This window comes from Maylandia zebra, linkage group LG6, assembly GCF_041146795.1.
Source record: "Maylandia zebra isolate NMK-2024a linkage group LG6, Mzebra_GT3a, whole genome shotgun sequence".
NCBI lineage: Eukaryota > Metazoa > Chordata > Actinopteri > Cichliformes > Cichlidae > Maylandia > Maylandia zebra.
In genome coordinates, this window is record NC_135172.1 from 14,532,247 (window position 1) to 14,775,090 (window position 242,844).

Consider the following 242,844-nt stretch of genomic DNA (forward strand, 5'->3'; position numbering starts at 1 on the left):
CAAAATGTACAATTACATTATATTTGCATTTCAAGTTATAAAAATTTACTCAACATGTCTGTTTTTTTTTTTACAGTAAAAAAAATACTACTAGGATTTTAAGTTCTTTGTGTGATTTCAGATCAGTAATAGTACTATTAATAGTAATAGTAGTACTAATGCAGTATGTCAGTGAAAAAAACAACTAAATTCAGTTGAGCTGAAAAGAATGATACCAAACAAGGCAAGGGGGGAAAATAAAATGAAACAATCTTTTTTTTTTTTTTTTTTTTTTTTTTTCTTCTAAATGACATCAGAAACAGCAGTATGCGACATTACGTGATGGCAGAGCTTCAGTTCATCCTTTGTCATTTTTTTTTTTTTTTTTTAATAAATAGGACAGGGGGAATGAATGAGAGAGAGAGGGGGAGAGAAAGAAAGAAAACCAAAGGGGAGAAGAGACGGTGAGAAGGGGGGGGAAGAGAGAGAAAAAAAAACAACTCCTGGGTCACCTGTATGGAGAAAAAAAAACAAACAAACAAACAAAAACAAACAGAGGAGACAGCAAACAACAAAGAGCAACATAATAATAGAGAAAACAAAGCACCATCACAATAAACTAGCTAGTCATAGATATCAGTATTTACTAAGTAATAAACGATATTGTGCAGCACGCAAGATAGACAGCGCACAGTGTGCTTTGAGGCAGCAGCCAAGAAAGCTTTAGTCCGCGTCTGTGAATACCCATGTGTGCATACCTGTGTGGATCAGCATGCTTGCATTCCAAAGGTTTCTCCATGTAATGATCTGCTAGGGAGTGTGGGGGGGCCACAGCCCCGTCCTCCAGGGTGTGAAGCGGGTATGGAGGAGATCAAAACTCCAGACATCCAGAGGCCCCCAGAACACAAGAGACCATGGAAGACCAACAGAGGGGCAGCCGCGCCACTGTTCCAGTAAGAGCTGAGGAGAGTCCCAGATGAGGGCTCGCCCAGCAGCCGCGGAGCAGAAGTCAGGGGGAGTTGCAGTGACGCGCCCGTGAGCTCCGCCGGCCCCCAGCTGCGCTTGAGTGACCGAGCCCTAGGCCGAGAGGCCGGGGGCACCCCACCTCCAAAGGGGCCCGAGCGAGCCCCAGGCCCCAGGCCCCGACAAGCGGCCGCCAAGGAGTGAGCCGGTGTGTACCCGGACGCCCACCCCCAGACACAAAGAACCACCAACACACCGACACCTGAGGGAGTCCGCCACCGGCAGGGGAAGTGGTGGTGGGTGGAGATAGGCCTCCAAACCTTGGAGGGCCTGAGGTGTCCCCAGAGAGGTGGCGCCTGACACCCAACCTGACATATAGACACAGACATACAGGCACACACAGACACAAACATCCATTCCCACCCTCATGCTCTCATATGCACTCACTCCACACTCAACCAACGTGGAGACAGACATAAAGAGACGCTGTACACACAATCACACTCCCCAAGCGTACTCTACAAACCGGGTCTAGGTACCCTTGCCCCTGGAGGGGGGAATTGCACCCAGACCCAGGTGGTGTTACCCTTTTCCCTGCGGTGGGGAGAGGCAGACCACCCCGACTCCGCAGCAGCAGGGAGGCCCCACACCCCAGACCGCAGTCGGACGGCCAACTCCTCCTACTAGCCCTCCCGCTCCAGCAGGCCGCAGAGAATGGGGGTGGGAGAAGACTCCAAACCTCCCTCCACCCGCTCATTGTAGTGTTGATGCATATGTGTTCTAAGGTGCAATTAAAACCCAGGAGGGCATGGAGCTACCTGCCAAGGAGCAGCAGGTAAGCGCATAGTCCCTCCTGCTAACCCTCAATGACTAAGTGTATTTAAAATTGAGAGGTGGGCAATGACGTCAGGGGTGAGGTATACACCCTGATGGTGATTTGGACTCCGTGATTGTGCCCACCCCCAAGATCCTATATGTATGTGTAATGAGAGTGTGAATAATGTGAATGTCTAAGTTGTGGGATAAAATTGAGGCAGAGGCAGCCAGAAGGGGACAGGGGGGGGGGGGGGGGGGGGTAGCCTCCTCTGCACCCTGGTGACATACCCCCACTCCAAGGACCTGCATGTGTGGGTGGTTGTGGAGGAGCGGGAAGAGGGAGGCAGCTGGAGATGGGGAGGGAAGGAAGGGAGGGGCAGGTAACCCCTCCCTGGGGCCAGCTCCCCCGCTGACCCCAGTAGGCACTCCCACCCTCCGCGACCCGCCAGGGAAGGGGGGCCCAGGCCCATCAGACCGGGGCCCAGTGCAGTAGCGCCCCCCGGCTCCACAGAGCCCTGGACAGTCCACCCAACCCCACCACAGAGAAAACTGCACCCACCCCACCAACCACACATCTTCCAGACTACATAAGACGGTAAAATGAAACAATCTGAGGGTGAAATCCAAACGTAAACTCAAAAGTCAAAAATGGCCGGTTGTATTTCAGACCTCAGTGGGTTAATCCAACAAATCATGAAAAATTAGGTTTAAATTTTTGTTCATGACAGATTTCTGACATTTTGTGTAATTTAAGCTGTAACAATGTGATTGTTTTCTAACAAAAAACAGTGTGAAACTTAATTTAGACTTGTGTTTGTAAATGAACCGCCCCATATTGTGTAGCTTTCTGGATTTTATACTTGTTGGGCTACATATTTATTTATTATACAGGCTATACAGTACATAGAGTCAAAACTCACATGTTTTATGTAACTAAAGTGTGTAGTTATGTGGGCTACAGACAATAATTAAGTTATAGACTATATTTATATGAAAAACGTGTATACTTACTGCATTTGAATCATTTTAACCATATGTAACCACCTGCATATGTGTTTGGAAAAAAAAAATGCTTTGATTTTGCCACCCCATTTGATTTCTTTGCCACCCTCATGCCACCCTAAGAAAATTTCTCTAGATCCGCCCCTGGATACAGGAGAGGTGGAGGAAGATCTCAGCCTGGAAGGTGAGTGGATGACGGGGTGGGTGCAGTTTTCTCTGAGGTGGGGTCGGGTGGGCTGTCCCGGGCTCTGTGGGGCCGGGCGGTGCTGCTGTACTGGGCCCCGGTCTGGATGGGCCTGGGCCCCCCTTCCCTGGCTGGTTGCAGAGTATGGGGGTGCCTACTGGGGTCAGCGGGGGAGCTGACCCAACTCGCTGACCCCTTCCTTCCCTCCCCATCTCCAGCTGCCTCCCTCTTCCCGCTCCACCACAACCACCCACACATGCAGGTCCTTGGGGTAAAGGTGTGTCACCAGGGTGCAGGGGAGGCATCCCCCCCTCTGTCCCCTTCTGGCTTCTTGTGCCTCAATTTTATCTCACAACTTAGACATTCACATTACTCACACTCTCAAAACACATACATATAGGATCTAGGGGGTGGGCACGCTACACGGAATCCAAAAGACCATCAGGGTGTACACCTCACCCCTGGCGTCGTTGCCCATCTCTCAATTTTAAATACACGTAGACATTGAGGGCTATCAGGAGGGGCTATGCGCTTACCTGCTGCTCTCTGGCAGGTAGCTCCATGCCCTCCTGGGTTTTAAATGCACCTTAGAACACACATGCATCAACACCACAAAGAGCGGGTGGAGGGAGGTTTGGAGTCTTCACACACCCCCGTTATCTGCGACCTGCTGGAGCGGGGGTGGCTAGGTGGAGGGTCTGGGGTCTGGAATGTGGGGGCCTTCCTGCTGCTGCGGAGTCGAGGCGATCTGCTTCTCCTCACCCCAGGGAAAAGGGTAACACCACCTGGGTCTGGGTGCAGTTCCCCCTCCAGGGGCAAGGGTACCTAGACCCGGTTTGTAGAGTACGCTTGGGGAGTGTGATCGTGTGTGTGTGCCTGTATGTCTGTGTCTATATGTCAGGTTGGGTATCAGACGCCACCTCTCTGGGGACATCTCAGGCCCTCCATGGTATGGAGGCCTATCTCCCCTTACCACCACTTCCCCTGCCAGTGGCGGACTCCCTCAGACATCAGTGCGTTGGTGGTTCTTTGTGTCCGGGGGTGGGCGTCCGGGTACACACCGGCTCACTCCTTGGTGGCTGCTTATCGGGGCCTGGAGCCTGGGGCTCGCTCGGGCCACTTCGGGGGTGGGGTGCCCTCGCCCTCTCGGCCTGGGGCTCGGTCACTCAGGCACAGCTGGCTGCCGGCGGAGCTCACGGGCACGTCACTGCAAACCCCCCCCCCCCCCGCCTTCTGCTCCGTGGCTGCTGAGTGAGCCCTCATCTGGGAATCTCGTCAGCTCTTTCTGGGACAGTGGCGCGGCTGCCCCTCTGTTGGTCTTCCGTGGTCTCTTGTGTTCTGGGGGCCTCTGGATGTGTGGAGTTTTGATCTCCTCCATACCTGCTTCATGCCCTGGAGGACGGGGCTGTGGCCCCCCCACACCCTCTAGCAGATCATTACGTGAAGGAACCTTTTAAAAACAAGCGCGTTCATGCTCACAGGTGTACACACGGGTGATCACACACCTTTTTGGCTCCTACCTAAAAGCTGTCGATCTTACGTGCTGCACAATAATGTTTAATATTGTATCCCCATGTAATGTTTGTGCTATATGTGTAAGGTCCCATTTCACTGCAGGGCAACCTGCATGTGACGAATAAAGCTTTGATTGATTGATTGATTGATTGATTGATAATATTTAGTATTTACTGTTATATTCCCATATATCATCGTGATGTTGTTTATTCTATTGGTCACACTTTCTTCTGCTTTTTCTTTTTTCATTCTCAACAGGTGAAATTAAAAAAGAAAAAAATCCAAAACTGAAAATAATGGCATGATTGCTCTAAGAGGGCAATTTAACTGTAAAGTGATATAGGCCCTCTGTCACCTTTTATTCATATTTATATATTTTTTTAAATATTTTTTAAGCTTTTGCACAGTTGTGTGGAGCACCCATAAATTCATTGTACATGTAAAATGAGAATAAAAAGCTATTGTATTCTAATCTATTCTAACCAGACTACAACCAATTGGCAACCAGTTGCCACAGCTTGTGCTCACTGGCATACACTGACTCAGACTGATTGCTGTCAGCATTTATAAATTAAAGAACAGTTATTTGTAAACCTTCGCTGATCTGTCCAAGAGTGCGTGCAGTCAGTGCGACCCTGACCTCGATTGCCTCCTGCCAGGCAATCTGTGCACTCATCTTCCAATTGAAAGCTGTCACCCAGGGGGTGAGCATGCAATACCCTCAACCTCTAGGTGACCAGTTAGTCAACGGTGTTGCGTTAGGCCAAAAAATAAATAATTCAGCACAGTGCAATGAGACAACCAGCAATTTGCCATCCTATTTTTACTCTAAGATGACTGAGCCATACAACACTCCATGTATGGAGTCAGTTGGGCTTCTTTCACTGGTGCATCCATGTTCCAGACACCGTCTGTAATGTCATAAACAACATTATTAGTCCTTCAAAGTTCTCACTCCAGAACAGCAGATTTCATTCATGCTGAGTACAGCGTGTGATGCAAAAACAGACTGCTTATTTTCAATTTTCAGGTCATAGCATGAGCTGTGACAGCAGCAGAGCATCTTGGGTAGCTCATGAAATCTACTCTTCTGTGATCCTAGAAATGGACTGAATGGCTTCTTTCAGGCTTTGTGTCCATGTTTTTCTTAGCTTAACATTGGTACATTACTCAGTTATGACAATAGTGGATACTTGCAGAGTGTTTCCTAACCATTATTGTTTTATTCACTGATGCATCTTGATACGTCTTTAATGGGGAGTAGCGGTTTAAAGGTTTCTTTCAGAGTCCTTGGGCTTTGTTGGAGTTTTTCCAAACACCAGGTGAGGATGAAAAATCCCCATTTCTTGCCACATTTTTGTTGAGTTACCACTGGGTCACTGTCTGGCACATACTGGAGTACTTTACCCTCCAAGCTTTCTGCCGGGCAGCTTGTCTGAGATGTGGTTAATGTTGTTCAAAAGCTCTATTTTGACCCAAACTGTGATCTTTCACAAACCTAGTCAGGTAGTTTATGCACACACCAAACCAAGCTGAAAGTAGTACCAAATGAAACAAAGCTTTTTAGAGAAAAAGCCCTGAAGGCAGCACTATCCTGCACAAAAAGAATGGAGGATGGTCAGGCTTTTTAACTACTATAACATTAGCCTAAGCTGCTTAGGAAAAGAAATACAATTTTTTAGAAGTGAACACAGTACAACACAGTTATACTAGTGAAATGACCAACTGAGGATTTTTTACATATTACTGTTTCAGTGTTTTTAAAGGTTTATTTCTTGCTTGCTTGCAGGAAGGTTGTATTTGCTTTTTTTCCCTCCTAACAAACAACATCAGCTAAATAATTAATCTTAATGTAACCTGTAAATGAACCTGCTAGGCAGTTTTTGATTGTACAGCAATTTCCTGCAGTTCATCATTTTATTTACAATCTAAGCAAAGTTTAAATCCTTAATAAAGGGTTAACCAGATCGACAGGAAGTTCCTTATGAAGAGGCCGGGCCACAGACATTGTTTGTGGACACACACACACACAGAGCTGGGGCAAGAAGCAAATGCAGTCCTGATGCAAGCATTAGTAAAATAACCCTTTAAAAACCCTGTGCTCATTCAGGAGCTGAACGTTTTTGTGAGTCTAATGTTTAGACATATTACTAAAGCCAGAATTGCAGAATCAAATCAAGCAGCTATTGAAAGCATGTGAGTTGCACTCAGTATTTTTACCAGTCTGATTGTTTACAGAAAGCTTCCAGTCAGATAGCATTTTGCCTCCAATGATGTTCACAAGCAAGCAGGTTAGCAAAGGTTCACCAGCTAGCTGTAACTTATCTACACTCCATGAATCCAGCCATGGTTTGTCTGATTTACAATCAGATCAGCTCCAGGGTTTGATGAACCGGTTAACCACGTCCATTAGATGGCTCAAAATAATATTAATAACAGTAATCAAGTTTGTTTTTTTAGCACTTACAAAGTGCAGTGTTACAGTGCTTTCCAAAGCCACACAATACACCAAATAAAATGCAACGAAAAAACAAAAACTAACTGAAAAACAAAACTGCAAATTGAATGTCCTGTCAGGTAAAACTGAAGGACTTCAAGAGTAAAATGCAGCGTGTCTCTGTTAGTTAAGAATAAATGTAATCGGCTGTGTGATGAGTCTCGTTCTCCTTTATGATTTCGACACTCGTGGCCAGTTCATTAGGTACACCTGTTCAAACGTTCATTAACACACATATCTTATCAACCAATCACATGGCAGCAAGTCAATGGATGTAGGGATGTAGACACGGTTGAAGTTAAAGCGAGCATCAGAATGAGAAAGAAAGATGATTTAAGTGCCTTTGAACTTGGCGTTGCTGTTGGTGCCAGACAGGCTGGTGTAAGTAAGAAACTGCTGATCTACTGGGATTTTATCACACGGACATCTCTGCAGCTTACAGAGAACAGTGTGAAAAAGATGAGTTTTTATTTCTGCTTCGACATTCAGATGGTAGGGTCAAAATCTGGTGTAAACAAAATGAAAGCATGGATCCATCCTGTGTCGTATCAGTGGTTCAGTCAGTGGTGAGCATTATTTAAGCCCCACACCCGACTCAGTGCCCCTCAGTTCGCTGCTCACACCTGAAATAAAAAACACAAAAAGTGCAGTTTTGTTTCAACATGTGAACGTAATGAAAATAATAATAATTGTATAAATTACTGCAAATCTTCTCTGTTTTCTTGTCTTTACGGTTTTAAAAGATGGTTGGCTTCTTCTTCATCATAGGATTTTATCTCAGCATCTCCACACAAACTCACTAGAAAGAGATTTGGTGTGAGGTGGCTCGTCTGTGTTTGTGTGTGTTATAGTAGCTCACTGCTTTGGCTCTCCTCCAGGAAAAGGTCAATCATATCTTCAGCACATATGTGAGATGGAATCTGATTTTCCTGCTGAAGTCTAAGGAACTCCATCATCATTGAAATCTAAAAATAACAGGATGCATTTCATTTACGGGATATTTTGTATCAGTTTTTGCTTGGACGGATAATGAGACTTGCAGCTGTGAAAATGCCAGTAGATCCACACAGTCTTATAAATAAGAAGTTCCTCGTTGTTAGTTAACCTGATTCTCACCTTGTCAGCTTTTAAAATATGTCAAATCGTTGAAACTGTTTAAATTCAGCAAAAACACTCACATAGCCCAATGGGTTTGTAGATTCCTCCACTTCCTCTGCTTCCTTCCATTGAAATGTTGTTGCTGCATATCACAACAGGGAACAAAAACTGTCAAATAGACTCCAAAAATTGCGTAATTTAAAATATAGACAGGAAAATACTCCAGACTCCATTGTTTCTCCTGCACAAATGAACTGTTTGTGATGTCTGAGGGAGAATTATAACTGCTGGGGTCAAAGAATTCAAAGCTCTACAATGAACTCTCTGTTTCAGCAGGTCACCATGCAAAAGCTTTATTTATTTTAGCATTTATTACACTATGCTTTCTTTATTTCATGAATAAATAAAGTGAAGACTGTATTTCCGTATTCTAATTGTAGGTGTAGTATAACAAGATTTTAATCTAAAACACTGGGCCATGGGCTGTGGGGGCAAATAAAAGCTAAAGCCGCCACAGCACATATGCATAATAACTATATCATAGATATATACAGCCAGTGTCTGCAGCTATATAACTTCAGGATAATAAATAACAATGTAAAATATTTCAAAACCAACAAAGTTAAAACAGAGAAATGGCAGAGTACAGTCGGTACTCGATTACATTAAAGTGGCTCAGTTTGACAGTGTCATGATCGGTGCTGCGTAATGAAGTAGCTTAGTGTGTGTCAATATCTGTGACATTTCATGGTGAAAGAAAATGAACATGAAAGAACAGATTCTCTGTGCAATGTAGAGAGTTACTGCACAAGTTATGAAGGATTTTCTCATCAGTCGTTTTGGCAGCAGAGCTCAATCGGTCTGTGTTGCACTGATGGTGCAACAAGCAGAGGTCAGGTTCATCCACAGTAGATAGCTGTGAGGGGTGGTGGAGACCTCGTGTCCCCCACAGCTTTAACTATGAACTGAAATACAACTGAAATTTTTTTTTTTACCGAACTCATATTTCAAGTTATTGCCAAATTATGAGAATTGTTTCCAAAGTTATTAGGATGGTTATTTAGGAAGCGTTTAGATTTATATTATATGGAGTCAGTTTACAACAATAGCTACCTCAAGGCAATAAAATAAAACTCTTTAATATTAGAGAGAAAACCCCAATAGTCTTTGAGCAAGCACTTGGCAACAGTGGGGAGGAAGAACCCCCTTTTAACAGGAAGTAACCTCCAGTGGAACCAGGCTCAGGGAAGGATTTTAAATCCTATAAGATGAGACGTTACCCAAAAGTTTAGAGTTTCATTAATGTTACTTTAACATTAAAGACTGTGCTGTCTTTATTTTGAATTGAATGTTTCTTTATCCTTGTTTTGAGAATAATTTAATTGATCTTTGTTTTTGTTCAAGACAATCAGTTTCGGAGTTTTTCAAAGAAACTTTTTACTTTCATCTTCTTTATCCTGGTCTTAAGGTCTTCAAAGTACTCTGTAATATTGATGAGTGGTTCAAGTGGGGGGTTAAGAGGAGCCGGTGAAGATAAATTCACAGCAGTGTCATGTACTGTGATGGCCTTGGGATCATTATAAAGGCGTTGCTTTTGATTTATAGCCACAGTGTTTTAATATCAATAAAGGAAGCACTTTGGGTACGAGCTTTCACATGATCTGATGAAAGTGAAATTATATCAGAGTGACCCTCTGGAGTGCTTGTTGGCTGCTCTGTGAGTGGCTCCCTGGTGGGTCACTCTTTCAGTAAGACATTATAGTTCAGTGGTCCGAACCTCTAATGCAGCAGGTGTGCGATACATGTGTATCTCACAACACACTGGGAATGGATGTGACTGTGCTGTGATTTATCCTTTGGTTCCAAGAAAACAACTTAATATCTCAAACATATTTTCTGCAACTATATGTGGAAAAATGGATGATTCAGAAGACGACCCTTGTGTGGACACACACACATACACTCATACACACATCCACTGTATCACACGCTGTGTCAGGATTGAGGTCTTATGGTAAAAATGGACAGAAATAACCACTTGGAGGGCCTGCTTTGAATTATGTGCATGTAACCAGCAACCTTTAAAAAAAAAAAAAAAAAAAAAAAAAGAATTAAAACACTTCATCATTTACTCTCAGAGGACACATAAGACCTGAGCAGTAATGGGTTGGACACTTTTTTGTCTTCAGAACTGCCTTAATTTCTTGAGGCAAAGATTTAATAAGGTGCTGGAAACATTAAACACATTATTCCTGCAGTGATGTTAAAAAGATTACATTTTGAAATCATGAAATGCCACAGATGTAGAAGGCACGATGGATCCATGCTTTCATGTTGTTCCTGCCAGATTCCCACCATGCAGTCCGAATGTTACAGTCATAATCATCTGTTGTGTAATTTCGCTGAGCAATTGTGAATTGTAGCCTCAGTTTCTTGTTCTTAGCTGCAGAAGTGCAATCATGATCCTCTGCTGCTGCAGCTCCCCTGCTTCATGGTTCGAAATGATGTTGTAACGTTTGATTATGTGAGTTACTGTTTCCTTTCTATCAGCCTGAAGCTTGAAGCGGTCTGTCCATTCTCCTAATACCGCTGACATCATCAAGGTACTTTCACCCAGAGAACTTCCACTCACTGGATATTTTCTCCTTTTTTGCACCTTTCTACAGATGCTTGTGTGAGTAAATCCCAGTAGTTCAGCAGTTTCTGAAATAGTCAGACCATCCCATCTAGCACCAACACCCATTCCATGTTCAAAGTCCCTTAAATCACCTTTGTTGCGCCTTTTTATGCTCAGTTTGAGCTTTATCACGATCATGTCTATATGCCTAAATGCAGTGAGTTGCTGCCGTCTGATTGGCTGATTAGATATTTGAATTAACAAACAGTTGAGCAGGCGCTGAGCGTAAATTTGCACAGTACCACTGAATCATAGCAAAACCTCTGGAGAGATAGCATGTAACATAATTGCTTACAGTAAATCAGCCCATTAAGTAAAGAGCATCATAGTGTCACGGGCGAGAATGCGGTGGACTCAAGAGCAGACTCAATTTGCTTCGAACTGTGTATAATTTATTGAAAAGAACAAAACGTGAACAGAACTGGGTTTAACAGAAACCATACGCAGAAACTAAGGGAAATCCGTGGGCGGAGAGACCGGCGTAGAGCACGGGGAGAACTCTAACGGGAACTTCTGTAAACACAGGAGAGAGATGTTACTGAATGGAAAAAAACGAGTAAGGGACAGAGGTACGGAGTGCCAGTGGATAGTCTTGGGCTTACTTGGAGACCCTAGTTATTAGGCGGGAAAAGGGCTGCCGTGGGAGTATTCCAGAGAGGGTCAAGAGTGTGGAGAGTCCGGTCCAGATTCCAAGGAGGTGGAGAATACGGACTGAAGGGCAGGCTGAGGAGAAGTGGAGTATATAATCCTCGGGTTCAGAGCAGACGGAAGAACAGAATGGAGACCAAACCAGCACTACTGATGAGTGCGACGGGTGGTGAATCTGAAGAATACAGGAAACAAAAACACATTAACCCATGGTCCAGATATACAGAGTCAGAGCTCAGAGGAGGGCGAGTTTACCACAGATGGTAGCAGGACGAACTGGCGAGGAGTGGCAGGCCGTGCCGGCTTAAAAACCCTCTAGGTGGAGCCCCGGAGATTGACAACAGGTGATGAGCTGGCCAACTCCACCCCCAGGGACGAATGAGAGGAACCTGGACCACGCCCGACCAGACACTCCCACAGCATATGGGAATGTCCTTAGCACAAAGCCACACCCGTTGTCCAGGCCGATACGCCGGAGCGACAGAGCGGCGACGATCCGCATAGTCCCGTTGCCGGTCGACAGTCGCAAGGAGAGCCCGTCGGACCCTCCGCCACACCCGCCGGCAGCGTCGAAGGTGATGCTGGACCGAAGGAACAGCCAAATCCGTCTCATCCTCCGGGAACAACGGTGGCTGATACCCCAGCGAGGCCGTCGCTGAAGACGTGAGAGAATTATGGGCGTACTCCACCCAAGGCAACTGAGACGACCAGGCAGCCGGGTTCAGCGACGAGACGCAGCGAAGAGCGGATTCCAACTCCTGGTTCAAACGCTCAATCTGGCCATTGGTCTGCGGATGGAAACCAGAACTCAAGTTGGCCTTGGCACCCAGGGCCCTCCATACTCGGGAGACAAACTGAGGCCCCCTGTCAGACACAATCTCCGAGGGTATGCCATGAAGACGGAACACATGGTCTGTAAGGATCTGGGTGGTCTCCGCAGCCGTCGGCAGCTTGTCCAGGGCCACGAAATGAGCCGCCTTGGAAAACCGATCAACTATGGACAGAACCACCGTCTTCCCCGAAGAGGCTGGGAGGCCGGTAACAAAATCCAAGGCGATATGAGACCAAGGCTTATGCGGGGTACTCAGCGGTCGGAGTAAGCCAGACGGGGGCCGATTAGAGGTCTTGTTACGGGCACAAACGGAACAGGCAGCCACATAAGCCTTCACATCCTTGTCCATAGAACGCCACCAGAAATACCTCTTCAACAGAGCCGTGGTCCTACTCACTCCCGGGTGGCAAGTAAACCGGGCTGTATGGATCCAATGGATAACAGCCGACCGGGCGGCAGAGGGTACAAAACGCCGACCGGGCGGGCCAGTTCCCGGATCAGCGTCGCCCCGCAGTCCTTGGCGTATAGCCTCCTCCACATCCCAGGTGAGGGAGCCAATCCTGCAGGTGGAAGGGAGAATGAGCTCCGGGTCCCGGGAGTCCGAGTCCGAGGAGTACTGGCGAGACAGAGCATCGGGTTTAAGATTCTTGGAACCCGGGCGATAGGAAATGTCAAAGTTAAATCGGGCGAAGAAAAGGGACCACCGAGCCTGGCGGGAGTTCAGTCTCTTAGCCGTTCTGAGATAAGTCAGATTCTTGTGATCTGTCCAGATGATAAATGGATGTTCCGTCCCCTCCAGCCAGTGGCGCCACTCCTCCAAAGCCAACTTAATGGCCAGGAGCTCCCTATCCCCAACGTCATAGTTCTGTTCGGCAGGAGATAGGCGTCGAGAAAAATAGGCGCAGGGCTGGAGCTTGCCACGAGGACCAGAACGCTGAGACAGCACAGCCCCCACCCCCACGCTTGAAGCATCAACCTCCACCACAAACTGCCTACTCGTGTCAGGATGGACTAAAACAGGAGCCGAAGTGAAAAGCCGTTTGAGCGTGGCGAAGGCCGAGTGAGCCTCGGGGGACCAAACGAAGGGGACCCGGGAGGAAGTAAGGCGAGTGAGAGGCGCAGCCACCCGACTGTAATCCCTGACAAAACGCCTATAGAAATTCGCGAAGCCAAGGAACTGCTGCAGCTGTCTACGCGAACCAGGAACGGGCCACTCCACTACTGCCTTAACCTTTACAGGGTCCGTCTTCACCTGCCCTTCCGCCAGTAGGTAGCCCAGAAACGAGATAGACGAGACATGAAAGTCACACTTCTCGGCATTCACATAAAGGCGGTTCTCCAACAGTCGCTGCAGCACACTCCGGACATGCACCCGATGCTCTTCAAGGGACCGAGAAAAAATCAAAATGTCGTCCAGATAAACAAACACAAAAACATTCAAAAAATCCCGGAGCATGTCATTCACCAGTGCCTGGAAGACTGCAGGGGCATTGGTGAGGCCAAACGGCATCACCAGGTATTCAAAATGCCCCAGAGGAGTGTTAAAAGCAGTCTTCCACTCGTCGCCCTCCCTTATGCGGACAAGGTGGTATGCATTCCTCAAGTCCAACTTAGAGAAGACAGTGGCCCCGTGGAGGGGTTCGAAAGCTGAACTGATCAAAGGCAGGGGATACCTGTTCCTAATCGTGATCGCATTAAGGCCCCTATAATCAATGCACGGCCGGAGCGACGCATCCTTTTTAGAAACAAAAAAGAAACCAGCGGCCACCGGTGAGGAAGAAGGACGAATGAGACCGGCCGCCAGCGAATCCCGGACGTACGTCTCCATAGTCCCCCTCTCCGAACGGGACAGATTATAGAGACGGCTGGAGGGCAGAGGGGCACCGGGGAGGAGATCAATAGCACAATCATAGGGCCGATGAGGAGGCAGCGACAGAGCCCTGTCCTTACTGAACACTTCTTGTAGATCATGATATTCAGGAGGGACAGAGGTAAGGTCAGGGGGGGAGACAACCACTGGAGGAGAAACAAAAGCCCCCGAGGCCAGTGCTGACTTTAAACAGTTGGCGAGACAAAACAAACTCCAACTCGCTACTCTCTTCCCTGCCCAGTCAGTGTGTGGATTGTGCTTCTGCAACCACGGAAAACCAAGGATCACTGGCACGTCAAGGGAAGAGGTGGTAAAGAGAGTTATGTCTTCCTGATGATTACCTGACGTGACTAACTTGACAGGCGCGGTCCGGTGAGTGATCATCGCGAACACCTCATTATTCAAAGCGGCGGCCGGGATCGGAAGCTCGAGCTGAATGAGGGGCAAATTCAACGATTTAGCCACCGCAGCATCTATCAAATTCTGCTCCGCCCCGGAGTCAACGAGAGCACGAAGAGAATGAGCCCTAGTACCGGACATCAACGAAACCGAAAGCAAAAAACGGGGTTTATCACTCTTAAAAACACTGCCCACCCGTAACCCCGGACTTACCGGCGGGCCATGCCTTTTGGCCGGACCGGGCAAACAGCGATGCGATGGCCGCTTCCTCCGCAGTAGAAGCACTCTCCGGCTCGGAAACGCCGCTCCCGCTCCTCAGGAGTGAGCCGAGCGCGGCCAATCTGCATAGGCTCAGGGGAAGGAGAGCGAGGACGGACGGATGATGTCACCGGAAGCGACGGGGGTAACGCCGAAACGGCCGCGGGTCGAAACAGAGACGGAGAGGGTCTGGACCGCCTCTCAGCGTCTCTCTCTCTCAGTCGACTATCGATCCTGAGAGCAAGAGAGACAAGCGCTTCAAACGTGGCCGGCTCGTCGTGCACAGCCAGCTGATCCTTCAGTTGTTCGGAAAGGGACGCTAGGAAAATACCCCGCAGCGCAGCGTCTGGCCAACCCGCTTCAACAGCAGCGGTGCGGAACTCGATCGCGTATTCCGCAACGCTGCATTTTCCCTGGCGGAGTCCCAACAGCCTCTTAGCTGCAGTACCCTCAGAGATCGGGTGAGCGAACGTAGCCTTGAATTCCTTGAGGAAGTCCTCATAGGAACACAAGGCAATCGGATGAGAAAACAAAAACGCCTCAGCCCACGCAAGCGCCTTACCCCTAAGCAACCCAACAAAATGGGAAATCTTGGCAGCATCATTAGGAAACGCATGCGGCGAGCGACTGACGAACAACGACCACTGAAACAGGAACCCCCCACACAGCCCCAGCTCTCCGTGAAAAGGCTCCGGTGGAGGGGAAGAGATGCCCCGATAAGCCGATTCAGGACGCGCAAAGGCGGGTACAGACAACGGTTCCGGCTGACTAGGGAAAACGGGTGGATTCGACTCCCTGATTTCTGAAAACCGGGTAAGTAACTCCTCCTGTTTTTCACTGATAGCATTACACTGGTCCATTAAGGACGTCAAGGTCTGTTCATGCCGTCCTAACACCGCGCCCTGTTTATTAATGGCGGCGCGAATTGGGTCCGCTGAGTCCATAAGTGGCCAGTTTGTTCTGTCACGGGCGAGAATGCGGTGGACTCAAGAGCAGACTCAATTTGCTTCGAACTGTGTATAATTTATTGAAAAGAACAAAACGTGAACAGAACTGGGTTTAACAGAAACCATACGCAGAAACTAAGGGAAATCCGTGGGCGGAGAGACCGGCGTAGAGCACGGGGAGAACTCTAACGGGAACTTCTGTAAACACAGGAGAGAGATGTTACTGAATGGAAAAAAACGAGTAAGGGACAGAGGTACGGAGTGCCAGTGGATAGTCTTGGGCTTACTTGGAGACCCTAGTTATTAGGCGGGGAAAGGGCTGCCGTGGGAGTATTCCAGAGAGGGTCAAGAGTGTGGAGAGTCCGGTCCAGATTCCAAGGAGGTGGAGAATACGGACTGAAGGGCAGGCTGAGGAGAAGTGGAGTATATAATCCTCGGGTTCAGAGCAGACGGAAGAACAGAATGGAGACCAAACCAGCACTACTGATGAGTGCGACGGGTGGTGAATCTGAAGAATACAGGAAACAAAAACACATTAACCCATGGTCCAGATATACAGAGTCAGAGCTCAGAGGAGGGCGAGTTTACCACAGATGGTAGCAGGACGAACTGGCGAGGAGTGGCAGGCCGTGCCGGCTTAAAAACCCTCTAGGTGGAGCCCCGGAGATTGACAACAGGTGATGAGCTGGCCAACTCCACCCCCAGGGACGAATGAGAGGAAACTGGACCACGCCCGACCAGACACTCCCACAGCATATGACACATAGGGGATCAGACTTCTATTATTTCCCCATTTTTTGTACCTTATTATCATTGAACAAACTGCAAAACAACACATATTCATAATTCCCCTTTCCACCTTGTGTTTTATAGCAGTAACTATGAATTAAATATATATTTGTAAGATTGCACACAACATGTATTATTTAACATAACATCATATTTTAGATGTGATTTCTACCTGCAGTTTCAGGTACATGTCATACAAGGATGTTTCTGGTTGTTTTTCTCACAGCAGTAACTATGAATTATATATTTGTAAGTTTGCACACAACATAATATATATGTTATATATAACATTAGACTATAATTTAGATGTGATTTCTAATACTGTTTTAGCCAATCTCAATATAACACAAAACCTTTTTCACAGAGTGGAAAGGTTGTCAATCACTTTAATGTGTAGAAACATGGTAACTAGAGATAATTCACATCACTTTAATATACTATAAAGTGGTTTAACTTCTCACTGAACTGAATATATGACTACAGCAACACAACAGACCGTGCACTGGTAAACGCAGCTTATACCATGTTCGACCTCATAGTACTTTCCCTGAATATAAACAATGTATGAGTCACACTTAGCACTAAAACCACCGCAGTGTTTGCATTTAACGTTTCATCTTCTCAGTTGAAAGGCAAACAAAAATTGCTTCGCAGAGCTCGTTTCTGGCCAATGAACATCAAAGGATATTTTCTTACAAGTAATGGGGAGCCTGCTTGAAATTTTCATGATCAGGCTGATCCCGTCGTGCATACCAGGAAAATGCATGCGTAAATTGCATAGTTGTGCCTTCCTTTGACATCCACCCTTCATTCATCAAACGTCTCTTCAAAACGTGGCCTTTGTTTCTTGTCGTAATGTGCAAGTGAGCTCCATTTACTGAACGAGACAGCACAAATGAAAACACCACCCTGCAGTATACCTCTTGGTAATATATGCTAATCTAAGGCACCATTTTCTTTCTTAAATCTGATTTCGAAGGATTTTTACAAGGAAAGCAAAGCCACCAAATTACCCCTGTGGGAAAATATTCATTGCTCACTTTGCAGTTGAAAAACAGGAAATAGCTATTTCTGGAGCTCATTACTCTCCATTAACTTATTATGGGAATTGACCATATCACCATTACAGAGCAGGCCTTACCAGGTTGTCTTCTTTATTTTGGTGCCAAGGCGCACAGTCTTGTGGTTCCTGCTTTACTTAACTTGGATACTGCGCAGTGGAAATCGATGATGAAGGCGACACACGCCAGTGTGCCGACAGAGCCTCATCTGGGGACGGCCTCTCTTCACTTCATGCAACAATAAGTCCAACAAGGAAACACTTTAAAAAGAGAGAAAATTAGAGCTTAGACCTTAATAGAAACAAGCATAAACATAACGTGCAGAGACATGCGAATGCACACTCGTAGCATTTGGGGAAGATGAGAAACAGCTTGAGAATAACAAGAAGTGAATTTTGAGCTTCATTTCTGACCGGGTGAATCTGTGCATGTATGTGTGCGTGACGGTCAGGTTTTCTTCGCTGACTACTCTTACTGACACACTCTTTACACAAGTTTGTTTAGTACACTGTCGGTAGTCATTTTACACTTGAAAAGCCCACTCGGGGCTCAGGTGTGCTCGTCCTGGCAATAAATAAGGGACAGCAAAAACAGTGTAAATGTTGACTGCGGCCTCTGTTACAGTGTGAAGCACATCTCAGCTTTGGATGAAGGGAATCAAAGTGAAAATGAAGTCATGAATATTTAGCCTCAGGTGCTATGTGTGCGTGTGTGTGTGTGTGTGCGTGTGTGTGTGTGCGTGTGTGTGCGTGTGTGCGTGTGTGTGTGTGTGTGTGTGTGTGTGCGTGTGTGCGTGTGTGGGTGTGCGTGTGTGTGCGCGTGTGTGCGTGTGTGTGCGTGTGTGTGCGTGCGTGTGCGTGTGCGCGCGCGTGTGTGTGTGTGTGTGTGTGTGTGTGTGTGTGTGTGTGTGTGTGTGGGTGTGCATTTCAGTGACAAAGCAGTTAGTATGTCAAAGCTTGCATGCGTGAAGCAGAGATGATAATTACAGTGCAGATTTACCTGTCACTACAGTTGTAAACATACTGTAGAGATGTCACAGTCAGGACGACTTATTTTTAGATTGCGGTGACTCCAATTTGTGAGGCTTCAAAGATCAAAGTAGCAGTTTACACTCACTGCAAAGGTCCTGTCTCCATTCATCAGCTGCACAAAAACAAAATACACCTTTCATTCAGAGTGCCATATTATGTAAGTAATAGCATTGTCAGTGAGTGTGGGAGTAGGTCAGCCTCCGGGGAAGCTGAAACAACCAAGGACTCGTTTGGTTTTAGAGGAAACACAAAAGGCTGAAATCCAATTCGAATGGTTGAAGAAATGTCCCTGCACTTCTGTCAATGACAGAATGTGATTACAGTGCTGCGATGTAGGTAGGCAGAAGGCAAGGGCAATTATTACAAATTATTGTGGTGTGTTACAAATTATTATTGCTGGGAGAGGGGAACGCTCCACCAGCCTCTGTTTGTTTTCTGTTCTTCTCTTGGTACAGTGGGGGAAATAATGATTTGATCTTTATCCTGTTGTGTGGTTTGCTCACTTAGAAAGAAATGAACTGTTATTTTTATGGTATCTTAATTTTAATGGAAAGGGACAGAATGTCCACCAGAAAAAAACACTTTACACAAAAGTTATAAACTGCTTCACATTTCAAGTATTTGATCCCAAGCAACCCGGCTAGAATTCTGCCTCCCACAGACTGACTGTGTGACCAACTCATTATATGTGTGAAGCACATGTATCCACAGAATCAGTTTCTTCAATTTCAGTGTCTCCTCCACTATGGGCAAAACCACAGAGCTGTCAAAGAACATCAGGGACAAGAATGTAAACCTGAACAAGGGGGAATGGGCTCCAGGTCACCAGCAGGAAGGTTAGTATTGGTGACGACTGCTGGTACGATAATTCTGAAATGGAAGAAATATAAAATGACCATCAATGGCCCTCGGCCATCAAAATGTTGTAAAAAAGCTGGTGGATCATGTTCATAGCTAGCTACTGTCCAGACCTCAAACGTTTGTGCAGTGAGCTGAATCTTCAAGAAACCTACAGGATTTAGAAAGTTTCCATAAAGAGGAGAAGGCTAGGATCCCTCCTGAGATGTGTGCAAACCCAACAAGGGTTTGGCTTGAACATCAAATACTTGTGTCAATCAATGACATGCAAATCAATCCAAACCAGAGCCTGAATGCCCACTAACAAAGATTCAAAATGCTGCTTAATGAGTGAATTACTTCCTGTGTGAATACAGATTTAATATTCCATTAAGTAACAAGGAATATACATTTTAAAGGGATTTGTTTGTTTGTGGTATGATATGAGCGTGTACTTGTGTTATTTTTGTGGTTAAGTGGAGCGATGTTGACAGGTTTCTTTGATTAACTTTAGTAGCATTTCACTAATCACAGCAGTCGACTGACTGAACGTGGACATGCTGATGTGTAACACTGAAATTGTTTTTGTTTCTCCTAAGGCATCTCAGGCTTTTAATCATGAGATTCATAAATGAATGGTTCAGTTCAGCAGCGTACTCAGACCCCAACACCTTAAGTGAGTCTGACACTACAATCCAATCTAATTTTAGAGTCTCTCTGCCAATCCAAAGCTGCAACAGATTCTCTCATTTTGTAAATGACAGGCCTGTCATTTACAAGAAAACCCCCCACACACACGCATAGACACACGCAAGGCTGTGCCAGACATACATTAGCATCCTACATTTAGCAGCCTAATCTGTCTGTTTGTTTGGCTGAATTACATTTGGCAGAACAATGACCACCTGCATGTCGATTTCTTGTCGTGCCTAATTAACACTGTTTTTTTTTGTTTGTTTGTTTTGCCAATAATTTGGATGATGGAAGCCAGAACTGGATTTTATGTGACTTTTTATATTTATTTGTTGACAAAGTATTAAGTTGTGTTTCCCAGTTTGTTCTTGCCTCCTGAGACCTCTGCACCATCCTGTCAGGATTATCGCCCAGCTGAGTCACTCGAGGTTTGATGAAGTTCCCTTTAAATCTGATGCCTCGTCTCTCTCTTGCTTCTTGCTTCTGTTTCAGAGTTGCTTTTTCCAGAGCAGCAAATCAATATCACAACAACATTTGCCCTTGTGTGAGAGTGAATGTGGAGATTTTTTGTTTTCTTAGCACACATAAACAACTTAAATAAAAGAAAGCAATACAGCCAATGTATGATTGACAGTAGTCCATATCTACTAACCCTGGGCAACTGAGTGTGCACTGCTGCTGAGCCTTGAATAACAAAGCCCAGCACTGAAATGTGTGTGTTTAGAATAGAAGAAGAGAATAAAAATGTCCTTTATTGGTCCTCATTGGGGAAGTTCAAGTGTTCCAGAAGCAAAGGGACAGGCAGACGGAGCATGCATATTCACAGAAAAGTAAAGAATACAAAATTAGAAAAATATATATTTTCAGGGTTATGAAAAAAAGAAGGTCGGAACTTCATGAGTGAACAGGAAGTGGTTTGGAGACATGGAAGTGAGAAAAGATGGCAGAGCTGAAGACGTTAAAGACTTAATAGGGAGTAGGGCTGCCACAAACGATTATTTCGATAGTCGACTAGTCACCGATTATTTTTGCGATTAGTCGACTAAACAGATCATGCATCCACTGGACGTAAAACGTACAGCCTATTCCACCAGCAGCAGTTAAAACTAACCAGCTGCCGCCATTGTTGACAACTGTTCTGGGCCGCGCTATGAATTATGGGACACAGCTTCTTCTTCGGGGTTTAACGGCAGCTGGCATCCTTGTACATGCAGTGCTGCCATCTTCTGTTTCAGTCCGTTATTACACTCTTAAATCCTACTACTTATTCCTGCGTCTTTTGTGATCTTACAAAGCTTCAAACGATGCGTCGACTATTAAATTAGTCGTCGACGATTTTGATAGTCGACGTAATCGTGACTGGTCGACTAATCGTGGCAGCCCTAATAGGGAGTGATGAAGATGGATAGGATTAGATATGATTACATCAGAGGGACAACTCAGGCTGAGAGGTTTGGAGACGAAGTCAGAGAGGCAAGGCTGAGATGGTTTGGACATATGCAGACGAAGGAGAGTGGATATGTTGGATAAAGGATGTTAAAGATGGAGCTGCCAGGCAGGAGGAGACAAGGAAGACCGCAGAGAAGGTTCATGGTGGATGTTTATAACAAAGGAGGTCATATGGCAGGTTGGTGTGACTGAGGACGAGTAGGTGACTAGGAAGAGGGTGAGATGGAGGCAGATGATCCACTGAGGTGCTCTAAAAAGATCAGCTGAAAGAAGAAGAAGAACCTGCTGCAGTTCTACAAAATGAAAAGGAGGTGAATTACCATGAAACTTCATAAAATGGTTTTTGTTTTTTTTGTTTTTTTATGCTATATTGCTGAAATCTTTCCTGTTTACTTCACTTGAGTGCACTGAAGAAAACTGGAGGGGTCTATTTTTCTCATACTTGGTTTGTTGGTCATGATTATTAAAGCTATTTAATGATGGCTCATTGAAATGTTGTGTCTTGCTACCTTTGTTTGAATTCTAACAAAAATGCAAGCTGTTGCCTTCTTCCTGCTCTGTGTTGTTGTCCTGTGATCACATGACACAGCTGTGCTGAGCAGACACATGTTGAGGTATTTTATGGTTATAAATGAAAATGATGCGTATAGGAATGGAATCCACCGTGGCAACACCACCAGTTTTTTTAAAAAAAGATGAAAAATAGGCCTTTTTTTCTCCTCAGTATGAGTAGCAAAAGAAACAAAGTGATGAGGGAAGGAAGTCCCTGAGAGACTCGGCTCCTCGGCACATAGACAGAGCAATGAATATGCAGGCAGCTCATGTAGTGGGGAAACCAATGTTTCAGTCATGACTCATGACAAATTGCAGCATTTCTTAATGTTAATTTCAAATTTTATTGGTCTTCATAGTTGTTACTGATTACCTATAGACTGTAGATACCCCAACAATGTTTTCAGTTATTGTATTGCACCTTAAATAAACATACCTCAAACATGAACTATGAAAGTGTCTGAATATGTCTTAAATTCCAGGTCCCAGATCCAGGTCCCAGAAGGGGGAAAAGACTGAGCCAACATCACTATCAAACTAGACCTTCACTCCACATTATACAACACATATGTATTTAATTTAACCCCGTAAGACCCAACCCATCAAAAAATAGCCAGAAAATTCAGATTTTTTGGTAATGAGATGTTTATTAACCCTAATAACAAAATCAAAAAAATATCATGTTGTGTTCGATATGTTTTTATTATATGTTTAATATATATATTTTTGTATCGCATTTGATACATTTGATACAACTTGTTGTTAACAACAATGTTATTTTTAGACAAAAAAAGAGTTCTGTCCATAACATTTTGAAATTATGGCAAGTATTGACCATGTTGATGAGATAGAGGTCTCAGAAACTCATGTATCAAATATGATAAAATGGCCATTATAGGGTTAAACTAAAGCTGGACACTTAATAAGTTTCATCATTTGTTAAAGTCATGGTTCTATCTTGCGAACCAAAGCCTTCTTTTTTTATGAAATCATTTTCCTTATGAATTTAATTTTTGGTGCAAACATTTATTCAGTCATTTTACACTCCACTGATTAAAACGGGCACCTTTTCTGAACAGTTTTTTGATAGCAGAGGGGCATGCTTCGAAATTTATTACTTATATTTCACGACCTTTCTCTCTCGCTGCTCTTATTTTTGCAGAATATCTGAAGATGTTGATGTCCACTAGGCACCTTTTTTTCTGGGAGTGTGTCTTAAAGGGCAGTTTGTTGTCTCAGTGGCATTTTAAATTATGTTCAGCAAACCAGAGCAAAAAAGTGGTGCTCAAAACAGGAAGGAGTGAAGAGCGCAGAGTAGCTATCCGGTCGTTAAGTGATGACGTGACGAATCCTACTTCCGCGCCTAAAGTAGTCTGCGTTTAATATGGCTTTTGTGTTGTTAACATGTTTAATGTTTTGTATTTTCTTCTATTTAAACAGTCTACTAAAACAGTCAGTGATCACTGTTGACCTCCCTCGGCTTTTATTACCACTAATCATTTATTTAAGCTCAGTTTTTAAAACCTTAGGATGTAACTACAGCCCAGCCCATGCAGCAGTATATGAATGACTAACCTCGTATTGTGGATGGATTATCTCAGTTGTTCTCCTGGCTGAAGTTTGGTCCTTTTACAGCATCCTGCCATGCGATTACATTTGTTCCTGACCACCGAGAACACTCACGTTAACTTTTATCGAGTGGAAAAAAAGTTAGCTTGTTTATATTATGTTAACATAGCTGTGTCGCTAGCGGTCACGTAGCACATCATTATATACCAGCTAGCCAAACTTCAGTAACCCTACAAACGTCACTGCTGTTTAGTTTTCTGTCTTCATTTATGTTGGAAGTGATAACAGAGCTGTACGTTTTAATTTGTTTCCAAAACCCCGCAGTCAGGACATGCTATATTGTATTTAGATAGAAGCTAGCGAGCTAACTTCCTGCTAACTTCTAACTCCGTTAATCAGAATCAGAAAGGGTTTTATTGCCAAATGTTGAGCGGGTTTACAACATTAGGAAATTGCTGCGGTGCTTCAGTGCAAACATACTGTTATAAATACTGTTATAAATTAAGCTTAAATGTCATAAATTCCGTTTTCATGGATGCCTGGATGTTAAACTCAATTGTTACACCTGGTAGAGCAGAACGCTGATCATTTTATTAAAGATGAAAGACTTTTCAACTCTCAGTAATGCCATAGTGATCGTTTGATATATAGACCTGCAGCGGAGTTTAGGCCCAGACACGGCTAGTGACGTCAGACTTAACGACCGGATAACACCTGGACTTAGGATTTGAGCAGTACTGTCAATAACTTTGCTTGCTGCAAGGGCTGAAAGATAGAGAGAGTAGTTTCTGGTTTTGTTAAGCACTGAAACATTGTCACTACTTATCTTCATGTTACTCTGGCAAGGCTAAATCTGTATCTGCCTCAGTGGAAGACGATGTGAGGTCATAAAATAAGTTTAAATAAATGTTTCTCAAAAGATCAAAAGATGTGAGAGAAAGAGAAAGCGAGGCCCTGTGTTTGTTGTGGTACAACATGGGGGTAGGGGTCCAAAAAAGTACCAGCCCCGGGGCCCATCACAGAGTTGTTACACCTGTGTTATTACGGCTGAACGTCTAGTAGCGTCCTTTGAGTCTTGCCAGAACATTCTGTTTATTTCTTGTGAGCTTAATGTGTCACAAGGAACAAACAGGTCAAGAGGACAGCTTAATCCATCCTTGACTTTGAACAGCTTGACTCATGCGTAGCTGTAACACTGAACTCTGCGTCAGCCATGTGATGCGGGCTGTTCTGGAGCCTTTCTGACCTAGTAGTCAACAAAATGAATTTCACTTTGATCTGGTGACAAATTAAAGCGACTTCTACACCTCCTTTATTAGGCTGAGTGTCACACAAGAACACACTGAGTAATCCTTAAAATTTAAGTGTATACAATTTAGAGTTTCAGAGCTCTAATGTGCAGCTGTAATGTTAGGAATACACATCAGCACCGCGAGTGCGCGAGTAATATTGTATTAACTTGAGTTATTATAGTTCTTGGCATGCTATGTGCACTTCTGATGAGGAAGTAATAATAGTTTTCTGGTTTTCTACAGCATTTTGCTGTTATATCTTTAAAGTTCTTTATGGTGATTTAATAGTCTAGTGGTTTACACATTTAACAAACGTGCAGTCCTGTTGTCAGATCTGCATTCTGTGTATATATAGTTCTTTGTTTCCTCCAATCTGCCTTATATTTATGCTTCATGTGTTGCCTTGTATTTCTTTTACTCCAGTTTCTGGATTTTTACTTTTATTTCTTACACGGTCCCAGCAGTATCCTTGCTCTCCCTCCTACTTTCTTGATGCTCCCGGGTGGGCGAGTCCATGTTTCCCTGAGTTTGCCCGAGGGCAGCTCTCTCAAAAAGCCCCTGGCTGAGTCTCCTGCCTTATATTTAAGAACCAGCTCATCCACTCTTTCTTTGACAGGCTGTAGAGATACTCAGTAGTGACGTGAAGCTTAAGTTAGGAAATATTGTTTTCTTCTGAATGTGCATTTACTCATCTTGTTGTGTCCTCTCCTTATTTTCCCTCTGTGTGCTCTTGAACTTCTTCGGCTTGTTTGGCTCGTTCACAGACTTTAGATTTTGAGTTTGTTTTTTGGGTGAAACCTGTGAATGATGACAATTTCACACTTGGACTTTGCAAAGCTTGCTTTTTATTAAAATAATTCAGTCTACTGTGTCCTGAATTGCTCTTTCATCACAGTCTTGAAACTGCATCTGTGCAAGCCAATTTGCAACCCATTCCCCACCCCTGTCTCTAACTCTAAGTCTGCTGCCACTGAGGCCTTCTCTGTTCTGTACAGGGGTCTTACTGCTGCCATTCCTGCTTTGTATATACCAGAACAGATGGAAACAATAATCTTCCTCCAAATAAAAAGGATTGCAGAGCACATCTGTGCAGGAAATTCTTCAGCCTGCAACCCTGTAGTCGGACAGATGGACAGATGCGTGCAACCTTATAAAATGTTTTTTTAAGAATTAACTGAAGCAACAGTTTTATTGCTCTAGCAAAGTTTAATTTTCCCCTAATGGCTGTAAAGGTTTATCGATAATTTAGCAGTTGGATGTAGTCTTTGTAAACAAGCTCATCAATGAAAAAAGAGGGAAATTTGGGGCTATGCAATTTGTAAGCTGTTTTTAACAAGAGCCTCGCCATTATGCTTATTATTTCACAGCAGTTGGAGTTTACTATTCCTGTGTCTTTCGTGTGCAGCACATCCCTCCGGCTATGTTGTGTTAAATGGCCCTTCTCTTACTGCCAAAAAAGGGAATATGAGGATGGTGATGAAGGAGGAAAAATAAAGAGAAGCGGGCTATTGTTAGCATGACTTCTAACACTGGTACAGCAATGACGCAAGCAGAAAGGAAGTAACAAGAACAGAAGGTGAGGAAGAGAGGTAGGAAGAGGCAGAAAAAAGTCAAAGAGAAAACATAAACAAGCGAGCGGAGATGGAGAAGAGATCTGAGAGGACCGAACAGGGCAGACAACTGAAAAAAAATAAAAATGAAGCAATGATGAGCTGAAGTGCCTGATTGTGAGTCCTCGGGATGTCTGAAAATGTCGATTCAAACTGAGTGCGTAAGTGCCCATCACATCCTCGTCAGCTTTAGGAATCAGATGACGATTCGCAAGGGAGAGACCTGCCATGAAACTGAGGACCCCGCAATTCTATCTGGGATTTTACATACAAGTATTTTGGCTGTTAAGTATGCGCCTATTTTACGGACACTATGAGAAATATAGCACCATAACAGTTTGGAGGGAAGTGCACAGCATGTTTACTGAAATTGTGTGATGGAGCAAATGGTTGAAAATTAGTGTGTAATTGGTATTTAAGAGAGTACTTTAGGACTGGTGATGGCAAAATATGTTTCCTGATTTATGGAAATCGCTCTCAAACTTTATAAACTTCTGGAGCAGCTTCAGGGCTCCTGGCCATGTATTTTTCACATGTTTCCGGTCTCTGAAAAGCTGTTTGAGGAAAAAAAGAGAATTAATCCAAAATAAATTCTTGTATTTGCTGTTTTGACGATAGACACACTATGCCCTTTCATGTCTACATAATTTCCTTAGGGATTAATAAAGTATTCTGATTCTGATTATTTGATGCCCGTAAAAGCCATGGCCTGTGACTTGCATCAGTTTGAATCCAAATGTATTTACATAGTACCATTTCACAACAGTTGTCTCAATGCATTTTATATTGTAAGGCTAAAGGCCCTAAATTATTAGAGTGAATGAGATGATCCCTTATGAACAATCACTTGGCAACAGTGGGAAGGACGAGCCCCCCCTTAAACACTTAAACAGGAAGAGACTTCCAATGGAGTCAGCTCAGGGAGGGATAGCCTTCTAATGTGACTGGATGAGCAGAGAGGAGGAGATAGAAGAGAAAAGAATTAGAGCACAGATGTAAATGGCATGAAATATCAGCCAGTAAATGTTTCAGGAGTGAAAACAGGAGAATAGAGAAGAACAGCCAGTGCATCGTGGGAAGTTCTCCCTCAGATCCAGGTCACTTGGTCCAGAAATAATTATAAACTTCAAGGAAAAGGAAAAGGAAAGTTTGAAGCCTGATCTTAAATATAGAGAGGATTTCTGTCTCCTGAACCCAAACTGGCAGCTGGTTTCACAGATGAGGGGCCTGATTAGATGTGCTGCTTGCCAACAGGCAAGACAGGAAACTGCTTGAGCCCCCAAAGGCTGACAAACTTTAAATTACAGTCGTGGCAATATCCAAAGTTTGCATTGGTTTTAGGGAGGGTCCTGAGCTTCCTATGATGGGCTCAGTCACTCATTTCTATTTCAAGTGGTGTGCAAAACTCTGTTTAAACCTACCTAACAACAACAGCGAGAGTCCTTCAGCGAAAATGAACGGGAGGTATTCGGTTTTTTGCACTACTTTTGGAAAAGGACCACAAGTAAACCTTCATGAAGCTCTATACTGGGATAACATGGTACTATAAGGAAATTGTTACATTAGATTTACATTACCGAGCAACATATCCTGAAATGCACTGTCACATAATTACAGGTTAAACACCTAAGGCTACAGTCTCACACATGACCACAAATCCCATGAGGACACAGAGAGTCTTTGTTCTAGTGTTTAAGAGACTTCAGAGTGATTCTACTGCAGAAACAGGTGCAGGTAATGACTGCTCCTCCTCAGTTAGCTGCTGAAGATCAGGCTCTGGCTCCTGGGTGGTGTTTAGAGTCAGTCTGGTCTTCCTGGTCCTGCATTTTACACTTTACTATCACGCTCTTGGTCCTTTTGTGCAACAGAAACCTCAGTTAATAACTCATGAGGTGTATAACTTGTTAAAGATGCACTGGAGTTTTTCACCACTCATAGTATTATGGAGCAATGTGGCTGAGTGTCACCGTACCTTGTTTGTGTTTCAGTTTATAGTTGCAGAAGTTAAAGTTGGAACTTAACAGATGGAGTTAGCAGACAGCAACAAAGCTACTTTAACATAAACATTCACCAAAGTGGTTTAAGGGTAAAAATAATTGTATAAAGAACTTTTTGGGTGCGATTGACAAGTAAAATTAGGGGTATTCATCTTGTTCTGCTATCAGTCATCAGTTGTGCAGCGGAGTGCATTTACATTTATGATGAGACTGTCCCTGAATGGCTCCTTCCATCAACATCTTTGTCATTCATTTGATAAAAGAACAAGTCCTTCTGATAGTTTGAAATGCATTAAGAATTAATCAAGCCTGAGGGGACGAGAGAACACTGAAGAGGGATCCTGGAACTTTTATCTGTGTATTTAACCCCCTCGCCCACCCACACACTTAACCACACACACACTTATCATGTCCCTGTTAGCTGAAGATAGTTTAAACAATCCTCAAACTAAAGTTGTTCTGAGAAGAAGTGCTGCAGTTCTGTGAAATATGTGCACCCATGTGTCTTACAGGTGACCATGCACAAACTCTTTCGCTTCCTTTTTTTCTTTTAAATGAAAGACTAAACGCACGTAGTTTACTATACATGCCCTCCATTAACAGAGAGAGAGAGTGAGAGAGGTAGATGAAAGCAAAGAGAGAGGGGGAGATGAAAGACGCTGTCACAGCATAATGGCATTAAGATTTTCTAAGGTACACGCAACCTAAGCCGAAGACATAAATAGGACGGTTTCAATGCAGTCTGATGCCTTGAGTGTTCTACCACTTCGCCTTCGCTGTGAGGACAAGAGTGTGATTAGCAGCTTGATGTCAAAGGAGTTCATGCTATTCACCACCTCTGTCTTACACACAACTGGAAGCAGCCTTGGGGTAGATTTGATTTTGCTGTGTGCTTCTGTGCGCATGTTTCTGTTTCATGAACTTTTAAAGCTTTTTTGGAGTTCGTTTCTTTATTCAACAAGGTACCCACTGCTTAAACACGAAGTTAGGGTATAAAACTAATGATTCGTGTTACAATAACAAGAATCATTTTCTCAAGTGACAGCTCTCCACAATTGCAAACACATTTTTTGGTCTGTTTTTAAGAGAGAAATAGAAGTGATCTGTAAATATGCAGTTAGTTTTGGTTTAATTAATCTACATTTTAAAATACCTGCCACGACTCAATTTTTTTAATTGAGTTTTTTTCCCACCTCGTTTAAAAAACTGTAAAAATGCTGACTGTAGGCCTGTTCGGTGCTAAAGCAAAACTGATCTACTCAGGGCTATCTGTGCAGACTTCCTGAATTAACCCACAATAATCCTCATGCTTAGAAAGAAAGTAAATTATTAGTTTTGTGAATCAGATGAACTTACCCTTTAACATTGTGGAATTTTGGAATATCAGATGAAGTCTAAGGAGCTTGAAAAGAAAAGCATCTGGACTTCTTTAAGTTTCCTTGAAGACGTTTCACCTCTCGTCTGAGAAGCTTCTTCAGTTCTAAGAGCAATTGGTGGAGACTCCGAGATTTTAAGCCCTGTGGGAGTGACCTCAAGAGGGTCATGGACCCTCTATTGATCCTCTACCTAATCACACAAGACAAAGTGTGAAAACACGTGCGGGTCACAATGAGCCAAGGTTTCGGGAAGAAGCTGAAGAATCTTCTCGGATGAGAGGTGAAACATCTTTAAAGAAACTTAAAGAAATCCAGACGCTTTTCTTTCCAAGCTCTTTAGACTACAATGACCTGGATGACTGAGAACCTTCACAGAAATATCAAATGAACCTGAAGAGTTACAAGAGGTTTAAATCTGTCACTCTGTTTTGAGGTTTTCATTTTCTGCTCTATGCACAGCGTATCTCATGTTCCCTGGAAATCTTCAGCGTAGCTTCATGCATGAAAAACTGCAGAAACCTGTGTCTCAGTTGCAGCAGGAGACTGGCTGCTTTTAACAAAATTACACAATCGATAAGAATGGAGCGATCCCAAAACTAGATGGTGGCATTTTAAATGTTGAATAATGCTAAACTCCAACTATTTCTTCTGATTCCCCTTTTAAAATTCAAACACCCGTTCTAATCTCAGTAGCCACTTCTGGCCGTAGGGTGGCATTTTTATTCTACCGTTTGAAATTCACTGAAAAATAAATACGCGGGGCCTGATGAACAACAAACTCCCACGTCTGAGCAATTAAAATGCTTTTTGCATACCCTTAATATTCTCAGCACCAATCCAATTTTACTTCAGCAGCACTAATACTTGTTAGTGATGTTCTGCTCCCCCTGGAAATATTTTTATTCATCGAACCTTTTTTTTACCCACAGAGGCTAAAAGTGAGAAGTGAGAGGGAAGCATGTGGGAGAAAGAATCACTTAAAAATAAATGATGTTAATAATGTGTGTTGTTAGCTCCAGTAGATGTGTTTTCTTTGTGTACAGGCTGTGCTGCTCTCAGCTTCACTGCTCTTTATGGATTCAGGAATTTAAAAAAGTAATAAGCAGATGAGGGATCACAGCTGATTTCCAACATAGACGGGATCAAGGCAGAATTTGGTGAATGAACCTAAACAGCGTCATCAGCTTAAATTTATGCCAACTTCCTCTATAGACATCAATTTTTCTTTTTTTTTTAAGTCATCAAAGGTGTATGCTGAACGAGTATTTCTCCTTGGAAAAAGAAAAATTCAAAGAAAGTATTAAAAGCTGAACATTATCATGACATTCATGTCTGTGATGAATGTGAATGACGACAACTGTATCAATGGTTCAGGCTGCTATTATTATAAGGCTTTAGGAGATTTTCGTGGCCCACGTTGGGCCCTTTAGTACCAACTGAGCCTGTTTAAACACCATAGCTTGTATTGTGTCACTACCATGTCCATCCCTTCACTTTAGGACCGCAGTGTACCCATCTTCCTGAACATGAGAGCAACCACACTGAACTCAAACAGCCTCCACAGTCACCAGATTTCAATCCGATAGAACCCCACTGGGATGTGATAGAATGGGAGGTTCTCATCATGGATGTGACAAATATGCAGCAACTGTGTGACGCTATCATGCCATCATGGACCAAAATCTCTGAGGAATGTTTTCCGGAGCTTATTGAATATGTGCCACAAAGAATTTAGGCAGCTCTGATAGTAAAAGTACCAACATGGTACCAGAGCAGTGTACCTAACAAAGTGGACGTCGAATGTAAACCCGGTCCTGGCAAATATTCACTTTTGTGCAAATGACATTAATCGTCCAATAGAGCACATAGCTTCATCTTGCTCAAAGCTTAAACGTATTTTTGACGCTACCTTTACACAACTGAAAAGCTTAACAAAGTTATTTATTTAAAAGCCGTGAATAATTTAGCTGTTGTTACAAATCTGGGCTACTGAGAATTCTTCCTTTTACACAACCTTAGTAATTCTCTACTTTTTTACTTCTTTATTGTTCAGCTCACAAGAAAATAAAATTAAGTAGTTTTTTTGTTTTGTTTTGTATTTTTACTAGGGACTGCCTCCTTACTTTCCTTAACGGTGGGAATTTACTGTATACAGATTCACCTTCTCAGTCTACATTCCTTAAAAACAGCTCTATTTTTCAGTACACATGGAGGTTCACGGGCATAATTTTTTTCTTGCACTTTCCGGTCAGTCCATCCTTTTAAGGCTCCAGAAAATGAAGAGCTGTTTTATTCAGTGTTATATTACATTTATATTATATTCACATAAAAGCCATTCTTTGGTTACAGCCAACTTAGTTATGTAAATGCATGAAGCAAAAACGTGTGCAGAGCAATGCCCTTTGCAAAAGTTCATGTTTAATAATACTTCCCAAGATTCACGCTGAATTAGATAAAAAGAGCTTTAATGTATGTGGCTCCTCCTTCCTGAAATCTTTCTCGACTTGATTTAACATTGCAAAACAGACATTAACGGCAACATTATTCAGTGAAGACCTGTCAGAAACTCTCGCAGACAGTCTGTGTATAATACAGTTTGTTCCCACATGACCCGTGAGCACAAAATACAATCAAAGCCATTAGCAAAAACAAAGAAAAGCAGAGACACATGACACTTTACCTCCTGCTGCGTTATTGTCTTATGCAAATGATAGAAGCTGTTGTAACTATGATATCACTTGCATGTAATGGCACGCTCCATAATTTATCCTTCTTAATGATAACCAGTTTTCTCACCCCGGGCTAAATAAATCTCTGGCTGTTGCCTTACGTTGATCAGTCCATTGCTCCTGCCTCCACATGCTTTAAAAAAATAAAAGAACTTATTGTTGCAAATTCAACTCAACACATGAAAAGAAGGAGAGAGTACAGAGCAGGTCACTTTATCCTAAAAGCAACGACTGACTCTTGCCATGGATTATTATACAATGTTAACTGCAAACTTTAACTTGGGAGCGGTGTGCGTGTTTATACTGCCTGCAGGAGAAAAGGAAGCAATTCCTCCCGGCTGATACATCAGATAAACTGCAGTTTTCATAGGCTGGTCATATCCGTTGTTTCATCCTCCGTGTCCCCAACCAGAGAGTAGGTTTGTGGTGTTTTGCTCCTGTGCTGCCCAGCATAACAGAAAGCAGCTTTGCCCAAAGTAATGATGTCTCTCTTATCAGCTGACATACTATACGCTCTATCCCCCGAATGCCTCCTCGGAGGTAGCACGTCTATTTCCACAGGACTGATTCCTAAAGGTAACGGTCCAGCTTTCTCATTTAGAGAGTGTCTCCGTGTTGGCAGGAAGTCTGCTTTTTGTATGGTGTGCTGAAGGCCGTGGAGCTGGCAGGGTAACAAGGAGCTGTCGCACACGCTGGGACTGGACCGACACCAGTCTGAGATGCTGTGGTCGGAGCCCGCTCGGCTGTCTGAACTGTCTCTGACCTTCTGCCCCAGGCCCTGGACTCTCGCCAAGTTCAAGAGCCTCGGTATTGTAACCATGGATGCGGACGCCGCCACTGCAGCAGCGATAGGGCGGCGCTCAGCAGACGACACTTTGCTGTCAGTTATCCCTGCTGCAGGAGGCACCACTGTAACTGAGCTGGAGAATGATGAGGAGTTGAAAAGAGCGGCAACCTTTTGGTAGTATCGTGTCCTTATGACCTTTGCTGAGCGGTACAGGTCTCCGATGAAACAGTAGCAGATCGGATTAAGGCTGGAGTTTGTCAGGCCTAGCCACTGGGCAAACGGTCTTGTCTGCAGGAGCCAAGACGATGGCCTTTGCTCGCAGTCAATCCAAAGGTCGGCCAAGTAGAGCGGCAGCCAGGACACTGCAAATAGAAGCACTAGACACACCACCATCTTGGCAATCTTCTGACGCATCTTAAGGCGTGAGGTGTGAAGAGCTTGGCTTCGGGGATCGAGATCAGCGAAAGTGGATTTCTTTCCTCCCCATAGCCGCCTGCCCGTGAGGAATCCTATGGTGAGGTTAAAGGTCACTGGCAAACAGTAGAGCATCACAAACAGCAGCACGTTGTATCTGCAGAGGAAGTGAAGTGAAGAAGTGAAAACATTAACAATGAGATGGTAATTTCAATCTTTTCTGAAACCCTAAAATACATAGCAGCAGTTTTATGTGCAGTTTATGTGGTGGAATTCTAACATTCACATTTTGTATCGCATTGGCACCCTCCAAATGGAGCTATTGAGAAAGATATATTTTTATTGCAGCAACATTTCAAAGTTATATCTATTGCAGTGCAAGTATAGATGGTAAATGGCCTGTATTTATATAGCGCTTTACTTGGTCCTAAGGACCCCAAAGCGCTTTACACTATACACAGTCATCCACCCATTCACACACTGGTGATGGCAAGCCACTGGTGTAGCCACAGCCACCCTGGGGCGCACTGACAGAGGCGAGGCTGCCGGACACTGGCGCCACCGGGCCCTCTGACCACCACCAGTAGGCAATGGGTGAAGTGTCTTGCCCAAGGACACAACGACCGAGACTGTCGGAGCCGGGGCTCGAACCGGCAACCTTCCGATTACAAGACAAACGCCCAACTCTTGAGCCACGATCACAATCCTCTGTCAGGAAAACAGAGGATTGTTCTCAAAACTGTTCAACTTATTCCTGTTTTCACAGACGTTGGACAAGGATAAATATTGCAGGATTAAAACCAGCATTATTGTCTTAGAACTGAAAAGTGTTAATGGTATTGTTAGATAATCATCACCTCTGCTAAATGGATTCACAGACAATGAATGTCGCCACAATGGCTACAAAGCTAAAATGAAAGTGGAGAGTAGGGCTGTGCGATATGACCAAAATCTCATATCCCGATATAAGAATTCTATCGTCCGATAACGATATAAATCACAAAAATGTAACATTTTCTGTAAATTCTGGCAGCTCGACTTGCGTGAAGTGTTTCCAGCTGCAGGTCATGTAGCTGGAGTCGAGTGTTTTAACCGATGCATGAAACGATACATTTTTAGACATAAGTTTTCTTTGTGAGTATTTATTACACGGCGTGCTGCGGGGAAAACCCTGTTCTAACATTTGAGTCTAAGGTTTATTTTTTAGCACCTGGCGGCTTTTTTTTTAACTTCTCATCCGTAAATACTCTGCATACTCTTTCACGTGATTCAGTTTATTTTGAAAAGTCTCAACAGGATCTTGAGCTTTATTGTGAAAGGTTTATGTGGAACATAAACAAGCGGACACGCAATGGTTTTACCGTCGTTGTTGCTAACCACAACGCATAAAAACAGGCGCTTGTCCGTCCGTAGTGTGGTTATATTAAGTATAAGAGAAAGAAAGAACTTTAAGAAATGAATATAGCCACTACAGTGACCATCAAAACGATGAAAAAATATTGCTGTAAACGGTTTATTTTGACACCACGAAACAAACAATAGCGTAAAATGAAACATTAGATGTTTTTATATCGTCATCCGATATATATCGTTATATCGAACAGCCCTAGTGGAGAGTGCACACAACAGAAGTCATTTTGAGCTACTCGGCAACCTATGATTAATGGAAACAAAACAAAGAAGAAGAAGAAAAGAAGTTGGACTCTTTCGAGCATGTTGAAATTGTCAATTTGACTCTTCAGACACCTCTGCATGATAAGTGGCTCCCTGCATATAAATATAGGACTCCTGGCAAGGGATAGCAACCTTTAACAACAAGCATGGGTGTAGAAACTGTTTTGCCTCAAATTACAAATTACTCACAAAGCTAGTCTGAACAGCCAATAGGAGCCATCTGTGATGCCTCCTCCAATCTGATGAGCTCAATTAAACATTCATTCCTGGCAGCAGAGCTGGAGGGTTAAAAAACCCCACAAGCGGTGGACATCCAACAAAAGCGTAGCCCAACAGCACTCAGGGCTGAGGGTTTGTGTCAGGAACCTCAGACTGCATTTCCATTTGTGTCGTTCACGGCTGAACTGAACTTAATCTTGTAATACAAACTAGGTCATTGGACTCTGCTACGATCTGCAGGCTGATTACTTACCCCTGTTTGAGACGATGCTGAGGCCACTCCTCCTGACAGACCAAGATGGTGAAAGTCTCAAAGCTGATCTCTCGACGCCGGTTCATCACTGCGATGGGAGCGCACATCATCGAGGACACCGTCCACACCACAGCAACAGTTGCCAAGATCCGGCGGCGGGTGAACATGGTACGAGCTCGGAGCGGCGATCGAACGCTGTAGTAACGGTTGACGCTGATCACCGTCAGCGTTAGCACGCTGGCCGAGACCGAGACAGCCTGCGTGAAGGGCACCGCTCGACACAAGAGGTCACCGTACACCCAGGCAGTGTAGATCTGGCTTCCCAAGGTGATGGGCATGCACACGCACACCACAGCCAGGTCGCACACCGCCAAGTTTACTAGGAGACTGCGTGTAGCACTCACGCCAGCTAGCTGCCGACTGCGCCGGCTGGTGAGGACTCGAAGGGACATCAAATTGCCAACGAATCCCAAAATGAATGACAGGCTGTACATTACAGTCAAAGCAATGGTGCTGGGCTCGTGGAGGGTCCAGAGCAGCATGCTCTCCAGGTCTGCCAAATCATTCGAGGAAAAGTTGGTGAAGGATAAATCGAAAGAGGAATATGATGTTTGCCTGATGGCTGAGGAGGAGGTGGTGGACAAGAAAGGGAAGGCGATGAGGGAGGAGTACGGAACAACAGCGGTGGGCAGCTTAGAGGGCAGAGGCTGATGAAGAGAGCCAGTCGGGGGGATGAAGGTGGCGGGCAGATTTAGAGCGCTGTGGAAGCTGTAGCTGTGGTTGAGTTTTTGCTGAGCGCTGTCGTGCTGCAACTGTGTGGTGAAGGTGGGCTCAACTGAGCTCCAGTCCGACAGCTGGTCACGGGAAGGATCCATGCTGTTTCCCAGTGGAAGCAGTAGAGAAATATGGAAATCTCTCAGCTGGATGGCTTACTGGGTGGGTTTACCTTGGTCCATGTTAAAATCCATTCTGACAGACGAAAAAGAACAAGCCAAAAACATACATTATTAAAATCCAAAAAGGAGAGAAATCCTCATCAAAAACGTCACATCAGGTTCCACAGTCTTGCCTTGAGTTCTGCAGGTCCTTCTGAAGCGCGTGGACAAAAATCTCTTTAGAGAGATGAAAACCTTGGTTTCCCATCTTATGCCACATCCTATGAGTCAGCTGGAGTCATGACGCTGTTCAACACTGGTCCCAGTGCAGTTCTTATGTAACGTGTGGTACATTCGTTCCTCGAGGGAGTGGCTGTCTGAACCTGATAATCCACCACCAGACATTAACAGTCTTTTTCACCTTCAAGGAAGGGAAAACTCATACAAACCACCCCCCGTCTGCCTCACGCTCTCGTCCTCCTCGCACCTGTAGTCCGTCATAGTGATGCAGTCCCATCTGTTTAGAGAAACCGGGCAGATATCAGAGGCTGTTTTCACCTGTAGCTGTATTAACAGCTACACAGAACTGGCAACAGCAAATCACACATTCCTGGACAGAAAACCACTGACACGCATTTAATGACCTAAGTAAGTATGTCAATATTTGCTGTCATTTGTTTTTAGTTACAACAACCTCATTAAGAATAAGAAAAAATAATAATGTTAGTTTTTTACTTTCCTAAAGTGCCCCTAGAAAAAAAAAAATCATCTAGGCTATGAACAAAGACAGAGTCCACATAACCACGTCACCTAGAAATCAAAGCAACCGCTTCTGTTACAAGACATACAAAAACCATAAATAGTTAAAAGGTGGAAAAATGAGATAGCAGTTTGTAAAATAATGACAATATAAATACAAAGAGCTGACCCAGAGAGTTTTACTGACTGTGCATATGCGGATCATCTTGATGCTGAAAGCCTGAGGATGTTAAAGAGGCAGCCAGATACTGAAGATCTGCAACACACACACGCGCACGCAAAAAAAAAAAAAAAGACAGTAGCAAAGTTGCTCCTGGATCGCTGACAACTGGTATGTGCGCTGTAAAATCCCTCTTTCAGTCCCAAAGCGACAGCGTGCTTTGTTGTTTGGAGAGCTCTTTGTGTTTCCGTCAGCTTTTCTTTAACACTAACGAGCTCAGATGTCTGCGCTCCTGCAGGCGGGAGCACCGAGCCCATCCGCCACTGCAGGACTGAATATGTGAGAGGAAGGGATAAAGAGTCAGGGAGCGAGCAGCTGCTGCCCGACACACACACACACACACACACACACATACACACGCATACACCGCCTCGTACTCAATCACACTGCACCTATGGCACTTATGAAACCCTATAATCAATCAAAAAGTGTCTCACTTCACTCCACAGGCTCCTGTGTGCTAAAGTGAGGGCACTCTGTGTTTCAGTTACAACCCATAAAATTGACATTTGCCTCTTCTCTTGACACACACAAACAGAGGTAAACTCAATTCTGTCTTCTGATTGATTACAGGAGCCAAATGGCTTAGTGACTTGTAGCTTACAGTTCTGCCATCGCTCTGGCAGCAGCTACGGATTTTGACTGAATGAGTGAAAAAGCTCAGTGTTTAGATCCTATATATATCCGTAATCTGCCCAGCTATAGTAACCACGTTCCCCTGGAAACAAACGGGTTAATGATAAATGGCAGGGTCAGATTTATTGCCTGCTACAGGGATAAAATCAAATACTGGCAAAGCAGATGTTAGCCCAGTTCCCCAGCACCCGTGTTTGAGAATATACATGCAGCAGGCAGAGCTTGTAGCTATATGGATACTGAAAATTATCCTGTGTGTTGGTCACTTCTGATTCAATTAGAAGCGTATTGTATGATCAAAGAAACATCACATGTTTTTGTTTAAGAACAGCGCCTGAAACTGAAGGAGTTCACGGTTATGTTCAATCAACATAAATGGAGTACTAACCAAAACACAGGATATAGCTACTTGTTTACGGTCTTTTCGTTATTATTCCCTTATTATTACCCAGCTACCTTTCAGAGCATCACTGAAGAAACCAAAACCAATAATTATTGTACATGGAATTCATAAAAAAGAGCAACTCAAAGACACCGCTAAAAGATTAAAGGAAGATGTTCAAAACACATCAGATCTCAGTAAGTCGCCACATCGTTTGATGGAAATGAAAATGATCACCCTACAGAGGGCTGAATTCAAACCACGCTGCTGACTAGTCTATTTAATCCAAATTTCATTGCAACAACTCAAAATAGTACTCAGTAGTTTGTATGGTCCCCGCGTGGTTTTATGCATGCTTGACAACATCGGGGCGTACTCCAAATGACAAGGTGCATGGTGTCCTGGGGGATCTCCTGCCAGATGTGGGCCAGGACATCACTCCCGGAGCTCCTGGATAGTCCAAGGTACAAACAGATTGCAACAGATAGACAAGAACATAATGTCCCAGAGGTGGATTTAGGTGAGGTGAGCATGGGGGCCAGTCAATGGTATCAATTCCTTCATCCTCCAGGAACTGCCTGATAGTTTCACCAAATGAGGCTGTTGCCTAGCCCAGGGGTGGGCAATCTCAGTCCACGAGGGCCGGTGTCCCTGCAGGTTTTAGATCTCACCTTGGGTCAACACACCTGAATCACATGATTAGTTCGTTACCAGGCCTCTGGAGAACTTCAGGACATGTTGAGGAGCTAATTTAGCCATTTAAATCAGCTGTGTTGGTTCGAGGACACATCTGAAACCTGCAGGGACACCGGCCCTCATGAACTGAGATTGCCCACCCCTGGCCTAGCCTGTAGAGGTCTGTGCGTCCTTCCATGGATATGCCTCCCCAGACCATCACTGACGTAGCGCTGGTCATGCTGAACTCATAAAGTCTGTTTCTTAATATTTGGTCAGAAACTGTTACACCTGCTAGAGGTCCTTTTGAAACTCTGGCTGTGCTCAAGCTGTTCCATGTGTCCAGCTGATGGGTTAAGGACCTTCTACAGCCTGTCCAGCTCTCCTAGAGTAACTGCCAACTTCCTGGAATCTCCTCCGTAAGACTGAGCTTGAGACACAACAAACCTTCTGGTAACAACATGTATTGATGTGCCATCCCAGAGGAGTTGGACTATCTGTGCAACCTCTGTAGGGCCCAGGTATCGCCTCATGGTACCAGTTGTGACACTGACACCAAAGCAGCTGAAACTGATTAAAACCCCTTCTGCTACTTAACTCAACACATCAACAACCCAGTGGTGGAATTGACTTGATGCAGTGCTCTGATTAAAATAGTGTTCCTTGAATTTTTTTGAGCAGTATATTTTAATGTCAAGTTTGTTCATAGCCTACTTTGGCTTTGGTGACAGCTTTCGAACTCCGTTCTCTCAACCAGCTTCACGAGCCCATCACCTGGAACCTTTCCAATAACTATGAAAGAAATTTTATAATATAAAAAATATGCTGAGATTTAATTATTAATAATGGATTGGATTTATATAGCGCTTTTCAAGGCGCCCAAAGCACTTTACAGTTCTACTATTCATTCACTCTCACATTCACACACTGGTGGAGGCAAGCTACAGTAGCCACAGCTGCCCTGGGGCAGACTGACAGAAGCAAGGCTGCCATATCGTGCCATCGGCCCCTCTGGCCAACACCAGTAGGCAGTAGGGTGAAGTGTCTTGCCCAAGGACACAATGACCAGGACAGAGAGCCCAGGGATCGAACCGGCGACCTTCCGGTTACAAATGCACTTCCCAACCCCCCTGAGCCACGGTCGCCCACAATTTCATGCTTTTTTCAAATATAGACAGCATAAAAAACATGCTGCTGTGCCATTGCATCACCCGTTGGCTTGCACAGCAGCGATTTGTCAGACATAAGGGAGCCAATCCCAAACATATAGTGTTTTTTATTGTTTGTTTCTCTCTGAGTGGGACAATAAATTATAAACTTAATGTTGTGCTGCATTAAATAAGACTTGAAAGATACCATAAAGTCATCAGAAGAGTGCTTACTGAGGTGATAAATCACGTCAGCAGCAGGGCAACTTTCTGACTTGTCTTACTTTTCTTTTGAAACCAGAGGTTTTGCCCTCTGTTGGCCACCAAGTGCGTCTGCATTTCAGGCCCTATACCAGGGGTCAGCAACCTTTAACACCCAAAGAGCCATTTGGACCCAGTTTCCACGAAAAAGAAAACACTGGGACATCTAAAATGAAGATAACACTGTATATATTGTTTTTTCTACCTTTATGCTTTGTGTGAACAACTAAAGTGTGTTGCTCATGAAATCCATGAAGTGCTACAGAGAAAGTTACATTTTATTTATGTAATGAACACATTTTGAACTCTTAAAGAAATATAATAAAAGGAAAGACACCCAGCTGAACTAAAATGATCCATGTAGCAAAGAAAAACCGTTGAGAGCCGCCAGCCTTATATCGCCTTTGGACTTTTGGAGCCTTGACCTGACTTTTAAAAAAATCAATTGGAAAAAAGCACTATGCTGCTAAAAAAATGAAAAATAAATATTCGCAAAATTCTGCATAAATATTTATTTATTTACTTATATTTATTTTACATGGTAAATGTGTGTGGCGGGGCTTGGTCTGCAGCGCCGCTGCAGGGGAGGCGTACGCACCTGAGCTGCACCCGCAATCACGCCTCGCCGCCTTAAAGTCTGTGCTCTCTTTGCTGTTGTGTTGTCGGGCTGTGAGCTGAAAAGCTACAGCCGGCTGTATGCGCACAGCAACCGTGTGTGAAAAGTGGTCAATAAAGAGATGCCGAAAAGCGTGTTCATGGAAACATCGTCAGGTCTGCCGTGATATGTTTACAATGGGACTTCTGCTCCTGAACCTCTGCGCACAGTGAAGTCACTTTCATCTTTACGCAGGACTGTAAGCTGTCATCTGTGACGCGGGAGCCGTGTTTGTTTTTAACATAGTTCGCGATGGAGCTGCTGACATAATGTGGATCCGAAGATCCATAATTGGCCTACCTGGGGTTGAAAGTCTCGATAAATGCTGGCATTTCGGCGGGTACACCGGCTTCTGCGAGTGTGACGCTTATTTTGAGCGACGAAAAATAATAAAATATAATTTTATTTTTATATTTCAATATCACAATAATGTTTCAATTTAGAACTACAAGTTTAAAAAGAACTAATACAAAAAAAATACACGTCAGCTAAATACTTGTAATTTATTTTCCCAAACCACATAGAGCCGCAGTATAAGGACTAAAGAGCCGCACGCGGCTCCGGAGCCGCAGGTTGCCGACTCCTGCTCTATACTGTTTGCTGTGCTTACTGTCTGCAAACAGGGCCATACAGTTGCTCATCATGCAGTCCCTTTGTATACTCAGAGCATTTTATAACATGCAGACCAGTTACATGCTGGTCACAACCGCTGAAGGAAAATTATGCAAATTAATCAAATAGGACAGAATAATTGGAGAGGCTAGTGTTACTGACCCTATCGCACCTTGTCTCCGTTAACACTGATAATCACTGAACTCAGAGATCTCTGAGGTGACTGCAGCAATGCACAAGACCTGGGAAGAATAGCCTGTCCTGCTAAATAGGAGCTCGCATGAGGAATAAATGTCCATTTTTCTATCTAATTAAATTGGAATGTTATGTTAAAATGCCATGGACCTTGAGCACTTGGCTTCTTCTATTCGGTGAATTAATAATTGCCTGTCACAAAACATTTTTATCAAAGGCTGAAATTCATGCACACACTGCTGTCAGTCTCTCCACAGTGGACTAATTTATTTGGTAACAGGTCGACAGGTTGCATCTCCCGTCCATTTTTAAACATGGAGTTCATGGCTGATGGCAAAATTGCCCCTTCTCACACTTTTAATGTGGGCCAAGCAACACATTTTCTTTGGCGTGTGCGAAGAACAAAGATGATAAATTTAACTTTAAATCCAGGATGATGGCTTTTGACCTCATCTGACGCATTTACCCAGTCCACTATGAAATATCTGATTAAAAGATGAATATTAAATAAAAAGAGTATAGTTTGCATTGAAGAGAAGTCTCGATCTGTGACATTAAAAGAATTTTTCATTCATTCCGTACAATAATGCAAAGAATCCTCCACATCAAACACAGATAAAGAAGAGAAAAGAAAATCTGACTCTGAGATATTGACTGCTGGCATGAAAAGTTGGTGATGAAGTAATGAGTCAGCTCCTGATATTTATTATTTAACTCCATTTTAAAGACTAAATCATTTATGTTCCCTGCAACTCCCACACTCGGTGAGTCTAAGCTTGCAGGTCTGTGACCAAACCAGAGATTTGCTCACAGAACTTGTAAGTAAACCTCCGAAAAAGTTTTCATACATGATTCAAAAAACAAAAAGACATCACATTTATCCATAAAATCTGAAAACTACCAATCAATTTGTTTTCTTTCCTCTCAAATTTGCCCTCTGGCTGATGATTATGCTGACATTAGTATTATTAAGACCAAAAAAAGTACTGCAGTAATACAGCTAATGATGTATAGCAGGGGTTGGCAACCCTAGGCACGCGTGCCACAGTTGACACGCGAAGGGTTAACTGATGGCAGGCCATAGCTGGACTGGCCATCGGGCATACCGGGCATTTGCTCGGTGGCCCGATGATTTTTTTTATTTTTTTTTGTAACGGTATAAACAATGAAAGGTGTTGGATTGGCAAGATGCTGGCCGGTGTGTAAAAATAACTCAGTTGTTTGGTGGTGGCATCGCGGAGCTTCCACAGATTCAGTAAAATTAACAAGTGGTGGAGGCCAGCACGTGGATGAGGGAGATCGGAGGCAGGCGGCCGCCGGTCCGAGTGTCAGGTGAACTGAACTTCAGGTAAGAAGTTATGAGCTGCAGTCTATCTGGGTCAGATATAAACCAAGTTTAGGTGGAATTTATTTTCGTTGTGCTGACTTTTTACAGTCAGTTACAATAACTCGTACTGCGTTCTAGCCAGCATGACAGAGTTTCTATACAGCTGGGTGGGTGCTCTGATGTTACTGATGTTGAACTTTATTTAATTCATAAGGTTAGTTAGTAGAGTTGCCAACCGTCCCGTAAAAAGACGGAATCCTCCCGCATTCAGAGGAATTTTAAATGGCACTCGCCATCAGAAAGGTTGCCTACCCCTGACGTATAGCATTAAAATGATGAATTTGATGGGCTTGACCTGCGTCCAGCATCTGTGAGCAGGTTTGGCAGGTATGTGATGTTTAAATGAGCTGCAGTCCTTTTATTAAATGTAGAAGCAGGAAATGAGAGTGTGCTTTTTGTTAAGATAAAAAAATTTCTGTGACCTTGAATGCTCATTGCTGACAAATAAAATCCATGGCGCAGAGTTTGCCAGGTGGGTAATGTGCACTGCACAGAGTGAATGCTGCAGAGGAAGTGCCCGTTTGTGGCTAATCTGAGAATGGGTGTTTGCAGCACCTTGTTTGGGGACTGTTTCTGTTTTTCAGCATGAAAAGGGCAGGGAAAACAAAAGGGCAGCAGTGGCCGCCCACTTCTTCCTGTACACCTATATACATCTGAATCAGTCTGAATCAAATCACAGCATGAGCTGTGCTCAAACGGAGGTGTTTAGTCAGTAATGTTAGATTTGAATGTTTTAGGAAGATTCACTGGCTTTTCTCGTCTTACCGACCGCTCAAAATGCTTCAGACTAGAAGTCACAATTTACCATGCATTCATACAGGTGTTGCACTTTAAGCTCTTCGTTTGCTTCTCATCCACAGCCAATTCAGTATCACTAAATAACCTAGCTTGCATGTTTTGTTTGGACTGTGGGAGAAACTGGAGTGCCCAGAGGAAACCCACGTAAGCACAGGGAGATCGTTCAAACTCTGCACCGAACCACTGAACAGCTGGACCGCCCTGTCATATAGAAAGTGTTTTTCCATTTACTATTTGAGGATTTTTAATATTATTTTCACTTTCTGGAAATGTTTTTGAAACTTCTTTTTCATAATCCAGGAACCACAGTGGGCCTATAAGCAGTACTCCGAAGCCTGTTAGCGAATCTGTTATTTATCACTGCTGACAAAGTCGTGTTTAAAGATAAAATAATAGGTACAATCACTGAATTCACCAGATTTTGTTGATTTTATTGAACATTAATGAATGAATTCGCAGAATATTCTCGATCCCGTTTTCTCCTATTTTGCACACCAGTAATGCAATTAAATGCAAAAACGAGTGAGTTACTTTCACCTGCTCCCTTATTCACAAGGGATCGCCACAGCAGGTAGCTCTGCATGTTTGATTTGGGAGAGTTTTATGCGATTTTTAAATGCCATTTTTGTTAAGGTCCTAACCCTGTTGCAGAGTGAAGGAGGACACACGGAAAGAGTTAACAGTCGTTATTTCAACAAGAATGTTTGAAACAGCCTCAAACTGCATCAAAAGTAGTGAAAGGATGAGCAGCCGTGCCGGCGAAGGAAGTGAGGGAATCCGCTGCATGGCACACCCCCTGCAAAAAAGCCCATGCAGACTCATAGATGCACGACATAGAGAGAAAGAAAGAAAGAAGGCAAGAGGATGAGAAGCCTGAAGCAGCAGTGGCAGGACGGGGGACCATAGCAATTTTGATTCGCCGCAACTAAATCCCCTTTCACACAGCGTCATTTGGTCAGCTGTGCCATTTAACTTAGCATAATGTGAAATCACCTCAAAATGCAAAAGCACAGCATGCTGTCAGTCAAATCTTCTTAGCGTTTGTCCCACGTAGTCATGGGGTCCACTGTGTTCCACATCTGTCTCCACCTGAAGCGATCAAAGGCGTCTTCTAGCGTGACATTCAAGCTGCGTGTCTTCCCTGAGGCAGCAAAGCCACCGGATTTTAAACATCCCTCTGGCAATGAGTTTTTTGACACAGAGTCCTCATCACTTCTGGCATCATGTGCATACCATTGAAGTTTCATCTTTTCTGTGATTAGTGCCATTTATTTTCATTTTCATTTTCATTTTCTGATATCTTCACTAGCGGCATCGTGCCAGGGTGAGGCCTAGAATCCACGTGTGTTGTTGTTGCTGACCAGCAATTAGGTACATAAAGAGCAGCTGGGAATTCAATGATCTTGTAAATCTTGGACTTTAGGCAAACAGGCATCTGCCCGGGACAGGGGGTCCTAGCGAGCTGATGACCCAAGCCTGTGTATCCAGGAGGGTATTACAGTCGGTGGTGATGATGTCACTGTCTTTAGGTTTAGTTTCTCTATAATCTACAATCCACAACAGGAGATTGACCATTGATTTGTCCATGCAGAGGATGAAAAACAATGGCAAAAGGGATGATCCTTGGTGGACCCAAACACTGATGATAAAAGGCAGCGAGGTCTCCCCTGGGTACTGTACTGATGGTGAGGTAAAGCAGTTGGACTGGACAAGGTCTTCTGGAACGTTGAGTGCCTGAAGAGCAAAGATTAGCTCTTTCAGGATCCAGTTGAAGGCTTTCTCCAAATCAGCTGATAACTTGTGCATTTCATGACATCACCTTTGCCCTTCTAAATGGGCACTGTAGTGCTGGTCATCCAAACCGAAGCACTTCGTCATGACTAATGATTCAGTTGAACTGGCTTGTGAGAATTAAGGCATTATGGCAGCCAGGGAGTTCTCACACCCCAGCTGGGATGCTGTCTGGCCCACATTTCATCTTCTTGACAGCTGGTTTGACTTCTGTTGCACTGATTGGCGGCATGACCCCAGAATAGGGTCAAAGCCATCAACTGGCAGATAAGGAACTCGCCATTGACGATTCTTGAGAAGCACTTACTCCAACGCTGAAAGATAGCAACCAGGTCTCACAGAACACAGTGACCATCGACCTTGATGTGTCTCAATCTGAGTGAATGGACAAAGCACACACACCATATAACTGGTTGCTGTCATCTAGATAAATGACTACAGAAACAGGCAGCTACAGTATATTCCTCCTTGTCAGACTCAGGAAAAAGTCTGCTTTGATGAAGGACTTCTGGCTTCTTTGTTGCTTTGGTGTGGAGGGATGCCCTGCAGCAGCCCTGCAACTCCTCACAGCACTGAAAATGTACAAACAGGAAAGCAGGCAAACACTGGTCCATCTACTGAGATAAACAGAAGGCCTTGGACTTTTAGGAAAAGCGAGTAGAGAGAGTGAATAAATATCTGAAAATGATTTCACTCGGTCGTATGTTTTACAGCAAATTCTAACTTGCGGGTCAAGCAGTGACTGACAGTCAGGTTAGGGTTGATCTTTTCACATCGGTGTGGGGCCGCACTGACCGGACATGTGATTGACTCTGAGTAACCTTTCTTGGGTGTTTTTGTGAGGATCTGCTGCTGTGAATCCTTTAATTTCTCTTTCATTGAGCTGGTGCTACTTTTCATGCTGGAATAGAGTGCTATGCTTGATGGACTATTGAAAAGCCATGCATGAATCAGCATAGATTTGGAACAGGATCATCCCCCTGCATAGTGTCATCTCTACTATCAGAGGAGAGCAAGTCTCAAAAGAAAAAGTCCATTTTGCAGAGGCAAGTACATGTCCACTACGGGGTGGGGCGGTGGGGGTCGCTCCACTCTTCTAACGCTGCATGTTACAGCTGCACACATTTAGAATGTGTTTGTACAGATATGACAGGAACAAATAAAATGAAATGGTTCGTGTCTGCCAATTTCTACATTGCAGGAATGTGCCAGGATGTACACCTTGTAGATTTTGTCAGCTACCACTGAAAGATAAATACACTCCAGCTTTGGCTGGTTTCTCTGCAATCTCAGTTACATCAACATGAACTGCCTTAAAGGCTCATGAATGTGCTTTCAGTAATTGCCCTGATATGCTGTTTTCTCCAATTCCTTATTCCCCAGAATCTCTACAGTACAGATGGAAAATCCAAAGTTATCATATACTCATAGCGCTCAGATAACCTCATTAATGGAAGATATGGCAGGGTGAAATAAACCCAGTGTTTTTTTTTTAGGAAGAAGAGCTATTACTGATCAGCGGTATTCCACTACAGCAAGTAAGTGAAATCTGTAAACAGACATCAGTTTAAACATACCCATGAAGTATGTGGGGTATAGTTGGATATAAAACAAATGACAGATCGCTCTTATCATAAACAGAGTTGTGACCGATAAAGATCAGTGTTTGCATACATCCTTTAAATCACTGACACTTTGTGCTATTGGAGAAGCTAGCTTGACAACAAAAGAGAGCAGCAGCATTTTTTTGTTGTTGTTGTTTGCACTTGTGCATTGTGGATAAATCTGTGGTGACCACTGAACTGTCGCAAGCTCTTCTTTTAATACTTTTAGATCAAGGTGACAACAGCAATTAGGTTCAGCGTTCATGGTTCATAAAGGTTTGGTAACAAAGGAAGAAAGATCGGAGGAAATCAAGGGAGGTCTCAGCAAGTGTGACTAGCCATCTGATTTGCAAGTCATGATATGTCTATATTTCTTCAGTGGTCCTGGTAAGTCTCCGAATTCTTTGTTTCTCAATAATTGCGAGCATCCCAAACCTGAAGAGAAAACCCCAAACTGCACATGGAACACTGCATAGTTCTTGCAGTCATCACACAATAGCTATAACTTATATCTTACTGTCAAATGAAAACTAGCATTAGTCCAGGCAGTGTACTCACATCCAAGCACTAACAAGGGTTTTGAATGGATGATCCAATCATATTGCATCTCTGATACGGACTTCATAACCGATGCACAGTTTAGGCCTGAACTTTTTCTAGGAATTAGCTTTATAGAGTAGCACATGAGAATATAAATGTCTGATATAATGTCCAATTAAGTGCAAAGTCCAGGTGATGTCCAGCTGTGTCTTTCCTCTTTTCTCCTTGTACGGCAACACCTTCGCCTAAACCAAACAGACCATTTCCAGTAGCTAAAACGGAGTGGGTGCTTCTTGCTGTGCACTACATGTGAGAAATTGCAAATGTGGACGATATTCCAACTTGATTTTTCCAACACAAGTTCAGAAAACAGCTTCTGACCATCACTCTCAGGCCAACAGCATCTGCTGGGATTCAGTGAGAGCTCTGATAATCAGGTGAGCCTACCCAAGACTAACTAAACGCATTTGGGTTTTTGGTTGGTTTTTGGTTGGTTTTTGTTTTTTAAAAAAGGTCACTTCATTGACATTTGTTTCAGTTGCTTAGCTATACATGAAACTCATTGTAAAAATTCACTGGAAAGGGCATTGGTCATTAAAGAGAGTGACAGACCTGAACCACCATGACAAAAGCACAGTCCTTCTAAAGAAAAAGCTCCATTTAATGGTAACTGATTGATCTGTGAGTAAAACAGATGAAACAGCTGCACCAAAAAATGAGATCCTTCAGGGAAAAGGTGAGTTCTGAACAGTAATAGTGACTCGGATTAATGTCCTCACCATGAAAGGGAAAAATCCTGCTGACAGAACTCATCAATCTGAAGGCATCATCCATCAGTGAGACTAAAGCAGTGCTCATTCTCTGCTCAGCTGAAACAAGCTGACTTGATTGCTTTAGTCAATAACAGAAATAGAGTCTCAAGAAAAAAACTGCTTCAGTGTGCAATTTACAGTAATGTGGGTTTCTGGTAGAGATAGATTTTTTTTCACATGCCCTGTGGGGTTACTGAAATAAATACATGATGAGTTGATGACTAAAATGCTGGTACTGTAATTTATTTGGCATATTTTTATTAATTCATATCACGCAGCAATCGCTGTCTGATGGCAAACACACGTTCAAACCCTCGACTGCTCTCCATTATTCACAGGCTTTCCGATCTTACTGTGCGACAAGCTGTCACTCACGGGTGGCTGCTGCTGTAAGCTGTTAAAACTCTTAAGATTAATTTTAGTGGAACAAAAGAAATCAGCCCTTGCTGTCATTTAGCCAGCTTGTTAGCTTGGATGACAACAGGATTAAAGGTTGGAACAGCTTAACAAAGAGAAATACTCGAACCACCTACCCCTGTCTCATAACTGTACAGCTGCTTTAGCGGTGTGTGTGGGCAAGAGTCCATTTTGAACACATTTTGGTCTTTGTGTCCCCAAAAAGGTCACGACTGTCAAAACAACTCTCTGTTGGTCAATTTCCTTAAGTAAAACACAAAAGACACAAAGGATTTGTGTGCATGTCTCACTGTGGCACTTCCACGTTTTTCTTCTTCTTCTTCCGCTTCTCTTCTGTTCTTGCTCTTTGAGACAAAGTCGTGAGAAAGAAAAGAGGGGATTGAATTTACAAGTGTTTGTTTTGTGTTTGTGATTTTTTTTTTTTTTTTTGATGATCACAAACACAAAACAAACATGATGGACCAGTAGGTCCAGTAGTGGTCCCGAACCTTTTTTGCACCGCGGACTGGTTTAATGTTGGACAATATTTTCACAGACCAGTCTTTAAGGTGTCGCGGACAAATACAACAAAAAAAAATGATGCAATTGTGTAACTTTATTAGCAGCGTCCTCCTGAAATGCGCCAACAACATTGAGAGTAACATCCACCTCTCTGCCCCTTAATGCTCTCTGGTCACTATGGTAACGCATAAATATTTCTTTCAAAATAAGACACACAACTACAACACGGGAAAAGACCCAGGGAGACAGAGTTAACGATAAAAACCCTGAAATTTCACACCCGAGCCTCAACTCTCGCGGCCGGTACCAAACGACTCACGGGCCGGTACCGGTCCGTGGCCCGGGGGTTGGGGACCACTACAGTAGGACATGCCCAAACACCTCGTCTCGTCCAGGTTGCATCCTAGGCAGAGACCTGAACCACCTCAGCTGGCTCCTTTCAATTTGTCACGGCAGCAACTCTGCTCTCCCTCTCCCCTCACTCATGAACAAGACACTGAGATACTTAAACTCATCCGTCCTTTTCCAGCTAGGAAACAATGTTTCAGTCTTGAGGGTGTTAATTTCTCAATCCATTTCACACTTGGCAGCAAACTGCACTGAGATCACCACCTTATGATGCTAACATAAGTGTATAATCTGCAAAAAGCAAAGATAAACTCCTGCTTCCAACAAATTGGAGACCCTCTACCTGGCTATGCCTAAATATTCTGTCCAGACTACAAACACGGTCAGTAACAAAGGACAGAGGTGATGAGTCCAACACCCACAGGGAACGAGAGGGGCAGGGGGCTGCCTTGAAGTGGACCCAGGATTCCCTGGAGAGATTATATCCCTTGGCTGCCTTGGAAACAACTTGATATCCCACAGATGAGCTGGAAGATGTGACTGGGATGAGGATAAGCAGACAAAAATGAATGGATGCATCCTGTAGTGATTGATGTCCAAAACTTGTAAAGCCTGTAATAAGTCTGTATATTTTTCAGTGAGCATCTCAAAAGATGAAGAAGAAGATGATGACATGAGTATCTAAATCTGTGGGAGTGAAAATAAATGTCAAATCAACATGTCATATCTCAGTTTGTGACATCTATCAGAGATTAAGAGTAAGTGTGCCATGATTATGATAACATCCTTCTTCCTGTTCTTTGCATCTGTGACAGGTCGGTATGTCCCAGCCTGAAGATTGGCCTCAAGCTGAGTATCTATGCATGTATCTACCTATTTATCTATGCTGTACTTTCTCTGGGGACAGGAAGAGATTGTCATTAATCACGAGGGCTTCTCTCTGCTGCAACAGTGGGATCCCAGCTGAAGGCACATGAATTATGTTCCACCTTCTCACATGCACTCACACACGCATTAATTGAATCTCTGAGTGTTTAACAAACCATCTCGGCTATCTATGTGAGCGCCTGAGGGCAATCAATCTCTTCAGGCACCGCTAACGATCCTCTGCACATAAAATTTGAAGCATATTCCCCAATAATGACTCCCCCGTAATGACATTTGCCTCTGCATCCTTCTCCTTTATCCATGACACGTATGCTTGTCCTGTACTAATGACTGCAAACATACAATTAGCTTAAAAGTGATTTCACGAAAAATTGACATCCACACAGCACCGTTTCTCGGATCTGTTTCCTTCCACCCCCCCGTCACTTCCTGAGTTTAATGGGAATAATTTAAGACCATGTTTTCACGACCTTTCTCATTGTTTGACGCCAATATCTGCCAAAGAAAATGGAAAAAGATGATAAACAGGACAGCGTCGCAGCATGTTTCAAACCTGTGTCATCACATTCTTTGCTTGGACACAAATAGCCCTGAACCTGGGCAGAAGAGAACAGATGGAGGGATTCGAGTTTGGAATAGCTTTGACTTTCACAAATAAATATGACAGAACTGCTGCCCGTCCTTTATTGGAAAACTTTTCACGGACAGGCCTGGAAAATCATGTTTTTATATGACACACCTAATTTACAATGAGCGCTGGCCTGTTGATGCTTGATAATAAAAAATCGATTATAAACACTTTCTCTGAAATACACAGTTACACTGTGGAGCATGAAGTGAATCAGAGCCAAAGTTATGATGAGGTTAGCAAAAGACACATTTAAAGATCTCAAACAACTTGAAGGCCACATTTCATCCTCAGCACGCATTACAGGGTGATTAAAATGTACATTTTTTAATAAAAAAATAGATTTCTTATTATTTTCTCTGTGTAAATACCTGAGCTTTTAGCTACACGACCTGGAATAAAAGATGCAGTTTTCTGCCATGTTAAAGATTAGGTTTATGTAGTTCACCACTTAAATAGTATTTACTGTTGTCATGACAGTACATTGTGGGCTGGATGCAGTACATAAATCATAAGTAATAATAATGGTTGTTCGGCTGGAGTCTCAGGGTCGATTGTTTAGTCATTATGCTGTCATCCCACCAGTGACAATGCCAGTAATTCTTTCGTAAGGAGAAAATGACTGGCCCATTTTTCTTTTTTCTTTTTTTTAGCAGAAGCAGCATCAATAGGAGAGACGGTTCAGGGATGTAGTGAAGGAGGGATGGTTTGACAGAGGAAAATTAGCGATAGGGAAACTAAAAGTGAAGAAAGAGAAGAAAAAGGAAGTAGACGACGGTTTAAAAAAGAAGACAAATAAAAAAAAACCTTGTAGCCCAAAGCTAATGGTGATTACTTGGCACAAAGATGGACCTAGGCTATGGTCCTGAAGACTGAATCCCAAAGTAAACGCCTGATGACTTTATGGGCTCGGTCACTGCATTCATGTCTTCTGTAAGAAACATGAAGGTTTTCTGTACACTTTGGTCCTCATTAGTGTCCAGGAGGATGATAAAGCAGAGTATGCTTAGGGCCAGGTCTGCCTTCTGAGTCATGTCTCTACAGTATTAGCATGCAGCATCCTTTTTTCCTCCTTTTTTTTTCTATAATGTTTGCTTTCAAAGAGCTGCGATGGAGAAATGCTCAGTTTGAAGCTTTGAAAACAGGACTTCACAAAACCAGTGGATGACATCATGATGCTCACATCTGTCTCTAACTGACGACTGATCTCGCACATCATCTGTAAACAAAAGCAGATTTTTTTTTTTTGTTATAAAACTTTTTGCCAAATTTCCTATTTAGTGCACTTTATTTTTATAATTGCACTCACATCTGGTGATCCGCCTCTTAAGTCTGACGTCATTCACCATTTCTGGGTCTGAACTCTTCTTCGGTTAAAAATTAAAAATTAAACAACAGCAGTGTTTCTAGGCTTCCTGGAGTTGGCCTAGCTTCCATATAATCGTGTGCTACCTACAGGGCTATGATTAGGATAATATGAGCACATTAGCAGAGCAAAGACACAGGATGAGCATTGCCTTGTTCCCCTCATTTAACGTTAATGTAAGAATTTTTACAATGAGCAGAGACAAAGTGTTACACAGCAATTTTCTACTGTAGCTAAGAGCTCAAACTACAAACACTCACGTCTAATGGACGCTGCGGGGTCAACTCAGGGTTCTGTATCATTCCCAACGATCCTTCAACATGCAGACCGGAGCAGCCTGGGAAATGATCCACCACCATTCTGATTGGTAGACACACTGAACTCCACAGACCTGTATTATCAGAATCATCAGAATCAGAAACTGTCATTGTCACAGGTACAACGAAATTAAGAATGGTCCCCGATCATTGCATCATCCCTAGCAATATCAAAATATAAATAAAACAATAAAATTCAATAAATAAAATAGATAGAATACTTAAAATACTAATAAGATGTAACAGTAAACATTCACATACATTCCCACATACATGCTTCAGACCGTGCATAGATTAACACAAGAGTGGCGTGATGGACATTTTTTTGTAGTATTCAGATGTGTTATTGCAATTGGATAACAGCTGTGTTTGAGTCTATTAATCCTTGCGCTGATTGCCCTGTACCGTCTGCCTGGGGGCAACAGTTCAAACAGGGAGTGGCCAGGATGTGAGGTGTCTTTTATGATGTTTTGGGCCTTTTTAAAACAGTGGATGTTGTGTAGAACTTCCAGTGTGGGGAGAGGGCAGCCAGTGATCTTTTGGGCGGTGTTAATGATCCCTTGGAGTGCTTTCCCCTGAGCCCCTGTGCAGCTAGTGTACCAAATGCATATGCAGTAGGTTAGAACACTCTCAATGGTGGCTCTGTAGAAGGACACCAGCAGTCTCTGTGTGATGTTATTCCTCCTGAGAATTCTCAGGAAGTACAGTCTCTGTTGGGCCTTTTTCAGCAGCTCGGAGGTGTTCACACTCCAGGAGTATTATATGTTTTATATGTATAAAGACACATAAGGGGAATCAGTTTACATCCTAAATGAATGGAATGTGGCACAAGAAGAAGAACTGTCTACACCACACACATTTACGAGCCGACAGGCTGGTTGTTCTGCCTTCTGGTGACAGTAAACAACCACAACGTGCAGACGATGCTCTGCAAAACTGTGCGCACAACTAGCGCACAACATTACCTTCAGACTGTGGTGCAAAAATAAAATCTTGATATGATCTGTCTAAGGTGGAACAAGAGATCTTGAGGTAGAAACAACAAATAACTTTTATTGGAATTGAGCAGAGAGCGGCAGGGCACCGTTCATGGAGTCTGTTTCTAATCTGAGCTTTTACATTCACATCAGCAAAAACTAACATATAGAAACACTGTACATTAGGTTAATATCTCAGACACCTGTTAATCACGACACCGTTATCATCTTTTCTGCCCTCTAATAGGATCTTACACAGACGCACCTCAGTCTGTGTTGCTGCTGGCACTCTGTGAGATTAAAATGCAAGCATTTATAGCAGGAACGCTGATAAAGGCCTTTTTTATTCGCATTTTATCTACTGACTTATTTTATTTTTAATGTTCCTTTTTGTTTTCCTTTCTGCAGAATAATGTTGGCAGTTAGGAGGAAGAATGGTGTCAGGGTGTCGTGGCAGTTATCATAAAGATGTTCCCCACAGTGCTATTTGTCCCTGTCACACGTGACGTGACATCCATTGTGTCTCGTTCTCTGCACGTAGGATAACCCCACCCCTCGGGGGGAAAACGATCAGGAACATTTTAGACATCTGAGAACATTTTTCTCAGTATGCTACAGATAGCTGTTACATTGCTGTCTGTGCACTGAGCGGTTACTGTTAAATGAGGTGAAACAAACTAATGTTTGGGCAGTCGTAAAGAGTATATCAATCCAACACTCGTTTGTTGCATAACGTCAGCGCCTCGATGTGCCAACATTTTATATTGTCACATTCTCACCACCCAGTATCAACGATCGTGCTATAATTTTACATTCATAGCCTCATTTTATGCCCCCGTCCTCCTCTTCATCATGAAGCCAATTTCCCGCGGAGACATCATGTAAATTGACGACATCGTATATCGGTAGATGTGTTAGTCCACCTGTGTGTGAGAGAGCGTGTGCCTTACACCCATGTGGGTTACAGAGGAAATGGATGCTTTTGAAATGAAGTGCAGCAAAGAGCCCGGGGCAGCTCCTCACTCCCAACCCTCTGCTTTTCATCATAAATCTTTCATTATTCTTAAGTCACCTTTGTTCTTGCCCCCTCTCCTCGTGTATGGGCTTCCTGAGAGAGAGCGGTACTCTCTGCCTACCTCTGGATTGTCCCAGTTGGATTCAATTTAAAAAAAACATTCACGTTCAAATCCTTTTTTTTTTCATTCAGAACTGATAAAAAAAAGAGCACTCAGCTGAAAGCATTTGCAAAAAATGAGATAGCATTCAAAAAGCACATAAAGTACTCTCAGGGTCCAGCTCTGTATGCTCACTGGGCATGCTCACTTTGCTCTGTTGGGCAACCAAGCCATCCCTCAATTTAGCGTTTTACCATTTTCCCTCCAGAATCACTCTAGATATATCTGCAGCTATACAACTCCTCTCCTCGAGAAAACTTCCACTCCCCGTGATTTATATTTCCCAATCTCCTTCCGCTAGCTTTCCCCTCTCCCCTAGCTCAAAACACAAACACGAGATAGGGTCTGAAGATTTTGACGCAGGTATTCAGGAAATATCGAGCGAAGCACAGCAAGGCAGCTTCAGACTCAGCAGAGCCCGGTGATGGTGTGATTGGGGATTTTTATTTTTATTTATCTGCCCTAACTGTGTGTGAGCAAAACCAGTAGTTTGCTCAAGCAAACTGCTGGAATCTATCAGCAAAATTTAACCAATGGAGCTGTTTTTCGAAGAGACCGTTACAGAGTTTGGAATACTTGAATTACCAGAAACGCTAAAAACTGTCAGAGAAAACAAAAGATCTCATTGGCTGCATAATTTTTAGACCTATAAACCGAGACTCTGCAGCCAATTAGACATGTCGACAGAGACAAAACAATGTGAGAATGGGGGTGAAATATGATCTAAATGACTTTGAATGTGGCATGGTTGAAAGGTAGTCTGAGAAACTGCTGACATTCTGGGATTTTCCAAGCTGCCATGGGTGAATGGCTGGGAACACTTCCGCAGCCTGTTGCGGGGCCATAACAACACAGCAGGTCAATGTTTTTGCTTGAATGTATTCACCCACCTTTAAATATGTTGCTATGTTTAATTTGTAATTTTTGAACTTTGTTATTTGGATTTATTTTGTAATTTAACATACCTTGCTCCATTAATTCATCCTGCTGTTGTGAATCTATCCAGCAGTGGTACAGTGTAGGTAGTTGTCAGAAACTGCTGCATGTAGTTGGGCTAGCAGGGTCAGATTAGAAGTTAATCATGTAAGCAGGGCATGGAGCAACAATTTAAAGATGTTTTTACATTATAACACTGACAGGAAGAGATAATTAGGACTGCAACCAGACAGTTTTTTAGTTTTTTTGTCAGTTTTGTGTGGAATAAATCAGTTTTTTTAATGTTCACCTCATTCTTTGGTACTGAGTGGCATGGAAGCTCCCTTCTACAAAGCATGAGTGTGAAACTTTACCTCCTGTATATTAGACGTGGTTGAAAAAATTGATTAAAATTGGCCACAGACTACAGATTTTTAAAAGCCTAACCCTCATGTTCATCTGATCAAGGATTACAGTACGGTCCCAATAAATTAAACCATATTCATTCAATGAATGGTTTCTGAATGTGTATGGAATTCATTCATTATGCTTCATTGTTCCCACTTATTTTGGTTCACAGAAAGAGAAAGCAAACACAATTCTGACCATGGCCACCACAGCCTCGGCCTTTCCTGCTGATCCTCCGGGGTCCTCCCACAGTTCAAAGACTGATTTCTGCAGATTCGTGTTAAATGAACTGGAAACCACTGTGGCTGTGAATGTGATTATCTACCAAGAGACATTTAATTTTAGGGCAAAATGACAAATTACAATCTTATCTCTGCGTGAAAAACCACTGTCTGTTCATTTACTTGAATGGGGCCAATCCAGTCAGCAAGACACAGCAGCAGCCAGTCAAATACATGCTTCCCTGCTCAATTATTTTGTAACATGAACATTGTGGAAGGCTACCTTGCAATTAGTGCAACAAAACAAAACAAAAAAAAATAACCGTCATTGAAAATACAATTGTGCTTGTCCGGGACTGTGTTTCATTTTCATTTCCAGCTGAAAAAAGGAAAAAAGACAGAAAGAAAGGACGTTAGCTGCTTTAAACCAGAGCTGTTTTCAATCTGAATGAAACAAACTTCAAAAACTTGATTACTGTAATATGAATCATAGTGTACGTGCTTTTATCCTTTTTTCCTCTCTTTCACCTTGCTTTTGAGTTAAGCTGACTTTAGCTTGTGTGTGGGATAGACTGGAATGAGTTTTGACCTTGAGAGCTGCATGAGTGTTAGCTCGTGTGCTACCATGTAAGATAAGAAGAACAGTCAGTGACCGTAGCTGCAGGACGGAGTCACAGCTTTCAGTGGATTTACTCTGTCATAAAAAGGCAAGAATCTACACCTTCTTTGTTCTATTCAGTGTTTATAAAGAAGTTAGATTTAAAGTGTGCTCAAACTTATAGTCAGCTTGTTTGAAGTTTTTGGTGATCAATCATCCTGTGAGTTTATAGATCTTGGCAGCATGGAGTGTGAAAACAAATCTGTTTCCAGATCTGAGATGTCAGGAAATCCCAGCGGACTTGACTGGCTGCCGTCTTTGTGTTTCTCAGCATTTTGTTATTACAAGCTTTCCAAATACTGTGAAACGTTTTGAGGTTAATGTTTCTTTACTTTTCTTTTTTTATACATTTGGTATGTATTTGGTATGTTAAATTCTACGCGCAATAACTCACAATTACAAAGTGAAAAAGGTTTGCTTGAGAAAATATTACAAATAAAAAAAAATACATAACATCTACATACTTACATGCATTCAAAGCCTTTACAATGACACCCAAAACTGAGCTCAGGTGCCTCCTGTTTCCACTGATTATCTGTCAGATGTTTCTATAACGTGACTGGAGTCTACCTGTGATAAATACAACTGACTGGGCTTGATTTGGAAAGACACACACTTGTCTATATAAGGTCCCATAGTTAACTGATCATTTCAGAGCATAGACCAAACCACTGTAGACCTCAGAGACAGGATTGACTGGGACTGAAGGTCCCAGTGAGCACAGTGGGCTCCATCATCTCTCAGTTGATAAAGGCTACGTCCACACTCATGAGTTTTCATTTGAAAACGCATCGCTTCCTCAAGGAAAAACGCAGCGTTTTGAAAACGGAGCTGCCCAGTCGCAGTGTGGACACTCGAAAACGCAGACTTTCTAAAACGATGACGCATTTTAGTCATGTGATGCAGTCATGTGACCAATTAAACAAAGATAGCGGAGGGCATTATACAGCAGTTGTTTTTATTGCTCTCAATTTTGAAAGCCCTAAACAAAATATTATTATCAGTTTGTACATGCTCCTGATAGCTTTCCTTCAAATTCTTTAATTCTCACTTGCTTTTGCGCATGCGCAGGACTGAAACGTAAGTGCTCTGGGCTGTTTCAGTGGGGACGCAGAACTCTGTGAAAACGACTCAAAACGCTAGTGTGGACGCGGAGCGTTTTCAGACGAAAAAGCCGTTTTCAAATCTATCCGGGCTAGTGTGGACGTAGACAAAGTTTGGCACCACAATCACAATCAGAATACTTTATTAATCCCGAAGGAAATTATGGGTTACAGCAGGCAGCACACTGCTGATAGGAAAAAACAATGAAAATACATAACATGAGGTGAGAGGAGGAGAAATAAACTCCACTCAGACTGAGCTCCTAATGGCAGAACAGTTTGAGAACAGAAAAAATGACTCTTCCTTGAGCTGGCCACCCAGCCAATCTGAGCTATTGGGGTAGAAGGACTGTAGTTAGGGGGTAATCAAGAACTCGATGGTCAAAGAGTGACTCTAGCCTGAATGCAAGGTGTCATGTCTGGAGGAAACCAGGCACCGCTCATCACCTGGCCAATACCATCCCTACAGTGAAGCATGGTGGGGGCAGCATCATTTTGTGGGGGTGCTTTTTGACAGCAGGAACTGGGAGACAAGTCGAGGTGGACATAGACAGAGACATCCTTGATGATAACCTGCTCCAGATCTTGCTAGATCTCAGACTGGGTCAGAGGTTCAGTTTCTAATAGGAGAACAACCCTAAGCACACAGCCAAGATAGCAAAGAAGTGGCTTCAGGACCACTTTGTGAGTGGCCCAGCTAGAGTCCAGACTTGAACCTGACTGAACATCTCTGGAGAGGTCTGAAAATGTCTGTGCCTCAGTGCTCCCCATCCAACCTGATAGAGCTTGAGAGGTTCTGGAGAGAGGAGTGGGAGAAAAATCCCAAAAATAGGTGTGGCAGGCTTGTAGCATCAGACTCAAGAAGACCTGGGTCTTTAATTGTTACCAAAGGCACCTCAGCAAAATATTGACTGAAGGCTGTGAATACTTTTGTACATGGAAGATTTTTGTTTTGTTTTTTGTTTATAATTTTTTCCTTTTGTCATTACGGGGTATTGTGCGGTTCCATTTTGAAATAAAGCTGCAACTTGACAAAAAACAAAAAACAAACAAATGAAGTGCTGTGAATGCTCCTGTATGCACTCTGCAGAGAACCTGGTGTTTTTGCTCTTTCACCCTTCTGTGAACTCCATCCCTTGTCCTTGTCCGGTACATACCAACAGCGTCATAGGAAGAACACAGGCCTCTTTTATCTGTTGGCTACAGGCTATTAGTCTTTCCACCCTCATTTCACCAGGCAGTTTCTGGAGAAAAAAAAAAGCTGACACAAACAGCCGGGGGGTGTAGTTACAAGAAAAAAGATGGAGGAGAGTAAGGGTGATATGTGGGTAGATGCATCTGCATGGAAGGGGAGGTGATTGAGAATGGTGGTGCAGAACAGACAAACTGTGCAAGCGTAATACCCTGTGGCACCACAAGATTAATTTTTCACTTTAGATTTTCTGGTACATGCTGACACGTCAATGAGTCCCGGTCCATTTCATGGGGATAAGAGTTGCATGATGAGCAGATCACATCAGCTCCCTCCGAGCGTCTGTGAACCATCAATCCCTGGCCTTTGCAGTGACATGCTAAGCTTTGGGCAAAAAGTGGCAGGAGCCTGAGGAGGTGGATCTGTTTGTGTGGATGGTCAGATTACTAATGATAAATGGACAAGTGCCCATTCATACATTTGTTTGTGTGTGCATGTCTGTATGGAAGGCGTGCTTTAAGGTAGTAGTAAGATTAGATTTAAGGTTACACTAAGGCTTGGGGGTAAGTTTAGGCAAGTAAGTCGATGTAATGTCTGTGAAATCCCACATACACAACTCTCTCTGTGTGTGTGTGTGTGTGTGTGTGTGTGTGTGTGTGTGTGTGTGTGTGTGTGTGTGTGTGTTGAACATGGAGGCTAGAAAAAGGTAAACATGCATTTATATCAAGTACTCAGGGGTGGTGCGCTGCAGAAAGAGGCTACAGCACCATCTTGTGGCGTTCTTCCACGCTTGAATTTGTCCTCACATGTGAGCAGCAGCTCAAAAAAATAATAACAAAATGGAAAAAAAATAAGCTGCCTTGTGTGCTGGAATAGTGCCCGGTTATGTTTTTATGGACACGTTGGAATGGTCCTTTGGGAACTGTAAGTTACACCAGTGGATTAAGTCTAGTTTGGCTAAACGTGGATAGAGATGAATGGGTTTATGCACTGTGGACAATGACAGCGAAGTGAAACCATGCATTTCTCATGGAGGGGTCTGCCTGTAGACCTCCAGGGTTTGGACTATTCTTTTGCGGGCTGCCCAGACACGTCCAGTATGGAAAGGAAATATTTAAAAAGGTTCTCCCTTGTGGCTGTCCATACAGCAAGTGTGATTTGTTGTATGCGTGTGGTTATAGTCAAGGCTAAAGGCAGGGGGCAGGGAGAAGGGTTAAGTATCTGTGGTAAAGTCTCAACCCATTTCTTCATTTGCATAGAGCAAACTGGGCACATAATACCTGCCTCAAAACCATAGAAGGCACCCAGCTGCCATTTCTTCTCAAAGTTGCATTTAGACAACAAAAACAATCGGTTGTATCTCATAAAACATTTTGACTGTTGGGCTTCACACTAGTTAGTTAGCTCATTAAAAGTAAAACTGGAGGCAGATACTTCAGCTATGGCACCAGCTCCCAGTTTAGATTCAAGAGACAGGCCTGGTTTCCCATGATACACTGACTGTTTTTCCTTCACTCACCTGTATCTGTCACGTCATGTATTTGTACACCACTCTGCATTCAGTCATAAGTTATTATTCATCGTTGGTTCTCTACCACAGTGTGTCTTTTGTCCTGTCTCCCTCCCTTCACCCTCAACCAGTCGCGGCAGATTGCCGCCCCTCTCTGAGCCTGGTTCTGTTGAATGTTTCTTCCTGTTAAAAGGAAAGTTTTTCATTCCTGCTGTCACCAAGTGTCTGCTCGCAGGGGGTCATCTGATTGTGGGCGTTTTCTCTCTAATACGGTAGGGTCTTAACCTCACAACATAAAGTGCCTTGAGGCGACTGTTATGATTCGGCGCTATATAAATAAAACTGACTTCAGTCGAACTGTACTGAACAGTTGTTCAAACAGTTCAGTTTAATGCTGTCACCATTATCAGCACAAGCAGCCTTTAAATTAACCACCAGAAGTGTCCACACACTGAAGGTCTGCTTTGTGGAGGGGTTCAGTTTGGTGGTCCCATCCTGCGACCAGTGTAAAAATAAGAACACCTTTCTCAACTGCTTACTGAAATTGTGATTATAATAATGGCATGCAGGCATAGAATTACTCTATAAGCGGCAGGGGGTTTCAAAGTGCTAAGTCGTGTGTGTAATGCAAATGTGAAAACCTGCTTAAAATGAACTGGAAATTGTCATCTAATTACTTCTAAAAGCAATATACAGACAGGCTCCTGCTGACAACTAGAGGAGTGACAAATTGTGTAAACGCATAACAGGACTACATGACAGACCTAGCATCTAGGAAGTTGTAGGGATATGCAGTTCTATAAGATAAATCAGAACAACTTCATAAGTAAAGGTAAAGTAAATCCATGTGGAGCTGTACAACACATTACACACAACTTTAATTGCTGACCACTTGCCAGCTGGCTCAGCACTGCTGACCTTTGATGGAACAGAAAAGCAGGAAGTCCAGAATAGGTTGGCTGATTTTTCGTATTTTATGATACAGTGGAAATCCTAACACTGCGTATTTACACTGGATCAGTAAGCAGAGCTCATCCTTATCTCCAGTTTGAAGGAGTTACCTTGAAAAAAACCTGCTGATCTCTGAGGTTACCACCAATCAAAGCGCTCACAGTGTTTTAAGGGATTGAGGCAGCTTTGCCTACAGGGCCGTGAAGAGCCTGGCACAAACTCCAGATATGGTCAGAGTGTCAGTTAATCAGCTTGTGGATCTGAGTGTAAGCTCAAAGTTATCCTCTGATTGGTTCCCGCTGATTCTTCTTGTCGTGTTTGAGTCATGAGGAGAATTCAACATGTGGAAGGCAATTGAGGGGTGGGGGCTTCGATTGGGTTGCTTTAGGTGGACTTGCTTCAAAGAATTTTAAGGCGGATGTGCAGATGAGTATGCATGTAATGTGCGCACAAAGCGATAGATCAAACACACACAGAATGTTAAAGCTGTGCTAAGAACTCTTCTGCGTGCGTCCCCGGGCTGTTTGCTTATCAGTGTCAGTGGAAAGTGTTGCACTGCGAGGGCAGCATTTTATGCCTCTGTGTGTGAGAAAGAGCTTTTCTTCTCACGCTATGATGACTCACTGGTGACAACAGCCACCCCTGAGATGCCTTTTAATATCAATTATCCTGGATTCTCCTAGAGGAGATACACAAACATACATATTTCCTCGTGACATTTCTCCTTCTCTTATATTCAGCCTAAATGACTGAATGTAACTGCAGTACCCATGAAAAAACGACTTTCCTTTTATTATATCTACAGGGAGTGCAGAATTATTAGGCAAATGAGTATTTTGTCCACATCATCCTCTTCATGCATGTTGTCTTACTCCAAGCTGTATAGGCTCGAAAGCCTACTACCAATTAAGCATATTAGGTGATGTGCATCTCTGTAATGAGAAGGGGTGTGGTCTAATGACATCAACACCCTATATCAGGTGTGGATAATTATTAGGCAACGTCCTTTCCTTTGGCAAAATGGGTCAAAAGAAGGACTTGACAGGCTCAGAAAAGTCAAAAATAGTGAGATATCTTGCAGAGGGATGCAGCAGTCTCAAAATTGCAAAGCTTCTGAAGCGTGATCATCGAATAATCAAGCGTTTCATTCAAAATAGTCAACAGGGTCGCAAGAAGCGTGTGGAAAAACCAAGGCGCAAAATAACTGCCCATGAACTGAGAAAAGTCAAGCGTGCAGCTGCCAAGATGCCACTTGCCACCAGTTTGGCCATATTTCAGAGCTGCAACATCACTGGAGTGCCCAAAAGCACAAGGTGTGCAATACTCAGAGACATGGCCAAGGTAAGAAAGGCTGAAAGACGACCACCACTGAACAAGACACACAAGCTGAAACGTCAAGACTGGGCCAAGAAATATCTCAAGACTGATTTTCTAAGGTTTTATGGACTGATGAAATGAGAGTGAGTCTTGATGGGCCAGATGGATGGGCCCGTGGCTGGATTGGTAAAGGGCAGAGAGCTCCAGTCCGACTCAGACGCCAGCAAGGTGGAGGTGGAGTACTGGTTTGGGCTGGTATCATCAAAGATGAGCTTGTGGGGCCTTTTCGGGTTGAGGATGGAGTCAAGCTCAACTCCCAGTCCTACTGCCAGTTTCTGGAAGATACCTTCTTCAAGCAGTGGTACAGGAAGAAGTCTGCATCCTTCAAGAAAAACATGATTTTCATGCAGGACAATGCTCCATCACACGCGTCCAAGTACTCCACAGCGTGGCTGGCAAGAAAGGGTATAAAAGAAGAAAAACTAATGACATGGCCACCTTGTTCACCTGATCTGAACCCCATTGAGAACCTGTGGTCCATCATCAAATGTGAGATTTACAAGGAGGGAAAACAGTACATCTCTCTGAACAGTGTGTGGGAGGCTGTGGTTGCTGCTGCACGCAATGTTGATGGTGAACAGATCAAAACACTGACAGAATCCATGGATGGCAGGCTTTTGAGTGTCCTTGCAAAGAAAGGTGGCTATATTGGTCGCTGATTGGTTTTTGTTTTGTTTTTGAATGTCAGAAATGTATATTTGTGAATGTGGAGATGGTATATTGGTGTCACTGGTAAAAATAAATAATTGAAATGGGTATATATTTGTTTTTTGTTCAGTTGCCTAATAATTATGCACAGTAATAGTCACCTGCACACACAGATATCCCCTAAAATAGCTAAAACTAAAAACAAACTAAAAACTACTTCCACAAACATTCAGCTTTGATATTAATGAGTTTTTTGGGTTCATTGAGAACATGGTTGTTGTTCAATAATAAAATTATTCCTCAAAAATACAACTTGCCTAATAATTCTGCACTCCCTGTAATAAGAGTTTTATGTAATCACAAATCAATTTAAAATACAGACATTTCTGTGTTCGGTTCTGAATGCAACAGATTTACGAAGGACAAAGTGGAATTTACGTCTGTCAGACTCTCCATTTATAGTCCATTACTGATGCACTCTTTGCAGTGTGAAAGGGCTCCATTAAAAAAATAAAATAGCAGTTTGATCTGTCATGAAGACCAAAGGCCTTTAATGGATTCATGAAGTCATGGATTATAAATCAATAAAAATGTCGCAAGCTACCACTCCACCTTCCACACAAACACTGTTCATTAGTACAACAATGTATAAGAAGAAACACAGTTACCATTAACTAGCTGATTAAGTCATAATCAAGCACTTATTAATATATCAATTAATAATGCATAATTAGATCATGATCTAATTATGCATTGTTCTATGTGGTTCTTATACGGTGAGCCCTTGACTGTAGTCACTGACCATTTTTCTGGTGTCCACACATACACGAGTATTCTGGTAAATGTGATGTTATCTATACGTTTTGGCTGTGTTTTATGTCTGGATACTGTAACTGAGCTTTTGAAAAGGTGATTCTGTAGTAAGGATGTCCAGAAACTCAGTTTCTGCATTTGTTTGTGTATAGGGAAGATTTTTGTCTCGTGTCAAACGTGCGTTTCTTTACCTCCGTCTTTGATGTCAGACTGTGAACAGACAACAAGGATGGCTGTAGTTACCGTGATGTCACCAGTTGATTTGTAAGTCACGTTTTTGAAGCCTAAAGATCACTTTTGTGTTTTCCGGTGGACCAGTGAAGTTTTTTAGTGTTGCCGTCTTAACATTTTAGAACTAGATGTGACGAGAGGGGAGTAGGTGTGGCTGTGAAACCCCACACTCATTAGCGATGCACTTTGCCGATCACAAGGCATCAGCCAATGAGCATACCCTGGAAAATCCTCCTTTCTGAAATTTTGGCTTGGCTTCCTTTTTCAAACAACAAAGCTACATCCATCTTTTGTCTGTATTATTAATACTAGATTTCTGATAAGCCAACATTTCTATACAGTTAGCGTTACATTGCCCTCCATTGCTCGATAGTGCTTGTGACATTTTTGCACGTGTGTGTGTGTTTTCATACTTTGGCCTTCACATAATTAAGGATACACAAGTCATCAATATATTGGTCTATTTTTCAAAACTGATAAATCCCAGTTAGAAACAATGGGCTAAACACCTATAATTTCTCAAAGGCTTTCTTACGTAGCATCATTAAGTAAGCAGTAACAGTTGTTGAGGGACACTTACATAGGAATCAATACATGCTTAATAATGACTCATAAAGCGTCGGTATACTAGTTTATTAATTTAGGAAAATTCAAATTTCCTTCTTGCAGAAAGTTAGACCAATGCTATTGATTAGTTTGTACACATGCAACACATAACATACATAAATCCATGCAGTCTATGAACTACAGTCAGCAGCGTAGCTAAACAAAGAGAGGGAACCATGGCCTTCCAAAGGCAACAAAAGCACCTGTCACCACTGTTATATTTCCTGGAAGTATAACAGTGATGACATAAAATCCACTGAAAACCTCTGATCCGGCCGAGAAAGAGTGCCAAAGACAATCCCCCATTAAACCTTTTTATTTTTGTGCAGATTAAACAAAACCCTATATGGCCGGGCCAAGTTCTAACAAAAAATTTACCAGGCCAGTGCAAGACAAAAGTATTCCTTTTAGACTTTTCTGCAGATGCTCTTTTGCCCCGTAAACTGCCGTCTCAGGCCTTTATTACACTCTGTGTTCCTGAAATAACCACTGCATAGTGGCGGCAGGCAACAGAAAAAGTGCAGCCCAAGCCTGTTGCTCTTAATGGCAGCATGTAGCATGACTTTAAAATCCATCCTGCCTGTGTGGAGTAAACTACACATTCTTTTCGACTGCTATAGAAACCAGTACAATGACCAGAAGTGCAGAATGGGTGTGTGTGTGCGCTGATGTCTGAGTGTGTGTCTGACGGATGCGTTCCTGACAGTGATGTAATTGGCAGTGTCCGAGTGCAGATTTGCAGGTGTCAGACTGATGTGACACACCTCTGCTGCAGGCTCTTTTTGTACCCCGCTGATAAGATAAGACTCGGTGTCTGTCGCTATCGCATTCACACAAAGAGAGAGGTGTCAGCTCCTTTCTTCCTGACAGATTAATGCGCTGCCATATTGGAAGCGTTTTTACCACTCACACACTTCGCACCCGTAAAGCACAAACACATTCATTTCTGGAAATAACCGAGTGAGGATGACGATAATATTCTCCAAACTAAATGCTTCTAAATTCAGCTGTTTAAAAAAAATTTTTTAAAAGGTTCGTAACTGTGAAAACTTTAATTTCTCTTTATTGAATTCTTTTGTTCCAACCCTCTGATTTCTCCCAATCCATCAGCACCTCAGTTCTAACCCAGCAGGCTACAGCTCTCCACAGAATAATAATGACAAGGACAATAATAAGGGCTATTACACAGAGGTGCGCAACCGAGGGGAATACAGGAAATGGTAATGGATTTGTATCCACAGCAACACACATTGGCCCAAACCTGCACAAGCAGAGCACTATTCATCATTTAAATTTGTTTTTCCCAGTAACAGCAGAGAAATAAGATATTAATGGGGTCCATGTTATGAGCATTCCAGTTAAACAGGATAGGGCTGCAAGCAAGCAAATAACTAAAGGCAGAGGCTGAACTAATGCCAGCTGGTTTGAAAACTGAATCACAAAAGGTTGTGACCAGGCCATATAATCTAAAGCGGCTGACAATGATTTACATTTAAACACTGGAGGGTTCATAATCTGGGAGCAATTTTGCTAATATGGCTTTTATAAAATAGATGCAAAATTTCAAAAATGATCTGACGAATTTGTTTTTCATGTCTGTGCAAAGGGTCAGATTGACGCTAAAGATTTGATAAAAGTTAAGAAATAGAATGCATATATTGACCTTTTCCATTAGTACCTACTTAGGTCGGCCTGACATGGCTCGACACGGTTTTTAGAGTTTTAATTTAGGTGATTTTACCCTGTACCAGGTGCTTTTTAGTACATCCTCGATTTGGGTTCCAAGGTGATCCAAGGTGAAAATATGACATCAAAAGACTGCATGCGACCGACTGGCTAGTCAGTAATGTCAGTCGATGAGTCGTGAGACCATCTCCTTCACCAACGTCAAAACCCCTCAACAAGCAAAAGGACTACACAGAAACAATAGCATAGCATTCGTGTAGCATACAAACAAAGTCACAAGGTGGGTGCTTGGGGTCATTGCTATAACAACCCCACGTACATTAGGTGGTACTCAATTGTAATGGAAAAGTTCGAGCCGAGTTTCCTGAGAATAAAGGTAACTTAAGGGACTTTGAATCTGGCATGGTTGTCAGTCATAGATGGGCTGGTTTGAGTATTTCTGAAACTGCTGATCTACAACCTACAACCATCTCCAGGGATTACAGACAGTGGTCTGACAAAATATCAAGGGAGAGGTAGTACTCTGGGTGGGTTTAGAGGAGAATGGTGGGACTTGAGCTATTAGGAAGCCAATAACCACCCAATACAACCAACGTATGCAGAAGAGAATCTCTGAACATCTCAAATCTCAAATCAAAGTGCCCTCTTTGTCAGCCCAGAACAGTAAACTGAGGCTGCAATTTACACAGGCTCACCAAAGCTGGATTGGAAATTAATTCTACTGCAAATCTTGGATGGTAGAGAGCATGAATCCATCCTTCCTTGGCGTTTATGACGTCTTCCAGCAGGATAACGCTCCATGTCAAAAAGGTCGGATGATTCTTGATCATGGGAATGAGTTCACTGTACTTAAATGGCCTCCGCAGTCACCAGATCTCAGTCCAGCAGAGCACCTCTGGGATGTGGTAGGGAAGAAAATCCAAATCATGTGCAGCCAACAAATCTGCAGAAACTGTTTGATGTTAAAATTTGGACGAAAATCTCTGAGGAATGAGTCCAGGACCTTGTTTAATCTGTGACATGAAGAATGAAGGCAGTTCTGGAGGCAAAAGTGGTTCCAACATGGTACTAGCAAGGTGTATCTAACAAAGCGGCCCGTGAGTATAAGTATCTTGGCAGCATACAGATGTCAGACCTGTCATAATCTAGAATTATGATAGAAAGTTTAGTTTTATGTGATGTCTCTGTTTTACATATTGGGTGATGTTATTTCTGGAGAAAGTTTTTAAAGGATTACATTTTTATAGCATGAAATACTAGACATGTATATGGATTCCACATTGAAAGACACACACACACACACACTCGCTCTCTCACAGGGAGGTCACCAGCTGCCATAAGTGTCATGTGCTGTAAAATGAAAAGTCTCTTTTAGCAAGTAAAATGCAGTTCTCACACACTCAGGGCCAGCAGACAGTTTAACAAGACACGCATGTTTAAGATTGAATAACAGCTGTAGATTTATCACTCTGTGTGAGACAAACAGAACCTGATCTGTTGATTTATTTTCCCTTTTCCCATCATCATCATCTTTTTTTCTTTTTTTGCTCAGTCCAGCATTAAGATGCAACTTGAAATGCAAACAGTACGAAAAAACCAATCGAACTCAGTAAAGCAGTGCTTTGCAATTTGCTCTATTTAGTTTGTTTCTCTGTGCCGATCAAAGAAGGAAAAGCAACGACATTGGCTGTTTTAATATTTTACTTTTATCTGTTTTAAGATCATGTCAGTTTTGCAGATTCAGTTAGAGTTTCTTGACTGTGACACCGTGACGAGGCCGAGGACTGACGGGGAGATCGGAGGCTCCCCTGAATTTGTGCGCAGCCTGAGGAGGGGTTGAGCTTAGAAAATGTGTGTCTGGGCAGACAGTGTACATTTTAGGAGCTGGGTTAAGAGTGAATCACCAGGGGAACATAATCAGCCATTAGATTTCAGGGGATGAAGGGATCATACTGAGGACAGCAGGTGACTGAGGCAAAGGTAACAGGCTGGAGTTGAAGGTGAAGGGAATCAATCTCTTAAAAAGCCCTGCCTAACTGGAGGGCCACTCCAACAGCGATTGTTCACTGTCACAGAATTTAGGATACACAAGTCATCCAGAATCTTTCCATGTACACAAATTAGTGCTGATACTGGGTTTAAATTCACACTTTATTAGGTTCTGTTCAATTGACTGTACAGAGACACTGTGAAGTCTTGCTGAAGTTCAAACCAAGCAATGATGAAGTAAGGAGAGTAAGGAGACTTTTTAAGGTGACATAGGTGCAAAATGGTCTGAGTAGTTCAGAAACTGCTGTTCTACTTGGGTTTCCCACAGAACCATCTCATGGGTTTAGATAGGATGGCCCAAAAACAGGAAGTATCCAGTCCTCTGGGTAAAACTGTATTGCTGATGTCAAAGGTTAGAGGAGATTGGCCAAAGCTGATAGGAATGCAACAGGTAACCAGTCTGAACGCACAGTGCATCAAACCTTGAAGCAGATGTGCTATGACAGCAGAAGACCACACTACAGGCCATTTTAATATCCCGAAGAGTACATTGCAGAGTCGATTTTTATCACTTGTGCAATGAGGAGTCACTGATATTGGCAAAGATCTTGCAATATTTTCTCACTCCCACACAGTGACAATTATCTTTGCTTAGCAAAACAAGAAAAGAAGACTTCCAGTTTCAGTTATTTCATCAGGTCTGCCATGCCAGGGGGGATTTCCAGAGAAACAGAAGAGGATAAAACCATCCAAAAAATCATAATTTGTCATTTTCCAATTTCAAACAAACAAGACATACTGATAAAAAGTGAACTTCAGGGAAAGTGGGAGGTTGATTTCAGACCCATGCTAGCTGTTTTCCTTTGTTACAGTACTTTGGCTTCATATTTAACATAATGTTGTGGTAAGTCTTCTAATGTCGTGATCATTTGCCTCTTACTGTTAATACATGTGAGTCCTGAGAAAGCTGTCGGTAACCAAACATCTCTCTCACTCGCCTCCGTATTCATGTTTTCTTTTCATTTTCTCTTTGTGTGTGTGTGTGTGTGTGTGTGTGTGTGTGTGTGTGTGTGTGTGTGTGTGTGTGTGTGTGTGTGTGTGTGTGTGTGTGTGTGTGTGTGCGCCAGTATCAGGTCAGACTGATTAGACATGTTTTGGCTCTGAGTCAGATTAAACAACAGTTCATTTCCCTCCGTCTTTCCTACATTGTTTGTCTTCTTCAATCTTATTTGTGTCTCTTGCCCTCAGTGTGACACTCAGGCACATGCACACTGTGGATTTTATCATCGTGCTGCTCTCTTTGATGTAAGTGAGAATGTGGAGTGCAGCTTGCAGCTCAATCGTGGGAGAGGTGACGACTCGATCTTGTGTCATGTAGTCTGCAGACAAGGTCGTAAGTCTCACTCACTGTGACTGTACCACTGAGTGACTCGCCATCTGAGAATGAGGCTGGATGACACGCACACCTAGCGTCTTTTCCAACTTCTTTATTGACTTTCTCACCCTCCTATTCACCCATTTCCATAATTCCCAAGTCTCTATTAAGGTTTGTTTTTTTCATTATATCACACAGATGGTTCTACTAAACTCCCATTCACTCATTCAGAGATGCACTTCCCCCCGTCACAAAGATGAGAAGAGCAAACCACGGCTGCAGCTTTCACTGCTTTTAACACTTAATTTAACATCACTGCAAAAAAGCTCTTTGTCTATTTTGACAAGATCACAGACATAATGGCCTATAACACTAGTTGTTCTGAGGTAACAGGATATTGAAATGTGGTTCTGGAAAGTTCTTCATACCACTTATACATTACCAACTCACTAAAATGTCTGGATCGCTTGACGAGAGAAAATATGGTAATGTTTTCCCCTCGAGTGGTCAAAAACCTTATTGCCCGTTTCAGTATAGTTTGACAGCTTAACCTGGCATAAGTAGGACACAGTCCCAACAACTATTCAAACTCGAAACTTGGCGAGTGGATTGTCGGGGACACGAGCAGGCAAGTTCGAGGGAAATGGCTACAAAAAGACCAACACCATTGTCCAATGACAAAGTGCATACACTTACCATCATCTCAGCGTCTTCCATTGTTGTGTTGTTTGTGTCATATATAAATGATGTCACAGGACTTCAGCCGCGTTCTTATAACAACCCCACACACATTGAGGTGGTACTATAATGGAAAAATAACTGAAACCGAGTTGAGTCGAGTCAAACCTTGTGGGTCGTTGTGGAAATGAGGAATAAGTTAAGAAGTAACCATCAAATGTTTATCCGAGCCAGAACCTGTCATGACTTGTGCTGTGGTAGGCCTCAAATGCAGGACTCAAAACAAAAGGTTTAACTGAAGGAAGCAGCTTTAATAGCTGTGCAAAACTTTTTCTGATACAAGAAAACTTAACCAAAGCTAGAAACTGAAACTGGGAACTAGAACTAGAAACTGAAACTGGGAACTAGGAGGAAACACTTAGCTATGGGAGCAAGAAGGCAAAAGACACACAGCGACATGCAGTAACGATGCGACAATGGACAGAGGACACCACAGGGCTCCAATACACCGGGGACTAACAGAGGTGTGGACTCGAGTCACATGACTCGGACTCGAGTCAGACTCGAGTCATTAGATTTGACTTGAAAAAATGTTCTAAGACTTGTGACTTGACTTTTACACCAATGACCTGGGACTTGAATTGGACTTGAACCGGTTTACTTGAAAAGACTTGATATTTCACCCCAAATCTAAAATTTAACACGCATATTATATAGAAAGTGTGCACCATTAATTCAATTCATTCATTCATTTATTCAAACCACACTCCGTCCGTATGTGTGCGGGAGCTGTAGCAAGCCAATCAAATTAACCAGATTTTTTTTAAGAAAAAAAGAAAAACGCTCAAAAATGCTGCAAGGAGTTATTTTTTTCAAGTACATAAACTATGAAGTAGTCAACAAAAAGATGAAATGCAATATGCAAAACATGTAAGTAGAGAATATATATATATATTTTTGTCATGCTATTTTAAAGCCAGTCCTACAAGCGCATCCAAGAATAACATGCAGCTTATCTCAGAATTGTTGGCGAAAATTATTCTTGGAGCTAAATGTAATTGAGCTGCATTTTATAGAGGTGCAATTTCACAATTTGTGTATATTTTCTAAGATCACTATTTTGTCATGTGTTGAGAAAAACAGAGATTTAAAAATCACATGGTCTAATATTTACATTTAGCATATAACTGCAACATTATTTTTTTTCGTTGTTTTTTTTTTAAAAACTCGAAAGGACTTGAAATTCAAAGTTTCAGCCTTGTGACTTTACTTGGACTTTTACACCAGTGACTTGAGACTCGACTCTGACTTGCCTGACATTACTTGAGACTTGACTTGTGACTTGAGGGTAAAGACTTGAGACTTACTTGAGACTTGCAAAACAATGACTTGGTCCCACCTCTGGGGAGTAACGAGGGAACGGGAAACAGGAGGGAGACACAGCTGGGACTAATTTGACAAATCGAAACAGGGCGTAAGCAAAACCGAAAACACTGAACGCAGGACACGAGACTGTCCAAGGTGATAGCAAAGACAGAGCGAACATGGAGCACAGAGACAAGAGTAGCAAACTGTGACATGGAGACACGACTGACTGGGGAGACACGGGACATAGAGACCAGGAAAGAACAGACAAGAAAACATAACTGACTCGACGTGAAAGTATAACCAGCAACTAACTGAATCAAAGAATATTAATAATCAAAAACAGACCGTGACACTATCCCAATGTTAACTTTAACTCTAACTCCAACTCTTCACCACACAGCTCGGTTTAAAGGGGAATTAGTATCTTTTACAGAATGTAATCACTATGTTACCTTCAATTCACCTGAGACACCTAGCAATAATATAGATTACATGCACATAACATGGTAGCAGTCAAGTTCTGCTTTGATTTTAATTTTCCATCCCCTCTGTTTTCGTGTGTTTAGAGATTTCTCAGAAATGGTTATATCTAAAGTTAGACAAGTAAAAACAAGGATTTAGTAGTCTTGTAGTCTTGAAGCAGCAAGTGTGCTCCACTGCATCTAATAGCTATAATAATCCAATCTCATTGTATGTCCTCACATTTCAGCAAGCTTGTTAAAGTCGCATCTGTCTCTCTTTTACAGCATCTGCTTGTCCTCATTTTACTTTGTGCATGAGACAACCTCAAATACAATGTAATCGACAAATAATGCACAGAGAATGTACACAGAGCACTCGTTAGGGTGACTTCCGTGAATTCCTGTGATCAAAGATTGTGGTTTTCAAATCCCTGCAGGTCACACACTGTCTCCAAATACCCACAGGAGACACTTTTAACCCATAAGCACACACACATGCACAAAATTACACACACATCCTGGGTGTTATGTGCGGTTGTGATATTGTTTAATGGACTCACATGGTCTTAATCAGCTTTTGGCAAATAGCTGCCAAGTCATCTGTGAAGATTTGTTCGTGCTTTTATTAATCATATGATCATCACTCGCGTTTTTCTTTCATGGCTCGCAGCCTTGTTATCATCCCAACTATCAACACCAACTTCAGCAAAAACAAATCAAGTAAAACAAAACCATAAAGCTCTACTTATTTAACCCAGCTTTCTCCTGGCTGTAATATCGTGAAACTTTTTTGTCCCCCAAAAAGATAGTTCCTCACACTGTTGACTTAATATATTTATGTCCCCACAACACACATAAACAAACACAAACTCCCTGTAAATAAAATAATAATAAACATGTATGCAAATTGATTTTTCATTGACGTTGAAAACTATCAGTCCTTTTATCCATAACTGAGGGAAGTATTTTAATGAGAAGCACATGACTTTACAATCCTGGTTAAGATGACAGGACCTCTTTTTGTAGCTGGACACACACACACACGTATATACACACATATATATACACACAGCGAGAGCATGCAGAGACACCCACACACATTCTGGAAACTGGATAACATGCAGAAGGAAATGTGGTTTTATTCATTCAGGAAAAGAAACAAAAGGTCTCAGATAGTCTAAAAACACACACATATTTTTCACTGTTAGTGTGATTTTAATTGCATTACACTATGAAAACGGACAGATGATATGAAACACAAGCAATGGCCAGGGAAGTTTTGGCATCAGTACACAGTGCTCGGTATCGCTCCTCTGTGTGGTGATTTGCAGTGGAAAGTACCTACCATGGCACAGAATTAACCATATGGTGGCAGAAACAAACTGAGGTACTGAAGTCAGCGAACAAAAGGGTGAGCATTTCGGGGGGGGGGAAACCGGAGATAAAAATAGAATAAAGACAGAAAACAACATGTTGTGATGAGCCAGCTGAAGCCCTGTAAGCTCCATGCAAACTCTTAAAGATCTGTTTCTCATTGTCTTCTCTCCTCGACATTAAACAAACTCTCTCTTTCTAAAAAAGGCAAAACCAACAAACCATCCAATCCTGAATAATAATCCAAGACATATGATGCTCTCCAGGCATTCTGTGTTTTCTATTACAGCCAAATACACGAGTCCTAACTCATTTGATTGCCTTCCCGAGTTACTGGATGCATCGGCACTCATTCTCAATATGGCCGGGGTAACCTGCTCTGGAGCCCAGTGTGAGAAAGTGCCAATCTACTCTCCAATACCCAGAAACTGGGAAATAACAGTGTTGCAGCATATGTGTATGTTTGTATAGACTATGTATAAAGTTCACAGACTGGTGAACTTTAAATTTCAAAAGTTGAAATTGAATGGGTAAGGGTCTGCCACGACATGTCATCATGACATGAGCTTTCAATTATATCATAAGCTGTATATGAAAGATGGATATCGCTTTAGATTAAGTAAGTAAAATTAATATTTAGAAGGTTTTTTTATTCTTTCAGCTGCTTTTATGTTTATCAGTCTAAGAGCAAAGAATGAAGACAATGATATAACTGACTGATGGCATAAACTATGTAAGTAAGTGCTCTCATATATTAACGCTTATAGAGCAACAAAATTGTTTTAAAATGTTTGCAGCCAATAGGAAAAAATTAAGGCGTAAAGTTACATATACAAGAATCAATACTCAATACTGATGTTTTTCAGGGAAACCCAAAGATTTTGGTTGGTATTACAGAACTTTAAACTCTATGCACAGATGTCTGAGGAATCTTCCAGGAATAATCCCACTACTTCCCAGAGAATGGATTGGTCAGTATGCAGTGATTTCACACATGTTAATCTCTAACCTGGAACCTAACTTGGTTAACTCTGGGTTAACTCAGTAAAGTGGATAAATACACAGAGATGTTAAACCAACAGGACTTTGGTCCCCAGTGGCTACTAACAGTTCACTCAGAACTGGGCCGCATAGACATATTTGGGGCTGCTGTGGCTACTTCTAATTTACTTCTGTTTTATGCTTGACTGGGTATCGCCAAGGCAGCTGGTGGGCAATCATGGAAAACCTGTCTGGTTTTCTTGAATTTCTCACATTTCTAGTGAACTTCCTTATACTGGCTCACTTGTCAACTAATCAGCATTCGACCGACAGACAAATAGGTCAAGCAACATGCAGTTCGTACTGCATGGTAAGCACATTTGTGGTGGGTGAAAAGCCCCTCTTAATGAACTATCCCTCGCTTCCCCTCCAACACCGGACCTATGCCAAAAATACATTACCCATCAGGCAACCTTCTTACAGAAAAGTCCCTCCATCTAACACTAGCTAACAAGTGCTACCTTTAGCTGCTAACTGCCTAGGTTTCCAAAATAAGCCAAACTTTCAACAAGGGGTCCACAAGCCAAATGGTGAAATGTGTCTTTCATGCAGTCTACATACTTATATGCATCATAAAAAAATGCATTCCTTTAAATACTGAGCTACATTACAGGGAGTGCAGAATTATTAGGCAAGTTGTATTTTTGAGGAATAATGTTATTATTGAACAACAACCATGTTCTCAATGAACCCAAAAAACTCATTAATATCAAAGCTGAATGTTTTTGGAAGTAGTTTTTAGTTTGTTTTTAGTTTTAGCTATTTTAGGGGGATATCTGTGTGTGCAGGTGACTATTACTGTGCATAATTATTAGGCAACTTCACAAAAAACAAATATATACCCATTTCAATTATCTATTTTTACCAGTGAAACCAATATAACATCTCCACATTCACAAATATACATTTCTGACATTCAAAAACAAAACAAAAACAAATCAGCGACCAATATAGCCACCTTTCTTTGCAAGGACACTCAAAAGCCTGCCATCCATGGATTCTGTCAGTGTTTTGATCTGTTCACCATCAACATTGCGTGCAGCAGCAACCACAGCCTCCCAGACACTGTTCAGAGAGGTGTACTGTTTTCCCTCCTTGTAAATCTCACATTTGATGATGGACCACAGGTTCTCAATGGGGTTCAGATCAGGTGAACAAGGTGGCCATGTCATTAGTTTTTCTTCTTTTATACCCTTTCTTGCCAGCCACGCTGTGGAGTACTTGGACGCGTGTGATGGAGCATCGTCCTGCATGAAAATCATGTTTTTCTTGAAGGATGCAGACTTCTTCCTGTACCACTGCTTGAAGAAGGTGTCTTCCAGAAACTGGCAGTAGGACTGGGAGTTGAGCTTGACTCCATCCTCAAACCGCAAAGGCCCCACAAGCTCATCTTTGATGATACCAGCCCAAACCAGTACTCCACCTCCACCTTGCTGGCATCTGAGTCGGACTGGAGCTCTCTGCCCTTTACCAATCCAGCCACGGGCCCATCCATCTGGCCCATCAAGACTCACTCTCATTACATCAGTCCATAAAACCTTAGAAAAACCAGTCTTGAGATATTTCTTGGCCCAGTCTTGACGTTTCAGCTTGTGTGTCTTGTTCAGTGGTGGTCGTCTTTCAGCCTTTCTTACCTTGGCCATGTCTCTGAGTATTGCACACCTTGTGCTTTTGGGCACTCCAGTGATGTTGCAGCTCTGAAATATGGCCAAACTGGTGGCAAGTGGCATCTTGGCAGCTGCACGCTTGACTTTTCTCAGTTCATGGGCAGTTATTTTGCTCCTTGGTTTTTCCACACGCTTCTTGCGACCCTGTTGACTATTTTGAATGAAACGCTTGATTGTTCGATGATCACGCTTCAGAAGCTTTGCAATTTTGAGACTGCTGCATCCCTCTGCAAGATATCTCACTATTTTTGACTTTTCTGAGCCTGTCAAGTCCTTCTTTTGACCCATTTTGCCAAAGGAAAGGACGTTGCCTAATAATTATGCACACCTGATATAGGGTGTTGATGTCATTAGACCACACCCCTTCTCATTACAGAGATGCACATCACCTAATATGCTTAATTGGTAGTAGGCTTTTGAGCCTATACAGCTTGGAGTAAGACAACATGCATGAAGAGGATGATGTGGACAAAATACTCATTTGCCTAATAATTCTGCACTCCCTGTACTTGATTACATATTTGCCGATTTCGTAACACAGTTTAAGTGAATCCATTCTCAACAAGCATCTGACACATAGAGATTGTACTGCTTTTGGTCCTGAGCTGTGCTTCTAAAGTAAGAGTGGTCAGATTATATTACTCTTACGTTCAATGCACTTTGGTGGCTTGACTTATACCAAATAAACATAATAGGTCGCACACCATTGGTTTACACAACAGCAACAACACGTATATTTGCTCTCTGAGGATTACTGTATGTCTGTCTGATGGTTTTATCAGTCAGGATGAAGTGAGGAGCAGCTGAAGCAGTTTAAGAAGCTTCTGCGGACTCACAAATACACACCAAATGAAATACTTCCTGTTTTTTTCAGGGAAGCCCAAACCTTTAATCAATATCACACTGTGAATCAGAATCCCCGGAAACCACGAGTGACGCCATGGCAACCCCAATTCTTCATCCCAAACTGACACCTGGGATACATCTAACCCTACCGCCCACCCCCACTCACAGCCCACCACACGCCAGACTTCTCTCCATTAGATGTGGTCTGAGAGCAATCGTCACTCTGGAAAAAAGGAACGAGGAAAACATCCTCATTGTTTATTCTTATTCCCACTTCCAATCACCCAATCCCCACTGTTTCTTTTTTTTTTCTCCCCTCTCATAAATAAGCACAATTAGGAAGTCGTCGAACTTATCAATTCAAACTTGGAGATGAAATAGACTTTGAAGGCTCGAGAATGTGTGGGCTTCTTTCTGTTTATGTGTGTGCATAGAGTTTGTAGAGTGAGAGGAAACCGGAGGAAAAGTCCCAAGTTGAGGCTTGGAAAACTGTGACCTGTGACTCTGAATTCTGCAGCGTGTGGATGACAAATTGAAACAAGAGAGGAGAGAAGGGGCAGAAAGGAAAAGCACAAAAAGAGGGAAGCAGAAGGGGGAGATTTGAGAAAAAGAAATGAAAGAAAAAGCATTCAGATAGGTGAAGTAAAACAAAAATAATAAAAATAGTAAAAATGTACGTTTTGAAAGATGAGAGACAGACAGGGAGGAACAAAAAGATGCTTTACAGTCTTTGTAAGTGTTTAACATAGAAAATGCACACGGTGCTGCAGAAGACCTTCATTTTTACTTCGACATTGGCAGCACACCGATAAAACATCTTCTGTCAGGACTATAGATATGACTTCTTGAGTCCATTCAACAACCATAGCATGCTCTGGAGACTTCGTGCACACAAACACAGCTTCAGCTCACATGGTGGCTGCACAGATACAGTTTGAGAAAAAGAAATTAAAGCTATCACAAACAGTGTATATGTGTTTCAGATGCTGTGCTCTTAATGATCCCAGTAAACTGCCCTTATCTTTGAAGGGAAGTAATAAACAGGGATTTCATGATGAAGACAGGCAGAAGGGGACACAGAGAGGGGAAAATAATGAGCGGTCTGCTTTTTCTCTTTTCTTCACTGATTCTCTCAATATGTGTCTCTTCAGAGCATCAGCTGTGCTTGTTCTGTATGTTATGCACGGCAGAGAATCTGCTTCTCATATCACCAAAAAGAAAAACACGCAAACACAACTCAGAGAAGTCAGAGATTTGAACTGTTTCTTGTTTATCGTCGCATTATATTGAAGAAAAAAAAACGTAAATCTAGAGCATTTTTGGAGTAATGTGAAACTGTTTTATCTGCTGTTGTCTGTGTAGGATCTCATGTTTTGATTATATTCTGTTGTGGGCACGTGCTTCCTGTTATACTTCTTTGAAGTCTGCCGCCTGGAGCAAACGTACTCAGATTCTCTATATAATTTTGTTACATGAGTTCAAATGTTGCATTTAATGCACTGTAATCTGGTCAGATGAAATGCACTTGATTGGTATGCATTCAGTTTATATCAAGCACATTCTCCTTAACGATTAATTATTTGAATAAATAAAACTTTGATTTTACACATTAAACATTTCAGGTGGGGTTTTTTTTTTTTTTTTTCATTTTTCTCAAAACTTTTGTGGGTGAAGAATCATTTTTTTGAAGGCTTCTGCATTTCTAAAAGGTGGTGAGAAGCCCCAGGTGGGGTTGTCACCTTGGAGGTGGTCCTGAGACACGTTCACAATGCAAGTTGTTAGCGGCACATGAGCCCAAGGTGTGAAGTCTTTGTGAGATGTTGCCCCACCCTGCCATCATGCAGGTATTAAGGTGTCGTGGTTTAAGTCGTGAACGGTGGGTTGAATCGACTGGGAGGGGATCTCAGGGATGCATTATAGGTGGCTGATACTTGGTGTTGTAGGCTTGGAACTCATTAGCTGTTAGAACTAAAGAAACCTTTCAGCTGAGAAGTAAGACATTAAAAAAATGTTTAGTTTGCCTCCATCTCATGAACTTAAAAATGTATCTGCTGTTACTTTGAAAACTTGCGTGGACATGAGTCACTACTTGTTGTAGTTACAGTGTTTCTATTACTGAACTACACTTTATTTCTGATCGGTGGCATTAAAACAGAATTTATGGGTGAGCAGAGGGTGGTCGTTGGCTGTCCGCTTCACTCCAGGGCCTGCCTGTCTGCCTGCAGTGAGCTTGTCAGATGAAGGCAGTGTACAAAGTATGTGTTACAACCGGTCTGTGGGCCACTCTTGCCTATGTTGTTATTAGTTCATGAGCCAGCTGAGAAGGAGAGCGAAATTATGACATGCAAAAAGCTGAAGTGAAACCGAATGTTGAAAACAAAGAAAAGTATCAATGAAAACTACTGTCTGTGCTTTTCAAGCATTCGTTTTTGATATTTGAAGTTTTGTTTAACAGTTCTCCCATTCCTGGTATCATTTCCAGCTCTATTCCAGCCCACTCATCAACCAATCAACATTCGGCAGACGCATACGTCATCTGCTTCCAGTCAGGATCTTGGAGGACTGCACAGGAATGCGTTTTGCATGGGTAAAAACTCCTCTCACTCCTCTGTCTGAAAGTTGAAGTTCATCCACAAGTCTGACAAGTTTCACTATGGTCATCATCAGATGGTGAGCACAAGGGCCTGTGCAGACATCTGAATGACTGCTTGATGTGTTGCCTCGTCAGTGGAGAATTTACATTACAATGCACCAACTATGCACGCACAGGAATGACTACTCAGCTGGGGGTCTCCAACTCTCTGTGTTCAGAACAGGGTGTAATCAAGGCTTTCAATAAATCCTGTTCTATTATTTTAATGCAGCAACTAGAGTCAACATTTAGAATTTGTATGACATATTTCAACAATGTGTTGAAAGTAAAATCTGGTTTAAAAGAGTCTCCTTCTTAGACCGGACATTTATAGCCTTCATGAAATTCAAATAGGCCTCAGCTGTGCTTTGTGTTGACTGCTAATTAGCCAATGTTGGACTGCACGACTCTAAACTGGTGGCTCTTTCAGACACGTGTTTTTTCCCACCTGAACCTGCCAGCTTCACGTCCAAATAAACACCATGACATCATTTGCATAAAGTCTGGCACAAGTCTAAAGTCCAGGTGGATTACAGAGGCAGAGACCTGAAAGAGAGAGGCTATACAGATCTAGTAGCAGAGGGCACACGAAGACTACTTCGTCAGAGTAGCCTGATTCTGATCTCCTCCACCACCAACAGCAGCATCTCTACAGACCAATAAAACACAGTATTGTTTCTCCCACAGCTCCAAGCCAACACTATACCACCACATTAGATGCCACTTTGATGAACTGTCCAATTTCATTTGTGCCATTTTCCTCTCCATCACTGTCATGGGTATGTCTGAATGAAGCCTTTAGATAAAGAAACAGAAAAGAGATCCGTGTCTTAAAGACAGAATATCATCACTCCAACAGACTGGTGAAGGCAGCGGTATTACGGTTCCCATCTCTGAAAAGGGCTTAAGATGCTTATACAGAACAACCTGCAAAACATCAGCATGTCAGCATAACTGTCTTTGTGGGCATGTAACCCCAATGTAAAAGTATGCCCACGGGCTGTTTCAGACAACAAAAGAAGGGATTCGTACAACATGTCGAACAGATGTGTCGAAAGGCAAAAGCCTTTATATATGATCCAAACCACCACAGTGGAAGGAGGCACGGAAAGAGTTTACATTCATTTAAAGTTCTGTATGTGAAATAAAAGGAGCCAGAGAAGTTTAAACCCAGCCTTTAACACCTTCACACAGCAATCACAGTGAGAAGTGGGTGTGAATGTGGGGTCACTGGTTTCACAAAGTTGCAGAAATGCTTGAAAACAGACGCACTGGTGCACTCGTATCTTGAGTGCATACAACAAGTTGAGCATACTAAACTTTTACTTTGTTTCACACAAGTCTCAGACAAACACACTTTAAGTTACTTTTAGAAAATTGAAACAGTGTGGCTAACAAGCAATGATACCAAGCCCAAAAGAAAACACAGACAAACCAAAGTGACCACAACAAAATTCAGAAAGTCCTTTGAGCAGGAATGTCAAACTCATTTTACATCACGGGCCACTTTGATCTCAAGTCCTGCCGGCAGTTTTTCCACTTGATAAAGTAATACTCCTGCAGTCATGTCAGCGCAGATAAAATTGGACTTCAACTGTAATACATAAATTAGTAAAATCACAGTTCTGGCAGCTTATCGCCCAGATTGTCCTTGAATTATAAAAGAAAACGTCTGTTAATTCACAGAACATTTCCATTCAGTCGTTTATCTGTTACTTAATTAGTTTGGTCTGCTATGAATGGACATAGGCAATATATCAACATATTGATGTATCAGAAGGAAAAGCACATTCACAACCATTCACACAACCTCTGTTCAAAGTTAGAATCGAGTCTGGTTTTCCACTGCAGGCGCAATTCGTTCAGCACGGTGGTCATGTGACTGTAACTGTGCTGATAAAGTCTAACACGTACCCTGTAGTGACAATATTTACCTCATTCAGATCCCAGAGGCCTATTTCAGACTTGTGCTAAAAATTTACCAAGGTGAAAAATATAAAAAGTGATTATTATCTAAAATGATAGCAGTGTGTGGGGAGGGGTGGCACCCACAAAACATTTCCATTTGGTTCCCCAAATTTAATGTCACTTTCCTACTTAATCGGCTAAAGGATTTCCTGCTAACATGACGCTTATCATAATAGTATTAAACCACAGGATGCAAGATACTGATCACACATCATAGCACCTACGCAAATCATTCTGAGACATGTCACAAACTAGCATCGTGTGTGACAGAGAGGGAACTTTCTGAGAAAGAGCATTTTTGACCTGTTTGATAAACATTTGTGTTATCACATTTAAAAAAATAACTTAAGTATGGCTCACTAGATGGAACTAGTGCTTGTCTTAAAATGGACTTACCATCACTTGCTTTAAAGCACTTCAACAACAAGCTATAGAAGCAAGATACACACATATGTCATATATGTCAGCTTAATATTTATTCTCTTCTAGCTCTGTTTCCTTTCTAACTTATATAAACATCCAAATTGGACTTCGCATGACTCACTGTGAGATTGTAGAAGCCCATTGGTTTCTACCAGCCACACATGAAAGATCTGGTCATGTGACATATTGGAGGATTTCAAACTTCAGTGTTGTTCGTAAAATCAGGAAGTTTGTTGCCCCTACCTGCTCCTACACATCAGGTCATAACATCAGAACTAACAGTGGTAAGCTGACGAATGTTAAGAATTACACATTTGAAGCCTGTTCTAAAATTTGAGATCGGTGTTGTTTGCGTTGGATTCTAGAACTCTGTGGCACAAAAATAGTGGCACCATCATATGTAAGAGATGGGAAGTCTCTTTTTAGGCATGCACCAGGTGCATCTAGTGAGCCATACTTATTTCTAAAAGATGCCTTATTATAAACAGAACAGTAGTAGTCAATAGGGTTGGATGTTGCAACAACTTTGCATATAAGCAGACGGTGATCCAGTGAGAAATTTAACCAATTTATAGACAGTTTCAACTGAGAAATATATGATTTTATTTGTGTTACGACCTTAAAGCAAGTTTTTTTGTATTAAAATTACATACATTAGTGTTTATTTTTACTGTCATTCCTGTTACTGCTAAAATTCATTTAGCAAATCAATACTTGTTTAGTTTTGACTGAATCATATATGAGAAAAGAAAGAGGAGGTACCACTAGTAGTTACAATCCTTTTTTAACCTACTGTTAAGTATTCAAAGTTTTTATGTCAATTTATTTTGCTTTTTAGTAGATCTACACTTTCCTTTGACTGTTTTCCTTCCACAGGCTGCTGGATATTGACTCAAAAATGTACTTGCTTTTCTTTTGCAGCTGTCCACTTGGCTCTTTTATGGAAGGCACCCCATCCAACACCATATCACAGAATACACACGCTCAGTTGTCAGTGAATGAACTTAAATTAAGTTAAATCTTTGAAGAAAAGTATCAGTTTTTAGCCATATTGGATATTATTACCACTTCTGCTTCTGCTTGTGACTGAACAATGTATTTTTAAATGTTTCCTGTAAAGGGTTAAAGTAGCTTCAAAGATAAGTTAATCAGTTCCTTGGACCACAGAAGTGAACAGAAGTGTGACCACCAAACTCAAAACTTAAATGTTATCTTCCTTTACTAACTTTTTTGGGCCATCTCCGTTGTAACTGAACAAATTCAATCAAATCAATAGTTCATGTCATACAACTGAGATGCCAGCTGAATATAATTATTATCTACAGTGCCTAAAGACAGGATGACAGCATGCAGTGGTCTTTTATCAGTGTCTGAGACAGGCTTCTGTGTTTTGAAAAATGCAACATTACACCAATTTGCTTGAGGGACCAGCACAAACAAACTGCACACTATTAGAGGGGAAACATTCCTCAGATGGTTGGTGGATCTGGCAACCTGTCTGCTTGGCACGTCTTGTGTTCTGTGTGTGAGAGTGCACAGAGTTGGCAGCACTACACACGCTCCTCTGTCACGGCCTCTTTCAACATCTGTCCTCTTGGAGAATGACCCACCAGGCTTCCACACAGAGGAATTCAATACACTCTCCAGAGAGGAGAACTGCCACTTTTATGTCCAACAACTGAAACGGCTGTGCTGATTTATCATGTGTGTTATGCTGCATTTGAAACACCTGCCATATTTCCTTCCAAGCATCACAGGGGAGGTCATTAATTGTGTCCCATTGGAGAACCTCATTTTTTCAGGTGCTGATTTTAATTTAACATTGGTCAGATTAATGAAAACTAGACCGCTGAAACAGATGAGACAGATGCAAAATAAAATGAAATGGCTGAATAAACTTTTATGGATCATCCATACGCAACACAAGGAATGTGTGAATAAGTAATTCGGGCACCGTCCTTTTTGATCATTGGGTTCCAAACCTTGCTTTAACACTCATGGGATATTTTGAGACAGTACTCTTCGCCAAATTAGGACTTATGAATTTCATTTGGAAAATGTATCCTAAAAAAAATCAAAGGAAACTCCAAAGAGCTCTGTTTCTAATAATTAATTATTAAATAATAATAATTATTAAATGTTAAATAAACAACAATCAACAACAACAATCGCCTCACGGGAGACCCTACAATAATACAGACAAAGCCCCAACAATCGGATTACCCCCTACGAGAAAATCGCTTGGAGACAGTGAGAAACTCCCATTTAACAGGGAGAAACCTGTTAATTGGGACTGGTTGGTTCTAGAAGCACAGATGGCTTTGCTTTTGCTAGTTGTCCCTGAGCCTGGTTCTGGTGAAGCTTTCTTCCTGTTAAAAGGGAGTTTTTCCTTTCCACTGCTGCCAAAGCGCTTGATTATAGGGGGTCATATGCTGGCATCTGCCGTGACCTACAGGAGGTGAATGGAAGAAGACAGGACAAAGACATGCTGTGGAAGCGAGCCAGAGATTAATTATAACAAATAGTTAAATAGTGAGCAAAAAGGATCACTGAAGAAGTAACACTCAGTGTATCATGGGAATCCCCCAGCAGCCTAGAACTATTGCAGCATAAGTAGAGACACTGTCTGTCTCTCGAATCCAAATTGGAAGCTGGTTCCACAAAAGAGGGGCCTGAAAGCCGAAGGCTCTGCCTCTCATTCTGCTTTTAAATACTCTAGGAACAATAAGTAAGCCTGCAGTCTGAGAACCTAGAGCTCTAATGACTGATACAATAGTGATACAATACTATAATCAAGATAAGATGGGGCCTGATATTCCTTGTATGTGAGGAGTAGGATTTTATATTAGATTCTGGATTTGGCAGCGACCCAGTGAAGAGAAACCAATATAGGAGAAATATGCTCTGTCTTTCTAGTCCCTGTCAGCACTCTTTCAGGGAGTTTTTAGGTCATGTTGATAATAACAAATTACAGTAGTCCAGCATAGAAGTAATAAATGCATGAACTAGTTTTTCAGCATCACTCTGAGAAGGATGTTTCTCATTTTGGAGATATTGCACAAATGGAAGAAAGCAGTCCTACATATTTGTTTAATATGCGCATTGAAGCACATATCCTGGTCAAACACGACTCCAAGATTCTCGAAGAGGCCATGTTGCTAGCGAGTCAGCTATGAGCTAAGCTAAGCTTAGCGATTCCCTAAAGACATAAATACTGTGAAAATAATTAGCGGCTGAATCAACAGACTGTACTTTTGATAAAGCATGTGAAGATTACACTATGAAATAAGAAGTTATATATAAGTTTGAAATTAAATTGGCTAAGCAGATAAGCAACACAAAAACACTGCTTTGTGTAGGAACAGTAAGTGATACTCTGCCCCTCTGCTCAGAAATTGGAGAAATACCAAATAGGCTGTAAAAGGACAAGTATGAAATTTAAAATGGAACACAGCAAATGGCCAATAAAATTAAAAAATAAATTTAATGAAATATTTGGAGCAGGGATATTGTTCCTCTAAATGACTGGGGGGGGGGGTTACATGAGTTGTTTTTCTTCTGCAGCTGATCACACTGGTTGCATCTTTATTCAAGACAAAGTCCCAAAAGATTTATAGGGAACTTGAGAAAGTTTGTCTTTTAAAGAGACAGTTCACCCCTGTATACACATACGTACAGGCCAATGGAAAACTATGTCTATTGGACGCTGGGGTGAGCTGTCCCTTTAAAGTGTATTGAGCAGCGGACTTTCCCTGCTTCTTTGCTGGATCTCCGCCCACACTAAACGCTCAAATCTGCCACTGGATGCAAACCGGACCTAAAACAGTCCCGCCCACTGGTGGATAACTTGTGTTAAACACAGCTGCAAGCCACTCAGTGGGAGGTCATCCACTGAAGGAGACACGCGGGACGGCTGTGATTTGGGTACTACAGTGGAGATGCTGTAATCCGGAGACAAGCGCTCTCAGAAACTTTCTCACTCTAAAAGCGTCCACGATGTGGAAACCTGTGTGGGTATCAAAAGGCCTCCTCGGCTCTGCGGGACCTCGCGCTGCTGCCGCCGCGGTCACCTGTCTGCTGGTGACCGGGATGCTGGTAGTGACTGGCGGACACCCAAACTGCAGAGTCCCGGAGGAGCTTCCAGCCGCGGGTACGAGCGGAAAAGTTTTCTCAGCATATTTCAGCAAACTGACCCGGGAGAGAAGAGCGGTGAGCGGCCCCCCGCGGAGCAGCGATCCAACCGGTCCGGTGGAGCGTCTCTCCCCGGCTGATCTGTTCATAGCGGTAAAAACCACCGGCAGGTATCACCGGCAGAGACTGGAGCTTCTTTTGGACACCTGGATATCCAGGAACATGCCACAGGTAGGTTTGATGGCCCACCTGTTACTCAGAAACGGGCCAGCTTCTCTTCACATCATGACGACAGGATTTGGTTTTAAGCACTTCGGTTTCAGCCCTTCGGTAGTCTGTATACTTGTGTTTCTAGCACCCTTTAGTTTCAGGTCAACTCACTAAAGGCACAATTGGGGAAGGCGTGTCCTAAAGGTTTCATACACCGAAGGCTGCGATTGCCATTTACATCCCCAAGTCTTTGTGTGAGTCCGGGACAGGCTGGACTGGGACAAAATAACATGGCCCTGGAAATGTGGGTCTAGGCGGCCACACAGCACGTGACAATTAAAAGCCAAGTTTTAGTTATTAGTAGTTGCTCATGGTCAAAGTAGCCATTCGTTTTACATGAATCCTTTATATTCGGCCCACTAGGAAAATGCCCCTGTAACCCAGATTATCAGTCCTGCCCTGAACCGCACTCACGGCTCTTTGATGCTCCAGGCAGGGAGCTGTAAAACGGAGATGGGTCCTTCTGTAATGTATGAGATGGAGATCAGAGGGCAAACAGGCTGATCACACTGCTGCTGATGTGCTGACACGATACAGCTACAGGCAGGCCTAATGACATGAGCCAATTCAGATCATTTTTTTCTTTGTCTCTGCGATAACATTAACATGAAAGAGCTGCGCATGGTTTTAATCTTATCGATTTTATTTATATAGCATCAAATCACAACAACAGCTGCCTCGCCTTACTTTGTAAGGTAACTATCTTACAGTAATAGAGAGAAAACAGAACAAACACCAACAGTGAGATGATCCCCTATAAGCAAGTACTTTGGCGACCTTGGGAAGGAAAAACTCATTTTTAACAGGAAGAAACCTCCACATTCTGCCTTGGTGGTCGGGGCTTAAGGGGAGGAAGACAACTTACTTTGCAGATTTTTTTTTTTTTTTAAGTCTTTTGAGATGAATTATTTCAAATTATCATCAGGATTCAACATGAAACTGTGCTTGCAGCTGAATTTTAACCTCAAGCTACCCAAACAAGATGTTTTTGTCTCTTGTGCTATAAATGTTTTCACTCAGACTGTGTGCACAAGACTAATCATCAACTAATCATTTTCATGTTCTGAAAAAAATAAGTCTTCAGATTTTTTTGTAATTGTGTCTATTTAAAAAAAAGAAAAAAAGAAAACGACTACAAAATATTTTTCAACTTTCCCCCAAATGAGTCATTAATGAATTGGCCGATCACTACAGTTTCCTTTCTAAACGTTAGTCCTGTGATGAGGATTTAGAAGTGCTGGAGTTTTAGGGAGAGGCTGGTACAGGAGGAGTTTCAGTGCCTCACAGATAAATATTTAAGATCAAACAGGACGAGCAGACAGCTTTTTGGTCTGAGGTGCGGTGGTGAGTGAGTCAAGGATGAATCCCTTGCTATAAAACACATGGGCCAGCGGTTGAGTGCACCCAGCAGCTTCAAAGCTCGTAATCAAAGGCAGACGTGACTGCGGATCATGCGATCATCCATTTAAACCTCAGTGTTTGAGGGGATGAAGCTCATTCGAGTTCAGTGCTACACCCAGACTGTTGACATGTAAATACAGTTTATGTGGAAATTGGCGTGTGCGTATGGGGCATAATCGTGCATTAGCTCTCACAGTCAGGTGTTTGTAACCCTACCTGTTTCCCAGACACACCTCTGTACTGTAACATTGCTGAGTAATGGAAACACGCACAGTCGGAGACCTTCACAAACGCACACATACCCTGGGAACTCGAAGGATTTCTCATGGGAAGTTACAAACGTGTCTGATCACGAGGATAAACACGCGCGCACTCCACCACACACACTGACTGGCTTTTGCTGCTTTTTTTTTTTTTTTTTTCTCCCTGGGTTGCCAGCCCAACTCCTGGCAACCTACCCCCACCTCCCAAAAAGCAAAAAAGGTCTACATTTTCTCCTCCTCCCCCCGCGCTGCTGCCTTCTTAGACTGGCTCAGGCGTGCACTGGTTTGTCATAGAACGCACTCTTACGCAGGCGTTCTGATGCAGAAGCTGACTCTGGGGGCTTAAGAGGCTCAGAGTGGGAAAAAAAGACTGACAGAATCTCACAGCTGGCTGGAGTGTTGTTTTTTTTGGGGTCAGTCACATTTACTCTCTTGATCACGTAGTACTTAAAGCAAAGATTTGTTGATATATTCATGCTGCATGTCAGGAGGGAATAAACTGACTCAAGAACAAGGAAAGAGCCTGGAAACAAAGAGCCTATAAGATGCAAAGACTTGAATTTATTTTGTCAAATGAAAAAAGTGTGCAGTACATGATAGATTTGTGGAGGGTACACAACGCAGTGCTATGATGGGTTTTGCTATTTAGTGTCCTAGGAAGTCCTTTGCATTCAGTTTGTGGCTGGAGGTTGCAGCAGACTTTGGACATCTGCCCTGCTGCCAGGTCTGGACCGCAGCATCCTCTCACATCAAGTATTCATCTGTCCGCTGGCAGAGCAAGAAACTTCTTGGCAACTTTTGTGGAGAAGTTCTGTAGACTTCAAGGAAAGCTGTAGCACTAACAGCATTTAAATGATCTTTAGCTGCTAAATGATTTCGCTGCAGCTCTTTGTCCTCTTACCATCGAAATGCAGTAGAATCTTTTTGTTCTATGTAGGAGTTTTGGGGACTTCAGATGTTAAGTTTCTAACGCCTCACTCGAACATAGACAATAAAGTCATAAACGAACCATGAAGAATTCTCTTTATGAACAACAATGAAAGGAAAACGGAGAGACAGATTAAATCCACTCAATCGGAGATTCCTGAAACAAACTGTCTGCCAAGTACAGTGATGACCTTATGTATTAGATACTTGCACTTGCCACACTTGTTTACCCTAAATTTGATATTGAGAAATTGGGTGATTTTCATGGACTTCTATTCAATAGAGTCGCCCCCTGCTGGCCATGAGAAAGAATGTCCCTTTTCAGACCCACAGTCTGTATTTAGCTTTAACATATTAGCACAACAAGCTAGGTGTTAGCGTTTAGCTCTATACGCCCTTTTTCTTTTTGGGGGGTTTCAGTTTTTTTCATCAGTTGGCTCTTTAACACTTTAACTGCTTTTATGCTGGACTGAGCTGACAGGATGTAAAATCATCAGATACCTTGTGTAAACGGCCGGCTGCATCATCCTACAATGGGGGAACTAATGATGTGATCCCCTGCTGAATTTGTAAGTTTGCTCACTTACAAATTCAGCAGGGGATCACATCATTACTTCTACCCCTGAACATTTGCGGGGACTAAATATGACAACTCTTTACCCCCCCCCAGGACCTATAAACGGGTTCAGAATTACTCCCAACAGTGGGCACATTATACCTGCGATTTTTTTCATTTCAAACACATTGTCCTGGAACAAAAAAAGCCAAAACAACAGACTATTTAGAGACTTGTATGTTTGGTTTTTTTTACTTCCTGTGGAGGGTTACGAGGTCTGCACAGCTTCCTGAGTGCACAGTGACCCTCAACCCTGTCACTCACCACATTAACGCTCACACAGACGCGCAGCGAGGGGGTCGAAGCCAGCTGCTGCGCTGCTGATAGACGGGAGGCTTACCTTTGGCCTGGCGCTCAGTCAGCACAGCGTCGGCGCTGCTTACTGCTGCTTCGTGGAAACGGGATGAGTCTCACCTGAAATCACAAATGTGATCTGTGAAATGCTGATGCGTGGTTGCTGTTTTTCTTTCTGTGCTACTCGGGAAAGATTACTGAAATAATATGACCGCCGTCGTGTTTTGTTTGTTTTTTTTCTTTGTTCCACAGACATACGTGTTCACTGATGGGGAGGATGAGAAGCTGAGGAAAAGAATAGGTGAGACACACACACATATGCGCACACGCACACAAACACACACAGCAGTTTTGCTGAGTAGCTGCAGTCTTATCTACAGTGTGCGAGGCAGGAAATCAGGGACCAGGCTGCTGACTGGGCAGTAATGTTTCCACAAAGTGCAGGAAGTCACTTCAGTTTAATCAACAGGCCTTTCCTCCTCTTACTCATGGAATTGTTCATCTTTCAATCAGTTATTCTTCTCATTGTATTGCACAGTGCAGAAATGTGTAATTGGGGTGTTTTTATAAGGGTGTTTTGAAGCAGTCAGGATATAATGAAATCCAATACTTAAACAGCTCCACTGCTTAAGTCGAGGCTGCCTCGATCATTGATTTCTGCTTCTTATTGATCATCAGGAGCTCACCTGATCAACACCAACTGCTCGCAGGCACACAATCGTCAGGCGCTGTCCTGTAAAATGTCTCTGGAGTATGACGCTTTTATCAGCTCTGGGAAGAAGTAAGGCGCAACCCACACCACACTGCACCACACACCCACATACACAGTTTACTAACCCACAGCATTGTTATGTCGCAGGTGGTTCTGTCACGTTGATGATGATAACTACCTGAACACAGGCTCCCTGCTGAAACTCTTGTCTCAGTACAGCCACACACAGGACGTTTACATTGGGCGGCCCAGCCTGGAGCGACCGATAGAGGCCACGGAGAGGCCCGGCACTGACGAAATGGTAATTTGGCATGATTTCGTAGAACAGTTTTACCTTAAAATTGAAATATTGAATGTTTTAGGTTTGTAACTATGCAGGCTTGCGCCTTTTTGTTCCTTCTTCTCTCTCATGTTTTCTTTCTTTCTACTCCTGGCTCTCTTTGACGTCACAGACGGACGGGAGTACGGTGGCCCCGAGAGGTCAAACAGACTGTAACATAAGAAAACACCAGCAAATAGAAAAAATGCTGCAAAAGCGCACTAAACACAACAGGAGCTGAATGAAAAGAAGTAGAAAAAAACGATCTCGCAGTAACGTGATGGAACAGCTGCGGAAGTGACAGAAACCAAAACATGGGAAGGGTCACACTGAGACACGCTTAAGGTGGAGGATACATCAGTGTTTTCAGGGAGAAAAAGATACTGTGTGTGGGGTTATTTTTTATTTTTTTTAATTGCATGATTCATATAATCGTGTCAATATGTTTGTAATTAGCCAGATACTGTTAGCTTGTCACTTCCCCAGCTGTTCTCATGTTATCGTCTCCCCAAAAACACTTCAGTTGTGTTCTGTGGGGGTTTGTTAGCGTTTATCTTGCCTATTTGCTGCTGTTGTAAGTGTTTGACTGATCAGGGCCACCGTACAGCAGCCCCTTCCACTAGCTGTTTGAGAGGGGCAACCAATAAGAATAAAGCTGGTTTAAAGTTAGTTGGAAGGCAGCGACAACAGCTTGTTTCAGACACTGGGACACGCAAAGCTACTCTAGAATAAAAACATGAAGCTGAAACAATTATCACACAATGGTCCTAAGATTGTTTATCGACATTCAGAAATTTGCAAAAGTGGAAAATGAATAAATTAATAAGAGAGGAAGTGGACAGTCCATTTATATTCATGCTGTGTGTGTGTGTGTGTGTGTGTGTGTGTGTAGAAGCAAGTGCGTTTCTGGTTTGCCACCGGAGGAGCAGGGTTCTGTCTGAGCCGTGGCCTCTCCCTGAAGATGAAACCTTGGGCAAGGTATGCCCTCACTTAAGATGAATTTGTTTTTTTGTTTTTTTTTAAATTAATTAATTTATTTTTGTTTCAGCCTCAGGTCTCATCTACTGATTCTTTCCTTCTCTGTTCTAGCGATGGCACTTTCATGACCACAGCTGAGCACATCCGCCTCCCTGATGACTGCACGGTTGGTTACATCGTGGAGGCGCTGCTCGGCGTGAGCCTCATCCGCTCAGGGCTGTTTCACTCCCACCTGGAGAATCTGGGACTGGTGTCAGACATACACAACCAGGTACACACGTCCAGACTCATTGTGACGCCAAAGAAACGAAAAGGGCAGATGAGGAGACATCTTGCACAAAGACCAATCACAGTTTTAAAGAGCGTGATTAAGATCTGCATCAGAATTTGAGGATCTCTCCCTTTTGCTCAGTTTCACAAACTTTGCCTTGGTGGCTTTTGCTCACAGACAAACTAACAAGCCTCATATATGTCGCCCTCCCATCAGGTCACGCTCAGCTATGGCACAGTGGACAACAGCAGGAACACTGTTAACGTGAAAGGCCCGTTTACTATAGAAGAAGATCCCACCAGGTAAATTTTCTGTGTCAACGTGTGACCGTATGTTGTCAAAAACATTCGCTTGTCTGCCTTCTCACACACGTACATGAGGGATTATTATGTCAGCACATCATATTAACAGCGTCAACTCTTCTGGGAAAACTTTCCGCAAAGCATAAGAGTGCGTTTATGGGAATCTTTGATCATTCTTCCAGAATCTCATTTGTGAGGTCAGATCCTGATGTTGGATGAGGCCTGGCTCGCATCCATTTTATCCCAGAAGTGTTTTATCAGGTTAAGGTCAGAACTCTGTGCAGGCCAGTCAAGTCCTTCCACACCAACCTCACTCATCCACATCTCGTTTTGTATACTGGTGCGCAGTCATGTTAGGGGTCATCCCAAACGGTTCCCACAAAGTTGGGAGCACAAAATTATCCAAAAATCTCTTGGTATGTTGAAGCATTAAGAGTTCCTTTCACTGGAAAGGCTTGGCCAAGCCCAACTCCAATCCCCCTCTACCATACTTTACACTTGGCCCTGGAAGTGATTGACAACGGCGTTGGTAGTTTAGTTTGTTTCCTTATGTAATGTTGAGCACAGGACACAACGGTGTAATTGTTTGATCTCTAAAATAGTCAGTAAAAAATCAAAAGGTCACCTTCACTGTGATTATTTACAGTTCAAGGACCGTAGCACATCCAAGCAAAGCAAAACAAAAGGCTGGAGAACACGCTTCCTCACATTAAGGGGATTCCTTCCCTTCTTTCCCCCCTCCCTTGGCTCTTTGGCCAGTAATTATATTGTTGTGTATTGAATTGAGGTAATTCTCTTTATTTATCTACTTTGTTAGCAGGTGCTGATGGCAGTGTGCCTAGATGGTGGGAGGTAATGAGATAAGCTCGCTGTGAGCCACTGGCGGCTAATGGAGGGGAATAGAAAATCAGTAAAGCCTGCAATAGTTTTTTATTCTTTATTTTTTCATTTATTTTTTTAAATCTATTCATCGTAATCCCACAGCTGCTTTGGCAGTCTGCTTTCAAATATAGTTTTCATACATGTGTAGTAAGCTTTATGTAAGCACTTGTGGTGCATGTTTTACTACAAGTTTCCTGGCTTTGTCCTCTGTCTGTCTGTGTGCGTGCGTGTGTGACTGATTGTATCCACGGCCTTATTTTGAAATCCCCAGTTGGCAGCTTCCAGGCATTGTCGCACTCATTTCCCCCCTCTCTCTCAGATTTAGGTCTGTCCATTGTCTGCTGTACCCAGACACTCCTTGGTGCCCCGGCCCCTGGCGACTTTAACACCCATCTAGAGACAAAAGAGGGAGGAAGGGATGGACCGATGGGGGAGAAAACGTAAATATCTGCCGAGTCCCGCCGCTCCCGACTCCGGAGAATGTCTCGAGGCAGTTGGGAGATTTGTGTTTGCCTCTCTACAACTCAACTAGAAGACAGGCTTTTTAGGACACTTGAACTCTGACCCAGTGTGTAAAAGTCACGTGTCTTTTACGTGGAAAACTGATGGAGATTGACTTTTTTTTTTTTTTTTGCCAAGCTGTGCTAACTGACGGCTTATTGTGCCTTCATACTCGCAATGCTGACCCCGACAGTATGAATTTTATTTATCTGACTCTGCAGTAATGCAAAAGGCCTTCAAAATGTCAAAGTCAAAGATGCTTTTCTCCTTCAAGCAGGGCTTTTTAAAGTCTGTATGTTGGTCTGACTACATGGATTTATAACACATTTTATGATCATAAGATCGCATTCATCCTCTGAGAACAGGGAATGCCAACGCCAGCTTACTCATAGCAAACTCTCAGCTATTTTAGTTTCAAGTTTATCAGGCCTGGAGCGACGATTCAGGCACGCACCTCAAGGCCTGAACTTTTGCCGACATAACCCAGGGAAGCTGCAGTCAGATCGGCTGATCCTTAGCATGCCGGTTCACGAACACGAGAGTCTGCGTGATGTGTGATTGCGCCTGTGGAAGAATGCCGAGCAGGTATTAGTCTATTGACGTCACGATGAGTCATGCCTTCTGCACGCTCTGAGGTGGATATACTCCTGCTGCGTGCTACACGAGAAAGGGCAAATTTGGACAATGTGTCGATCTGATTTCACCAGTGTTATCTGGAGTTTGTGTGCAAGATATGACACAGTCTGAAAGTAGAGAGATGCTCAGTACCAGTAGCGCCGCTCCATTAGGACTTTTATAGAATTGGCCCCACTTGGATCTAAACTGCTGCATAGTGTAGCCTGTCCTGCTTTCCTTTGAGCATCCTCTCTCTTCTTTCAAGAGATTTTTTTTTACAGCAGAGAATGTATATCACTGCATTTCCCCATCATGAAGGAAAAAAAAAAAAACCACGTGTCCATAGTGTTAAAACAATGTGGGGGGTTTTGTTTTGTTTTTTTAACATCAGTGTTCAATATAAACCCCATTCTTGGGTGTATATATTTTAGAACTTCACGTTTTTTCTCTTATTTTTGCTGTTTGCAGTTTGTCATTTGATTAAAAGACTAAAAGGAACAGTCTGACATTTTGGGGAAATGACTTTCTTCTCTTGTTTGTGCCTGGCTACTCTGTCGTATGATGTAATGTCAGTCTTCTCATTTAATTCTCCAAGAAAACAATCAGATTCCCCAAAATGTCAAACTGTCCTTTACAAAAACTTCTTTGTAAAGGTTGTTATTGATGCAAATGGAAGGAACATGACTGCACTGCTTCGAAAATGTTTTTGTTTTTGAGCATTGACTCATGTTGAGTCGTCTTGATGTCTTTCTGTGTGTTGAAGGAAGTTTGTGCAATTAAAAGTCCACCCCCGCCCCTCCCCACGTGAATGTGTGTGTATATATAATAACTGTTGCTCCTGAAGCAGAAAGGCTCTCTCCAGTATCTGGACTGTATGGTTATAATTAAAGTGTTTTATCAATCAGCTGTTTGTTCTCTTTACTCAATTGCTTATTGGCGAATTCTCCAATCACAAACAAGTTGGAGTGATAAAAATTGCACATGCAAATACACTCACACTTCTTACATGAAAAGAAATCTGCCGTTTGTTTGAAGAAGTCTTTGAGCTATGAAGAAAAATGCACTTTGACCTTTCACCTTTTTTTACTTGTTCATGAATCTATGGGTTTCTGTCTGGCGGGACTTCTCCTCCGCACTCATAACCCTCTGACATTTCCCTCACACATTCACACTAACAGTCCTCTTATCTGATCAAGCCACGCAGAAGGGCCTGCAAGAGATAAAGGCAGAACCCAAAGATTAGCTGTGTGTGTGTGTGTGTGTGCTCTCTCCCGCTGTGAACCCACCGGTGTCAGGCTGTGTTAACCATGAGGAAAACTTAGCCAGTGAATAAAAATCACTTTGGGCTTTCACACTCATCTGAGTGGACAGCGACACCTGCTGGCTGTATGTGTAACTGCGCTGCATTTCAAGGTCAGACGTCTTTTTATCCGCCTAACACTGTAGGTTTTAGCTCCACCATCAAGCCTGTGAGATCCAAAATTTGTCTTTCTCAAGATTAAATTTTAAACAACGCAATTACAAATTAAATTGCGCTGATTATTAAGTAATCATTCCCCTTATTTAATCCAGAATCCAGAATCCAGACATTATTGCAAAATAAAAAGTAAGCCGAAAGTTTTGTCCTCTCATGAATTTTGTCTAAAGCATTAAACGTGCGGCCTGTTTGGTATGTCTAAACTGTACATGGCATATTTTATTATGGATGGTAGATTCTCAGTGCCACTTCTCTCAAAACACTGAACTTGTAAATGTAGCAATGATATTGTTAGTCTCTGCTTCCTGCTCAAAGTAATCTGCATCGTCTGGAGTCTCATGAATGCATGAATCGTGCTTGCTGCTACTTCTGCGCACAAGTCTGAAAACGCTCTATCAACCACTAGGTGGAGAAGTGGCCATGACAGTCCTCTTATTGAGGCGTAAACTTGCTGTTTATTAATATACTAGGCTAAATGTATCTTATACTATTCTCCTAGGTTTCATTAATCATCAGTAAAAACTGCTGCTCTTAATCTGTAAGAATCTAGAGGTCATAGAGCGACCAAACAAATCATTCGCCATGCAAATGTAGCTCTATAGAGATTCAAGCTTCACATCAGCTGCACTCATCATTGTAATATCTACACTGTCAAGATTAATGGAAGTAGCTCTCTCTGTTCATTGACATCGGTCCAGTCGCTTTTATTTTCCTCTTGATGTGATTTGTACTGGTATTCATTTTGATGGTGCAGGAGAAGATGCTGGTAAATAGCATCACATCAATAATGAAATGATGGAGTCTGCCAAATTAAATGGCTGTAAAAACCAATATTTCAGTGTCACTGAAGAGATTCCAGCACTTTTAAAACATTTGCAATATCAGCTTACAGTAAAGACGCTCATCCGCCACTTTATTAGATAAACTTGTTCAGCTGGTCGTCAGTGCGAACGTCTAATCAGTCAAGGAAATGACAGCAAATCAATCCATTAAGGCACTAAGATTGTTCAAACTTGGGATGGGGAAGAAAGGTGATTTAAGTGACTTTGAATGTAGCAGATGGACTGCTTTGAGAATTTCAGAAACTGATGATCGACTTGAATTTTCCCAAACCACCATCTGTAGGATTTATTAAGAATGGTCCTAAAGAGAGAAAATATTCAGTGAGTGGTATTTCTCTGGGTGGAAACGCCTTGTTAATGCCAGAGGGCAGAGGAGAATGGCTAAAGCTTTGAGCTGATAATAGCAACAGTAACGCAAATAACCAGGTATGCAGAAGAGCATCTCTGCATCGGCAGAAGACCACACCACTCCTGTCAGATAAGAACAGGAAGTTGAGACATTTAGTGTGAAAAAAACATGAAAGCAACCCACGTCACAAAGCTCACATGATCTCAAAATGGTTTCTCGCACATAACGACAAGTTCACTGCACTCAAATGGCCTCTGCAGTCAGCAGTCTCAGTCCAGTAGAGCAGCTTTACGATGTGGTGGAACAGATTTCCATCCTGGATGTGCAGCAGAGAAATTTGCAGCAACTGTGTAATGTTGTCATGTCAATGTTTGCAGCACCTTGTTAAATCTGTGTTAAACCTGGTAAAACCTTCAGGGAACAGGGTGATAAGAAAAAAAAAAACAGACGCAACGGTCTTCATCAGTACGTTAAAGTTGCTTTAATTTCTTTTTTTAAAACATTTATTCCAGGCTGAATGATATCATTACCACAGTTTTGACATGTATATCATTAATATCTTAGTTAAACCATCAGAAAATAAAAACAGCCATAGAAAACATTGTTTGTCTGTCACATCTGAACAGTCGTGCATTTGAAGTCCTGTAATTACCACACGGAGAAGCGCCCACTCGTTACTGACTCTTACTGGGCTCTTCCCACCCGTCACGACATACTGTACCAGAGCAGCCAAATCACAGACAGCACTGGCACAGAACTTCAAACGCAGCACTGCGTCAGGTGCGCGGACGACACTGTAATAGTCTTATTAAAACAGTTGCAAGACAGAGAGTCATTCACCATTAATAAGAGAGGAAAAACGCTGCTCTTGCCTTTATTATCCTACAAAACAGCTAGCTATTATTTTATCTTTAAAGTCTGATTTTTACAAGACAGCGAAACACTTAAAAAAAGAAAAAAGAAGAAGAAGAAGACATGTCGTGATATGAAGAGTGCTGTAAGAGTTTAAAAACATTATGAAAGGCCATTAATCAGTGACTAGTCCCACAGATCTTAACACTGTTTGCATCCATGGTGCAATAAAACATTGTAAAAGTACTAGACCATAGGTAGCATTGTTACCATAACATGGACGTTTCCTTCCTAGTAAAATCACACATGTAAGATTGTCTCGCTAATACGAGAAGTGGTCATCGATTAATAAGACAGTATTAAAATGCTGTACAGGATTGGGTGGTGCAACAGCGTACGGGAGTTCAGGGTGGTCGACTACAGAATTGGGGGTTTCTCTTTAATTCGGTTACTACCTACTACATCACCCATAATGCACGGGGTTATCAGCATGGTGGAGGGGGACGTGCTGCTACTATCGCTCTAGATATGAATGTAAACAGGATAAAAGTAGGGAAAGATGGGCTTTAAAGAATACTGCAGTATGTATGGAAGGTGTGTGTCAGTAAAGCACAAAGTGTGTATGTGTGTGTCCGTTAACGTGTGTGCAACGTCAGTATAGGAATGACTCGGGCTAGATAGGCCAGCCTTTGCTTGCTTTGCCAGTCACTTAATCACTACTCACACAGAGTAACAGTGACATAGAGCAACGGCCAATCACGTCGCAGTGATGTCACACACACGCGGGTTCACGACTACTGTGTTTGGATTTTTTTATATACTGTACACAGAGTGGGAGGGGAAAAAGCCACTGGCAGTGACCCAGGCAGTGAGTTTTACTTCTCCATCTCACAAAGTCACCTTGAAGAGAATTTGTGCTTGTGGGTAGAAAAAGAAAGAAAGAAAATAAAAGATTCAATATCTGCGCTAAAAGGTTAAATCTGAGGTCACCAAAATAAAAGCACAGGAAGAAACAGAATACTACAGTTGGTCACAGTATCACAGCATCAATGTCAGCTTATGATAAAAACAAACTTTGATGTAACATCTTTTTCAGTCAGGAATGGAGTTTTTCTGGCTTCGGGACACAATTTACATTTAGTAATCACGGAAAGCCGCTCTGCTTTTCTTTAACAAATCCCTGAATTTAAAAAAAAAGAAAAGGAAAAAAAGCATTAAAAGTAACAAAAACATTTCTGTCCCTCCTCAGTCCGGATCCTCGACCGCTTTACATAGCACCTGGCAAATGTGTAGTTGCAACTATCGGTCCACTCCTTCCCTTTTCCAAATGTCTCTCCTCTTTCCCTTATCGTTGACAGACGGAGGGAAAAGATTCCGTGTGAGGTTTCTTTTTTCCCCGTCCTTTCTCGACATATCTGGAGGCAGTAGGAAATGAGGGCAGAATCAGGCATCCCTCATTGAATTATTCAGTTTTTTGGCACAGGTTTGAGCCTCCGTATGTCCGTTGTCTCAGACTCCGTTTTCCCAAAGTTCAAAAGCAGTCATTTCACAACAGGGTTACTGGCTCGTAACTGAAACGTATGCGCACGTTAACAAGTATGGAAAAGACACGCGGGCACACTTTTTTTTCTTTCTTTTTTTGAGCTTACAATTCAAGTCTTAGACGACAATGTTAAGCTAAAGAGAGAATGGGGATCTGGTGGTACAGTTCATCTAAGCATGGCTTTCTGATTCACTGGCTTATTATTTACACAAATGAGTGTTTGGTTAGACTATCTTCCTACTTGTGTGTGCATGTGTGTGTGTGTTTGTATGAGAGATACAGCAAACATTTCCATGATAAACACACAGCACACCACGTTACCAGTAAAGGATTGAACAGTCTACTTTTCATGAACTCAGAATAAAGCACATGGTCACTATTTACAGCTCTGTACAGTGTGTGTGTGTGTGTGTGTGTTTGTGTGCTTGCCTGTGTGTGAGTGTGTCAGGGGCGGTTGAGCAGTGAGAGCAGCGTGGATGCCTTCACTGGACGGCAGTGGACAGATGCAAGTTGGGAGGAAGAAACTATGGCTTCGCAGCAGTGGTGGATCAAGCAGCTTGGGCGTGTGTATGTATGTGTGTGTCCATAAAGAAGAGAAGCAGAAGCATTGATCTTCTACGATGTGCTCTTCTGCCTTTTCAGTTATGTTGGTTTTATGTAGGAAAGAAGTAGAAGTTGAGCTTTAAAAGTGCAGTCATGTGCTGTGGTATCTGGTTGATGAGTTCTGCTGATGAACCGGTCAGTGTTGGTTAAATTCAGTGGACCTGGAAAAAGAACTGGGAAAAAAAGCACCCAGCTCTGGTGCTGTGGGCCGTGTTGGATCTTGCTGTTGGCTGTGAGAACTGGATTCAGGCAGTGTTGTGGCTGAAGTGCTTTCTTAGTGGACTGAGGACTGTGGTCTAGCAGCGGGGTGAGGCCGGCTAGCGGGATCCAGTTGGTCGTTAGGAACGGAGCGTCGGTTCTGGTCTGGTCGGTTGGTCGCCAGGTATTTCGCTCTCATACTGGAGGTGTACTGAAGAGACAGGGGATACAAAAAAAGAAGAGAAGAAGAAGCAGAAAGGGACGAGAGTGGGAAATGACGAGAAAGGAGAAGAGGATGAAAAGAAGACAAGGAAACGACGGACAAACAAAGATTAATGCTTGTAGATAGATCGATATGAAAGGCAAACACAAACACACATGTACAGCTGAAATACTGTGACCAGTCATTTGGACAGCCGGGGTTTGATTACAACAGTTATTCATTGTGTAACAGCTGATTAGGTCAGGATGATGTTATTGTAAATTAGCAGATGTGGTTCATTCGTAGTTAGTTGCTCTACTTCTGATGTAGTAGGTTAGCCTGGTATGAGTTAGTGGTCTCTCGGGAGCACCGAGGTAGTTACAGTCGGAGGTCTGCGGTTTCCACATCGCTGCAGAAGACAGAAGAGCAGCTGTGCACAGGACGGCGGCCCAGCCATCGGCCCTGTCTTAAGAGTGGCGAGCGGCAGGCCGTTTTGCTGGCTGCTACGTTTCAACAGTGGAGGTGGGGGAATAAGTGCTCCTGTGGCTGTGCAATGGTGAAGGGTGAGGGGGAAACACAGGACACATACACCTCGACCAGAAGATGCACACATAGACACGGTGTGGGAACAAGGGAGGGAAGGAGGAGCGGGAACTTTTAAGAGGCTTGGGCTCAAGTTTTGCTAGAATTGCAATATAAGCTATATGAGCTCTGACCCGCAAGGGTTCGGGGTCAGGTTGCACCGAGCGAGGAATGCAACCCGAGCCCTGAAGTAATAACACCAGATTTGTTCAATAAATGCTGTCACTCCACAGTATTGTAATGTAGAAGTGTACAGGTGATACTGCATGGAACGAAATCCACAACTACAGGCCCAGCAGCACTTTTTTAAAAGCCATAACAGTCAGCATTTCATTTCTTACAAAAAAACAAAGTTCGAGGTTGAAAAAAAAAGTCTTTGAGGAGAAAAAAAAAATCTATGTGGTCTGCACATCACCCAGCGCCAACCAGACGTTTTACATCAGAAATAGAAGACAACTTTAGCCAAACATGACCCGGCAGTTGCGCTTATCGAAACAGTCTGCCTCCTTCTTTTGATGCAAGTGCAGATCTTACTATAATGACAGGCTTCTTTTTCAAGCTTCCAGTTTTCCCAGGCTGCCAAAATGACCTACATGAAGGCGATCTGTGATCACGGTCTAGCGTGAGCACGGAGGACACTTGCAGTGTTTTAGGGATTTGGGGTGGGTGGGTGGCGCTACCTTCCAATATCCACACATAGCGCGCTATGAAACATCTGAAATAGTGAATAATTTACACCGTTCTTTGCTTGTTACGCTTAAATGAATAATATGCCAACTGTGTGGGATTTGAAATGTGTCCCAGCAGCACTGTGGCTATTGGAAGATAGCTGTGGGAGAATGTGTTCTAGAAAGTGTGCACTTACAGAGGGTGGAGGGGACTCCCTGCCAATCAGGGGGGTGTTCTCACACCGAGGGTTCTGAAAGTTTGCGTTCTGGCTCCTGCATTATAGAATAAGAGGTTACTACATGTCGTCACCCTGCCGCTGAGCTCATGATGTGCGGATCTGCTCATCGCTGAAACACAATGACTCTGACATATGGCCTCTGAAAAATTACCTCAATAATTATTGCCAACGTAGGACGTAAGCTTGGTACTACAGGGGCTTAAAACACCTCGGCCACAGTCTAACATAATTAACATACTTTCAGAACAAAGGCAAAATATTGAATCTCACAATGGGACTCAGTGAAATAGGACTGTTATCATCATGGATAGCCACCGGAGATTAGCCTCAGGCCCACATTTAAAAGAACTCTGCAGCAATCGTTTTTTCAGGCCAACATTTCAACTATTAAAGGATTCAACAAGATATTTTTTAACTTAATAACAGTCTGTAAATGTCCTGTGCAAGCAAAATTTATTAGGGAGCTAAATGCTGAGGAGGCTGTTTATTCTATTACTGCAAGCGGACACTGTGGGTACAGAAACCAACAACCCCGGCATGGATAAGCTGCACTTTTTTTCTATTTAGCTCAATATAATCAAAGCCAGCCAGCGCTCATGCGACACTCAGTTTTTAGGGTTTTTTAGTGTACTGTGGTTTAATAATGATGGATTTGCATGCTTTGTTCATCTAACTGTAAACATATGATTTGCATTACTGCCAAACCAGCTCCTAAACCTTGTAACTATGTTATGAAACTTATTTTCCAGGATTGATGACAATCTGGAGCTTGTCATATTCAACAGATTCAACTACCATATGAGACTGTGTACCTATGCAATGACAGCTTAGCTATGGCAAAAAGGAAAGTAATGACTGGATGAGACTTCCCATCTAACTTTCAGGAAAAGCTCAAACCAAACCCTGTGGTATGCTTTGGAATATAGACTCATACAGGGTTGGTGAATGTGGTCCTTCGATGGTCCAAAAACCTCAAATTAGCACATGTCTTACTTTCTGGTTTCTTTGTGGCTTGAAAACCATCATTCTTCCCTTTGCAGCAAACACTGCATTGTGTTTATTAATTGTGGAGAGATATATGCTTACTTATCTTCTCTACTTCCTATTATGAACAAGCAATTCAGTCCTGTGGCAACAGCAAGCATGGTGCAACTATTAACTTAAACTATGCGAGTGCAAAGCTGAATTTTTTTTATACAGCAAGCAGCTGTTTTTCTTTTAGCATCTCAAAGATGATAAGTACTAACTCACTGAGTAACAAATATCGCTGACAGTGTGTTGCAGTCGACATGCAAGCCATACATATTTTAAAAAACTATTTAACAGCTTTTCTAACTTATCATTACCACAAGCAGTAAGCACTGCTGCACTTCTAGCCTAGATCACATGGTGTGGGGGAGGGCAAGCATCAGCTACCTATTGGCAGGCAGTGTATGATCCTGCTAGCCTCTAGCTAGCGGTGGGTGCTAACTCACATGTATTCAGTGACGGGGGCATTGCTGACAGTGTGGGCTGTAGCGGGCAGGCTAGCTTCGCTACCGTAGCTGGAGCCACAGCTGTAGAGACTGGGCATGTGAACGCGGTACAGGTTATCGTGCACCCCGCCACGTGAGGCGCCCGACTCGTCCTCTCCGTCTTCCTCATCCATCCTTCAATTGGTCGGGGTAAGGGCCAGGCACGAAAGGGCATGATGAATAAGAAGGGGGGAGGGAGGGAAAGGTACAGGGAGAGGGAGATCCGAGAGAGACAACAGAGTGTAAACAAGTGGTTGAAGAGGAGGTTAGGAGAAGGGGGAAGGTGTACTTGTACTATCAGGAGTTCCCCGATATTAAAATCTGGGTAAGGCTACGCCCTCCGGCCCCAAAGCAGCTGGACAAGAAGAAAAGGAACATTGGGCAGCATTCATCTACTAAACAGACCCACCACAAGTGCAGTGAGGTCCAGAGTGGACACTTTTATTTCCCTTTATTGCTATGTGTTGTTAAGTAATCATCAACTGTAATAAAGTAGCAAACCCTTCTGTATTCCATGTCATTGGTAGAAACATGCATGTCATTTTCTTCATGCAGTCATCCACTGTTGGCTGAGAGAGTTTGCTCCTTTTATTAACAGGTCGCATTGTTCAAACAGTGTCCGATTTCAAGAATGTCCTTTTATATAATTCATGCATCTCTGTGTGCTCCATGAAATTAAAGCAAAAACATCAGGAAAAAAAAGATAATATGGCTGGTTTGGGCAAACCATTTTCAGACAAAAAAACAAAAAAAATGGTCAAAAATGTAAAACAGCCAGCAACGTAACAAAATGAGGCATCAGATAAGATACGTGCTGATTTGGAAGTTGGATGCAGCTGCAGAAAAGCACTGGATTCTGTTAAGTAAGGTCAGTCACAGTAATGCATGTGTACGTGTAGGCTTTATTATTTATAAGGTTCTTTTTTTCCAGTGATTTTTTTTGCAACTCTATATCAGCTGTCCATATGCTAAGAATATATCATCAGACTGAAAGAGTTTCAATTAAGGTAAAGAGGCAGGAAGCTGTATGATGAATAAATTAGCCTAAGCCCCGTGTTAACAGAGACAATAAGCGACAGGTGTTGTTGCCCCAACTGGCCACCAGATGGAGACGTGTTACTCATTAAACCAAAATGGAGTTTGCGACACAGTCAGTCTTTACAGGCAAGAGACCCAGTGAGCACTTGTTCTGAGAGATTGATTATTTTTCATACCTGTTGGGTCATACACTGCGATTCATGCCGATTTATGCCCGCAAACAGCAAGTGTAAAAGGAAGCAAAAGAAAAAAACTATCATGGCACAGCTGTTTCAATATTCAAATCCTTCACCGGAGTGACACGGTCACTGCGAGCAAAGTCTACCTGTCTCTTTCTCTGATTTTATCGCAGAATTATTTGCTCGTTCGAATATTTGTATGAATGGTAGCGGTGGTTAATCTGACCGTGGGGGTCATATGCATCACCATTCGTTGAAGCCCAAAGCATTTCCAAATCAGGACACAGGGGAGAGGAGGAAGGGAAAGAACATAAGGAGGAAGTGGGGCACGGAAACAAAAAAAAAAAAAAACAAACTGTGGTGATATAAAGTCTAACACGACATTGGTGCTCCAAGTCCAAAGAGGAGAAAAGAAAAATGAGAAGTATGTACAAACATACAAACAATGTTCAGCCAAACGGTTTGCCGGTTTGTCCACCGGCAAACGATAAAATAAACTGTATAGATGCAAAGATGGCAAGAAGATAGTACAGAGTACAGAGTGATACGACAGTCTGGGAGGCAGGTACACTTAAAAAAGAATGACATGCATGGGCACCGAGTCGATTCTTTATGGGTCTTCCCACTGTTATCGAGTCCACCAGCTGAGATCAGTTAGACAGTTACAGTAAGATGTTAACGAGCTAGTGATGTGTCAGTCATTAGTTAACTGAAGAGATGGATTTAAGGATGTAAAGGCTTGTGTGTGTGTGTGTGTGTGTGTGTGTGTGTGTGTGTGTGTGTGTGTGTGTGTGTGTGTGTGTGTGTGTGTGTGTGTGTGTGTGTGTGAATGAGAGAATGTGAGGGTGGGTGTGTGTTACCTCTTGCCAGGCCAGGTGTGCGGCACACTGCACACAATAGAGGAGAACATCAGAGCAGTGACAAAGGAGAAGAGAACCAGGTAGATGAGACCCTCCACGCCATCATAACACAAGCCAGTCAGTGCTTGGACGTAGTCCTACGAGGAGAGGTGAGTAGAGGAGAGCTTTGGCCCTAAAGTAGTCCTTTAATGAATCAATTCCTTATTTACAGTCACACAAAGGAAAAAAAAAATAAAGCTACTGTGCATGTTTCCACCACACGAGGAGAGGAGAGAAGTCGCAGGGGATTTCTACTTCACCATAACCTCTGAAAGCCTGCGTCATGATCTGGTGTGCATCTCAACAGAAATGTAACTGCACAGCGTAAAACGGTGTCAGCCGTGCCGTAGAGTCACTGCACACGTCTACTTTAAGCTTCAATTACGGACGTTATCTTTACCACAACACACCCTGTAACTCACCATGTGCAGGCTGCGACAGTCGACGAGAGCAGTCAGCTGGTGCAGGCCCACCTCGGTGGAATTCAGCACAGACTGGATTTGCTCGAGATTCCCCTGCACACGCAGAGCGAAGGTTACACATGTATGCTCAAATATACTGTAAATATCTGCTCTTATGTACATCTAGACACACAGACACACCTTGGTGCTGGCAAAGTCACGTGCTGCTGATCTCAGTAACTCTGCCACATCATCCTGCATCTCCACCAATGCTTTGTGGCTCCCCGACAGCCTCTGCAAAAAACAAAAAAACAAAGCAAAACAGCCTCGTGAAAGGAAGAAATTGCAGAAAACTGTGTTCCAACGATGCAACAGCAATGACAAAGACCTCACCTGCTGAAAGGGGTTAATCTGTCCAGAGCTGCAGGTCAGGTAATACTGCAGGATATCTGCGAACATGCCAGTAAATACAGATCACTATGACGATGGGAACGTTTGGACTGCACAGTTTCATTTAAAAACCTCACGTGTAAAATAATATCCAGTATGACTGTATTGAGCCATGATTGCAATTCCACTCAGGCATAATTCAGTGTGTGTGTTAAAGAGGCAACATCTGTGCGCTACAGCAAACAGACAAAGCGGAAACAACTGACAGACAAACAGAAGTCATTAGATGAGTGAAAGGAGGCGAGCGAGGGAGAGAAATGGAGACAAAGAAACGGAGCAACTGAGAAGTAAAGAGGGATATAACAGGATGGAAAGAGAGAACAAATGCAATTAAATGAAAAACGAAATGTAGTCAGGTTGGGTTTTTTTTCTGAATCTGAGACAAGCAAGGGCAGAGCGAGCAGGGAGTACAGGGTTGCTGATGCATTGCAGTGAGCACAGAGAGAGAGTGAGAGCTTTTAGATACCAGAGTGCCAATCAAACACAATCCTGCTGGATACACACACACACAAACACACACACTTGTTTCTTTAAATAGCACCAACATGTCAGGGTGAGATTCAACTGTCAGTGAGGAAAATGGACTCTGTTTGAGACATTTCAGCTCACACTTTTTGTCAATATGCAGCATTTGCATATAAAGGGTCGTACCCTACATCCCTTTACCATAAAATGTTCAGGATTTATAATTAACAGAGAATTTCTAAACATGACAATCCCTTCTCCAGGACTTCTGGATCCAAAAGTGTCGCACCCTTTCTTTAAATTCTGATATTTTATTTGGTGAAAACCAAAACAAAATGTGGGATGCTTTTGTCTTCAAGCAGCATAAATAACTGTAAATATTCTTTTATCCAGAGATTCCCAAATGGTAGGCCACAGACCCCTGGTGGGGCTGTGAAGAAACTGCAAGTAGACAGGAAAAATTTGCATATGATAAACAAATGGGAAAAATTATAATATAAACTATAATTATGTGTGATATATAAATAATATAAATTTGAAAAAAGAAATATCACTATTTGCACAAAGCCACCAGATTTTAATTTTTTTGGGGGGGGGGGGGGGGGGGGGGGGGGGGGGGAATCTGACATATTTTAATTGTTAACTTCCCTTAGACTTCATTAATGATGTAAAAACCATAATGGAGATGTGGCTATCGCATACTGCAACTAAAAGTGTTAAATGAGAATCAGCTTCAACAAGTAAATCGTTAGAAGATAAAAACGAGTAAATGAAAACACAGAAACACTTCATGAGCTCGTCTTATGACTACAGTTGTGGTTTAAGGTTTGGACTGCACACAGATTTACAGACTTTGAAATAGATGGCAGTGGTCTGCAAGACTGGAAAAGGCTGTTTTAGCCCTGTAGCACTTCATGCCTATCTTACCAGCACCGTTTAGACAAACTACAGCCAATGTCAATACAGGTGGATTATGGATCAGTCACACAACAACAGAAATAGGATAATAACCTCCTTGCCTTATGATTGCTTTTAATTTACTTTTTTTTCTTTAGTTTTTTCCTGCCACAGGTCAAGCATGCGACATCCTAAGTGTCTCAGCACTACTTTCAACCACAATGGGTCTCGACAGGTCGTGTGTCTCCAAAGAATTGTGACCCAACTTGGACTGACTGCAATCCCTCTCAGACAGATTGGCAAAGCTGTGAAATTAATATAATTCATAAACACAGACACGCTCACAGTCTGAGTCAGTCTGCGCCAATGAGTGTAACTCGTGTGTGATTATCTCTGTCCAACAGAAGATTCGACTGCACTGGTTGTATTTCTATATAAAAGCAAAGTTACAGACAACCTGTCATTTTTCAGTTAATTCACTGTCCTGAAGAAACTACATCACATCTATGAGGTTCTGGCTGGACTCTGACTGTAAGTAAATTTCTGTGCATGTAGACAACAACAGATATCCAATTAGCGTCGATATATATCAGTTAATTGCTGTTATCAGATTTGACCTCATTTCCAACTTGATTCCATCCAGTCGCAACCTGATGGCACATAGGTTAACAGCACTTCTTGCTGTTTCATCCACCAAAGTTGCTTTACAGAGGGCAACTGACTGCAAGTGGTCACAGACCTGGTCCCCATCTTAAAAGCCATCATTTCAAAGCCAACAACACCGCAATACAATTTGTTAAATTCATTTTATGATTATGTGAAAGAAGCACAAAAGGTTTTGAAAAAAGGCCAATGATTTATTTTCTCGTCTCCATACCTTGGTTAATGACATCGTTTTCCTTGGTCACCCTGGTGATGTAGGTATCGGGGGAGACGCAGAAGTCGCTGGCTGACTGTGGGGGGCGAGTGCACATGACACATCAGGCTACAGTAACGTGCTGAACAAACTCACTCGAGCAGTGGGTAAAGATTACATCACTGCAGAGCCGGAGAGCTCAGCAGTGTTGCCATGGTTACACTTACAGCAGCGACAGCCAGCTCCAGGCCCAGCGATCCCCAGCTGATGATCAAAGTCAGAACACCCAGCAGACACACTCTGAAGAACAACCCCCCCAAAAAGAATATCTTTTTAAAGCAAGATTCAGCTTACCAACACGTTATACAGGAGGCAGTCTCAGCACACACAGAGGCAGGACACAATTTGATCTGTCCAATAGGAGCAGGCTTTGGTGTGTGATGTAAGGTAGCATACCCAATAAGAGTGCCTCTAGAGTTGCGTATCAGTCCAAACAGCACCAGAAGACAAATGAGAACATCAAAGAGCAACAGGCCAAGGTACCCCAACCACCTGTAAATAAAAATAATTATCACAGTGTTTCATACAAACATACAACACCAAGTCAAACAGATACATATGCAATGCAAAGGAAAAGCTAATTAAAGCTTTACTAGAAGACTCGACACGTAACAGCATCACAATCTGTTTTTTTTATCAACCACTTTTTCTGTCATTGCCCCAAAAACAACAAAGCAGGTTAACATGAACAGAAAAAGAGGGATGAAAGCCATTCACAGTTAAAGAATGAGATCAGAGTACCCATTCATTCACAAACTACTGCGAAGGATACAATCTCCACATAATCCATGAATAGCTTTTAAGAGCTCCTTTTAGCATGTATCTCAGCCTCTCCGTTTAAAGGTGCATCATGACATTGTTGATCCAATGTGTCTGTCAGAGGAAGCGAGTAGCCTTCATTCTGGTTAGAACTAGAACTGGTTATTTTGCCTTTTCTTGCTAACATTTGTTGAATTCTGCTGTTGTGCACCTAAAATATTTAAATTCTTATTTGATTTGATTGAGGATATGACCAGAACACATGGTCCATCATCTGTGGTTTTAATAGTTAACCTTACAGTATAACACTTTGTGTATGAGAGAATGTAAGAGTAGTCTTGAGTCTGAGTAAGAAACAAAATCCATGCTGGTCAGTAGTTACCTGTAAAAGTCAAAGGCCTCCGTTTTACGGGCCAAGTCCTCCAGGGAGATCTCAGTATTGGACCAGAAGGGAACATCAACCATCAGCCTCACCAGCTCATCCAGCTGTCCCTGGAGCTTCTGGACGATGGACACATAATCTGTCTGATCCTGGAAGGCTGTCTCTAACTGGACCAAGTTCTCCTCCACAGTCTGGTTTAAGGCTAGGGCGCTGTCTGAAACCTAGAAAGAAAAAACTGTCATTAGGAAGGTTTTCCATAAATAAATAAATAAATTTTTTGCAATCAGTGGACAACTCACCAGTTTCTCCACTCCAGACACGGTGCGGTTGGCATGACGGAAGGAGTACGCTAAACGCGCGGCTCCATCACTCGACTCTCCGTTTCCATAGAATCCTACGGCTATGCCAGCGCTAGGAGGCAGAAAACAAGACATCCCACATGTAAACACAGCACATAATTTAACCTTTAAATTCATATCATACAGAACTACCCACTGACAGTTGAACTGCTGAGTGCAGTTGCTCTTTCAACCAGCAACAGGCGACATTGAGCACTTTGGCTTTTCGGCTTTGGTGTCACCCTAAAGCCTCGGGCAAGCACAGGACTACCAGAAATGATTCACACACACTCACACACACACACACACGGAGCCCAAACAATAATTGGGTCACCAGACCGCAAATAATATGATCCTTCTGCAGCTCTGCACCCACGTTCACACATTACATATGCTGCGATATCTGGGGTTACTGGCCCCCAACTTTCCTTTATTTCAAGCCCACGTCCTCCTTAACCATGTTCACGCTACGACTAACCCGTCGCCCGCCCAACACCACCACCGTTACAGAAATCTTCTCCACTCTGTGTTTTGTCACTCCTGACCCCTTTTCCCCGACATCCCCCCTCCTCACCATGCTTTTATAGCCTCACTCAGCCTGTAAAAGCTCCTGCCCTCCCCTTGTATGCATGTGCCCGACTGTATGCTTTTGTATTGATGATGCTGTCTGCACAATAACACCAGACAGATTTGTAGAGAGAAATTTATGGCCCTTATTACAGCAATTCATTCTAGCCCATTAGATTTTGAGTAGCCCCTCTTACAACAGGGTCTGCGCTGTGTGTGTGTCTGCGTGTGTGTTTCAGAGCTTTATGACATACATGACATAAAACCGCAAACACAGAAGAAAAACAGAGTGGTGATAAAAAACAAGCACAGTAGCCCTTTAATGTGCTTTGTGCGTTGATGTAGCCACTGTCTACTTCATCAGTTATCATTTCCCCACCCATCCCTGCCTCCCATCATCTCACTCCATCCTCCATGTGATCTCAGCTTAAACAGTCAACCACCTCCCTCAGCTCCTGTTTACACATCCTCTTCTTCTCACCCAACACCCATTCTGTCCCTTAGTTCCCTTTTATCCCTCCTTTCCTCTCTCCATGAGTTTTATCTCCCTGGTTTTAATACCAGCTGCTCCTATCAGGAGATTGCATAAGCTTAGGATATGAAACAGACAGAGATCCTCCTTTAAGGCAAAAGTTGAGAAATCAAATAAGAGACAGTAAACACTATCCAGCTTAGTTCTGATAACACAAACAACCTCCAAACGGGAGAATACAAATACGTTACTAGAACATCTTTTTGCCTTTTAGGAACAGCAAGCTGTTCTTAACGAGGTCACCTCAAAGAAACTGCGCTCTGTTTAGTTTCTGCTTCAGTCCACTTTCAACTGAAATGAACTGACTTCATGAGCTAAAAATGCTTTGTTCTACCTAAATGAGCACACTTAAGTGCAGTCAGACGGAGCTCAGCAGATAAGAAAGTAAACGCTGAATACAACGCTGGGTTATGATCACTTCCAGTGCAAACAGATTCACTGCAGTCCAAAATAAATACATTCAGTTAGCAGACAGCATTCTGATGATTAAAACCGCTACTAACAAAGCAGCTGATGACTATTAAGACTATTCTGGGGGATTCACCAATCCAATTCGTGCTGGTCAGGCCTCCTTTCTGGCTCTAATTTCATACATTATCTGCAATAATGTCATCAAAAACATTTTGATTAATCAAAATTGATACAAAGTGTATGATACATACAGGGTGAGTGTCATAGTGCCCGTGGTTTTTATTACCGTAGTTTTACTGTTTTCTCCCTCTGTGTGAGTCCCAAAGATTCTGTCACCTTGTTCAGCGTTGCTGTCTTCATGTCTCGTCATTAGTTATTTGCCTCTACCATTTTTACTTTGAAGGTTAGTTTTCTCGTGTGCCTTGTTTTGGTTTTACTTCCTGCTTTTGTTTCCCTCCTTCGAGACGGTCCGCTGTTCACTGTTTTCACCTGCATCTAGACACCGATCAATGTGTGTCGGCTCGTCTGTTTGTTCCCTGTTGTTCTCCCGTTTGTTCCCTTGCTCCTTGTTCTTTTGGTGCTTCTTTATGGATTCTTGTTTACCTTTTCAGACTGGACTCTGGACTGGGTTTGATCTGACAGTAAATGCTCATTTTCTATTGCTTTCCCTGCCTCCCTCTGTGTTCTGCTTTTGGATATTCTCACTAATATTATATGAGAAAATGAGACACATGGCTGACTTTTTTTTTTCAGCAACAGCCATTTGAGCTATGCATATTTTTTGATCCAATGATCTCTCTATGTAATTGTTTTGATCATTCTACTAGATTCAAATTTCACAGGAATCCAGCCATTTACATTGATCCACAGTTCAGCAGTTCATGTTACCTTACCTGTTCTCTATGTGTTTTTGAATATGCATTTTACAATCAGTTACTCAGATACAGTGTTCAGTTCATTCTTGGCAGCCAGTTTGTTATTTGAGAAAATAACTAATAATCAAATATGTTGATCTTTTTGTTTTTTGGCTGATCTTTTCACAACAACAGCAAAAAAAAAACCTAAAGCAAGCTATAGAGTCTCCTGTATAAACACACTACAGCTGCACACAAATGAAGGAAGCCCACATGTAGCTGGAGCTGAGCCAAAAATAACACATGATGTCATATTAAATTGTGGACCAACCAAAAAAAACCCCAAAAAAACAAAACGCATGGAACCGCACGCACACAAAATCACACGCAAATGCGTTCACATATACTCGGATCCATATTCAATAAGAAATATTACAGCTAATCATAACATATGAAAACCTCCAAAACAACGATCTTCAGCTCTGAATCACGCTAATGTGCGTACATGCACACACACACATACACAAAGACAGCTTCCCCGACTGTATAATTCATTTCTCGTCTCTGCATCAAATCTGCTTCTGTCTCCATGGCAACCTTTCTAGGCCAGGAAGAAGGCCGAACAGAGAGAAATAATAAATAAAGGAGGAGGACTAGAGATGTAGAAATGGAAAGAGAGGAAGGAAAAAGTCAGCAGAGGAGAGGCATAAAATTGATGAGAGGGTAACTGAAAGAGGAACAGTCTGTGTGTCTCTAAGCAGGCAGAAATGTGCTCGTCTGTGTCTTTGTGTAAGAGCAGAGCCCACACACACTCCACTATCTGTGGTCAAAATATCCTACCACTGGGTCACTTGGGTTAAAGAACCCAGAGCGTACAAAGCCTTCAGAGTCAGATAAACACAAACACTGAAGTGTCACCACCTGGCTGGCTCCCAAATATGCCACATGGGCTTCATGCATGTGATACAGCAGCTGGAATGGTGACTTGCCACCATTGCCACCTATTCTGCATTTCACTGTCAGCTTCTTACCCTCGGCCTCTTTTTATTTATCTATTGTCCTGTCAGGGCGTGCAGCTGTAATAGACCTGCTAATTCTCTCATCAGGACTAGCTTACCCACCATGAGGCGTACCATTTCAGGCATTAACACTTTCTGGAAAGATTTTATAGCGCTTACAGTGTCATGACGAGTTATCATTGATCTGCACACTTTTGTTATCTTTACTTTATATGTTCTACTTGGCTAGCCCCACATACACACATATGGCTAAATAGATAAACACACTAACATACACATGGCAAAGCAGATAAACACACTCACACACGCATGTTGAAACAGAGCAGTGGAGAGAGGGGAAACGATCACGATCTTAAATAACTACAAAATGCTGCACCTGAGTATAGGCAAGTCACTGTAATATGTAAAGAAACCAGTTTGAGATGATTAATTATCCTGCATCAGAAGATGGGTATACTGTGGTCATAGTATTTAAATGATGATCAGTTGATACTAAGGGGCCCAAAGTGTGCCAAGAAAACAATCTCCCACACCATTACACCAGCAGCAGCCTGAACTGTTAATACAGGGCTTGAGGCCAGCGAGCCTGAGTGAATTGTAGCCTCAGTTTCCTGCTCTTTGCTGACTGTAGTGTCACTTGGTGTGGTTTTCCGCTGCTGTAGACCTTTTGCTTCAAGGATGCTTCAGAAATGCTCTCCTGTATACCTTGGATGCAATGTGTGCTAAGACAAAACTAGTTATTAATGATAACTAATTCAAAAATTATTTACATGTTGACTGCATGTGTTTGTTGTACACATATAATACAAGTAAGAGACAAATAAAAAATCCAAAGTCATTCTGCTCATGCTACTCACTGCTCCAAAGTAATGATGAGAGAAACTTGTTCTGATTGAAGAAAATTAAAACGTTTGCCTTAAGTCATCACTGCTCAGCCTGTTAGTCAAGCACTACAAGCCTGCTATCCCTTTTCAGCTGCACGCTGTACACTAACTGGCTGTATAACGCTTTTCTTAGCAACCCCCTGAGAAAAATTGAGTCCAGGGCTAGAGGGCAACTCTTCCAAGTGAATAGCTAATTATGCTGGCTCAGCCCTATGGGAGCATTCACACTTAAGCACTGCCAAACAAAGGCATCCCTGACTTTTGTTTTGTTTTGTTTCTTTGCAGGATTGATGGTCTAATGCTGCGCTTCATTTACCTCCGAAGTCAGATGTCAAAGCAGGGAATGACATCACTCCCGACTTGACTGCGTTCAAGCCGGAAAAGAAAGGAAAGAAGAGGATTTGTTTTGCTCCTAGCAATGTAGAAGCATCCATCTAGCAATACAGTATAATGTCTGTTTTTCTGCCCTTAAACACAAAGATGGAGCCTGGTTGGGTCTCTGTGTGTGACTTATTTAGTAAGTCACAAATACAAAACAGTAGTAGTACAGATGAGAGGTTTTGCAGTTTTTATGTGCACTTCCACCAACATGGATTTTGAAGTAAAGGACTTTCTGAGCTGGAAATCCAACTTGAGGGGGCGTTCCAGTTATAAATTCAGTCTTGGAAGTCAACATTTCCAACTTCTAACTTTAAATAAAGTATTAGCAACACTGGCACTCTTAAGGCAAGCCAACCAAGTTGCTGTGGATACCTTTACATTAACGAGAGCTAGCTAGTGCTGGACCATTTGAATAAACGTGGCTGATATGGTGCTCGACATTCTGAACTTTCATCAACTTTTCAGCATAAGTAAAGTGAAGCAGCAGATCCACAATTCAGTTCAGCAACACACGACATTACTTCATTCAAAGTCAATGAGACACAATCCTCCCTTACTCATCTTACAGACTGTGATGCAAAGGTGGATGTTGCTAAACGCACTCAAGCACAAACAGCTTCATCACATTGTACAGAAGAGTCGATCTCATAGGAATAACGTCTCACCTGCAGACGAGTGTGGCAATGATGACGCACCAAGCGGTGCAGCAGCAGTCAGCGCTAGGCTGCTGGGAGTGCATATGGGAGTGTGAGGACTCATCACTCTTGCGCCGCCGGCAGCAAAGCCAGAAAGAGTAGAAAAGGAGGAAAATAAGGTCCAGGCCCAAACACAGCAACGCCACAGCACCGAGGAGCAACACAGACTGAGGAAAGAGTGAGAGAAAAAACAAAAAACCAATTAGCAAAAACAAGACATTTGTGATTTTTGTACAGTTTGTGTTACACGTTTTCCATTAAACTTTGTCTTGATTCATTCAGATGCATCGTGTTTGAGAGGTTTCCTTTATCACAAGGAAGTGGGCCATTTAGGATGTGGGTTAAGGAAGCAAATTAGCTGATATGAACAGAAACCAGACACACCAACAGACCACATGATTTGCCAGACACATGTGAATGTATTTGCAAAACTGTGTTCCTGTCTCCTGCTACTTGAGGCCCCCAAAATAGTGACTGTTAAATGGGCTTTTGATAGACACCATAAAATTTTTACCTTCTCCTGTATTTGCACACCATCAAGCACATGCACACACACACCTCCACAAGTGAGAGGAAGCGCTGCTGCTGGGGAGCTGTATGCGCCAGAGACCCACCACACAGATCACATACCCTCTAAAAGCTTTGAAGTGTAAAAGAGGGTGGGGGTGATGGGGGTAGACAGAAGGAGAAGTAGGGGGAGTAAATTTGAAACAAAAAAAGACACGCTGGAGAGACGTACAAGGAAGCAGATGTGAAAAATGACTGAAGTGAACTCTAAAAAAGGAAGAAGCCGGTAAAGACAGACACGAGAGCTGTTACAGCAGTTTGGCTGGGACTGATGAAATCTTTTTTTATCTTACACACACGCTGAAATGTTGATTTTTCTTTCCCCTCTGGGACTGTCTGGAAAAGTCATTGTACTGGAGGACCATGAGGGACAATTACACGTTTCTGGAAAACCAAAAATCTCCACCTGCTAGACTACTTAAGGCAGACAAAGGAATTCTGCCACGGAGCTACATGGTGACAAACTGCAACAGTGCAACTCTGGGGACCCTTGATGATAAACACAATGGGACTCCACCTCCACAAACACTTCCTGACTTCCCAAGATTTTAAACTGCTGCTTTTTTGCTACTGACCTCATATTTTTGCTGATTTCCAGACGGCAATGCCCTTACATCTTTAAGCTTATTAAAATATATCAGGAAAAGCAATCTCTGGGACTGTGTCTCTTAACCCAACAGGATTCGTGCAAGGATTAGAAGAGCAAAAAAAAGAACACACACACGAAGAAAAACAGACAATCACTGCAGTTTTAAAGGTCTTCTTCCTTGAGCCTCTTAGAATGGTTCCAATGAAAAAATAATGGAGAAACATGAACATCCTCCTAAGGATTGAACCAGCTATGTGTAAATATGGGTCTAAACGAGTTGCTAAGCACCTATATTCAATACGATGTCAAAACCACTAGGCATGGCACTACTTTTGAAGTAAAGGACTTTCTGAGCTGGAAATCCAACTGAGCTAGACGCCAATGTTAGCATGCTAGCATGAGCACAAAAAACAGTGCTAACCTGTTAGTAAGAGACTGTGCCACGTTTGCGTGTTCAGCATCTTAGTCTAAAATGTTAGAATGAGGGGCCAGCTAAAACTGCAATGTTCTCACTTCTATTTCTACTTTCACTGCCTCTTTAAATTGGACTTTTTCAGTAAGCAGTACAATTCACGCTAGCTACTCACAAAAGCATATAAGTGATAACTTGTCTTTGAAGGCACAAATCTCTTTTCACATTAAGAAAAACTATGCACCCTAATAATGTCAGTGCTTCTTGGTGTGTGAGCTGAGGCACATGTAACAGCACTATAGCACCATACCAACACATAGGGGGCTAGAGCCAATCTAATCAGGTATGGGTTCATTAGAATACTACAGCAAAATTTTTCATACAGTATATGTGTAGTGAAACATGCCAGGCATCATTATTTACTAAACGCATCAGTCTACTGTGTGAGATCCTACAGTTATGGCTGTGACCTGGTGCAATGTTTAAATGTGATGTACCTCATTACAAGATAAGTTACAACTATAGTATATGGACAAAAGTACTGAGCTAGCTATACTTTATACCTACAGGAGCTGCTTAGCATTGAAAATCTAGCCAACGAAGCTCCCGGTGCAGTTTTTTGCTGATGTTAATGCCAGAGGAGGTTTGGAGCTCTGCAGTTATGGAGTCCACAGTGTTGGCGATGTTTACACACTACGTCCCTTGGCCATTGTCTGCCATTTGTGTAGTTTTAAAAGTTGTCTTATTACACTACCACACGCTTATTCCTAAAATAGCTGTGCTGTACAAAACAAACAGGTCTGTCTTAAATTATCCCCTCCAGTAGTTTTATTTTAAAAAATTTAAGTATTTTATTGTGCAAATTCTGACTGTAAGAAAAAATATTCATTAGTGAGGGTCCATCTCAGCAAATGTGCTATTAGCAATGTTGAGCCCTGCTCATCAGAAAGAAGGAGGAGGACAAGGAGAAGAAATCTGGTTATTACCCAGCTATCCCTGACTGTCTCCTCCCAACAGATTAAAGATGATGAGAGAGGAAATGACATGAGTTTCCTGATTCTTAGTCTATGGTATTATGTATAGGTATGTGTGTATGTAAAATCAACAAAGGGATTTAAACTAAATGGAGATACAGATTAACCGTAACAGACTGGCAATGAAACTGCACATATACATTATGATACATGTCACTAGTAGGACACATTCATGGAGAGAAAGTAATATTTTTACATGAATTCACGGTTTCCCCTTTCATAAGAGTTCAATTTTGGTTGGATTATGTTTTTTTTCAAGTGGCCGAGATCTGATTTCAGAGCAAACTGCTCATGATGCTGTGGTGACTCGCATGCCCAAAAGAACAATGGCAAAGACGTCACATGTCATACAGAAATAAACATGGAGGTCACAGTTAGTGTTTACATTTTCTACTTCATAAGTTTGTGTGGGAAAATTTGTGAGCAGATGACAAAGAGCACAAAGACGACAGCCAGCTTTTTAATTATGGCATTTCTTGTGGCGTGTGTGGGTGCAGAGTCGGAGCCATGAGTGGTGGCATTGTACCATGAATTGCTTCACAGAGACAATTTTCAGGTTGTCACAGGCTATTTTAACTACATAATAGAATTGTGAATGTAAATTTCAGTTCAGAAACCAGAAAAAATAACTAGACTTCTGCCTGCAGTCTGAAGACAGCCTTCGGCACTGAAACTGTTTCATGCAATGACTAAGCCAAAATGGAAAAGAAAAAAAGAATACTGTACTGGCCTGAATGAATGAGAAGATCATCAGATATCAGGGGACTAGGTAATTCTTTCTGCAGATTTGTTTTTGTGTTTGCAAGTCTTATTTACAGCCTTACTGTTGCTAGGCAGGGAAATATTTTTGGACTGTTTATAGCATGTCTTTCAGGGTTAATACAATTGTTTGGTTAACCCAATTAAACACAGAGCATGAGTGAGACAGCAAGGCTGCGACATGCTTTGCTACAACATTGGAAAGAAACTCACTGTGAACACAGAGAAAATCTCCTGTTCCCATATGATGGGCTGAAAGGTGAAAACCCAAGCCTCCAAACACAGCTTAAACTCATGAAAAACGTAGGCTAGGCCATGCAATCAAACTGCAGGGCTTAAAAATTGGCATTAGTCAAAACAGTATTTAAAAACGAATTAAATGTCATTTTTTCATCAATAAACTCACATTTTCAGAGTGTGCATTTTTGATTTTAAAAAAGCAATTTTCACAGAAAACCTGGGCGTCTGAAAAACAACTAGTAAACAGATCATCAAAAAAGCAAGTAGTTCAAACAAATGCAACTAAAATCAACTACATACAATAAAGCTATCTATAGATAAACTATACTACAGACTATTAAGTCTGTTCATATAAAGAATTACATATACAATCCAATGCAAAAGTCTTAAAACACCATTGAAATTTACCTAAACACGTGTAAATGAAAATTAATAAGATACGCCATATAAGGCATAAACAGAGTTTGTACAATTTTAGTGAGCTTGAAAGTCAATATTTGGAATATTAAACCCCTTTTATTCTTCAGCACAGACGAAACCGTTTTAGGCAAACTTTCTTCTAATTTCTTATTCCAGGCTTCTTGAAGGACATTCAAAGCTCTTCTTTGGATGCTGGCTGCGTTTTGTTCCATAAAGATGATCCTCCTCTAAGGCCAATGCTATCACTGATAGTATTCATGCCCGATAGTTTTTCTATCCAGGTATGCCTTTGTAGCACTGTTTGGGATCATTGTCATGCTGAAAAATAAAGGATTTGCCAATGAGATGCTTTCCAGATGGTATTGCACGGTGGATCAAAATCTGATGATACTTTTCTCTGTTCATAATTCTCCCAAAACAATGACAGTCTCCATCCTGTTTTACAGATGGCTGTAGACACTCACTGTTCTACCTCTTCTGTGCAGACTAACAACACTTTGGACAAAAGCTTTCAAATTTGGATTCGTCACCCCGTAAGTCCCACTGCCACTGATTTTCAGTGCAGTTCTTGTGTAATTTGGCATACCTCAGCTTTCTCTCCCTCTTTCCCCTCCTAAAGAATTACTTCTTCACAGTCACCCTTCCACCGACACCATTTCCGATAAAGCTTTGGAGAACAATAGATGGATCAACTAAAAGGCCAGATGCATTTTACAGGTCCTGTGTCGTGTCATTGTTTATTTTTTTGTTTCTTAAGGACATGACTTTCAGATACTGTTCATCTGCTTAATACATCTGTTTTGTGTCCTCCACTTGTCCAGTTCACTCAGATCTTTTAAGGAGACACCGCACTGAAATGCTGAGATATGGGAATCATCTCTTTGGTGCATTACTTTTTTATGTATGTCAAAGACCACTAAAAAGTTTCAACAAATTCTGGCACCTTGGAAGCAAACTGTAAAGAGATAAGGGCTGGCTCAGTACTCAGTAGAAAAAAGTGAAAACCCTAACCCATCACAAATTGGGTCTTGGAGATTATCAAACCCCAAAATTACTCAGTGCTTAGTGTGGTTAAGAGACGTAATGAAGTGAAAGTTTATGTTTAAGCAGCTAAAAATGAAAGATATCTCACAGTTTGCAGGAAATATGATTTGAATGATCACCTGCCAGTGAAAAGTGCAAATCAGCGAGTCATGACTGTTATGTTTACAAAGCAACAACAACTGACCTAGTACTCATAGAACTCCTCCTGGTGTGCTTGATGGCTGTTAGATTAACTGTCAGGCTAACAAACCATCAGTGCAGATTAGGCGTGGATCAATTAGCCCCTAATAAGCATGGTGAGCCTGGGTGTACATTAGTGTGTGCGTGCGTGCACATCTCCACACTAGAGATCAGCTTGCAGGCTGGAGGAGGGGCTAAACGTTAAACACCCCGGCACACTGATCTACTTTCAATCTGCCCATTTAAGTGTGTGTACATGCACTCCCACAAGTGGGCATGCATGTGTGTGTGTGTTTGAGATGACAGGATCAATCACTTCCACTTCACTGAGTTGTCCTTGCACTCTCCCTGCCTGTGTGTTACTCTGTAATTTGGCCTACTATCCTCTCAACTTCTTTCCTGAGGCATTCACTGACCTCAAGTTCATTCTGTTAATATTCACCTGTGCCACTGGGTCAAAGAGCTACCAAAGCATAAAGGCATGGACAGCGCACACAAAAAACATTCAACGCTAGCATCATCTTTCTAAACTGCTACGAGGAAATGCCTTCTTCAGTGCAAACTGTAGCAAACCATCCAAAATACCAATTACTGACTTACTTTCCACAGCTGGCAATATGAAAGTGTGTGTTATTACAGGTCACATGATTCCTCTGTAATGTTCTGCAGCTGCTTAACTGTGGCTGCGAGCTGACTTTGCGATTCCACCATAACGCAAACAGATGAACACAAATGCAGAACCTCAGGATAAGAGCTCCTATTTCAGCTATCCAGGAAAAAAAACGCAAACCGTTTTCTTCACAAAGCCACAGAGTCAGCATCCCCACTACAGTCAAAGTCATCACAGACCAGTGAGTGAGTGAGACATGGTGTGAGAGGAGAGCTTTTTTCTTTTTTTTTGTGACCAGCTTCAAAAGCTGAATGCAAATGAACCCGAGCCAAATCACATCAGAAAGAAAAACACTGCACAGAAGAATCTCTCTCTATTGTGTGTGTGTGTGTGTGTGTGTGTGTGTGTGTGTGTGTGTGTGTGTGTGTGTGTGTGTGTGTGTGTGTGTGTGTGTGTGTGTGTGTGTGTGTGTGTGTGAGAAATGTCGTGGTGCGGTGACGAACACCGTGTGCTGAAAGACACTGTGTAAGACCTTGTTTGTTATGTGTGCGCCCGAGTGTTTATGTGCTTCTCAGCTGGGTGAGTAGATGCATGAAAGCCTTTGAGACAGATATACTGAGCCAATCTAAAGACGGGCTTCAGTGAAAGAGTGAAAGAAAGAAAGAGAGCATTCTTCCACAACAGACTCCAGCCCTCCCCTTCACCCTCCCCCCAGTCCAACTCACCCTCCTTCTCCTTGTCCTTCTCAACCTCTATCTCTCCCTCCTCTGTGTCTAGCCAGAATTAACGATTTCACCCTGAATGGAACCCCTACATTCACTCACTCACACACACACTTGCGAAATAACACACACGAAACCCCCCCAAGGGAGCTGTGTGACCTCATCTCAACGAGCAAGCTCTAAATGCGCTGACACAGAAAGCGAACATACTGTACGTGACATATATGTATGTATGTGTGTGTGTGTGTGTGTGTATATATATATATATATATATATATATATATATATATATATATATATATATAAATATAAATACAGTGAACGCAACGTCTACAGCTGTACAAACAAACGTATGGTCGTAGCACAAAATCCTCACTGACATAGAAACCGCCTCGTTTGCTAAAATATGTCAGGATGTAATTAGTCTAAAAGGGGGGTCCTTAAAATTCCAGTGGGCAAACACATTGGCACACACATCTACAAAGGCCCTTAGTTAAACACTGAATAGCTCGCAGGAAGTGGCTATTTGGCAATTTGGAAGCACCTCCCATGGCTCATGGAGCCTTCTCTCTCTCCTCTCGGCTCCAATCAGTCCCTTTTTTATGTTTCTCACTCCTCTTCCTCCTCCTCCTCCTCTCTCCCTTCTTCTCTCTACGGTTCTCATCTCCCTCCCCTTGTTCGTGGCTGTGGGTGCCTTCCCACGCTCAGCGCATGAACTTGTACGCCCTCCCTTCTCTCCCCGTAGTGTCAGCAAATGCATTGAGGGATGACTGCGGTGCATGAAATGTGAGATCCTGAGTGATGTGCCTTTGCTTTATATGGCCTAGCGAGGCTGGGTTTACTGCTGCAGAGACCTGGGAGTCACCTTGTTTGAGGATTCTAATGAAATGCAGCAAAACTGTGGCAAATCCCCCCCCCCCCCTTTCAAGATGAAGCTGCTTTCCAATGCACCGTTCCTGACTCAGTCAGTGTTTAATCCAAGAATGATATCAATTAGTTTTATGCTTTCAAAGAAATCTAATTTGGGATTTTTCCTCATTAGTTTTTTCCAAGTATCAGGTTCATTTTAATCCAATAAAATGCTGAAAATTTGTGGAAAAACGGACCATCGGAGAGCACAAAGTGCTGACTGCATATTTTGTCCAACCAACCCTCGCAAATCAGCAGATATTACACTGATAATGATATACAAGTAGGACAATCACATTGGGATTTCTGCCAGTGATAAATGACTTTACATATTAATAGGTTTTCAAAATTGTCTGTGATTTATTTGTGGCCATTGGTTCCTACACTTCTAATGGTGTCTAGAGAGCCAAGAAATCAATTCCTACTCACTACCTCATATTACAGATTGCATATATGTATGAGCTGCAAGCAGTTCATCAAGAGTGATGATACTTTCACAAACCACCACATTTTATCATTGAAAGGTAAAAAAAAAAAACCAATCTGTCCACAGATGATTACACAGACTTAATATGGATTCATGGCCTGTGCTGGTGTCCAACTGGTACCTTTTTTGCTAAACAGAGTGAAGAATTATGGGAATTTAACCAACGTCGATCATGCTATTCATAGGTTGACTGCTAATTGGCTGACTAGTTGGCTTGGAGATTGAGGGGAACAACAGCAGAGTTCTCGATGAACAAGAAGAAGGGCAAAAAAATGTAAATATAAAAAAATAAAAATCACAAGACCTCAGACAATGGCTTTTTTCATTGTTTTTTCCTGTTTGATCATGACAGGGGTCAAAGCACAAACAATGGGACAAACAGCCCACATTACTGACTGCTCCATGTGCTTTTGGCACTGCCATCAGGTAACAGTACAGTTTCAGCACGTAGACGGGGTCCTGCACAGCTCTGTGTAGCTGCTCCAGCCTACCAACACTGCATCATGCCACGCGCTTTACAAGGTGAAAAAAACACCAGGAGCACTGTTAACAAAGTTTTATAGTTTCAGAGTGTAAAACAGTGTTTACTTACTTCGTTTGATTTTATTTTTTGAAATTATAAGTACCTTCGGTGCTTAGTACTACGCTGTGTTATGTTGGATATTTTATGTGTCAGAATAGGAGTTCTACAGCAAACTAAATTTAATTTGCAAAAAAATAAGTCTTAACTGATTACTAAATTCATTGATTTACAGGTTCTCCACGGTCTGGGACTTACAGTGCAATTCAAATATCCGGATATCTGTTGCAAGACTTCAGTTCAATGAACCAGTCACTGTTTACAAATGTAAATACGTCTTTAAAAAGGCTAATAGAGGCTAAACCACTGTCAGACAAGCACGAGTGGGTTTGAGATTGCATTTCTATTCCCTTATTTACTCTCTACGTGGACTACAAACGTATTTGGCAGAAAATAAATGGAAGACAGAAAGATTCCTTTACCTTCTCGCTTTTCTACAGAGTCAGGCTATTCATATGCAGTATCTATTTATATAGATTCATCTGTCTATGACTGTGGAACAAGAATAGGCTCACAGATTTTATTCTCTCTTTTTTTCTCTCTCACACACACACACACATTCACACAGCGCACTGATCGATGCAGGGAGAGACCCCACAACTCTGGCTGCAGGACGGCTTCAGTCACCACTTGGCCACTCTGCTGTGAAATTACAGTGTGGGCATGTGGCAGGAGGTACGATGATGAGGCAATGCTGCACGATGAAGGAGATGATGAATTTCAGAGTGGGAGGTAATTATTCTCCCGCACTTGTCTTACCTTCTGGTACTCAGAGTCCTCTGGCCTGAAGTCGCTGCTCACTGTCTGAAACTCGATGTTGAAATGAGGCAACCGGTGGAGCAGATTCACCCACCAAGGCGGAGAATAATTCACCACGGCCGCCATCCTGATGCAGCTGCCTGCCGGCTCTCACTTCACTCTTTAGCCCGATTCCTCACAGGGACACTGTAAAAGAAACAGCCAATCACTGCATCTGAGGAGGACACGAAGCAACTTTTAATGTCACCAAACGCATTAGATGAAGAGTAAGACGCAGCATTCGCATGTTATCATAAGGCTAATGTGATGACCTAACAGTAATCAATACCCACTAACAGGGCGGGTCAAAAATGCCAATATAATGGATACCCTCTTTATTCATTAGTTATGCATATATTTTCACAATTTATTAATTTCAATAAGAGTATAGCTGCTGAATCTTTCGTGATCATTTCCCATTGGACCAATATAAAACACCCCTGCTGTAAAACACAGGGGTTACAGGTTTCTGTGTGTTTTGTTACAAAGGCAAAAAGACTGCAATATGACATATGACTTTACTATTTGGGGGGTTGCCTTCCTTTACAGTGATGTATGTTTGGCTTATTGCCAGTATCACAATGCATTATAATAACTATATTATACTATATAACAACCGCACAACAATTATCACCGATAACCTATTAAATGTAATTAAAGCCCGACAAGACATTCAGTAAGTGTACATTTCGCCCAAACGTTAAACCTGTACATGAATTATGGCATGACAAGAGCATCCATGACAGCGTCACCCAATTTACGCCCATACTGCAAAAACACAGGCTTCGTGAAATAAATGTGTCTTGAACGGGAGGGGGGGATGGCCGTTGTACTGAATTTACTGTATGGGTACATGTAGGTCAGCCCCTTCGCGGGTACCCTTACACATTCAGCATTCAAGCCTTATTTATCTATCGCAGCGCTCAATAAAATGTTAGCAAACCCAGATTAGCTAGCTCTATCCCGCTTTGTCCATTAAATCTACCGCAGTACCACAGAGTCGTCAAGGCAACGAGAAGGGAGAAAAGGAAGAATTCATTTTGAGGTCTGCGTGCCTGTGGACATCCAAGTCCGTGTGCTGGGGTGGGTAGGAACCGTGTTATGACCTACCTAGTGAAGCCCAAGCGGATGCAGACCCTCGTTTGGTATAGTCTTGGAGGTCCAGACCGGCGTATACTTCACCTATTGTCTTCCCGAATCCGGCGGTAGATTTGAGCACGACAGCCGTGCGCTGTTGCTGCATCAACGCGGCCGGACCGAGCTAGCTGCAACGAGCGAGTCGCTTGTAGTCCCATCCACATTGAAAAGAACGGAATAACGGTCACCGACCCGGTCCGCTCACATTTCACCGAGACGTCCTCCCGTTTCGACTGCCTTCACCCTCCGCAAAAGCGTCACGGCAGATTAGGGGTTAAATTATCTGACCAGCAAACCACTATCTATTTTTTTTTTTATAATAATACAGTTGCTGTCCTCCCCTGCTCACGGTTCGTGCTCGTCGGCGGTCTTCCCACAGTGACCGCCGGTTCAGCGTTGTGGCTCTTCAATTGGATGGTATTGTTGGAGCGTGAAGCAAACACGGTGCTTTAAAAGCCCTGAAGGACGGGGCTTTGCGGCAGCTCCGCGCGCGTGTGAGCGCGTGTGTTTCTGCAAGCGCGCGCCTGAGTTTGTAGATGTGTATGTGAGAGGGCAAATGCGCAAAAAAGCCTCCCCCTGGTGTTGAAGTGGTGGAAGTACACATTAGACGTTTTATCCTCCACAATGGTGAAGATTATTTTAGAAAGCCTATATGACTACGACACAGGTGGAAAGCAACACAATGGGTCTTTCACTAGAAATTGTTTTAAATGTTTTCCTGGAATATTTCCAAATTTGAAAAAAAAAAATCAGAAAAACAGTCCCAAACAATATTAATGTCTCCTACCAATAATAAATATAAATAAATATGATATCAGAGGTTGAGGGTTGCAGACTCAGGGGATGCACATCTTCAGTGTTGAGGGTGATTTTTTATTACATTATAATAAATACATAGAAATTATATTTTCACTTGTACTTTTAACACTGGGCTAATTTCAAATACATACATTTTGAAATAAAATCCTATATTTCACTGGTTGTTCTCTGTGTTTTCCCCAGAGGCACCCCTTTTGTTCTCAGACTTATTCTCTACATGAGAAGAGATCCATGAACAACATTATGGAGTAATGACACTTAACTCTGTCACTATTCTGAGGAGTTTTAGTAAAGAGTTTCTCTTTTGTTTCAGCTAAAACTCTTGATCATGATACTGTTGGGAGGTTTTTGTACAATCCTCAGTGCCAGAGCAGGTCTGGAGCTGTGCAGTTCTAAAGTCAGCAGAGTGTTGGTGATTTTTTTTCTCACTACACCTCAATCAGCTTTTGTTGTGGTTCCTATTACAGCACAACACTCAGCCATCTCTTTAAAACTACACATTATTCACAAAGGTTTGTAAAGACAGACGGCATGGCTATGTGCTTGATTTTATACACAGTGGAACTGATATTAGCTGACTTCAAACATTAAGAAGTGTATGGACACAAAGGGTGTAACAACAACAAAAAATAGGGGGTACATGCTACTTCTCTCAGAAGTGTTTGGGAAAATAAGCACAAAATGTAAGTACAGGTAATAGTTTCTGGGAAGGACCACATGAGACTGGAGATTTTATTAGAAAAACATTTTATTTACTGTATCAGAAATTAAGTTACACTGATCATGTGGAGACAAATGCACTCGATCGTTGATTTTATTGACTCATTTGTCTGTTTTAAAGCACAAGTATTATTGGCATTAGACACAGTCCCTGTGTATCCTCCCCTGCTCTCACCGTTTCAGTATTGCAGCAGCCTGATCTATAACTTATTCACAGTTTGGCTCAATAGTGCATCAGTTAAGAGCTTTCCCTCAACCACACCGCAGACTCAGCTATAACAAACTAAGCATGCAAAATATATTAGTGTGCTGACTTTCATGTATTACCAAATAAGGCATGTGCAAATGTGATTTTATGGATTATTACAGCCTGATGAAGCCAGATGAATTTAAAGTGATGCCTGCTAGGTTAGCAGAAATAAATGCATTTATTACTGTAATTTCAATTTGAATTCCCATGCAGCAGGCAAAAAGAAGCAAAAATAAATCGGACTAATTAAACAGAGATATTTGGCTCAAGAATAACACACTCAACAAAAATGGGCTGTTCGTTTTATGTTCTTGTCTGATTAAAGAAAAAAAAAACATCTCATAACCTTACATCAACACTGAGACACGTTCTGAGAATATTCCTGTTATTGGCATTGGCATGGGAGCAGCTCGTGTTACACAGTGAATATTGTCATTGATATTACAAACATTATTGGAACAGCCCAGCTTTTATTTGCAGCTTCAGTAAGAAGTTAAACTTCTTAGTAACTATACTCAGTAACTATACTTAGTGACTACTCAGCTTCTCGATGGGCGTGACGGAGACACGATGATGTCATCAGAATCATCAGAATAGAAAGCGGCGTCTTCATCGATGTCACGAGACTCGCTCTGGGCTGCAGGAGACATACAGCACGCATGTTTATAGGTGTGTGGACGCACTCCTCTATAATTACCTTTAATACTTACATTTAAGAACAAAGGCCATGAAAGAAATAAACACTTGCTGTGACCTCTGTCTGACCTTTTGTGAGTGTCTTCCTGGAGGCAGAGATGTTAGACGCAGGCCGGGTATTTTTCTTTACACCTTCCTCTTCACCATCATCACTGAGAGATGCAGCATCTTATTAACAGAACAGCAAAGAGTAATTAATGCCATTCAGCCACACCCTCAGAGACACATGTACAGATGCTATAGTGCTAACAGCATGCATTTAAATATGGACCATTTCTTCTCTCGTGGCATTGACTAAACTTTTCAACAAATAAAACCCTGTCTGTAGGAATCTAGAACAGCTCAGCGAGGGAGTTCATGTTGCTCATGATAGGCCTTTCACCACATTATTAAAAACATCAAATGAAGATGGTAAAAAACAGCTTCACTGGAGGCTGTCCTTTACAACTTATAAAATATAACTACAATGTAACCAGTGAAGCATGACACAATACGACACACTGTAAAGCTCCATAAGAAAGCACGTGTTCTCAGATCGAAAAGAAGCTGGAACGATGCAGGTTAAACTCTCTCAGTGAAGCCCACAAGGTATCAAATGCAGAGGCATCCTTGTAAGATTATAGGGGGGAAAATGCTGACATCACTGCTTTGCTCTATGCACAAGCATGCTGTGACATGCTCAATACTCTGGGACATGGCGGGGAAAGTAATGGGGGAGTCAGTTAGGGCAGACAGATGTGAAGGCAGGACTCCTGAAACAGAAACAGCTTCGCACAATGTTCTCAGAGAACTCCTAACTTTCTTGCTTAGGAAGGATTGAGGATAATTCACAGAGCGGTTCAGTCACATGGAAAGTTCCATGCTCATTCGATCTGTTCATAATTAATCACTGTCATCATCTGATTTCCTATTTTGGCATTTAACAGGAAAAAATGGTTCTACTTCGGCGCTGAAATGAACTGCATCACAGCATGACACAGTCAAATCCCTGCAATCGTTTGTGTGATGGCTCTGCTGATGGGAAGCTGCGACAGACCTGAGTCATCGCGGATGTTGCGCTCGCTTGACGTGAGCGCATTAAATATAATTCTGTAAAGTTTAATTAACATTGAATTACTTGCAGAGAGTTTGGGGGATATTTTTCCAAACTCTTTTTTTCTTCTTGTCATTTGCGCCTCTGTTTAAACAGTTAAGCTCCTAAACAGTCTTTTTTACTCCTAGTAAAGTAGAGGCAGTAATGGTGTGAAGGTCTGCTGAGTGCCCTCTTAAGTCTTTATTTTATTTGAGGCAGACGGTGCCCTCGCTGGTGCTGAGCAGACAGGGACAATAGAATTACATTACTGCTCCAGCGAAATCCATCAATACTCAAAGCAGTGCCGGGGGGAAGGAATCATAAGTGATTTGGAACCTGAGAGCAGGGAGGTGCATACATCAGTGAATATGAAGTCTGAGCACTGAGCAGTTACAGTGTAGCACGAAGGCACTGAATACATTTGTACAGCGTGTTGGGGTGCATCAACCCCTATCCCTGAACTGAAGATGGATGGAGAGCTGTGACTTTTTTTGGTTTTTTGCTGTGTTCTGATGAATATTTTGATAGTTTGCTGTGGATGTGTTTGCATAGAAACAATTTTTAAAAGATGGCGAGAACCTCACCTTTTTTGCTGGGTGGGTGTGGTAATGCACTTCCTCTTGGTGCCAGCGTGGGAAAATTGTTTTCCATTAAAGAAGGCACAGACCTAACACACAAACGCAAACAAGCAATTGTGGATTTTTTTCTTTGGTTTGACTGTTTGTTTGTTGTTTTGGTTTTTAATTCAGTGCATAAATGAGTCACCTTTCTTGTGCAAGACTACATCGAGCCAGATGTCCCCTGCACGCCGACTGTATCATCGTCAAGGCGTCATCATCCAGCGTGTCACCAACGGAGGAAGCTTCATCGCTGAAGTTTGAGGATTTTTCAACCTGGAAACAGCAAAAAAGGGGGAAGAGATAAGAAAGCTTCAGCAGGGACAAAAGCTTACAGCCAACCCACCAGAAAATGTTTTTTAGAGCCACCTAGTGGTTATTTGTGTTAGCTGCAACGCTGACTCTGGCTTATTAAGGACATCATGATCTCTAGTAGGATTGTTGGAAGTACATCAGCACACAAGTAATTTCTGGTTGAATCAATTTTTCCCCTTTTGTTTGGGTTTGAAGGAAAAAAAGAAAGAAAAACAAAATTACATTTAAGTCCTTCATTGCTGAAAATACTTCACACACCTGCTGATCATTACCCAGCATTAGAAAAACAAAATCAGCACTCGTTATGCTCAAATTAACCTTAACACGAGACATGAGTCTTCAAGTATCCATGAAAAGTAGCATTTATTGTTTTTATTAGTACACTGTTCTCGATGCTTTACAAGTACGGCTTGATATGAGTGCATCGCATGGAAGCGTGTGGGTAAAACCTGATTCAGTGCATCTTCCGGTAGCTCCTTCAGCTGCGAGTCTCTGAAGAGGTGGCCTCTTAAAGCTGACTGCAGCATCACCGTGTCCTTAAAAGAGAATGCAGAGGACGGATATGGACAGAAAGAGAAATCTGGGCCAGTGTCTAGACATTTTTTTTTTTACATAACATTTCTATCAGATATTAATAACTTCCTTTGCATAAGCGTGTTACATACCCTGTTTCTGTGCTCCCTCCAGCATATCTGAATGTCTAATGCTGCTTTCTCCATTTCTTCTTTCTCTCCGTCATCTGTGACTGATTCCTCACCTCCCTCTGCCTCCTCTTTGCTCCCCGTGTCCCTCTCCTCTCCCTCTCTCACACCTGTGCTGCCCTGAGTCTCCTCTGCCAATGTGGGAGGAAGAGAGGAAAGCTCAGCCTGTGCAAGTTTACTGTTTTCCTCCTCCAGAGTTTGGATCCGAGTTCGCAACTGTTTCAACTCCTGTCTGGGAAACACAAAACACACGCGTGCAAAGCAGTAAATAAACACAACTTTGCATGAAAAGCAAACTCCACCTGCAAATCATCATAATTATTAGTATTAGTATTATTATTACATATTTATCTATTACTTAAGACTTAAAATGGAATTACACTTGGCTTTTAACTTAAAACTACAATGATCAATTTTATGAACAATGCAAATTGAAGAAAAGTGTGGACACACTGAATCACACCCATGTCAAACACCAAATGCAGGAGTGAAAGTGTACTTATGCTGCCGTCTCTCTTCATCGTGTAGTTTTTTCTGTTCAGCTTTCCACTGTTTTGTCGCTTTCTCAAGTTTTTCTCTTTCAGCCTTCAGCTGTTTCAGTTCATCACTGGAACCACAGACAACACAGATTAAGTATAGAGAACAACAGCTGCTGTTACGGATGTAATAATGTGGTAGGTTCACATCATTCATTTATTAGACTTTTACATTTAGAAGTAGTGTTTTGTTTTTTAACTGAGCAGTCTCAGGCTGCTCGTCACTCACTCTCTACTTGACAGCAACTCTTCAAGTGCCATTTTCTCCTCCTCCAATTGGCTCAAGCGTTCCCTCAACTCCGAAACCTCCTCCCTTTCATCAGTGAGCGTTCCCCCGGAGACCACTGCCTCTGTTGCCATGGTAAACGCCAGACTCTCAGTGAGTGTGGTCTGGACTTCCTTATCCAATAGGATGGCGCTCTTTGGTGACTGGGCGTGTCTTTTGCTGTCTTCCAGCCTCTGACAGGAGGAGAGAGTCTGTTAGCTGCGAGCTTAGAAACAGAGGCAGGCAACTGCTCGTGTTTACATGAACAACTGGTTACGGCTTCCTCTCACCTTCTCCACCTCCAACAGCCGTCTCAACAGTCTCTGTTTACTCCACTCTCTGTAATCTGGGACACATCATTACACTATTTTCAGTAACATTACAGCACACAGCAGAAAACTGTAACCACTTTATGACCATCCTCTTGATCTCCAGGATTTTCACTTGTGACCAAAGTGCATTTAGTCTCCTTGTGTGTTTAATTGGAGGCACAGCATTTTGTTTTAGTTGTGGCTTAAAAACTACAACTTTTGAGTCTTCTGGAAGCTGCCTGCATCCATGACCACAAGGACTTTTTGCCCCTTTCGCCCAACAGCACAGATGTAAAGACTAATACCAATTCCTTTGTTTCCTTTGTCTTTGCATTGCACTTAATGTTAGCTGGAATGTAATCAGTAATGGCAACCTACGTAGATCATAAAGAAAAACTGTATTAACCAATTAGGATTTAAAAACAATACAATTGTTTTATAGCAGCGAGCTTTACTAGGAGACAGGAAGGCATGTTTCTAGTACAAGCTCCTTTAACGGGACCCTAAATCAACATATAGAACACACTGGTTCCAGTATCATTGGTTTTTTACTCCTCCCGGTTTTATACATATGTACATACTGTATGTAAAATATACAGCGAGTTGTAGGCGTTTTACACTGATATCTGACTCTTGCTGGTTTTTTCAGCACTACGTTGTGGCGTGTGAGAAAAGACCTTTGGCTCCTCCAGCAGGACTGTCGGTGTTGAGTTCTTCTCTGAGTGCCACGTTCTCTTGTTGAAGCTGCTCCAGGTTCTCAGTCAGACGGTGAACTGTGGAGCTCAAAGCTTTTTGCTGCCTCTGGGAGCATTTGCTCTCGGCTCGACAGCTGCAACAGAGCAAGTAAGGAAGTCTCAATGCCAGAAACATACTCGTTTATTCGTTAACCTTTTATAATGATGACGACGGAGATCCGTGATTCTCCTGAACTCGGCTACACTCAGACACGTGTGTGTCAGTCACCTTTTCTCAGCTGCTTCTAGAAGCATCCTCAGTCTCTGGATCTAAAAGGAAAGGCAAACAGACCCACTTTACTGAACTCCTTTACACACCACCAAACTCACAGTGGGCAAAGTGGGACTGATTTTACCTCCTCAAAGTATGATTTGACTCGAATCTTCAGTTCTTCCAGGTTGGTGGCCCTCAGCTCACTTTGCAGTTTACTGAACAAGCAAAAAAATAAATAAATCACATGAGCATCATTCTGTTTTACACAGAAACCAAACATACAGAGACAAAGTTGGAGGACGGCATTACCTCAGGGCGTTTTCTTTCTCTCTGCACTGCTGCTCCAGCTTTAGGATCCTCTGCCTCAGTCCATTGATAACCTTGACAAAGAGGATCAGCTTTTCTTGTTATAAACACATCCTAAAAATTACATTTATTCCCGGCATGTTCACTAACCCACTGGATATACTCACCACGCTCCCTTCTCTTTTCCTATCTACCAAACTACGCGTATATTCAGATCCCTACAGGAAAAACATTGCACAGTTGGGGTTTTTTTTTTCCATCATTTTAGTTTCTTTGACAAAAAAACGACACACGAAAAAATAAAAAACAAATAATTTTCTATTCTTACCTTAGTGGGATCCAACAGTGATTCTATCTGTTTCTCTCTCTTGGCATTGTCTTCCTCCAGGCGTCGTATTTTGGCTTTCATTTGCTGGTTGTCAGATTTCTGCTCATGAAGGCTCTGCAGAGAACAGCACCAGTGACTACTCAAACATATAATAAGTGCATAAGGATTTACATTTTAAAGAAGCCTGACTAAATTAAAGAGGAAGAATTTTTGAGAAGAAGAACAAAAACGAGATGGAAAAGTCACTACACCGATGTGCAGGCATGCATGTCTTGTTTTAACGTGTGATTGTGTTACTCCTTACCTTCTTGAGGTGAATGATCTCATCGTACATGTCCTCCTTCTTCATGAAATCACTTGTAACTAAAGTCAAACCTGCAAATGATGGGAGAAGGTAAATGATTTCACAAAGAAGACAACACATGCTTGGCTTTGTAAGTCGTGAAAAACAACACTGACTGCACTAATATCACATCATACTCCCTTCACAGCCAGTATTTTTCCTTTTTTTAAGCGTCTCCTGTTCAGCACAAAAACCTGACCTTCAGCTCTGTCTCCCTCTTCGCTCCATTTCTGAGTCTGATACACAAACGCGTTCTCTCACCGTTGGAAGCAGAGTGGAGATGTTTGGATTTCCTCGTGCTCAGGGTCTGCATGAGGAGCTCTGGTGTGGCGTCACACTCTGATCTCAGAGTTTGAGACACATCTGAAAAAGAGAAACAGACAGAGGCTACTTGTCAACATGCTTCGGTTTCCTGATTCATTTGGCAGATTTCTATTGTTTTTAATAACGCAGTGTTAGATGCCTGTGCCATGCTTGTTTTTAAGCCTAGATGATGTGCTAATAAACATTAAAAAGAAGTTTGGCTTACACAAACTGTTCCAACACGAGTCAATACTGCATCTGACTCATGCCTTTTCACACTTTTCGAGGACGCGCTGCAGAGCATGAATAATGCATTTAAGTTCAGATATGTGACGAAATCACTGAAAACCTATATTTCCCTTTACCTCCTTGTTTTTGCTGTACAGCCTTCCATAAACTGTTTCATTTCAAGCAAGCAGATAAACCCATTCACTGTTAATGTATTTATGTAGGCACCATTCACAGAGCTTGTTGTGCCTTCATGACACCTACCAAGGCCGTTGCTGAGGGAAGTAAGGCGAGCTGGGCCAGTCTCCCCGGGAGTGTCCAATCTGGTGTCCCCCAGAGAGGCCCTTGGTAGTCTCCAAGCACCCACTGCTGCTCTCCTGTGATTCACATTCAGACTGGTGAGGTATGGAGACCCTACAAATACAAAAGCAAACATAACTTTCAAGGTGGGTTTTCCTACAGAGTCTGAAAATACTACCTACAGTGCAGCCGAACAGGACTCACCTGGAGAAGGAGGAGGCTTGCCAGAAGAGACTTTCTTTTTCGTTTTCTGATAGAGGACAAACACGAAGGGGGCAAAGCAGATGACAGGAGTATTTATGAAACTGGTTTCATGCGGAAGAGCACGTCGAAAGCAAAGGAAATGTCCCAGCCATAAAAACAAAGACATAACAATGTGTTCATGTGGCACAGATTAGATTCACGAGTCCATTTGTTTACCTTTACTGGAACATCAGCAGGGAGCGAGAAGCCATCCTCAACCTAGGAGGCGTAAGACACCCATACTAAGACAGAAATCCCCTCTGATTGAGAAGTCAAAAGTGCTGAAAACAACTGCCATAAACTACCATGGCTTTAAATTATAGAACCTTATAGGCTTTTAATAAGCAATTCCAACAAGAACCACTGTAAAGTCAGTTTTAAGTAAACAGCTGTATCTTTAACCCAGCCAGATCAGAACACTCACCAGCTCCTCGTAGTCTTCATCTGTTTGGACATCACTCGCCTGAAAAGACGTCTTAGCATTGGCACTGAACATCGCTAGTAAATAAATGTTATGTTAGGTTGGAAAACTCGACTTTTTCCACTTCTAATTCGGTCATCTTTTCCCAACTCCCAAATCTCACTTCACGTCGCCTCCTCTCTTGCTAAGAAATACACAGAGGGGGCAACAAAAGAGACGCTAGCTATGCTACAACTGGGAATTTACGTGTTTTGGGACAGCTAACTTTCCTTAATAATAAGCAGTTCATACGGTAACGTGGGCTGTAGAGCATAGCTTCCTTAAAACTGTTAAAATGCTGCTGTCTTTCGGTACAGAGGTTACTGATTTCTCATCGGCGTCGCAGATTGAGTCGTCTAGCAACCAGGCTGCCGTTAACCAGCGATGTCAAATTACCAAGAAAGAATCCGAGCGGTGCCGGAACTGTATGAGGACGTCTTCAAAATAAAAACGTAAACGCGTGACAGGCGAAAGTAAACGTGACGCGTGATGCTTATCTTAATTTAATGGTAGTTTATGAAATAATGTGTTTTAAGTTGGCAAACTACGCTTCGATTTCAAGCGAAGGGCAACGCATTTCTTTAAACAAGAAACTTATTTTGAAAATATTGGCCGGTTGTACCCGTTAGCTCTGTTTACCTTGATAGAGCACAGCCCAGGTAGTGTTTTGCCCGCTGCTCTCGGAGTGGTGCTACAAGGAGGGGCTGAAAGTGGGTTCTTCTTCCCAGAATCATTCAGGTCCGTGGGACACATACAGCCCAATTTGATCCTATCTGGGGTGGACTAAAAAAACCTCCATAATTTACAAAACAGATGATTAACAGATGGAAGTGTGTTAGTTTTTACTTGTGCATTACAGCTTACACCGCTGTAATACATCATAGTGGATATACAAAGGCGCAAAACATTCACGTGCGTTTTAAAACTAAAGAGTAACAATGTTTTTAATCCTTTACGATCTAAAAAACTTGAGATATCCAATATAACATTATTATCGACTTCTATTATCACTTTGCAAAGCCATTCAGTTGCCCAGATATGACCATTCTGAAGTCCAGTTGTTTGAACCCATTCTTGGTTCCATATAGCATGAGTCAAGGGGATGAGGATGTAAAAGTAACCTTTGAGCTCAGTTTGAAAAAGTCAGAAAAACTAATAAGAGAAGTTCAAAGAATAACTGACAGAACCTAATAGTCCTATTGCCTTATAGAAGACACAGGGGTGTTGTCCTAACATCAAACATGTATCAGCCTCTCTGATGCTGAGTAAGTTTGGCTTGTTCAGAATATTTGCCTGAATTGAAAAAAACCTGATCAAATCTTTCTCTTTTGTATGTCCACTGTCAGGAGTTGAGTTTTGTCATTCCTCAAATTCTCCTCTTTGCTGCAAACTCTGCAGCGAGCTGAGTGGCCATGTTCCTGTATCATTTTCTCATACTGTTTACACAGGTGCTGGACCCCCAGTGCCACACAACCAGGCAGACCAGCATATTTTTGTTCAGGGAGAGCAAAGTCATTGTAACCCATTTAATCGTACAGCTGTCCCTTTTTTCTTAGAGAGCTTCACCAGTCTGTATCTTTAGAATAAAACCAGTCACCTATTTTGCTCATATACAGAGAGATGATAATGGTATAATTAAAATTCATTTCAATTTTATTTATGTAACAGAAAAACGCAACAGCAGTCATCGTAAGGCATTTTATATTGAAAGGTAGATACCCTGCAATAATACAAAAAATACAATAACACAATGATACAGAGAAAACAATCAGATGACTCACTTTGAACATGAACGTGGCAACAGTGGTTTCTTCCCCTTTAACAGGAAGAGACCTCCGGCAGAACCAGGCTCAGGGAGGGGCAGATGTCTGCTGAATAACTTGACTTCATCACATAGTTTATAATAAAATAAAGACTTCCCACAAACCATCCACGATGTCTTTTCATTTTGGTCAACACCTACTAAAGCTGGACCCTATCCCCGCTGTCACAGGGCAAAGGGGACATATTCTAGACAAGTATGGTCCAATTTACCATTGGACTGTGGGAGAAAACTAGATTATCAGGGGAAACCATCCAAAGGTCACACAGAAACGACCCCTACCAGTGAGATGAATTCAAACCCAGTGACTTCTTGCTTTGAAGCAAGAGTCCTAACCACTGGACCACCATGATGCCCGGTGTCCTCAAACAATGATCTTAAATATCAAAGTTTCCCTTTGGAGTCTCTCCTTCTCAAGAGAGAATTTCTGTTTTTATCCAGATAAAGGGATGAAAGGAAAACTCCCTGATAGAAAACCTTTCTGCCTGTGAATGATGTAATTGTACCTTTGTAGCACCATCTAGACTGATAGTTGTCAATCATTTTGCTTCTCAGCTGTTGTTTTATGAGATCTTTTAGTCTATTTCATTTTGTCATTTAACTTGATTCAGTGCTTCCGCCAGTAATCAGGCCGGGCTCTGGCTAGTGGAATTGAAATTTAACCCCGGTCATTCATGATTTAATAGGGGCAAGTAGGTTTGGTTCATTTTCTCTTTAAAAAATTAAATAATAATTATAAAATATTGTGTTAATCTTGATTATCGTTTTCTGATATTAACATTTGTTTGATGATCTGACACGTGATTAAATGGGAAGGGGGTGAACGCAGCACTGTAAGCCCCGTGAATGCTTCACGGGGCTTACAGTGCTTCACATTACTTGAGTAGTAAATACTGTATCATTTGAGCAAGCTGAGTTATACTTCATTACACTTTCTCACCACGAGCTATCTAAAATACAGGCAACCAGGCATTATACTTCAAAAGTATACACAACTCAGTGTTCATTACCAAGACTCAAGGACTTTACTGTTAGGTAATGAAAAACATCCAGACTCTCCTTAACTTGATGAATTTGCTTTTTTTTCTTTCCGAGATTCTTGTCCTTGCTGCTTTTCTCCAAAAAGCCAGATGGGGGCGATGTAGTCCCAGCTGTAAGATATCCTCTCCCCCAGATATCCCACCTCCGCACTAACTTTGCAGGCTGTGTCCCAGCACAGGTTTCATGTCCTGCACAACCTCCCGCTTCAAACTATATGCACAAGCTCATATAAAATCCGTACTTTTCATGGTTTGCTTATCCTACATGTTCATTTCATTGGACAATGTTGTTGGTGGGGCAAATCTGGGATTCCTTTCCTCTCTTGCTACCCCTTCTCTTTGTTTTGGGTATATCGTGCTACTCGTTTTAGCGATTTATAACCAATTATCTAATTATTTTATAAGCCATAACTAATGATAAATAAAGATCCAAGCATGGGATGCAAAAGTAGTGCCATCAAAATGCTCATCTTGACCAGATCAATCAATCAACCAATCAAAAACCTCCGTTTGTTTTACAGTTATCAAAGATCAAAAGCTTAAAGTGAAAAGTTGTCAAAGATTTTCCTGATTTTTATCAGGTTACTGACTCAGCAGCACACCAATTTTTCATGCAGCAAATTTGCAAGCCACTAATCTCCCTAAATTAAAACCAAGTAACTGAAAATGTATGCATACAAAGTGAACTGTTCATGAACTATCCCGTCTTTCAACTACATCCTCGAATTACATTAGGAATTAAGGTTTTTAGCTCTACACAGGCAAAGCTGCTGTGAGAAAACTTCACTGGCTTATAGCTATGAGGAAGATAACTTTGCGGTACAAAATCAAAACACCATTACCATAATCAATTATATGTTCAACTACTGGAAAAGAAAAGAAGAAGAAAAGAGAAAAGCTTCATTTAGCTTCTCATGGAGCTTTTTATACCTCAGAAAGCTCTCCTGGGGTTGTGGGCGTGAGGAAAGGATAAGCACCCGCCGTTCTCTCTCTCTTTCTCTCTCAGAGTATAGGTGGATGTGTAGACAGGAGTTATGACAAAGCACGGGGGAGAAGGACGGAAGGGCTGATCAGACTACAGGATGGAAAATGGGTGGAATTTCAATGAAGGGAAACAACTGAGTAAATTCGCACTTTTGTCTCTGATCTCTCCGATGTTCATGTGTGAAAACACAATGTTTGCATTGTTCCACACTCAGTAGCTTTTGTTTGGTAATTTTTTTTCAGCACAGATTTTGTGAAAACTACAGGGGGAAGAGAACATTAAACTACAAACTACCCCACATCAGATTCAGAGGGGACATTTGACTCATAAGAGATCCCAGCACATGGCCTTCTGTATGCTGACATTGTCAGAAAATGGCCTTTTTCTGCCTCTTTCCAGCACAAACATACCAAATCTGTTAGGTGGTGAATCCACAGAGTTCTCCAGGAGCAATGGAAAAGTTAGTGCTGATGGTGTGGATGATACTGGTTATATGTGTGGGGCTATGTGAAGATCAGTGCAGGGGTGGAGTGGTTTGTCAAAATTGCAGTCATCTCCCTCCAGCTCCTCTGCCTGTATCTGGGGCGTGTACTGCCTTGGAAAAAAAAACAACTCACAAGCTTGCAACTCCTGCAGCTCCAGCGAGCCAGTCCGGATTTTTACCCAGTTAGGGGACACTGATCACCATCAGCACCATCAGCAGCAGCTCTCTCTCTCCTTCAAACACCCCCACAGTCTTTCTCCCTCCCTCTGTCCGTCTGTCTATCCCTCTCTATAAGACCAGCATCTCCTTTCTTTGCTCCTCTTGTCAAGCTGCAATCATGTCCTCAAACGGCGCCGACGGGGACCTGCTGCAGATCCCTCTGGGCCTCATCAACAGCGAGGGCAAGTATCTGACTGCGGAAACATTCGGCTTCAAAATCAACGCCTCGGCCAGCAGCCTGAAGAAGAAGCAGACGTGGACCCTGGAGCAGACAGGGGAAGACGACAGCGCCGTGTTCCTCCTGTCCCACCTGGGCCGCTACCTCGCCACGGACAAAGACGGCAACGTTACCGCGGACAGCGAGACGCGCGAGCGGGACTGCCGCTTCGTCATAACGGTGCACGAGGACGGGCGGTGGTCGTTGCAGTCCGAGCCCTACGGCCGCTTCCTCGGCGGCAGCGAGGACCGGATCACCTGCTTTGCGCAGACCGCCTCGCCGGCGGAGAGATGGAGCATGCACCTGGCCGTGCACCCGCAGGTCAACCTCTACAGCTTCGCCCGCAAGCGCTTCGCCCACCTGAGCGCCCGGCAGGAGGTGTCAATAGATCGGGATGTCCCCTGGGGGGTCGACTCGCTTGTGACCCTGGTGTACCGCGATCAGCGCTACCACCTCGAGACTTCTGACAACCGGTTTTTGCGCAACGACGGCAACCTGTCCACCGCAACGGACAAGGATACCGGCTACATGCTCGAGTTCCACTCCGGGAAAGTGGCATTCCGCGACTGTAACGGTCGCTACCTGGCCCCCGTAGGCCCCACCGGCACTATGAAGTCTGGGAGGAGCACCCGGGTGGGAAAGGATGAACAGTTCGGCCTGGAGCGCAGCCACGCGCAGGTCGTGCTGACTGCAGGCAACGAGAGAAACGTCTCCACAAGGCAAGGTGAGGCTGTACAGCTGCACTGACCCAAGAGACACCAAGTAAAAGAAATGCAGTTTCACCGTGAGGTCACCGCATAGCTGGACACAGCAGGAGGCAGCTGTTGCGTGTCTGCATGAAAAAGTAGAGCAGAATTAGAGACCCCCGTTAGCTCATTTTCCTCCCACACCATGTGTTTTTCATTATCGCCCCCCTCCCCTCCGCTTTTTTTTTGTAGTTGTTGGGGGGCGGGGGGCAGTCCCTGCCAGTTTAACATTTTTCCTGCAGTAATTCTACCCCTGCTCTGTGGTTGCTGGCCCCGGGTCAGCTTCAGTCTGCAGCTGTGCATCGTTCTTTATCTCAGAACAGACAGAAAACGAGGGCAGATTTGCTTTGGAGACAATGGGAAAATGGTGGAGAGGCAGAGAACGCGGGCCACAAAGAGCGAGGTGTGCCTTACACAGGTCTTTATCCCACATGCAACCTCATTGTCTCGTTGCCTCCCGGTCTCTAATTGATTCTGTGCACAACATTAGCGGGGATTTATCAGTGTGTGAGTGAGTGTGAGACAGACAGAGAGCATACCAAGGGAAATAGAGGATGGTTTGCTTGAATGAGGTCAGTGTATGTAAGGCAGTGACTTGTGACCTAAATTGTGACCATAATTGAAAGGCTGATGGAAAGCAGGACCAGGGGACTTGGACTTATAATTCATCACAATTTCCTTTCTTTGTTAAAGAAATAACAGTGCTGCTGCATTTGTACAAACCACTAATGGTTCAGTGGGCTCAATATGGGCATTGCACAAGCATTTTGTTAACTGGCAGCTTGGGTGTCAGTAATGAGGACAGAGACATTTTTACTCTCTCAACTCTTCCAAGGTGGACTGGTTTTATGTAATGCGAGGCTGAGTCCAGTTTCGTGTCTTTGTAAGAAATCTACTGGTCAAATCTTTTTGCTCTTTGTCTGGAACCATTTTCCCTATCAATAGATGTGTTAAACTCGCGCTAAATTCATATTCAAACATATTAACACGTTTCTTCTTCTGGTATTCAAAATATGTTGTCTCAATGTGGGTTGCAGAGATGATGGGGCTCTGCCATTTCACCACATCCCAAAGGTGCTCTACTGGATGACTGTGGAGGCTATTTGAGTACAGTGAATTTGTTTCCATGTACCGGTTTAAGATGATTTAAGCTTTGTGACGTGGTGTGGTATGCTGCGGCCACAAAGGGATGGACATGGTCAGCGACAATACTCAGGTAGGCTATGGTGTTCAAACAATGGTCAGTTGGTACTGAGGGGCCCAAAGTATGACAAGAAAATATCCACCACACCATTACACCACCAGCCTGAGCCAGTAATATACAGTAAAATAGATCCATGTTTTCATGTTGTTTATATCAAATCCTGAACCAATTATCCAAATGTTGCAGCAGAAATTGAAACTCAACAGAGTAAGAAAAGCTTTTTCCAGTCTTTTGTTGTCCAGGTTTGGTAAGCTTCTGTAAATTGTAGCCTCAGTTTCCTGTTCTTAGCTGACAAGACTGGCACTCAGTGAGATCTTCTATGCTGTACAGTCCAGAGGTTGCCTTCCTGTTGCTGTCCTATCAGCTTGAAGCAGTCTGACCATTCTTCTCTGAACTCTGACATCAACAAGGCATTTTTGCCTAGAGAACTGCTGTTTCTCTGTAATTTATCTTCTCTGTAAACTGTTACTTGAATCACATCTCTTCTCCATTTTCATGCTTGGTTTAAACTTAATATCCAAATACATTAAATCTGATCACGGTCTCACTAACATCTCCTCATATGTAAGAACACGATTCCCTCTATGGAGGGATATGGTGGAATACCAGTCCCTTCATGTAATTGTTCATTACAAGGTTGGTGGATTTGTTCTGAGCAACCATGTCATGATTTATGTAAAATACATTGCAGTTGAATTTTTAAAATGCAATTTTATGTGCCATTTAGTTCCATTATATTGTAGGAAAACCGCTTATATCTGCAAAACTGGCAACTCACACCAAAAAAGCTTAGACAAATATCATTACAGCACATGTATTTAATTCATGATTTGATTTATGGGTGAACTCTTTCTTGTTTTGATGAACTCACAATTATTTTTCAGCTCTACAATTTAGCTCATTGTTTTGGTTTTAGTCTCAGAGCCTATATTTGCAGATGGCTGCCTTTTTAAAAACAATTAATTCACTTTAATATAGTTGTCCAGTAAAAAACAAAGAAAAAGGGAGAAAAAAACAGCAGATTGGGGGTGAACTCAAGTAGCTATTTCCCCTTGCAGATGAAGTGAAACGAATTACAGCTTAAAGTGGGGAACATTTAAGGGGCACTTGTCATTTGACCTCAAACATGGCTCCAACTCAGTGGTCATCCCCCTGATCAGCAGCAGACAATTCTGCATGGAACAGCTGACTGGATCAGCTCTGGATCAAGGCGTGTTAACATATGGCTATGTAACACACACATTTGTTTTTACACAGCACTTGATTTGAATGGTTTGCTTTTGAGTTTCAAATCTTTAGCATATAGTTGGAGTGTACGTGTTTTGAGTCAGCAGGCTGACAAATGGATCATAAGCAGAGATGTTCTCGACACATTAGAATTCTAACTGATCAATGAAACATTTAATGATGAGGAAAAACTTTCTACTTTATCGTTACTCTGCTCACATGACCACATCTACTTCTTCTTCTTTTATCTAGTCCCATTCAGGACTGGTGAATCCACTGAATGGGTGCAGTAAGGCCCAGATCTTTGTGAGTTTGAGACATCCTCTGGCTTTAAGAGTCTCTCGGGAGAAAGTTCATAAATTTAAGGGTTTGAAAGTTTCAGACATCCAGAGACAAGAAGGAAAGCTGACAGCAGTCTGCCCCACTTTTCTAGGCATGGATTTGTCAGCCAATCAGGATGAGGAAGGGGACCAGGAAGTCTTTCAGCTGGAGATGAGCCGTGAGGACAGGAAGTGTGCTTTCAGGACCGCTGCTGGAAAATACTGGACACTCACAGCTACCGGAGGACTGCAGTGCACTGCCTCCACCAAGTAACAACACACATACGCACACACCATATAATGTTGAATGTTGGTTAACACCCATTTTATTTCATGCATAACCAACATTCAGTGGAATAACTGGCTTGTTTATTGTGTGGGTGTGTTTCAGGTCTGCCAACAGTTACTTTGAATTGGAGTGGCGTGACGGCCGTGTGTGTATCCGTGCAGCCAATGGCAAGTATGTGACTGCTAAGAAGAACGGGCAGCTGGCTGCTACCATTGACAGCGCAGGTCAGCCATGCTCCTTACATTCCCAAATACAACGTTTTCACCAAAAAAAAGCTTTGATGCACATATCAACATATTAAATGTGATATGTGTGAAAAAAAGATGTTATGGTTCAGCATTGATGGTGCCTGCGCAGATGTTCGAGTTACCTATGCCACGTCCTCTAATGCCCCCATATACCCGCGTAAGGTGCTTTTATGAAACAAGCCACAGAGTAGTTTGGTCCAACCTTAATCTTTTTTCACTTCAGGGGAGGCCGAACAGTTCCTGATGAAGCTCATCAACCGTCCAATCATCGTCCTCCGCGGGGAGCACGGGTTCATCGGGGCTCGAAAAGCTGGAACGGCAACCCTAGACTCCAACCGAGCATCCTACGATGTTTTTCAGCTGGAGTTCCACAATGGTGCTTACTCCTTCAAAGGTGGGTAACTGTTTGAATAGAACAATAAAATTGTGTGTCACTTAGATGCAATGTGTTGTTTTGGCAGGTCATACTGTTTTTTTCTTACTAGAAGTCACAGAACGTGACTTATGTGAGACTAGTTAATGCATTTGAATACTTTCCAGGGAGCCGGGTCTAATGTGGATAACAAGAAATGTGCAGTTATATTTAGTGTTTTGTCATAGATATACTTAATATAACTGAAGCTACCTACACAACACAGCAGTTGTGCTAGAATGAGACAAAGAAGCTGACTGAAACCTCTGTAGCAAAAGAGCCTGTATCAGATTCAGATCGTTCAATAAACAATGCTTCTATTTTCTTGTCTCGTGGCTTTGATTTGATTTTCTAATGAATGTGGTGATGTTTGCCATGGTGTTTAAAATAGTGTTCTCCACAACCCAACCCTCTTCAACCCCACCCTGCTTAAGGGAAAGTCAATATTTAAGCATCTAATGGGAAAGCCATTATAGCTGTATGGATCACTCACCCGGGGCCATCTCCCATTTGAACCATCATACTCAGGCTTGACAGGGAGCCAGTATGATGCATTATTTTTCATCTTGTATTGTATTGTTGGCCAGCAAATTCTGATCCCAAAGTATTTTAAACATTTAAATAAAATTATGTCACATATCTTTTCCTTGAATTCCTAAACTAAATTGATAAAATTGATATACTTATATATGTGTACTGTGTGTCTGCGGAGCCTCATTAAGTGTGTTGTTTGTCCAGACTCCCAGGGGAAGTACTGGTGTTTTGGAGATGGCACAGCCATTGTGTGCGGCGACTCATCGCCTGTCCAGTTCCTGCTCGAGTTCTGTGACCTCAACAAGATGGCCATTCGTACTCTGAGGGGGAAGTATCTCAAAGGGGATCACGCTGGAGGGCTCAAGGCGAGTGCAGACTCCCTGGAGAGCGCCACCCTCTGGGAATATTGAGAAAGCATAGCTGGACTTCTCCACTATGCTTCAAACTAGAGGTAGTTAGTGTAGGTAGCAGTTCTTTCTTTCTTTTGCATATGTGTGCGTGCCTGTGTGCGTGTGCGCAGTTCTGAATTTGTTTGGATGGGTGGCGGAAAAATGACGCTGACGAGAGGAACCAAAGTGCTAAAGGTGTTTTGTTTTTGTTGTTTTTTAAAAATTTCTCAGTAATGATCTCATCTTACTGGTCTTTGTACTGGAGGCTTGGATTTACAACGACTTGCTGTTAACTGAATGCATTGTAGTGTGATTGCACAGTATTTGTTTCACTCCCAGTTAAACTTTACACATGCCGTACCTAATAACCGTCAGGACAGTTATTGTTATAAGTTGTGCCTATCTGTGGTAACTACTGGTGTAAATGAACGTGTTGAATACTATAACCCATAACTCGCAGTATCTAACCTTCTCCTGCTAATTGTCCTGCTGCCTCTATACGCTGCTTACATCTCCTATTCTCGTTCAAAGTGTAACGCATAATGCTCATCAGATGAAGGAATGTTACTGATTTACACGCGTCTGCTGTAAATACTGCTCTTTTTTTGTCACTCAATTATTGAAACCATAGCAACCATGGGAAACACAGAGCCAGGGGCTGGCAGATGTGTCTTTTTTTGCCTGTACACTCTTGGTGAATAAAATCAAAACAGTTTGAAAGGAGCTTCGAAACTCACTCACCGAGTGAAGGAGTCGCCTTAGCACAATAATGACACACAACGCACTCAAACGCACACAAATGCATATAAATAAAAATGCATTAATTCCAGCTGTTCTAACACAGCGCCCAAAAATGAGCACAATATTACAGCGTCCTTTTTGAACTACGTTAAAAGCACATGTTTGTGGTGATGAAGTGCCCGCCTTGGATTGTGTGCTGCTGCTGCTGGTGTGTAAACACAATGGTGGAGTCATCTCTCTGGCTGTGCCCTTCATAGAGTACTCTGTCTTTTCCCTTTCATGCTCGTACATTTCAATCAAGTGAAAAGTCCAATAAAGTTTACCTTCTCAACAGTGGATCGTCTTGTTTTTCTCTTGGTTGATTTTACTTGAAAGGGTTAGCTCCACAAAGAGAGGGCATTTGTGGGTTTGAGGGATTATTTCTAAAGATTCACACTAACTTCCATCTACATGTTCATCTGCTTCCATCTACAGCCAATTAGAGTGTTACAGAAACTGATATGACATTCATTTATTTTATGTGGGGCAAACTGATGTAGGCCAAAATATCTTTATTCCTTGCTTGTTTGGGCAGGACTACACCATGAGAACTCCTATAATAACTTTTTCAATGCAACACTAAATTCTTTAATGGCAGTTTAAATTGTTGGTTGTATGTGACCCTGATAAGGATAAGCGGAAGAGGATTGATGGGAACAATAACTGTAGAAACAGGGACAGTATAAAAGTTATAAGTGGTGAACCTTGATGAAAGGGTTAGTGATATCTCCTTATGAAGCCTTGGGCACAAATCACTTTTCAGAGTTATTTAAACTGGATGTGATGTGTGAAACCACATGCTTCCTCACTGCCTGACGACCTTTCAATCCAAAGTTCTTACAATGTGCTTACAATAACTTGTAAGTTATTCAGTGTTAAGCTTGCACCTGCGATTTCTTGCTGCCAGAGCAGCTGTCTTGCCTAATCACTCACTTCCTTGTTCTGGTTTTTATAGGATCATTTCAGTCATATTCCAATCATGATGATTGTGTGCAGTGACAAGACATTTTATAAGGTGTATATAGCCAGCCCTTGGCTCTGCTGCTGCAAAATGGTAGTGTGCTTACAATTTCATTTTGAGCATGCTCAAAGTACAGCCTCACAAGTTCCCTGCCTCTGGTCTAATCTTGCCCGTAATATAACTGAATTGATCCCATAAAAACAAGTCCGAAAAAGGAAGTGAGAGCAATATTGCAGATCACATGATTAGGTAAGATAGCTACTCTGGGAGCAAGAAGTCATCCTGCCCCTTTACAGGAATCCGCTTGATAGATGTAACTTTAAAACTGAACAGCTCGAGTCGAGAGATGACAGCTTGAACAAAATGCACATAGTGAAAAAGATAAACCTGATAGTACTTAATAATGCTGTTTTTATTGTTATTAAATTGTGCATATGGATCAATAACAGGGCTCAGCTGATCTGTCTGTGCAACAACTGAGCTCAGCATTTGGGTCACATGTTTCTTCATGTTACACCTAAACAGAAAAGAAGGTGGACCTACATTATTATTCTTTTCATAGATTTTTTCCTCCAACCATCTTGTTCTGATGAGGCTATTTAGCAAATGCTGTTGTGTGTGGGAGAAGGAAGACAGAGCCTGCATCACGTCCCCCTGAGAGTGCACTGAGCCAAAACGGTAGAGGAGAAAGCCAGCCGAGCTCAAGAACGAGGTAACCTACTCCACTTTCTCTCTTCTGCAGACCAAATCTCAACTCTTGAACGCTATAATGGGTGCAAAACTTACGTGTTTGAATACACGCAAAAGCAGACGAACGATCATCCTTCATCTTTCACTGCAGGGTCTCTGCGTGTTGCCATGGCAACAAGTAATGCAGGAGCGAGGCTTTAGGAAGATGACTGTTGAAAGATGGAACACACATTGCTGAATAATCCCAGCAAACCTTGTAATAACCAAAACAGAACCGCCCTGTGTAACTACAAACACAGTTTCTGACACACTCACATGAGGACTGTGGAAATTAAAAGCCTGAGTGCTTATTAAATGGATTGGAGCGTCCACTGTGCTCAAGGTAATATGATAACCTCCCATGCCTTTTTCAGTCTGTGTGCATAAAGTCTTTAAGAGAAAGCACATGTCGGGTTTGAGCCAAATCCTCCTGCCAGAAAAAAGCTCACATGGCACTGGAGCGGAGGAACAGAGCAATGAACAGAAGTGAAGACAAAGCAGGAATGAGGTTTTCTTTCTCCTGGGCAATAAACGTGATAAAGAAACTCCTCAAAGTGAAATGGGACAGCGTTTTACCATCCTGAGAAAACTGTAAGAACAGTTGTTTTTTTATTTTATTTTTATATATATATATTCTTTTTTTAGGATAAATTATGTAATGTGTCTATAGTCATACCAGTGGGAGAACTCTTGAGTAACATGCTAATGCTAGAATGTACCACACTCACAATGACAGTGTTCTCATACACTATGTCTAGCAGCAGTGTCCCTTTATGCAAACTCATAAAAGGACGTTAAATCTTTTATGATTCTTGAAGTAAAAAACCATAACCATAATAAAATACACACTCACTCATGTTCATGTCTTAATGAGGACATCTAAGTGACATAATGCCTTCCCCAGCCTCTTACCCTAACCATCAAAAATGAATGCCTAACCCTAACCCTTAGCCTAAATCTAACTATAACCTAATTGTAACCCTGACACTAAAACCACAGTTTGAGCCTCAAACATGCCTTCAAACTCGTGGGGAGAGGTGACTGTTGGTCCCCACATGTACAGTAGCATTGCAATTTTCTGTCCTCACAAGGATGTCTAAACATGTACACATATATCAGAGAACTGCAGCAGATGCTAGTGTTTTGAAGAAGCCCACAGTTGACACACTTCAGAATCATCTAAACTGCATGAAAACGTTTTCTTTTAATGTGCCTCTCTGACTGAGACAGGACAGACTTTGTTTAAGGGTAAGCTACTGTAAGATATGAAGCCGATTTCATTATTTATACCCATGATTCCTGTGTAACATATCGATGACTCTTTGCTGTTACTTCTGCACAGATCACATACTTGCAACAGCAGCAACTTCCCAGTTTTTAATTGCAACTCCAACTGTCTCAATGCTTTTTTAATGTGTCTACTGCTGCCATCTAGTGTACATCATTTAAAAATGCTTTAAACCTGATTTTCACTTTATCACCAAAGTATATGGGCACTTCTGTTATTCCTAGCTTAAACTATATCCTTAATTAATATTATTAATTAAGATAAATATTATTATAATTAATATTATTAATTAAGATAAATGATTATTATAACTGTGCTTTAAGGCAAATATTGCCCTGGCAACATTTATATTTATATTTTAGGTGAGTATGTGGAGCAGTATTCTGGTGCATTGTCTCACAATCCAAAGGTCCTGGGTTCATATCCATCACCTGGCTGCAGCCTTTCTGTGAGGAATTATGTTAATTGGTGATTTAAAATTTCCCATAGGTGTGAATGGTTGTGTGTTTCTATGTCTTAGCCCTATGACAGACTGGTGACCTGTTCAGAGTCTACCCAGTGTCTCAGCCCACGGCAGCTGGGATAGGCTCCAGCTCCTTCCCACAGCCCTGACTTAAATAAGCAGAAGAAAATGGATAGACAGAAGGGTAATAAGTGTTTCCAGCTTTCTGGAATATGTTTCAGTGAAGCCATTGCTGATTTCAATCTGAAAATGTTTTAATGCACAAAAGCCAAGTGTGTAAAAGAAATTTCACACTACTTTTTTTTGTTGTTCTAAATTGTTGTATTACCGGTAATTTGTGTTTCACACCTCGCAGCTACCATATGGATTTACCCAGATTCTGGAATGACCCAAAGCACTTAGAACCCCCCCTTAAAGCTGCAACCACTTATACGAGAGTTCCAGCAGGCCTCAGGTCAGTTTCAAGGTTGGCTTGTTCTGTTTTTACAGTTTGTTCCCATCTTATTTGCTCCTTTATATTACTGCATACACTTCTTCAAGGGTACAGATAAGAGACGCAAATGCACTCACCCAAATACACGCGCACAATGACAAGCTATCACAGTACCTATTTACCAAGTGATAGCCACGTCCCGCCAGACAGAGTTGGTCAGCGAGACACAGAGAATTTAGTTCTGTACTTCGTGCAGGGGCGTAATTTCCAGGGGGAGTTAGGGGGGTTATGACCCCCCAATAAAATTATGAATTATCTTGCATAAATAGGCTGTTGATTTTCTTTACTCATTTCAGTTATTACCAGCAGAATAGTTGCATGTTTAATCATCTGTGAATTTACCCAGATTTTTTTATTTATTTAGACAGAGATCTTGACCCCCCAATGTTCAGCAATGTTCAGCAATGTTACGCCCATGACTTCGTGACAGTAATTACACGCTTCATAAGAAAAATTTAGCGAGTACAGTTTTCTAAACCCCATTACTTGCATCACATAAATTCTACTCATGCCAGCCACCTGCTGTGCGGTCAATGTGTTCGCATCATCACACCACTGACAGCTTCTTCAGGGTGGTGCTGGTAGGTCCGCACAGCCAGTTACCACTGGGCAGCCTGATGCTTTCCAAATTTCTTTTGGAAGGCCAGCAGCGCTTTTAATTACAGGTAGTGCGCTTTAATCATCAGATTATAGAGCATGTGTATTTGCATCAAACAATGGGTCTTTGTGGCAGGACTGTCATTAAAAAGAAACCTTCCACACATGGTGTAAACATAACTGCACGTGACAGGACCTTGTTTGCGAGCATGTATGACTGTTTTTTTTTTTTTTTTTATTACCACCAGACTTCAGGTTGTGACCACAATAACAAATTCAGGTGTGGGTGGAAATGTTGAGTCAAAGGAATGAGAGAAATGAGCCAATAATTCAAAAGCAAAGGTGTAATCACAGAGCAGAAGACGGTGCACACATTTAGTTGGGAAGGGGAAGATTTACTGGTGACAGACTCACTGTGGTTAAGTCTCAAGTTTGACCACTGAACCTGAAATGGGACTTACATGCTTCTTTTAGATAGGAAAATCAAAATAACTTCTTCGCAGTTCAGAATCATGATTTATTTTATACTGGGCCTTGTAGCAGTCCCTTAATTCATCCTCTGTCAAGTAACAAGTTGCAGCTCCCTCCTAGCTGTTTTTTTTAGCCAGCTTTCTTCTGATTGGCCACCCTTTGCAAACACAGGGTTTGATCAGCAGGTGGGGGTTCTTGCTCACCGCCAGAGCTGTATTTCTGCTGGTGGGAAGTAGAGTGCTGCAAGAATTAAATTTTACGATGAGGATTCAGAAAGGTATAGCATCCCCATTGTTCCATTAATAAAAAATAAAAAAAAGGGGGGGGGGGGGGATTAGGATCATTGCAGTAAATAAGCAAACGCAATGGTGGGATGTAAAAGGGCTAACCATGGGTTGTAAATTAACTACAAAGCTTCGACAGAAGCTTGTTATTGTATGCACACTGTTGTAAACTGTGGAAATGATTTATGATATCCGGGTTCCTGTGAAATACACTGGCATTGAGTTCCATGACTCACAAACGCTGCAAACAAACGCACGTGTTCGACTCTTTCACACATGTTGACATAAGCGCTGAAAAGACATTAAATCCATAAATCATTTATGTTTCCATGCTGCCAAATCGGGTGTGCTCCGTGGTTTTCAGAGTCTGAACTTGAGCGATTTTGAGCGGAGAACGACCGGGTGGGGTCGTATCGGTGGAGCAGCCTATAAATAGCCTGGCTGCATGGAGCTGCATAAAGCTGCACGTGCGCCGGGATCGTCGGGATGTCTCCGTCAGGGCGTCCCAACACGGTCCGGCTTGTATTCCTGGGAGCAGCGGGGGTTGGCAAGACCGCGCTCATCCACCGATTCCTCCACGACGGATTCGAGCACAAGTACACGCGCACTGTCGAGGAGCTTCACGTGCTCGAGTATGACACCGCGGGCTCTGAGGAGAAGATGCGGCTGGAGATACTGGACACGAGCGGCAGCTACTCGTTCCCGGCTATGAGGGAGCTCTGCATCCGACACAGCGACGCCTTCGCCCTGGTGTACGCGGCAGACGAGCCCGACTCCTTCGAGGAGGTGCGTCGACTGCGCGCCGAGATTCTGGAGCTGCGCGGCGGCGGCAGGAGCGTGCCCATCACCGTGGTCCGCAGCAAAGCGGATCTGACCGAGAGCGAAGGTCGAGCGCCGGTTGCCTGTGACGCCATGGCCACGGTGGAGGCTGAGTGGGGCGCAGACTTCGTGGAGGCGTCCGCGAGCACGGGCAGAAACGCGGTCGGGGTGTTCAGCTCGCTGCTGCAACAGGTGAACCTGCCGCCACGACTGAGCCCCGCGGCGTGGACACGCAGAGACACCGTGCCTAGGCCCCGAGCTAGGAAGAGACCCTCGCCGAAGAAGCACAACAGCTGTGTTCTGTCGTAGAAACCGCTGCAGCTGGACTGCGCCTGCTCAGTTTCGAGCCCGTTCTCACTCTAAAATGTTACGCTTTGGAGCGTGTTGCAGTTTAACACCTGTTCACGGGTGACGGCTCCTCGGGTCACTTTAATGTGTCTGAAAGCCAGCGGGGCCTGTAATGCTCATAGTTTAAGGGGAGCAAACGGGATGATGCACTTTATTTGAGTCCTGTTTTGTGTGTACATTTTTATATGGTGTCAGTAAAATAACTTTGTTGTAAAATGTGTCCGGTGCTTCATTTGTAAACCTTCCACTGGTCTTGGCACATCTCAAACGAGACTGTCTATGCGTGGATCATAGAGTTAAACACCAATGTGAACAAGTGTCTGATGGGCCCTAGAGCTTTTTTCTTTCTTCAATAATCAGAAATCTCATAATGTGATGGTTAAAGTAACCATCAAAGCACACACACCTGTTCTTTTTCTCCTCTCATTCCCTTTGTCTGTTTGGTGGTCTCCTCTTTTTCCTCCTTTCAGCACCTCTCTTGCCAGTAGACTGCTACAGTCCCGCTCCCGGATGAGTGTTGAAACAATAGAGTACACTGAAAAAAAGGGATTGGCCAGCTCCTGGATTTACATAAGCATCTTGCGTGTATTTAACACAAGTGCCTCATGCTTTAAAGTTAACTTTAACTGCATAGTGTAGAAACTACATGATATGCAGAGAGGCTAGATTAAATTGTTCATATCATGTTCAAGTGAAGTAAGTCAATAATATATCAATGTTAAATCCCGCGACACTGCACGGGTTTCAGACTCGCGCTCTTTAGATCGTGGTTTCAGGAAGGCATCCATCTCAGTCAAGTCGAGCAGCCACCTCTACTGTTTTTTAGTATACCAAAAAAAGTAAATTGGGTGGTTGTTACATTAAAAAAGTCCAACTTGTAATTTAAACACAATAATTTCATGTTTCTATATGAACGTAATTAAATCATGAAGAATCTGTACGAAATTCAACAACTTAATTTGTTCTTGTTGACATTACATGATACAATCTAGTAAGAGTGCTTAGTTGCTGAACTCATGGAATTCACAAGATCGCACAAGATTTCAAACTGCAGGAAAATCACTGGAGTTGTAAGAGGCAGACAACTACACACACACCACGTGCATGCTATTGCTATTTATTGTGGATTATTACAAAAACAAAAAAATTCTGCATCAAATACAGGAAATCATAGCTTTCCTACATTTGCTGGGTTGTTGGCATGGTGGTTAGTGCTGTTGCTTCACAGTAAGAAGGTCCTGTGTTCAAACCCACATTCTGGCTAGTTTGCAGGTTTCTCTCTGGGTATTCTGGTTTCCTCCCGCAGTTAAAAGTCATGCAGTTGTTAGAGTTAGGGTTAACTGGTGATTCTAAATTACCTGTGAATGTAAGTGTAAATGGTTGTTTGTTTCTATGTGATAGACTAGTCAGCTGTCCAGGGTGTACCCTGCCTTGTAACCTATCACTTCAGGGTTATTTCCCAACCCCCCTGCAACCAGGATAAAGATAGAAGGATGGTAGTTGTTGAAGACCTATTCAATTTTTATGGTAACCAGGATCTAGACCTTGTAAAAAGTAAAGTGTGCGTGTTAGTCCCCATAGGGAAATAGTTCCTCTGCATTTAACCCATTCACCCAGTGAAGCAGTGGGCAGCCACCAGTGCAGCGCCCGGGGAGCAGTGTGTAGGGATGGTACCTTGCTCAGTGGAGTCGAACCCCCGACCTTCCGATCATGGGGCCACCACTCTACCTACTGAGCTATCCCTGCCCGTTGTTGAACATTATGTAATATGAAGACAGCATGTAGTATTTAAGTGACCAATAGTATTGGGATAAAAGTTATTGAATAGTGTTGAAATAAAATGACAAAACTGAAGGATTAAAATATTCCAAGAGCTCAACTTACTTCATCTGAACATGTTTCAATCGCGTTTTATGAACACAAAATGCCGATGTTTATTGATTATGAAAAAGTTGATTTAACTCAGTTGTTTAAGTTTCTGCCAAAGCAAAACATTTGTGTGCAACCAATGTCCACTATTGAATCAAGTAAATCCAACATGGCCTTTTTTTTTCAGTGATAGAGCCCAGAGAGCTTTTATGAGAAAAAGCACTTTTGTGAGGTCCCCACTTAGAACATTTATAAACTTCTTTTTTGTCAATAAATAAGTGAATGAATAAATTAATGGATAAATGATCTTGTGAAGGCAGCCTGGCTCTTTCTGGAAACTTTCTAAAAAAAAAATCGTGTCTGCCACAAAAGCATTAATATGAATGAGGAGCAGAGGCTCATGCAGCACACAAGGGCTAAAGAACAGAGGCTCCTGACAAGGATGAATCTGCATCATTACACATCAAAAATGTCACACTGTTGGATTAAAAGCTTTTGTTTATCTTTTACCAAGAAGAGTGAACAACATGAAAATTAAAGTTTGAATTACTTTATTTGTCAGCTGCACGTGGCAAGAATAAAAGAACACCTGTGCTCTTGGACAGGCTTCTCAGTCATTTAGATAAGGAACAGATCAATAAAAAAGAAAACCAATATACACATCTTATGAAACAAGATGATAAAAATACAGAATAAATAAAAGCACAATGATTCAAAATACATATAAACAGATGGGTGACAATGATGTGATTAAGAGAAATCACAAGACAAACACACATGCCATGTGTGTTTGTCTTGGATGAAGATGAATCCCATTATTTTCATTCTTGAGAAACAACTGAGTGCACTATGGACGGAGGCTGTGATGCTAGAGACTATTTCCATCACAACAGAAATGTTTCATCAGGCCTGAGATGAACACTCATGACAGCTTAGCATAGATTTACAGTAACCACACACACACACACACACACACACACACACACACACACACACACACACACACACACACACACACACACACACACACACACACACACACACACACAGCATGAATGATCCACCAGTGCACCTCAGGGGTGGAGGGTTCAGAGAATATTACAGCACTATATATAAAGTGTATCAGCTTTCGTAGCAATTAAGGTTTTTGTAAAGCCAACATACAGTTTTTCTTATTTTTATTTATTGAGTGTGATAATAATTGTCATTTACCAGAACTAGCATTAGTGGCAATTGTAGAAGCAGCAGGCTAGAAGTAAAAGGCATTAAAGGCAATGACGCAGAGCAAGGCTGTAGCCATGGAGTCAAGACTGGGGTGAAGCAAAGGCCTGGGTGGTTGGTTTATCATGACTTTCAAGGTGGACCATGTTTGCCACAAATTTTGTTTCCACTCCACGCAATTCTTAATCATTCTTCTTTCCATAGTTACACTTCCAGTGAAAAATTATTTACATAACCTTTTTCATGAATGCTCCGCCTGAAGTTAAGTCTAGTTGGTGTTGCAATGACAATCCCATCAATTATTGTGTGGAACTATAATATATCCTGAATGTACACAAAAGTTTTTAATGAAACTAATGAAACACAGACATTGCACTGACTAACACTCGATCATACTTGATCCAGAAAAGGTTTTAATGGAAATATGGTGACACTTTTTGAACAGTCCATTCAAAGAAATTCAGTCCTTTGGTTCACTGTATAACTACAGCCTTCAACAACAGCAATTTGTTATGGTAGTGATATCAACATATGTTAATATTGGGACCCTATGAAGTTATAGCTTTATATTGCATTCGGGAAGTTATAGGAGTGACAGTGCCCCCTACTGGCTAAAAACAGTAATAACAATAGGTTGTGTGTTTTACATGAATGTACAGTCTACATGTTGTAGCTGGTTATGCTTTAGAGTTAATTAAACTGGCCAGCCTCACGACTGATAATTACGAAAAGTAGTATTACACGAGTAATAACGAAACAATACTTATCGAAAACTAGTGAGGTCAGCTTATAAATAAGCAAAGGTTATTGCAGTGAGTAGTCTCATATAAATTAGCCTATAGACTGCTGCCTCGACTAAACTAAATCGGTTACAACAATCCACGATGACGACTATTTATTCCGGGCTTTTAGTTAAAAAAAGAAGAAGAAAAAGAAAAAAAAATCAAATGACCATTAAATCCACGTTATCTACTTGGGTAAAAAAAAAAAAGAAGAAAGGGAAAAAAACGGATGTATGTCACGATTAAAGCCCACCCCGACTACATTTCCCATCAGTACTCGCTTAGAGAAAACAAGGAGAAACCAACAACAGGGATTCAGCCAATAACACTGCGGAATGTGACATACTCGTTTAGTGATTGGCTATTTTTGCCTGAATCTCCCACGATGCTTTGCTGCAATACCTTAGAATTCAAATCGAGCGGACCAATCAGAGAGCACCGTAACGACCGAGGCAGCATTTTAAACTTGTAGCAGAAACTGTTGTCAAAAGGCAGGACGGGTTAACGCTGCAGCCATCGGCGGACAACTCTGGCGATTACTTTATTCAATATTTTCGTTTTAAAAAAATAATTATAGTCTAGTTGCACCGTGTTTTAATTGTCAATGAAATGTTTAAGTAACAACCGCGTCTAAAGCGTATTATAGCTAGTTTTGATTTAAATTCAGAAGTGCAGGGAGCACGCTAGCTTCCAAGGCCAAACTAACGTCGGTTAAGGTAGGGTTAACAATACTCTCTTCCTTGGGGTTTATCATTAATAACTCTATTGCAAAGGGGCTTTAAAACGTTTCTTTTTACTCCCGGCTAAGAGCACTTTAATCCAAAATGAGCGCTGGTGTTGCAAAGCCGGCGAACCCGATGCCGCACGTCGACCCAAAATCGGCCACTCTAAAAGAAATCCCAGATGTTCTGGTCGACCCACGCACCATGAGACGATACACTAGGGGGAGATTCCTCGGAAAAGGTGGTTTTGCAAAATGCTACGAAATCACAGACGTGGAGACAAAGCAGGTTTTCGCCGGAAAGATCGTGCCCAAATCGCTGATCCTGAAGCAGCACCAGAGGGAGAAGATGACTTCGGAAATCTCCATTCACCAAAGCCTCAACCACCCCAACGTCGTGGGCTTCCACGGGTTCTTCGAGGACGATGATTTTGTGTTTGTCGTCCTGGAAATCTGCAGGAGAAGGGTGAGTGCAGAGAAAGTGTCCTTTCTGTTAACTGCGGACGGCCAACGGTTACCCTGGCGGTCTCTTCCCGTCACAGTGCAGGAAGCTTGGCCTGTTTAAAACCACAGGAGCTCTGAACATAATTCAAATGAGCCACTATTCCTAAACTCAGTATTTTGATGGCATTAGTACTTTTTAAAATCCTTTCTTTCTACACTACATGGTAACCATCCGATATACTTGATATTTGTTGCTGCTTTACTGTCTCAGTGCCCCAGTTTAAAATCATTTTCTTCTCCAATTCAGTCCCTGCTGGAGCTGCACAAGCGTCGTAAGGCTGTCACAGAGCCCGAGGCCCGATACTACATGACTCAGCTGCTCAAGGGTATCCAGTACCTGCACAACAACAAAGTGATCCACAGAGACCTGAAACTGGGCAACATCTTCCTCAACGACGACATGGATGTCAAGATAGGTAATTTGCTCAACTCAGCATGATGGCAGGGACTCTAAATGTCAACTGGGTATATCAGCAACCTGCTGGTTTTAGAAGAAAAGGATGAGGCACACCCAGGTCCTTGCGTCAGTAATTTCTCATACTTCAAGAATGAACTTTTGCACACAAGTGTGCCTCTTTACAGTTATGTCCCCCTTTTTTTCTTTTAAAACAGGGGATTTTGGCCTTGCCACAAAGATTGAGTTTGATGGTGAGCGGAAGAAGACCTTGTGTGGAACACCTAACTACATAGCTCCTGAAGTGCTCTGCAAGAAAGGCCACAGCTACGAAGTGGATGTCTGGTCACTTGGGTGTATATTGTAAGTCTGAATACACAAGCACACCTGGAAACGGAGGTGTTACGGCCACTGAGTCATTCACACCTTGTAGTGTCCATTCTGATGCCAATGCCAAGCTTTGCACATCTGCTTGTTTAATATAGGTTTTTTGTCTTTTTACAAAATGCAGCCTTATGAGTCCTAATGGTTTTATATTTTCCCAAGACATACTTCTAATGATGTATTAGAAAGTTAAAAGTTGTTTAAAAAACAAAAATCTGCACAGTCACTTTTACCTCCTCCTTGTCTGAATTCTTAGGTACACTTTGTTGGTGGGCAAGCCTCCATTTGAGACCTCCTGTCTGAAGGAGACCTACAACCGCATCAAGAAAAACAACTACACAATCCCCTGGGTGAGGCGGTTTAACACGATGCTCTTTTTTTTTTTTTAAAGAAAAAAAATTGTATACAAAGATGCTTTTTCGTTTAAGTCGTATCAACTTAAAGGCAATTGTCTTCGTGCAGCATATCAACCCAGCAGCGACCACCCTCATCAAAAGGATGCTGCATGCCGATCCCACCCAGAGACCCACCATTGCTGAGCTGCAAGCGGACGAGTTCTTCACGTCCGGCTACATCCCCTTGCGCCTGCCCACGACTTGTCTCACAGTGCCCCCGCGATTCTCTATTGCCCCTTCCACAGCCACCGAGCTCAGCCAGAGACGCCCGTTGACAGCTATAAATAACAAAGGTAATCCTCCCAGCAGGAAGAGAGTTGAAAGAAGCCCCAACTCTTCAGACGCTTAAAGCAAGGCTGAAATATTGGAGATGAATTATTTGAGTTTTTGCAGGAATGTTAATGATACGGGTTTGTGTTTCCAGTAGGGACAGAGAAGGTGGAGATGAAGGACGAGCCTGCACCACGGTGAGATGTTTGTCCCACTGAATTTGAAATAATGGAAATATTTATAAAGTACAGGTTTGCTTTTTGTGACACATTTATGTATTTGGATGTTTTGACTGGTGTAATCTGTGTGTAGGGAGGTTGAACCGTCGGAGAACCACCTCAAAGACATGCTGCAGCAGCTCAACAGCATCATTGCTGCCAAGCCTTCTGAGAAGGCATTCGTCCGCCAAGGTGAGTGCTGTCTTTTTATGACTGTGCTGCATATTTCATTAAGCTGGATAATCTGCGTGTCAGTGCTTCATACAGAGATGTAAATTCTTTTAATAAACAGAGGAGGCAGAGGATCCTGCATGCATCCCCATCTTCTGGATCAGCAAATGGGTGGACTACTCTGATAAATATGGACTGGGTAAGTATTACACTTAGACTCCACATCCATCCATCTGCACTTGAACACCTAGTTCAGAACAAAACCCCAAAACAAAGGAAACACAACTGTGATATTGGCTCATTTATGAAGTTGTCTAATACTAATAGTGTAATATTGAACCCTAAAGAGAATTTATACTTTCACTGTGAAAATTGGTAGTCATTGGCCTCCATCGGTGGGCTGGGGCGAGCATATAGATATAGAGAGATATAGATTTCCTTTATTTTGGAGTCAAAAGTGATCAGATGGTATAAGACGGGTGGAGCTAGTGTGATGCCAAAGCTGCAGGTTTTCACATGGATTTATTTGACTGCCATGCGACTGGATTTCTTTTTGCAACCTTGGGCTTTCGCCCCCTGGTGGTCATTAAATAGAAGACATGTTTAAGGGACTTGTGGTTAAACTTCACTTTTGAACCCCAGAATCTATGTCCCAGTTTTTATACTCTTTATGCATCGGTTAATATCTATTGCAAACAATTGCAGGAATTACGCTCACTGTAATTCGGAGCACAGATGACGTGTTTGCTAGTTCAAAAGAAACCACAGAGCAAGTGTTGTTGTAAGGAATTGGCCTTAGATTGACTGAGGTGTTGCTTAACTAACAAGTAGGGTGCCTCGTCTTACACTTTGGTCTAAATGCAGGTTATTTGGTTATTTTAAGTATTGAGCGTTGTGCTAAGTACATTTTGTGTTTATGAATATTTCAAACAAGAGTTTCTCATCTTCATTTCAGGATATCAGCTGTGTGACAACAGCGTTGGCGTTCTGTTTAACGACTACACCCGTCTGATCATGTACGCTGACGGAGACAGCCTGCAGTACATCGACAAGACTGCAACTGAATCCTACATGAGCGTGCGCTCTTTCCCTTCCACTCTCAACAAGAAGGTAAGAAGTTAGACCTTTTGTTTTGTGTATGAGACGAGGTTTTAAATGGTCTCCGCCCTCGTTTTCATACTCAACTCAGTGTTTCTCTCTTCTTTGTAGATAACATTGCTGAAATACTTCCGCAATTACATGAGCGAGCACCTGCTGAAGGCTGGCGCAAACATAGCACGTCGGGAAGGAGATGAGCTGGCACGACTGCCGTACCTTTCCCTCTGGTTCAGAACCAAAAGCGCCATTGTGCTGCACCTCACTAACGGCACGGTTCAGATCAATTTCTTCCAGGTAGGACGCCACACCACCTTCCTACGGTCCTTAACTGGTTTACCTGTCTTGTGATGGCATATACAGATCCTTTATTCATGCTTTTGTTACTTTGTCTCTGGCAGGACCACACCAAGCTGATCCTGTGTCCGCTGATGGCTGCAGTGACCTACATAGATGAGAAACGAGACTTCCGCACCTACAAGCTGTCTCTTCTGGAGGAGTTTGGTTGCAGTAAGGAGCTGGCGAGCCGCATTCGTTACGCCAAGCTCATGGTGGAGAAACTGTTGGACAGCAAGCCAACTCCCGCCGCACATTAGTCCCCAAGTGTCTTTAATCACCGGCTGCTTCTCCGTGAGTTCAGGACGGGCTCGAACTTTCAGTCTTCATCTGTTTTATGGGTCATGTTGTAATCCTTTTTTATTGCCAACACTTTCACACCTACTGTGACAATTCATCTTATATATGTTGTACATGGAAAATTCCCATCTTTCAGCCGCTGTTTTCGCTTTTAAAAAATTGTCTTCCTGTTTATAGAAACTCTCTTGTTCTTGTAACTTTCTCGGTGAAGCTTGCGTTCCCGCTGACAGCACAGACTGTGTGTGTGTTCAGATGAGTCTAGACGGGAAAACGTGAATGTTCCCTTGGTTTACATTGAACTTAAAGTTGGAACGGTCCTCCGAGGTTTCCTCTGCATCTTTTGTTTGTACATAAAGTCCTGCTTTTCAAACTCGATGCTGAGTGGACAGACTGTGAGGTGGGAGGTTGAGACTCGGGCCAGCTGTGTGGGTGGACGAAAGCTTCTCTGGTCTGCTTCTCTAGTTTGTTTTTTCTGTGTCGTGTGTAGAGAAATGGACCATGTTAATACGTCTGCATCATGTACATTCTTTCTCTGTTAGTTTTACTTTTTATAATTCTATTTTTAGATGGCATTTTCAACAAGTTGTACAAACATGTACATACTGATGAATATGAAGACATGTTGTAAAGATGGATTAATTTTACCTGTGTTTAAATAAAGATTCTCTTGTACAAGGCACTTCATGTCTTCAGGGGGGGTAGTGTACAATCTGGATATTTGTCAGCAACAAAGATTAGTATTACAAGTCAGGGTGGTTAACTGGGGGAAAAACAAATAAATACCACACCAGCTGAGAACTGGCTGAACTTCTACTCATGGTATGACTGAAATCGTGGACGGATATCCTGTTTTCATGCACCCAGCACAGGATTCACCCCTTCTCAGGTCACATGTTGAGGTAAGCTACTTTCTCTTTTTCCCCCTTTAATATAAATGCAGGTGTCCTCTGATATTACACACTTAAACACTCTTGAATTTCATTTTCTGACTTGGTGAGATGCTTTAAATCATTGATGTAGAACCCATTTTGATCTCATCTGCATCAGACCAGTGAAACTGTCCTTTCTGTCAATGTACTGAACTTTAACTACACATTAATCCTAGAGATGCCTTAATGCTGAAGTATTATTTTAACAGATTGTCTTTTTCTACATTATAATGAAGTGCTGCTGCAGTATTTGAAATAAATCTGTCAGGATGAGACTTAAACTGAAGTAAATGTGTAAAATTACAGAAATCTGGAACTTAATTACTGTGGTTTGGTATGAATGGCTATGGGGGAAATCTTGATCAGTAGAAAAAGCTAAAAAAAAAATCTATGGAAGTGCAATTAAAAGTCCAAAATTTCTGTTGCCCTTCACATTGTCCAAAGCCATCCAGTGGATTGGAGTCTGTACTGGGCCCATTCTGGCCCCTGTTTGAGACCCCTGGTTTGAACCATAAAAAGGATCATGTGATCATCCACTTCACTTGTCTCTTTCAGGCCTTTGGTGTTGCTTAGCTGGCCAGTGCATCCTACCCCATGTGACTTCGATATCGCTTATTATTTAATTGTGCAATTATTACTGTCTGTGGAAATGGAGCATCTGAAAATATTGTCAGTAATTCCTAAACATCAGTAACTTCAGTCACATCTTGATTGCTTCAACATACCGTGGCGGTGTATGGAACAAAAGTACTGTATTAAATATATATATATATATATATATTTCTCTTCTGCTTATCAGGGTCACAGGGCTACACAGAGACAAACAACCATTCACACTCAGATTCACACCTATGGGCAATTTATGAGCAATTAATGGCCACGCGGTAGGGTCGAACTCATTAATAACTGAACCCCACTGTTGCCTGCTGGTCACCAACGACCTGACTGGGAACTCACCTATTTTTATGACTGTGGCTCGTAAAGATTTGCTTAAAGAAAAAAATGTGACCATGGTCCAGTAAACTATTAATGATGAAATGGAAAACAATCTACAGGGGAAATGAAAAACTGAATATTTCATTAGGGGAGAACTATTGAATAGTAACTACAGAGACAGTTAAATAATATTTATAAGGAGAAACATTGTGGTGGCATTATTACATAAAGGGAAATAAACAATCACCTCCCCCTTTGTTAGGTACATCTGTTTTACTTCTTGGTAATGCAAACATCTATTCAGCCAATCACCAGCAGCAAACCTCTTCATTTAGGCATAAACCTGAGCATCAGCATAGGGAAGAAAGGTAATTTAAGTGACTTTGAATGTTCCATGGTTGTTGGTGACAGACAGACGGCTCGGGGTATTTCAGAAACTGCTGATCTGCTGGGATTTTGCCACATAGTCATCGCTAAGGTGTTACAAACAAAAATATGCAGAAGAGCATCTCTGAAAGCACAACACATTGAATCTTGGACTGCAGCAGCAGAAGACTACACCACATGTGCCACTCCTGTCAGCTAAGAACCAATACATTTGGACAACAGATGGGAAAAATGTTTCATGGCTGATGAGTCTCGATTTCTGCTGCAACATTTAGAAGGCAAATTGTTGCTGTGCACGTTCATCCATCATGAGTACAGTGTACCCATCTTCTGATGGCTGCTTCCAGTGGGATAATGCACCATGTCACAAAGTTCAAATCTTCTCTGGCTGCTTTTTTGAAGATGACAATGAGTTTACTGCACTCATTTCCACAGTCACCAGATCTATAAATAGAGCACTTTTGGGATGTGGTGAAATTCACATCATGGACAAATCTACACTATCTGTGTGATACTATCATGGCAACATGGGCCACGATTTCCAAGGAATGTTTCCTGCACCTTTTGTAATCTTTGCTACGATTAATTAAAGCAGCCCTGAAGGTGAAGGGGGAGGGGCTAAAGTGTCCGGAAAGTGTATATTTTGGGGTAAGAATTTGAAACAACCCCCCCCAAACCGGATGTATTGCATTATTTTTTAACTGTCCTGTAGCTGGTAAATAATATAATATGAAATTTAAATTATATAGCTTTTATACCTGGTAAGCTCACGGTTATTTTGGGCTTTTAATGATTTCTCTAACTTTCATTTCATAACATACATCTGTTATGACTTTTTAAAAAGTAAGAGTGCACAAGCTTGAGTTTATTTTGGATTTTTTCAAAATAAAGTCCAAAGAACTCACGGACAGCCCACGTGTTTTATGGTCAGACAAGATAAAGCTTGAACTATTTGGTCACAGTGACAAGAGTAGGAGTTTGGGGGAGTAAAACTACAGAACACTGTAATCAGCTGTACCAACTGACAGGCACAGTGGGGGTAGCATCATGCTCTGGGACTATTTTGCTGCCGGTGCTACTGGTGCATTGAAGAAAGTGGATGAAATTATGAGGATGGAAAAATGCCTTAAAATTCTTAAGTTTCACCTCAAACTCAAAAATATTCACTGTTTTAATAATTATTTAAAAGGACACATCAAAACTGGTTTTGGATTGGATAAAGCAGGCTAACACCAAACCTCTAAAATCTTGTTCCCAAACCCCCTTTTAAATATTTGTCGACAAACATTTAAAGCCGGGTTCATGCCCGATCAACTTGTTTAAATTCACCACCAATTCTGACAAAAATTACGATTAAATATCAGGACAGAATTATGACAAAAGCTTGCTGATGATTATCAAAAAGGATCTGGTCATCTTTCTAGGGGACGTTTAACACGGACAGCCGACGTTCACGTCCATGATGAGTGTAAGTAAACTTCTGGCCTTTAGTAATTTTATTACTACAGGATCCATTTCAGTAATATACTCGAGTAATCGTATTTCCAACGCTGCATACTTTTTAAAAACATGGTCTGTTGTTTTGAGCCACAGTTGTGGCTTAAAGTAGATAAAATGTACAGAAAATAAAGAATTCACAAATGTTTAATGTAAATCTTAAAACCAACTTTAGTAAGATTTCTTTTCTATATAACAAATACAACATACACATACATAAACAAGTCAAAAACAGCTGCAGTAATAAAACACACATTTCCAGTCTGACGTTACAGTGACCTAAAAGGAGCTCTAGGGTGTGACGTGTTAGAAAGCTTGTACAGCAGCGACTGGTTTATGGTACATGCTCAGTTTACAGTACATGAAAGCTCATGTTTTTGGATTTTTATGTTAAATTTACTCAAGCTGAAGGTAAATTCCTGAAATGCAATACAGTTTACAGCAGTAACCAAATCAAATGAAGGGAACGTGTCCGTGCCCCACCATGACGCTGAAACCCCCCAATGTCTTTATGTCAACGCAGACTGAAACAAAGATGTTTATATTTGATTAAAAAGTCGTCTAAAAGTCCGTTTTTAGCAGCAGCGCGAGTTCTGACTGTAGCAGTATAAAGTCACGTCTCCGTTGTGATGTCCAGTCACCAGCGTGTTTAATCCCCCCCATCGAGCCAGCTGCCAGCCTTCACTCTCTGGAGCCCACACCATCCTCGAAGCCCCCGGGTGCCCGAGCTCCCACACACAGGCGCAGCCGTTCTGACTCAGGCCCACCACGCCGGAGCCACTGACGTCGGCTTCACACAGCCTGTAGAGCAAAGTGACAGATGTAAATATGCCAGTGTGTTTGAAAAGTGACGCAGAAACACAAACCTCGTCTTCTATTCCTCATCTCACCTGCCAGCCCAGGTTTCCGGTGGGTACAGCTGAGTAGCGGGGATGGATTTTCCACTTAGAGGGTTAATGGCGACCAAGGAGAAAAATGCAGTCTTAGGATCTTTTATTTTTCCTTCTTTTTCTTCGTCTTCTAAAGAGCTTAGAAACTGATGCTGCAGCAGGACAAACAACACTCCCTGTGCACAAACACGCAAAGGACTTATATCATGTAAAGAATGACAGCGTTACAGGGGCATGGTTTTTTTGTTTTTACTGCTTTTACTTACACAGGAGGAATATCCTCTGAGGCAGGCTGTGTGAGAAAAACCCTCTCCAAAGAGGACTCTGCACAGCAGCTGTCCAGTCTTTAGATTCCTACAACAAACAGAAACAATTTAACTGTAAGCGGGAGCAGCTTCGAGGTAAAGATGAAGCTGCTGCTGAAATCACATTTCTTTCTATCAAAAACAAAACGACAGGAGGATTACGTTTTGTTTTGTGTTATTTAAGCTGTTTTTTCTGTCTGTAGGGGGCAGCAGAAACAAACAGATGAGTCTTTAAACTTCCTCTTGTCCCATCTGTTGTCAGTTGACACACTGACTGGTCAGGTGGTCCCGATGGAGCACAAGCCTACTGATGTCATTAGCTCTGTTTGAATAACTGATTCTAACAACATCAGAAACGAATGAAGAGCCAAAGAGAAACCCGAAACAGAATTCAGCAGTCTTGATCTTTAAATTAGACTTTTTATCATCACATTTATGTTTACCAGACAAAAAGGTGTCCGCCCTCATCTGTACCAATGAGAGCATCAGGAAGTCCGTCAACTGGTGCAAGCGCTCCCACGCAAACACCTGGAGATACCAGAGTCTGAGAGCTTGGTGAGCTGAGAGAAAAAGAAAAAGAAAAAAAGAGAAGTGAGACACGAATCGTGACAACTCTATGTAAGCTTCGGACCCCAAATGCAGATGTAGTCTGTGACATCGACACAATGAAAGGCGACAGCGGAGAGGAAAACTGTGATGTGTTACCTGTAGTCTGACAGCGTAAACACCTGCAGAGTGGAACCTGTGGCTGAGTGGGAGGTGGTCACCACTCTGGACCGGGACACACCAATCACTGCCTGAAGAATCCCCTCACAGAGCAATATTTGCATGAGGCTGGAGCATGACAGCACTCTGTGCACACAGACAACATACAAATATTTTACAAACTATACTGAACTTAATGAAAACTGCTCATTTGCACAGGCGAAGCAAAAACACACCCCGTGATTCAGCAGCTTGTAGAACCGCCTTTAGCAGGAATAAATTGAAATAATGGTTTCCTGTATGATTTTGTCAGTCTCTCACATCGTTGTGGAGGGATTTTGGTCCACTCTTTTTTACAGTGTTGCTTCAGTTCATTTAGGTCTGCAAGCACAGCTCTCTTAAGGTCCTGCCCCAGCATTTGGTTGAAGCTGAGGTCTGGACTTTGACGGCATCGTTGCACCTGAATCCTTTTCTTTTTCAGATATTGTGTTATAGATTTGCTGCTAGACTTGGAATCATTGTCCTGCTGTTAAAACCAATTTGGGACACGCTTTAGGTGTCAGACAGATTCCCTCACATTTGATTCTTAAATACTTTAATCAACTCAACGACTGCAAGGTACACTGGTCCTGTGACTGCAAAGCAAGTCAGAATCATCACCCGTGCTTTACAGCTGGTATGAGCTGTTTGTGCTGATGTGCTGTGTTTGGGTTTCTCCAAATATGTTGCTGTATTGTTGCCAAACATCTCCACTTTTGTTGAGAGCCTTTCTATTGGCAAACCTTCCAAACAAACCACTCATTTTCTGTATTTTTCTAATTGTAATGTCATGAACTGCAACATTTTAATCGAGGCCTGTAGAATTTGATTTGTCGATGATCAGTTAATCAAGTGCAGTTAATCAGTAGCACCTGGCTGGTCCTTACCCTCTTAATACCTATGGAAGCAGGAGGGGTGTACTTAGTTTTTACATGACAGTACATGGTAGAGATAATCATTTACGGTTTAGTATTCACCTCACTTCTCTGATTTCCAGCTGACCCAGAGTCACACAGATCAGCCCAGCAGCATCCGGGACATGAAACACACTGATCACTGGCTGCAAATAAACACCAATTACTGCCATGTGATTTTATGCATCTCCCAAACATTCAAACTGCAGTTTACTAATCACATTTATGTATAATTTATATTGTTTGTGCAATAACACTGAGCTACAACAAAGATGAAACTTATTCTAATACGTGGATTCTTTACGCTCATCTTTAACTATGTATTTATATTGTATAGCTAGGGCTCCTGGCAGATTACTGAAACCAGGTGTTAATCAGTGGAACAGTAAAAAAGAAAAAGTAGTTCTAGCTAATGTTCAAACTTCCACAGAGTCATTCTGATATGCAGGCCCATAAGAAACTCACCTCACTAAAGGTCCAGGTGTGTATTAATTTCCATTCGGATGCTGAAGCTTGACTCCAAAGGCACACTGCCCACTTTCCTGCTGCTGCTACACACAAAGTGTCTGAGGATCCAGGAAAACAGCAAGCATCTACCAGAATGCCTCCTGCTGCAGCCTGAACACACACAAAAAACTGTAACTCACTCAAGAACAATGTCACGGATGCTTTAGATGCACACACCCTTAAATTATATTTAAGCTAAATAATAATCTTTAACTATACAGCAACAGATAAAACAGTTTTTTTACCCTCAATGTGTGCATGTGTCTAATTACAAGTTCTTCTTTCGTTTCCTCTGTTCTCAGGTCCAACTGCCCAGCTGAGTCCTCCAGCTGATGGCCGGAGGGACTCGGGGGAGAAGTGAGTTCAACTGTGTGATGCTGATTGGCCCTAACTGGTGGCTTAGATAAATGGTGGATCTCTCCAGATGGAGAGAGAGCAGAGGGGCTAGGAGGGAGGTAAGTGATGGAGGGACAGGGAGACAGGGGTGGAGGAGAGAGAACATGTCTGGAAGGGCTGTATGGTGGAGGCAGGTTGAGACAAGGGGCAGAGGGGGAGGAGGTCAGAGGGAGGCTGCAGGTGACAGGGTGGGGGGTGAGACCTAGGGAGGGTAGTTTTGGGCTGGTACTTAGGGTGGATGAAGGCAGGTGTGGGGTTATAAAGAGGGAGGGTGCTGAAGCCAGAGGGGAACTCAACATGAGCTGAGAGATGACACCGTGTGAAGATTTGGTCTGATTTTCAGGAAGTCTGTTTGGAGTCTTCAGAGGTTCTCCTGGAGGGTTTGTTTCATTACATGCTTGTTTATCAGCGCAGCTGCTGGAGGAGAGTTCCTCTACAGGTGACTCAAAGGAAACCAGCTCAGTGGTAACTTTATCTTCTTCACTGTGATTTATACACCTCAGATCCTCTGAAGCATGGACCACACCACAATATGTGTGTTTTTCAGGTAATTTAAGTTTTTCTGGGTGATTGATGACATCATCATTCTCTGTGCAGACTGGTCTGTCTGCAGAGTTCATGAGAGTCTGAAGTTCAATATGAGAGTTCACAATCACAGTTTCCTTACAGACATTAGCACACTTTTGCCCCACTGGCTCTGTTGGGCTAGAGTGAGTCTCTGCCAAGCTCTGCTGCTCTTCAGTGAAGGAGTGCTTCATCACTTTATCTGTAAGCCTGTGTTCTTCTGATACACTCTGGATGTGTATGGACTGGGTAGCAGCCAGCTGTTCTGCATTATGACCTGGTGAACTTGCAATTGTGGGTGTGAGGCTTAGCGGGAGAGGAAGAGGCGTCGCTGCATCAGCGCCGGTGCATCGAAAGTCAAAGCGGCGCCAGCTGCTGCGTGTGTTGTAAGATGGGGATGAGAAAGGTTCAACTGCAGATTCTCCAGTGACTTGGCGAAGCTTGAGGAGCTTCAGGGAGGCAAACTGGTCATCTGGGAGATGAAAATCTTGGTGGGTGTCCAAGTTCATCAGCGGGCCAGACAACAGAGAGGGAAGACGAAGCAGAGACGTTTGAGCCGGTGACAAGGAGGGCAAGAGGAGAGATCGCCAGCTCGATGTACCTGAAGAACACAAAGTGGAAAATAAAAGCTTCAGTCAAAAACATGCTCGTCACTGTATATAGAACTTGTTATGTATATACTGGGTGATGACCTGACTGAAGGAACAACCTGTCAGTCATCATGTCAGTAGGTCTGTTCAGGGAACTTTAAAACAGTTAAACTGACACCAGACACCAAGCCAGACTTTCAGTGCACATCTACATTCATCTCCTCACAAAATAGCCTCTGTGTCATCTTAGATGCACTTCTTGTATCAAAAGAAGAAGTGCAGTTCTCTGCATTGGCTGTGGTTTCCTTCACACAACAAAAGTTTCCAGTTTCCATTCTTATAATTAACCTAATGCTGTCATTTCTTTGGCATTTCTACCCCTTTAATCACCACCATATGGCAACTGTGCACTGAGGGTTAGGATTCACGCTGAAGACAGAAGGTTCTTTTTGAAGGGTTATTATGGAAAAAATTAAAAGAGTGCATGCAAAGTGTGACACACTGAATTAAAAATTGCGGCTGTATATTGCAGCAAACTGTGCATTCAAGTGGGTCTCAGCAACATGTTTGGGAATTTCTGCTGATCTCTTATTTCCCAAGGGACTGCACAGCAGATGGATGCACGCTTGATTTGGCCCAGATTTTAAACCATCTCCTCCCAGTCTTAAACCAAGAATGTTTTGCATGTAAGGCAAATGTGCTAACCACTACACTGCAGAGGCACTCATTGCTTTATACCACTACATAACTGCATCGAAACATTGTGCTGTATCAAAATGTGCAACGCAAATAATGTTTTTAACGCTGTCTCTTTGGCCACAACAGTCAAATGAATCCAAAAGTCTTTGAGATGAGTCTCTCCAATTTCTGTGATGTTTTTATAATCTGAACGCGTGGAATATGTGTCAGATAAAGCACATAGACATGAACATAACCTTAAGGAGGAAGGTTGTTTTAGAAATGGGTGTAAATAGATCTTGCGCTCACCCTTTCGTCACAATTCACTTTATAGAGTGAACATAGGTCTCAGGGTATTTTTATAATGATGCACAGACACATAGACAAAGACTGATACCAGAGCCCAACAAATATATGACCAATAACGATAGACAATTGTCATTTAAACATGCAATATATGAGCCAATATTTCTTTCTTTCAGACACATGAAAAACAGATTATTCTAACGTTTGTTGTATGTGGTTATTTACGAGTCCTTACTGAGGTAATGTAATAATGCTGTTAAAAAGTTCACTTGTTTCACTGGGACAACAAATCAGAGATTATTCATTTACTGCCGACTCTGCTCAGATTAGCTGGTTGTTGGGACCTTGGAGAGTGCCCTCCTAACAAGTTATTTCATGTCTTTCTTAAAATTTGAATTTATCAGCCATTATAAATGCAGATACAGATCTATCAGCAAATATCTGATATTACCCGAAATATACGCTGGGCTCTATTTGATTCATACTCATACAAGTCTTACTTTGGTTCATGTGTGGGGATCTGTAAGCCTTGTTGTTCCTCTTCATAAAGATTTCATAGACCTCCTCTGGATGTCCAGAGGCAGAGCTGGAAGAAGCTCTATTATCTCCAGAAGTAAGCGGAGGATCAGTGATGTGTGTGGGCACGTGCTGTGGTTCATTTGTTGCTAGGTCGGTTTCTCCTGGGATTGGGCATGGCTCTGGTCCATCAGCTTCTTGGAGAGACTGACAGGAAGAGACTGGAATGTCTGTAGGTTGGGGATCATCTGAGATTTGCTCACCTGGTGACTGATGTGTGTTCAAACTAGAGGCTCGTCCGGTCTGAGATCTCCCTCTCCCCGTGCCTCTCTTCCTCTTCCGGCCTCGTGCTGGACGAGCAGACGTGGGAGAAAAACTAGAGTCCATCTGACAAGCTGAAATCTTACCAGAGTTCTGGCTGTGTTCAGCAGATGCACACACAGATGCAACAGCCTGTGATGGTTTGTTAGGGTCCCCAGATGCAGTTGTTAGAGAGAAGAAATCTGTCTGAGTGTGCGGCTGTGAAAGGTCGCTGCTCTGTGTGCTCCTGTTCTGTCCTTTGGCACGACCTCGACTCCTGCGATGTCGTCCCCTGCTCAGCTGGGACTCTATTACAGCCTGCATGTCAGGCTGGCTCTGTGAAAATGTCATCCGTCTTGTGGTTCGAACGTAGTATTCCACTGGGAAAAGTAGTCCCTCCACTAATGTACAGGAGTCCATAAGGCTCCCACTTTTTCCACCTCCAGTCAACTCATTCTTTTCCTCTTTTACTTCCACACTATAATCATGCCTTTTTTTACTTTCTGTTTTGTCCCCTACATTTTGTTCAGTGTCTTTACTAATGTTCTCTTCATTCCGTCCTCTACTATTTCCACCATCCTCTCCTCTCGCCCCTTCTTTTCTCGGTTTGTTTTGTGTGTCATCCTGCCCCTTGTTTTCAGTTTGTGTTGTGAGCAACAATGACTCAGGTTCTTTCTCCCCTTCACCTTTTTCCTCAGCATATTTTTCCTTTTGTTCTTGGGATCTAGGGATGTCTTTTCCCTGAATATCCCCTGATTCAGTATATCCATGTGTGCTCCAGTGTGTAAGCAGCAGAGAGGGAGACTCAGAATCTGTACCAGAAAAAAGCTCTTCACTTTCATTTATAGCATCTGCTTCATCTGATGTGAGTTTCTCCTCCTCTCCTGCTCTTTTGGCACTTTCCATCCCCTCACCCTGCTCCTGTCCCTTTTCATTGTTCTCTGTGCTCCTACTTTCCCAGCGTAGGCGGCTGCGTCGTGACCTGAGGCGCAGGGAAGAACCTGTTCTATAACCTGTAGGTTCAGCATGGCTGAGATCTGGCGTTTGCGGGCAAGCATCAGATGGAAGTGAGAACTTGATCACCTGGTTTCTCCTTGAGTTGTCAGATTCAGCTGGACCTGGCAAAAAATCAGATGATTTGTGAATTTCACTTTCTGCTTTTATTACAGGCCAAACACGCTGTGCCTCTGACAGTAATAACAGTGTAGTCTCATCCATATGACAAAGCAAATGTCCCATGATCAAGTGTTACCTTCAGTGTGTCTCTGGCTCTGAGTTAAGCCCTGAGCTGTGTCACCGCTGCGGTTCAGTATCAATGAAGAAGGATTGAGACGGAGATTTGATGCAGCCTCCGTGTCTCTTTGCTCCAGGTGGTTTTGTTCAGCGATCCTGCTCCTCACATGTTTCTGTACTGCCTCCAAGCGCTCGGCACGCTGTTTGCAGATGTATGCATATATATATATATATGAGACAAAAATGCTCTTTACATTTTTCTTTTTATAGCACAATGAAAGACACTCACCTGCAGTCTCTGGGCTGTCCTGAGATATTCCCTTTGTAATTCAGCCAACTTCCTACGAAGCTGAGAAAAGACAACATTAATCTCAGAGGTCATGGCAGCATTTTATGTGGCTCAGGTGTGAGGACAAATGCAGGTTACCTTCTCCTTATCATCAGAATGCAGCGTAGATCTCAGCTGCTCCTCACAGTGCAGAATATCTCCCACAGTGGTCTCCATGCTGCTCTCTGGTCACAGCAACACACGACTAAGACTTAAATGTAGCCATGACACGGCTTCTATGGCGCTAGCACAGCTGGCAGACGTAACCTTTGCCATATAGATTTCCCTAAAACTTTAGCTCACTTGACAATAACGTGATTTTTCTTTAACTGAAAAACCCACACGAAACATAAACGTTAGCAGCCAACAGCCGAAGCTTACACCGCTATTGATAAACACCGATACTTTATTAAATGTGCAACTTGCCTTTTACTGTAGTTCATGCTATTTCATAAGGTGAGCTCTTCAGTGACTACACCGGGCTACAAGTTTGTTTTGACGGTCGATTTGGCAGCTATCGATTTAGTTCTAATTTCCCGCGACTCACATCGCCAGGCACGAGCAGTCGAGCGCCGATGAGTCGATCAGCGGTAGGTAAATGAACCCAAGCGTTGCTGCCGCCCCCTCGTGTCTGGCTGCAGTGTAGGTCATAAACTAAGGAGCTTGGAAAGAAAAGCGGCTGGACTTCTTTACGTTTCTTGAAGACGTTTCACCTCCAGGAGCTTCTTCAATTCTAACACCCGATGGTGGAGAGTCCCAGGTCATAAACCCCGCCGCCTGTTATCCCCAAAGATTCCTTTTAAAATTATTATTAGTCCTCATCACGCTGATTTGTCTTTAAGGGATAATCATTCTCATAAGTTTTATTTTTACTATTAAAATTGGGGTGCAGCATTTTGATGACAGCTTTGATTGTCAGCTGCAGAAATAAAGTTCTTTGACGGCATTAAATAAAACCTGGCGTAAAGTCAAAGTTCTGTATTTAAATGCTGATCTGAAAACTTTAATCAGGAATTCTTTTACAGTGCATTTTGCCATACAGAATAATATTTTAAAGATATCATTTCTACAGGACTGAATAGTCCTGTACATACATCCTGTACATACCATCAGTATGTAAAAGTCCAGAGTCTCTGTGCATTATCTGAGGATCATGTGAAATAGGGGAGAGCGGGGTAAGTTGTCACACTCTTCACACTGACTAACTTTTACTGAGCACCATACATCACAACGTAATAAATGTTTCACCAAATGAAAGACGGAAGTCTCGGGCACATATGATGTATTGATTACATTTTCATATCTTATCTCATTACGGAGTTGTAGACTGTTGAAAGGAGAATGTGCACTTGTGACAATTTGCCCCATCGGCAGGTAAGTTGTCACACTAGATTATCTTAAAATATGAACACAAATACTTAATTATGATTATTGATTTTAATTGTTAAATTCAAACCAAAACTGGAAATTTGAACAATTATGCCAAGAGAATTTGGAAAAAAACAATTATTTCAATCCAATACACATTTTAATCAAAACATTAAGTAGAAAGAAAACTTTAGTTTGAACTTTAAACTCAAATGTTCTCTGGCTTGCACATAAATCCATCATAACTGAATGGAATTCTGCAAATAACTTGCTTTACTTAACATGTTTATACTCTGAACAAAACAGATGCCTTATTTCTGATTAATCAGACTCAACTTCATAGTCACAATTCTGGCACACATAAATTGCCTGGCCTGAGGTGCAAGCATCATGGGCCCATTTGTTGCATTTTACGCATTTTACCCAGGTCTCTTTTGGACGACTGTTTGAAAATGGCTCCACACAGACAAGGCAGAAGCACTCTTCATCATCTGATGATGACTCTTGAATTATTTTTCTTCTTTTAGCTGCGTTGTTCTTCATAGGTCCAGATGTTTTCCCCCCTCGCGTCCCTCTCTTTTGAAACAGCTTTTTGCTAGATTCAGCCTTATTCTTTTCTTTTTCTAGTTGCTGCTTCACTGGCGTGTCGGTTAGAATTGCTGCTTTGCGTCGTTTTCTTCCTTTGCTGGATGGTTTTCGGCGGCCAGCTTTTGGATATGGCTGGATGTCCTCTGGAGTTGGTAGTCCGCTGTCAGTAATTGCAGTGCGGTAATTTATGTCAAAATCCTTTGCTGTACTTGTGATTGATTTGTTCTGCATCTTTACCTGCCTGACTGCCTTTAACATAATGTCAGGTGGTGTTCTTCTGTTCTTCTGATAATTTCGAACCATCTTACTTTCTTCCTTCCTTCCTTAATTCCTGCCTCTCCTTCCTTTCTTCAAAAACCTTATTACAAATACAAATGAATTACAATATCACAATTTTTTGGAGCATTTATTTGTACTGGGGCAAGTTGTCACATGTGACGACTTGCCCCAAAGTTAATGAGACAACTTGCCCCAAACTGACATTTATGCTAATTTTGGCTAAATGTCAGGGTTAGCTCAACATAGCACATCAGCTGAAGTATCAAAAGACACGTTAATGTCTCCTCTATTTTGTGTAAAATAATAATCTGTAACATCTATACCTAACAAAGTTGTACTGAAGAAAATTTAAAGTGATTTATTTTTCCTTTTAGGTCAAAAAAATAAAAAAGATGTGCTCACCTCAGATTAGAGCAGTCTTGACCACATGTGAACAGGAGGTTGACTATAGAAGAAGAAGTCACACAAAGTGGCTATTTCATTTTTGAGATAGAGCCTCTAGTGTTGGAGTTATGAACAGTGTGACAACTTACCCGTGTGACAACTTACCCCGCTCTCCCCTACTTGTAACATTACACAAAGCAAAGGTCGCTGTTACAGTGTTCAAAAAGTGCTGTTTTTGTTCAACATCAGTGGGGGATCTATGGTGGACGCCTGAAGACGATTTCCCTCTGAGGAGGCTGCTGGTGAAGATGTTTCTGACATGATTTCTACCTCACTTGGTCAACAGAACATCTGGCACAGGATAGCGGTGAAGAAAGAGAGGGAGAAAGCGGCTCTAAACCTCTGGACCCAGGAATCCAGGCCCAGCTTGGTCCTGATGATCTCCCTCATCCATTACCCCCCTCCAGGGTAATTATAGCTATTGATAACAAAGCAGATTCTGGGTCCTGCTGTAAAATGAAAATAATAAATTATGCTTCTATGAAACCTTTGCTGTTGTGTTTATAAGTCGAACATTTTATTTAAAGTTTTCAGGCTCCAGAGCTCTCAATCTGCAATGGATATAAAACTTTAAATCTTCAGTTTGATATCATTGTCAGTCTTATGCTAAAATCTCAAAAGACAACATTACATTTCCAGATTTAATTTTGATATTATCAGCAACTCTGGGCCTCTGTGGAGACTCAAAAATATTGTCAAACATATTGACAATGAGAGCAACACAAGTGTGTAGCATCACTAACTAGCTCACAACAAGCCTACCACAGCGCCCGTGCTAACTGTTAAACTTACAAAATCACGTTTAGCTTATATCAGTAAAAATAAAATGCATCAAATTGCTGCCAAACTAATTTTTTTCAGCCTGCTGAAATTCTTTGAACGTCTTAAATTATTAGCAGTAAAAAAATTACCCAACTAGCAAGCTGCCTACAAAAAAATCCAAACGAGGCCAAAGTATTTTAACTGGGCTAAAAATGCAAATAATGTAACAAAAACTTTGAATGACTTAAATAACTTAATAAATTAATAATTAATCAATATTTTTTTTATTTATTAATTAAAAATCCTTAATGATAATAGGTGACACGAGGTGATTTTATTGCATAATCTTATTAAAATAGATTACTATTACAGTTTTATTAGTGGAAAGATAGACGGGTTTTGTACAGAGCCGTGTTTTCTGAAGACTGCGAGAAGCAGCTAGCACAGTTTTGAAAGACATAATTTGCCATGTTTAATCCCAAAGATGTTTACTTTAATATACTGATGAGAAAAAGAAATCAAACAATGATGCAGTGGCTACAGATCAGGCTACAGACGTGATGGAGTTCTCTCTGAACAAATTAGAGTGTCTTGGACTGATGAGGATAAAACAATGAAGTAAAGCAATGCTATGTTGTCTTGTAAGCGTGAATCCTGCTCGTTTAGCAGTCTGCATAGGATAACATCCTTTAAAATCTGCATCAATTAAACTGAACTGGGCTACAGTTTCTTTATATTCAGAAACATAACATCCTATAAAGGAGAACATAGATACACTATATTGTCAAAAGTATTCACTCAGTGATCCAAATTCTTGAATTACTACATGCACATGCAAACATTTGTGAAAGAATGGCTCGCTCTCAGGAGCTCAGTGAATTCGAGCATGGTACCGTGACATGATGCCACCTGTGCAACAAATAAGGTTGTGAAATTTCCTCACTACTAAATATTCCACAGCCAACTCCTAGCGGTAGTATAACAAAGTGGAAGTGATTGGGAACCAAACCAAGACAGCCACGAAGTGGGAGGCCATGTAAAAGTGGATGCTGAGGAGTATAGTGTCCGGAGGTCGCCAGCTTTCTGCAGAGTGTGTAGACCTCCAAACTTCATGTGGCCTTCAGATCAGCTCAAGAGCAGTATGTAGAGAGCTTCATGGAAAGGGTTTCCATCCAAGCTTTACATTAACAGAATGCAGAATGCAAAGCGTTGGATGCAGTGGTGAAAATGTGAGTTTGGACCGTATTTGTCTGACTGCACTGTGCCAAGTGTAAAGTTTGGTGGAGGGAGGATTATGGTGTGGCTTTGTTTTTCAGGAGTTTGGCTCGGCACCTTAGTTCCAGTGAAATATACTCTTAATGCTTCCGCATACCAAGATATTTTGGATAATTTCATGCTTCCAGCTGATTTTGGGAACTGTTCTAACATCTCTGAGCACTAGTGGAGAAAGCTTGGTCCGATAAGACATTGAAGTTGGGTGTAGAAAACCTTGACTGGCCTCCTCATCCAACATCATTGTCTGACCTTAGAAATGTGCTTCTGGAAGAATGATCAAAATTCCCAGAAACACATTCCTAAGCCTCGTGGAAAGCCTCCCCAGAAGAGTTGAAGCTGTTATAACTTCAAAGAGTGGACTAGCATCATATTGAACACTATGGATTATGAATGTGATGTCACTTAATGTGATATGAATGCAAAGGAGGATAAGTGAATACTTTTGGGAGTATAGTGTATTTCTCTTCACTACAATGCAGACTGCATATCAACAGCGTGAAATGTGAAAAGTGACAAAACTCGTTGAAAATGTTAATGTAAGATTAGATTTCTTATCGTCTTCTTTATTTGCGATTGATTTGCAACTTTGGGTTGTTCATATTAGCAAAATGCATTTTTTGCAAAAGCCCAAAAGTAGACACTCATAGTGTTTGTGTTATTATTCAGACTGTTGCACACTAGTTTGGTGAAATTCTCCATTTCCTCACGAACCCAAAGGTGAGGCACTTCAGGACGGGCATGCCGACGTTCATCAAAGGACGCAGGGTAAAGAGCATGCAGTACAAGGCCTGGAGAGACAGGTGTCCAGTTTCATCGCCATATTTCAGCGCTAAAATGGGTGAGTACAGCGGGTTGGTCAGATTGTGGAAATATGGATTGCTGGCTTCGATCATGCTCATTGTACGCTACAAAGAAAGATAAGACAAATGGAAAGACACCATCTGCAGTCAGACTTAAAGGATTAATCCAAAAGGAGTCAGATGGATTAGACTGAGTGAGTCATAATGACACAGTTTATGAACTTACTTTGGCAATGTGATCAGGTGTTTGTCCCAGTATCTCAAATATATCCACAGCACCAGGGAGATAGAAATTCCTGAAGTAATTCACTGTGTCGGGATCAACACCAGGCCACTCCTTCTCTTTCATGCCCTGAATCATCTTTAACTCAAATTCTGTGTGCACGGGGCCTGGCTCCAGCATTGATAATCTACGGAGAGAAAAACACACAACAAAGAAGTAAACCACATGGCTTAGTTAAATAGATTAAAATGAGCTTTCACTGTTTTAAACACAGGTTTGCTCGGATTTTTGACACAACTGGATAGTTAAACTGTTTTGAATGAAAAAAGGAGGGAAAAAACCCCCAAACCAAAACATTCTTATGCTGTTCTGTTGGTTTTATCAGTTATTTGTTTAATCCCCTTTTTCAGATTGAAATTCAACTAACAAATTTTTTGGACAGTGGATTGCCATGTAAGTTTTTTTTAGAGTAAGTCATCTAACATGCCTGTTGATCCCTGAAATGTTCCTTAGCTCGGCCATTACGTTGATATTTATTGTTTTTTGTGAAATGTCTCGAGGTTATTAGACGGATCCTCTTGGGACCATAAATGTTTGGACAAAATGTCACGATAATGTTGAATATTTGTTGAACATTTCAGTTTGCACCAAAGTAGTAGTGTACCAACCAAAACAGTAACATGAAGCAGTTATTTGTATATTTTTTTTTTACTTTTGCAGCTTATCCTACTTGATGCTGGAATTAGGGGGAGGCCTCTTTGATTGACAGGTATCCCAGCACAGGTACTTACAGCCTGCTAGACGGTCACTACTTCAGTGCATTAAACCGAACTTCTGCACCATGTGTGTGCTATTGGAGCCTTTTGAAGCTTTATTTAATGGATAATCTGAGTAATATTTTGATTTGCTGTTTGGTACAGGCCATCCAAGAAGTTTTTTTTTTGCAGCATTTTGTGGAGTCCAAAATCCCTGGATAATGTCACAGAGTCTACATCCATCTTTTATACTCTCTACAGGCGGGCCTACCTTGACAGATTACTACACTGAAATGTAATGTTCCTAAATCAGTTCCACCCCATGCTTTGCCTTCAAAATGTCAACAGTGTGACGGTGAAAAAACTTTCAGCTTGAGGCTTCCCAAACTAATGGAAATTCAGTGACTAATGGGTAACCTCAAAGTTTGTTTGTTCATCTTTTATTCACAGCCACTGATTACTGTCTTTTTAACAGTCAGTTGTACTCACATGACATTAAAACTCAAAAGCTGCGCAGCCAGACCCTCGCAGAAGCCCTCAAGAGCAAACTTGGAAGCTGCGTATACCTCGTTAAACGCCACCCCTGTGAAAAACAAAGCGTACATGTAACCTCACAGATCGGCTGTTCACACATGTTTCTGAAGTCATACACATTAGTCTCTTCATATGTCCGCACTTCCATTAGCCTGCTGTCCACCCGCCTAACCGTCAAACTGAAGCTGACAGACGTGTTACTTCCCCCGCCACACCTCCTCTCCCTTCATACGTCTACGTCTGCTCACCTTGGAGTCCCATCACACTGCTGATCACTATGATGCGTCCCGCTCTCCTATTCTTCATGTCAGGCATCACCTCCTTGATCAGACGAACGAATCCATAGAAGTTGGTCTCAAAGACGTTGTTCATCTCGTCCATAGGGATGCTCTCCACTGGACCCACCAGGCCGATGCCTGCATTACTTACTGGTTTGGAGAAAAAGGATGAATTGAAGAAAAGGTGATATAGTATAGTATCAAAGTATAGTGATGCCTTCGTTGTACTCACTGAGGATGTCTATGTGTCGATCTTTGATGCTGTCGACACACTGTTTCACCGACTTGTCACTGCAGACGTCCAGTTCAGCCACAAAAACAGTTTTGCCGTACAAATCCCCAGCAGCTTTCACCAGATTATCTTTACGTTTCAGGTCACGCATCGTAGCTATTACTGCAGACAACATGGTGACAGAAAAGAGAAAAAAGACAAAAAATAATAAGCTGGGATTAATGTTCACATGTTTTGTTATCTTAGCCTCATTCTGTGATTTGTTTCATCTCTATCAGCTTTGCAAAAACAAGATTGCCACAGAAACGCGACATTTTTATTTAACCATTATTTATAGGTAATCCCACTGAGACTCAGTGTCTCATTTGTTTCTGTCATCTGTTTCAGACACACATATTAAAATTACAACAAAAGAAAGAAACAATAAATGTTTACACAGTCATATCAAAAGCAGGAACAAGTTCCCAGTGATGATTTCGCAAGGACATGGAAATGCAGTCGTGCTGAGAAGTGGCAAAAACTTTGGTTTGCTGAGTTTAGCCACTGCCACCCCATCCAGCTAGAGCCATCGTGCTATAAAGAAGACCTCCTCTGTGAAAACTGGAGAGAAACCTTGCCTCAAGCCAAAAACAAGGACGGGGCTTCTCTCTACAAACTTGAATTGGCAACTGCATGTTGCCCTTGACAAACAACTGAAGTTTTTGCAACATAATGTCACGACTTCACTCCAGCCATCAGAGATGATCATCATCTTAGCTGACAAAACACCTGATCACACTGGAACTCAGGAGCTGGAAGATCTATAAGCTCACAGAGGTTGGCTGGAGAGGTTTTGCAGGACTGTTCCTCTGGAAAGGCCTTAATCGACCAAATCCAAGATTGAAGCCACAGACAAAGCCACTGGATGGCTTTGGATTAAAAGCTGATCCATGGGTAGCTTCTGTTTGGATGCAAGTCTGGGCTTGATCAGCTCTTGCTGATTTTGAACGACCAGACCAAAACAGCCCCGTAACCCCTGAGAACCTAGAAGATGTATCTTACGCACCGTGAACCAATGCAACCTTCCATCTGTAAATAAATGATTAGGAAACTGCAGGTAAAATGCTTATATGCAGACAACATTGCAGAGTCAGACTAAGTTCAGTGTCTACGGCGGTATTCAAACTGACAAGGTATGAATGAGCACAAAAACAGTGTTTTTTATTTCACCCAATGAAAGGCTCTGGTGCAGCATCAACATAGGATTTACACATATTTTTGAGCTTTTACGTGAGAATTTTCAATCTGAATGAGCCTGTCCTTGTGTACATGCCTGTGGCAGAGGGGTGTGCTCCGCTGGAGGGGAGGGTTGGTGCAGCGGGCTCGAGGGGCACTGCCAGGGTGGCTGGCAGGGAAGCTGAAAGCACTTTAGAAAATGCATTTTCCCTGTTTCAGTGATGCCGGACATGGAGGAGAGGGAAGTTCAGGTGGTGATGGCTGGAAAGTGGCCGCAAAGCACAAAATACTATATATAAAGCTATCAATAAAAGAGTTCCCACAGCTCTTACTGTTCACAATGCGATCAACAGCTGTGAGTCAGGTGGAATAATATCCTATAGGTAAACATACAGGATAAAGTCCACACACATGGCCTTCATCCTGTGCGCACATGCCTACTTTTCATGATTCAAACATGACTTATTTATTAGTTGTCACTTTCTAAATAGCAGAAGGGGAATTTATGCTATAGATAGCCACCATAGTAATGATAAACCTTAAGTAGCTTTCTGTGATGATGCATAGTATGCAGACTGGCATTAGCCTTGCCATGACACATCACCTGCCTGCTCCAAAAATAGCCCGGTCAGCCTTCACAGCCTTGTCCGTGAGATCCTTGAATAAAGCAATTATTACACTAACTGTGGCTGGCTTCCTCTTTTTACCTGTTGTCTGATGTTTTAAGAGAGACTAAGGTCGAAATTGGCAACACAGACATCTACACAGCATCATGTAGCGAGCTAGGAGAGTGTTTCCTTTCACTGCAAAATGCAGTTTCTGTCCTTAATGTTGGAGCAATACCCTGAGCACCACTGACAATCACTGACCGCTTCGAAGTCCATAATCTTTCTAGTTACATTTTTCATCCTCTGAACAAGTAATTCTTGGCTATGGTTCTAGAGGTAGAGCAGGACATGTAATCTGAAGGTTGGTGATTTGATCCCTCACTGCTCTAGTCTGGATGCCAAAGTCTACTTTTGAGTTTCCCAATACATTAATCACTGTGTGATTGAGTGAATGTGACATGTTGTATGAAGCACTCTAAGTGCTCGATCAAATTGGAAAAGTGCTATATACGAACCAGTTCATTTACCATTTAACATAAGATAAGACAAGATAATAGCCTTTAATAGTCCCACAGTTAAGAAATTAACTTTGTTACAGCAGCAGAGTATAAGTATGCATTTTTCCCATGCTATGATATCATTGTTTATGACTGTTTAATAGTATCAAAAGACACAGAGAGGCATTAATATGACTAGCAGGAGAAATGGAACAGTAGAAAGGCAGCATTACATACATATATAATTAGCTGTGACTGGGTGATGTAATGATTTTTAACACAGGCCGTGTGTTCCTACAGTTTGGTATTGGATGTAACAGAGAGGGCGTAGGAGGCAGCCTTTGAAGGAGTGCACGCAGCTTTGATTTGGATTAGATCTGGTCTGATGCTGCAGAGTCTTAGTTTCTCTGGCAAAACTCGACGCGCTGTATTTCAGTGCAGACTGGCAAAAAATTGCTTCTCATGCTGGCACACATGTCTGTAACAAGCTGTGCAAGTACTGGAGATCTGTTTTGTAGAGCTAACAGGTTTTTTGGCGATAACCTGAGAAAATGACAGCAGTTCTCTTCAGTAAATATATATGATATATGTGGCAGAATACTGTTGATGAGGACATGAACCATTTCCTTTAAATATCCTCAAATCATTGGTATTTGCACCTCCGCTTTTGCATTTCTGAAGCAAAGAGCTCCAAAGAAGGTCAACTTTGACCTCCAGGTTCTACATTGAGTAAAAATTTCAGCCAATAGCTTTGTAAGAGACTTATTTGTTTTTTAAGAGTGTTGCATTACAAACACGATCATTTTACAACTTAACAACACTAAAAAAAAGACAGTAGAGGATAAAGCTCCTGTGATAAATTATATTAGTTTTTAATTATTTCACTGAACTTTGTCTGTTTCCCTATGTCTTTTAACACAACTGTAGCCTGTTCACATGCCAGACCAGTTAAAATCTAATATATAGGTATCATCTACCTTCCTCACTCATGTACCCACCGTGATAGCGCTGCTTTTCATCCTCGGCCAGCATTACGGCAATCCTCAGGCCGATGCCGGAGGAACAGCCTGTGATCAGCACCACTTTCTGCCCATGTCTCTCCATGGCTCTGCTCAAACTGATACTAGCAGACAAGCAGCTCAGCAGGATGAGTGATACTTTCAGATGAAAGCCATTATAAGAGGATAAACTCAGAAAGGGAGTCACATGGACAGGCCACACACCACACAATGCATGAAGACTGGGATTATCCAACAGCTTTGCAGGCATAATATAACTGTTAAAACTGAAAAAAAGGACAGTAGCATGTGGAAGAACCATACACAACCACAGCAGCCTGTCACCTCATCATTGCAACTACTACTGTCTCATTCTTCAACCAGCATTTGTCACATCACCCAGTACGGTTGTTTTGGTCACTCTGGCACAAACAGGTTGTGATACCATAAGTGTTCAGTGGGGTTGAGGTCGCTCCATTCCATCCTCTCCAATCCCAAATTCTGGAGGCAGTCTCTGAAAAACCCCACTGTGTGTGAGCAGGTTTTTGTCATCTTAGAGGAGAGAGTTGAGTCTCAGACTGTGGAGATATGGGATTGCCACTGGTTGCCATCTCATCTTGATATTTCTCTGCACTGAGATTGCTTCCAGTAAAGATGAGCCCTATTTTTCCAGTGAGGGAGATGCTGCCACACACTGTCACACTGCCTCCACCAAAAGCTGTTATTCTATCAGTGCAGCAATCAGCATAGTGTTCTCTGTGTCTTCTCCACACTTCGACCCCATGATCCCGCAGAATCTGGACTCATCACTGAACATAACGTTCCTCCACAGCTTCAGGTTCCAGTGCACATGTTGGTGACACCAGTGTAAACGGGCCTGACAGTGAAGGGCAGTTATGGCAGGCCTCCTGACAGCTCTATGAGACCAGAGATTAGCTGTGTGCAGTCTGTTCTGGATTGTCTGGTTTTCTCTTTGTCCTGGAAACCTTCACTGCAAATCTGTAAAAGACTCCCTACAGTTCCTAAGTGCTGACAAGTTGAGGAATTGGTCTTCTTGGCACGCCCACTTTGTGGCGTGTGTCTCACATCCATTATATGGAACCTGGCCTTCAGTTTGGAGATTCAAAAAATGCTGTAGCTTGGCTTTGCAGAACACCATTTTCAGGTTACCCTGTGGCATGAGCCATGTCCAGATCAGTCACATGTGTCTGTGCCATGTGTCTGCGTGGAGCAGACACCAACTGTAGCAGGGTTCTGCTGCTGGTGTCAGTCAGGAGCCTGAATGTCAGCACCTGGGGTACCAGAAGTTCAAACAAAAGTCAACAGCAGAACAAGCTTTTTGGTACTGGCAGAGAAGTTTGGCAAGTTCTTCATGGGCGCAACTCAGATACTCAACTTTGCTGCTCAACCCACAAATGCATTTTTCTAATAAATGTGACACCATTTTAGGGGAAATAAAAAGACTTTCTAATGGTGTAATTTTTGTTGCTAAGAAGCATTGTTACAACAAAGAAATAATCCACCAAACACAAGTTTTTGTACTTTTTGTGTTAAGTTTAGATGTCAGCTTGTGTAGACCTCCACCAAGAAATTTGGCGACTCCCAGTGGTCAACATGATTACTTTCAATAGATAAACTTAAATTACTGAAATGTAATCAAAATATAAAGGGCAGTGTTGCGCTAGCAGCACAAAGGATAAAAATAGTATAATCTACAATAAAAACAACTTTGACAAAAGTACCAATTGTCCATACTGAAAGCCTTATATGTGAGGCAGTGCAAAATGTTATATACAGTAAACTGAAAAAAAGGCCATGTTGGATTTACTTGATTCAATAGTGGACATTGGTTGCACACAAATGTTTTGCTTTGGCAGAAACTTAAACAACTGAGTTAAATCAACACAACTTTTTCATATTCAATAAACGTGCATTTTGTGTTCATAAAACGCGATTGAAACATGTTTAAATGAAGTAAGTTGAGCTCTTGGAATATTTTAATCCTTCACAATTTTGTCATTTTATTTCAACACTATTCAATAACTTTTACCCCAATACTACTTGGTCACTTAAGTACGACATGTTGTCTTCATATTACATAATGTTCAAAGTCTAGAGTCTGGTTACCATGAAAACTGAATGGATATACAACTTCCTTCTATCTTTATCCTGGTTGCAGGGGGGTTGGGAAATAACCCTGAAGTGATAGTTACAAGGCAGGGTACACCCTGGACAGCTCACAAGTCTATCGCAAACCACTATTTGCGCTTACATTGACAGGTAATTTAGAATCACCAGTTAACCTAACTCTAACAACTGCACGACTTTTAACTGTGGGAAGAAACCAGAATACCCAGAGAGAAACCTGCAAACTAGCCAGAATGTGGATTTGAACCCAGGACCTTCTTACTGTGAAGCAACAGCACTAACCACCATGCTACCAATCCAGACTTAACAAAAGTAGGAAAGCTATGATTTCAAGGCTTGATGCAGAATTTTTTTGTATGTTTTTGTCCTTGACAGGTTAAACCACAATAAATAGCAATAGCATGCACGTGGTGTGTGTGTAGTTGTCTGCCTCTTATAACGCCAGTGATTTTCCTGCAGTTTGACATCTCGCGTGATCTTGTGAATTTCATGAGTTCAGAAACTAACCACTCTTACTAGATTGTATCATGTCAACAAGAACAAATTAAGTTGTTGAATTTCACACAGATCCTTCATGATTTAATTACGTTCATAGAAACATGAAATTATTGTGTTCAAATTACAAGTTAGACTTTTTTAATGTAACAACCACCCAATTTACCTTTTACGGTATACCAAAAAAAGTAGAGGCGACTGCTCAACTTGACTGAGATGGATGCCTTCCTGAAACCATGATCCAAAGCGCGTGAGACTGAAATCCCGTGCAGTGTCGTAGTAAGTTATTGACTGCACTCGAACATGATATGAACAATTTAATCTAGCCTCTCTGCATATCATGTAGTTTCTACACTATATAGTGACACTTAGCTTTAAAGCATGAGGCACTTGTGTTAAATACACGCAAGATGCTTATGTAAATCCAAAAGTTGGCCAATCCCTTTTTTTCAGTGTAAAGAGAATTCTAGCAAATAGTGTAAATGGCATTAATAAATGTACACCACTAATCTAAGAAGAACAGCAAAAATGTTTGATACAAAAATTTGTAAATGTGTGTGGAAACTGTGGAAGCCTGACAGGTGTGTTTACCTGTCACAAAAAGGAGAGCACGGAGTGTTTTTTAGAGAATGGTATGAATGATTTCCTGATGCGTTCTTCATGGCAGAGAGGGTAAAGAAGGAGAAGGAGCTCAGCCCCCTCTGTAGTGAGGAGTTGTGGGGGGAGATGGGTTATTCATTGTGACTACTCCAGATTCCAGTTGAGGTTCCAGCTGTGCATTAAGTTGTTGAGTCTGATCAATTTACTTTAGCTTTTGTTCTAAGACAAAGAAATAAGACCATTAACACAATGGTGTGGATTCTTTTTTATTTTGGAGCACAAACATATACACACACGCACTTCAACACAAGACAGTAGCTTCCAGTCATACATTTAAGACAACCTACCTGAAGCAGGAGGTACAGGGACTTGGGAAATATGCCTGGAATCTATTCTCTTCTCCAGAAAATCAGCATGCATGTGTGCCAGAATCCAATTGAGTCTTGTTGCCAAAACAGTGCTGTTACTTGAAGAGCTCCTAATAATTATGACTAATAATATCACAAGTGCCTTTAAATATGAGATCATTTCCCTCTGAGAGTCTGATCATAAGCAACGTGCCGAAAATTGTGCTTACAAAGGAAATAATTGCTCTTTCCTTCTGATACTTTGTAATTCTCTGAGATAACTTACAGTATGTTGCCAAAAGTGTTTCTGTAGAAATAAAATAGAATAAAACTGAATTTATTTTAAGCCCAATCACAAAAACTGTAATGGGATTCCAGATTTGTGGAAAACCTGCAGCCAGATCACTCCATAAATAATAACAATAATAACAATAATACTAATTATAGTAGAAAATCACCCTTGTGCACTTTTTATGACAATATCCGTTGAAATTTGGTCAAAAATTTGCATGCACATACACAAAAAAAAAAGGAAAGAAAAATACACATCTTTTAGACATAACAAATGCAAATGAAGCATGTGTGTGCGCATGTGCGGAGTTCGCAGTCTGTTAGACTTCTTCATTCATAAACTTCTTGTACTCCCAGTGAGCTGCTTTAACTTTTGATAAGTTTCTGCAGAAATCAGGGAGCCTATTTTTCTTTTATCGTGCACATGTGAGAAGGCTATGGTGTGCGTCTGAAGAGAGCGTGGGGTGGGCAAAGACAGACAGGCACTGGAATTTGGAATCTGCAGCGGCATATTTTTATTAGTTGGGCAGCACCGCTGTCCTGTCCTAGCATGCTGTGTATGTGTGCCTTCAGAGGGGGGGGAGCAGTCAGTGCAAAGTGGCACACTCGTGTTTGTAAAAGAGAGCAGTTCCCCCCCGGTAGGTTATTATTAATATTAAAGTCTAATAACAAAAAAGTGTGCATGTGCTCGTGCGTGCCATCGCTGTATTGCAATCTGTGCTCGTGCACGCAGGGCACACAGGCGCGCCAAATCACAGAGACATCACATAATCCCTAAATCACTCATCCAGTATTGATGCTAAGAGTGACACGCGCAGTAATTATGGTTTGAGCACAGCCCCACGAGCCTAGAAGGAGTCTCCGGGGAGGCAGGGAGGGAGGGGTCGCCCTGCAGAGGAGGAGAGGGGAGGGAGGGGAGAGAAAGTGAGGAAAGTTCTCTGCGGGTGAAGTTAGAAACACCTTCCCCCAGATCAAGGGGCTCTTCATCACCGGTCTGCCGTTTTCATCCGTCCACCCAGAAGTCAAAGAGCAAAGAGAGCGGTGTGCGGGCTCCTGGGTATCACCTGTAATCAGCTGAGTCCGCTTTTATGCATGCGCGCTCTTAATTACAGCTGCGCATTAAGACGCACGGGCGCTGCCAGACTGTTGAAGCTCTCTGGTGCAGAGTCAGAGCCGTGTCCAGAGGAGCGAAGAGCAGCCGCGACGGAAGTGTTTCATTAATAAATTCATGATGGATCGATGGAGCCAAGTGCGCCTGACGTGGCTGCTGTTGCTGCTCGTCGCCTCGCTGCACACCTCAGGAGCAGGTAGGATGAAGCATCCACGCTTGTTTATTAGTTTATCTTGTGTTAATAACTGATCCTCTAACTTCAGTTACCCAATTAAACGATGTATAAAAAAGTTGAATTGGATCCTCCCTCCTTATCTCTCCTCCTCTAACCTTGTCACATAACTTGTCACCGCCTGCCCTCCAAGTCTCATGAGCCAAGTCTGAGTGTCCTTTTTAGCCCATCCTCGATCCTGTTTTCATGCATTTACAGAAAATGCACCGTCAGCCACTTGTTTGGTTCAAAACTTCCTAAAACTCTTATCCATAAATACGTCTTCTAGTCATTTTCTTTGGCCTCCTTTTGAGGTATAATGTCATTCCTCTGTGTTATGCAGACCTAAGGCTTATTGAACTGAATCACCTTTCTCGAGCCCACTGCACATTTGCTAGACATTGGTAAGATGTCGGCCTATATGTCCAGACTTGTTAGTCCATACCTGCTGCATCTGTCTGTTCTCTCATAGCACAGCTTACGAGGTGTTTAGCCCATACAGCTGGGTAATGAGGAACAGACTGAGGCAAATTAAAGTGAGCTGTACTGAACTTAAACTGGAGATCCTTGCAGCAGCTCCTGGAGCTGCACCAGAACCATATGTGGAGGACTTTAACTGTCCAGGGCTTTTAGAGCCCAGGGTGGACGATGTTCATCACCAGCACAAGCTCAAGTGAGCTTCTTTTTATTTTACAGAATGAGAAAAGCCTCCAACAGTCCATTTTATGGTTACTGACATCATACAGCTCCTCTGAGGAACTCAGTGAAGTGCAAAGAAATAGTTTGTTTTAACCTGCTAAGCCAAGACTGACTGAACCTTAGTCAAGTGAGGCCACATACTTTCCCGTGGCTTCTTAAAACTTGTGAAAACAAGTTTTTTTGCTCAGTAACACAGTCCTGCTTCAAAATGAATTTTTGACCTTTAAGTCATTAGCCAACAATTCACCTCAGTGTGTCTTTAGGTGTTTTGGAACATTTTTCTTTGAGCGCTTGAACGGCTTTTTGTTCACTTTAGCTTAAAGACATGAGGACATCATCACCTGTGTTTGAGCTTCATTCTTAAATCTGGAAATGGCACTTATAACAAAACAAGTCCAGTGTTGGATATTGGATAAAGATCATGTAAACTAAGGGAACAGCTGAAGATGAGCTAGTTTAGTCAGTCACACTTTAAAGTGCTTCTCAGGGACATAAAATGCTTCAGAAAATGAAGGATAGGCTTAAAAAAGTCCAGGCTGAACTGTGTTCTTCATCTTCTAACTGTTCTTGTTTTCCTCATTTAATGATGGTTTCATTTGAAATCCCCCCAGGAGTAGCGAGCAGGTGACTTGCCAAACACTCCACCATGTTGTCTTCACGTGCTCCGTCTGAGAAGATGCTGAGAAAGCATAAAACTATTTGTGTTATGTCTCAATAACCTTTAATAGCATCTGCCTTTGTGTTGGAGATTAAGAAAAAACTTACGATGCCATATTTCAAGGTTCATTATCCTCCATCGCAGTGTAAAGTAGTAACACACACATACTCACATACCTTATCTGTGAAGGTCATTTCTAAGCTGACTAATGTAACCTCTGGACCAGAAGGTCATCTCAGGTCAAACTCAGGTTATAAACCTGACCTGGAGGCATCTTGAGCGTGTCTCAAGATGTTCTTGTAAATAAGAGTTTATTAGAAAATATCCCACTGAAGCGAAGAGAAACACAGATTCACAAAGAGTGAAAACACATGAACAAACACTCTTTTGTTTACCTCATCAGCTCTTTTCCAATTAACGAACAAACTCTTGTATTTTTTAACAGCCTTTGGTCACTCTTGATATTTTTCTCATGGTAGGAAAAGGTCACGCACCTGGCTGTCCAACAGGTTTTGTTTAAATTATGAGCTCAGACCTCAGAGCAGCGTGGCCTGAGGTGTTTCTGACGCCTACCCTTCCTCACTGTGTAACTGATAACTATCAGCCTGACACAGTCTGTTTAGCCATTTTTTCAGTTTGAGGTTTTGCTGTTACAGTCTGACTGACTTACACCACTGACATAACCTATGGGAATGCAACAGATTCACCCTTTTCTCAGCATCAGTTATTAAGGAGTAGGCAGACACAGGTGGTACTGAGCACCTTAGTAAAGGCTCTGCTTTCAGAAGTAAACCTTGGATAAACTGAGCAACACCTGGGTTTACCTTCTGTTTCATGTTAAAATGACTGCTGGTGAAAGATGTTGTACTTATAAGGGCTGGGAGTGTCAGTGTGGGGGTCGGCCTGCCCTGTTAGACTGAAACACTTTGGCAACTAGTGGATGAATTAGAGTTAGAGTATTATCTTTGTACTAACTGGTAATACCTGAACTTCTTATCTGGCACTAGATGTGAGTTTATATTTATCCAACTTTGTTTTTTTAAATGCCTTGTTTTTTAGCGCTCACAGGCAAATATCGGGATAAGACGATGAGGATTGACTGTATCGTTCTGCCTTACCTTAAAGAGAATCTGCCATGCAAGACTCCACGAAGAAATCCCTGAAAACATTCACTCAATCTCTCAATAACTAAATGCAGAGTTTTCCTCCATCTGTACTCAGTTAATGCCGTATATATCCTCAGGAGAAAATTATGTTCACTTTGTTTAAGATCAAAGCAAAATGTCTGGATGGATTGCCATGAAATCTGTACAGACATTTTCTATTCAATGAACACTGCTGATTTCAGGATGATGTGTGACAGCAAAGATAGTCTGGAACTGAATTTTGGTCCAGTGCAACGTCTGATGTGGAAAGTTGAAACTGGTATTACGCAAACAGAAAGACACATTAAGACCCTAATTTAAAAGGCTAATGACTTTTAATACTTGTTTTACACAGAAAAAAGTTGTTTTGGAGGAAAAGTATTTCCTCCAAAACAAGAAGGATATATGTATATGTGTATGACTTTAATAATAACAAAACTAAGACATTTTCATCGGTCTCTGCTGTGCTTTGTCTTTAGCTAAATGTTAGCATGACTAAGGTAATTACAATTAGTGCATGAAGGGGAACCAGTCCCCAAAAAGCAAAACAAAAGAATCCACATGAGTATGCTTGATATGTCAAAACAGAAAAATTACTCAGATGGAAAAGTCATTCTCAACCATTTTCATCTACTTATACAATTAAAGCTTGTCCCAGCTGTCATAAAACAAAAGGTTGGGCTCACTCCTATCAGTGCACTGAATCGCCAATACAGAGAGACAGGGAAGCTTTCACACTCACGTGCACACCTACAACCAATTTTTGAACCACCAGTTAACCTAACATGCATGTCTTTGGACTGTGGGAGGATGCCAGAGGGTGCCCACACAGGCACAGGGAGAACATGCAAACATCACACAGAAAGCCCACAGCTGGCTTGTGTTTTCTAACTCAGGACTTTCTTTCTGTGAGGTGACAGCAGCAACCACTGTCCCAAACAACACAATGCTAAGGAAACACAGGAATTTACATGCACTCAAAATATGAAGACTTTAAAGGCCCTACATTAATACAAGAAAAAAAAAAGCTTTTAGTTAAACTCGTTTAGTTCAAATCAGCTGATGCCTGGGTATTTTACTGCCCGGCTGTGTAAACCGTCTGGGTAACTGGTTGTATAAAAAGTTTCTAAAAGGACCCCAAGAAACACGTGTTGAACCACTGGTGATTTCAGGCTTTTATTTTGAAATATCAGACAAAGCACTTTAAAATGAAGGATGCATGTACAGGATTAACCTTTGAGCCAGCTGCGAGCCGTGGTCAAGTGATAAAATACAGAAAAATTATGAGATCGATTCCTTCTTTTTTCTGGGACAGCAGCTCTCCAGTGAATGCATTCAACTTATAATCTGACACGAGGAATCATATTTATTTCTCTATTATCTGTTTTTTTTTTTTTTTTTAATAAAATCATGCTTTGATGTTAAGGTGCTGATAGATTTTTCACCATTTGTATATTTTTTTATGACTCTGGCACAGCTTTAATTTTTTCCATGTTTAAAAATATGCTCACCCTTTGTTCTCCAAAATCAAAGCTACCATATGATGCAACAGCCAACAATAATAGGGGCCAGAGCCACATAAAGCAACAAGTATCGACCCGAGAAGAGCCGGAGCCCTGCGACTGACAAATATTGATGCAGTCTTTGATCGGCGTTTGAGAGGAAGCCTGCATGAGAGTCAGACTGTATGCACTGTACATACACTGTACATACAGTGAGAGTGAAACTCTCATTTAGGTAAAGAGAAGGGAGAAGATCACAAATAAGACGCAGATTCCTCGAAGGAGATCGGAAGCACTTGTCGCAGGTCTGTTTGTAGGCTTCCCTCTCTCTGACGCTGATATTACGGATTCATCGAAGCGCTTGTGTAAATTTATGCACAGACTTGTGTGTGTGTGTGTGTGTGTGTCTGACAGCAGGAGAGACAATCCAGTGTGTTTTCTTGATCAAAGCCAGCTGAACTGGGCGGAAAGAAAACATATGGTCTCCCTATCCTATTTTCTACAGTCTGCCCCTTTCTCTTCCCCCTGGCTTCCATCCTCCCTGTTCTTATTATTTCCTGGTTTTGTCTCTGTGGAGACGAACCTTTTAGAGGGACGTTGGAGCTATGAGACGTTTGAGTCTACAAAAAAATAAAAGGATAGTAATGACAGGCTCCTAGGGCACATGCTCTGTGGGGGGTTTGTGCCCTTGAGTGCCCTCTTTTTATGTGTGTGTGTGTGTTTTGGTGCAGTGTAGGAAACCTTAACTGCAAAGTGTGTGCTATTGCATTCTTTGCTATTATTGAGATAATGGTACGCTAATCAGAAACACACACAGATAGCAAAAAAAAAAGTTGCCAGTCTTCAAACATCTGGTTACCAGAAAATCCATAGTCTTTCCAACATGGTGCCAATTTAGTTGTTGGTGTGTTGTTTGCGTCTGGCTTTAGTGCTGCAGTCTAACTTGTGTTCATCCAGTCATCCACCCGTGTAGATAAAGTTTTTCATTTCTTACAGTTTAAGCTCAAAAAGCCATGCTGAAAGATTTCTTTATCTGAGATATGATGCTGAAACCGTACCCTCTTCTTATAGTCAAGATATCTCAGGAATGACATGTGTAGTAGGCGTGTTGGAGTTTCACTGGTCTGGCCCTCTTGAGATTAAAGTGAGCTGTGTTTGCTCCGTGATATAAAATGAGTCTGACATCGCTGGTCTACTGTATGTTCAAGGAATCAGTGTGAGACAGAAGATCAGACTTCAGACTGTTACTTCCACTCTTGGCCGTGTGTGACATCATTAAAATGGGATCTCTGGGTCTGGCTGTTTGCAAAGAAGCTGGTTAAACCTTTTGTTTGTGAGCGGCAGCGAATCAGAAAGCATATATACGTGTGCACCTGTTGGAGGTACACTCAAAAGTGCCGCTTTCTAGCACTGACCTTTTGACCTTTTTTGTTTTATTTAAAGTAACTGGATAAATTAAATTAGATACATTTAAGTGAATATTAACTGTATTTAGCATTAATATGACCCTTTGACTCCTCCACAGCACTGATTTTCATTTCTAAGCTGTGTTGGAAGGTTTTTGACTTCCGGCACCTGAATCCCCTGATTAGTTTGAGTACAGTAAAGAACATTTTTATACAGTAAAGAGCATTCTGCTGTTTTGTCTTTCTGTTCAAACCACAATCTTTTTGCTTTTTGTGGAGGCTTACACTTGACATACTCTGCATGTATGTGCTTGTTGCTCACGGTGCCCCTCACACCACAGCTTAGCGCCTGAGGATAACAGCAGAACCCGATGGAGAGCAGAACATCTCCTTTTGTATGTACAGCACAGTATAGGTACGATGTGACTGTTTGTCTGTGTGTGTGTGTGTGTGTGTGTGTGTGTGTGTGTGTATCTGCAGATGTTGCTTTGAACCCATACACACTCACACATCAAGAGCATATGGAAACATTAGCTGACATTAGCTAAGTGCATATAGAGTAAAAGCAAACTCTCCATGTCGTGTCTTGTCCTCAGCTGCATTCAGATGTCAGTGCTGCTGATGTATGACTGAAACCCCTCTGCCTGCTTATAGGTGTCAGTGTCATCCCTTAAGTCTATCATTCTAGCCTGTGTGCACAACAAGAGCTACCTTGCAACCAATCTTTATCTGTAAGTAAAGCATGCTAACATTGGAGCAGAGTAATAAAACAGTTTTATATAGTGTTGACCTTTTTAGTACATATGTGAGTCTAAGGGCCTGTGGGCCAAATCTGGCCCTCTGCAAATTAGGTGTTGTGTGTATGGTTTTGCATCACGTGCACACACCAGACATAAAAGAAAGCGCATCCACACTGCAAAGGGAAGTTGATCCTGAAGGTGAACAATTTCAGAGGCCTGTGCATTCATTTGCCACAAGACAATCACTGTTTTCAAGGATAATTTGCACCGTCACTTGAAAACTGCACACAAAGGCATCACAAAGTGCCAGTCGACTACAGCAGAGTGCGCTTCTTCAAGCCAGATCCCAAAATGATGGAGCTGTAAGAGCAATTTTCATCAAAACAGAGGAAAAGGCTAAGTGGCTGTTAGAAACTGTAAAATTAATTTGAAAAATTTGAATACAATTTCACGGCTGAGCAATAAAAAAAGAGTGTGCAGAAACACGATTAAATATTCATCACTTTGCTTTTGCATCAGGATTTGTTTGGTTTTGTTAGCATGCAACTACCAGCTGTCATATTCAAACTTGATGATCTAACAGACTTGTGAGTTGGCTGTGGAGAAGTTTCATTTTAGAGCTGTAATCAGAATGCATTATCTTTATGGATAAATGGTATAATGGCACAGCACCTTTTTGTTGACAGGTTGAGGGCTTTTCATGCAAGTGTACAAGCCTATGCAATAAAGCATGACAATAACATTCATACAGTATGTCTCATATGATGGGGTGACCTTTATTCAAACTAAGCTTAACACCACTGCTATACAGGTAGAGGATAGTTTTATAGGTATATTTTTATTTTGCAGATGGTTTATAAGTTTTTATTTCAAATGCAATCATCCATCCATTTTCTAACATTAACATTTGGCCACTGGGACAACAGCATGAGCAAGGCAATCCAGACCTCCCTCTGCTGATAATCTCTTCAGAAATAATCTCTTCAGCATATCCAAGATCTGCCGTGGAGTCTTCTGGTTGGATGCTGGAAACATTTTAATGGAAATATTCCAGTAAAAAGCAGAAAATGTAATTTACTGTCATTGTACTGTCAGTGCATTATCAGTTTTTACAGATGTTTCCATAAATGGTAAATGCTAGGATTCAACGTGTGGTTAGATGAGGGCAGAAACAGTAAAGGATCGCAATTTCAGCTCACCTCAGTTTGCAAACGAGCAACACATCTGCACACATCTGGAACCACCAGATTTCCAGTTCAAATTCAAATTGTACCAGTGAACCAAATGAGTAGTCTCAACCAAAAACTCAACATTTTAGTATTGGCAAGGTATGTTGAAGACGCGAGGACCCAAAAATAGGACACAAGGAATTAAATAACAATAACATTCAATTTATTTGATTAGTGGCAAAAAGACAAAGAGCGATTCAGAAGACCCTTATGAAGAGAACATCGAGGGAACAGTTTACCCTGCCGGGATAGGGTTACCGGGGCCCCTCCCTGGAGCCAGGCCCGGGGAGGGTGCCCGAGGGCGAGCATCTGGTGGCCGGGCCTTAGTCCATGGGGCTTGGCCGGGCACAGCCCAAAGAGGAGACATGGGCCCATCCTCCCGCAGGAGACTGGAGACTCTGTTGTCCTGCTGGGAGACTTCAATGGGTTCACGTGGGTAACGACCTGGAGGGGCGTGATTGGGAGGAACGGCCTCCCTGATCTGAACCCGAGCGGTGTTTTGTTATTGGACTTCTGTGCAAATCACAGTTAGGCCATAACGAACACCTTGTTCGAACATAAGAGTGTCCATAAGTGCACGTGTTCTGGACACTCGGGTAAAGAGAGGGGCTGAGCTGTCAACTGATCACCACCTGGTGGTGAGTTGGATCAGGTGGCGGGGGAGGACGCTGGACAGACCCGGTGCACCTAAACGCGTAGTGAGGGTGTGCTGGGAACGTCTAGCAGAGGCCCCAGTCCACGAGATCTTCAACGCACACCTCCGGCAGAACTTCAACAGCATTCCGAGGGAGACTGGGGACATTGAGTCCGAATGGATCATGTTCAGCATTTCCAAAGCTGCTGCATTGAGCTGTGGCCATAAGGTGGTTGGTGCCTGTCGTGGTGGTAATCCCCAAACCAAATGGTGGACACCAGAGGAGAACGGAGCCACCAGGCTGAAGAAGGAGTCCTATCAGGCTTGGTTAGCCTGTGGGACTCCCGAGGCAGCCGACAGGTATCGACAGGCCAAGCGGAATGCGGCTCGGGCAGTGGCTGAAGCAAAAACTCGGGTGTGGGAGGAGTTTGGAGAGGCCATGGAAAAAGACTTTCGGACTGCCTCGAAGAGATTCTGGCAAACCATCAGGCGTCTCAGGAGGGGAAAGCGGTGCTCTACCTGCACTGTGTATAGTGCTGGCGGAGCGCTGCTGATGTCGACTGAGAAAATTGTCAGGCGGTGGAAGGAATACTTCGAGGACCTCCTTAATCCCACTGACACATCTTCCGAGGAGGAAGAAGAGTCTGGGGATGAGGGGAATGACCCGCCAATTTCCGCGGGCGAGGTCACTGAGGCAGTTAAACAACTCCTTGGTGGCAGAGCCCCTGGTGTTGATGAGGTCCGCCCCGAGTTCCTGAAGGCTCTGGACGTTGTAGGGCTGTCCTGGTTGACACGCCTCTACAATGTTGCATGGAGATCTGGGGCAGTACCCTTGGACTGGCAGACCAGGGTGGTGGTCCCCATCTTTAAGAAGGGGGACCGGAGGGTGTGTTCCAACTACAGGGAGATCACACTCAGCCTCCCAGGGAAAGTCTATGCCAGGGTGCTGGAAAGGAGAGTTCGTCCGTTAGTCGAACCTCGGATACAGGAGGAACAATGCGGTTTTTGTCCTGGTCGCGGAACACTGGACCAGCTCTTTATCCTCTCCAGGATACTTGAGGGTGCATAGGAGTTTGCCCAACCATGTGTTTTGTGGACTTGGAAAAGGCATTCGACCGTGTCCCTCGGGGTGTCCTGTGGGAGGTGCTGCGGGAGTATGGGGTGTCTGGCCCATTGCTACAGGCCATTCGATCCCTATACAACCATTGCAAGAGCTTGGTTCGCATTGCCGGCAATAAGTCGGACTCGTTCCAGGTGGGTGATGGGCTCCACCAGGGCTGCCCTTTGTCACCGGTTCTGTTCATAATTTTTATGGACAGGATTTCTAGGATCATTACAGTGCAATATCTTGCACGTCATGGATATATATTTATAAGCACAAACATATGGACTTTTACATTGTTTTTTTATATATTTTTTTACTTTTAACTTTTGTTTCTTTTCCTTTTTTTCTTAGCTTATGTAAAATCCTTTTTAGCATGTTTGCACAGTCGGGGGGAGTACTTTTTTAGCCAGAAAAAACATTTCACTGTATGTTGTACCAGCTATAACTACATGTGACAAATAAATAAAGAATTGAATTGAATTGAGGTGCAGCCAAGTGGCGGAGGGCTTTCACTTTGGTGGCCTCAGAATCTCATCTCTGCTTTTTGCGGATGATGTGGTTCTGTTGGCTTCATCGGGTGAGGACCTCCAGCTCGCACTGGAACGGTTCGCAGCCGAGTGTGAAGCAGCGGGAATGAGGATCAGCACCTCCAAATCTGAGGCCATGGTTCTCCATGGGTGGAGTGTCCACTCCGGGTCGGGGATGAGTTCCTGCCCCAAGTGGAGGAGTTCAAGTATCTCGGGGTCTTGTTCGCGAGTGATGGGAGAAGGGAGCCGGAGATCGACAGACGGATTGGTGCTGCGGCCGCAGTGATGCGGACGCTGCACTGGTCCATCGTGGTGAAGAGGGAGCTGAGTGTAAACGCGAAGCTCTCAATTTACCGGTCGATCTACATCCCTACCCTCACCTATGGCCACGAGCTGTGGGTAGTGACCGAAAGAACAAGATCGCGGATACAAGCGGCAGAAATGAGCTTCCTCCGAAGGGTGGCTGGCCTCTCCCTTAGAGATAGGGTGAGAAGTTCGGCCATCCGGGAGGGGCTCAGAGTAGAGCTGCTGCTGCTCCACATTGAAAGGAGCCAGCTGAGGTGGTTCGGGCATCTGACAAGGATGCCTCCTGGGTGCCTCCTAGGTGAGGTGTTCCGGGCATGTCCCACCGGGAGGAGGCCCCAGGGCAGACCCAGGACACGCTGGAGAGATTATATCTCTCAGCTGGCCTGGGAACGCCTTGGAGTTCCCCCGGATAAGCTGGAGGAGGTGGCTGGGGAGAGGGAGGTCTGGGCCTCTTTGCTTAGGCTGCTACCCCCGCGACCCGGCCTCGGATAAAACGGATGAAGATGGATGGATGGATGGATGGATGGATGGATGGATAGTGGCAAAAAGATCTCATAGATAAACAAAGTCACAAAGGAAGAACAAAAACCAATGTCAAGCTGAGGGTCATAAACAGGCGGTCTATGCAGTGACAGGAGGGGGAATAAGGCACAGGAGAAGGTAATCAGCAACAGGTGAAAACGAGGATGGCAAAGCAGACAGTCACACAAGAGGGAAACTGGAACAGGAAGTAAAAGCAAATCAAGACGTGAGGAAAGACAAACATAGTAAAACAGGAAGAAATGAAAAGATAAATGATGCTGAAACATGAAGATACTAAAGCATGAGGACTGACATAAAGAGGAGGCACAGGGGGACACACAGCACAGGGGAAATAAGGGAACTAAAAACACAGAGTTGCAGAACAAAACAAAATACCAAGACAGTGACAAAGTACTCACACTGACTGTAAACTCCCTTACATGGAAGTTTTTTTTTGTAGTTTTCTTGTTTGTTTTTGTTTTCTGCTCACTTTAAACAAAAGCCATGATATCACCAGCTCTGACGCTTCGGTTACCAGTCAGAGGACTAAACACAGAACAAGTAATCAAGATGTCATTTCCTCAGCCAGTTAAAGGGACAAAAAAAAATCACTGGCATGTTTTAATAGCATGGACTTGTATCTGTAAATGATACAATGCCAGGCAGGAAGACTGAATTACAAGCTGACAGAGTGCTAGCAGGCAGCCTGGCAGACAAAGCAGACGGACAAACCGAGAAAAAAAGAAAAAAGAAGAGAGAGGCAACAAATACATCTGGCACTCAGACTCAGACATTATGCCAACCTCTTGTGTGCATGCACATGCCTGTGTGTGTGTGTGTTGGGAGGGTGATTGGGTTAAGGTGCGTGGCAGATGGAGGGTTTACGTAAGCCTCAGAATACGTGTGAAAAGGAGCCACACCAGTAGAGGCATGCCCTCCTCTCCCCTACCATCTATTATTTCTCCTATTTTCCCCTCTCATCTCCCTACTTCCAATATGTTGCACATTTCTCCGCCGACCCCCCCTTCCCTCCAACCCGCCCAATCCGCCCAGCCTCGTCTTTTATATCACATCTTTCTTGGCTTAGTGTCCTCCCAGAGCTCTGCAGCTATTGTGTGCACATCACGCAAAAGAATCTGAATGTCTGTGAGTGCATATGTTACGCAGTTTAACGATGACGGGGGGATGTGCTCTCTCCGTCTCGATCGGGTTGCTTATATGTTGTGCCAACATCACCCCACAAACTTTAGAGGAGACAGACATAACAATTGCTGTTATGTGACACACATAACAGCAATTGAACACATTGAACACAAGGTTTTCAGTTTGATTTTCAATTAACTGCTGAGGAACTTCTTTGTTTTTAATTGGTTGGTTACTGTCTGTCTGCTCAGTGGGGTTAATGAGAGAAGGAACACCAATGATGAGCATGTATTGCATGAGCATGGCAGCAACTGCAGTCTTAGAAAATGAAAGAGGGAGTTGCTATGCATACATTTTCCCGTTTTCCCACATGACTTTTGACCGTGTCAAACGTCTGCCACTCGACGCTGGCAGCAGAGCACACTGCTGTGCATGCCGGTGTGCGATTATGGTAAAAAGCATGCATCATAAGAGTGTCACTTTTGAGTCTGAAAGAGCTGTAATTTAGATGCTGGCTAGGCTGACTTGACAAATACCTGAAAATTCAGGCCATAATCAAACCCACTCAGCGCTCTTGTCTTTTGGCAGTCGCTCCTGTCGATGTCCTGAAGGTCCTGGAGGTATCGGAGGACATGGAGGGCGTGTCGTTAGAGGCAGGGCTGTGCATCAGCAGAGAGGGGAGAGAGGAGCCAGACCTCTCCTTTAAAATCAATAAGAAGATTCAGCTGAGTGCTCCCACCATGCAATTTTTCCCTGGTGAGTTTTGGTACGAGTCTGTAGACTTGCTTGGCAGAAGAAATGAAAATGAATCTGGGTTTTTTTTATATATATATATATTTTCTTTTTCGTGCTTTCTTCCCAGATTCTCCATTCCCTGTGAATTTCTCAGTGGTGACAACAGTTAGAGCTCTGAAAAGCTCACAGGTCTTTCTCCTTTCCCTGTATGACTCACAGGTATGCATCACACATGCACCACTGAACCTCATCTGTCTGCATTTTTGACTGTGTCCACGATACATTTTATAATGAAGTTATGTCACCATACTAATATATGAAACACTGGATCTGCACTGGCACTGCAACCTGCACCTGAAACACAGCTTGTCATCAGAATGGGAGTTTGGTCATCTCTGATAAAGATCATTTTTGTCAAAATTATAATTTTGGACTAATCTAATTTAAATGAGTTTATGCTAGCTGGAAGAATGTGAGCACATTAGCTCTCTCCAGCAGATTTTTATGCTGCAGTTACAAAAATAAAAAGGCCCCAAACCTAAAACCTGCTTTTTTCTGGTTGGTTGCATCCTATGATGGCTGCAGGAAACAAATCCATGCATTCCTGTGTGCATATCAAATATAAGGAAATCTTGGAGGTCTTTCTTTCTTATGATCATTTCATGAACATGACATGTTTTCCTTCTGGTCTCTGTGTCTGCATCTGTCAGGGCACACAGCAGCTGGGCATAGAGATCGGCCGTTCTCCTGTATTCCTGTATGAGGACCATGAGGGCCAACCCCCTCCAGACCTTTACCCCACTTTTAGGAAGGTCAACCTGGCTGATGGCAAGTGGGTAACTACACACATACACAGCCACCCATGATGACGATTCTGTGTTCTTATTTCTTTCTTTATTCATTTGTTTAATGCAGATAACGTGTGGTAATACATGCATGTGCATGTGCTTTTTGTCTTTAGTCCCAGGAGAGAAGAACCTAACAATGAACAGAGGAGTAGAATTTTTAAGAAGCATTTAGTAGTATTAATATGAGGGGGGAAAAGAGACTATTAATGTTAGTAAAAACATCATATGTGAATCTGTTACTGTTTAGGCTTCATTCTTCCTTCTCTCACCCAAACTGGTCACAGCAGATGCCGCCCCTCCCTGAGCCTGGTTCTGCTCGAAGTTTCTTCCTGTTAAAAGGGAGTTTTTCCTTCCCACTGTCGCCAAAGTGCTTGCTCATAGGGGGTCGTATGATTGTTGGGTTTTTTGTCTGTATTGCAGGGTCTACCTTACAATATAAAGCGCCTTGAGGTGACTGTTGTTGTGATTTTGTGCTATATAAATAAAATTGAATTGAATTGAATTGAAAATATGCTCAGATCTTTCTCTGTGCTTACAGGCACACCTTCTCAACCAGCAGGAGCTTTGGATAGAGTAACTTTCTTCTCTCTTTGTTACTAGTTGGCACAGAATAGCCTACAGTGTGGATGGGCAGTCAGTGACTCTCTACCTGGACTGTGAGAAGCTGAACACCCTTGACCTGCTCAGAGGTCACGACCCCCACGTCAGCACTGAGGGTGTTACCGTGTTTGGAACACGGCTGCTGGATGAAGATGTGTTTGAGGTAGATCGGTGACACGGAGGGGGTTACAAGTGACATGTCAAGTGAGCCGTGGCGAAGGTCATTGCTAATTGTGATGTACGGTGGCCCATAGAGGCCAAACTCACCGCAACTTAAAAACCCCCACCAACAAATAGGAAAATGCTGCAAAAGCACAAGAAACAGTGGAGGTTGAATCAATTCCTTACTCAGTTGCGTTTAGTGAGATTTCCTACTTCCATTATGTTTTATTCATCTTCAGATATGTTTTGCGTGCTTTTGCAGCATTTTTCTTTTCTCAAGTTGCAGTGCATTTGAGCTCTCAGGGTCACCATGGAAATGTCTTTTTGGGTTTTTTTCCAGTGTATTTAGTAAAGCCAGAAGCTCATTTGTCTTTGATAAAAACTATAAAAACATGCAAAAAAAAACCAAACAAACGATTAGGACCCACAATAAGGTCTTTGTGTGCGGTGAGGAGGTGTCTCTGCTTGTTGCCGCTTGTTTGATTTGTCAGTCAAATAGTGAGAAATGAATCGAGCCTTTTCCCAGTTGCATCGCCCTCCAGTGGTTGTGTGGGTGGATGCAGTGCAGTTTAAGTTCTTGAACAGCGTATTTTCTTAATATTATTTACTGGTGTATTTATTAATATTTGTGGATATTGCAAAAGACGAATAAGCCATTAAAATAAACAAATCTGTGCACACTTTAAAAGCATCTGCGGTCGTTTTGACATAGATGCATAATGTGCAAACTGTAACCTTTGCTTTGTCAGGTGGTCCAGCTGCTTAAGTGAACAACTCCCAGGCGTGTTTGGCTTGGACTCGCCATCCGTTAATGTGTGTGTACATGTGTAAAACAGAGAGAAGAAGAAAGAGCTTGTGTCTGTCTTAACTGGCTCCATTTGAGACTGAAGCTCTGGAGACGATTACGTGCGGAGCGGCGATAAAAACAGCCCGTTAAGTCACTTTGATCCGTCTAAATGAACACAGAAGATAGAGATGTTACAGACACGTGGATGGGCCACTGATATTTTTCAGTGATTACAAGTAATGGCATCCTTAACGTGCATTCCTGACAGCTAAAGTGGAGTCACAGACTTTTCCGAGTTCAGCTTGGTGTGTGTTTCTGGGACACAGGGAGACATCCAGCAGCTACTGATCATCGACGACCCCAGAGCAGCGGAGACGTACTGTCAGGACTACATCCCAGACTGTGACAAACCTTTACCCTACAACAGCATATTAACAAAGGCCGAAGAGGTAAGTCCTCCTTAACGGTGAGTCAGAGAGAAGGAAGGGAAATGAGCGGCGAGGTTCACAGGCACACACAACCGTGAGGCATCTCAGGTGTTGAATGCTGTAAATCTGCTCTGTCATTTTAAAATTAAAGGTGTCCCCCCAAGGTTACAAGCGGCAGGGAAACTTTTACCAGTATTTATGGGCATTTTAGACGAAAAAGACGAATGGTTTAATTACACTATGCTGGTCATATTTCTCTTCTCTGAAATCCTCTAGGTGTCATAAATTAAAAGCTATGAAAATATGTTCACTGTGTGGAGGGAAAGATCATTAGCTCACACTGTTTTAGTTGCCAGTCTGTAATAAATTTTTTTCTCCCACACACGCACTCATGCCTCTTATTGTAGCTGCATTTTGAGAAGCACCACGGGGCTGTTTATTTCCCTTGTATCTTAAAATAAAGTCATAAATGCTACCAGTTCTCCCACTCTTACATTTTATCTCCTTCTCTGTTTCTTCCTGTGCTTGTAGTGAAGCACATTACCAGGCTCTTGTGGTTCAGAGTAGCTCGCCAGGGTCCGTCTGCCAACGGACCACACTTCTGGGAAAGGCTTCAAATCTTCTTCCTCTTCCCATTGGCTTCAAGTTCAAAACACACGGAAAGAATCCTGTTTTACTGGGTTCAGTTTGTTTTTAATGTAGCACCACTAGAAATGCAACCAGGAAGCCAATAGAACACATGGAATTAGGGCACCACTAAAAAACTGGAGTACGCTGCACCTTTTTTAGAGTTGTCGTGACAGGCTGGGAGAGGAAGTTTAAACATCCGTTATGTCCTAAAAGGCCTCAAATGTTTTATCTATTTTGATTCTATTGTACGCTTTAGGTGGAGAGACCGCCAAAGAAACACGTGGTCGAAGAGTACGAAGAGTTTGACTTCAGCGACCTCTATGATGACTCCTATGTTTCCACGGTGACTGCCAGTCCAAACGTCACAGAGTACGAGGTGAGATTGTGCAGCATGAACAGCATCACAAGCTCAGACCTGCTGTGTCTCTTTGTGCTCCATCTGCTTTTTTCTGTCCTTCACCGTTTGTATCTGCGCGTGTCTGTCGGATAGATCATAGAGTACGAAGACTACGACAACACGACAAACTACCACCACGTGAACGAGTATGAGTATGAGGAAGAATATGATGACCGCTATGGACCTGCGGAGAGAGAGCGGGAATTCTCCATTAACGGACAGGTACCATCAACACATTTATCCAATTTTACATGGAAACATACAGAAAACTTGCCTTGCAGTCATCTGCAATAATCATGCTCACTCTTCTTGTCAGGATATACCAGAGAAAGGACAGAAAGGAGAGCCAGGGTATTTGGGAGCGGTAAGATAAGAGATGATACTTCATCAGTTTACACATTCTGAACACTTTTTAATGACCATTAAAACACTGTGACTTTTACTTTCCACAATAACGAGTTAACAACATAAAACACACCTCTCAGTTTTTCATGTATTTCATATACTTTTAAACAGTTTTTTGTTGTAAATGCAAATGCACCTGTCTCTAAAGCACTTGATAATTTCTGGTGATTAACGGCCCTGTTAATCACCTTGTTTTGTTCACTACTGAATTCTTTGCCTTAAAGATATTATCTCCCCTTGCTGGTACTGCAACTTCTGCATTCGTGTCCATTTCACAGTTTGCCTCTCCACAACGTAAAACCGACTCAGTGGACTGGCGTGTCTATTACATGTTTTAGACCTGGCTAGGAGATGAGAGGCCAGCTGCTGTGATAAGGTTTCAGAAGCTCTGCTATATAAGCAGCGACCTGTTCATGTAGAGCTTTATATGAAACGGCAGAATTTTAAAGTCGATTCTGAATTTCGCTAAAAGTCATTGAAGGGATGCAAGAATAGGTGAGATAACTGACCAGTGGCAAGTTAAAAAATGCTGGAAGGATTAACAGATGGTCAGACAAAGACTGACTGTAGACGACTGGACACAGGAGGGCAACAAGGCACAGGTACAAATAGTCACAGAGGACAATACGCGGGGGAAAGCAAAATTAGACATCAGACACCAAAGACAAATAACTACCAAGATAAAACAGGATGTGAGACTAGAAAGTAAACAGCAAATACGATACAATACCCAGGGAAAGCTGGGGGAAACTGACACAAGAGAATGAGACAGAAAACTCTTTAAACTAAACAATAAAATCTTAAAATCTATTCTAAAACTAACTGGGAGCAAATGCAAGAAAGTCAGTGGGTGATATGTGGTCTCATGTGTGCCTTTTAACAGCTGAGCTGTAGAGTTTTGGATCAGATGCAGGTGTGTGAGCAGTGACAGACTGGCATCTGAATAAAGTCCGTAGTCGAGTCCTGCACACCTATAGGAGCCGCTTGGCCATATATATATATATATATATGTATATATACATATATATATATATTAGGGGTGCAACAATACTCGTATTGGTATTGAACCGTTTGGTACAGTGCCTTCGGTTCGGTATGCATATGTATCGAATGATACAAAATTTTGAATTTATTTTTATCAATTTTTCTTCTGACATGCTGTCTGTGTTGAGAGCTCAGTGGATCTGCGTTCGACTACTCCGCCTAGGCTGCACTGTCGAGTGCAGATCCAGTGAGCGCAGCGCAAGCTAGCAAGACAGAAGCTAAGCTCGTTGCAAGATTTATAATTACCACGGGGACCACCGATACCTTCACCCTCCACATCCTCATGAGCTCTTCTCTGAGCCCTTGGTTTTTCGTCTCTTGCCCACCGATGCCTTCTTGTTCCAGTAGCCCACTTTTCGTCAGGGTAACCTGGTTCCTCAGCACCTGACGCGGACCTTGTTGATATATATATATATATATATATATATATATATATATATATATATATATATATATATATATATATATATATATATATATATATATATAAAAGCAGGCCATCAACACATATCGGGCCATCAACACATATACATATATATATATATATATATATATATATATATATATATATATATATATATATAGATATAGATATATATATAGATATATATATATGTATATGTGTTGATGGCCCGAACAAGATCCGGGCCATCAACACGTACGCCCTGCCCGTGATCAGGTACCCTGCTGGGGTAATAGGCTGGCCAAAGGAGGAGATAGAAGCCACTGACATAAAGACAAGAAAGCTCCTTACCATGCATGGAGGGTTTCACCCCAAGTCCAGCACCCTGAGGCTGTACGCTAAGCGGAAGGAAGGGGGCCGGGGACTGGTGAGTGTCAGCACCACAGTCCAGGATGAGACAACGAACATCCAAGAATACATTGGGAAGATGGCCCCAACTGACAGAGTGCTCAGTGAATACCTCAGGCAGCAGAAACCCAAGAAAGAGGAGGGAGACGAGGAACCATCATGGAAGGACAGGCCCCTGCACGGTATGTACCACCGGCAGATAGAGGAGGTGGCTGATATCCAGAAATCCTACCAGTGGCTGGACAAAGCTGGACTGAAAGACAGCACAGAGGCACTAATCATGGCAGCACAAGAACAAGCTCTGAGCCCAAGATCCATAGAGGCTGGGGTCTATCACACCAGGCAAGACCCCAGGTGCAGGCTGTGTAAAGATGCCCCAGAGACAATCCAGCACATAACAGCAGGGTGCAAGATGCTAGCAGGCAAGGCATACATGGAACGCCATAACCAAGTGGCCGGCATAGTGTACAGGAACATCTGTGCCGAGTATAACCTGGAAGTCCCGAGGTCAAAATGGGAGATGCCCCCAAGGGTGGTGGAGAATGACCGAGCTAAGATCCTGTGGGACTTCCAGATACAGACGGACAAAATGGTGGTGGCTAACCAACCGGACATAGTGGTGGTAGACAAACAGAAGAAGACGGCCGTAGTGATCGATGTAGCGGTTCCGAATGACAGCAATATCAGGAAGAAGGAACACAAGAAGCTGGAGAAATACCAAGGGCTCAGAGAAGAGCTCGAGAGGATGTGGAGGGTGAAGGTAACGGTGGTCCCCGTGGTAATCGGAGCACTAGGTGCGGTGACTCCCAAGATAGGCGAGTGGCTCCAGCAGATCCCGGGAACAACATCGGAGATCTCTGTCCAGAAGAGCGCAGTCCTGGGAACAGCTAAGATACTGCGCAGGACCCTCAAGCTCCCAGGCCTCTGGTAGAGGACCCAAGCTTGAAGGATAAACCGCCCGCAGGGGCGTGCTGGGTGTTTTTTTTATATATATACATATATATATATTTGCTGTTGTTAACTAATATCTGCTTAGGTATCAGGTATAGCGTGCATACAAATCCTGTTTTAACTGGTTTGAGTGGTTGTATTTTACCAAAATAACCTGAATGTAAAAACTTTTTTTCATGTGAAATTTTAGGGAACACAAATCACAGGACCCTATGGACCTCCAGGGCCCGAGGTTAGCAATGCTCACTGCATGAGATATAACATGAAACACAATTTCATTCACTATTTAAGAAAAAGAACAAAAGTTTTAATTATTTGAATTAAATAGATTCAGTCATAGTGACTTGCTGACTGCTTATCTGTGTGTTTGCAGGGAGAGCCGGGGCCACCTGGAGTCACGGGACCGGTGGGACCTCGAGGAGACGCTGGAGAGCCGGTGAGGACTGCCCTCTGTATGCTGAGTGAATGGCTGAGTGCTCCACACATCGACAAGTCTCCATAAACGTTCTCATATCTCTCCTGTCAGGGTCCTCCGGGGCGGCCAGGCCTTAATGGTGTTGATGGGATACCAGGTCCCCCAGGAAACATCATGCTTATACCGGTAAGACAAAGATAGCACAGCGTTGCCCGAGGCTAACAAGCTGCATTAATGTTGCTGCAGCAGTTATTTGGTCCTGTTAACCTTCAACAAAGCCTTAGGGCAAATGGGAATGTTTGAATGCCAGTAATGCCAGAGGAATGGGTTGTTTGGAGGTAGTTACAGAAATGATCGATCTGTTTGCCTCTGAAAGCTTTATAGTGCATGTTTTTGTTTACAGCAAAATATATTTGGTGCAGTTTCTGTGTCAAATCAGGTGATTGAGGGTGATCATTTATTTTACTGATCTCTTTAAAAATTAATCACTTGCACTGAGATCTGGTGGCTGCGAGGTCCACAGCATAGCATTCATGTTGCTGTCAGAATCATAAAACAATGAAACATTTTACAGCTTATTTATTCTGGCTTCAAAATGCCTTCCATCTGCACCTTCTTATGCAAGACCAGAGCAGCAGTGCAATGCAGTGGCCACTGGGAGGAGTATTTAGTTTAACTTGTGAGTATCATGTCCGCTCAACTGTGTGTGTGTCTTTGCCTCTGTGTGCAGTTCCACTCAGGTGGCGATCCAAAGACAGGTTCTGTGGTTTCTGCACAAGAAGCACAAGCTCAGGCCATCCTGCAGCAGACCAAGGTATACAACTGGTTGCATGCTGCACATACAGCTTACTCAGAAGTGTAGCTTATATATAGCTCTGAAGATTATTAAAACCAGACTATCTCTTCTATACTGGTTCTTCTTTGTCTCCTAGCTGGCTATGAAGGGACCTCCAGGGCCACTCGGCCTCAGGGGAAGACCTGGGCCACTGGTGAGTGCATCCCTCATTATTTATGTAAACTCTGGCAGCCCAGAGGATTTTAAAAGTTATTTCTCACACAGTACTTGGCAGATGAAGCATTTGCAGGACATAGGGAGTAATTTACGAAAGTTTGCAGACTTGTGATTGACAAGTCGTTGGGCAGTGAGCATATCCTGGATAATCTAAAGATGACCTTAATTCACAAAATCTACTCCATGTTGTCTTCCCTATGACCAAAATCATGAAACTGAGCTCATAAACTAAGCAAGAAAAACATTTACTGAAGTCACCTAGAGCAGAATCAGGGGCCGTTTTTTCCATAGATGTCTATACAACTGGAAGTCTTTACAACCAGTTGAGTCGCCCTCTGCTGGAGATCAAAAAGAATGCAGGTTTAGGCCCTTAGGGCTAGAATCTGAGTGCATCTCTTATATTTAACCATTAATGACCTATGCAGTGACGATTGTGTGACCTTGTAATATGTATTAAATATATTTATGTGAATATCTGCAGCATACGATAGCACCTATCGTTCACATTTTTCGCCTGTAACCTGGTATACGAGAGTGCATAAACATAGATTTGATTCATGTAGTATGTGCATATGTGCATTTAAAAGGTTGAGTGGTTGCTTATGTAACTGAAACATTCATTTGTCTGTGTGTATTCTTCCTAAAAAAACACTTCCAATTTCCATTTTTTTTTGTTTTTTTAAATATATATTTGCAATTTGCAATTTTTAAAAAAATTCTTACTATTAAATAAATACGTCAATAATATCAATATGTTCTTTTCTCAGGGTGTACCAGGCCCCTCTGGGCTGAAGGGAGCCACTGGTGAGATGGGACCACCAGTAAGTTAGTTTAAACACACTGGAGCACCAGTTAAACTGTGTTTGTTAACACAATTCACCACTGGCAACATATCACCTGGATCTCGTTCCTTTGATGATTTTATTTTTCCTGTAGGGCCCTCCAGGACAGCCAGGTATCTCCGGTCAGAATGGGCGACTTGGGAAACGGGTGTGAATACTTACTACAGTTTTTATTGTTGAAACTGTTATAAGCATGGATTTAAAGTAGTTATTTCTGTGACTAAACTATTACCATGTCTGGGTCTGTGTGTGTTTTTTAGGGTCGAGCAGGTGCAGACGGGGGTCGTGGTGAAATAGGGGAGACTGGAGCAAAGGTGAGCTAAAGTTCCAGTCACACCTCACTTTTGCGTCTCCTTAAACTGAGACATTAACTTTCTCCTTTTCATCTTTCTTTAAGGGAGACAGGGGATTTGATGGCTTGCCTGGTCTCCCTGGAGACAAAGGGCATAACGTAAGTTATGTGGCTGAAAAAGTTCCTGTTAAGTAGATAACTCTGAATAGCACTTGTCAGCTCCCATGTGTGTAATTTCTCAGGGCGACAGAGGGAAGCCAGGCCCTGTAGGTCCTCCTGGAGAGCTGGGAGAAAAGGTGAGAGGTCGTGGCAGTTGTAGGTGTATTTTATGTGTGCAGGTGCTTCTATTTATGGTTATTCATGTTTGCTTTTTTTTAAAAAACAGGGTTCTCAGGGGCCACTTGGGCCGAGAGGACAACCAGGTGATGCTGTGAGTGTTTACAAAAACACACCTTAGTGCCATTCAGCATATTCAGTTAGACCATTTGCCAGTTTTGGAGTCAGTGAGTGATGTATTACACATTTTTTTAAACTTTTCTTAAATGTAATAAAGTATGCTACTTAATTACTCACTGGAGAAAGTAGATTACTTTCTCGGTAACATGACCTGGAACACACCGTCACATAATTATCAACACCGACACAAATCGCCGTCCTAATGAAGACACACGTGATCTTTCTGTTAGTGTTCACGTACAAACACAAAGCTGAAAACTGAAAACAAAGATGAAAACTAGCCCAAAGTCACTTTAAAGCGATCTCCACAGTGATTCATGAACAGGTAGAAACACAGGCTACAGGCCTGACTGCTCATCACTGCCTTTGTTACTTGTTGAACTTTAGGCTGGACTGAAATGAACACACACTCAGCTTCACTTTGGGTTCTGGGATAGCTTTGTGTTAACATGCTGTTTGTGCAGATACTTGCAAAGAACTGACATAGTGTTAGTAGTATGATGCAATTGTTTATGTCCGGGAGGCAGTTTGCTCTTTACCATTGCAGCTCTTGTCGATTTGTGTGATTAAAATAAAATTAACCTTAGGTTGTGAGTGTGTATTAACGTTAGATTAAAAAAAAAGGGCTCGTACGAATGACGTAAGCACTTTGAGTGCTATGTAAGAACCAGTCAGTTTGAGACTTAAGTTTGCAACAGAAAGCGGTGCTAAAATGTGGCTGCAGGATGGTGCACAATCTCTACTGCATGCTACATTATCTTATTTATATTAACTGATCTGTGTTTCAGGGACCCAGAGGTATGACTGGCCCCAGAGGTCGGCCCGGTCCCCCAGGCATGCAAGTGAGTGTGAACCTTATCCTTTTTAATGCACCTCCTTTTCACACATTAAGATCTACAGCTAACAACAACAGACAATGTAAGATAAGAGTGATTACAGCTCTGTGCCAACTCTGTGTTTAGCCATGAAAAAAACCCTCTTTTACATCAGCTGCATGAATCCAGCTGTGGTGTAACTATCAGATAATTGCAGGAGATAATACCTAATCACAAAGTTGCACCCCTTCTCCATTTGTTAACATTGTGTTATGTAATTCTTATCTGAGAAAGAGACTGTTTGCTGGCCTGAAGCCGTTTCATTTTGTGTAACGTCTGTTTGCACTTGTAGCAACACACGTTCACGCTTGTCGGCATCCAACAATGCTCTTTGCTTTGTTTAAATATATTCATTGATGTTGGTTCATTACGCTTTAAAAGCCTCAAGCAAGAAAGGTGGTATACCTAAACCAGTGGTGCAGTTGATCATTTTTAAATTGTTTCCAGTCCCAGGGGTTTTATGTAACAAGCTTTAGAAAAACAAATGTAGGGGAAATACACCCTCCTCCTTACAGCTGAAGGACACTTAAAAATTCTAATAATGACCTGAAATATCATTAGATTATAACGCCATCGAATATTACATATCAGTGAAAGGGACACTTCTACTATTACGAGTACACTGGAAGTTGAAATTAGATTCACATGGGATGACAACCAGGTGTGAGCAGGAGGACTCCAGACAGAAAGGTGTTGATGCTGATCAAGCTGGAATTGGTTATAGAACCATCTCTAAAGAACAGACTGTATACAGATGGACAAAATTTAAGAACAGCTATCGACAGAGTTCAGTGCAAGAGCAAAAGTGTTAGAAATGCTGTCGACAGACCTGACGTGCACAGTTTATGTGAGTAAATCCAGTCTGAAGCTGTTTTGTACAAAGAAAAGGACAAAAATGCCTCTAAAACAATGTGCAGGACTGATCAAAAGTTACCTGAAGTGTTTAATTGTAGCTTATTGCTTCACAAGCAATAGTTTTACCTCTGCACACCACCACAGTGGATGTTAAAAACAATCGAGATCTGATTGAAGTGCAGCCTTTTGTCTTTAATTCAGGGGTTACAACTGTTTATGAATAACAGCTATTTTTATACACAGTCCACCATTTTCACATGCTCAAAAGTTACTGGACAGTTGAGTGACAAGCAGCCTTATGGCCGTGAGTCCTGTTCCCTCAGTTAGCCATGACAAGTTAAGCTCATGACAGGAGTGGGTTCCCAGCGTTGTTCATCTTTTCTTGGTAGTCGTTCACTGGAATTCTCGATATAAGGCCCAAAGAAATGTTGATGCAAGTCAAGAAGGATGAAAAATCAAAATAAGCCTATCAGAGATAACCAAACCAACAATCTGGTAGATTCTTAAAATGTAGGAATGCACTGACCACCTCATCGACATCAAAAGACTTGAAACCTGAGACCATGGAAGACAACTGAAGTGGATTGCTAAATTCTTTTCCTTGGTAAAGAAAGCCAACTAGGAACATTATCAAGGATGTAAATGAATCACCTTTACAAGGTGAAAACCAGGGGTTATACTCAAGAAGAGGAAAGCCAGGTAAGAGACACACAACATCTAAAAGAGTCTGCACAGCTCTGAGGGCATCTCAAGGGAGGAAACACAAAATTTTGCTGAAATAGCCTCTGAAAATGGGATTTTATGAAAAAGAAAAAGCCTTATTCCTGAACAGTTAATGCTATACTTTAAAGCTTAAAGCTAAAAGTCCGACCTTCAATCCCATCTCGATTTTTTTGATTTTTTTAAGCGATTGTTCGAATACTTATGGACTGTATTGTATGTTTTCCTCACACAAACATGTGATTTTTGCTCATTTTCCTCAACAAATGAATTAGAAAAAAAGAATAGAAACAAATCAGCAAATATTTATCAAAATATTTAAATATGTAAAATGTTTGTTTCATTTTTTCAGTTCTCTTTTTCACTTAGGACTTAATCTGATAATGTTTCAGCTTATAGTTCCAGAGAAATCTAAACAATGGCAGCTGCATGGCTTCTTTGTTTACTCAGACATTATTTTTTTTGTAGGAGTAAAGAGTTCATACGACAGAGAAAGTTGGTGGCAGAAAGTACACCTCATGCAAAGGAATTATCTTACACAGGAAGTAGCAGCTCACAGTTGGCCCACAAAACAATGCACGTCTTTAACCAGAGTCCTATTATTCTGAACAAAAACCTCATGTGCTTTAAATATTTTGGTTAGAGGCCACATAAGTAGATTTGAGGATATAAAAAAAATGTAGTCTCCTTCTTTAACCGCCATCCTTTTTCTTCTCACAGGGCATTCGAGGAATTGATGGGGCTCAGGGTTCAAAGGGAAATATAGTAAGTAATATAAACGCTGAAGACCCCAGATCTATGTTGATCTGTTCTGATGACATCATGTCTCCTCTGTGACAGGGACCGCCAGGAGAAGTAGGAGCACCCGGACAGCAGGGCAACCCTGGAATCATTGTAAAAGCAGTGAACATACACTCACAAATGTAACTCAGCTGCATACATGTATCTAAGGAAATACTAATCCTCTGTCTCTGCTCCAGGGTTTTCCTGGTCCTCAGGGGTTAGTAGGGCTGCCAGGAGAAAAAGTGAGAGTCTTTTACTTGGATTCTTTCCTCAGAGCAAAGAGAATCTCAGTTGACTGACTCATCTTTGTCTCACAGGGTCCTCAAGGGAAGAAGGGGATGAGAGGCTTGCCAGGAAATGACGGGCCCCCAGTCAGTAAATGCACACTTGTATTTCTTTACTTTTGTGATCGCTTGTGACATGATGCACTCCCTCAACTTCACACATCGTCTTGTCTACAGGGTCACCCTGGACGAGAAGGTACCCCGGGGGAAAAAGGACTGCCAGTAAGTTTGTTGTCTCTGAGGATTTATGTTGTTTTCATGGTATTACAACTGACTATAATATGTGAATATGCTCATTTCTAGGGTCCTCCAGGTGTCCAAGGGCCTGTTGGATACCCTGGGCAACGAGGAGTTAAGGTAGAAAATGCAACCTGGTTTGGAGATATATGGATATATGAATCCATTAATTTCTGGATATGTTAAAAGGCAGAGTGAGGTTTCCAGTTAGTAGGGTTAATCTTATGTGTATGTAACCACATGATACCAGTATCAACTGACACTACAGCAGCACTGACAGAGGAAACTTCTCTGTGAAGATATATGAAGTTCTAAAAAGAAAACATTTTTACAATTCAGTGAATTTATAGCATACAATATCCACAATATCAAAACTGCACGCCTGATATAGTGCAGGTCCAAATCAGACTCATCAAAGCATGGACTTCTCTGACCACTAAGTCTTGTAACTTGCGAGTGGGTTGTCAGAGAGAAAAATCCCACTGAGGTCTAAAGAATTTGAAATCAATTCAACTTGATCCCAACTGTTGTGTCAAGGCACGTTATATATTTTAAGGCAGAGGTTCTTAACCTGGGTTCGATCTAACCCTAGGGGATCGGTGAGTCGGTCTCAGGGGTTCGGCAGAGCTTCCGCCGTGACATGCACGGCTCATTTTGTGCACCAGTAAAAAACAGATCTATGTCTTCAATTTGAAAAAAAAAAAATCATATTTTATTTTTCAGTAAAGAGGGGTTCAGTGAATGCGCATATGAATCTGGTGGGGTTCGGTACCTCCAACAAGGTTAAGAACCACTGTTTTAAGGTAAAGACCCTACAATGACAGAAAACCCCAATCAGATACGAGCACGTGCTTAACGACAGTGGGAAGGAAAAACTTCCTTTTAACAGGGAGAAACCTCCAGCAGGAGCAGGCCCTATGTAACAACAGATGGGGAGGCAGACAGGACAAAAGACACTCTGTGGAAGAGAGCCAGAGATTAATAATAACTAATGATAAACACAGAGTGAACACTTTGTGATGTTCCTCAGTCTATTCCTGAATAATCTGTAGCAGGAAGCATTACCCTGTTTAAAGAAGCCATTGTTATTAGGGAATACATCTGCCATGAAAGTGTGTATGTGGTCTCTAACCATGTACAGGGAAGTGGTACTCGCCAAAGTAATATCCACATGAACGCCAAGGTTTCCGAGCAAAACATTGCTTCCTGCTGCCATCGCTGCCCCAGGTGAACAACGCTCAAGTGCCCATTGTAGCAGTGGAGAGGGGTCAGCACGGGTTCTCTGAAAGGTTTATGCAGCTCTGTAAGCTGTGATGCATTGCATGTTCTGTCACCTTTCTGTCAGAGCCAGCAACGTGTTTTTGTTGCAGTTTGTACTACTGTAGCTCTACGTGTGCATTTATGTGCCATGGGCGCTGATGACTCAATCGCCGGTTCCCAGTTTGTCCCTTCCTGGAACACATTTGGAAGGTATAAAGGAGTGCATGCTGGGAACACGCCACAAGACCTGCTGCTACAGAGATGCTCTGACCCAGTCATCTCAGTTTCACCCTATGAGTGACTCAGGTCCTCACCATTTTCTCCTATTTTTGCTTCCAGCACACCAGCTTTAAAAACAGATTGTACATGTGCTGCGAGAGGAATCAGTTTTTACTATTGTGACTGATCAGGATTTGTCAGCGTACTCAAAATGTATTATTCTTCCACATTGGATTTCACCATAAGCTAAAGTCAGGAACAGCCAACTGTGACATTGTATCATGTGTTCTCTCTTTACTTGTTGACTTCCAGCTTTGTTGTCTATCTTCCTGTTTGACAGGGAGCAGATGGGCTCAGAGGTTTAAAGGGCAGCAAAGGAGAGAAGGTAACAAAGACAGAGAAACAGCGCAATTTGTTCTAAAATACAGTATACAAGGTATTTGTTCCAGAACCATCTGTTTAGGCTGTCTGTTAAATTATCTGGACATTCCTTTGTCTTCCTGTCTCCTCTCCTTTGCTGTGCCTGCAGGGAGAGGATGGTTTTCCAGGGGCCAAGGGGGAGATGGGGGCAAAGGGGGATGTTGGGGACAATGGAGCACCAGGGTCTCGAGGCGAAGATGGACCTGAAGGTCCCAAAGGCCAGTTGGGTCCCCAGGGGGAGGCTGGACTTATTGGTATTCCCGGAGAGAAGGTACAGAGCAAATCATAGCTGATCAGTAAAAGTATCAGTGAATAATCCTAACTCATATTGCACAACATGTATTAGGAGTCATGCTGCCTCTCTTTTTAGGGTAAACTGGGAGTACCGGGACTGCCAGGATTTCCAGGGCGACAGGGGCCAAAGGTGAACTAAACTGAATGAAAGTAAACCAGATGTTGAAGATATAATGTACGCAAAGCAAATCTATGCGTCTTTTTCCTCCCAGGGATCTGATGGGTTTCCTGGTTCAGTGGGAGCTTTGGGAGAAAAAGGGAAAAAAGTAAGTGGAGGGTTTGACATCGTGATGATATTTTCTCTGAAAAATGATGATGCTATTTCCTTCAATATTCTTCTTTTGTCCTCTAAATCAGGGCCCTGCAGGACAACCAGGAAGTGCAGGCCAGAGGGGACCAAATGTGAGTATCGTCTCAAAACAGATATTTGAGTAATGGCAGAAAGGACACGGTCAAGGATGCCATTGTCTCACTTTATGTCGGGGTCATTCTGGCTCAAATCAGCACGGGCTTTCTGCTTGAATCGTTCATTTCCATAAAAGTTTTATGGTGCAAAAATAAATATGATGATTTTGGTGAAATTTTTGCGTCATATATCAAATAGTTTTCAAGGCATGCTTTTTTGAAAAAAAATTGACCCATTTTCAGGCCTTTTCTTCTCTCATTGAAATCTGCAGCAATGTCTGAACATGAGTATCTCAAAAACTATTAAAGATAAAAGCCTGGAAATTTCAGTGGCCTTTCTTACCATCAAGATGAATCAGACTCTGTGATTTGAAACAAACATAAAAGTTTTGGCTAGTTAAAAAGTGAAACAAAAAAGAAATCCTGCACTCTTGCAAAGTCCTATATTGGAACATAGACTAATAAAAAGGTTTAATATTGCAAAAGACAATTAGTGGCGATTTCTGAATAGCATGTATTTGAATTTCACAGTACCGTAAAGTAAAAGATGTAAATACTTTATACAAAATTCTTAGTCACAAATGAAAAAAATACTATGATGTTTTTAATATAAATTGAAGAGGGACAAGAACATTGGCTGATTTGATCATAGTCTGTATAATCTTGTTCTTTTTTGTAACCTTTTTTTTGTACGTCTTCAGCTACAGCCTGCATTGAAGAGACCCTCTTATCAACATGTCACATCAGCTGCAACATGGCTGAGTTTTCACAAAGCAGCAATCATCAGAATCAGCCCTCATTTTGAACTCATTTTGACCTCATTTGCAAATTTCTGTGGCTGTATGTTGCACAGATATTATGGCAGTGACAAAATCTCTCCACAGAAAGATCGACATATAAACATCTGAAAGTACTACCTGTGTAGTAAAACTGGCACATTGCCGTTGCCACATTTATGGACACACTGTTCAGAAAGATGGAGCACATCTCCATTCAGATAAAATCCGATGCATGAAGAATTTTACCATCACATCTGCACATCTTCACATCTTTCCCAAAATGGTTTCTTCTCCTGTCCTCTCCTCTCTTGAAAGAAATTGAGCCATACTGTGTAGAAAATATGGTCATCGCTGTGATGATGTCACCAATCGGTTTGTGAAGCCCTGTTTTAAAACATCAGTGTTTTGTCACTCCCATGCTCCAGAGTGTAAAGAGTGTCGATTCATCAGCGATCAAGCCTGGTTAGCAAAATTCTGAATTTATGGGTGAAGAGCATAGCCACACGTATCTGCTAATTAGGCCAAAGTAACAAACAAGCATCAGACACAACAAACACAGGCGAGAGAGACAGTTTGGTGACTCAGATTAGAGGAGTTTAAGGCTGGCAGAAAGCTCGCTGCTACAGCTCCCTGCATTTGCACATCTGTCAAAAGTGTGCAGAAAGGCTGTGACTCTAACTTTAAGCCTTCAAAATGAATTAAACAGGTGAGTTATCAAAAACTCCAGGCCTTTACTGTTGTCACGAAGGACTAAATTAGCTATAAAAAACTGTAATTGAAGCTTTAAATATGGTTACATCTGCTCTAAATTTATTCACCGGCCCACTTTAACAGGAAGCCTCTAGTGGCTGTTCAAAAAATTACATTTTGGCACTTCCCCATTGACTTTTTTGTTTTTGAGCCTCACAGGTTGCCACTTGCCCAGCAGTAATGTACATGCCTCTGCAGACGCACTGACTATCTTCCTTCTCAGATCTGTACAGGTTTGTTTGCCCTAACTTTGAAGTTTCTTCTTTGGCAGGGTGCACGAGGTGCCAGGGGAGCGAGAGGGCCTACTGGTAAATCAGGAGAAAAGGTTTGTTGACTGTATTGTTAGCCAATGGCAAAATCCTGTCACCATTAGCTATGGTTTAATATTTTTACCCATTACCGCCTCCTTGTTCTTCTTCTCTCTTATATTTTCATAGGGTGCTTCAGGACATGATGGCCCACCAGGGCCATCTGGAGAAAGGGTAAGAAAAATACTTTTAACCTATATTATCTTATCTTTAGATTTTGCTGTTTATAGGCTATTTTCTGTTTTTTAGGGACCTCAAGGGCTACAAGGAAGGAATGGAGAGCCGGGACCTAAAGGAGCAGTTGTGAGTGCAGTACAGAGATATGTAGACACATTCACAAAATTTCACACATACAGTGATGTGAAAAAAAGTTTTTTTCTCAGGAGTGTATGCAGTCCTGTGAAAAATTAAGTACATGATTCAGAACCACTTTCAGCAGCAATAACTTGAAATAATCCTTTTCTGCATGTCTTCATTAGTCTCTCATAGGATTGTGGAGGAATTTTGGTCCACTTTTCTTTACAGTTTTGCTTTAGCTCATTGAGGTTTACGAGCATTCATTTATGAACAGCTCTATTTAAGGTCCCAATTTAGTATTTGAACTAGATTCAGACGTGTTGTTTGACCAGGCCTTTGTAACACCTTGATTCTTTTGTTTTCCAGCCGTTCTGTTGTAGATTTACTGCTGTGCTTTAGATCATGGTCATGTTACATGACCCAGTTTCAGCCAAACTTCAGTTGTCACAGATTTTCTCAGATTTAATTCTGGAATAGTTTGATAAACAGAGGCATTCATGTTTAACTCACTGACTGCAAGATGCCCAGGTCCTGTGACTGCAAAATGAGTCCAAATCCCCAGCCCTCCATCACTGCGTTTGACAGGTGGTATGAGATGTTTTTCCCCAAACATGGCGCTGTGCGCATGTGTCATAGCCAAACATCTCCCCTTTGTTCTCAACATGGTTCCAGAAGTCTTCTGGTTTATTCTGATAAAACTTTGCACCGGGAGGAGGCCCTGGGGCAGACCCAGGACACGCTGGAGAGATTATATCTCTCGGCTGGCCTGGGAACGCCTTGGTATTCCCCCGGATAAGCTGGAGGAGGTGGCTGGGGAGAGGGAGGTCTGGGCCTCTTTGCTTAGGCTGCTGCCCCCGCGACCCGGCCCCGGACAAAGCGGATGAGGATGGATGGATGAACTTTGCAAACGTTCTTTTAGAAAGTCATGAATGTTAAGATGTAACCTGTTAACTGAGGCCTGCAGAGTCTAATCTTGGGGTGAATCTGCTAGGACATCCACTCCCAGGAAGATTGTGGTATTATGTTAACGCATATCCAAATGCACCAGACCATTAAACTACCAAAACATCTGCTTTTATAGAGGTGCTTGTGCTTGTTGATGATCATTTAATCAAGTGCATTTGATTACCTGCTCCTGATTGCTCTTTATCCTCTTAAATCCTGTGGACGCATTAAGAGTGCATTTAGTTTTTCACAGGACTGCAAATGGTGCTGTGGAGACTTTTTTTGACATAGATGTACATTTAGAACTGATTCATTGCTGTTTACAACTTCTTCTTGCAAGAAGAAAATAGACCAAGTTAGGAGGAAACCGAGTTTGTAGATCAAGCTGAAATTCTGTACAGTAAACAAAACAAAGATGAATTTGACCTCTAAGTGATTATTTGATATTCTACACTCTAAACTATTACCAGGTTCATGACTTGTTTAAAAGGTTGAAGGTGAAGGGTATTTTACCACCTCATATTTAACTTCCTGAGCTTCATTTCTCACCAAGTGTCTCTGTGTGTAGGGTCCAGCTGGGAAAGATGGGCTTCCAGGTCACCCAGGCCAAAGAGGAGAGCCGGTGAGTGAGGTCATGGGTCGTTGGTTAAAGATGTTCTTTTTGTCTCCCCACACACAAAAACTCATCTGAACATGCTTTATTTCCATATTTTCTATGCTGCAGGGATTCCAAGGAAAGACTGGACCCCCAGGACCTTCAGGTGTGGTGGGGCCTCAGGTAAGCACGAAAGTGTGAATCCTTCATGTGCTGAATGTTTTCATTGGTATTACTGAGCCAGTCACATTGTTATATTTTTTTCAGGGCAAATCAGGAGAGCCCGGCCCACCAGGGGACCGAGGTCACCCAGGAGCACCAGGTGTACCTGGAGAGCATGGTTTACCTGGGACTGCTGGGAAGGAAGGTGGAAAGGTCAGTCCACATTCGCAGGTCCACAGTGTATGATAGAAACACAACGCATGCTTCAATTTCACTATGCTTTTCATTTCCTCTCAGGGGGACCCCGGTTTACATGGGACATCTGGGAAAAATGGACCTCCAGGCATGAAAGGGTTCAGAGGGAGCAGAGGAGCCCCGGGCATTATGGTAACACACACACACATTAATATTTAGTTCTTACTTTCTTAAGATTAGGAATAATATAAGATATAAATTCAAAATGATGTGTGATATTTCCAGGGACCTCCTGGTCTGAAAGGTGGATCGGGACCTCGTGGGTCACCAGGAGCCATAGTGAGTCTACAGCATGTCTTCTGGGTTTCTGTTTGTTGCATAGTTATAAAGTAGAATATTTCAAACATTTTAACCATTTTTGCTAGACTGTGATCAGGTGATTTCCGATTCACATATTCACTATAAAAAATTAAACAAAGACAGAAATGACACAATGGAGAGAAACCACTTGAGAGATCTTGAATACAAACCCAAGTATCAGAGTCAAGCGTGGTTAGTAATCCCAGCAGATCTTAATGCAGTCCTACATTAGCTAATGGCACAGCTGTTACCCTTTTTTTGCTTCCTCTTTGTAAATCACACTCATGGCACACTGATAGATACAGTCGCTACTGCCTGTGCAAGCCACTTTGTGGCTCAACCCTTGCTGACAATCAAAGTAATGTCCATTGTTCTGTCAGGGATTCTTGCTGTTGCTTTCCTGCTTTTTGGCAGAATATACTGACAAACATAATTTGCTGCAGATGGATAAAACAGTCCGATCTCAACTAAAATGGTCCTGAGAGAAATGGTGACTGTATGACAAATACTCTCCTGCCCCAATAAAAAGCTAATCATTTTCTTTAAAACAGCCAAACCAGAAAACATCAAGTCATTCATGTTGCTGCCTTAGCAAACACAGTTTGTAGCTCCAATGTGCATGTGTGGTTGAAGTAAAACCTAAAAAGAAAAAGCCAAAAGCACTTTTCAAATAGTATTTGGCATATATGTTATTTATGTCAAGTGCTATTATTTTCCTACAATGACTAAAAAAAACCCCTGTTTTTTAAGCATTCAAGTGTCAACATGGTGTACTGATTGTTTCCAGGGGCCAACGGGTGAGAGGGGCCCTCCAGGACCAGCTGGTGCCATTGGACAGCCTGGTAGGGCCGGAGCAATTGGAGGACCTGGACCAATGGGAGAGAAGGGGGAGCCTGTAATTACATCTAATCTTCTATGTTCTTATATTATATTTGCCCATTTGGTCCATTTTCATAAGCAGCATGGATGAAAAACAAAGATCCATCAAAGTAGTCTGCCTTTGGTTGGATTGTTAGTTTTTACTATTGATATGTTTTTGTACAGAATAACAGGAATTAAATGTGTGTATTTGTGTCCCAGGGAGAGAAGGGTCCAATAGGACCGGCAGGTCAGGATGGGGACCAGGGACCTGTAGGGATGCTTGGGGCAATGGGCACTGCGGGACCTGCAGGAGAGGACGGGGATAAGGTAAAACCAAATGCACCTGTATGAGCCGGAGGGGATGGGTGAGTATGTGTCTGTACTGTTGTTATAAGCTGTGTCCTCTGTATGTGTCCACAGGGAGAGCAGGGAAAACCTGGACAGAAAGGCAGCAAAGGAGACAAAGGAGAAGGAGTGAGTCTGGAGCCGCAGACGTACATACTCAATAGTGCACAAAAACATGATCATACATGTTTGTTTCATCTTCCCTCTCTCCTCACAGGGGCCTCCAGGGCCTACTGGCCCCCAGGGGCCGATAGGTCAGCCTGGACTTCCGGTGAGTTTGCTTCTCTCATTTTTTCATTTTGAGGGTTTTGAAAATTGAAATGTCTCAATTTACACTGTCAGTGTCAATTCTTCAGCTAGCTTTTCACTTTGTAGTTTTTTATTTACCGTGGTGTGTATTTCATGATGAAACTGTATTGTATTCTTACCAGTAGTATGGGTACCAAACATCTGACGTATAAATAATTTACCCATCAGATCAATCCCTTCATAAATTATTTCCATTTGGTACTTTGTACTGATACTTCACAGTTTGTTGTCTCTCTCAGTCAAACAGGTTTAGTGGGAATTACATCATTTCAGAAAGTTAAATAAACAATTTCAGTCATAAAGACATTTCTCACTCTCCCCTGCATAACAGGGTCTAGATGGTTTGCCAGGTCCTCGGGGCCAACAGGGCATGTATGGCCCCAAAGGAGATGAAGGTCCCAGAGGCTTCAAGGGCTCTACAGGACCAATAGGATTACAGGTGAGACTCTTATTTTATGAAGGCAAACAATAAAGTCTGCACTCTCGTCATATAATGCTGTATGTGTTCTCCAAGGGCATGCCTGGCCTACCAGGAGAAAAAGGCGAGAGTGGCCATGTGGGACTGATGGTGAGCTCTTAATCTGTTTTATTATTTGCCACATTTTTTCCACTCCATTTTCTATAATCAGTAAACTTGTTTCTGTCTCATCACATAATTTAGGGTCCACCTGGACAACAAGGACCTTCTGGATCTCAAGGACCTATTGGGGGGCAGGTAAGTCTCACAGGCATATTTGTGGATCTGCATTTAGTCAAGCGCTTGATTTACGTTTTGATGAAATTAAAAAGTCTCTGTGGTGAACAGGGGCCACCTGGTCGTCCCGGGATGATTGGGCAGCCAGGTGTTGTTGGAGAGAAGGTAAAGAAAATAACAAATAAAACAGCTTTTAGATATTGATGCTCTTTCCAGATGATCTTACACCTAATTTGCCTTCCCTCTTAGGGTGAGGATGGTGAGGCAGGTGATCCTGGAGCAGTTGGTGTTTCAGGAAAGCCAGTGAGTTTGTTTGCTTATTTGGAAGGCACGGACATCCTTTAATCCATTTATAATACTCAATTTTTTTCTCTTTTCCTTTGACATACCCAAGATGATCACTTACTCTGTTCTTTTGTTGTTTTAGGGAGCAAAAGGAGAACAAGGGGAGAAGGGAGATACGGGTCCTCCAGGAATGTCTGGTCCTCCAGGAGCTAGAGGCACCCCAGGGGAGGATGGAGCCAAAGGCAATGCTGTAAGCGACATTCATGACAAAAAAAACATACTATTTAAGTGTTTATCAGTATTATAATACTAGTCAACCCAAACCACTGTAATACACTATGAAAATCTTTGATTGCCTGATTACGTTTAATATAGTTTGTGGTACCCTAACATTCTTCCCTTCCTATACTGTTTAATGTACTAGACAAGCAGGAAATCCTACTCCTACTCCAACCACTTGTTGGAAACCTGTTCAATTGCTTATTAACACAATCTTTTCACATATTCAATGCTCCAGTCACATGTCGGGAACTGTTGGGAAGTGCATTTAGGCATGTAGAACTGAGCATCAGAATGGATAGCAAAAGTGATCTAAGTGACTTCGAATGTAGATTTGTTGATGGTTCCAGATAGGCTGGTATTAGGCTGGAGCATTTCAGAAACTGCCAGTCTACTGGGATTTACACACACAGTCATCTCCAGACAAAGAATGGTCTGAAAAAGAGAAAATATCCAGTGAGCAGCAGTTTTCTGAAAACGCCTTGTTGATGCCAAAAAGAGAGAATAATCAGAGCTCATATGAAGACAACAATAACTCAAAAAACTACTTGTTACAATCAAGGTATTCAGTAGAGCATCTCTTAATGCACAGCAGATCAAACCTTGATGAATATGGGCCTCAGAAAGAACTATAAAAATAAGGCTAGCAAAAAAAGCATTTAGCAATTAGCTAAAGACTTTACTACTAGCTTAAGACTTTAGAGACAGAAGCTTCACAACGCAGTGCTGTATTTAATTTCCATAATATATAAACAGTCAGAAAATCAAAGTAAAGTCCAATTAAGCAAGAAAAATTATGTTACGGAACATTTCAAGGAGTATTTCATAAAGAACATGATTAGAAAGAGAAATAATCTCACTTTAAAACTTAAAAGTGTTGTATACTTTGTAGCGAATGCACTGTTTCAATCATTTATGAAATACACTCTATGATGTACAACATGTTGGTGTAGTAGCGCTTCTCCTTCACTCTCCGCAGGGTCCTATAGGTCTGACTGGGGACCTTGGACAGCAGGGAGAAGCTGGACCCAACGTGAGTGTCTGCTCTTTGTTTTCTTCTTCTTCCTTCTCTTCTGTTTGATCTATCATCCTCATTCTGTTTGATGCATCCACTTTACAGAACAAAGACTCACCAAAAAAGAGCTTTCTAGGATAAAAAGTCATTATTTTTTTAAAGGACTTCAATGTTTCATCTTTGTCGGTTGCATTGCACTTGCAGTTTCCTGGAATTTGAATGAATTCAAACTAAAATGTTAAAAATATATGAGGACCCATAGAGAGGGAGATGTGGAATAAACCAAACTTTGAAATTACATCCGAGCTAAATTTGAAAACACCAGGCAAACATATATTTTAGATGATCTGTGGAGAAACAAAGCTCCTCGTGAGCTCTTATATTTCCACTGGAAACTAAAGTACATAAAATCCTCATTATGTAACATCTTTGTAGTTGTTGTTTTCTCAGTCAGACATCTACCAGGCTAGTTTTTTTTCTTATTTTTTTCCCATTTTATTGCTTTTAAAGCTGTTATGTGTTCCTCTGCCCACAATCTTTGTTCCCCCATCAGGGTGTTGATGGCCTCTCTGGATCTAAAGGAGACACAGGAGACCCTGGAAACCTTGTAAGCTGTAGACTGCTGTATGAACACAAAAGAAAACGCAACATAATGACCGACCAGCTAACCTTTTTCTTTAAATGTACCAGGGACCCCCAGGGGCACCCGGGGAACCTGGACCACCTGGGCCTCCAGGGCGAAGGGTCTGTCTGTTTTTCTTATGATGTTCTTTTGTCTGCATGCAGAAACCTCATTTTCTATTTACTGTTAAATCTGAAGATTAAAACTTCTGCTGTTGGGCAGAGGTTGGGAGTATTTTTGCTTAATGCATTCTCACTGTGCGTATGTGTGTGTGTGTGTTTGTGCATGACTGCACCCTTATGACAGATTCAGGTTAAAATGTTTTAAAATGTTGTTCTTCAGGGCCACATGGGGAAACCAGGAAAGGAAGGAAAAGCAGGCCTGAAAGGAGCGAAGGTGAGAGTTTGAAACAAGTCTTTCAATAATAACTTCTAAATACTGGCAGTGCCTGAAAGCTGACTTGCTCTCTGTCACTGCAGGGTGCTCTGGGATTGGAAGGTCCCATTGGGAAGACGGGCCCTGTGGGAGCCCAGGGGCATCCTGGCAAGCCTGGTCCCCAGGGTCTGAGAGGGATCCCCGGGCCTGCAGTGAGTTAATTTAGGAAAAGCACAGAAGGAGTGAGTAAAGCACGGAATACATGATGTTTCAATCATTTCTTTGTCTTCTTTCAGGGTGAGCAGGGTTTAAATGGACCACCAGGCCAGACAGGACCACCAGGTCCCATGGTAAGATAACCCATCAAATAGCAAATCTGAGAAGTTTTCAACAAAATCACGCTTCCATCTTGCATTAAAACCACAGTTTGATGTTTTTGCATATTATTCTAAAGATAATTTAACAGAAAAAATACGTGTGTAGCACATAAAACCGAACTATAAAGGTTAACATTACATTGCAATATAAAACACCTAGAGGCAACTGTTGTTGTGATTTGCGCTATATAAATAAAATTGAAGTGGATTGAATTGACTCATCATTTCATCTCCTCAGGGTCCACCGGGTATAACAGGACTGAAGGGAGACCCCGGCAAGAAGGGAGACAAGGTGTGTTCATACTGTACTCACAAATATTCAAGTTATCCTTTACTGGGACTTTTCTTTGACCTCATCTCTGATATCTTTGTAGGGTCATGGTGGTGTAATAGGTCTGATAGGGCCACCAGGAGACATTGGAGAGAAGGGTGACAGAGGACTACCAGGAAACCAGGGATTACTGGGTCCAAAGGGAGATGAGGTGCTTAAAAAATGCTTGAACACACTCTCCAAGCAAGCAAATAACACAAGATGTGTAGAGGTGTATCATGAAAGTCCAGTATCAAATCATGGAGACATCTAGATGCTGCTGTCACAGTTTTAGCTTTATGATGATATGCAAAGTATAAAGTTTGCTATAAACAATGGTTTAGTATCTGTTTTTGATAGAGTGAGTAAAGACCTGAAATTTGTCCAGTTATATAAATGTAAAGAAAATGCATATTTAGTCCCTGAAGGTTCTTATCTATTTCAGATATTATAATGTCATGATGTTACCTAGCAACCACCTTCCAATGGGATAAAATTACAAAATGTTATTATTTATGATAATAGTGATAATAATTACTATAACCACTTATAAAAGTATCACATCATTTTAATTTAATGGCAGTAATATCTAATTTAGCAAATATTAAATTACATGTTTGGCACATTAACTTATGAAGTCAAGTTTACTGTACTTAGACACTATATGAAAGGTTTAATGCCACATAATAATTATGTAAATGTAGTTAAAGCGACAGGATTTTAAGGCAGAGTGTCTTGGTATACTTTTTCAACCTTGAACAAAATCTTAGATACAAGTGTTTTATTTAGTGCTGTCAGTGTTAATCTCATTAAAATGACGTTAATGCCACAACCGCGTTAACGCGGCAAAATCTCCGTTAGCGAGTTAGCGCGGATCGGCCTGTTGAAGGTGAACAGAGACAGTTCACCTTCAAAGTAAAAGCTGCACCTTTTGAAGTGTGTAGCGCTAAACCAAAGAAACAACTTGCTTTAACAATAAGAACAATTCATAAATATCATAAGAACATATTTCTGTCACTTTTTATCACTTGATAAATTGTTGGTATGACTGATGATTGCGGACACTGATCTGTTTATTAACTACAACATGATCATTATTTTTAATGTCTATATACTTTTAATCGGTTTAAACAAATATCATTTGGCATTAATCCCAAGCTTTCCAGTATTATTCTGATAATTAACTGCACGTAAAAGGAATCTGCTGACTATGTTCACCCCACTGTGTAATATTAGGGTCCAGTTGGTTCATCAGGTCCTCACGGTCCACCTGGTCCTACGGGTCTGTCTGTGAGTTTGCACGATTATTTTCCTACATGACTTATAAACACATAAGCATGGAGATTTCTGAAACAGTGCATCCGTGTTTCCTCTTTTTTGCTCTCTCATTTCTCTCATAGGGTGTGATTGGTCAGAAGGGCTCTAAAGGAAATCAGGTAACTCTGAGATTCATCATTTCACACAACTGAATTATTCAGTGCTGTTATATTACACCATAACTACTCATAACTGAAACTGAAAGACTGATCATTTTGTGGCTCATTTAGGGTCCAATTGGTCCTAGAGGAGACACTGGGCCCGCAGGACCTCCAGGACTCCCAGTGAGTAATATTTAGTTCATTCAAGAATCGTATGACCTTTGTTTACTTTGCCATTGATCCATGTGCATCTGGACTCTTCTCTTCTTTTTTTGTCTACTTCAATCCATTCTTCTTTCTGTCTTTTCATCTACTTCCGTCTCAGGGACTACCAGCAGCTGGTGTGGTCCCTCTGCCACAACGAGGCAGAAGGAGGAGAAATCACTCCTGGGTGGATGGTGCTGCACTTGAAGATGAAGAGGATGGGGAGGAGGAGGCCATAGGTGGGGGAGAGGAGGAAATGATGCAAGGGGATCAGGCGGAGCAGGACAGCCAGCTAAACGAAAAGAAGGGCCAAGGCATGGAGGAAGTGTTTGCCTCTCTATCCTCGATGAAAGTCGAAGTAGAAGGTCTGCGCACCCCGCAAGGGACATACCACAGCCCCGCCCGCACCTGCAAAGAGCTTTGGCTTCTCCACCCAGATCTCCCCAACGGTACTTCATCAGTTTATGTTCTTGGCCATCTGTTGAGCACAGCTGTCTCATTTCAAGATAATCTGTAGATTTTTTCTGCTGCTTCTGTCTGCTGTGGCCTTGGCCCCCCTGAGGTCCTCTCTTTGTCTCTCTATCCAGGCGAATACTGGATAGATCCCAACCAGGGTTGCCATAGAGACTCCTTCAAGGTGTTTTGTAACTTCACCGCACAGGGAGAGACGTGTCTGTACCCCGACAAGAAGTTCCAGTCGGTTCGTTTACATAAATAACACAGTGTGCTATTTTTTTGGAGCAATACGATTAACATTAAAAATAAGCAGGAGGCTGTATCAAAAGCTGCATGATGTAAACACTATTTAGTCATCACCAGTTTGCTGACTGTGTGAATTTGGAGGTGATTCTTTTGTTTGTCTGTTTTTAGGTAAAATTAGCATCCTGGAAAGAGGAAAAGCCTGGCAGATGGTACAGTCAATTCAGGAAAGGAAAAAAGGTATAGTTTGATGATTATTGCACATATTTGTTGGGCTTAACACATCTGGATGAGTGCCAGTTGCAAAGCTTTAAAAGAAACTCTGAATTTTAGAGACACTTGGGGCAGATTTACTAACAGACTGTGCCAGCACAAAATCCTCTTTTGGCATAAGAAAAGCTGCTGCTGGTATTTACTAAAGACACACAGTGTCAGTTTGCAACTGAAGGATGTTTTTGTAGCTGGCCTCTCCACATAAATATTTGTCTGGGATTCTCTTCCAGAGCTTAACATTTTGAGAGGATAGGATTTAAATGATTAAACGTAATTTATTAAAGTTTGTAGCCTCACATTGAGTTAAATTAATAGTGAAATAAGGCATGTCTTATTTTTTTCACCTCATCCGGCTTAGGAGTTAGACCAGATTATCTACTCATTAGAAGGTTGGTGATTCGATCTCTGGCTCCTCCAGTCTTCATGCCAAAGTTTTCTTGGGCAAATTATTGAACCTTGATGCACTGATTGGATTGTTGAATGTTAGCTAGAAAGTAGGGTACAAAATGCCTATGTAAGGACCAGTAAATTTACTTAAAATAACATTAATTTTAAATAACAAAGAGAACAAATTAGTTATAAGAATGAGTAAGGCAGATGGCTCAAAGCTGTGAGTCCTGTGCCAAAGCTTTGGCTGTCTAACTCAGAGTCCTCACCCTGCATGTTTAGACCCAAGCCCCACATATTTCTGGCTCTCAGTAACACTGTTTTTATCAAACAGAGCTGAACTTAATTGAACTGTAGTTAACGCGGAGTGTCGGTGGATGATGCCTCAATAATGCAACCTCTTTTACAGAGAGTTAAGTTACTTTTTACAGTGAGCAGAGGTACTTATAGTAAATCACACTTATAGTCACATTTCTACACAGAAATCAGTACACAGTGAAAAAGTCTTTGACGCCTTTACTCAGAAGCACTCGCACAAAGAGTGACTTTCATGTCATTTCTTTTTTCTTAGTTGTTTTTAACATATTGAAATATCTGTTAGATTCATGTCTGAATGTTCTGTATGTAGTATTAAAACATTGATCCAGCAGCCACAGAGTGAAAAAGACACACACAAAAACATCTGGGGTGAATTTACACACATTAACAGTATCTTCATCAAGGCTCTGGATCTGACTGTAAACACTTTTACAAGTGGTACAGGTCACCTGTTACCCACAGATTTAAGGTTTAGAAAGGTTTGTAATATTTTGCATCTTTGTCTTTGCTTTTTTGCTATTGTAACATCGTGTTAATTTGTCGAACCAAGTAAATCTGGTCTAAGCATCTTACAGATTTCATGAGTAATTCCAAACCATCTGATTTAGACTTAGACTTTGGCAGCAATCGTATCAGTGATGGGTACACCAGGAACTGTCTCCCTCACTAAAGGCCAGTTCATGCTTTTTGCATGCAAACGTCAGAGTGACGCACATTTCATCATGTACATAAATCTGTGTGGGTGGATGAATACTCCTCTGCAGACGTGCAGCCCAAAATATTTGACTGAGTGGACTGCGCAGACTGCATGGGCCAGTGGGGAAATAATAAATACTGTGGGATATGTGACGAGGTTTTTTGTTATCCACAATTTTAGATTTCAGCTTTAAATGAATACAAAGACACAGATGGCTTTAAACTCCTGCTAAGAAATAGTTCCAACTTCTCCAGAAATCCTGTCCGCCTACTGTGGTACTGTAGAGATGGGATGGAAACACACTCTGGCTTTAAAATCGCTTGACTCACCTAAAGAATCATTGGTGTGTTGCAGCAAGCCAATTTGTGACTATAGCTGCTGCATTCTACTGCAAAGATCCTGAAACTTAAAATTATTTAAAAGTCAAAGCTAACCTCTCATGAACATCCATGGGGACCATGTGTTTTTTCTGGTTTGATGTAAGGGGCAGCAACCCTGTCAATAATAAAATATTTATCTGTCTGTATTGCAAACAGGTGCATAGTATTTGTAATAGCAACCATATTCACATCTGCATGTGTTTACCTTAGCTGGCTATTCTCATGGGAAAATTGGCTGCATTAAAAGCTAATAATAATAATAATAATATCATAATAACAATAATAATAACAACAACAATAATAATAATAAAGCTTGAATAGGTTTGTGTCCTTGATGTTCAACTGCAAAATAAACATACATTTTTATGCTAATTATGGTACTTTCGTACTTATCATGTCAAGTAAAAGGAAAGTCCAGCGGTTAATAGCGGAATAGGCAGCATGTTCTGCAAAACTTGCTAACTCCAACAAGAGGAAGAAGAAGTCTGCAGGTGAAGACAGAGAATAATTGTGCAGCCAAAGCTGCCCAGCTAAGACTGTTAAAGAGGAGAAATTAAAATGCTTTTTGTTTTTTTAAGTTTTAGTGAGGGAGGATTCAGGTGAGGGCAAAAATCTGAATGTGTGCTGCTCCGTCAAATGAACTGCTGTGGCCTGGAGGGACGCAGGTGCTGCTCCATTCTTGTCTTTACGAGTTCAGAATTCTGCAAAGGGTAGTAGACTTGGAAAAACAAGCTCAAAGAAAACTTCAGATTAATGTTAAACAACAGTTGTGTGGTAAATTTAAATTTAAAAATAATATAACAGTTTAAAAAAGCTAAGAGGTATGAAAGTTGGTTTGTAAAACTAGTACTCTACGTGTACTAGATGTGCCCGTTTCTTGTCATTTCAAAACATGTGTCTCTCTGACTTGTGCTGCACTTTGCTCGGCGCAGCAGGAAACCATTATAGACACGAATGAGTTTCAGAACACAGCGCTGCGTGTGCTGCGTCCGATGTGAAAGGGCCTTAAGGCTAGGAAGCTTGGTTAACAAGTTTTTGTGTGCATATTCTGATTTACACTTCTAGGGCAAACATTTGTAGAACCAACAATGTAACCTACTTAAATGCCCAGCGGTCAAAGGAGATTGCAAAGAAAAGCGTCTGGACTTCTTTAAGTTGCTTGAAGACGTTTCACCTCTCATCCGAGAAGCTTCTTCAGTTCTAAGGTCAAATGGTGGAGAGTCCCAGATATAAGCCTAGTGGGAGTGACCCCCCACAGAGGGACAAAAGGACCCCCTGATGATCCTCTAATCGCCTGAGCCAAGGTGGGAAACTGGGCGTGGGTCCCAATCAGCCAGAGTTTCGGGTGTGTTCATTGTGAAACCTGGCCCCACCTTATCATGCGAATTCCTGAGGTCAGATGGCCCAGGATGTGAGTGGGCGTTAAGGCGTCTGGGAAGGGATCTCAAAACTGGATTATAGATGGCAGAGAGTTGGTGTCGTAAACCCCCGCCTCTGTTCAAAGATGGTCGCTCACAGTGGACATAGATGGCTTCTTTGTCCATTCCCATTTTATTACAGTGTATCCATATGAATGGCCCACCCTGTATAATGACCTAGTCTGCAAGATCCTCATCTCCAACCTCTAGCAGAGCTATGGCAGCATTCCAAGGGAGACTGGGGACACTGAGTCCAAATAGATCATGTTTAGCATCTCCACTGGTGAAGCTGCTACTCTGAGCTGCGGCTTCAGGGTGTTTGGTGCCCGTTGTGGTGGTGACTCCCAAACTAGATGGTGGACACTGGAGGTAAAGGGAATAATCAGGCTGAAGGAGTCCTATCAGGCTTGGTTAGCCTGGGGGACTTTGGAGGCAGCCGATAGCTACTGACAGGCCAGTGGGCAGCGGCTGAAGCAAAAACTGGGAGGAGTTCTGCAAGACCATGGAAAAAGGCTTTTCGACTGCCTCGGAGAGATTCTGGCAAACTGTGAGGCAACTTGGGAGGGGAAAGATGTGCTTTACCTGCACTGTGTATCGTTGGTGGAGCGCTGTTGACTTCGACTGAGGATATAGTCGGGCGGTGGAAGGAATACTTCGAGGACCTCCTTAATCCCTCTGACATGTCTTCCGTAGAGGAAGCAGTCTGGGGATGAGAGGGCCGGTGGCAGTAAATCGGACTTGTTCCCGGCAAGGCTGCTCTTTGCCTTTGTCATCGATCCTGTTCATAATTTTTATGGACAGAATTTCTAGGTGTAGCCAAGTGGGAGAAGGCATTTATTCGGGTGGTCTGAGAATCTTGTCTGCTTGATGTGGTTCTGTTGGCTTCATCAGGTGGTGGCCTTATGAAGCCACCCTACTCTCATCTATGGTCATGAGCTTTGGATAGTGACCGAAAGAATAAGATCGCAAATACTAGGGGTGGAATTGAGCTTTGTCTTTGCTGGTCTCTCCCTTAGGGAAAACAACATGTTTGTTTGATTTTTTTTCTCTCTATTTGCCCAGCATTCAGATAAGCGAAGAACCTTTGTAACGCAAGTAACAAGATACTTGCAACCGTAAGGTGATTACCGAATTTAACATAGCAATGCTTTACATACCGTGCTACTGAAAAATGTAATGTGATTGCAGTAATGTGTTACTTTGTAATGTGTTACACCCAAAACTGTTTGCAGTTATATTTGCTTTGTCTGCACTGTTTTGACTTTGTATGGTGTTGTTAATGAGTCAGTGTGATCTTGGTGCTCCAGTTTTCCTACTCCGGGTCAGATGGCGTTTCAGTCCACATTGTCCAGATGACCTTCCTGAAGCTGCTAAGTGCCACAGCCAAGCAGATATTCACCTACCACTGCCTTAACTCTGCTGCTTGGCTGCACACCGCCACGTACAACCACGAATACGCACTGCGCTTTAGAAGCAGCGACGGCGAGGAGCTGACATACGAGAACACACATTACATCACTGCACTATACGACGGGTGTCGGGTGAGGAACTCAGACACGCTTTTGAGGATAACTTATTAATTAATGATTTTATTATTTATTTACTTTATTCAATTGTCTTTGTCTGCTCTAGACACGCTCAGGGCAGGAGAGGACAGTTTTGGAATTTGACTCTCCGCTGTCCAACACGCTTCCCATCATCGATGTAGCTGTGTCCGATTTTGGAAATAAGAACCAGAAATTTGGTTTCGAAGTTGGCCCGGTTTGTTTCAACGGTTAACAGAGTCAGGGAGTAATTTACAGGGAAAACGAGCCATGGACATTTTTTACATGCAGGGATAAAAAGAAAAAAAAAAAGATTCAAAACCACATATTTATAAGTTGATATACCTACAACAGTGTTCCTTCTTCTGTACACACACTCGTTTGCATACTCTGTCCTTCATTCACACAGCCCTGTCATGCATTCTCACTGTGGGCTTACATGCTGTGATTAAGAGAACTGCATACATGTAATGATTGTTAAAAACCCCTCAGCGACACTCATTTTGTCCTCTTTTCTTTTTGAAGGAGTAAGTGGTGCTCTCACAGTTTCATTCGTGTCCTTCTGTTCTTACAAATAATGAGCTGTGCACTCAAATCTCATCCATATGTAGTCACACAGAAGCATGTTTCTGCAACATTCATTCTCCATGTTCTTCAGCATTGTCATCAAACCTCAATTTGTTGTGTTGTTTTTATCTGTTGTTGTTGTAATTTTTCAATTATGCCAATCTGTTATGTCATGTATATTGGAGTTTAATTCATCATGGTGCTATAATTGAGCTCCTTCTGGAGTAAATATTTTTAAAAAATGGGTACTGGGGCAGTGCATTTTTTTTTCTTTTTTTTCAACATTGCGAAGCCATGTTTAATATTTTTTTCTGCTTAACAAACTGTGGTGTGTGATTGCCTCGAGATCTTTCTATGCATATATGTGTGGGGAAGTGACTGATTAACATATTTTAATAAAAGTACACAATGTACATTTAAGTTAATATGATGAAATTTGTTTTGTTTTTTTAGTGAATACATTTGCTTAACAAAGACAACTCCAGGAGCAGCTTTAGTTCTGCAATTTCATAATACATGTCAGTTTGAAACTGTTCTTAGAGCCTGCAGGTGTGTCGGTCTCAGCAAATGTTGATGGTTTCTTATTGGTAACTTATTTTTTATTTCCTTTAAACTAAATCGCACTCGTGGACACATTTAAAAGATAGAACATGAAAATAAATAAATAAATAAAAACTAATGAACAAGATTAGCTACATAAAAGCTGCATAAAATTGCTAATCACATTCCTTAATAATCAAATTGCATTTGAAATTTAGCTGAATTATGCACACTGTCATGTACAATGTTGAACACACTATATCAGATTAGTTGTGTGTGGTCTGCTAGGTTGTGTTACGTTACAAGTGATTACCAATTCCTTCTTTTACCAACATTCAACCTTTATTTTTAGTTTTTAAAATCTAATTTATTTATTTATTTTGTATCTTCAAGTACTGCAGAGCTATGGTAGTTAGCATATCTGACAATTGTTTACAGTCACTTCATTGTTTCCAATTTCCTGTCACAAAGAGAGGTGCTGCCGCTGTCAGGGCTGGAGCTCCAGTTGGTGGTCGGTGGGACGTCATAATCTATCTTTGACACAACAGGTAACTGCTGCGTGATACTAAAATGAGAATAATTCTTAATTGGCTAGTATTTCTCGTGATGACTAGCAAGAGCAGCAATCTTTAAACGTCTAGTTGTGCGCATTCTTAGTTTCTTGGTATGAAATCCACCTATAATAAAGTATCTTGACCATAAGGGTAGAAAGTATAAAATGTTACAAAAATTGATTTATGCACTAAAATGCCATTCATACACAGCTGCACAGAAACCTGCTTCTGCAACATTCACTCTTCATGTTCTAAGTAAAAGTATAAAAAGGGGGAACCTTGTTTCAGGTGAAAGCAGAAGTGTCTTAAACGAGCATTCTTTTTAATGGCCACCGGTGAGGCTACAGTTGTCACAAAAAGATGTGTGGTCTGATAGAAGTCATCATCTGTCAGTCTGCCCCAGGGCAGCTGTGGCTACAACTATAGCTTGCCTCCACCAGTGTGTGAATGTGAGAGTGAATGAATAGCAGAACTGTAAAGCACTTTGAGGGCCCAGAAAAGCGCTATATAAATGCAATCCATTATTATTATTATTATCATAGACAGCCATTGGACTTGACATTTTCCTGGTGAGTTTATGGGCTCAGCCATTCATTCATGGGGTAGCTCAGGAGGTAGAGCAGGTGATCTGCTGATTGGAAGTTTGGTGGTTCAATCCCTGGCTCCCCTAGTCTGTATGCCAAATATCCTTGGGCAAAATATTAACCAACTCCAATGGATGCTCTCTGATGCATCCATTGGAGTGTGAATGGTAAGTAAGCACTTAAAAGCATAGAAGACAGTGAATGTGAATGTGGCATGTTGTATAGAGCGGAAAAGTAGAAAAGCGCTATAGAGGAATCAGCCCATTTACCATTTCTGTTCATACTATTTCCATTTTTAAAATTTGGGTTATTCCAAGTTTCATAAAGGAGGATTATCTGTGATCCGATCATTACCATTTCAGATCAGTCCCTTTGCTCTGCCAAGAGTCCAAGACGGCAAAAGTAAATTACGATCATCTCAAGACTTTGAAATGGGATTTGAAGAAACAGAGGATCACACTGAGGTAGTTATGTCTCTGGAAGTGTCCATATTTTGGGGTAGTGTGGGGGTACTTGTTCTGAAAATTGAATGAATCACATAATAAATTACAAAATACATTAAGTTACTTTCTCTCAGCAGATAATTATTTGTTACAGTATTCGTTATATTACTTTCTAGTTAATCTTCAACATGGCCTGAGATGTACTGAATAAGCAATGCATCGAATTAACATAAACCAAAGGCTACAGCTCCACAGAAGACACACTTTCTTATAGTGATTAATTACTACCACGAAGCCAAGAGCAAAGCTGGGAAGGAAAATGTGGCCAGGCTGACTCTGCTGGAGAAAAAAGTAGTGCTAGAAATGGAGATTAATCCTACAAGCCTGACTGCTCATCACTGCTTTTGTTACCTGTTTAAAAGCAAGCTTTTGCTCTTTCACATGGGTCAGTTTCTCACAATTTGCTTTATATAAGCATGCTGTCTTTACAAAGAGTTGATGTCCTGTTAGCTGCTGCATTTGTGGCTGTTTGTGCATTTTCATCACGTTCTTGTTCTTTCACAAAACAAAACAAAAACAACATTGCTCATATCTTCACTGCACACAGCTTCTGAGGAGTGAAGATTGTAACACAAGTGCAGGAAAAAAAAGACCTGAAAAATGAGCCGATTTTCCAAATACTTGAGATACTTATGGAGCTCTTCATGACGTATAGTAAAACTACATTTTGTGAGTGTAACGAGCACATGTTTGAACTCCCTTATTTTGAAAGGTCACTGTGTAGGCTGATGTGTAAAATGTTAAACCTATCGTTAACTTGATTGCAGTGACCTTAACATGCTTGAAATGTCATCTCTAAACATGAATTTAAAACCCAATTAAATTTTGAATCATTTCCAAAGTGCAGAATATCGAAGGTGAAAATAAAGCCACTGCTGGGTTTACATCAGCAGCATTCAAAAGCTTTCACTGAAAATAATAAAAATACAAAAATAAGTAATAATAATAATAATTTCTTTAACCAGAACATTTGAGTGAAAAGTGATTCATGAATTTCTGGCTGGGCCCTGTTGTTTGGTTGGCATGAAGTCAAGTTTGTCTTTAATTTCACACACAGCTGGAGTAATGAGGTTGTGCGTAAGGTGTATGACTATTTGTTATTGGGTTTATACTACAGGCCGAGCATGCGTGCACTATATTTCTCTCTCGCCACCCATGTCTTCTTCAGTTGGCCTTTCCTGTTACTCTCTCTCTCTGCCTGCTGTGCCGTCTTGAAATCTGCATTACAATCATGCTGAAACTTTAATGAGGGGAAGCGAGTGAACACAGCGAGCTCATCCAAGAGTATTTAACAGCTAATTTCCAGCAATGAAATATGGATTGTGTGACATGAAAGTCACCTACATTGTGTTTAAAGCCAGAGTGGCAGGTTCACATGGAAGACAGCCAGCACAAGTTAGTAATTTATTCCTGTTCGGTTTGTGTACTGAAGATAGATGTCAGTGTCCAGAGAGAGAACAATGCAGAGGAAAGGAAGTTTTTTTCTCTTTATCTTATTTGTTTTAAGCCATCTGAGGTGTGTACTGGGAATAATTACCAGAATATATGCTAACATTTTACTTACCAACATGACAAAGCTTGCCTTGACTTGTATCATGTTCGTTAACTGGGGCTAGCCTAGCCTTTAACCTAATGCTCAAAACCATAGACATTATAACACATGGACATAACTTATAGGTGGAAAAAATTAACCCAATACATCAGTGCCTAAAAGGCTGCATTCTGCCTAAAGGCCACCAGATGGCGATAGCTGTGGTTGAAAAAGACCTGGGGTCCCATAGACGTTTATGGGAAAAAGGCTTTCTGTCATGGCCTCTGTAAACACTTTCCTGCTAGGTTTATATGTTTAGTCACTCCGTTTTGTTCTTATTGAATAAAACATTGAGTCTGTTTTCTTAAAATTGTGGTATGTACCCAAACCCTAATTGGGTAAACACTTGTCAATCACAAGTCATTAGACTTATTATTAGAAAACAATGGGTGACGTTACTGTACCACACCAGCATACGTGA

At 42.3% G+C, this 242,844-nt stretch overlaps 10 protein-coding genes and 2 long non-coding RNA genes across 24 annotated transcripts; 5 read left to right on the plus strand and 7 right to left on the minus strand.

The window, feature by feature from the left end:
* Window positions 1-15,751: 15,751 nt before the first annotated feature.
* On the minus strand, window positions 15,752-16,632 carry LOC143419168 (uncharacterized). Its single transcript, XR_013099144.1, has 3 exons — window positions 16,274-16,632; window positions 15,973-16,193; window positions 15,752-15,883 (listed from the first exon to the last, which is right to left on the minus strand). It is a non-coding gene; the product is annotated as an uncharacterized LOC143419168 (long non-coding RNA).
* A 991-nt stretch (window positions 16,633-17,623) lies between these two features.
* LOC143419169 (uncharacterized) lies at window positions 17,624-30,038 on the minus strand. The gene is made up of 3 exons (XR_013099145.1): window positions 29,922-30,038; window positions 18,535-18,678; window positions 17,624-17,795 (listed from the first exon to the last, which is right to left on the minus strand). It is a non-coding gene; the product is annotated as an uncharacterized LOC143419169 (long non-coding RNA).
* A 2,304-nt stretch (window positions 30,039-32,342) lies between these two features.
* On the minus strand, window positions 32,343-53,855 carry LOC101469992 (uncharacterized). Of its 4 annotated transcripts, none has more exons than XM_076884711.1 (3): window positions 53,776-53,855; window positions 36,018-37,409; window positions 32,343-34,028 (listed from the first exon to the last, which is right to left on the minus strand). In XM_076884711.1, the coding sequence occupies exons 2-3, from the start codon at window positions 36,890-36,892 to the stop codon at window positions 33,035-33,037; spliced, it is 1,869 nt and encodes a 622-aa protein (XP_076740826.1). In that variant the 5' UTR covers window positions 36,893-37,409; window positions 53,776-53,855; the 3' UTR covers window positions 32,343-33,034. The 4 variants fall into 4 exon arrangements, with proteins under 4 accessions (XP_076740826.1, XP_004569080.1, XP_004569079.1 ...); XM_004569023.3 differs by lacking the exon at window positions 53,776-53,855 and adding an exon at window positions 41,929-41,979; XM_004569022.3 differs by lacking the exon at window positions 53,776-53,855 and adding an exon at window positions 37,839-38,120.
* A 34,084-nt stretch (window positions 53,856-87,939) lies between these two features.
* Window positions 87,940-97,511, plus strand: LOC101469344 (beta-1,3-N-acetylglucosaminyltransferase lunatic fringe). The gene is made up of 8 exons (XM_004569019.5): window positions 87,940-88,487; window positions 92,280-92,328; window positions 92,706-92,808; window positions 92,887-93,040; window positions 93,951-94,036; window positions 94,148-94,307; window positions 94,524-94,609; window positions 95,811-97,511. Exons 1-8 carry the CDS (start codon window positions 88,122-88,124, stop codon window positions 95,875-95,877), a joined length of 1,071 nt encoding a protein of 356 aa, XP_004569076.1. The 5' UTR covers window positions 87,940-88,121; the 3' UTR covers window positions 95,878-97,511.
* A 2,222-nt stretch (window positions 97,512-99,733) lies between these two features.
* ttyh3b (tweety family member 3b) lies at window positions 99,734-128,732 on the minus strand. 4 transcript variants are annotated; one of them, XM_004569017.5, is made up of 15 exons: window positions 128,205-128,731; window positions 127,056-127,241; window positions 117,714-117,910; window positions 112,362-112,473; window positions 112,063-112,283; window positions 111,318-111,413; window positions 111,089-111,161; window positions 110,883-110,958; window positions 108,587-108,642; window positions 108,395-108,487; window positions 108,215-108,307; window positions 107,754-107,890; window positions 105,638-105,811; window positions 104,121-104,196; window positions 99,734-102,682 (listed from the first exon to the last, which is right to left on the minus strand). In XM_004569017.5, exons 2-15 carry the CDS (start codon window positions 127,179-127,181, stop codon window positions 102,548-102,550), a joined length of 1,665 nt encoding a protein of 554 aa, XP_004569074.2. In that variant the 5' UTR covers window positions 127,182-127,241; window positions 128,205-128,731; the 3' UTR covers window positions 99,734-102,547. The 4 variants fall into 4 exon arrangements, with proteins under 4 accessions (XP_004569074.2, XP_076740829.1, XP_076740828.1 ...); XM_076884714.1 differs by lacking the exon at window positions 104,121-104,196 and having other exon boundaries at window positions 128,205-128,732; XM_076884713.1 differs by lacking the exon at window positions 105,638-105,811.
* Window positions 128,733-129,780: 1,048 nt separating this feature from the next.
* iqce (IQ motif containing E) lies at window positions 129,781-138,384 on the minus strand. Of its 2 annotated transcripts, XM_004569016.4 has the most exons (21): window positions 137,957-138,384; window positions 137,710-137,751; window positions 137,494-137,539; window positions 137,254-137,403; window positions 136,720-136,821; window positions 136,420-136,490; window positions 136,116-136,229; window positions 135,955-136,005; window positions 135,791-135,861; window positions 135,624-135,696; window positions 135,497-135,537; window positions 135,211-135,362; window positions 134,513-134,568; window positions 134,187-134,416; window positions 133,921-134,028; window positions 133,386-133,653; window positions 133,170-133,256; window positions 132,554-132,681; window positions 132,373-132,455; window positions 130,786-130,884; window positions 129,781-130,657 (listed from the first exon to the last, which is right to left on the minus strand). In XM_004569016.4, exons 1-21 carry the CDS (start codon window positions 138,026-138,028, stop codon window positions 130,560-130,562), a joined length of 2,142 nt encoding a protein of 713 aa, XP_004569073.3. In that variant the 5' UTR covers window positions 138,029-138,384; the 3' UTR covers window positions 129,781-130,559. The 2 variants fall into 2 exon arrangements, with proteins under 2 accessions (XP_004569073.3, XP_076740827.1); XM_076884712.1 differs by lacking the exon at window positions 135,955-136,005.
* Window positions 138,385-142,433: 4,049 nt separating this feature from the next.
* On the plus strand, window positions 142,434-149,205 carry LOC101468276 (fascin). Its single transcript, XM_004569015.6, has 5 exons — window positions 142,434-143,483; window positions 146,370-146,526; window positions 146,648-146,769; window positions 147,017-147,187; window positions 147,944-149,205. The coding sequence occupies exons 1-5, from the start codon at window positions 142,661-142,663 to the stop codon at window positions 148,147-148,149; spliced, it is 1,479 nt and encodes a 492-aa protein (XP_004569072.1). The 5' UTR covers window positions 142,434-142,660; the 3' UTR covers window positions 148,150-149,205.
* Window positions 149,206-154,640: 5,435 nt separating this feature from the next.
* rasd3 (RASD family member 3) lies at window positions 154,641-155,568 on the plus strand. The gene has a single exon (XM_004569014.4). The coding sequence runs from the start codon at window positions 154,681-154,683 to the stop codon at window positions 155,320-155,322; it is 642 nt and encodes a 213-aa protein (XP_004569071.3). The 5' UTR covers window positions 154,641-154,680; the 3' UTR covers window positions 155,323-155,568.
* Window positions 155,569-159,660: 4,092 nt separating this feature from the next.
* plk1 (polo-like kinase 1 (Drosophila)) lies at window positions 159,661-164,700 on the plus strand. Of its 2 annotated transcripts, XM_012924066.3 has the most exons (12): window positions 159,661-159,949; window positions 160,042-160,420; window positions 160,706-160,874; window positions 161,071-161,215; window positions 161,493-161,586; window positions 161,699-161,924; window positions 162,056-162,098; window positions 162,214-162,311; window positions 162,412-162,489; window positions 163,246-163,400; window positions 163,500-163,682; window positions 163,787-164,700. In XM_012924066.3, exons 2-12 carry the CDS (start codon window positions 160,058-160,060, stop codon window positions 163,979-163,981), a joined length of 1,749 nt encoding a protein of 582 aa, XP_012779520.1. In that variant the 5' UTR covers window positions 159,661-159,949; window positions 160,042-160,057; the 3' UTR covers window positions 163,982-164,700. The 2 variants fall into 2 exon arrangements, with proteins under 2 accessions (XP_012779520.1, XP_004569070.1); XM_004569013.3 differs by having other exon boundaries at window positions 159,661-160,420.
* Window positions 164,701-167,909: 3,209 nt separating this feature from the next.
* On the minus strand, window positions 167,910-178,244 carry palb2 (partner and localizer of BRCA2). Of its 5 annotated transcripts, XM_004569009.3 has the most exons (13): window positions 176,468-178,244; window positions 176,141-176,226; window positions 176,003-176,062; window positions 175,733-175,913; window positions 174,165-175,598; window positions 171,376-172,691; window positions 171,089-171,241; window positions 170,687-170,769; window positions 169,671-169,817; window positions 169,409-169,525; window positions 168,927-169,014; window positions 168,661-168,836; window positions 167,910-168,571 (listed from the first exon to the last, which is right to left on the minus strand). In XM_004569009.3, the coding sequence occupies exons 2-13, from the start codon at window positions 176,216-176,218 to the stop codon at window positions 168,346-168,348; spliced, it is 4,059 nt and encodes a 1,352-aa protein (XP_004569066.3). In that variant the 5' UTR covers window positions 176,219-176,226; window positions 176,468-178,244; the 3' UTR covers window positions 167,910-168,345. The 5 variants fall into 5 exon arrangements, with proteins under 5 accessions (XP_004569066.3, XP_076740834.1, XP_004569065.3 ...); XM_076884719.1 differs by having other exon boundaries at window positions 174,444-175,598; window positions 176,141-178,244; XM_004569008.3 differs by having other exon boundaries at window positions 176,141-178,244.
* Window positions 178,245-178,817: 573 nt separating this feature from the next.
* On the minus strand, window positions 178,818-187,021 carry LOC101466310 (retinol dehydrogenase 8). Its single transcript, XM_004569007.4, has 6 exons — window positions 186,898-187,021; window positions 183,580-183,741; window positions 183,318-183,497; window positions 183,025-183,118; window positions 181,784-181,967; window positions 178,818-181,662 (listed from the first exon to the last, which is right to left on the minus strand). Exons 1-6 carry the CDS (start codon window positions 187,001-187,003, stop codon window positions 181,435-181,437), a joined length of 954 nt encoding a protein of 317 aa, XP_004569064.1. The 5' UTR covers window positions 187,004-187,021; the 3' UTR covers window positions 178,818-181,434.
* Window positions 187,022-191,713: 4,692 nt separating this feature from the next.
* Window positions 191,714-239,076, plus strand: LOC101466016 (uncharacterized). Its single transcript, XM_004569006.3, has 66 exons — window positions 191,714-192,085; window positions 204,305-204,472; window positions 204,579-204,670; window positions 205,162-205,283; window positions 205,900-206,062; window positions 207,175-207,297; window positions 208,163-208,282; window positions 208,397-208,525; window positions 208,620-208,667; window positions 211,705-211,746; window positions 211,888-211,950; window positions 212,041-212,115; window positions 212,660-212,743; window positions 212,862-212,918; window positions 213,709-213,762; window positions 213,878-213,931; window positions 214,044-214,097; window positions 214,181-214,234; window positions 214,318-214,371; window positions 214,461-214,505; window positions 215,320-215,373; window positions 217,702-217,746; window positions 217,822-217,875; window positions 217,962-218,006; window positions 218,082-218,135; window positions 218,226-218,270; window positions 218,352-218,405; window positions 220,105-220,149; window positions 220,294-220,455; window positions 220,555-220,608; window positions 220,691-220,744; window positions 220,836-220,880; window positions 222,684-222,737; window positions 222,850-222,894; window positions 222,970-223,023; window positions 224,531-224,584; window positions 224,687-224,740; window positions 224,825-224,932; window positions 225,017-225,106; window positions 225,200-225,253; window positions 226,062-226,169; window positions 226,355-226,462; window positions 226,556-226,609; window positions 226,698-226,751; window positions 227,121-227,228; window positions 227,304-227,357; window positions 227,451-227,504; window positions 227,595-227,648; window positions 227,733-227,786; window positions 227,911-228,018; window positions 229,027-229,080; window positions 229,616-229,669; window positions 229,753-229,806; window positions 230,027-230,080; window positions 230,164-230,271; window positions 230,356-230,409; window positions 230,675-230,728; window positions 230,811-230,918; window positions 231,983-232,036; window positions 232,147-232,182; window positions 232,294-232,347; window positions 232,490-232,817; window positions 232,956-233,068; window positions 233,239-233,307; window positions 237,848-238,081; window positions 238,173-239,076. Exons 1-66 carry the CDS (start codon window positions 192,007-192,009, stop codon window positions 238,317-238,319), a joined length of 5,235 nt encoding a protein of 1,744 aa, XP_004569063.3. The 5' UTR covers window positions 191,714-192,006; the 3' UTR covers window positions 238,320-239,076.
* The last annotated feature ends 3,768 nt before the right edge of the window (window positions 239,077-242,844 follow it).

Bases quoted from the DNA above. Each gene is read 5' to 3' on its own strand.
- LOC101469992 (XM_076884711.1), bottom strand. From the start codon at position 36,892: ATGGATCCTTCCCGTGACCAGCTGTCGGACTGGAGCTCAGTTGAGCCC. The intron at 34,029-36,017 runs GTAAGTAATCAG...CTTCCTCTGCAG, and splicing joins CAGCATCGTCTCAAACAGGG to ATACAACGTGCTGCTGTTTG.
- LOC101468276 (XM_004569015.6), top strand. From the start codon at position 142,661: ATGTCCTCAAACGGCGCCGACGGGGACCTGCTGCAGATCCCTCTGGGC. The intron at 143,484-146,369 runs GTGAGGCTGTAC...CCACTTTTCTAG, and splicing joins AAACGTCTCCACAAGGCAAG to GCATGGATTTGTCAGCCAAT. The intron at 146,770-147,016 runs GTCAGCCATGCT...TTTTCACTTCAG, and splicing joins TGCTACCATTGACAGCGCAG to GGGAGGCCGAACAGTTCCTG.
- LOC101466310 (XM_004569007.4), bottom strand. From the start codon at position 187,003: ATGGAGAGACATGGGCAGAAAGTGGTGCTGATCACAGGCTGTTCCTCC. The intron at 183,119-183,317 runs GTGAGCAGACGT...TGTTTTTCACAG, and splicing joins CAGTGTGATGGGACTCCAAG to GGGTGGCGTTTAACGAGGTA. The intron at 181,663-181,783 runs GTAAGTTCATAA...CTTTCTTTGTAG, and splicing joins CACCTGATCACATTGCCAAA to CGTACAATGAGCATGATCGA.
- LOC101469344 (XM_004569019.5), top strand. From the start codon at position 88,122: ATGTGGAAACCTGTGTGGGTATCAAAAGGCCTCCTCGGCTCTGCGGGA. The intron at 94,037-94,147 runs GTATGCCCTCAC...TCTCTGTTCTAG, and splicing joins AAGATGAAACCTTGGGCAAG to CGATGGCACTTTCATGACCA. The intron at 94,308-94,523 runs GTACACACGTCC...CCCTCCCATCAG, and splicing joins TGTCAGACATACACAACCAG to GTCACGCTCAGCTATGGCAC.
- rasd3 (XM_004569014.4), top strand. From the start codon at position 154,681: ATGTCTCCGTCAGGGCGTCCCAACACGGTCCGGCTTGTATTCCTGGGA.
- iqce (XM_004569016.4), bottom strand. From the start codon at position 138,028: ATGTTCAGTGCCAATGCTAAGACGTCTTTTCAGGCGAGTGATGTCCAA. The intron at 136,006-136,115 runs GTAAGAATAGAA...TTTTTCCTGTAG, and splicing joins CACTGTTGGATCCCACTAAG to GGATCTGAATATACGCGTAG. The intron at 135,697-135,790 runs GTAATGCCGTCC...TTGCTTGTTCAG, and splicing joins GAGAAAGAAAACGCCCTGAG to TAAACTGCAAAGTGAGCTGA.
- plk1 (XM_004569013.3), top strand. From the start codon at position 160,058: ATGAGCGCTGGTGTTGCAAAGCCGGCGAACCCGATGCCGCACGTCGAC. The intron at 161,587-161,698 runs GTGAGGCGGTTT...GTCTTCGTGCAG, and splicing joins ACAACTACACAATCCCCTGG to CATATCAACCCAGCAGCGAC. The intron at 163,683-163,786 runs GTAGGACGCCAC...TGTCTCTGGCAG, and splicing joins TTCAGATCAATTTCTTCCAG to GACCACACCAAGCTGATCCT.
- LOC101466016 (XM_004569006.3), top strand. From the start codon at position 192,007: ATGATGGATCGATGGAGCCAAGTGCGCCTGACGTGGCTGCTGTTGCTG. The intron at 207,298-208,162 runs GTAAGTCCTCCT...TGTACGCTTTAG, and splicing joins TATTAACAAAGGCCGAAGAG to GTGGAGAGACCGCCAAAGAA. The intron at 218,007-218,081 runs GTGAGAGTCTTT...TTTGTCTCACAG, and splicing joins TAGGGCTGCCAGGAGAAAAA to GGTCCTCAAGGGAAGAAGGG.
- ttyh3b (XM_004569017.5), bottom strand. From the start codon at position 127,181: ATGGCGGCCGTGGTGAATTATTCTCCGCCTTGGTGGGTGAATCTGCTC. The intron at 104,197-105,637 runs GTGAGTTAGCAC...TCTATAATGCAG, and splicing joins GCCCCCGTCACTGAATACAT to GAGCCAGAACGCAAACTTTC. The intron at 102,683-104,120 runs GTAAGTGCACAC...CTGTCTCTTCAG, and splicing joins GGGAGTCCCCTCCACCCTCT to TACACCTCCAGTATGAGAGC.
- palb2 (XM_004569009.3), bottom strand. From the start codon at position 176,218: ATGGAGACCACTGTGGGAGATATTCTGCACTGTGAGGAGCAGCTGAGA. The intron at 175,914-176,002 runs GTGAGTGTCTTT...ATCTGCAAACAG, and splicing joins GGACAGCCCAGAGACTGCAG to CGTGCCGAGCGCTTGGAGGC. The intron at 170,770-171,088 runs GTGAGTTTCTTA...GTTTATTTGCAG, and splicing joins ACACCTGGACCTTTAGTGAG to CCAGTGATCAGTGTGTTTCA.